Source organism: Rhinatrema bivittatum, chromosome 4 (genome assembly GCF_901001135.1).
Source record: "Rhinatrema bivittatum chromosome 4, aRhiBiv1.1, whole genome shotgun sequence".
Lineage (NCBI taxonomy): Eukaryota > Metazoa > Chordata > Amphibia > Gymnophiona > Rhinatrematidae > Rhinatrema > Rhinatrema bivittatum.
The window spans coordinates 38,191,702-38,480,059 of NC_042618.1; the positions used below are offsets into that span (position 1 = coordinate 38,191,702).

Sequence of the window (288,358 nt, forward strand, 5' to 3'; positions counted from 1 at the left end):
CATCATTTCTCTATGGCTTTGATATTCTCTATACTGAGACTCCTCTGAGGGTGCACTGGCTTATAAGGCAGCACCCTCTGAAGCTTTGTTCTGACTCCATCTGCTGGACGGGGGACATAACCCACCATCTGGAATGATCCATGGTACTACAGGAACGAAAATTAGCAGGTAAAGAATAACTTTCTTATACCGGAGTTCCCCAAGGTTCCTCACTATCTGTGACACTCTTCAACATTTATCTCCTCCCGATATGCCACTTCCTCTCAAATCTTAAACTGACCCACTTCATATATGCCGATGACATCCCAATACACAACAATCTGGAAGACACCTACAAAAAAACAGCCAATTACCTCACCAAAATAAATAAACTACTAACCAACATGACTCATATTAAACATTGATAAGACAGAAATAATCATGCTGGATAGAAAGAACAACCCTCCACACCTACCACCACTCAACATAATGAACCAAAAGATGACAATCTCATCTGTCACCCATGCCCACAACCTAGGAGTCATAATTGACAAGGAATTATCCTTCAAGAACCACATCACTGCAAAAACTAAAGACGGACAACTGAACTACGTTTATCACAAACTCCTAACCCTACGACATCTAAAACCTTTCCTTTCCCCCAATGACTTCAGATCAGTCCTTCAACTATTCATCTTCTCCAACCTGGATTACTGCAACTCCCTGCTATTCAACTTACCTCTCACCACCATCTGACCACTCCAAATCCTTCAAAATACAGCTGCCAGAATACTCACAGGAACTAAAAAATATGATCACATTACTGCAACACTCATATCACTACACTGGCTCCCAATTAAATGCAGGATAGACTACAAAATACTATCCATAAAAAAAAAAATAATATACAAAAAACTAACTGGCTAAGTGCATCTATAAAACTCCACTCACCAAACTGAAATCTCTGTTCAGCTAACAAAGGTCTATTAAAAATTCCACCTGCTCGCCCCAAACAACTTACCTCAACTCAGAAGAGAGCCATATCCCTAGGAAGTCCCAAACTCTGGAACGCCCTCCAACCGAACTGAGAACGCAACAAAATTTAAAAATCTTCAAAAAAGAACTAAAAACTTGAATGTTCACCAAAGCCTACCAAAACACCCAATTACTCTCTTATATATTTCCCTCCCTACAGGCCCATATAAACATGTAGAACCAAAGCATGCACGTTATATAACCTGTACAGTATGACAACTGAACTACATTTATAAAGCCTTCAATAACTGTAAACAATCACATGAATTTTTGAGCACTCTGTTAAACATCGAAACTTTGTAAACCGTTGTGATGGCGACACCGAACGACTGTATATAAAACTTGATAAATCTATTATTAACAAACATTAGCAGTCCTTGATATCAACATTATACACCAGCCATTTTGATTGTTTGTTTTATATACACTGGTGGATCCTTTAGTATTTTTTCTAGACACACAAGGCATCCTTGTCTGAAAGGCCAGTGTTCAACATAGGTGCCTTTCGGGATAGAACATTGCAGCCCTCTGGGGGGAGGCGGGATGTATGTAGGGAATTCAGTGCCTGTCATTGCACATGGACAAACTGCAAATTCAAGCACATTTGCTCCTCCTGTGGCCTTGGGCCACACCCAGCCAATCCATGCCAATGTGCAAGAGATCGTAGACAGCAACCTCCCACCGCTGTTTGCAGTGCTGAAGGCCTTAGCGTCAACACTGGTCAACATTAACACCATGATGCCCTGGCTGCAGTTCTACCCTCTATGGAGTAAGGCTGTGGAGCTCATGACCGGTTTCGCTATTCCCTGCCATTCTGACCCAAACCCACCCCCCCCAGCCCAGATTCTTCCCATTCGCAATACACAATTGCTTTCTGCGCATGAGGCAGAGAGAAAGATCTCTTACGAAGTCGCAATGAGCAGATTCGTGGGCCACTTCCCATCCCCCCTTTCACAAACATGGCAATATCCCCATTAGGAATGGTCCCGGAGAAGGAGCCTAGGAAGTTCACTCATTCACAATTTATCCTATCTGCCAGGAAATTCTGTGAATGATCTGATTGACCCTTTGTGTTCAGTATCTTATGCATCTTTTGATTCAGTGACAGCAATCATCAGGGAAGCTGGTGACCAGGTTGTGCTGGTAAAGGCAGACATAGAGTCCATGTTTCGGCTGTTGCCAGTTCACCCTGAATCCTTTCACTTCCTGGGTTTTCAATTTAGAGGCCAGTTCTATTTTGATTGGTGAATCCCAGTGGGCTGCTCTATATCATGAGCTTACTTCAAGCTGTTTAGCTCCTTCCTAAAAGTGGTTGAGCAGCATTCGGGATCCACATGGATGGTGCACTATCTTGATGATTTCCTATTTGTAAGTAGGCATGCGCTAGACCGCAAACACCTATTGGCTGCATTCCAGGCCATCATTTTATTTATTTTATTTAAGATTTTTATATACTGGCATTCATGATACAATCACATCATGCTGGTTTACAGTTGAACAAGGGGTGCAAAATACATTAAAACTGGAACAAGTGCAAGGAAATTGCAGTTACAAATAACAAGGGAGATCGAACTGGGAGAATAGAGAAATACAGTAGTAGATTAACATCATGTAGAGTTATTTACAAAGAGCAGCTGTAACTGAGGACATGGAGCTGTGACATGGAGGAGTTCAGCGTCCCACTAGCCAAGGAGAAGACAGAAGGGCCTTCCATATCAATAACCTTCTTTAGAATAGAATTAGATGAGGAAGTGCGGATCTCGAAACTACCTAGTGACAAAATTTTAAAACTACGCAAGACTATCCGGGACTTATGTAGTGCCAGGAAAGTGACCTTGCGTCAGCTTCAGTCCCTTATAAGGCTTCTCAGCTTTGCATCCAAGGTTATCCCATTGGGAAGGGCTTTCTTGCATAGGTTATTCCTGTCCACAGCAGGTCTTGTCAAAAAACATCATCGCATTAAGGTTATGAAACAATCAGGCAGGTCTTGCATATTTGGGACCTTTTTCTTCGGGATTTCAATGGAGTGACCTTTTGGCTGGATCTCCCTAGGCAGAATAACAAACTGAAGCTATTCACAGATGTTTCAGGCGGCATAGGTTTTGGCATATGTTTCAGGGGAGCCTGGTGTGCTGAACTCTGGGCCCCCAAGTTGGCATGAGTGTGGGATTACCAGGGACCTGACATTTTTGGAACTGATTCCTATCATTGTTGCTCTTAAGCTGTGGGGGAGTTTATTGTCCAAGTCGGTGGGTCAGGTGATCAATGGGCTATCTGCAAGGTCTTTTTGAAGCTAACACACTCATTAGACAGTTAGTGTTTTCATGCTTGTGTTATATTACATGCCGTGCAGCGCACATTCTTGGTGTTGAAAATGTTGCCAATTTTTTTTTTCTTTCCCACTTCCAGTGGGCATCTTTCAGATGCTATGCTCCAGAGGCAGATTGTCTCCCAACTCTTATACTAGAAGAGATATGGCAGCTTGGCCCCCTGACTTTTGGGAGTTGATCTTAGGCTCAATGGCTGAAAATACAAGGAAGAGCTAATGCCAAGCATTGTTAGACTTCCAGACCTTCCTCTGGGATGAAGTCTGGTCACGGATATGACTCATACCACCTGCCTCGTTGATCAGATACATCCTGTATTGTAAGGAACAGGGCACAGCCCACCGTTCAGGGGCTCTACACCTGACATGAATTATTAGATGAGAGCCAGGTTTGTTCCAGCCGGACGGGGCACATTTGTCTGACATTAGCTGGGATATCTTTAATAGCAACTTACAGGATGTGTTAGAGACACTGCTAGACTGGCTGCAGCTAGGAGAGTGGGGTCCCCTGGCAAACGGGATCAATTACCAGAGTACAGTGGCATGGTGACCAGCGAGTTAACAAGACCGCCTCCTAAGTTAAACCTCCCATTCACACTCTTCTGACTTGAGGGCAGCTGCCCACAGAGGAGAGCAAAGTGGAGGGGGGGACCAGGGATGTGATAGGGCCAGTGGGCCCGATAGATCGAGATCCAGACCCCTTAGTGCTTTGGCAGCCAGGTGAGAGGGACGGGAGAATGGCAGGAGTAGCACTCAACCAAGGCCAACTGACTTCTACGGTCAGGACCTTGGTAAGCCAGTGATCCCAGCAACGCTTCAGCTTCTATGGCCGGGTGTATCTTATGTTGTTAACGGCTTGTTGGCTTATTGTTTTTGGACGTTGGTCACCAGGGATTATGTAATAGTAATGTTAATATTTTAGTGTATAATTGTTTCATTGTTGCTAAATTGCTTTGCTGTGAGGCTGTGGCCAAATCTGTCCAATAATAAAACTTTGTTCTTCATGACTGCGTGGTGGCAATTAATTCAAGATACAAGGTGGGGGGAGGGGAACAGAGTGAAGGCCTAACCCCTGCCCATATTGAGACCCTGCGACTAGAATGAGGGAGCAGGGCACAATACGAGTAGAGTGGCCGGGGAGGGAACAATGGGATAGGGGTCAGATAGGGGAATGTAGCTGGGGGGGGGGGGGGGGGGTCAGGGAGAAAGAGGGAGGAGGGAAGGGGTCGGGCAGCTCGCGATTGGCCAAGGTGGGGAATTTAAAAGGGTGCTCGCTATCAGGGGCACCCTTTTTGCCCTGGCTTGCTGCCCAGTCAGCATTCCGCCCTACCCTCCCTCTTAGCTTTGTTAGGGGTTTCAGTTAGGAAACCGTTGCAGCCCATGGCATTGTGGCATGGTAACCAGCAAGTTAACAGGAACCCCTCCTAAGTTAAACCTCCCATTCACACTGTTCTGACTTGAGAGTAGCTGCCCACGGGAGAGCAAGGTGGAGCAGAGGACCAGGGACGTGACAGGGCCAGCGGCCCAACAGATTGAGATTCAGCCCGTGGTAGGGCCAGCAGCTGGATAGATCGAGATCCAGACCCCTTGGTGCTTCAGCAGCCAGGGAAGAGGAAAAGAGACCCAGTTGGAGCAGCACTCAACCAAGGCCAACTGACTTCTATGGTCGGGGCCTTGGTAGGCCAGTGACCCCCGGCAATGCTTCGGCTTCTATGGCCGGGTATATCTTGTGTTGCCAATGTCTCGTTGGCTTATTGGTTTTGGATGTTAGTTACCAGGGATTATGTGATAGTAATGTTAATGTTTTAGTGTATAATTGTCGTTTTCATTGTTGCTAAATTGCTTTGCTGGGAGGCTGCGGTCAAATCTGTCCAATAATAAAACTTCTTCATGATTGCATGGTGGCAATTAATTCACGATATAAGGGGGGGGGCTCTGGGGGCGGGGGGGAAAGGAACAAAGACCTAACCTTTGCCCATATTGTGTAACAGTCAACCTTATAAGTTTAATGAGACCTTCATAAAGATGGGCTAATTGCATTGCTGAAAGCTCTAATGTAACATTTGGTTACTAGCCCTCAATTTTAATCATCGAACCCACTGTATAAACAATTTTTTTTCATATTTTTGATGATTGCAGTTAAAACAACCCACATGGTAAATCACGAGCCATGTTTTGCAATCTTCCTGCCTCAGGGGGATCCTTAAATGCTTCACAATTATAATAAACTTAAATGTCACAATGAGTCCACACTAAGCATATGGTTGGTGGTTGACTGCTGGTTACATTTTTCTGAAAACTGCTGGAGAGTCCCATTCTGAAATAAATATAAAGACATAATTGAAACATTGTCTTGCCAATCATATGACATGTATCATAGCCTCCAATGTTAAGCTACACCAGAATTCTAAAACTTTATTGGAACACATACAGTCAATATGGGGAACTGCTGATTAAATACCTGTCAAAAGTAAAATAAAAATGAGGTGATATACATGAGATTTAAATCTTTTCATTCTAATTCTGTATACATACTTTGCAGGCTGTTCATCCTATGGGCCTAAATCAAGAGGTGGCCTGCTATTCACAGTTGGGATGGAGTTCCAAAGGGAAGGACCTGCCACTGAGAAGGCACATTTTCTGGGTATTTCTAGCCTGGCAATTTTAACCATTGGGACCTGGAGAAGATTTTTGTCAGTTGATCTTAAATGATGCTGAGGTTGATACAGGCATAGGGATGTGCATAGCCAGACGGCAGAGGGATTGTGAATTAGGTTGAAAATTAGCATCAGGATTTTATAGTTGATGCATTGTTTGATTGGAAGCCAGTGGAAGCTGAGAAGAATAAGAGGGGTTTTAGTCTTTTTAGAAGATTCAGTTTATAGAAGGATGTTTTTACTACTTTAGATATGACTCATGGATAGTTTTGAGTCAACAATGACTAAGTTGTGGGCATATCAAATATGAGTTGTGGAGGGGAGACAGCATGAGGAATTGGGTAGAGTTGATAGATATATTTCAGTTTTTGCAGTGTTTGATTTCAGTCGATTGAGAGAGACCCTCTACCTAGAAACCATAAAAACTTGGTTAATTAGAGAGTATGATTACAGGAGGAAGTATAGGGTATGAGAAGTTGTATATCATCAGCATAGGTCTTAAAATCTATGCTTAGATGGGTTAGTATGTGACATAGGGGGAGAAGATAGATGTTAAATAATATAGCTGACAGAGAGGAGCCTTGTGGGACTCCAGTTGTAGTGGTGTACCAATCTGAGTGGCAAGTGTCTAGGTTAATTTGCTGGGGGATATGAATAAGTTAAACCATTGAAGCACTGTATCTTTAATGCCTATGAATTGTAAACAGGTGAGAAGTAATTCATGATTTAGAGTATCAAAGGCTGCGGTAAGGTCGAGAAGAATGATATCTATACTGGAATCAAAGCCTCGGATGATTGTCGAATGAAGAGAGAAGCAGAGTCTCTATGTTATGTCCTTTGCGGAAGCTGTGTTGATTTGGGTGGAGAATGTTATTGTTGGTGATATTCAGTTAGTTGATAGAGGACTGATTCAATGATTTGGTGAGAGTAGAAAGTGAGGCTATTGGATGAAGATGTTTTTTCTTAGGTATGGATGTAATAGAAATTTGTTTTAGAATGTTAGGAAATTTGCCATATTGAGGGATACGTTAATTGTGCTGTGGATGGAGAAATGTATTCTTGGCTAACCTTCAGTAGCTGGTCTGGGCAAGGATTATAAAGTGAGTTTGAGATTTTCAGTTTTGTAAGCAAACAAGATAACAGTGGATGTGTCAGTTTCAGAAAAGATGGACCAAGAACATGTAAATGGAGGTAAATTTATTTTTGGAACAGGCAGGTGAGAAAATTCTAAAGAAGATTCATTTATTAGAAATGTAGATAGGATGGCTGGTGGAAGTGAGGACCGCCTGGTAACTTGCCTGCCTGGTGCGAAGGTGGCAGACCTCGTGCGTCACCTAGATAGGATTATAGTCTGTGCTGGGGAGGAGCCGGCTGTCGTGGTACATGTGGGCACCAACGACATAGGAAAATGTGGGAGAGAGGTTCTGGAAGCCAAATTTAGGATTTTAGGTAGGAAGCTGAAATCCAGAACATCCAGGGTGGCATTCTCTGAAATGCTTCCTGTTCCACGTTCAGGTCCCCAGAGGCAGGCAGAGCTCCAGAGTTTCAATGCGTGGATGAGACGATGGTGTAGAGAAAAGGGATTCAGTTTTGTAAGGAACTGGGGAAACCTTTGGGGAAGGGGGAGACTTTTCCGAAAAGATGTACTCCACCTTAACCAGAGTGGAACCAAGCTGCTGGCACTAACTTTCAAAAAGGAGATAGAGCAACTTTTAAACTAGAACAAGGGGGAAATCAGACAGTCACTCAGCAGTGCATGGTTAGGAGAAATGTATCCTTGAAGGATACTAATGAAACAGTTAGGGCATCCCATCAGAGAGGTTCCAATAAAAGTAAATGTAGTCCATGTGCCTATATGTAAAAATCACTGAATCTAATAATTTCCGAATTATCCCTAACAACTGAAAAGCAGGTTGTTAATTCAAGCAAAAACACACTTTGAAATGTCTGTATACCAATGCCAGAAGAATAAGAAGTAAGATGGGAGAGTTAGTGTATAGCAGCAAAAGATGAGATTGACATAATTGGCATCACAGAGACTTGGTGGAAGGAGGATAACCAATGGGACAGTGCTATATCAGGGTACAAATTATATCGCAATGATAGGATCAACTTGGTGGGGGTGTGGCACTTTATGTCCGGGAGGGCATAGAGTCCAATAGGATAAAGATCATACAAGAGATTAAAATTAAATTCAGAGTCCTTCACAAATCACTCACCCTGATACACAAGTCCATCCATAACCATCTTCACCTTGACCTTGAAATTCCTCTCAAACTCCATACTTCCAACAGACCGATTAGAGAAATCTACAAAGGAGCGCTACAAGCCCCTCCAACCAAAGCCACTCGCCTCATCTCGACCAGGGCCTGAGCTTTTTCAATAGCAGGTCCAGCCACCTGGAACAACCTCCCCGCTGACCTCAGGTTAGAACCATGCCTACTAACATTTAAGAAAAAACTTAAGACTTGGCTGTTCCAACAAGCCTTCCCGGATCCTTCAGATACACAATAAGCGATCAACCTGTTCACGAGCTATGGAACCGTGCTACTCCTCAATTAACTTCATATTTTAGTATCTTCGCTAATAATCTTACCTGCCCTAGCCCGGATTCCATTATGACTTCTTGTGTTTAAGTTATTGCCCTACTCGGGCCTTTATTTTCCAGCTGTAAAGCTTCCAAGTTTATAGTCCTTGTTTAATGTAACTTTGTTCTCCTTCTGATTATAAATTGCTGTTCCGTTTGTTACAGTTCTCTATTCCCCGTTCGATGTAAACCGATCTGATATGGTATTTAACCATGAAGGTCGGTATAGAAAAATGCTAAATAAATTTAAAAAAATAAATGCTCAGTAGAATCTATATGGGTAGAAATCCCATGTGTGTTAGGTAAGAGTATAGTGATAGGAGTATACTACCGTCCACCTGGACAAAATGGTCAGACAGATGATGAAATGCTAAGAGAAATCAGGGAAGCTAACCAATTTGGCAGTGCAATAATAATGGGAGATTTCAATTACCCCAATATTGACTGGGTAAATGTAACATCAGGACTTGCTAGAGACACAAAGTTCCTGGATGTAATAAATGCTTCATGGAGCAATTGGTTCAGGAACCAACAAGAGAGGGAGCTATTTTAGATTTAATTCTTAGTAGAACACAGGAATTGGTGAGAGAGGTAATGGTAGTGGGGCCACTTGGCAAGTGATCATAACATGATCAAATTTAAACTAAAAACTGGAAGAGGGACAATAAGTAAATCTACAGCTCTAACACTAAACTTTCAAAGGGGAAACTTTTGATAAAATGAGGAAAATAGTTAGAAAAAAACTGAAAGGTGCAGCTGCAAAAGTTAAGTGTTCAACAGGCATGGACATTGTTTAAAAATACAATCCTAGAGGCGCAGTCCATATGTATTTCACACATTAAGAAAGGTGGAAGGAAGGCAAAACGAATTACTGTCATGGTTAAAAGGTGAGGTGAAAGAGGCTATTTTAGCCAAAAAAAATTCTTCAAAAATTGGAAGAAGGATCCATCTGAAGAAAAATAAGATACACATAAGCATTATCAAGTTAAGTGTAAAACATTGATAAGACAGGCGAAGAGAGAATTTGAAATGAAGTTGGCCATAGAGGCAAAAACTCATAATAAAAACTTTTAAAAATATATCTGACCTGTGAGGGAGTCGGTTGGACCATTAGATGACAATGGGGCTCTTAGGGAAGATAAGCCCATTGCAGAAAGACTAAATGAATTCTTTGCTTCTGTGCTTACTAATGAGGATGTTGGGGAGATACCAGTTCCGGAGATGGTTTTCAGGGGTGATGAGTCAGACGAACTGAACGAAATCACCGTGAACCTGGAAGATGTAGTAGACCAGATTGACAAACTAAAGAGTAGCAAATCACCTGGACCAGATGGTATGCATCCTAGGGTACGGAAGGAACTAAACAATGAAATTTCTGATCTATTAGTTAAAATTTGTAACCTATCATTAAAATCATCCATTGTACCTGAAGACTGGAGGGTGGCCAATGTAACCCCAATATTTAAAAAAGGCTCCAGGGGCGATCCGGGTAACTATAGACCAATGAGCCTGACTTCAGTACCGGGAAAAATAGAGGAAACTATTCTCAAGATCAAAATCGTAGAGCATATAGAAAGACATGGTTTAATGGAACACAGTCAACATGGATTTACCTAAGGGAAGTCTTGCCTAACAAATCTGCTTCATTTTCTGAAAGGGTTAATAAACATGTGGATAAAGGTGAACCGGTAGATGTAGTGTATTTGGATTTTCAGAAAGCATTTGACAAAGTCCCTTATGAGAGGCTTCTAAGAAAACTAAAAAGTCATGGGATAGGAGGCGATGTCCTTTCGTGGATTACAAACTGGTTAAAGGACAGGAAACAGAGAGTAAGAACATGCTATAGTGGGTCAGACCAAGGGTCCATCAAGCCCAGCATCCTGTTTCCAACAGTGGCCAATCCAGGCCATAAGAACCTGGCAAGTACCCAAAAACTAAGTCTATTCCATGTTACCATTGCTAGTAATAGCAGTGGCTATTTTCTAAGTCAACTTAATTAATAACAGGTAATTGACTTCTCCTCCAAGAACTTATCCAAACCTTTTTTTAAACACAGCTATACTAACTGCACTAACCATATCCTCTGGCAACAAATTCCAGAGTTTAATTGTGTTGAGTAAAAAAGAACTTTCTCAGATTAGTTTTAAATGTGCCACATGCTAACTTCATGGAGTGCCCCCTAGTCTTTCTATTATCCGAAAGAGTAAATAACAGATTCACATCTACCCATTCTAGACCTCTCATGATTTTAAACACCTCTATCATATCCCCCCTCAGCCGTCTCTTCTCCAAGCTGAAAAAGTCCTAACCTCTTTAGCCTTTCCTCATAGGGGAGCTGTTCCATTCCCCTTATTTTGGTAGCCCTTCTCTGTACCTTCTCCATCGCAATTATATCTTTTTTGAGATGCGGCGACCAGAATTGTACACAATAATCAAGGTGCGGTCTCACCATGGAGTGATACAGAGGCATTATGATATTTTTCGTTTTATTCACCATTCCCTTTCTAATAATTCCCAACATTCTGTTTGCATTTTTGACTGCCGCAGCACACTGATCCGACTATTTCAGTGTGTTATCCACTATGACACCTAGATCTCTTTCTTGGGTTGTAGCACCTAATATGGAACCTAACATTGTGTAACTATAGCATGGGTTATTTTTCCCTCTATGCATCACCTTGCACTTATCCACATTAAATTTCATCTGCCATTTTGATGCCCAATTTTCCAGTCTCACAAGGTCTTCCTGCAATTTATCACAATCTGCTTGTGATTTAACTACTCTGAACAATTTTGTCATCTGCAGATTTGATTATCTCATTTGTCGTATTTCTTTCCAGATCATTTATAAATATATTGAAAATTAAGGGTCCCAATACAGATCCCTGAAGCACTCCACTGCCCACTCCCTTCCACTGAGAAAATTGTCCATTTAATCCTACTCTCAGTTTCCTGTCTTTTAGTCAGTTTGCAATCCACGAAAGGACATCGCCATCTATCCCATAACTTTTTACTTTTCCTAGAGCCTCTCATGAGGAACTTTGTCAAACCCCTTTTGAAAATCCAAGTATACTACATCTACCAGGAAAGAGTTATTTCTATAGCAGGCCCAAACACATGGAACACTCTACCAGCTGAGCTACGGCTTGAGTCAGATTTCAGGAATTTTAAAAAGGAACTGAAGACTTGGCTCTTTGAACAAGCTTTTGCAGCCAACCCTTAGAATAATTATTATGATTTAAGTTCTATATTATGTGATTTGTATTTTAGATGTTTTAAGGTTATTTATATTTTACTGTATATTTGAGTATGTGAATATCTTATAGATGTAAACATTGTACACCTTTATGAAGTAATTTATGAATGATGGTATAAAAAAGCTTTTAAATAAATTAACTCCTTCAAAAAAGTGAAGCAGATTTGTGAGGCAAGACTTGCCTTGGGTAAAGCCATGCTGACTTTGTTCCATTAAACCATGTCTTTCTATATGTTCTCTGATTTTGATTTGATTTTGATTAAATGGTCAATTTTCTCAGTGGACAAGGGTATACAGTGGAGTGTCTCAGGGATCTGTACTTGGACCGGTGCTTTTCAATATATTTATAAATGATCTGGAAAGAAATACGAGTGAGGTTATCAAATTTGTGGATGATACAAAATTATTCAGATTAGTTAAATCACAAGTGGATTGTGATACATTAGAGGAGGATCTTGCAAGACTGGAAGATTGGGCATCCAAATGGCAGATGAAATTTAATGTGGACAAGTGCAAGGTGTTGCATATAGGGAAAAATAACCCTTGCTGTAGTTACAGGATGTTAGGTTCCATATTAGGAGCTACTACCCAGGAAAAAGATCTAGGCATCATAGTGGATAATACTTTAAAATCGTCGGCTCAGTGTGCTGCAGCAGTCAAAAAAGCAAACAGAATGTTGGGAATGATTAATAGAACGGAAGATGTCATAATGCCTCTGTATCGCTCCATGGTGAGACCGCACCTTGAATTCTGTGTACAATTCTGGTTGCCGCATCTCAAAAAAGATATAGTTGCGATGGAGAAGGTACAGAGAAGGGCAACCAAAATGATAAAGGGAATGGAACAGCTCCCCTTTGAGGAAAAGCTGAAGAGGTTAGGGCTGTTCAGCTTGGAGAAGAGACGGCTGAGAGGGGATATGATAGAGGTCTTTAAGATCAGGAGAGGTCTTGAATGAGTAGATGTGAATCGGTTATTTACACTTTCAAATAATAAAAGGACTAGGGAGCATTCCATTAAGCTAGCAAGTAGCACATTTAAGACTAATTGAAGAAAATTCTTTTTCACTCAATGCACAATAAAGCTCTGGAATTTGTTGCCAGAGGATGTGGTTAGTGCAGTTAGTGTAGTTGGGTTCAAAAAAAGTTTGGATAAGTTCTTGGAGGAGAAGTCCATTAACTGCTATTAATCAAGTTTACTTAGGGAATAGCCACTGCTATTAATTGCATCAGTAGCATGGGATCTTCTTAGTGTTTGGGTACTTGCCAGGTTCTTGTTGCCTGGTTTGGCCTCTGTTGGAAACAGGATACTGGGCTTGATGGAACCTTGGTCTAACCCAGCATGGCAATTTCTTATGTTCTTATGAATAGTTTATGTTGAAAATGTTGGGCAATTTCATTACAGAGGGCATTTGAGATGTTATTGAGTGATACAGTTCTTTGTGAGGTTAAGGATCTTACAATATTGAATAAGGTGTTTGGGTTGCCATTGGCCATTTGTATTTTATTTGCATAGTGTGATTTTTTTTTTTTCACAAGATAGATTTCTTTTTTGTGTTTTTTCAGATGAGTAAAGTAGATATTTTTTTCATGATAGTCCAGTGAGAATACATTTTCCCCATCTATTTCACAGATCTCCCTTCCCCCTTCAAATCGCTTTAAACATTTTTTCAACTTAATGCTCTCCATTCCGATAGCTAGAGTCCCTAAAATGCATTCCGATGCTATTCCCCAATTGCCCCACATGCTCTAAACGTTTGTAAAAAAAAAAAAAGTATAAAAGTTAGTACCCATCTTAACTAACCCATATAAACAAAAATCAATACATTGAAAAAAGACAGAACATTTACTGTTAGCCTTCCCAGCCAGAATATTATATGTAACAGGATATCAAGTTCACTATAGTAAAAAAAAAAACAAAAAACCCAAAACAAAAAACGTATCCAATGCTCGAATTGCACAAGTGTCAAAGTATCGATGGAATAATATATTTTAATAACTTTTGACAGCAGATACCTTCAGCGAGACTTCTGGCATCAACACGCTTTCACATATGTGGCTTGCCTGAGAAATCAGACTGTTATGTAATATGAACCATACCAACAACCAAACTTCACTGAACCCTTCAAGCTATATCGAAGAAAACAAAATTAAATTGTCGGCCAGCCAAGCTTTGTGTTTAAGTTTGAGCCCTGTTCCAACCTGCGCAGCTCAAACATTTGATTTAATGTTCACATAAGGCTACCACTCGGAGTGGCAAGAAAAGTATAACTCCACCAATGGATAAAACATAGGCAACTTTTGAGCAGGTAAATTAGGTCATTTTGTCCACAAATTTCTTAGCTTCTGGCATTTTGTCAAAAACATGCATGGCACTTTTTTTCCACACCGTAGACTGGCCGGGAATTGTAATGTGAATCTGATTTGCTTTGCAGCCAGCTGAGCACATATCGGGCCAAATTCTTTTCTCTTCATGGATACCTTAAACAAAAAGTCTTGAAAAATCTTTATCTGCGCAGAGTTATCCTGTATTGATATAGCTTTCCTTGTTGCTTTCCAAATGGCCTGTTTATAAATGGTTAAGTATCTACACAATTACAATGTGTGGTCTCATTTCTCCCAGTTTTTTCACTCCCAATCGGAGCTCGTTCTATGACCAAAGCATTATTCAACTCCAAGAGCCCCAATGCGTCAGGGATCCAATCATTCAGCAGGCCTGCCAATTTGTTTTTCAGTTGCTTCTGGAAACCACTGAAAACGCAGGTTATTGCGCCTTGATCTGTTTTCCAGTTTGATTTTTTTTTTCTTCCTGTGCCTCTACCAATTTCTCCAGCTTATTTTCCCTGACATTCCCAATGTGTCATCTTTCACAAAAACGCAACTCTCCAACATGTCTCAGCCCGACATCACTAAAAGACTATTTAAGCTCGGCAATTTAAGTTGCAGTAGCATCAAACTTGCCTGAAATTGCCGTTGTTACTGCCAGAGTAATTGCTGCAATTGTGTTGTCATCTAACAGATCCTGTGGAGACTTCAGTGTTAATGGTCACCATCTTGCCATCCCTAATCTTGTTTTTTTTTCTCTTTTGTCACTGGTTTAGCTGGCATACCAGTGGGTGATTTATGCATATATTTGTATATGTTCATAAGAATAAGCTAGCAAAAATTTTATTAAAGCTGTAATGGCACAGATGCTTCTGATATTGATTAGAATCAGGGGATGGTACCTGGAATCCCAGGTTGGAGCTTCTTCCCAGGATCATCGCATCTCGTGACTTCTCCTTGACATTTAAGTTTGTGAAGCCATTAAGGATCCCCCTGAGGCAGGAAGATTCCGAAACCTGGCTCATGTTTTATTTAACACATAGGTTGTGTTAATTGTACTCATCAAAAAATGAAAAAAGAACAATAGTTTACATAGCGGGATCGATGGTTAAAATTGAGGGCTAATAACCATTAGAGCTTTCAGAAGTGCAATTAGCCCATTTTTATGGAGGGTCCCATATATTAACTTATAAGTTTGATTATCTCGTGATACTGTTTGTTACACGATATATGGTGAGATATTACAGTTGTGAGGTTATAATTTAAAAGGAGTTTTTTCAGTATAATTCCAGTTCCAGTGGGAAGGATCACTAAGAAATTGCAGAATGTGTTTTTAAAATAAGATTGCAAGGATTTATTTTGACCTGTCTTTGCAGAATCTCTTTGGATTGTCTTTGCTTAAGGCTGAAATTGCTGTACCGAATCTCCCCACAGCTTTGGCGTCTCAATATCCCAAATTGGCTGTTCAACTTGAGAGAGGGAGGATCTGCAGCCAAATCCGGTGCAGATATTGTCTGACACACAGAGCAGAGCTTCTCAATGAAGGCGGAAAACAGTAACAAATAGTCAACAGATATGTTTGCATTAACATAGCTTGGCCATTTACCCTGAAAACCAAACTTGTTTGTGGCCTTGGGGGACTAGAGTTGAGAACTTTTAGACACTGTACATTGCAGCAAAAACATAAAATAGGTAAACAATTGTATAGATGTCAGAATTTAATTGCTGCTTTAATGTACTTGTACTGTTCCAGTAGATCAGCTTTAGGAAACAGGATTTTGGAATAACCAATGCATGAGCAAATGATTCCTATTTTATTTTAAAATTGACCTTGTATGCAAGTATATCATGTATTTTATTTTGGGATTTATCAAAAAGGATAAGCATTTTTTTGTTATAGGGACTTTTTGCTGGGCAGTTCTATATGTACATAAATACAAAACTTGGGAAAGTCACAACTATACAAATTATGAAAGTACAGTAAACATGATACAATATTAAGCCTTACCCATTCACATTTAGTACTCTTTTTGGTCTTTATTTCAACTTGATGGCTCTCATAGTGCCCCATTTTGTGTCCATGGGGGAAAAATGCTTAGCACATAGGCTCCATACTGAGTATGGGATGGGATGTTATGCAGCCTTAAGAAAAGGGTGTGGCAAGAAGGAAGAGTCATTAAAAAAGAAATCCCTTGTGTACATGCTAAGATCTTTCCTTTTTCATTTTGATACCTGATTTGCATGTTGGACATTGGGTATGTGTTAGATATAAAAATGGGAAAAAAAACTTGAAGTCCTATTCTCAGACCAGACAGCTTACCATGGCTTGTATCATCATGAAATTTGGAGGTGTTAAGGCTCAGTAGTAACTCTTCACAGTTCATAGTAAACTATGTCCACATCAGCTCAAATATCTTTTCCAGCATAAGGAAAAAAAGTGGGGCTGCATAACTCCAGATATTGGATGTCTTATGGGACACAGGGGGTTGTGAAAATTTGTGGCTAATAGATGCTTATGATATAAAACAAAACAAAAACATGAATTTGTGAATTTAGGTGAGAATTATCAGAACTATTTTGTTACTACTCTGTGAAGTTCAAGATTGCCAGTTACTTTTAAAGCAATTGTGTATATATTAACAGATGAATTTTAAAAGGAGTTATGCATGTAAATGTAACATACTATTGTAGCAATTTTAAAAAGCCATTTAAACACGTAAAGTGCACTTACACGTGAATATCCTGTAGACAATTCAATGGCAGATATTGTAAAAATTTTCAAAAGCACACTTGGGTAAAGTACATTTACATGTGTAAAAATTAATTTTAAGTGTAAATGTTTTTTTTAAATTAGACCCTAAATATACACACTTATTTTAATTAGTTGACTAGGATGCTGATGTACTAAATCATTAAAAACTTCCCGAATACTGCTTTGTGCACCAAAACTACAAATAGTGCATGTTTGAGATAGCATGTACAATTTGGCAGACTGAAACTTTTCGTTTGCAAAGAAAAATTTGCATGTAGTTTGCCACATGCATTTTATATTCAAATTACTAGTTAATGAGCAGCTGCAATACAAAATCATGCAAAGTGGTTCATTAACTATTAGTGAGTGGCAAAACTCTACAAAATTAGCTTTATGGGCTGCATGTTGGAAAAAAATATATACTTCTGAGAAGTATAGTCTGTTTTATGTAAAATGTAGCATAGCAAAACTCAGCATGCTGTGGGCTTTTTTTTTTTTACCTACCTCAGTGGGATGGATAGAAAAAACAGCACATTTAACTGCATGAGCCGGTAGGAAAGAAACACCAGTCTTGTTTTCAGCTGCATCTTACATGTAGCAAGGCGCATGAAGCATATTCAAAGTAAAACAATTATACCATATCAATTGGACAAACCATATGAATATTTACATATGTATTCAATTACTAAATAGTATTTTCAGATTTGCTCTCGATTAATAAGGGTAGAGCACTTCTGCAGGTAAATTTCATTCTAACACATGCAATGCCTTATGATAGTCTTCACCCCCCTCCGCAGATTGAAGCACAATAGTGATAGATACCAGCAGAATAACTTAAAAACCTAACCAGCTATGTTTGAATATAGCCTGAAGCAGGCCTAAAGTTAGCCGTCTAACTTTAGACATGCTCTGTAATGCCACTTTTTTTATCTGGCTAAATTATAGCCGGATAATTCCTTAAGGCTATAATTTAGCAGATAAGTGGCTGAATATTGCAAAACTTGTCATTTAGATGGTTAACTTGTGAGTTATCTGTGTAAATGGCTTTTGAATATTCACTCATGGAGCATCCAGCACCATTTTATCTTACTGCCTGCCTTTTGAAGAGACTAAGAAGGAATGATTATTTGCAAGCAGTAATTGGGATGATGCTGAAGGCAAGGAAGATATCCGCTTTACTGGCATACATCAGAGTATCTAGGGGAAGTAGAAGGGCAAAACTAAAAGGAGATATAAGGGCAATTAATCTATTTGTTAGGAAAATAAATAAAGGAAAGAGGAAAGAGACCATTATGGTTTTCTATAGAAGTAACTGAAAAGGTAAGGGAGGAAAAACATTCATAAACTACAAGAGATCGCAGAAAGAAGAAGACAGGTGACAATGCTGGGAAAGTAGTCAGGAATTTGAAAATTCAAATAGAAAAAAAATAGCAAATATAGTAAATGAGGGGGACAAGACTTAACTTAAAATAAACAAAAGGTAATGATAGAAAGAAGTGCAGAAGTGGCATTGTGAAACTCAAATGTGAAGGGGAGGAATATGTAGAGGCTGATGCAGAAAAAGTAAAATTGCTTAACAGATCTTTCTGTTCTGTGTTCATTGTGAAAGGGCCTGGAGCAGGACCACATAAAACAAACACAAATAAGATTGGAAGTGGGGTAAACCTCAATTGATCATCAGAACAGTTGTTTGAGGAGCTAACTAAACTTAAAGTAGAGAAGGTGATGGGACCAGATGGGATACATCTGAGGGTACTAAGGGAATTTAGAGATGTCCTGGCAGCTCTGCTGGCTGATCTTTTCAATGCTTCCTTAGAGTATGGAGTAGTTCCAGAGGACCATAAAAGGGTGGATGTGGTTCCTGTTCATAATCGAGGGGTTAAAGGGGCACTTAGAGAAGATAAGGCCATCGGGGAAAGATTAAATGATTTCTTTGCTTCAGTGTTTACTGAAGAGGATGTTGGGGAGGTACCCGTAATGGAGAAGGTTTTCATGGGTAATGATTCAGATGGACTGAATCAAATCACGGTGAACCTAGAAGATGTGGTAGGCCTGATTGACAAACTGAAGAGTAGTAAATCACCTGGACAGGATGGTATACAAGTTCTGAAGGAACTAAAAAATGAAATTTCAGACCTATTAGTAAAAATTTGTAACTTATCATTAAAATCATCCATTGTACCTGAAGACTGGAGGATAGCAAATGTAACCCCAATATTTAAAAAGGGCTCCAGGGGCAATCCAGGAAACTACAGACCGGTTAGCCCAGGGGTCAGGAACCTTTTTGGCTGAGAGAGCCATAAACGCCACATATTTTAAAATGTAATTCCATGAGAGCCATACAATATGTTTAAAACTAAATACAAGTAAATGTGTGCATTTTATGTAAGATCACACTTTTAAAGTACAATAAGTCTCTGAAAATATTACACCAGGCCTTAAGACACCAATACATCTCCTATTAGGAAAACGGACCAAGTCAGGCTGCTATAGAGTCCTACACAGAAACTACACGCCAGCAGAAAACCTCACCTGAATCACGTGCTGTCCCTCACCTAACATAGAATAAAGAGACCAAAACGCATAACAAGAAGCATGCAGACAAAAACTGAATTGGAAACTGCAACAAGCCAGAGTCTCTGTATGCAGTGTAACAAAGGAAAAAAGAAACATCACACATCCTTATAAAACAAATCAAGAAATATAAAATCATCAGCAGTAAAACTGTACTAACAAAAAGAACATATTTCGAAACAGCTGATGAGTGGAATATCCAATAATTAAAAACTCATATAAAACATTTCCAGATACCAACAAAATATTTCAAAATAGCAGACACAAAGATCCAGTAATGAAAAATAATAAGGATACAAAAATTTTTTTGCTCTGCATACCTGGGAACGTTTGATATCCAGGTGTCCTGAGATTGTTCTGAATTAGCAGGAGGTGGGGTGGTTTGCTTGGAACTTTCTCCTCTCTCAGTCACATACCAGCGCTCTCTCTCACACTGGCTCTCAATGACACACCTATACACACATGCTCTCAGTCACTCACATATACAAATGTTTTTTCTCTCTCACTTATATAGGCTCTTAATTACACATTTACACACATGCTGTCTATCTTTTCACGCTTACACACACACAGGCTTTCAATCACATAAATACATGCTGTCTTTTTCTCTCACACACAGACTCTCATTCACATGCTTACAAACATGTCCTCTCTTTCTCTCATTTACACACAGGCTCTCAATCACATACTCCCTCACCTAAATCAGCTCTCAATCACACACATACACACATGGTCTCTCTCTCTCATTTAAACACAGGCTCTCAATCACATACTCACATGCTCCATCACCTAAACCAGCTGTCAGACACACATGATCTCTCTCTTACTTATACACACAGGCTCTTAATCATACATACACATGATCTCTCTCACACACAAAGGATCTCAATCATACACACATACTCTTTCAAACAAACAGGTTTTCAATTACAAACTTACACATACAGGTTCCCAATGGTAAACTTACATTCATGCTCTCTCTCTCACAGGCAGGATCTCAATCACTGACATACTCTCTTTCACATATACAGGCTCTCAATCATTCACATACATGCAATCTCTCACTCACACACACAGGATCTCAAACACACATGCTTGCTCGCTCATTCATTCACTCTCTCTCTCCCCCTTCCCCCCCCCGGGAACTCGCGGCAGCAGCAGCCACCTCCCAACACTAACCTCCTTCATTTTCAGCCCTCGCGGAGGCGAAGGCGGAGTCCCATCGGCCGCGGTTGAAGATTTTCATTTTCCTCCGAGCCGCGCTGCAGTCTTCTTCCCGCGCAGGCACCCGATGCTCTCCACTTCCTCTTCCGGGCCGCGGGAAGAAGAGAGCACCGGCGTGCTCTCTTCTTCCCGCGGCCCGGAAGAGGAAGTGGAGAGTATCGGGTGCCTGCGCGGGAAGACCCACGCAGGCACCCGATGACTCCAGCGCTGGCACCCGGCTGACACCCGATGACTCCCGCGCAGGCACCCGGATGACTCCAGTCGGCGTGCTCTCTTCTCCTCCCCCCCGTGGCCCGGAAGAGGAAGTGGTGAGCATCGGGTGCCTGCGCGGAAGAAGAGACCACGCTAGTGTGGTCTCTTCTTCCCGCGCAGGCACCCGATGCTCTCCACTTCCTCTTCCGGGCCGCGGGGGGGGGGGGGAGGGGAGGAGAAGAGAGCACGCCGGTGCCGCTGACTCCAGCTGTCCTGCCGCGTTCCGCCCGGGCTGACAGCATTTTAAGCCCGGGCGGCGGAGGACCGGGGAGCAGCTGGGTCAGCGGGGAACCGCGAAGTATGGCGACACTTGTCTGCGAGCCAGATGCAGCCCTCAAAAGAGCCATATCTGGCTCGCGAGCCATGGGTTCCCGACCCCTGGGTTAGCCTGACTTCAGTGCCAGGAAAAATAGTGGAAAGTGTTCTAAACATCAAAATCACAGAACATATAGAAAGACATGGTTTAATGGAACAAAGTCAGCATGGCTTTACCCAGGGCAAGTCTTGCCTCACAAATCTGCTTCACTTTTTTGAAGGAGTTAATAAACATGTGGATAAAGGTGAACCGGTAGATATAGTATACTTGGATTTTCAGAAGGCGTTTGACAAAGTTCCTCATGAGAGGCTTCTAGGAAAAGTAAAAAGTCATGGGATAGGTGGCGATGTCCTTTCGTGGATTGCAAACTGGCTAAAAGACAGGAAACAGAGAGTAGGATTAAATGGGCAATTTTCTCAGTGGAAGAGTATGGACAGTGGAGTGCCTCAGGGATCTGTATTGGGACCCTTACTGTTCAATATATTTATAAATGATCTGGAAAGAAATACGATGAGTGAGATAATCAAATCTGCAGATGACACAAAATTGTTCAGAGTAGTTAAATCACAAGCAGATTGTGATAAATTGCAGGAAGACCTTGTGAGACTGGAAAAATGGGCATCCAAATGGCAGATGAAATTTAATGTGGATAAGTGCAAGGTGATGCATATAGGGAAAAATAACCCATGCTATAATTACACAATGTTGGGTTCCATATTAGGTGCTACAACCCAAGAAAGAGATCTAGGTGTCATAGTGGATAACACATTGAAATCGTCGGTTCAGTGTGCTGCGGCAGTCAAAAAAGCAAACAGAATGTTGGGAATTATTAGAAAAGGAATGGTGAATAAAACGGAAAATGTCATAATGCCTCTGTAGCGCTCCATGGTGAGACCGCACCTTGAATACTGTGTACAATTCTGGTCGCCGCATCTCAAAAAAGATATAATTGCGATGGAGAAGGTACAGAGAAGGGCTACCAAAATGATAAGGGGAATGGAACAGCTCCCCTATGAGGAAAGACTAAAGAGGTTAGGACTTTTCAGCTTGGAGAAGAGACGACTGAGGGGGGATATGAAAGAGGTGTTTAAAATCATGAGAGGTCTAGAACGGGTAGATGTGAATCGGTTATTTACTCTTTCGGATAGTAGAAAGACTAGGGGGCACTCCATGAAGTTAGCATGGGGCACATTTAAAACTAATCGGAGAAAGTTCTTTTTTACTCAACGCACAATTAAACTCTGGAATTTGTTGCCAGAGAATGTGGTTAGTGCAGTTAGTATAGCTGTGTTTAAAAAAGGATTGGATAAGTTCTTGGAGGAGAAGTCCATTACCTGCTATTAAGTTCAGTTAGGGGTGGATTTTCAGAGCCCTGCTCGCCTAAATCCGGGCCCTGCGCGCTGGTTCGCCTATGTTCAATAGGCCTACCGGCGCGCGCAGACCCCGGGACTCGCGTAAGTCCCGGGGTTTGGTGAAGGGGGCGTGTCGGGGGGGTGGGCCCGGTCGGTGTGACGTTTTGGGGCGTGTCGGCAGCGTTTTGGGGGTGGGCCCGGGGGTGTGGTTACGGCCTGGGGCGGTCTGGGGGTGTGGCCGCGCCCTCTGTACCCGCCCCCAGGTCACATCCCGGCGCGCTAGCGGCCCGTTGGCGTGCGGGGATTTACGTCTCCCGGGAGGCGTAAATCCCCCGAGAAAGGTAAGGGGGGGGGGTTTAGACAGGGCCGGGTGGGTTAGGTAGGGGAAGGGAGGGGAAGGTGAGCGGAGGGCAAAAGAAAGTTCCCTCCGAGGCCGCTCCGATTTCGGAGCGGCCTCGGAGGGAATGGGGGTAGGCTGTGCGGCTCGGCGCACGCCGGCTATACAGAATCGATAGCCTTGCGCGCGCCGATCCAGGATTTTAGCGGATACGCGCGGCTACGCGCATATCTACTAAAATCCCGCGTACTTTTGCTTGTGCCTGATGCGCCAGCAAAAGTACGCCAATTCGCGCAGTTTGAAAATCTACCCCAAAGAGAATAGCCACTGCCATTAGCAATGGTTACATGGAATAGACTTAGTTTTTGGGTACTTGCCAGGTTTTTATGGCCTGGATTGGCCACTGTTGGAAACAGGATGCTGGGCTTGATGGACCCTTGGTCTGACCCAGTATGGCATTTTCTTATGTTCTTATAAAAGTGTAAGTAAGGAGGAAGCTGGAAACTACAGGCCAGTTAGTCTGACCTCTGGGATGACTACATTAATGGAATGACTGATAAAACAGAGTGTATGTTGTATTATGCACTGACTTTCTGAGGCACACCTTTCTGCTGTATTCTTGAATACTAGTTTTTAGACAAAGGAAGCAGAGGACCCTGACTGTGCTGGAATGCAATGAGCCAACACCCCAGACCCATTAGCCTAATCTAATACATTCTCAAATCAAATGTACTGCACTTATCTAAAACCACTCTGAATATGCTCTGATTGGTCAGTATGAAGAGTATATATTATGTGCATTGCTGGACAAACTGAGTAGTGAGATGTCCACACGATTGATGTAAACCTGTGCTCCTCCGAGGAACAAAATAGTTTGTTCCTCCCCCTCCTTTTTTGTCTTTGGCTCTGTCTTTTTCTAATTAAAAGTCTCAAGTTACATACTGCTGCAGAAGTTTCTTTAGAATCAACATTTTGGTAGCAGAGGACATCTTTTTGTCTGCAATTGTAATTTGAATCTCCCTGCCTGATCAGATCAGACAATAGACCTCTTCATGGCACTTCAGGCTGGGGCTGATACTGGACCGGATGTGTACCGCCAGCACTCTGGGTTGGAACGTCTCAGGGATGTTGTCTTGAGGAAAGTGCCAAGACTTGGATAGGCAGTCTGGCTGGGACTTCATCACCAGTATAATTGTTATATTTTTGGATTGGTTCCCTCAAAGTGGAGGAGGCCACTCCAGAAGGTAAGCTGCCAGGGGTAGTTTCACTTTTTTTGGGTTTGTTTTTGTTTAAGCAGGCTGTCTCGGTCTCATTGCTTGAAGCCCCACAATCACCATTCACTGCAACGGAGTTAAAACACCAGAAGTACAGCTTGGTGTGACGTTTGTCCAGGTAAGAAAATATTCTCCTTCTTATAAGGGAGAATTATTACATTTTATTATATTTACCCATTGGTAAATTATGTCTAAATTCTGGTCAAGCAAGTTAAGAGGTCCAAAACATGCTGAAGAGGTTAATTAGACAAGTCCGTTAGAACGTGTTATCTCTTTGCACAAGCCAGATGAAAAATTAATTAGACCTTGCCATTCTAAATGGGTGGCTTGGGCTAAGGAGGACACTTCTCTCTTGTGGCCAGTATATGGCTCCTTTGATCCATCTATGCTTTTGCAGTTGATGACTGTTTTAGAGAATATAGCAAAACGAATGCCAACTCCTTAAAAAAAAAATTGGCTGATCATGTGCAAGTTCATAGTTGGTTTGTTATGACTCAGCTATATTTGGAAAAGGAACTTGAGTCTAATCAATCCCCATCCCCGTACACCGTTGTTTCTGATCCCCAGTATGCTTGATGGTGTTTAATGCAGAGTACAAAGCCATCACCTTTAGAGGAATTAGTTACTGCAGTGGGGTATTCACATTTGGTCCCCACTGCTCCTCTGGAGGAGAAACCCCAATCAAGTACAGCGGCTCCTATTAATATGCCGATGTCTGGGACTGTTATGGTAGAAAGAACTTTACACTGTATCCCCGTTGGAGAGGATATTACCTCTAAGGAGGGACCTCTGATCTCTTTGGGAGAAACGGGAGCACCTCCTGCTGGATCAGGTTCGTGTGACCCTACTCCCTCTCCATCATTCCCTACACATTCCTCAGTCCCCACAATTCCTTTGTCCCAAACCCCTTCACTTTCACTTCCTTCCCTAGACCATGACCCTCCTCTTGTCCTAAACCCCCAAATGCCCCACAGTCAATGCCCTTATGCCCCACGGTAGTCCCCCTACTCTGACACCTTCTTTGACTCCGCTTCAACAAGAGTTGTTTGACCGTATGTCTCACCGTTGTGTACGTATTGCCCCACGTTGGGCTCTGACTACAGAGGAGAACACAGAGGGAGTATTCATTGTCAATGTTGAGAGAGCTGAGCAAGGGGACAGTACACCAGCTGATTATGTAGCAGAAATGGAACAATCTTCTTTTTATGTTAATAGGTGGCTAGACACCTTGCATGGATGGACTCTCGCTTTAAGTCCTCAGATGAGTTTATCCCCTTATGGGATCTTTGATCCCAAGTGATATGAATACTGCTTGGAGTGCCATTAGAGATATCCCGGACCCTCTTGGTCCTCTGCACTGATGGATTATATGTCCAAAGGTTTGTCCGTGTGGGAGAAATATGAAGGTTAGCATATGCCACCTTGTAGTGCTCCTAGAGCAGTAAAGAATACAGTGCATGCTTTGCCAATTGTGACAAAAACTACAATAGAGGGTGTGCCATGTCCTGTGTATGTCCCCTGGACATTCATTGACTTGCGCACGATTCTTTCCAGCTTGCCGCCCCCCTCTCTCGAGGAGCAGACGGCTGGATGATAGCTTTAGAGAAACTTACTATGGGAATGCAATTAGCAATTGGGGTTATAAAAGCATTATTTTCCCAAACCCCTGGGTTGGAACAAACAGCCGTGTGGGCACAGGCCAATCGCCAGGAAGTAATGCAGACACATAGTTATGATGGAGATGCTTTTAATTCACATCGGCCTGATATATAGAAAGCACTTCGACAAATATATCCTAAGTAGAGAGATTTTGCATGCCTGGCCGCAGCCTGTTGGAATCCTAAGACTACTGCTTTTGGGAACAGAGAAGAGGCTGGTAACTACAGACCAGTTATCCTCACTTCAGTGGTGGGAAAAGTAATGGAGTCACTGTTGAAAGAGAGAATAGTGAACTATCTACAGTTGGGAGAAGTGCTGGACAGAGGCAGCATGGATTCACCAGGGGAAGATCCTGTCTGACAAATCTGACTTTTTTGACTGGGTAACCAAGGAATTGGATCAAGGAAGAGCACTCGCTGTCATCTACTTGGATTTCAGCAAAGCTTTTGATACGGTCCCGCATAGGAGACTGGTGAATAAAATGAGAAGCTTAGGAGTGAGTGCCGAGGGGGTGGCCTGGATTGCAAACTGGTTGATGGATAGAAGACAATGTGTGATGGTAAATGGAACTCTCTGAAGAGAGAGCGGTTTTAATCTGTGTACCGCAAGGATCGGTGTTGGGACCGGTCCTGTTCAATATCTTTGTGAGCGACATTGCGGACGGGATAGAAGGTAAGGTTTGTCTTTTTGCGGATGACATTAAGATCTGCAACAGAGTGGACACGCCGGAAGGAGTGGAGAGAATGAGATGGGATTTAAGGAAGCTGGAAGAGTGGTCGAAGATATGGCAGCTGAGATTCAATGCCAGGAAGTGCAGAGTCATACATATGGGGAGTGGAAATCCGAATGAACTGTATTCAATGGGGGGAGAAAGGCTGATGTGCACGGAGCAGGAGAGAGACCTTGGGGTGATAGTGTCTAATGATCTGAAGTTGGCAAAACAATGTGACAAGGCAATAGCTAAAGCCAGAAGAATTCTGGGCTGCATAGAGAGAGGAATATCGAGTAAGAAAAGGGAAGTGATTATCCCCTTGTACAGGTCCTTGGTGAGGCCTCACCTGGAGTAATGTGTTCAGTTCTGGAGACCGTATCTCCAAAGAGACAGAGACAAGATGGAGGCGGTCCAGAGAAGGGCGACCAAAAAGGTGGAGTGTCTTCATCAAATGACTTATGAGGAGAGATTGAATAAACTAAATATGTACACCCTGGAGGAAAGGAGGAGCAGAGGTGATATGATACAGACTTTCAGATACTTGAAAGGTTTTAATGATCCAAAGACGACAAACCTTTTCCGTCAGGAAAAAAATTAACAGAACCAGAGGTCACGATTTGAAGCTCCAGGGAGGAAGAGTCAGAACCAATATCAGGAAGTATTTCTTCACGGAGAGGGTGGTGGATGCCTGGAATGCCCTTCCGGAGGAAGTGGTGAAGTCCAAAACTGTGAAGGACTTCAAAGGGGCGTGGGATAAACACTGTGGATCCATAAAGTCTAGAGGACGTGAATGAAGAGTGGGTGGCTCGCGGGAATGACGGCTACTACCTGGAGATAATACCCTTCTTCAATAAACATACACATGCTTAATGCGACTCCAACATTGCTCTAAGCTTCAACGGCAAGAGAAAATGTGGAAAAAAGGATTTGCATTCACAAAAAAGCAGGGAGTAGCTTGCTTGTAATAGCGGTTACTACCCCAAACCAATTAAGCCTGATACTTCACTTTCAATGCATATCCAGCATAGCTCTCTGCTTCAACGGCAGGGGAGGAAGACCAATACTTCACGCATATCCAGCATAGCTCTCTGCTTCAATGGCAGGGGGAATGAAGAAATGTGGATCTATATACAGACAACAATCAACAAGGACTGAATTACATAGTCTGGGTAAACAAATAAGCATGGGTGTAGCTTGCTTATTGCTGTGGTTACTACCCCTAACTAAGCTAGATATTTCACTCGCTCTTTTGGATCTTTCCGCGGCTTTTGTCACCGTGAACCATACGATCTTATTACAGCGACTTGCTGTATCAAAAGATCTGCATTCAACTGGTTCAAATCCTGCCTTGAAAACAGGTTTTACAAGGTGAGGATCAACAACAAAGAATCACACCCAGTCAGAGTTAACATGGGAGTTCCCCAAGGATCATCTCTCTCACCCACTCTATTCAACATTTACCTCCTCCCGCTTTGCCATTTACTCACTAACCTAAAATTAACTCACTTCCTTTATGCAGATGACATCCAGATCCTCATCCCTATCACCGAGTCTCGTCACAAAACCTGGTCCCATTGGAATAGCTGCCTTCAAGCAAGCAACAGACTTCTCACTAGCCTCAATCTCGTCCTCAATACTAACAAGACTGAGATTCTTCTAATAGCTCAGGACAACAGCAACACTCTTCTCAACTCCAAGTTTCTCACAACTAGCCAAAACAACAATTAATCATTCAGCACATGTCAGAGACCTGGGGGTTCTGCTCGACAATCAACTTAACCTAAAAAAATTCATAAACACCACCACTAAATAATGCTTCTTCAAATTGCAGGTACTAAGAAAACGAAAACCACTACTACTCCGAGACTTCCGTCTGGTGCTACAATCTATCATTTTATCCAAAGTGGATTACTGCAACTCCCTCCTCCTGGGTCTACCCGCCAACTCAATCAAACCACTGCAGATGGTCCAGAATGCTACAGCCAGGTTCCTCACAAACGCCAACAAAAGAGAACACATCTCTCCCATCCTACACAACCTGCAGTGGTTACCAATCAAATTCAGGATTCTCTTTAAAGCCCTCATGATGATCCACAAGGCTTTGCACAATATCTCCCCCCTCAATCTAACCTTCGAACTAAGGCCACACCTATCAAACAGACCCATTAGAAGAGCATACAAAGACATGCTATATACCCCACCTGCTAAAACCTCTGTAAGGAAGCGTGCCCTTTCCACAGCCGGGCCTCCACTTTGGAACTTGCTCCCGCCAGACCTCTGCCAAGAACCCTGCCCTTTGGTCTTCAAAAAGAAACTGAAAACCTGGCTCTTCAGCCAGGCTTTTTCAGACAGATAATCTCCTCGCCCTTGCACTTACTCCCTCTATGAATCCTTCCAAGTTAAACGTCCTAATGCACATTGTGGATTTCTTCCCTCTTAACTGTCCCGCTGGCTAAGTCAGTTCTTTCTTGTTATCCATCAATTACTCCCCCCTTCCCCGTCTCGATATCTCACCAGGCATAGGCCCTCGTTTCCTCCTTATTAAAGTTATTATTTTTTTAATATTATGTTATTACCTTATTTTATCATTATCATTTCAACATTATATGATAGTGTATTTCTAAGGTTTCTAATGTTTCACATGTGTTTGTTTTCGCATGTTCATTATACCCATGTTTCATTGTATCCGCCATCCAGCAACAGTTCAATTTTATGTAAACTGGTACAATATGTATCCTATACAGGAACACCGGTATATAAAAGTTAAAAATAAATAAATAAATAGATGCAGTTCCAACACTGCTCTCTACATTAATGGTGGGGTTGGAAGGGAAATAGAACCAAAAGGTTACTAAGAGCCAAGAGAAACATAAGTATGAGAAGAAAAAAAGTGCGAAGCTTGCTGGGCAGACTGGATGGGCAGTTTGGTCTTCTGCCGTCATTTCTATGTTTCTATGATTCACATTTATATTCTTTCCAAGATATGTTTAATCAGGAGATGGGAGCTCCTTATAGTGACCCTAATTCACTTCCTGTTTTCTGCCACATGTTCATACAGACACTACCTGATCAATTACGTAACACTCTAACCTCAGTAGTGGGACTAGCAGACATGCATTGGACACATATGAATAGTCCTATTTTACACCATGTGCACAAGTTTAAGGAAGCAAGGGAGAAGCCACAGGAGGAATTAGTGAAGGCACAAATTAAGGTCTGTGTGCTGCAGATTAAAGGGTTTGAAGGATAAAAAGTAAGTGAGCAGAATACTAGAGAAAGTGAAGATCTGAGTTGTTTTTATCAGTCTTCTAGGTCTAGCCTTACTCAAAGGGGGGGGATTTAGAGGACGAGGACGCCCACTGGCTAGAGGTCCTCAATCTGGACCCTGGGATTGGGAAAGAGATGGGGCAATTTGGGAATGTGAGGAAGGAAGGTATACCCCTGATTGGCCAATGCCGCTTGCTGAGTCTCCAGTGTTTTCAGTGTGGGCAAATGGGTCACTACGCCCAAGATTGCCACTACCCTGGCAATGCCCCCACATACCCGAGGGTATACAAGAGGTAGATTTCCCTCAAGAGGGGGGATATGTAGACATGTGCATCAATTCAACCCCAATGTTTGGAACAATAGTGGAAGTCAGAGCCAGTTCGCCCCACCTCCACAATGACGCCAAGCCCAGTTAAATTTTGCTGAGGTACATAAGCCACTGTTAGTAGCTGATATTCATGTCCCCATTCATAAACATGAAACACATGCCAGACTCTTGTTAAACGGCACTTCACATGTTAACTTTTTGATCGATACAGGTGCAGCTGTTTCAGTCTTAGGGCAATTACCACCTAACATGTTCCTAACTTCAGAAACACAGACTCACTGGGCTGACAGGAACTTCAAATGTTATGCAATACACTACTCCATATACCATTCAGTGGCAAGATACTGTACTCACCTGTAAGTTTATCTATGTGCCAGACTGTCCTGTTAACTTGTTGGGCAGAGATTTATTGACTGAATTTAAAGTGCAATTGTCATGCGACACCCAACCTTCATTGTTATTAGTGATAGCCAGTGCTTCTGCCACTAAACGAGAACAGTTTATACATAGCTTACCTCAGGACCTCTGGACAGAGGCGGATACCAATACCTTTGGTTTGGCAAAAAATGCTGTGCCCCATCACATCCAATTGAAAGACCTGTCCTACAGCCCTAAGCAGGATCAATACCCATTGTCACCTTATTCCATTAAGGCCGAAATTGCATATTTCGTACAAGTCCCCCTACAATACTCCCTTGTACCCTGTCCAAAAGAAAAGTGGCCATTGGAGGTTAGTTCAGGATTTGAGACTTCTAAATGATCTAACTGTTCCTATCTACCAGAATGTGCCCACTGCAGTGCCATTATTATATTCTTCCCCTATTTATTTGTACAAAACTTGTATTGATTTGTCCAATGCTTTTTACTGTGTGCCCCTCGCAGATACCTCCAGACCCCTTACTACTTTTCAATTTGGCCCTAATAGTTATCAATGGACTAGGCTCCCTCAAGGTTTCCGAGACAGTCCCACAATGTTTAGTACACAACTTAGGAGGGATCTAGAAACCTTTGAAGCAGTATTGCCTCCAGGTGTGAGTTTGTGTCAGTACGTTGATGATTTATTGCTGTCCACTGTAGATGAGGATGGTCACATGAGTTGTTATCCAGACTACATGGTTTGGGGTACAAAGTTAATAAGGCCAACTTCAAACTAGCTCAGACTACAATCTCTTTCTTAGGAATATGTTTGGGCAATGGGGTGCGTTCCATTAGCGATGATTTAGTTAGGGCCCTTTCTAATTTACCCATGCCTCCCACCATGGTAACTGAAGTATGTGCTGTTTTAGGACTTCTGAATTTTTGCAGGCTTTGGATACCTGCCTTTAGTGAGAGAGTTTGTTTTTTGTATGCTTATACAAAAGGAAGTGGAAAGGATAGGGTGACTTTATCTGAGCAGGAAGTAAATGAACTGAAAGGACTATTAGCTGAAGCATTGCATGCTCATACACTACAGATATACGACGACACCCAGCCTGTCCATTTATGGGTAACCTCAGGTAAACGTACTTGGTCCGCAGTAGGTATACAGAATTCTATGGAACCTTTAATCTACTTGTCAGGGAAATTCACCCCTATTAAGGGGATGACAACCTGAGAGAGGGGAGTGGTAGCATGTGCTTCAGCTAGAGAAAAGTTATCTCATTATATTCCTTATGCGACAGTGACCATACACACCACTCATGTTGTAGAATACTTGATAGCCCCAATGAACATGTCTCTCACTGCATCCCGTACTGGAAAATATATAGCTATTTTAGCTTCATCAGCTACTGAATTGAAACCATGGGGAAAGATGGTACCTGCAGTTGCCACCACTTTACAACAGATTTTAGAGGTTACTGATCACATACTTTGCCCTCATAAATGTACTCAGAAGTTGCCACCAGAAGATGATCTCTGCTTGCAAGCCAGCCCTCTAGAGGAAGGAGAACACTGGTTCACAGAGGCAGGGGGTCATTCCACCATTGCCCTAGGTTTTGCTGCTTTGCAGATACAACCTTCTACTCAGATTTTAGAAGAACACGTATTCACATTGCCTCCTCATTGTACACCTCAGGTAGGAGAGCTAACTGCTGTAACATGGGTATTGACCCTCTTGCTCAAGGATAGATCGCTCCTGACCTCAGTAACCATTTACACAGACTCTCATTATGTTTTTTCTTTAGTACACCAGCATAGACACAAATGGAAATGGAGAGGGATGGTTTCAGGTACTGGTATGACTTTGAGTAGTGTGAGTATTTGGCAGAAGTTATTTGAATCATTAGAAGAATTCACTGCTAGAAAAGAGTCTGTTGCCATTGTCTGGGTTAAAGGTCATCAGGACCCGAGTGTATCCTGGGAAGCTTATGGGAATGATGCTGTAGATAAGCTGGAACAGTTTAAACCCCAACCAGGACTACCAGTTTTAGTGGTTACTAGAGCACAGGCGAAGCGAATGGGTGCAGATGTAAAATTAGGGGGTGATCAGGAAAAGGATCCCTTGAAGGAGGAAGAGGAAACGCCCTTACTTTACCCTGAAGATCTTGTCCCTAGTCCTATTCAGACAGCTTATCAATTACAACAATGTGTACTGCTGCAGAAATTGAAGAGTGGCTCTTAGCTGGAGCTTCTCCTGTAAATTATCCTTCAGAGGAGAGTTTCTTGTATGTACACCCTTCAGGGAAGCCATGTTTGCCTTTAGCTGCTTTACATAAAATGATACCTCAATTGCATTTACCAGCACATTGGCCTGCAATCCAAATTATTGAGGAAATTAATATGTCCTGGTGGAGCCCCAAAATTTGTTCTTTGTGTCATGAAATTATCCATAATTGTAACAATTGTATGGCCAATACATCAAAAAAGGGTTTTGCAGTAGCCTCAGGGCACATCCCTAAACCACAGGGCCCTGGTATAGAATGGCACTGTGATTTCACAGATATGGGTAGCCGAGAAGAAGCAGGCAAACACTTTTTATTGGTTTGTGTAGACAGGTATTCACACTGGATAGAGGCTTATCCTTGTAAACGTGAAACAGGGGATGTTATGGCAAAGATGTTATGTACTGAAATCATTCCAAGCCATGGGTTTCCGCATTGTATAGTCACTGATAATGGACCCCATTTTGCAAACAGGTTAGTGGAACAAATTACCAATCTTTTACAGTGTTATCACAGACGAGTAGCCATTTATCGCTCTCAGAGCAATGGACTTGTGGAGAGGTATAATGGCCTACTGAAAACTAGGCTCCAGCTGTTAAAGGAGCATACAAAACAATCATGGGAGAAGTGCTTACCATGGGCTCTGTTATATCTAAGGAATGCTCCTCTTACTAAATTAAAGCTTTCTCCTTTTCAATTGACTACAGGACACTGCATGCCATGGGTAACCGCTAGCACTGCTACATTGGACCAATTGCCCGTCTATTGGAAAAACCTTTGCTCTGCTTTAACATATATGCAGTCAGTTATAGCCACTCATCAGAATACACATCTGCAACTGTCGTGGAAATAGGAGACACCGTGTGGAGAAAAAACTTCACTCATAAAACTTGGAAGGATCCCGTGTCTGTTGGATCCTTCACTGTTATGGCTGTAACTCCAACCGCAGTGAAACTTGGACAAGACACTGTGTGGACTCATCTTAAAGATATTAGGATTCAACATAAAGTAGCCGATTCTGACAACATTGAATAGGACACGATTGATCATGTCCCCTCTGATTGGTGAATTTTATTGCTGGATCAGATTTTTTGCTATTATTGCTCCTATTTTGTATTTTGGTTTTGATATTAAGTTGTTGTAAGGTTAGGTTTGAGGTTAACCATTTTTTGTATTAGTATAATTGGGTTAAGACCTTGACAGATAAGAATTAGGTTTGTTTAGTATAATAGATAACTTTAGATAGGATTACTAACGGGTGTGAATTATATGTTATAAATTAAGCTTAGGGTAAGAACTGACCAGCTTACATAAGGTACATATACTGGCATATACACATATATACATAGTAGATACATAAGGTAGAGTAGAATAGGAAAAGGTTGCAGTTATTTTTTTTTAATAATATTCTTGCCTCTCCTATGCCTCTCTCTTTTCTATTTCTATTGCCTCTCTCCTTTAATTTGTTGTTTTCCTCTTTTATAATGGTGATCACCATGTGCATGTGTTCTCTCACTGTTTTTCTTCTTGTAGTCTATTTTTTCCATGTTTTCTCTTACCCTGTGTCTTCCTTAAAAGAAAATTCATGGGTGGATGGTGTTCTCAGCGTGGTACACCCATTGATGACACTGATGTATGTTTAGTATGTGTGCCCCATCCTTTTGCCTTAGGACAGGTGGAAGGCATTATCATTGGTGTTGACAGAACAGATATATTTAGTCCTAACTATGCCCACCTTCCCACTAATGAAACGTGGAGTACACATTACCCAGGAGTTTGATTTCCCCCACTAACAGCTAACGCCCCAAGTAAATCATACTTGTGCATAATGAACATGAGTGAAAGTTATGATTCTCTTACCAACATTCCCTGTAACTTTACATATAATATTTTTACACACCAGTGCTGTATTAATGCAGATACGGAGTATGCTTGGTATGATTTTAGAAGCCAATCAAACACAATAGGGTATTTTTCAGATGTCAAGACTGCATCAGACTTCCACGTCTCATTTGCCCCGTTCCAATCTAAAAGTTTGAGTACACAGTCATTCCCCCTTCGTAGTTTACTTGACAAATTACCACTTAGTCTCTTTTCTGGATGTAGAAAAGAAAACACTGTACTTATACAGATATAGCAACGTTTCAAACTCCCTTTGCTTCACGATACACTTTGTATGGATTGATTACAAGCTTTGCCCCAGGAGCTTCTACTTATATGGGTCAATACTGGTGGTGCCATAGTAAAATATATACTCACCTTCCCCAACACTTTTCCCTCTGTACACTTATGGTTATTCCTCTTACAAGCGTGATATCTCTCTATCCCCCTAATCATGTTCAACATGATAATGATTAAGATGATGATGCCCCAATACACCACCGCTTTAGGAGAAGCCTTAGCCTAGCTTCTCCAGTTGCGCCCGAAGATGAAGCACTTCACCGAACACGTGATTACATTAATAGTACTTATCCTTTGACCAAAACTTGTTTAGATGCCTTATCATCTACTTCCTGGTTACCTTTCGGTCAAGTAGCTGCCACAGCTGAACAAGAACAATTGAATGAGGTAACCTAACCTTAATGGCTCAATATAACAGTCAGGGCTTAGATTATATTCTCGCAGCTCAAGGAGGTCTGTGCACTGTTTTAAACAGCTCTGAATGTTGTACACTTATAGTGAATCGATCACACATAGTTAAGAACGCCATGGAAAAGATTGTTAATCTTGCTAAGCTTAATGTTGCTGACTATCAAGGTGGATTATGGGATTTGTCTTGGTTTAATGGTATATTTAATGGATTTGGTCCCTGGTTTTCAAAACTAGGAGCTGGTTTGAAAGTTTTCATCTGCTTTCTCATGATGTTCCTATGTATTGGACTTTTGCCTACCATGCATATGCCTCTGCCTTCAATGATTTGGATCTTCCATCACTGCAGCCATGCCCGAACTGAAAATTATGGTCAACTCTTCATCTGCAGTGCAAGATCAAGTAACTACTATACGTCAGTGCTTAATGATGGACATGCATGAGCTTCCCCATGGATCAGATGGGTAGGGAAAAACAGTGGGCTTAGCCAAGGACAGGTAAGATTTCTTCACCTAAGGCTAGCTTAGGATGTAAGGGACAACCTAAGACAGGCACCTACGGCCCTGCCCATATGTGAAGTTTCTAGGTGTAACCCTTCAAGAGGGGGATGTATGTTGTATTATGCACTGACTTTCTGAGGCACCTCTTTCTGCTGTATTCTTGAATACTAGTTTTTAGACAAAGGAAGCAGAGGACCCTGACTACATGCTGGAATGTAATGAGCCAACACCCCATACCCATTAGCTGATTGGTCTAATACATTCTCAAATCAAATGTACTGCACTTATCTAAAAACAACACTCTGAATATGCTCTGATTGGTCAGTATGAAGAGTATATATTGTTATGTGCATTGCTGGACAAACTGAGTAGTGAGGTGTCCACACGATTGATGTAAACCTTTGCTACTCCGAGGAACAAAGTAACTTGTTCCTCCCTCTCCCTTTTTGTCTTTGTCTCTGTCTTTCACTAATTAAAAGTCTCAAGTTACATACTGCTGCAATAGCTTCTTTAGAATCAACAAGAGGATAGTGCAATTTTTGGAATCCAATTGCAAGATCTGAGGCAACATGGCTTTTCCAGAGGTAGATCTTGGTAGATGAATCTAATTGTTTTGAGTTGGATCAAGGGGGAGGTGTAGTGTATTTGGATTTCAGCAAGAAGTTTGACATGGTTCTGCACAGAATATAAAATATGCCATACTGGGTCAGACCAAGGGTCCATCAAGTCCAGTATCCTGTCCCCCAGCACTGGTCAATCCAAGTCACGAGTACCTGGCAAGTACCCAAACATTTAAATGGATCCCATGCTACTGAAGCCAACAACAATCAATAGCTATTCCACATTGATTAACAGTAGTTTGTCTCCTCCAGGAACATATCCAAACCTTTTTGTAAGCTCAGCTACACTAGGTGCCTTAACCACAGCCTCTGGCAATGAATGCCAGAGCTTAATTGTGTGTTGAGTGAATTTTATTTTAAATATGCTACTTGTTAACTTCATAGAGTGCCCCCTACTTGTTAACTTCATAGAGTGCCCCCTAGTCCTTGTATTATTTAAAAGAGAAAGGTTTCACATTTACCCATTCAAGACCTTTCATGGTTTTGTAGACCTATCGTATCCCACCTCAGCCATCTCTTCTCCAAGCTGAACAGCCCTACCTCCTTAGCCTTTTCTCATAGAGAAGGCATTCCATGCCCTTTATCATTTTGATTGCCCGTCTCTGTAATTTCTCCAGTGCAACTATATCTTTTTTGAGATGTAGCGACCAGAATTACACACAGTATTCAAGGTGCAGTCTAACCAGTGAGTGATAGAAGCATCATGACATCCTCCATTTTATTTGCCATTCCCCTCCTAATAATTCCTAACATAGTATACTTTTTTGACTGCCACAGCACACTGAGCTGATTTCAATGTAATATCAACTATGACGCCCAGATCTTTTTCCTGGGTGGTAACTCCTAAAATAAAAGGTAACGTAGCTATAGCATGGGTTATATTTCCCTATATGCAACACCTTGCACTTGTCCACATTATATTTCATCTGCCATATTCACACCCAATCTGTCTCACAAGGTCCTGCTGCAAATTATCACAATCCATGTGTGATTTAACTACTCTAAATAATTTTGTGTTATTTACAAATTTGATCACCACTCTTGTATCTCTTTCCAGATCATTTATAAATATATTAAAAAGCACTGGTCAAAGAACAGATCCCTGAGGCACTCCACTCTACTGTGAAAGCAGACCATTTAATCCTACTGTCTTTGAACCAGTTTGCAATCCACAAAAGGACATCTACTATCATATGATGTTTAGTTTACTTAGATGTTTATCATGAGGGCCTTTGTCAAATGCCTTCTGAAAATCCAAATACACCACAGCTATCGGTTCACCTTTATCCATATTGTTATTCACCCTTTCAAAAAAATGTAGCAGAGTTGTGAGGCAAGACTTTCCTTGGGTAAATCCATGCTGGCTGTGTCACATTAAATCATATCTGTCTATATGTTCTGTGATTTTTTATCCTTTATAATAGTTTCCATGATTTTCCTGGTACTGAAGTCAGGCTCACAGAAGACATAAATCATGTGCTCTTAGTATGGATCCTAGAATGACTGACTGGGTTACAAACTGGCTGAGTGGGAGGCATCAAAATGTAGTGGTAAATGGTGTTTTCTCTGAGGGAGGGGATTGTTGTTAGTGATGTACTTTAGGCATCAGTCCTTGGACCAGTTCTTTTCAACATTTTTGTGACCGATTATAAGGGAAGAGTTATCGTGGAAAGGTTTCTTTTTGCTGCTGATACCAAAACCTATAACAGGGTGGACAACCAGGAAGGAGTGGAAAACGAGCAGTCTAGCAAAGCTCAAGGGATGGTCTAAGGTCTGGCACCTAAGATTTATTGCAAAAGACACAAAGTACCCACTAGTGTTTAAAGTGAACTGTGATAGGTAAGAAACTATTTAAAGGAGGAAAAAAAGACTTCATAAACCAGCTGTGGCAAATAAATTGTCGAAAGTGGTTGGACTTCTTCATCACGAGTATTTGAAAAAATCCCCTTGTTTACAGTGAAAATGTCTTCAAAATATAATTAAAGAGCACTGTGAAACTTAACTTATGAATCTCCAATTTCCTTCTGTGCTTTGAATAGAACATTTGACAATCAGGCCTACCATATCAGGCCTACTGTGATTTGGTTCAGACCATTTTAGTTTTTACCCATGAAACCCTTCTCCAGAACGGGTATCTCTCCAACCTCTTCTTCAGTAAAGCAGAGTTGCTTACCTGTAAGAGGTGTTCTCACAGAACAGCAGGATGTTAGTCCTTACATATGGGTAACATCATCAGGATGGATCCCAATCACGGAACACTTTTGTCAAAGTTTCTAGAACTTTGACTGGCACCTACTGAGCATGCCCAGCAATGCACTGACCCTGCATCCAGCAGGGGTCCCCCTTCAGTCTCGTCTTCTAGCAAACAGTACGTGCGAAAAATAAAAGTTTGACACATTACGCATATCCAGCATAGCCCTCTGCTTCAACAGCAGGGGAGCAAGACTGATACTTCACTTTCAATGCATAGCCAGCATGGCTCTCTGCTTCAACGGCAGGGGGGGATGAAGAAAGGTGGATCTATATTCAGGCAACAACCAACAAGGACTGAATTACATAGTCTGGATAAACAGATAAGCATGGGTGTAGCTTGCTTATTGCGGTGGTTAATACCCCTAACTAAATTAAGCTATTTCACTTAGATGCAGGTCCAACACTGCTATCTACATTAATGGCGAGGGTGGAAGGGAAATAGAATAAAAAAAAGGTTACTAAGAGCCAAGAGAAACAGATAAGTATGTGAGAGAAAAAAAAGTGCGAAAGCTTGCTGGGCAGACTGGATGGGCCGTTTGGTCGTCTTCTGCCGTCATTTCTATGTTTCTATGTAAACTAACCCAACACCGCGGGGTGGTGGGCAGGTTTTGTGAGGACTAACATCCTGCTGTCCTGTGAGAACACCTGTTACAGGTAAGCAACTCTGCTTTCTCACAGGTCAAGCAGGATGGTAGTCCTCACATATGGATGAGTATCGAGCTGAGGATGCCCAAGCAAAGCACCAAATGCATCCAAAGACTTGCAACAGGCACAACAACAGGGGTGGAAATTTGGTTAGGAGGGCATCCTGAACCCTGAATGGGTCGGTGGAAGGATGTTGGGAAGTTAAACTGAAAACAAGTTGCGTAGAACAGACTGGCTAAAGATGGAATCCTGTCTGCCAGCCTTATCTAAGCAATAATGTGCTGCAAATATATGGAGAGAACTCCAGGTAGCAGCCTTACAAATAGCAAGCGGCACCAAACATAGGTGCGCCACTGATGTTGCCATGGCCCTGACAGAATGCGCTTTTACACGGTCTTGCAGTGGAATGCCTGCTTGCTGGTAGCAAAAAGAAATGCAGTCCGCTATCCAGGAGGAGAGGGTCTGCTTTCCCACAGGATTTCCCAATTTGATGGAACCTAAAGACAAACAATTGAGTGGATTTCCTGTGGGCTGACGTGCGGTCTAGATAGAAGGCTAGAGCACATTTGCAGTCCAAAGAATGCAGAGCCTGTTCTCCTGGGTTTGCATAGGGCCTGGGAAAAAAGGTACCGTATTTTCCGGCGTATAAGACGACTGGGCGTATAAGACGACCCCCCCCCCTTTTTATACATATTTTTAAGAAAAAAAATAATTTTACACTCAAACAGGAGCAACCCTATCTATGAAAAGGCAACACTACAAATACCGTATATCAGGCCCTAAAAACCAATATACCTCTTATTAGGAAAACAGAACTAGCAAGCAGCTATAGATCCCCACACATAAATAATTATAAAACTATACTAATAAGCAGAATAAATGTTTCAAAACAGCTATGAACAGAATAACATCCAACAATTAAAAACTCATAAAAACTATTAAACATTCTCCAAACACCAATAAAATATTTCAAAAAAGCAGACACATCACATAATATTAAATTAAAATGGCAGTCAATCAAGAAAAATAAACTTAAAAAGCCACCTTTCCTTACCCCCTCCAGCAGCTCTCCTATTCCTCTTCCTCTTCCTTAGGGCCCATGTCTCTCACACACACACACACCATACCAGTCATGCCCCCATGACCAGTTTCTGTCTCTCACACACCAATCATTTCCCAAACAGTCTTTGACACACACACCAGACACCTTCCTGAACAGTTTCTCTCATGCCATACACACACACAGGCTTCCCACTCCCGTGTTCTGCTTACCGTACATATACGGGCTTCTCACTCTCATAATCACTTTCTCTGTCTCACACACACACACACACCAGTCTCTCTCTCATTTCCATGCTCACTCTCCACGTGCACAGGCTTCTCATTCCCTGAATCACATTCTTTCTCTCACATTCACACACACCAGTCTCTTTCTCTCACACACACCGTCACCTTATCAACCAGTCTCTCTCTCATGCACGCGCACACACACACACACAGCCAGCCCTCCCACTCCCATGCTCTCTCTCACATAATCAGGCTTCTTACTCCCATGCTTTCTCACATACCCAGATTTCTCACTTCCATGCTTTTTCTCTCTCTCACACTCACATACACATCAGTCATCTCTCTGAGCAGTCACTTTCACTGTCTCTCACACACGAGCTCGCTGACCAGTTTCTCTCAATCACACACATGCTCTCAATCAAATGCATTCTCTCACTTACAAACAGGCTGGCTGGCTGGCTGGCTGCTTTTCTCTCTCTCTCACTTCCACTCCCCCCCCCCGAGCACAAATAGTAGCTGCAGCAGCTTCCTCCTCCAGCCCCCGCAGGCCAAGAAAGAAGAAACCCATCGGCCTCGGGAGGCTCATGCTGCTGTCTCCTTTCCCGATTACCAGCTCCTTCGACTGCTCGGGGCCGTTCCTGCTGTCGCCGCTGCAATTTTTTCACGCGGCACGGCTCTTTCTTCCCACGCATCACTTCCTGTTCCGGTTCAAAGGGGGGGGCGGGAAGAAGAAAAGGGCAGCCGCGGATGCCACAGCTTTTTTTTTTTTTTTTGCACCGCTGCCGTTCCCGCTGGGCTTGAACGTGCTGATAGCCCAGCGGCAACGGCAGTGCGGTGAGCGGGAAGGAGAAAGCCGTGCCGAATGAAAAAACTGCAGCGGCGATAGCAGGAACGGCCCCGAGCAGTCGAAGGAGCTGGTAATCGGGAAAGGAGACAGCAGCATGAGCCTCCCGCAGCCGATGGGATTCTTCTTTCTTGGCCTGCGAGGGCTGGAGGAGGAAGCTGCTGCAGCTACTATTTGTGCTCGGGGGGGGGGGGGGGGTGAAAGAGAGAGAGAGAGACAGCCAGCCAGCCTGTGTGTAAGTGAGAGAATGCATTTGATTGAGAGCGTGTGTGTGTGATTGAGAGAAACTGGTAAGAGAGCAGGTGTGCCCTATAAGACGATACCCGGCGTATAAGACGACCCCCGACTTTTGAGAAGATTTTCTTGGGTTAAAAAGACGTCTTATACGCCGGAAAATACGGTAGGTAGGATAATGGATTGGTTAATATGAAATTCCGACATTACCTTCGGTAAAAATTTAGGGTGAGTGCGGAGCACTACCCTGTCATGCAGAATTTTAGTGTAAGGCGGGTAGGTAACTAATGCCTGCAATTCACTAACTCTGTGAGAGGACATGATAGCGAGAAGGAAAACTACTTTCCACGTGAGATAACGGAGATCACAGGAGTGGAAAGGCTCAAATGGAGGTTTCATGAGCTGTCCCAAAACTATGTTAAGATCCCAAGCAGGGGCCGGAGGGCGCAGTGGAGGTTTTAAATGGCGCAAGCCTCTCATAAAGCACGTTACTAAGGGTTGTGTGGAAATAGGATCATCCCCTATGCCTTTATGAAACGCGGCTACCGCACTGATACGCACCCTGATGGAGGAAGTTTTTAGGCCTGCCTCCGACAGATGCCAGAGATAGTCCAGAAACTTCACTGTGGAACAAGTGAAAGGGGTCTAAGGACATAGAGGTGCACCATAATGTAAACATCTTCTATTTGGAGTGGTAAGACCTTCTTGTGGAAGGCTTTCGTGAAGCTACCAGGACTCTGGACACCAACTCTGAAAGGTTAAGAGATTGGAGTATTAACCTTTCAACATCCAGGCAGTCAGAGATACTGGAGGTTGGGGTGGTGCAGGCATCAGTTGTTCTGAGTTATCAGAAGCAGATCCTTCCCTAGAGGACTGTGGTGGCGTACTGATAAATCCTGGAGGATTGGAAACCACACCTGGCATGGCCAGTGGGGGGCTATCAGAATCATTACGCCCTTGTCCTTCTGTAACTTCACGAGAGTCTTCGATATGAGTGGAAGTGGAGGGTATACATAGAGGAGACCGGTGGTCCACGAGAGGGCGAAGGCATCTCTTGGTTCTGAGTGGTGGCTGCCAGTGAGGGAGCAGAAGTTTTCTACTTTGCGGTTGTGACCTGATGCAAAGAGGTCTATGTGAGGATAACCCCAACGTTGGAAGATTGTGTCCGCTACTGTGGGGTTGAGAGTCCACTTGTGCGGAAGAAACGTGTGGCTTAACTTATCTGCTAACACATTGTCCACACGCAGCAAGTAGGTGGCTGTGAGGTACATCAAGTAGGAAAGGGCCCACGCCCATATCTGTGCAGCTGACTGACACAGGAGGTAGGAGCCCGTTCCCCCTTGCTTGTTGATGTATCACATTGCCACCTGGTTGTCAGTTTGAATCAGGATGGTCTTGTTGAGAGGCAATCCTGAAGGACCCTGAGGGCATATCTGATTGCCTGAAGCGCCAGGAAATTTCTGGTGTTTGGCTTTCTCTGGAGACCAGGTTCCCTGAGTCTGCAGGTCGCCTACATGAGCACCCCACCCTAGGTTGGAGGCATCTGTTGTCAAGGTAATTTGAGGTTCTATAGCCTGAAATGGAAGGCTTTGAGTTAGATTGGAGTGTTGCATCCATCAGGCCAGCGATAGTAGGAGCTGTGTGGTAACATGAACAATGCTGGATATTGGCTAACAAGCTTGAACCCACTGGGATTTTTAGAGTCCACTGCATGACTCTCATAGCTAGGAGGGCCAGCGGAGTGACATGCACTAAGGATGCCATGTGACCTAGCAGTATGAGGAAGAGATGAGCAGTTGAGGATACTCGAGTCTGTAAAAGATGTGCCAGTGAGGCCAGGGTGAAAGCCCGATCCTGAGGAAGGAAGGCTTTCGCCTGTATAGTGTTGAGGTCAGCCCCTATAAAATATAGGGTTTGGGATGGAACTATCTGGGATTTGGGATAGTTGATTAGAAACCCTAGGGAGATCAGGGTATGGAGAGTGAGACGCAAGGACGCCATTGCGGCTTGCCGAGTCGGGGCCCTTATCGATCGTCCAGATAAGGGTAGACATGGACACCCTGACTCCTGAGAGAGGCTGCGACTACCACGAGGCACTTGGTGAATACTCGTGGAGCAGACACTAGGCCAAATGGCAGTATTCAGTACTGGATGTGACTAGGGCCAACCAGGAATCGTAGGAATTTGCGATGAGACGGAAGAATTGAGATATGTGTGTATGAGTCCTGAACATCTAGAGAGCATAGCCAATCTCCCTTTTGAAGAAGAGAAGTAGAGACCCCAAGGTTACCATCTTGAACTTCTCTCTTTGCAGATACTTGTTTAGTGCACGAAGGTCCAGGATTGGACGAATGCCACCTAATGTTTTTGGGATGAGGAAATACCGGGAATAGAATCCCTGCCCCCGTTGGGAGAGGGGCACTGGTTCTATTGCCCGGTACTGGAGGAGGGTTGATACCTCCTGTTCCGGAAGGAGAGAGTGGTCGGATGATCACAATGTCAGCCAAGGTGGGGAGTCCGCCGGTACAGTCAGGAAGTAGACGCGGTAACCCTGAGTGACTACTGCAAGTACCCACTGATCGGAGGTGATTGTGTGCCAAGTGTTGGTGAAATGGCACAACCGACTGCCGACTGGTACTGATGGAAAAGGAGGTTGGCCTGTGCTCTCCAGGAAGGCATCAAAACCCCGACGCTGGTTCTGGCTGAGGAGCAGGTTGGGTCTTCTGAGGTCGGGATTGCCTGGACTGACCTTTTTGATAAGGCTTAGAAGGGTGACCTCGGGAAGCTAGAGGATAATACCTTCTTGGTTTATAGGCCGGTCGCTTAGAGTCTCGCCTGAATGTCCTCTTGGAGGTGGATGAGAACTCAGCAGGCACTGAAGAAAGTTGACGCAGGGTTTCATGGTGATCCTTGAGCTGCGCCACAGTCTCCTGAATTTTGTCTCTGAAGAGATTGTCCCCAGCACATGGCAGGTCAGTCAACCTGTCCTGTACCTCTGGTCTGAGGTCAGAGGATTTCAACCAGGCCCACCTTCTTGCACTAATCCCTGCTGCAAACACCCTAGAGGCAGTGTCAAATATGTCGTACACAGCACGTACCTCATGCTTACCAGCATCCATGCCTTTCTGAGCTAGAGCATTAAGGTCATCCTAGAATTGGTCAGGTAAAGATTCAGAGAAATCTTGTATCTTCTTAAAGAGGTTTCTGTTATACTGGGTCATGTACAACTGGTAAGAAGCAATGCGAGATATAAGCATTGAACCATGAAAAACCCATCTGCCAAAAGCATCTAGGGATTTCTGTTCTTTTCCTGGAGGAATAGAGGAATGAGGTTTGGAACGTCTTGCCTTTTTCTGGGCTGATTCCACAACTACAGAGTGATGATCCAGTTGTGATCTTTGGAACCCAGGAGCTGACTGCACAAGATAGGTGGCATCTGTCTTACGGTTGACAGGTGGGACTAAACCTGGATGCTCCCAATTCCTCTTTAGCAGGTCAATTAGGATTTCATGAATGGGAATTGACATGATTTCCTTAAGAGCATCAAGAAACTGGAGTACTTTCAGCATCTTGTGCCTTGAATCTTATTTATTTATTTAACATTTTTTTTATATATCGCTGGCCTGCTGCTTGTACAGGGAACAGGCAGCAGGCCAGAAAAAGGCTTACTTCTGTCTGAAGCTGAAATGGAATTGTTTCAGACATTTCTTTAATGAAGTTAATAAAGGACAGATCTTCTGGAGGAGAACGCCTTCTATCTTCAGGGGGAGAGGGCTCAGAAGGCAAATCATCTGTATCCTGGGAAGAATCATCAGTCCAAGGATCATAAGGTTGATCACCAGCTCCCTGAGGATCTTCAGAAGGAAGAAAAGGTGTTAATCCCGAAAGACCAGGCCTAGGCATCGATGGTATCTGAGGTGGCATCAAAGGCATTGATGGAGGCACTGACTTCATCAATGGTGGCACCAATGGAACCAGTGACATCGATGGATGAGTCGGTGGCAGAATTCCAGACGGCGGTATGGGTATCTGTGTTTCTTCGTCTTCTGATGACATGGGAATCTGATTGGTGACTGGCTCGGGCACCAGTATCGGCATCGATGGAGGCTGGAAGCCTTGCAGTACTCTACCGATGGCCTCTTGGATCATGCGATCTAATTCCTCATGGAAGCCTGGGGCGGGAAACCCCGGCACTGGAGTAGGAGGCAGCACTGGCGTAGCCGGAGGGTCCACCGGTGAAAGTGGAATCACGGCTCCCGGCACCGATTTAAGGTGGGGAACGCCTCAGTGACCCAGTAACAGAGGAGGATGGGGCCTCCTCTGGATGGGATTTCTTTGTCGGTGGCTCTGTCGACACTTTTCACGATGTTCTTGAGGCAAAGAGGAAGAAGTCGACACCTTCGGAGTAGTTGATGCTGGTCGGCCAGCACCGGTGTCCCATTGCTGACGGGAGGTCTATGGCACCGGCTCAGACGAAGTTGAAGCAGTCGATGGAGTCGGGAGTTTTGAATGAAAAAGAAACTCCATCTTCTTCAAACAGGCTTTACGGCCCTTCGGCGTCATTTGGGCACATTTGGTGTAAGTTAGGGTATCGTGGTCGGACCCCAGGCATAAAACTCAAACTCTATGCGGGTCTGTGATGGACAATTGGGGAACCGACGAAAACCCGACGCTATGGCTTCGACAAAAATTTAGCCGCAGTGCAGTCAATGGCCAGTAGGCCTTGAAGGAAAAGCTCGACAGGAATCGACCGCAATGAAGGGAAAAACCTTACCTTTCGACCGCGGAGTATAGATATCGATAGGGGGACCCCTATAGGGTAGATTCTTTTTTAAATTTTTTAAAGAAGTTCTGTGAGGAAAATTCCTGTCAGGAATCTCAAGAGAGCTCCTTAACCCGTGTGGCTACTGCTGCATAGAAAAAAAGATACTGAAGGGGGATCCCTGCTGGTTGCAGGGTCAGTGCATTGCTGGGCATGCCCAGTAGGTGCCAGTCAAAGTTATAGAAACTTTGACAAAAGTGTTCCGTGATTGGGCTCCATCCTGATGTCATCCATATGGAGGACTACCATCCTGCTTGTCCTGTGAGAAACACCGAAGCAAAGAAATTGTTTAATCTTTCCGCGATGGCCTTATCTTCTCTAAAGGAAAAGCAATTTCCGTTGCTTTTGTTCCATGTAAACCGAGGTGATGTTTCGACTAACATCGGTATAGAAGACTTTTAAAATAAATAAATAAATAAAATAAGTGCCCCTTTAACTCCTTGATCATCTAACAGTCCAACTGAATCCTTGGCAGGCTTTCTGGTTTAGATATATTTTAAAAAGTTTTTACTGTGAGTTTTTGTCTCTACAGCAAGCTTCTTTTCAAATTCTCTCTTAGCCTGTCTTATTAATCTCTTACATTTAACTTGCCAACGCTTATGCTTTATCCTATTTTCTTCTGTTGGATCCTTCTTCCAATTTTTGAATGAAGATCTTTTGGCAAAATTAGCTTCTTTCACCTCACCTTTTAACCATGCCGGTAATCGTTTTGCCTTCCTTCCACCTTATCTTGACAAATGCCTCAGTCCCTGCCAGTGAGAAACATCCCTATAATATGCTGCTGCCACCATCGTGCTTCACAATTGGGATAGTGTTCTCTGGCTGATGGTTTGCACCAAACATAATGCTTTGCATTCAGGCCAAAAAATTCTATTTTAGTTTAGGAAGACCACAAAACTTTTTGCTACATGGCTCCAATATCCCCCAAAAGTGTTCTTTTGCATATTTCAAACAGGATTCAAGATGGGCTTTCTTAAGTAATAGTTTATAACGCATGTTATAAAATCCAGGCTCGGCGTGCGCAAGGGGGTGCCCTCATGTGCACCTTGCATGTGCTAAGCCCAAGGGGAGCCCCGATGGCTTTCCCTCCAAGGCCGCTCCGAAATCAGAGCGGCCTTGGAGGGAAAGCCATCGGGGCTTTCCCTCCAAGGCTCAAAAGTTACGCCGGCGCACTGTGCCGGAAAACACGCCTCCGGACCGCCCCTTTTTCAAAGCCCCGGGACATACATGCGTCCCGGGGCTTGCGCGCGCCACCGAGCCTATGGCGCGCGCAGGGGTAGGTTTTTGGGGGTTACGCGCGTAACCCTTTGAAAATCTACCCCTAAGGGTATAAGATTATTGCTCTGCAAATTGTTATTATTGTGAACTGTGGTTTGTTTTGCTTATAGCAGTGTCAATTCTTTAGCTAACTGCACTTTTTATGATACCCTTACTTGATTCACAGCCCTGTGTTTTTGTATTCTCATTTGACATCGCCCTGACCTCTGTGGTCTCATCATAGTGAGTAAGAGGCATTCATTGGTTTCTTTTGCTGCGTTATTGCCTCAAGCTAATACCAGGGCCTTAATTACAGACCTAGAACAGCAGCATCACCAAAGGGTTTTGTAGGGAAAACATTTTTTTTCTTTTTTAAAATAGGTAAAAGATATTTTTCATGAGGCGTATTGCAACAATAAAAATACATCAAGCTCCATCTTGTTTTGACCTCTTTCAATTTCTGAAGTCTTTAAGGGAGATGACTGTGAAGTGGGTTATCTGGATGGTTTGTTTTGCTTTTGAATTTGATAAGAATGAGATTTTCAAGTTGTTCTTTCAGAATAGTTTTTTTTTACATCTGAAAATTTTTTCCTATAGATCTGCAGGGTGGCTCTGTTTTAGCACAAACAAAGATTTGGTCTTGCATTCATGTGTTCTTTCTTTAGGTGCACAATTTCTTGTAATAATCCCCTGCAATTGTGCGATCAGATATGGTAGGAACAGCTATGTGTTTTATGACCCACTGCAATTGGAAATGGTTTTACTACTGAAAATATCAGAGTTCAGTGCTACTCTTGATAGCAGTTCTGATTCTGATTTTTCACCTGCTGTTCCTATAGGAAAGTAGAAGTATTTATAATATCCCCTTGAATAATTCTCAGTCATTGCTTTCTCTTTGGTGAAAATAGACAAAAAATGACTATGAAAATTATCCCCCCCACACACACACTTACACACACACACACACACACACACACACACACACACTTTATTTGAGGACTTTGAAAGGGTAGCATGTATTATCACAATTTAGCTCTTCTTTGTGGAATTTTCTCATCTGATTGCCCATATTTCAGATAAGAAGATTGTTCCTTAATGTTTTTGAAAATATAAAGAAAATATAAAAAGAAAATATAAATAAAAGAAAAGTGATAAACTAATTGTTGTGGTAATTAACTACGGTTGGTTACTTTTACAGCCCTGCCCCTTCTTCCTTCACATTTTTTTCCCATCACTTGTGTGTCACATAACCTCCAAATCAAGAGAGCAACTGTGGTTTATACTTTACCCAGCTAACGCTGTGGCCAAGATCAATTCATGTGAGAAGGCCACACTTAAGGCAGCATAGACCATCAGTACGGGTTGCTTTACCAGCAGGAAATCTCAAGAATTGAACTTGCAAGCCTTAGGCATCTCAACAAGGAAACTCCCAAAACTATCCTAAATTAAGACGGGCAGCTCCTATCGCTGAGCTAGCATTTGCATCTGCCTTTGCATATTACTTTATCCTGCCTCAGCAGGTAAATTGCTTCTTGCCTTAATGTGCAAAGTCTAACTTCAGGTGTTTTTTTTTAAAGTTAGGTTCCAGTGTCTAGGCGCTATGAGGAGAGGCAGACTACATTATAATTACTCCATCCCCGGTTTGGTTATTTAAAAGGATGTGGAGTACGCTCACTCCAATGTTCACTGCGGGGAACATGAGAAACCTTCCTAAAATCACAAACATAAAAGGACACAAACCAGGTTGAATAGAATGGAAGAGTAGACTGTTCATTTTGCTGGTTCTATTTTTCTTGAAGAAATATCTTATTCTTCTATAAATTATCTGTAGCTTTTTGCAGTGGGTGCCTAAAAGCTTGTGTTTGTGTGTTGGCGGAAGAGAAAGGGAAATGGGTTAGAGGTCATTTGCCATCCTGCCCTGGATTTTAGTGACTCTTTTTGTAACTAGTTATATGATTTTGCTTTTGAATATTACATTTCTTCTAACGTCCCACCAAATCCAAACCCATACATTCCAATATCCCTCCCGGCCTCCCTCTCAAAAATCTTTTGTGGGCCTTCATGCTTTTTGCATATCTCAATCCCACATCACCTTAAGCACTACCAATAGCTTAAGTGTGCACCAAAAATTAAATAATGGAAAAAAAAAATCACTTTCATGTACCCTAAAATGCTGTTTCATTGCCAGTTTTTCCTCAAAGCTGCTCAGGAGTCCACCAATCCCATCCTAATATATGGGCATGCTAAAACCGTCTCATGCTTTGAATTGTATGGGGCAGCCAGTTCAAACCATGAGAAAGCTGCAGCACATCTGGCTGTTAGAACAAGGACAGCAGATACCTGGTGTAACTTCGAGAGAGCAGTGCATGAGCACATGTTTCTACAAGCAAACATATCGCCGTGAGAAAGATCTCAGGAAAAAATAATTCATAATTGTACTAATCTGTTACTTCAATCCAGCTCTTGTGATACTGAATAATGTAAATGCACAATGCAATTAGCCAGTGGCTTAGGATGTCCTGATCCTTATCCCTATAGTGCTTAAGAATATTTCTGATCATTAGAACACATTTCTTAGTCATCAGCACTGAATGGAATGATGTCCCACCTGCTTGTGATTCTGCATTAAGCTTATTTGTTAAAATCATAAAGATATTCTTACTCCAACATTTTTTAAATTTAAGATTAAAATTCTAGGTTCTTTTCATGTCAGGATCTTAAATATTTATTATTCTACAAAATACTAAATAGTTTTGCAGGATATGGGTCAGACTTGTAACTGTAGTATTCAAAGTAAAGTTCAGAGGGATCATAATACTTCCACTTTTTCTCATCTTGTTATAAATTGTGTAGGAGTTATTTTAATATGCTTCTTTAAATACAGCATTCAACATCAAAAGAGCAAGCTGTTTGTACTTTGAAGAAAAGTCATGTATAATATGGTGGCTTGAAATCTCTTTGCTCCATTTTATAGCCTCTGGTTGGTAAAGTAGGGAACTATGCCCAGGATGCCAAACCTTGAAGAGACACCCTCCAATTACAGAGCAAATGATAAAGCTGTAAGAACATAAGAAAATGCCATACTGGGTCAGACCAAGGGTCCATCAAGCCCAGCATCCTGTTTCCAACAGAGGTCAATCCAGGTCACAAGAACCTGGCAAGTACCCAAAAACTAAGTCTATTCCATGTAACCATTGCTAATGGCAGTGGCTATTCTCTAAGTGAACTTAATAGCAGGTAATGGACTTCTCCTCCAAGAACTTATCCAATCCTTTTTTAAACACAGCTACACTAACTGCACTAACCACATCCTCTGGCAACAAATTCCAGAGTTTAATTGTGCGTTGAGTAAAAAAGAACTTTCTCCGATTAGTTTTAAATGTGCCCCATGCTAACTTCATGGAGTGCCCCCTAGTCTTTCTACTATCCGAAAGAGTAAATAACCGATTCACATCTACCCGTTCTAGACCTCTCATGATTTTAAACACCTCTATCATATCCCCCCTCAGTCGTCTCTTCTCCAAGCTGAAAAGTCCTAACCTCTTTAGTCTTTCCTCATAGGGGAGTTGTTCCATTCCCCTTATCATTTTGGTAACCCTTCTCTGTATACTTCAAAATGCATTAAAATAGGGACAGTTCTAATTAATTAAAAATATCAGTAAGTCATAACCTACACCCATGGAATAGCCCTAAGAGCTAGTGATTCACAAATAAGGTCTTAGAGAGAGGCTCCAGTACATCCATGCATATTACCAATGTCAAAAATAACATGGACTTTCTGTAAGAATAATATTGTTTATATAGGCATAAAGTGGATAACAGTCCATTTTTTTTTCAGTAAGACCCTTTTACACTACAGAAATATTCTATATAAGGTAACTTATGATGTGTTCTGAATATAGCTATGGCCAGGAATGAAAGGGAGACGTACTCTTCCAAAAGGTGCTTTAGCTCATATGGAGCTTCTCCACTGATATGCAGTCCAGAACAGGAGCCAGCTGTATTCTACTCTGATGTACCAACTTGGCACTGGAAATTTGAGTGTTGTGTAGCTCTAAAAACGTGCTATATGCGCTTTCAAGATGGACAAGATCTTTTTTTCTTTTTGAGTCAAAGAATAATTAATTAATTATTTATTTATTGTTTTTTTATATACCGAGGTATAGCAGAGTTGCCTTCACTCCGGTTTACATTATAACAACCTGTTACATTGAAATTTGAAAAATTACATTAAACAGACTGAGAACTGTCATAAAATTAGTACAAGCAAAACAAGATATACCAAAAGTTAGGTACACTGAAAAAACAGGGTTCATACATAATAGGAGATATCTGTAGTTAGGAAGCAGGGTAAATTGTCAAATCAGAAGACTGAAAGTTATGAGATCAATAGTCCGAGCTGTCATTATGAGATTGGCTGAGTAGCCAGGATTTTAGGTCTTTTTTAAAAGATTTAGGGTTTTCTTGACCAGCGAGGTACTGAGGTAGTGAATTCCATAACTTTGGGCCGATGATGGAAATGGCTCTATTTCTGGTGGAAGAGAGTTTGGCGTGAGGAAGTGATGGAATCACAAGTTGTAGTTTACTAGTTGTTCTTGTAGTGCGTAGGGAGTAGTGGATATGTATGACGTCATCAAGAGCAGTGTAGTCTGCTTTGTAAATTGTTTTCTGCAGTATTGAGAGGACTTTGAATTCGATTCTTTTCTCAATTGTGAGCCATTGTAGTTGGTTGAGAACAGGAGTGATGTGTTCAGATTTTCTTTTCCCCGTCAAGACTCTGGCAGCGGCATTCTGAAGAAGCTGTAAAGGTCTTAGAGATGACTTAGGTAGGCCAATCAGAAGAGAATTGCAGTAGTCCAAACAGGAGAAGATTAGGGCTTGAAGGACGGTTTTGAAATCATGGGGGTGAAGCAGTGGTTTTAGGTGTTTGATTACTTGTAGTTTGTGAAATCCTTCTTTTGTTCTTGTAGAGATGTGTTTTTTTATAATTTAGATCATTGTCAACCCAGATGCCCAAATCTTTAACATTGTCTTTAAGTTGGATGATGGAATTGTCAAATTGGAAGGGTGGAATAGTTTTAGGTCCGGAGTTTTTTCTGGCGATGAGTATGCATTCAGTTTTGCTCATATTTAAACATAATTTAAGTTGGATTAACATATTTCTGATTGTATCCAGGTGAGAGGCTGCTCTAGACATTGTATCTTCTAATGAGGAGGAAATTGGAATGAGAATTTGTATATCATAGAGGGTTCAGTTGGAAAATGTTATACTGGCAGCCTAAAGTCCTGATTGTGGAGTTTGGTCCTGTCCCCACTTTTATTTAGCATCTATGTACAACCCTTGGCGTTTTTTATTAATAATATGAGATTGAAGTATATGCTTTGGGCAGATGACATTTAGATTCTGTGTAAGCTGGGGAGGGACAGAATTGAGAATGTATTTATTTGGAGTTACTTTTAACCTATTCCCTCCAAAGTTCGGGTCAGGGTACAATTTAATATAGACACTAAAAACATTAAAATAAAATACACAATTTGAATGTATTACATCACTGTTTAAAGGAAAGAGGACTGCATTAGATCTAATAAGCTTTTTTTTTAGTGTTATGAATAAAACATGTTTCTATGGATTGGCATCAACCAGTAATTTGGGATGATTACCCCCTTATGATTTAAATGAGAATAAGTGGGTTGCTGATGCAGTGGAGTAGCAGCCTAGTAGTTACAGCAGTGGGCTACAAACCAGAGTTAAAATCCCACTGCTGCTCCTTGTGACCTTGGAAAAGTCACTTTACCTTCCATTGCCTCGGGTACACAAGATAGAGGCGCAGATCTTAAAACCTGCGTGTGGGCGTAGATTTGTTCGTGCAACCTGGCGCAAACAAATCTACGCCTGCTTTTATAACATGCACGCGCAGCCGTGCGCATGTTATAAAATCCAGGGTTGGCACGCGCAAGGGGGTGCACAATTGGGCAACTTGCGCACGCCAACTCGCGCAGCCTTCCTCCATTCCCTCCGAGGCCACTCCAAAATCGGAGCGGCCTCGGAGGGAACTTTCCTTCTGCCTCCCCCCACCCTTAACTAAATCCTCACCTTTGTTCCAAAAGTTACGCCTGCCTGAGGCAGGTGTAACTTGCGCGCGCCGGCCAGCTGCCGGCACGCCATGCCCTGGCACAGGCCGCTGTGCTGGAGCCCCTGGCCCTGCCCCCGGACAGCCCCTTGTTCGAAGCCCTGGGACATCTGCGCATCCCAGGGCTTGCGCGCGCCGCAGAGCCTATGCAAAATAGGCTCGGCGCACACCGGGTAAGGGTTTCGGGGGTTACGCGTGTAACCCTTTGAAAATCTACCCCAGATTGTAAGCCCTCTGAAAACTTCCTTTTTAAAAAAAAATTTATCTCAGGTTGTCCCTTTGGCAATTCTGAATAATTTGAAATCTTCATTCCTAACTACGTATTGATCTGATTATATTGGTTCAGGGTCTTATTTTTGGAAGATTTGATTATTGTAATGCCCTGTTGACAGGGTTAGATAAGAAAAAAGTTAGGCTGCAGTATGTTCAAAACACTGCAGTTCAAATAATTATGGGATTGGAACTATTTCATCCTATTTCTTTATCTTTGAAGTGCTAATCACTTTTAGAGTGGATTTAAACATTTTGGCCATAGTGCATAAAGTGATTTTATAGGGCAGCGCTACAATATTTGAAGGCTAGAATTAAGGTTTATTTTTTGCTAAGAACTTTATGTTCATCTCAAGATCATTAATTAGCTATTCCTTATTTGTCTGATGCCAAATGAGCTACCTTGTAGTGGGAAGAGATCCTTTTTAATGTTGCTCCACACTTGTGGAATCCTCTTCCTAGAAAGCTCAGATTGATGGAGGATTATATAAGTTTCTGTAAACATTATAAAGCATGTTTGTTTAGTAATGCTTGTTATATTAGTTTTTAGTATTTTAATGATACCATTGTATATTTTTTTGTTTGTGTTTTGGTTTCTTAGTTCAGATGTATTGGAATTAATTTTGTTTTATTTTGTTTCATATCTTTATTTTATTGTATTTTATTTTTGTAAGTCACATGGAGTTCCTTTTGAAAATGAATATCAAAAAATTGAAATAAAATAAATAAAAAATGTTGCTGGGTTGAATAAGATGCAGCTTTACTAAATCCAGAAAAAAATTGTTTTTTATACCATATTCTAAATCAAAATTTTCTATATAGTTGACACAGCACTTACTATATACATTTAAGTGTTAAAAAAAAAATAATCCCATATTAAGAACATAAGAAATGCCATACTGGGGACAAACAAACCATCCAGCCATACTGGGACAAGCCCAGCATTCAGCCTTTGATAGTGGCCAATCCAGGTCACAAGTAAGGTGGGAGCCCAAAGAATGGGTTCAGTCCTTCTTGCTCAAGATAAGCAGTGGCTTTCCCAAGCTTACATAGCTAATAATGGTTTATGGACTTTTCCTCCAGGAACTTGTCTAAAGCCTATGCTAACTGCTTTTATCACATAGTATTTTTTTCACTTGGCAAACGATGGACTTTCTCCAATTTGTTTTAAAAGTGCTACTTATTAGTTTCAACTAGGTCTAGTACTATTGGAAAGGGTAAATAACTATTTCCCTATTTCCCCATTTCCCCATTCCATACCACTCATGATTTTATAGACCTACATCCTCACATCCTTCCCTTCTCCAGGCTGAAGAGTCCTAATCTGTTTAGGCTTTCCTCATTTGGAAGCTGTTCCATCCCTATTTTTATTTTGGTCACCCTTTTCTGTATCATTTCTAGTTCCACTATATCTTTTTTTGAGATAGGACAACAAGAACTGCACACAATACTTAAGGTGCAATTGCACCATGGATCAATACAGAGGCAATATGATGTTTTCTGTTTTATTTTCCATTCCTTTTCTTATGATATCTAACATTGTTTGCTTTTTTTGTCCAACACTGCACACTAAGCCAAGGATTTTAAAGTATTGTTCAAGTGACTCCAAGACTTTTTTTCTGGGTTGTGAAGACTAATATGGAACCTAGCATCGTATAACTATAATTTGGATTATTCTTCCTATATACATCACCTTGCACTGGCCCACATTAAATTTCATCTATTTACATGCCCATTACCCTATCAGCCTCAGAAGTGGATGATATCATCTGACAGTACTGAGACGGAAAGCTCTCTGAGCTAATAAAAACCTAGAAGGCCTTTCTGAACATATACAGACCTTCCACTTGAGTATCCTCCTTAATAGAAGCTAAGCTTCATCTCGAAAGAGGAGATGGAAATGATTGTTGGCTGATTTATCCTGTCTACAGAATAAATCAGGACCTCAATAATTTGAATTAAATTTATAATAGTAACCTTTCAACGTTAATGAGCACATTAAGGAGAATTTTTCACTTGTGTGATAATTTCCTTTCTGTGAGTCCAGCCATATCAGTCTAGACCTATGGGTTTTGCCCCCCAACAAGCAGATGGAGACAAAGGTTAACAGGCTTTTTTTTGACATCATCCTATATAGGCTCCCACACTGACCTCTGCCTGTCAGTATTCTGTTAAGCTAAGAATACTAAACCCTAACAAACTCTCTCTCCCCCAACCAGGGAACTTCCAAAGGAACATACAATGAATGCAGCCAACAACATGAATAAGATAGAAACAAGTTACCTTCTCATAAATATGGTTCTCTGAAAAAGTATACATCTATTCTGAAGGACAAAAAGTATACCAAAGGGATTACAGGACAGAGATAATTCTAGACAGGTCGCACTGGACTCAAAGAAAATTATCAGGTAAATACAAACTTCTCCTTCCTCTTCATCCAGCTAGACCAGTCCAGACATACACGATGTACCTAAGCTATCCCCCAGAGGGTGGGAAACTGCCAAACTTGCTCTCATGATCTCTGAACATCTAGACTGCAATGTATGGCAAATGAATGCAAAGAAGATCAAGTCGCTGCCTTGCAAATCTTAAACAGTGGCACCAGTCAGTTATACCCATGAAGATGACTGTGTCTTAGTGGAATGAGCCTCAAACTCCTTGGTAAGGGCTTCTTTTTATCCATGTAGGCCGTAGTAATAATTGCTTTAATCCATCATAACAGTGAAGCTTTAGACACTGCTTTGCCCATCCTGGGTAAAGGAAACAGGACAAAAAGATGATCCAATTTGCTAAAACCATTCATGATCTTCAAATATCATAACAGAATTCTCCTCACATGTAAGGAATGTAGGAGCCAGAACTTCTATCTACACGATTCCCTAATGAAAGCAAACCATTTGATTAAGGTGAAAAGAGGAAACCACAGTCATTATGAAGAACCATCTGAATCTTAATTGTCTCTTCTGAAAAAATCAAGAGAAGGGTCCCTGTATGACAAGGTCTGCAACTCCAAAATATGCCTGTGAGACAGTTTCCCTTTATCCCCCTGTTTGTATGTGCAGGACCAAGCTAGAAGCCTGGTCCACCTTAATTCCCATAGAGGGAGACTGCTATATGGGCAGGGAAGCGTCCAGACAGCAAACCCAACTGGGGCTGGGATAAGAGTGCAGACCCGGTTGTGTTCAGGAGGTCCCTAAGCCTCCAGGAGGAAGGCAGCTCCTATAAAGCACATTGGCCTACCAGAAGGGAGTGAATGTATACTGACCAAGAAGCAAGGAAGGCAGTCTACAGCCCCTGTGCTTGTAAGTGACTATGCAAAGGTAGCAAGTCCACTGTGGAAGTATTGCATTTACTTAATAAAATTTTATTTGCACCAGAAAGGCTGGAGTCAGTGTGGATTTCTGTCTATAGCCAGGGAAACTCTGCTCAGTCTCCCATATATGGTGTCATTCATGGAATATTTTTCTGTAACCATTTGTTGTATAACCTGCAAGCAGTCGGAGGCAAAAGGGTGTGGAACAGGGTGCACACTGAAGCAGACCACTGTTCTCAAACTGTGCCCAAGAACACTGGAAATTGTAAGTAAAAGGGTGTGGCTCTGTGCGCACACCAAAGCAGAGCAGTGCTGCCAGAGTTGCAGAGCACAGAGAAAAAAAACCTGCCTGTAACTAATGAGTGGGCTGCATGGCCTGAAAGCTAGGTAGGGGTCTGTTTATTTTGTAGACTAAAGAGGTGGCTGTGGCCAGAGTTTAGGGCTGGTGTTGCACAGTGTAGTTAGTGCCAGTGAGACGGGATTTCTTTTTTTTACCTTTTCCCCCCCCCCTTTTTAAAGAAAACAAGAGCAAAATAAAGCAGTTGTGCACTGTGGCTGGAGTAGGGTGTGGCCCAAGTAGAAAGTGAAACTGCTAGCAAGTGCAGAAGCCAGTAGAGATGTGAATCGTGTGATCGATCGTCTTAACGATCGATTTCGGCTGGAAGGGGGAGGGAATCGGATCCTTGCCGTTTGGGTTTTTTAAATATCGTGAAAATCGTGTAAATCGAAAACCGGCACACTAAAACATCCCTAAAACCCACCCCGACCCTTTAAAATAAATCCCCTACCCTCCCAAACCCCCCCCCCAAATGCCTTAAATTACCTGGGGTCCAGTGGGGGGGGGAGGGCGGGAAAACCGGCCCACTAAAACAACCCTAAAACCCACCCCGATCCTTTAAAATAAATCCCCCACCCTCCCGAACCCCCCCAAAATGCCTTAAATTACCTGGGGTCCAGAGGAAGGGTCCCGGTGTGATCTTTTACTCTCGGACCTCCGGTGCTTGTAGAAATGGCGCCGGCGCTACCTTTGCCTTGTCATATGACAGGTCAAAGGTAGCGCCGGCGCCATTTTGTTTTTTGTCCCCCGAGGTCAGGAGCGTAGGAGATTGCTCCCGGACCCCCGCTGGACCCCCAGGAACGTTTGGCCAGCTTGGGGGGGCCTCCTGACCCCCACAAGACTTGCCAAAAGTCCAGCGGGGGTCCGGGAACGACTTCCTGCATGCGAATCGTTTTTCCATACGGAAAAACGATTCGCGGCAGGAGATCGCTCCCGGACCCCCGCTGGACCCCCAGGGACTTTTGGCCAGCTTGGGGGGGCCTCCTGACCCCCACAAGACTTGCCAAAAGTCCAGTGGGGGTCCGGAACGACCTCCTGCAGGTCTTGTGGGGGTCAGGAGGCCCCCCCAAGCTGGCCAAAAGTCCCTGGGGGTCCAGCGGGGGTCCGGGAGCGATCTCCTGCCGCGAATCGTTTTTCCGTACGGAAAAACCAAAGGTAGCGCTGGCGCCATTTCTACAAGCACCGGAGGTCCGAGAGTAAAAGATCACACCGGGACCCTTCCTCTGGACCCCAGGTAATTTAAGGCATTTTGGGGGGGTTCGGGAGGGTGGGGGATTTATTTTAAAGGGTCGGGGTGGGTTTTAGGGTTGTTTTAGTGTGCCGGTTTTCCCGCCCTCCCCCTTCCCCCGATTTACGATTTTTTGACGATAAATCGGGGGAATTGTTATTGTATCGCGGCTCTAACGATTTTTGACTATTTAAAATATATCGGATGATATTTTAAATCGTCAAAAAACGATTCACATCCCTAGAAGCCAGAGAGGTTAAAAGCCTGGGCAGTAATAGCAAAAAACTGGTCTTGATCCAGTGGAGTTACTGCAGTGCAGGTGCAGCAGAGTGGAAGCATGACTGAAGAAGGGCTGCAAGTGTTAAGGTTGGCCATTATAGATGGATGGAGGCAGCAACTGGAAAGACAAAGACAGGTTATGGAGAACCTCTAGCAGAGCCTATGGATTGGGGAGGAGGAAAAAACCTGGAATCACGCTGTACTGCTGTTAACACTATTTTAGCAAAGAACTTGTTACCGCATAGCAGTGAGAAGCACTGGCAATTAAATTAAGAGATCTTGGTGGGAGCCCAGCAATTGAGGGATGCACCTGACTGCAGCTCAAGTGCTGCAGCTCAACCCTTTCGTGGGAGTCTGCTCCAGGGAGCCTTGGACGTAACAAGCCACAGAATGCCAAAGCAGACCCTGAGGGGGCATGGACCCTCACCGAGGAAGGCAATTGAGCAGAAGGAGTACCAAGGGATAGATCCTGCAAGAGCTATGTTGGAAGTAACAGAAAGCTCATGGTGGAGCTTTGTAGCTGTACGCAGAAGCGACAACTTGGTGTGCCCAGGAGGGGGTGGCATAGATTGGCCAGTGGACTGCAGCACCAATTAGCCTGAAGATGATGCTACAGGAGAGCCCGAGCAAGACCATGTGTGGTGCCCAAACACTGCTGGGAGCCAAGAAATAACCCCTGTGAGAAGCCCTAAGAAGAGAAGGCACAGAGAGCCCAGAGGGTGGTTTTGTGGAGACCCCAGCCACTGGGGATACAGCGAGCCAATGCGTGGTGGGTGATGAGTCAACGAGAGCTGTGATGGAGTCACCAGTGGGCACTAATCATGACAATACAGAGAATGTGCAAACCAATGCAGAGAGGAGTCGAAAGTATGCACTGCACTTCCCACAACCAGTCCAAGGATTCCTGCTAGGGTGGAAGCAGAACATGGAGCTAAAGATGGACTCAAAGGTCTGTTTGCACATGTTAGGCGAGGGCCACAATGGTTGGTGGTAACTCTGTGGTCTAGGATATCCCTAATGTGTGGGGGTAAGCATAACTCTGGATCCCCATCCCCAAGAGTACCTGGTGAGAAGTCGGATGATGGGGAATGAGATGTGTTGGTAGGCCAGTGTGCTTTACAGGAGCTACCTTCCTCCTGGAGGCTAGGGGCGCTCGGACTGAAAGGTCCAAGCTGAGGGGGGGGGGGGGGGGGGTATGTGCAGAACCAGGCTAGAAGCTTGGTCTACCTTAATTCCCATAGAGGGAGAATGCTCTATGGGCAGGACACTATGGGGGCAGGGAAGAGTCCAGAGGGTGGGACCCAGGGGCTGGAATAAGAGTGCAGACCCACTTATGTTCAGGAGGCCCCTAGCCTCCAGGAGGAAGGTAGCTCCTGTAAAGCACACTGGCCTACCAGAAGGAGTGAGTGAACACTGACCAAGAAGCATGGTAGTCTACAGCCTCTGTTTGTAAGTGATTATTGTTTAGTATATTGTTCACCAGGTCTATTGACTCATAATTGCTCTCCTTTAATTGAGTATTTCTCTTCTGTCCTTCCCTACCCTGAAAGAACAGTTATTTTAGGTGATTTCAATTTGCATGTTGACTCAATACCTCTATCCTATTCTACTGAACATTTCTTAAGCTCCATGTGCACCCTTGTCTTGCAACAATTTATTTCTGCCCCTTCTCATTCGGCTGGACATATCCTAGATCTGCCAAAATTATGGAAAAGATAGTCAATAAACAACTATCTGAATATTTGGAAGAAAACAACATTCTTGTATCTTCCCAGTATGGCTTTCGGAAATCGTTAAGCACTGAAAATCTCCTTATCTCTCTTACCGATTCTATTCTATCTAATATGGACAAAAAACAACCACATCTTTTGATACTACTAGATCTCTCTGCAGCCTTTGACACTGTCAACCATTCATCTCTATTAAAATGTCTGGCAGATATAGGCATTAAAGGAACAGTCTTCAGCTGGTTCAAATCCTTCCTAGCAAATAGACAATTCAAAGTAAAGATTAACAACAAAGAATCACAACCGATCCCTTCCAACCGGGGGGTCCCTCAGGGTTCCTCCCTTTCCCCTACCCTCTTCAACATTTACCTCTTACCTCTATGTCATCTACTTACTAAACTAAACCTAACTCACTATCTCTACGCGGATGACATCCAGATACTCATCCCAATCTCAGAATCCTTACAAAAAACCTTGGCTCACTGGAACAATTGTTTGCAACAGATCAATCATCTTCTCTCCAGCCTTTGCCTCATTCTTAACAACAACAAAACTGAGATCCTAATCATCAATCAAGACATCAACACCAACTTCTAAACCCAGCTGACCTACTCAACTCATCCACTCCCATATTAAATCACTCACCACATGTTCGAGATCTAGGTATCATGCTAGACAATCAGCTCAATTTTAAAAAATTCATAAGCACAACCACCAAAGACTGTTTTTATAAGTTACAAGTCTTAAAAAAATTGAAGCCTCTTCTTTATTTCAACGATTTTCGGATGGTCCTACAAGCCATTATTCTATCAAAAGTCGACTATTGCAATTCGCTTCTCTTTGGCCTTCCATATTCATCCATCAAACCCCTCCAAATGCTACAGAACTCTGCAGCCAGAATCCTTACCAATACGAATAAAAGAGATCACATCACCCCCATTCTCAAGCTCCTCCACTGGCTGCCTATAAAGCAAAGGATCCTATATAAAGTACTCACCGTAATTCATAAATCCATTCACAATATCTCTCCTCTTCAATTATGTAACCAACTACGCCCTCACTCCTCCTCTAGACCCATCAGAGGAGCATATAAAGGCACACTCTATGTACCTTCAACAAAATCCTCGCATCATAAACGTGCCATATCTACAGCAGGCCCCATTCAATGGAATGCGCTCCCACCAGACATTCGGCTTGAGTTCTGCCACTCTTCATTCAAAAAAAAACTTAAAACCTGGCTCTTTAGCCAAGCTTTTCCAGGACCATGATCATCATTTTTCCCCTCCAACCAGCAAGAACATATCTTCTTCACAAACCCCCCATTTTCCATACCACTACCTACTTCGGTATCTAATCTCTTGCTGCAGGACACTTGAGACTTTCTCACTTATACGTTATAATTTTTATGCTCAATAAGACCTGTCAACTTAATTGTTTAAGTCTTTTTTTTTTTTTTCTCCTTTATCTTTTGGTCATCAATGTTACCACGTTATTGTTAAATTTTGAACTTATGTACACTGTTCCAAGTTTCATAACCTTGTTCTATGTAATGCCTTTTGGCAATTTTCATGTTCTGTTTCAATGTAAACCGATGTGATCTTTATTTCATATAGGAACACCGGTATATAAAAATCTAAAAATAAATAAATAAATAAATAGATCTGCTCTTTCTAAACCACTCATTCTGAATTATAATCCCACCTCCACTACCATCTCTGCAATTCCCTGGTCAGATCATTACTTAATACTATCATTGAATTTAATTGTCCTCAACTCATCTACTCTCATCTCTCTCCATCTGCAAATGAAAGCATGTAGATCTTGCCATTCTTACAGAAACTCTGCTTCCTTTAATTACTGACATAACTGACTCTGATCCTCACAAAATGGTCAAAACATGGGACTCTGCCTTATGCAATACCATGGATAAACTTGCCCCCATCTGGACATTAACCAGGCACAGAATCTGTTATGCACCATGGTACACCCGTATGAGAAGGGACAGAAATAAATTGTTGCAAGACAAGGGTACACAAGGAGCTTAAGAAATGTTCAGTAGAATAGGATAGAGGTATTGAGTCAACATGCAAATTAAAATCACCTAAAATAACTGTTCTTTCGGGGTAGGGAAGGACAGAAGAGAAATACTCAATTAAAGGAGAGCAATTATGAGCTAATAGACCTGGTGAACAATATACTAAACAATAGTTTTACATAAAAGCAAATTACATAGATTAGAAAATGGATAAAACAAAAAACAACTATCAACCTTAACCTTTTCAACACTCAGCTCTCTTTATACCAAACAGCAGTCAATACTGCCAAAAAGGCTTACTTCTCAAGTTGTATTCAACAGTCTTAAAACAATCCTAAAGTCCTGTTTAGCACAGTCAAATCAATCACAACACACCATAATCAAGACCATAAATATCCTGACTCTGGCTCCTCCCATGAACTATGTGACTCATTTGGGAAATTTCTTTCAATCAAAAATTCAAAACTTAGTTCAAACATTTCCAACCTTCTCAACTAACCCTTCTGTCTGTACTTGGGACACTTTTGAAACTCACCAGTACAGAAATCCTACAAATAATTTAAAAAATAAAACCACCTTCACATCCTTTGTCACCCTGTTCTTTGTTCTTCTCAAACTCATAAAAGTGGATATAGCTCTACCAATTGCCAACATTAATTCTTCCCTATCCTCTAGTATCTTCCCAGATTCTTTAAAATTGCCACTGTTAATCTGATCCTAAAGAAGCCCACAACATCCAAGCCAGATTACTGTGATTTTTTGCCCTCTCCTCCCTTTTTTTTATCAACCTAATAAACTAAGCTTGACTGACGTGCCGCAAATGCACAGTAGAGAGCAGCACGTCGGTCTCAGCGAGCGTCAGCTGGATATCAACATGGCGGCGTCGGGCGGCGTTGAACGGTAGTGGCGGCGGCAGCAACGAGGAGCGGCGGCCATTAGCGAGGAAGGAGAGAGTGAGAGGGAGGGAGGGAGGGAGTGAGTGAGAGGGAGGGAGTGGATGGATGTGTGGATGGGAGGAGAGAGTGAGTGGGAGGGAGGGAGGGAGGAGAGAGTGGGTGGGTGGGAGAGGTGGGGAGGAGTGAGGGGAGAGGGAGAATGAGGGGGAAGAGGGGGAGATGAGAGACAGAGGGATGTGAGTAAGTGGAAGGGTAAGAAGTTGTGGAGCAGAGAAAAAGGGAGTGGAGGAGGGCTGAGGGAGGGGATGGGATTGAGAGAGGGTGGGGAGTGACTGAGGGAAGGGGAGGGAGGTGAGAGTGAGGGGAGGGAGGCAGTGGGAGACAGAGGGTGAGTAAGACTGAGTGGAGGGGGGAGTGAGGGAGAAAAAGTGTAGAAGGGTGCTGTGTTCGAAAATGGACTGAAAAAATTTTTTATGTAGCCCGTTTTAACGGCTTGTCCAAAATAATTGAATCAGTTATGTTAAAACTCACAACCTATCTAGATGAACATTGCTTGCTAGACCAATATCAGTTTCGCTTTAGGCCCAACCATAGCACAGAAATGCTAGCACTGACATAATTTCCCATGGTTTTGATGCAGGTACATTGTAAGTATCTATCTTTTTACATCTTTCTGTCACCTTTGATACACTTAACCACAAAATATTGCTTTCCAGGCTCTCCAACATGGGCATATCTGGAACAATTCATTCCTGTTTCAATTCTTATTTATAAAATAGATCTCAACAGGTTTACATAATTCATACCAGTTCATCTCAATTCCCTTTAAAGACAGGAGTCCTTCAGGGCTCCTCCCTTTTGACTGCCTTATTCAAGATATACCTTATTCCTATTTTCCAACTTCTCTCCACTCTTGGAGTATCTTATCTGTATGCTGACTATATTAAATTCTTATTTCTCTACTTTGCAAGACTGGAAATCTACCCTACAAGTCGTTGAATTTTGTCTCTTCTCAGTCAAAATCTGGTTGTCCTATAATAAACTCAGCTTAAATGTATCAAAAACTGAAATAATGATCTTTGGACATCCTCAATTTGATAATATCCCCAAATTTATCTCTTTAGATAACAAACCAATCAATATTTCTAAGCAGGTTTGCAACTTTGGCATCATACTGGACCCCAAATTAAATATGCAAACACATATTAAATCCACAGTTAAATCATTTTATAAACTCAGTCTCCTGAAGCACATCAAGCCGCTGCTTGACCCTACTGCCTTTCACACAGTGTTTCAATCCTTACTACTCACAGTATTGGACTACTGTAATTCCCTCCATTTAGATTTACCTCAATCATCATTATGTCCACTTAATTTAGTACAGAATCCAGTGGCTCGCCTAATATCAAACCAGAGATTACATGATCATATTTCTCCAGTTCTTTTTAAATTACAGTAGCATCCAATACAAAATGCTGACCATACTACATATCATTTATAATAACAAAAATTCATGGTTATCTGCAATTTTTCACCTCTACATTCCTTCTTGAAATCTCAGATCAAAAAATCAACTTCTCTTACAAATTCCTTCTCCAAAATGTGCTAGACTAGTCATTACCCATGAGTGTGTTTTTTCTATCGCAGGCCCGATCCTATGGAACGTGATGCCACCAAGTCTCAGACTTTTAAGCAATATAAAGGACTTTTAAAAAGCATTAAACATCTTTTTAAGCAAGCATTTCCAGACCTATGCAAGACAAACTGCCATGCTTTTTACTTATTCCTACATTCTTTTATCTATTTTATTATTCTTACTTCTATTTTTAAATGTATTTATTTTAAGACTTATTTTTACGTTATTTGTTTTAATGTCTTTGAATTAATTATGAATGTATTACTGTCATCTGCCCTGAACTTTGGAGGGTGTGAATAATAAATACTTTAAAATAAAATAAATAAATCCATTGTGGAAGTATTGTTTAATAGTTTTATTTGAACAAAAAATGCTGGAGTCATTGTGGTTTTCTGTCTCCAGCCAGGGAAACTCCACTTGGTCTCCCACAGCCTGGCTGAATAGATTGCTACCAAACCCACCACCTTAAATGTGAGAAGCTTCACTGAAATTCTCCTTAACAGTTAAAAGGTATACCCGGCAATGAATGATAATATCAAATTCAAGTCCCAGGATAAAACCAATTCTCTCACAGGTGGCTTAATATGTTTCACTTCCCTATGGAAACGAAACACAGATGAGAAGACAAGGTCCCTATGATAAGCAATCACTGCTACTTGAACCTGTTCAAACCTTCCTTCAAAAACTGCAAAATGTATAGCAACAATCTGTTTAGACTACTACCAATCCTTAAACAGCCTCCATACTTTGAAGTATGCCAATGAGGTAGAGCTCTTTTGAGAATGCAAGAAAGTTTCTATTACCATCACCAAGAATATCTTTTCCTAGCTCCAGCAAGTCCTCTCAAGGGCCAAACCACAACACAAATTGAACCAATTTCTTATGAAACATAAATTATCATACTGGGTCAGACCAAGGTTCCATCAAACCCGAGATGCTGTTTGGCACAAGTACCTGGCAAGTACCTAAAAACTAAGTATATCCCATGCTATTGATGCTGATAATAGAAGTTGCTATTTTCTAAGTCAACTTGATTAATAGCAGGTGATGGACTTCTCCTCCAAGAACTTGCCCAAACCTTTTTTAAACCCAGCTACACTAACTGCACTAACCACATCCCCTGGCAACAAATTCCAGAGTTTAATTGTGTGTTGAGTGAAAAAGAAATTTCTCATATTAGTTTTAAATGTGCTACATGCTAACTTCATGGAATGCCTCCTAGTCCTTCTATTATCCGAAAGAGTAAATAACTGATTTACATTTACCCGATCTAGACCTCTTATGATTTTATGATCTATCAAATCCTCCCTCAGCCGTCTCTTCTCCAAACTGAACAACCCTAACCTCTTTAGTCTTTTCTCATAGGGGAGCAGTTCCATCCCCTTTATCATTTTGGTTACCCTTCTCTGTACCTTCTCCATCGCAACTATATCTTTCTTGAGATGCGGAGACAAGAATTATACACAGTATTCAAGGTGTGGTCTCATCATGGAGCAATACAGAGGCATTATGACTTCCTCCATTTTATTAACCATTCCCTTCCTAATAATTCCTAACATTCTGTTTGCCCTTTTGACTGCCACAGCAAACACAGCTGACTATTTCAAAGCATTATCCACTATCATGCCGAGATCTCTTTCCTGGGCAGTAGCTCCTAATATGGAACCTAACATTGTGTAACTACAGCATTGGTTATTTTTCCCTATATGCATCACCTTGCAATTATCCACATTAAATTTCATCTGCCATTTGGATGCCCAATTTTCCAGTCTCACAAGCTGGTCCTGCAATTTATCACAATCTGCTTGTGATTTTACTACTCTGAATAATTTTGTATCATCTCCAAATTTGATTACCTCACTTGTTGTATTCCTTTCCAGATCATTTATAAATATATTGAACAGTAAGGGTCCCAATACAGATCCCTGAGGCACTCCACTGTCCACTCCCTTCCACTGAGAAAATTGTCCATTTAATCCTACTCTCTGTTTCCTGTCTTTTAACCAGTTTGTAATCCACGAAAGGACATCACCACCTATTCTATGACGTTTTACTTTTCTTAGAAGCCTCTCATGAGGAACTTTGTCAAATGCCTTCTGAAAATCCAAATACACTACATCCACTGGTTTACCTATATCTACATGTTTATTAACTCCTTCAAAAAAGTGAAGATTTGTGAGGCAAGACCTGCCTTGGGTAAAGCCATGCTGCCTTTGTTCCATTAAACCATGTCTTTCTATATGTTCTGTGATTTTGATCTTTAGAACCCTTTCCACTATTTTTCCCGGCACTGAAGTCTGGCTAACTGGACTGTAGTTTCCCAGATTGCCCCTGGATCCCTTTTTAAATAGTGCAGTTACATTAGCTACACTTCAGTCTTCAGGTACAATGGATGATTTTAATGATAAGTTACACATTTTAACTAATAGATCTGAATTTTTTTTTTTTAGTTCCTTCAGAACTCTGGGGTGTATACCATCCGGTCCAGGTGCTTTACTACTCTTCAGTTTGTCAATCAGGCCTACTACATCTTCTAGGTTCACCGTGATTTGTTTCAGTTCATCTGAATCATTACCTATGAGAACTTTCTCTGGAACGGGTATCCTCTTCAGTAAACACCAAAGCAAAGAAATCGTTTAATCTTTCCATGATGGCCTTATCTTCTCTAAGTGCCCCTTTAACCCCTCGATCATCTAACGGTCCAACTGACTTCCTCGCAGGCTTTCTGCTTTGGCTATATTTAAAAATGTTTTTACTGTGAGTTTTTGCCTCTCTGGCCAACTTCTTTTCAAATTCTCTCTCAGCCTGTCTCTCCTGTAACAACTTCAGTTAACCACCATTTATTTCAAAGACTTACAACTGTGGCTAAATCGACAAGTTGTCTGTGCGGTCTGCACTCAGTACTGAGACGTAAGTCTTTGAAATAAATGGTGTTTAACTGAAGTCGTTACAGGAGATGGAGTTTTGCTTTTGAAGAGCGGTTTCCCCTGAAGCAGGACTGGGTGGTCCGAAACATGATTGTGTCGGGACTGTTTTGCTTCATCAAGTACAGATGAGTATTGTTTTTGAAATTCTCATATGACTATCTATATGGGATTGTTTTCAACATATTGCAAAGTTTTGTGTATGGATTACAAATATTTTGCTCCATTGTTCCTTCTCCAATGATCCACCCTTGGTGGGATTATTATCGGAGGGCGTTAGCTTCAGTTGGTTTTAGGAAAACCTCGTAATAACTAATTTTATAAGTTTTTTTATTTTTTATCAATTAAATAAAGCAAATGGACCAACAACCATAATTATGAGTTTGATATAAAGACAAACTCATTGAGTGTGAGTCCTACAAAGCATATATGAGAGTTTACTGGATATGTGGTTATAATTTAAATGGAATAATTTTGACCAGTGAAACCTATTGTGATTTGTGAGTGTTTGCACTTTTTGAGGGTTTCTGGAATACATTAGGTACTGGGCGGTTATTGTGATTGAGATCGTGGTCTATGGGCTGCCCATGAACTGCTGCCCTTACCTCTAGGGCCATGCTGCTCCCAGAATGTGGCGAAACACCACCAGCACACCACATGACAGGATGCCAGTGGCTTCAATGTGCTGTGCTTCTTAGGCATGCGTGCGAACATCTCCCCATTTAAAGGGACCGCGGCAGGAAAGTCTCCACAGTCCCCAGTGATGTCACCAGTGCTGCCCTATATAAGGGCAGCTCCCCAGATGCAACTCACCTCAGCAACAGGTCCAACTACCATGTGTAGTGGTATTGCTTCCCACCCTGTTCATCTCAGCCTGTTCCAGTCCTCATCTGCCCAATCTGCTCTTGCTTTACCTGATTGTCTCTGCCCTATCCGTCCCAATTCCTCTCCCTCGGACACTTGGTTCAACTCTTGCCTGGGCTCTGGATGCACCTGATTATTGCCCAATTTGACCCTTGCCTGGATACTGGATACACGTGATCACTGCCAGTCTGCCTTGACCCTTGCCTGGACAATGCATATGCCTGATCACTGCCTGCCTTGACCCTTGCTTGGACACTGGATACGCCTGATTGTTGCCTGCCTACTGCAGTAGCCTGGCTTTGGATCACATTTCCAGTCATCAGCAGAGATCTTTGTCTAAGCCCTATCGGCTCTGATACCCAGAGGCTCAATCTGAGGGGAACATGGGCTGGTATAGGTGAAATTCCTGACTGGTCTCTGCTTTGCCTGTCTGCCTGCTGATGGTGAGAAACTGCAGGGTTCCTCCCTGCAGGTAGAGTCAATCTTGCTTCAGCCCTAGGATTCCTGAACACAATATAAAAAAGTTGATGTTCCAGCCACGGTTAAATGAGGGCATCTATTCCTGTTGACCTGTGCTCACTTCATCTGCTATAACAACTTTCTGCCTTTGTGTTTTTTCCATCTGCCATGAGATCCAACCCCAGCTTTCCCAAACAAATCACAATATAAGTGAAGGCCTACTCTGAATGCTCCCATTCCCTGGGATCCAGAATGTTGAGACTAAGGAAGTCTGCTTGAACATTCTCTACCTCTGCTATGTGTGACACCAAAATCATTAGGTGTTTTTTTTTTAATCCAGTCTATTAATGGAATCACCTCTTCTGACATCTTGTATCTCTTGGTGCCACCTTGATTGTTTATGCACACTATTGCTGTAGTATTGTCTGACAAAATCCTGACTGCCTGACCTCAGATCATTGGTGTAAAACCAAGCAATACCAACTAAAACTGCTCTGGTTTCCAGCCTGTTGACTGACCATCCAGCCTCCTCTACTGACCAAGACTCTTGAGCCACTTGACCTTGATAAAGAGTTCCCCTACCTAGAAGGTTGGCATCAGATGTTACTACTAGCCAAGAAGTGGACTCTGTCTACTACCTTCTATAAAATGTTGGGAGCACTTGATTTGAAATGGAAAGCTTGATCACATAATCCTGTGATCTTGGGTCCCATCTAGATAGGGAAGAACACAAGAACATAAGAACATGCCATACTGGGTCAGACCAAGGGTCCATCAAGCCCAGCATCCTGTTTCCAACAGTGGCCAATCCAGGCCATAAGAACCTAGCAAGTACCCAAAAACTAAGTCTATTCCATGTTACCGTTGCTAGTAATAGAAGTGGCTATTTTCTAAGTCAACTTAATTAATAGCAGGTAATGGACTTCTCCTCCAAGAACTTATCCAATCCTTTTTTAAACTCAGCTATACTAACTGCAATAACCACATCCTCTGGCAACAAATTCCAGAGTTTAATTGTGCGTTAAGTAAAAAAGAACTTTCTCCGATTAGTTTTAAATGTGCCACATGCTAACTTCATGGAGTGCCCCCTAGTCTTTCTATTATCCGAAAGAGTAAATAACTGATTCACATCTACCCGTTCTAGACCTCTCATGATTGTAAACACCTCTATCATATCCCCCCTTTTAGTCTTTCGTCATAGGGGAGCTGTTCCATTCCCATTATCATTTTGGTAGCCCTTCTCTGTACCTTCTCCATCGCAATTATATCTTTTTTGAGATGCGGTGACCAGAATTGTACACAGTATTCAAGGTGCGTTCTCACCATGGAGCGATACTGAGGCATTATGACATTTTCCGTTTTATTCACCATTCCCTTTCTAATAATTCCCAACATTCTGTTTGCTTTTTTGACTGCCGCAGCACACTGAACCAACGATTTCAATGTGTTAACCACTATGACGCCTAGATCTCTTTCTTGGATAGTAGCCCTACGCAAGGGTCTCATATGAGCTCTTGCCCAAGGAACTGCAGATATACAATCCAAACAAGGGAAAAAAAAAAGCCCTCCCAGCCTAATCACAGCTGCTGGAGGACATGGTAAATTTAAACATCTCCACCGAGCAACTGTTAATTTCCATTTCTTATTTTATAGCCACCAATAGTTATTCTTCTCAAAATAATGATACACTTCATCTTTCATTGTCTTTATTACAGAGAGAACTTTACATGGATATGGCACAGTTGCTCTATCCATCAATCTAAACCCCTTAGCTCCTGGAGCTAATCTCTAATATTTTTCATTAACAGGGCATATAACCAATGAATGCTTAATTCCCTGATGGCAAGCATTCTTACATCACATCATTATTCTTATTGTCACATAATCGGTCCAATCATAGACCTTATTTAGGGTCTGCTGCCAATCATTTATTGTCCCATTGTAACCAAGTCCAAATAGTGAAACCATACCCATTTTTCTTACATACTAAGGGCCAGATTTTCAAAGGGGTAGGCGCGTACCCCCTGAAAACCTGGCCCAAACTCCCCCTGCATGCGCTAAGCCTATATTGAGTAGGCTTGGCGGTGTGCGCAAGCCCCGGGACGCACATAAGTCCTGGGGCTTTCCTGGGGGGGCATGTTGGGGGTGTGTTGCGGCCGGCGCGTCATCGTGGGCATTCCGGGGGGAATGTCGCGAATGGCGCGTCATTGGGGGCGTTCCGGAGGCGTGGCCGCAGCCTCTGGACCAGCCCCTGTACCGGACCTTGATGCGCCGGCGGCCGGCCCAACACGCGCAAGTTACGCCTGCTTCGAGCAGGCGTAACTTGTACAACAAAGGTGAGGGGGCTTTAGATAGGGCCGGTGGGGGTGGGTTAGGTGGGGGAAGGGAGGGAAAGGTGGGGGGGAGGCCGAAGGAAAGTTCCCTCCGAGGCCGCTCTGATTTCGGAGCGGCCTCGGAGGGAACGGAGGCAGGCTGTGCGGCTCGGCGCGCGCAGGCTGCTGATTTTGGGCAGCCTTGTGCGTGCTGATCCCGGATTTTAATGGATACGCGCGGCTACGCACGTATCTATTGAAATACCGCGTACTCTTGATCGCGCCTGGTGTGTGAACGAAAGTATGCATGTGTGCAAATTTCTAAAATCTACCCCTAAGTGTCATCAATTATACCATGCTAGGTGTCAGTTGCAAAGTCTGATTCAATATTGCACAACTCATCTTTCAAGTCAGCATGTAGACCGCTCTATATTTTGACTACTATGTGCCCAAACAAAATCTGACAGTACAGAGATAACAGTAACTCAGAACACAGCATGCTTGCTAAGCTCTACAAAATCTAAAATGTTTCCAAGGTGCTTTGCCATATTTGAATATAATCTACACTATGGGTCTCCTGGTGTCTTCAACAAGATACTTGAGCGTGAAGCTTCTGGACTGTAGGAGATACTTGAAGTTTCACTGTATGCAACAAAATACGAACTTCACATGATGGAGGGAAATACAAAGATGAGGAACTTTGGCCAGAATAACAGTACGTAACTGAGTTATCTGATCTGCCTGATTTTCTGAAGGAATACAGCTTCTCTCTGTAAACACTGACCTAAGAAACAGCCCAGGACTGTGTATCAGGGACAGGTCCCAGATTGCTAAAGGAACCCAAATCTGCCTGGAGACAAAAACAGCCAATCCAAAAAAGGTGAGCTTATCAGACAGGTTGGCTGACAGGGGAGTTCTGCCCCAGCCAGGGAAGTTTGCTGGTCAGGAGTTGCCACATGGTAAAAGCGGTCATGCGCCAGAAGGGAGGTCCAGCTTTCTGAAATGGAGACCCCCTTTTTCGTGCTCCTGTTTAACTATGCATGAGCTGTTACATATGCATGCTCTGCCTGTTAAAAGCAGCAGGGGAGTGGGTTCAGGGAGGTGGCTGGCAGAAGAAGTCCATTCACACATCATCCCTGCGACAAAGAAGAGTTTCTATGTCGTTGAAGGCTGCACATAAGAAAGTCCTACCTGTTATCTGGCTGCTCGTGTCAAATCTGTCTTTTCTTCTCCAGAGCTCAGACAAGCCTCCTTTGCCCACAAGTAATGGGCCAAGAAAGTATGCTCCCTTCAGCAGAGATTGCCTCCAAAACTTCAAGCCACAGAGTGAGTGAGACTAAAGCTTATCTCCTAAAGTTATGGGGAAAGTTAGCTAGTTATGTTTATTAATACACCTTAAGCAATTCAAAGTTTCTGATATGTATGACCTAAATTCACTAATGAGGCAAAGTTATACCCAGTATATGCTCCTGGGGGGATTCTGCGCAAAAATCTTAAATTTTGTATTTATAATTTAAAAATAAATACACAGGATCAAACTTGTTACAGAAAAGATAGGAGACTCTAAAAGCACAATCATACAAGGTATTGAAACAGCATTATTTTTCTTGGTCAACGTGTTTGGATTTTTCCAGATATCACATGAGGTACCCAGGATAAGAGGAAAACATTTCTTTTGATGCGCCAAGAAGTTATTAGTTATTTTTCTTGGTGCTAAATTTATTCTTCGATTTCCTTGGAAATGTGTTCTTATTCACTCAAATTCTAAATTTTTTTTTTTGATCCTGCGCAGTTGAGGTCATATCTGGATGCTCACCTTGTCAACTCAGTGATTGAATATTTATAATAGGCTTACTTGTCTCTGCTTTTTTCTATTGTTTCATATTTTCTTTATTATTGCTCCTTTGATTTTGTCTCCCCTCCTTAATCCTTATAATCTTGAGACTCTACTTGTTTTCTTGATTTAATAATGCTGTTTCAATACCTTGTATGATTGTGCTTTTAGTCTCAAATTTTTTTGTAACCAGTTTGATCTTGGTTTTTTTTTTTTTTTTTAATTAAGTATAAATTTTAAAAAAATTTGAAATTCTGCATAGTTTATATTGGGTCAAAATTACACAATATACATGACAGTCTTTACGTAATTTAAAATGTAATACAGAGAAAAGTTATTAGTTAAAGATGCTGAGTTTTAAATAATTGAGCAGAATTTCCCTAGCTCACTGTAAGAGTGTCTTTCACCCTCTCTCCCTACTCCCCTGTCCAGACTCATTTCACTTTGCCCTCTCAGGCTCCAATTCCTCCATCTGCCACTATCTCTCCCCTCCCCCTCTAGGCTCAATTCCTTCCACTCTATCTCCATGCCCAGAGTTTGACTTCTCTCTCAACTGCCCCACACACAAGCTCCCTCTGTCTCTCATTCTCACACACAGGCTCCCCTCTCTGGCACACACACATTCCCTCGTACAAGGGTAGATTTTAATACATGCGCGCGAGCGTCCATGTGCACGCGCATATTATAAAATCATTGGGCTACGCGCAAGGGGGGGGGGAATTATGCAAGTTTCACACGGTGACACATTGCGGCCTTCCCCAGTTTCCTCCCAGTCAGCTGCAATTAAGGAGTGGACTGGGAGGGAACTTCCCTACCCCCTACCCTAACCTCCCTTCCCTTTCCTTCCCCTCTCCTCTCCTCTCCTCCCCACCCCCTAAACCCTTTCCTTTACCTTTTTTTTTTTTTTTCTTATTTTGTTGCTTACTGTTCCAACGGAGCAGTAGCAACTTGCACGTGTCAGGATTCCTTTCCCTGGTGCAGCAGCCACCTCCTGCCCTGCCCTTTACAAACCCCAGCACTTAATTGTGTACCGGGGTTTACGCGCATGCCGGCCTGGGCTCTTCTCTCTCTCTCACGCACACATCCCCTCATACGAGCTTCTTACTCTCTCTCTCTCTCTCTCTTGCGTGCACACACAACCCCTCATACAGGCTCTTTACTTTCTCACAAACAAACACCCTCACATAGGTTCCCTCTCTCTAGCACCCCCACCCACTCACACTTGCTCTCTCATCTCCCAGCCTCGCAGTCTTATAGATATACACACACTCACACACACACACTCTCTCTCACCGTGTCCTGCTCCATCTTCGCAGTGAGTGGGATGGCCTCTGCTTGTGGCATGCCTGGGTCTACTTCTCTTTCGCCGCTAGCTGAGGCCACCCCACTCACGGCACGGCAGGGCCCGCTTCTCCTTCGCTGTGAGCAGAGGCAAGCCCGCTCGCGGCCTCCACTTGAGGCATGCTGGGGCCTGCACCTTTTTCGCTATCTCTTGAATAAATACAGATTTCATTCAGCCTAAACCAGGCCTCAGTTAACAGCACAACATATGATCTCCTGCTATCTGCTGGAGACACAGAATACTGGCAGGCTGAGGTAGCACGGGAGCCTATATAGAGTGATATCTTCAAATCTGTTACTCTTTGTCTCTATCTGCTGGTTGGCTGGGGAATTACCCCTATTGCTGGCTGACTAAATGAAGAAGAAAAATGGCTTTTATGCTCAATTCACAAAGCTAAAGCTATATAGAGCAAAGACTAGCTTTACTTTCCCCCTGCACCACCTAGCTCAAAATAACAGGGTCAGTTAGCAGGGAATGGGAGGTAGATACCCCAGGGTAGCTTGTACACAATGGGTTCCCATCCTCCATCACATATCCTCCACCTTGACCTACCACCCTAGCATCCTCCACTCACAAATTCCACTGGCTATAAATGGTGCTGCTTCTCACTTTAACCTGCCCCCCACCAATGCCTAATGGCACCATTTGTGAAGCCTCAGAAATTTGGCAGAAAAACAGGACCCCTTCTTCTTGCTGGTGGGACAGAGTATGTTAGAGGGGTGGAAAGGGTTTGGAGAAGCAATCAGGATGACATGGGCAGGAAGGTTGGGTATATGGTTGGGGGGGCGGGTGTTGAAAATTTGGATAGATGGAGGAGGGAAGGGGGTTATGGAAGAGAGTGAGTGGTTAACAGGATAGGAAACATGCTAGCCACTTAAGGCCACTCTTCCCTCTTGGAGAAAAATGTTGAGAGGTCAGTAGATTGCACTAAAATATTCTACATTTTGTGGATAAGTGAATGGGGGGAATGAGTTAATTATCTCCTATTTGCAAATTTTGAATTCATAGCATTTATAAGTTTTAAAGTTGCGATGAGATGATTTACTGCTGCTTTAATCTGCAATAAATTTTGTGATTAACAGTTTCCAATAATGCAATATTAACAAATAGGTCCCCTAATGTTTTCTTTTTTTTAACTAAATTTTTGCAATCTTCAGTTGAAGGCATATTTTAAGAAGCACTGAGCTTCAACATTTATGAATGATTCTGATATAAATTTGATTCTAAGATTGGCTCTAAAGCTAACATCATACATGTCTCAGCAATACAAAATGTACAAATTCAAGTTCAGCAAAAATATAAAACATCTATTTTTGTAACTGATATAAACATAAATTACAAATAGTTTAAAAAAAAATGTAACTGGGTAACCCCCGCCCCCCTAAAGCATTTTGACAATCAAAATCGTACAGTTTGGTATAAAGTGCATTTTAACTTGCTGTAAAATATTATACTCTCAGTGTTTAATATCTTTTGCATATAGAGTTGAAGATTGTTATTGTTTTGAAGATTTGCAGGAGATCAAGATTCCACGAATCGAGGCACTTCTGGTCTCTCTGCATCTGTCATACCCTGGAAGCCAGCGATTTCATTTTCACTGCTTAAAGTATTGCTTTCTTTTTTTTTTAATATAAACTTCCAAATATTTGATGATAGAGCTCCTATTCAGAAGTAACCAAGTTACGGTCTAGCCTCCTTTTCTTTCTATGTTTGGTAAATGGAATTTTTTCAGAGAGACCTTCATATCCTCCGGGTTTTCAGGCTGCCAAAGAAACCAGATAGATTACTGAATATTTGTGGGAATGCAGTCAAAGTAACACTGAACTGAGACAAGTGACTTACTCTTGTACCTTGGGATTTGACTCAATATACTTCAAGGTTTTCAGCAAAGGAAGTCTTCCATCTGATGCAGGGAAAAACGATTGAAATGAAGTATTGGGGTAGGATGCCAACTTTGCTGCCACAGGAGGATTCAGTTTAGGCAATTCCACAGGGTAGGAGGGGACTCGAATTCTTGCGGGAGGATGCTTCTTCACATATAATTAGAATAAAGAAAGATTTGTGTTCAATTACCCAATTTCAACCAGAAAGTATATTTTTCTAAACAAAACATACGGGAGGGTGAAAAGGGAAATTGGTTCTTACTTGCTAATTTTCATTCCTGTAGTACCATGGATCAGTCCAGACAGTGGGTTGAGCCTCCTGTCCAGCAGATGGAGACAGAGAAAAACTGAAAGGGTATCCTATATCAGGACAGAGGCGCCCTGCGTCCCTTCAGTATAAATGTTAACAAAGCTGAGAAAAAGATAACTAGCATAAGATCAAGCAAGCAACAATTAACTGGTAATTTGAACAATTCAAACACTGTAAAGCAAATATATCCAAAATGCTGTGAATGAAGAAAAAAAAACAAACTTCGAGCGGATGGATTAGAATTAGATGCAGTTAGGGCCGGAGTCTGTACTGATCAGTGGTGCTACAGGAAAGAATATTAGCAGGTAAGAACCAATTTTCCTTTCCCTGTACGTATCCGGATCAGTCCAGACAGTGGGATGTACCAAAGCTTCCCTAAGTAGGGTGGGACCGAGATAGTCCCGCTCGAAGAACCTGTCTACCGAAGGAGCCAAACACTGGCGCTCGGACATCGAGACGATAATGTCGAGCAAAGGTATGCAGAGACTTCCAGGTAGCTGCTCTGCAAATTTCTTGTGGTAAGACCAACTGACTCTCCGCCCAAGAGGTAGCCTGAGAATGTAAAGAATGGGCCTTTAAGCCCTCCGGAACCGGCCGGCCCCGACAGATATACGCCGACGCAATCGCCTCCTTTAGCCATCTAGCAATAGTAGCTTTAGAAGCCTTATTCCCCTTATTGGGCCCACTCCACAAGACAGAGATGATCAGATACACGGAACTCGTTTGTGATCTATAAATACTGCAGTAGAACCCTCTTCACATCCAGTCTCCAGAGTTCACCGCCCGGCATACTGGCAATATCCTCTGAAGAAAAGGCTGGGAACTCTACGGACTGATTTATGTGAAAAGAGGACACAACCTTCGGTAAGAAGGATGGGACTGTTTTGAGAGAAACACCTGAATCAGAAAAACGAAGAAAGGGTTCCCTACAGGACAAGGCTTGGAGCTCAGACACTCTCCTGGCTGAGCAAATAAAGCCAAGGAATACCGTCTTGAGAGTCAGATCTTTAAGAGTTGCCCGCCGGAGAGGCTCGAAGGGTGCCTCACATAGAACTTGAAGCACCAAATTAAGGCTCCGCAATGGACAAGTAGCCCGGACAGGCGAGTTCAAATGCTTGGCACCTTTAAGGAACCAAACAATATCCGGATGGGCCGCCACCACGTAACCATCGACCCTCCCTAGGAGGGAACTGAGAGCCGAGACCTGCACCCACAAGGAACTGAAGGACAAACCTTTCGAGAGACTATTCTCTAAGAAGAAGAGGACCTGAGATACCGGGGCCTTACTTGCTGGTACTCCGGACTCGGCACACATATTCTCAAACACTTTCCAGTCCCGGATATAAGGGAGAGATGTAGAAGTTTTACATGCCATTAACAGCGTGGATATAACCTCCTCCTTATAACCCTTCTTCCTCAGTCGCCGCCGCTCAAAAGCCAGGCCGCTAGACAAAAGCGATCCGCCTGATCAAAAAATACGGGACCTTGGCGTGCAGTAGGTTTGTAAGGTGACCTAGGCAAAGAGGACCCTCTGTTGCGAGATTCACAAGATCCGCGAACCATGGTCTCCGCGGCCACTCCGTTGCTACTAGAATGACTGGCCCTTTGGGAAGCTCTATCCGTCTGAGTACCTTTCCCACGAGAGGCCAGGGTGGGATCACGTAGAGAAGAATATCGCGAGGCAAGGGGAGGACTAAAGCATCCACGCCCTCCGAACAGTGCTCCTTTCTGTGACTGAAGAACCTGGGAGCCTTTGCATTGCCCAGGGTGGCCATCAGATCCAAGTGGGGAGCTCACCACTTGCGCACCACCAGATCCATCGCCTCTTCTGACAACTCCCATTCTCCGGGGACTAGATGTTGACAACTGAGGAAGTCTGCTTGAATATTCTCCTTCCCCGCAATGTGTTAGGCTGCCAGTCGATCCAGATGGTGCTCTGCCCAGGAGAGAAGCTTGCTGGCTTCCAAGGCCACCAGACAACTTCTGGTGCCACCCTGGTGATTGATGTAAGCTACCGTGGTGGCGTTGTCGGAGAGGACTCATACCGCCTTGCGACGGATCAAGGGTAGAAAGGACTTGAGTGCCAGATGAACCGCTCAGGCCTCCAGCCAATTGATGTGCCACTGGGATTGAACTGAGGACCACATGCCCTGGGTAGACTGATTCTGACACACCACTCCCCAGCCGGAGAGGCTGGTATCTGTCGTAACAATAATCCACTGGGGAGTCGTCAGAGGCATGCCCTTAAGAAGGTGAGCGACGAGAGCCACGACTGCATGCTGGTGATGGTAGAGTCGGAGAGCGGTAGAGGTGTCCGAAACTCCTCCGAAACCGGCTTCCAGTGGGACAGCAAAGATTTCTTTAAAGGATGCAAATGCGCAAAAGCCCAAGGAACCAAATCGATAGTTGAAGCCATAGAGCCCAGGACCTGAAGGTAGTCTCAGGCCGTGGGTACTGAGAGGGATAGAAGATTCTACACTTGATTCATAAGTTTGAGCGCCCGAGACTTGGGCGTCGAAGTGTCCTCCCAGGAATTCCAGGACCTGAGAGGGCTGAAGGTTGCTCTTGGAGAAGTTGACTATCCACCCGAGGGAAGAGAGAAACAGTAAGACTTTGTCGACTGCTGTCTTGCAGAGTGCCTCCGACTTTGCCCAGATGAGCCAGTAGTCCAGGTAAAGATGGACTAGGACTCTGTCCCGGCGGAGAGCAGCCGCCACCACGACCATGACCTTGGTAAAGGTGCACGGTGCAGTGGTGAGACCGAATGGGAGCGCCCAAAACTGGAAGTGCTGCCCAGGATGCTGAAACAAAAATATTTCTGATGATCCTGGCAGATCGGGATGTGAAGGTAGGCCTCCGTCAAGTCGAGGGAGGTCAGATATTCGCCCGCGCGAACTGCCGCTATAACCGCCCTCAGGGTCTCCATTCGAAAACTGGGAACCTTGAGGATCCGGTTGACTCTCTTGAGGTCCAGAATTGGGTGAAAGGAGCCTTCTTTTTGGGCACTATGAAGTAGATGGAATACTGGCCGGACCGGGACTATGGCTCCGAGATCTCGCAGCCGTACAAGAGTCTGACATACCGCTGGACGCTTCCGACTTCCACATGGAGAGACTAGGAAGCGGTCTGGGAGGTCCCGAGCAAATTCTAACGCGTAGCCTTTTTTGATCACATCGAGAACCCAGTGATCAGTCGTAATTTTGACCCATTCCTCAAAAAACAGGGACAGACATCCACCTAAGTTGGGAAAGGAGGAATGGGCCGGCCGATTTCATTGTGAAGAGAACTTTGCAGCCGAGCCTAGCAGGTTATCATCCTGGAAGGGGCATCTGCCACGAAAGGAATGAGACCACGACTGTGATCTAGTGGAGGTGCCTCTTTGAAAAGATCCCCGCATTCTGGTGTTATACCGGCACTGTCCTCTGAAACGAGAACGCGAGGGAAAAAAGGACTTAGACTGTTTAGGATGGTCCTCAGGCAGCTTATGAATCTTGTTGTCTCCCAAAGATTTAATAAGCTGTTCAAGGTCCTCACCAAAAAGCAACTTACCCTTGAAGGGAAGCGTGCCCAACTGTGACTTGGAGAAGGGATCTGCCAACTAATTGCGCAGCCAGAGAAGTCGTCTGGCCGACACTGCTGCAATCATAGCTCTGGCCTGCACCCGGAGTAAGTCGCAGAGGGCATCAGCCCCATACGCCACTGCAGCTTCCAGCTGTTCTGCCTGTTCAGCCTCTTCAGACGAGAGGTCCTGGGTGCTGAATAATTGCTGAACCCACCTGAGAATTGCCCGCTGCATGAGACTGCTACAGACTGTCGCCTGAACGCCTAAGGCCAGGACCTCAAAGATCCGCTTGAGATGCAGTTCCAGTTTATGATCCTGAGTATCTTTTAATGCCATAGCCCCCGCCACTGGGATGGTGGTTCATTTGGTGACTGTGGAGACTAAAGCGTCCACCTTGGGAACCTTAAGCATCTCTAGACATTGGTCAGGTACGGGATAGAGTTTATCCATTGCCCTACCCACTCGGAGACCTGATTCAGGGGACTCCCATTCCCGAAGGAGAAGTTGCATGAGCATGGCATGGAATGGGAACGTATGTAGAGGAGATCTAAGTCCCGCCAGCACCGGGTCCACGTTTCCTGGAGTAGCGGCAGTGGCGGATTCTTCAGGTGGAACCCCAATCCCCAGCTCATCTAATTCAAAAGGAATGAGTGGATCCAGCTCTTCCCTTTGGAACAATCTGAGAACCCGTGGGTCGTCACCCTCAATAGGAGGATTTGGAAGCAGTAAATCTGTGTCCGGATTGGGATCAGAGGTAGGAGAGGGCTGGGGAGAGTCCAGGGAGGTTGGAACACCCGGTACTGTCCTAACCCTGACGGAGCCCTGCGCATCGGGAACTTTAGAGGGCTGGGGAAGGGACACCCTAGGGAGTTTCGCTGAAGGGGGGTCTGGAGAGGGATCATCCTCTTCCTGCAGGCTGGCTAAATAGGATTTGTGCATTAAAAGCACAAAAGCAGTAGAAAAATGAGGCTTAGATTTCCAGTGTAATGGGGGAGGGGGTACCAAGGGAGAAGGATCAGGGACCCCCCCCCCCTCCGGGGAGACCACAGGACTTATATCCAGTAGCGAATCCGCAAAATCGGGCTCCCCTCCCCCTGAAGCCCCGAATCCACTTGCAGAGCAGAGCTCAATATACTGCCGTTCCTGCGGTTTTTTGTGAGGGAGCTGGCCTGGAAACACACTTGGGAGCCCAACCACGGACCACTGACCTCGCCGCCGCCGCGGAGGGACCCTCTCCATCGGGCAAACATGTAGAACACAGCCCATCGCGGGAGAGCCGCGAAGCAGGCTCCCCTCAGGCCAGACAGCCCGCTGAGTGTGGCATGAACAAAGGAAAAAAAATTCCGTGGAGAAATGAGAACAGCTGAGCCTGGCTGCAATTGCAAGCGGGAGCAGGAGAATGAACCCTGCTACACTGCTTTCCCTGCATGGAGCCAAATAAACACGGGTGAGCTGTGCTGTCAAAATCTTAATTTAGGATCTTTTTTTTTTTTTTTTAAATCGCAGAGGCATTAATTCTTCCCTGCTATGGGACCCGAGGCAATAGACTTCTCAAGGGTCTGGGCAGCCACGAGGGCGAGTGAGTGGACCACCAGTATCACCCCAAGCCAGGCAGAGGTCACCAGGGAAAGAATCCTAGGCTGAATAATCAAGGGCAAGCCCCCCTAGGACCCTGCAAGAGCAAGGAAAAAGAGCTGTCTCCCTTAGAGAAACAGGTTTTGAATTTTTTTGTTCAAGAAAAACTTTTTATTTATTTATTTTTAAATATAAAGTAGATAGGTAATACTTGCTTGATCCTGAAAAAGGTATGAAGAAAAAATCTCACAGAGAGAAGGAAATTAGCAAAGAGAGAGAACCGCAGGTTCAACTGCCTGCATCTGCTGGAGACAGAGAAATACTGAAGGGGCGCAGGGGGGAGCTCTGTCCTGATATAGGATACCCTTTCAGTTTTTCTCTGTCTCCATCTGCTGGCCAGGAGGCTCAACCCACTATCTGCACTGATCCGGGTACGTACAGGGAAGGGGGTAGACTCAGGAGTAATCTTAAGAGATATTTCTTTACAGAGACGATGGTAGATACGTGGAACGGCCTCCCAGTGGGAGGCGATGGAGACAAAATCGATAGTTGAATTCAAGAAAGCGTGGGATAAAACAGAGTGGATCTCTGAGGAAATGATGAGAATTATAATGCTACATTAATTGGTCATATCGGATGGGCCATATGGTCTTTTTTTCTACCGTCATGTTTTTATGTTTCTAAAAAACAGCTTGCAGTTCCAAATTGCCTTATAATTAAAAAAAAAAAAATCTCCTTGTTTTATTTAGTTTTTTTTATTTTGACCCAGCAGTTTCCTCCTTCTCCTTTTGGGCCTCTTGCTCAATCACAGCCAGGGCTGGGATCTTCCACCATGAATCTTCATTTGCAACTAAACAGGAATTATTTCCCCCCCCCCTCCCCAACACACCTACAGCTTGACTTACTAAGGCTTTTTCTTGCCCCATTCTGTGTCGATGGGGGAAGAAAAAGCTCAGTAAATCATGGCTCTAATCTGATCATTTGCAGCAATGGTCCTGAGCCAAGCACCTTGCAACAATGCTTTTTCCAGAACCCTGCAAACAGGGACTGCTGGGTGTCACTCTTAAGAAATGACCATAACTCCCTTCATCCTCCTGGGGCTGTGAACATGCCTGTGCAGCATCGAGACTCTCAGTCCAAATAAGGAGTTGAACCAGGGACCTTCCGCATGCCGGTGTACTTTTCTGAAAAGCTTGTGGTGGTGGTGGTGAGGAGCTTTTTACCCCCATACACTTTGCCCCAAGTTTCAAAGTACCTGCAGATTTTTTACCTGAGTTTCGAGCAAATAGATTTTTCACAGACAATAACATGCATATATTTGAAAATTCAATCTCTGTATCATTTTCCAATCGGTCCCACGGGAAGACCTCCTGCAAACGCAGCTAAAAGTACACATGTCGTGCAACACCGTATGCACTTCAAGTTGAATTGAAAGAGAGCAATTTTCAGACAGCTGCTTCATGTGGGCAAATATATTTACCTGCATAAACAGCCTTGACGATTTCCCTCCGAGATTTAAATACCTTCTGGTCACTCATCTGCCTCTGCTGGATCAAAGCATCAGTTCAAGGTACAGAACAGTACTGCAGACCAAATGTCTTCCTACCAGCAGCCAGTAAAACCTCAACACTAAGGGGTAGATTTTAAAACCCCAGCACATGTAAATCCTGGGCCTTATAAGAACATGCCATACTGGGTCAGACCAAGGGTCCATCAAGCCCAACATCCTGTTTCCAACAGTAGCCAATCCAGGCCATAAAAACCTGGCAAGTACCCAAAAACTAAGTCTATTCCATGTTACCATTGCTAATGGCAGTCGCTATTCTCTAAATGAACTTAATAGCAGGTAATGGTCTTCTCCTCCAAGAACTTATCCACTCGATATCATATACTTGGATTTCAGCAAAGCTTTTGATACGGTTCCGCACAGGAGACTGGTCAATAAAACGAGAAGCTTGGGAGTGAGTGCCGAGGTGGTGACCTGGATTGCAAATTGGTTGACGGACAGAAGACAATGTGTGATGGTAAATGGAACCTTCTCTGAAGAGAGAGCGGTTTTAAGTGGTGTACCGCAAGGATCGGTGTTGGGACCGGTCCTGTTCAATATCTTTGTGAGCGACATTGCGGACGGGATAGAAGGTAAGGTTTGTCTTTTTGCGGATGACACTAAGATCTGCAACAGAGTGGACACACCGGAAGGAGTGGAGAGAATGAGACGGGATCTAAGGAAACTGGAAGAGTGGTCGAAGATATGGCAGCTGAGATTCAATGCCAAGAAGTGCAAAGTCATGCATATGGGGAGTGGAAATCCGAATGAACTGTATTCGATGGGGGGGGAAAGGCTGATGTGCATGGAGCAGGAGAGGGACCTTGGGGTGATAGTGTCTAATGATATGAAGTCTGCGAAACAATGCGACAAGGCGATAGCAAAAGCCAGAAGAATGCTGGGCTGCATAGAGAGAGGAATATCGAGTAAGAAAAGGGAAGTGATTATTCCCTTGTACAGGTCCTTGGTGAGGCCTCACCTGGAGTACTGTGTTCAGTTCTGGAGACCGTATCTACAAAAAGACAAAGACAAGATGGAAGCGGTACAGAGAAGGGCGACCAGGAAGGTGGAGGATCTTCATCGGATGACGTACGAGGAGAGATTGAAGAATCTAAATATGTACACCCTGGAGGAAAGGAGGAGCAGAGGAGATATGATACAGACTTTCAGATACTTGAAAGGTTTTAATGATCCAAAGGCAACGACAAACCTTTACCATAAGAAAAAAAATCAGCAGAACCAGGGGTCACGATTTGAAGCTCCAGGGAGGAAGATTCAGAACCAATGTCAGGAAGTATTTCTTCACGGAGAGGGTGGTGGATGCCTGGAATGCCCTTCCGGAGGAAGTGGTGAAGACCAGAACTGTGAAGGACTTCAAAGGTGCGTGGGATAAACACTGTGGATCCATAAAGTCAAGAGGCCGCCAATGAAGAGTGGGTGACTCGCCAGAATGATGGCTACTGCCTGGACACAATACCCTTATTCAATAAACATACACATGGTTACTGTGACTCCAACATCACTCTAAGCTTCAACAGCAAGAGGAAATGTGGAAAAAAGGATTTGCACTCACAAAGCTGGGAGTAGCTGGCTTGTTACGGCGGTTACTACCCCAAACCAAATGTGCCTGATACTTCACTTTCGATGCACATCCAGCATAGCTCTCTGCTCCAACGGCAGGGGAAAAGAAAAACTGATACTTCACGCATACCCAGCATAGCTTCAACGGCAGGGGAGAAGAAAAAAGGATTCACACTCACAAAGCGGGGAGTAGCTGGCTTGTTACGGCGGTTACTACCCCAAACCAAATGTGCCTGATACTTCACTTTAGATGCATATCCAGCATAGCTCTCTGCTTCAACGGCAGGGGAGAAGAAAAACAACCAATAAGGGCTGTATAACATAGTCTGGGTTAAAACAAATAAGCATGGGTGTAGCTTGCTTATTGCGGCGGTTACTACCCCTACTACCCCCTAACTAATCAAGCTTGATATTTCACTTGGATGCAGCTCCATCACTGCTCTCTATATTAATGGTGGGGGAGGAAGGGAAATAGAACCAAGAGCTAAAAGAAACAGATAAGTATGAGAGAAAAAATGTGTGAAGCTTGCTGGGCAGACTGGATGGGCCGTTTGGTCTTCTTCTGCCGTCATTTCTATGTTTCTATGTTTCTATGTTAAACACAGCTATACTAACTGCACTAACCACATCCTCTGGCAACAAATTCCAGAGTTTAATTGTGCGTTGAGTAAAAAAGAACTTCCTCCGATTAGTTTTAAATGTGCCCCATGCTAACTTCATGGAGTGCCCCCTAGTCTTTCTATTATCCGAAAGAGTAAATAGCCGATTCACATCTACCCGTTCTAGACATCTCATGATTTTAAACACCTCTATCATATCCCCCCTCAGCTGTCTCTTCTCCAAGCTGAAAAGTCCTAATCTCTTTAGTCTTTCCTCATAGGGGAGCTCTTCCATTCCCCTTAACATTTTGGTAGCCCTTCTCTGTACCTTCTCCATCGCAATTATATCTTTTTTGAGATGCGGCGACCAGAATTGTACACAGTATTCAAGGTGCGGTCTCACCATGGAGCGATACAGAGGCATTATGACATTTTCCGTTTTATTCACCATTCCCTTTCTAATAATTCCCAACATTTTGTTTGCTTTTTTGACTGCCGCAGCACACTGAACCGACGATTTCAATGTGTTATCCACTATGACGCCTAGATCTCTTTCTTGGGTTGTAGTACTTAATATGGAACCCAACATTGTATAACTATAGCATGGGTTATTGTTCCCTTTATGCATCACCTTGCACTTATCCACATTAAATTTCATCTGCCATTTGGATGCCCAATTTTCCAGTCTCACAAGGTCTTCCTGCAAATTATCACAATCTGCTTGTGATTTAACTACTCTGAACAATTTTGTCTCATCTGCAAATTTGATTATCTCACTTGTCGTATTTCTTTCCAGATCCTTTATAACCTCCAACTGGCTTCCCATCCGCTGGCTTCCCATCCTCCACTGGCTTCCCAACCTCCACTGGCTTCCCAACATCCACTGGCTTCCCAACATCCACTGGCTTCCCAACCTCCACTGGCTTCCCATCCGCTCTCGTATAATCTACAAAACCCTTACCCTCATACACAAAAGCATTACTAACGAACATTACAACTGGCTAAACCCACCTTTCTCCCCTCGCACCTCAACAAGACCCACCCGCTCCTCTCTCCGTGGAACCCTTATTCCCCCCTCCATAAAATCCACTAAACTCATCTCCACCACCAATAGGGCCCTCTCCCTCGCAGGCCCCTCCCTCTGGAATTCCATGCCCCTCGACCTACGCACAGAAACCTCTACACCCACTTTCAAAAAGAAACTCAAAACCTGGCTCTTCCTCCAAGCTTACCCCCAATCATCATCATTTCCTTCTAACCCCATAACCCACACACCATCTCTCGCCAACACCCCACCACAGGACCTACACCCTACACCCTCCCCCCCTAAGGAACTACAAACCTAAAAAATTGCCACTCAGCACATCCGCTTACATCTTCCCTCTTCAACTATTGTCATCCTGCGCTTATACAATTTTGTATATAACCTGTGTACACATCAATTGTTCCTTGTACCCCTGTATATAACCTGTGTACACATAAATTGTTCCTGGTACCCCTGTACATAACTTCTCCTTATGTATCCACCCACCATTCCCCCTCCCCTTATCCTTTGTCTCGTCCACCCCTATCCCTCCCCTCCTTTATCTACTCATTTATTGTATTTTACCTTTATAGTTATTTACTATGTTACTTTGTTTATGTTACTCAATGTTCCATGTAAAGGCTTTGCCTATATATCCTTGGTTGTAAGTTATCTGTAAACCGGCACGATGTGCAAACGGTTGCCGGTATATAAAACAAAAAAAAAATAAAAAATAAATAAATATTGAAAAGTAAGGGTCCCAATACAGATCCCTGAGGCACTCCACTGCCCACTCCCTTCAACTGAGAAAATTGTCCATTTAATCCTACTCTCTGTTTCCTGTCTTTTAGCCAGTTTGCAATCCACGAAAGGACATCGCCACCTATCCCATGACTTTTTACTTTTCCTAGAAGCCTCTCATGAGGAACTTTGTCAAGCGCCTTCTGAAAATCCAAGTATATTACATCTACCGGTTCACCTTTATCCACATGTTTATTAACTCCTTCAAAAAAGTGAAGATTTGTGAGGCAGGACTTGCCTTGGGTAAAGCCATGCTGACTTTGTTCCATTAAACCATGTCTTTCTATATATTCTGTGATTTTGATGTTTAGAACACTTTCCACTATTTTTCCTGGCACTGAAGTCAGGCTAACTGGTCTGTAGCTTCCCAGATTGCCCCTGGAGCCCTTTTTAAATATTGGGGTTACATTTGCTATCCTCCAGTCATCAGGTACAATGGATGATTTTAATGATAGGTTACAAATTTTTACTAATAGGTCTGAAATTTCATTTTTTAGTTCCTTCAGAACTCTGGGGTGTATACCATCCGGTCCGGGTGATTTACTACTCTTCAGTTTGTCAATCAGGTCTACCACATCTTCTAGGTTCACCGTGATTTGATTCAGTCCATCTGAATCATTACCCATGAAAACCTTCTCCAGTACAGGTACCTCCCCAACATCCTCTTCAGTAAACACCGAAGCAAAGAAATCATTTAATCTTTCCGCGATGGCCTTATCTTCTCTAAGTGCCCCTTTAACCCCTCGATCATCTAACGGTCCAACTGACTCCCCCTTTAGGCTTTCTGCTTCGGATATATTTTAAAAAGTTTTTACTGTGAGTTTTTGCCTCTACGGCTAACTTCTTTTCAAATTCTCTCTTAGCTTGTCTTATCAATGTCTTACATTGAACTTGCTAACGTTTATGCTTTATCCTATTTTCTTCTGTTGGATCCTTCTTCCAATTTTTGAATGAAGATCTTTTGGCTAAAATAGCTTCTTTCACCTCCTCTTTTAACCATGCAGGTAATCGTTTTGCCTTCTTTCCACCTTTCTTAATGTGTGGAATACATCTGGACTGTGCTTCTAGAATGGTATTTTTTTTAACAATGACCACGCCTCTTGCACATTTTTTACTCTTGTAGCTGCTCCTTTCAGTTTTTTTCTAACAATTTTTCTCATTTTATCAAAGTTTCCCTTTTGAAAGTTTAGCACGAGAGCCGTGGATTTGCACACTGTTCCTCTTCCAGTCATTAAATCAAATTTGATCATATTATGATCACTATTGCCAAGTGGCCCCACCACCGTTACCTCTCTCACCAAGTCCTGTGCGCCACTGAGAATTAGGTCTTAAATTGCTCCCTCTCTTGTCAGTTCCTGAACCAATTGCTCCATAAAGCTATCATTTATTCCATCCAGGAACATTATCTCTCTAGCGTATCCCGATGATACATTTACCTAGTCAATATTGGGGTAATTGAAGTCTACAAACACAATAAGTGCAGAAATCTTATCAGATCCAACATTTATTTATTTATTTTATTTAAGGTTTTTTTATACCGGCATTCATGAACTCGTTCACATCATGTCGGTTTACAGAAAACAGGGGTGCGGATAATACAACCAAAAAACATAAATAACGTGATGAAGAGAAGCAGTTACAATTAACAAGGGCTAATGAACTGGGAATGTAAGAAATAGAAAGAGATAGAGGAGAATAATTATGTACAAAAGTTCAATATAAATATGGTGTTAATGATATTTTAATGATATTTTAATGATATTTTAATGATATAATATTGATATAATATTTTAATGATATAATATTTTAATGATATAATAATGATATAATATTTTAATGATATAATATTTAATGATATGATATAATGATTTTTTAATGATATAATTCATATTTTAATGATATTTTAATGATATTTTGACACAATTCATACGGCAACTCCACTGTAAATTTTTGCGTATAGTTCCAAACACAAGTAGGGGTCCCCCGACACGGACCCCGTGTTTCGCCCACTGGCTGCGTCGGGAGGGACAACACCATGAAATCACAAGTCTGAAAATAAAAGTTAAATTACAATTTTAAACATGGATCCTACAACATGAAAGGGGTACAGACCAAAAAGCTTGATTTTGAGTCAGCTTTTTGGTCTGTACCCCTTTCATGTTGTAGGATCCATGTTTAAAATTGTAATTTAACTTTTATTTTCAGACTTGTGATTTCATGGTGTTGTCCCTCCCGACGCAGCCAGTGGGCGAAACACGGGGTCCGTGTCGGGGGACCCCTACTTGTGTTTGGAACTATACGCAAAAATTTACAGTGGAGTTGCCGTATGAATTGTGTCAAAATATCATTAAATGTTGGAACTGATAAGATTTCTGCACTTATTGTGTTTGTGGATTTCGGATTAAGAGTGCAGATCCAGCCCATGTGGTGTTTGGTAATTGAAGTCTCCCATTATTTCTGCACTACCCATTTGGTTAGCTTCCCTAATTTCTCTTAGCATTTTACTGTCTGTCTCATCATCTTGACCAGGTGGACGGTAGTATACTCCTATCATTATAGTCTTCCCCGACACACAAGGGATTTCTACCCATAAAGATTCAATTTTGTATTTAGTCTCATGCAGAATGTTTATCCTGTTGGACTCTATGCCATCCCGGACATAAAGCGCCACATCGCCTCCCGGGTGCTCCTCTCAGTCATTGCGATATAATTTGTACCCCAGTATAGCACTGTCCCATTGGTTATCCTCTTTCCACCATGTCTCTGAGATGCCAATTAACTCTAGGTCATCATTCAATGCTATACATTCTAATTCACCCATCTTACTTCTTAGACTTCTGGCATTAGCATACAAACATTTCAAAGTTTGTTTTTTGTTTGTATTTTCATTCTGCTTTTTAATTGATAGGGATAAGTTAGAATTTTTTAGCTCAGGTGAGTTTTTAGTTACAGGCACTTGGACTACTTTTCTTATTATTGGAACCTCACTGTCGGGATGCCCTAATTCTAATGCATTGTTAGTATCCTTTGAAGATACCTCTCTCCGAACCATGCGCTGCTGAGCGACTGTCGGCTTTCCCCTTTGTTCTAGTTTAAAAGCTGCTCTATCTCCTTTTTAAAGGTTAGCGCCAGCAGTCTGGTTCCACCCTGGTTAAGGTGGAGCCCATCCCTTCGGAAGAGACTCCCCCTTCCCCAAAAGGTTCCCCAGTTCCTAACAAAACTGAATCCCTCTCCTTGCACCATCGTCTCATCCACGTATTGAGACTCCGGAGCTCTGCCTGCCTCTGGTGACCTGCGCGTGGAACAGGGAACATTTCAGAGAATGCTACCCTGGAGGTTCTGAATTTAAGCTTTCTACCTAAGAGCCTAAATTTGGCTTCCAGAACCTCCCTCTCACATTTTCCTCTGTCTTTGGTGCCCACATGTACCACGACAGCTGGCTCCTCCCCAGCACTGTCTAAAATCCTATCTAGATGACGCGTGAGGTCTGCCACCTTCGCACCAGATAGGCATGTTACCAGGCGATCCTCACGCCCACCAGCCACCCAGCTATCTACATTCCTAATAATCGAATCACCAACTATGATGGCCGACCTAACCCTTCCCTCCTGGGCAGTAGGCCTTGGGGAGATATCCTCAGTGCGAAAGGACAATACATCACCTGGAGAGCAGGTCCTTGCTACAGGATCCTTTCCTGCTGCACCCGGTTGATGCTCTCCCATCATGAGACCTTCTTCCTCCAAGGCAGCACCAGGGCTGCCAGTCTGAAGTTGGGACTGGGCTACTATGTCCCTGAAGGTCTCATCTATATACCTCTCTGTCTGCCTCAGCTCCTCCAGGTCTGCCACTCTAGCCTCCAGAGATCGTTCTCGTTCTCTGAGAGCCAGGAGCTCATTGCATCGCATGCACATGTACAACTTCTCACCGGTGGGTAAAAAGTCATACATGTGACACTCGATGCAAAAGACTGGGAAGCCCCCCTCTTGCTGCTGGACTGCTGCCTTCATCTCAATTTTGATCAGTTCCTAGTTAAGTTTTAGGTTGCTATGGGAGTAGAAATGTGTCTAACGTCCTTTAAATGTATTAGTGAATTCACTATATATCTGGTAGTGGTCTACCGGGGTCTGATCGAATTCTCAATAAAGTTTTTGTTGATGGGTTGTTTTTTTTTTGTTTTGTGAAAGTGGCACCTGCCTATAAATTAAAGGATGAGCTAGGGGTGGGTGAGTTGGGAAATACAAACAGTCTAACTTCAGTTAGTCAGCCAGAGTGACTCACTGCTCTCTTGATTAACAAATGTTGGTACCTATTCAAACCCAATCACACTACCTCAACACCTTTCCAAGGTGAGTAACTGAGCTGAACTTTTCAACCTTTTTACTTAGGTATATACTGCTCCTAGCTTATTTCTAGCTTCTGGCTACTTTTGGGTTTGTTTGGGGGTTTTTCTTTGGGGGGGGGGGGGTTATGGGGGGTTTTTTTGTGTTGGTTTTTTTTTTAAATACAAACACTCAGTTTGTATTAAATACAAACACTCAGTTCTTTAAAAGTCTGCAGAACACTCAGTTCTGCAGACTTTTAAAAATAAACACACTACCTACTGCTTATGCACACTGGGCCAACTTTCAAATGGCCCCGGCCACACATGGAAACCCCGGGACGTGTGTAAGTCCCGGGACTTGAAAAAGTGGCGGTCAGGGGGCAGGGTGGGGCTAGAGGCGCTAGAGGCGCCCGGCACAACGGCCATCTGCTGCTGTGCTGGGGGATTGTGTGCCAGCAGGATGCCGGCAGGAGCAAAAGGTAAAATAAAATTCGGGATAGGATAGGGGGAGGGGCAGGATAGGGGAAGGGAGGATAGGCGAGTGGGTTGGGAAGTTCCCTCCCAGTCCGCTCCCGATGTGTTGCCATGTGTAATTGTTAAACATAGAAACATAGAAATGACGGCAGAAGAAGACCAAATGGCCCATCCAGTCTGCCCAGCAAGCTTCCCTCATTTCTTCTCTCATACTTATCTGTTTCTCTTAGCTCTTGGTTCTAATTCCCTTCCACCCCCGCCATTAATGTAGAGAGCGGTGATGGAGCTGCATCCAAGTGAAATATCTAGCTTGATTAGTTAGAGGTAGTAGGGGTAGTAACCGCCGCAATAAGCAAGCTACACCCATGCTTATTTGTTTTTACCCAGATTATGTTATACAGCCCTTATTGGTTGTTTATCTTCTCCCCTGCCGTTGAAGCAGGGAGCTATGCTGGATATGCATCGAAAGTGAAGTATCAGGTACATTTGGTTTGGGGTAGTAACCGCCGTAACAAGCCAGCTACTCCCCGCTTTGTGAGTGTGAATCCTTTTTTCTTCTCCCCTGCCATTGAAGTTATGCTGGATATGCGTGAAGTATCAGTTTTTCTTTTCCCCTGCCGTTGAAGCAGAGAGCTATGCTGGAAATTCGTGATGTATCAGTCTTTCTCCCATGCCGTTGAAGCAGAGAGCCATGCTGGATATGCGTCGAGAGTGAAGTATCAGGTACATTTGGTTTGGGGTAGTAACCGCCGTAACAAGCCAGCTACTCCCCGCTTTGTGAGTGCGAACCCTTTTTTCTTCTCCCCTGCCGTTTAAGCAGAGAGCTCTGCTGGATGTGTGAAGTAACAGTTTTTCTTCTCCCCTGCTGTTGAAGCAGAGAACTATGCTGGATATGCATTGAAAGTGAAGTATAAGAATGGAGTGATCAAGCTAGTTGAAAGGCATCAGGAATAGAGGAAGGTGGAGGTAGTAATTTGGATATTTGGTTTGGGGTAGTAACCGCCGTAACAAGCCAGCTACTCCCGTCTTTGTGAGTGCAAATCCTTTTTTTCCACATTTCCTCTTGCTGTTGAAGCTTAGAGTGATGTTGGAGTCACAGTAACCATGTGTATGTTTATTGAATAAGGGTATTGTCTCCAGGCAGAAGCCATCTTTCTGGCGAGTCACCTACTCTTCATTGGCGGCCTCTTGACTTTATGGATCCACAGTGTTTATCCCACGCCCCTTTGAAGTCCTTCACAGTTCTGGTCTTCACCACTTCCTCCGGAAGGGCATTCCAGGCATCCACCACCCTCTCCGTGAAGAAATACTTCCTGACATTGGTTCTGAATTTTCCTCCCTGGAGCTTCAAATCGTGACCCCTGGTTCTGCTGATATTTTTCTTATGGTAAAGGTTTGTTGTTGCCTTTGGATCATTAAAACCTTTCAAGTATCTGAAAGTCTGTATCATATCACCTCTGCTCCTCCTTTCCTCCAGGGTGTACATATTTAGATTCTTCAATCTCTCCTCGTACGTCATGCGATGAAGATCCTCCACCTTCCTGGTTGCCCTTCTCTGTACCGCTTCCATCTTGTCTTTGTCTTTTTGTAGATACGGTCTCCAGAACTGAACACAGTACTCCAGGTGAGGCCTCACCAAGGACCTGTAGAAGGGAATAATCACTTCCCTTTTCTTACTCGATATTCCTCTCTCTATGCAGCCCAGCATTCTTCTGGCTTTTGCTATCGCCTTGTCGCATTGTTTCGCAGACTTCATATCATTAGACACTATCACCCCAAGGTCCCTCTCCTGCTCCGTGCACGTCAGCCTTCCCCCCCCCATCGAATACAGTTCATTCGGATTTCCGCTCCCCATATGCATGACTTTGCACTTCTTGGCATTGAATCTCAGCTGCCATATCTTCGACCACTCTTCCAGTTTCCTTAGATCCCGTCTCATTCTCTCCACTCCTTCCGGCGTGTCCACTCTGTTGCAGATCTTAGTGTCATCCGCAAAAAGACAAACCTTACCTTCTATCCCGTCCGCAATGTCGCTCACAAAGATATTGAACAGGACCGGTCCCAACACCGATCCTTGCGGTACACCACTTAAAACCGCTCTCTCTTCAGAGAAGGTTCCGTTTACCATCACACATTGTCTTCTGTCCGTCAACCAATTTGCAATCCAGGTCACCACCTTGTCACTCACTCCCAAGCTTCTCGTTTTATTCACCAGTATATGACATCGAGCGCTCTTCCTTGATCCAATTCCTTGGTTACCCAGTCAAAAAAGTCAATCAGATTTGTCTGACAGGATCTTCCCCTGGTGAATCCATGTTGCCTCTGGTCCATCAATTCTCCGGACTGTAGATAGTTCACTATTCTCTCTTTCAGCAGAGACTCCATTACTTTTCCCACCACCGAAGTGAGGCTAACCGGCCTGTAGTTGCCAGCCTCCTCCCTGTTCCCACTCTTGTGAAGCGGGACCACCACCGCTCTTCTCCAATCTCTCGGCACCACTCCCGTTTCTAGGGATCTATTGAACAGGTCACACAGCGGACCCGCCAGAACATCTCTGAGCTCCCTCAATATCCTTGGATGAATCCCATCAGGCCCCATGGCTTTGTCCACTTTCAGGTTCTTTAGCTCTTCCCACACATTTTCTACTGTAAAAGGATTTTCATCTATTCCACTTCCCTCCAGTTTCTTGTTGTGTAGAGATGGTCCTTCTCCAGGGTCTTCTTTAGTGAACACAGAGCTGAAGTATTCGTTTAATATTTCTGCCATTTCTTCGTCTGTCCCCACACATTGATCATTACCACCTTTCAATTTCACTATACCACTTTGGACCTTTCTCTTTTCGCTGATGTATCTGAAAAATGTTTTGTCACCATTTTTTATCTCCTTGGCAATCCTCTCTTCTGCTTGATTTTTTGCCAACTTGATTGTTTTCTTCGTCTCCCTCAGTTGATACAAATATTCTTCTTTGTTCTCCTCCCTTTGGGATCCTTTATATTTCTTGAATGCTGTTCTTTTAGCTTTAATTTTGTCAGCCACCTCCTTTGAGAACCAGATAGGTTTCAATTTTCTTTTGCTTTTCTTTATGTTTCTAACATATAGAGCAGTTGCCTTGGTGATTGCTCCTTTTAGATTGGTCCACTGCTGATCCACATCTCTCTCGTTCTCCCATCCTTTAAGTTCTTCCTCCAGGTACTTTCCCATTTCCTCAAAGTCTGTGTTTTTGAACTGTAAAACTCGGGTCTTTGTGGTTCTTTTCCCTATTCTATTAGTGATATTAAACCACCCACCCCCTTGCGCATGTGCTGACCTGGCATTTTAGAACATGTGAGCGCCAGCGCGCACGTTATAAAATTGCACGTCCATGTGTGCGCGCCAGGTAGCAAGCGCATAGGTTGTGAAAATCTACCCGTAATTGTGCTTTTTGTGTTTTAATAGATGGCTTCTAGGACTACTCTCCCAAGCTAATCAGCTTTTAAATTATCTGAAATTTGTTTTCTTTTGACTAAGGATCATGCTGCTTTGTTTTTTGGGTTTTTTTTGTATCTGCAGATGTTAATATTTTTATTTATTTTATTTATTGGCATTTGATATTCCACTTTTTACTATGAATGGCCTCAAAACGGATTACAATAAATCTAAAGTAGATTACAATGGTATTAGATCAACAAACAATAGTGGTTGAACATCTATATATTTAAAGACAGGTACATAATTAGGTTTTTTGTTGCTGAGAAATAGGAATGCTCCTGTGGTAACCAATACAGATCCATTGGCTTAATGTGTTAAACATGATGTTATGAAGTATAATAATACCCTTTCCCAGCCTCCTCTTCCACCCCAAAAGGTAAGTCTCTTACTTTTTAATAACTGACTGAAGCCCCTCTCACTGTGTCATACTGATAAAGGTAACCACTTGTCTTTACTTTTCAAGTCCCCCTGTACCTATTTATCCATGTTTGTTGCAATATGGCCTAGTTGCTGCTGCATGAAAAGCTCCAGACTCACCTACTACATCTTTATTCTTACCCATCAAATTTTGCTGTGTACTACATGCTTGAGGTCTAGCAGGGCTGCAGTGGACTTTATCCTCCTGCAGCCGAAGAGAAGCCTGGCCAGGCCACAGCAGACTCCATCCCGTCACAGCCCTAAGAGAGGGGGAGATCCTGATAGTGTGTGAGAGAGACAGCGAGAAAGCATGTGTGTGTGTTGGAGAAAACCTGTGTGCATATATGCATCGGTCTGTGGGGTGTATATGAAAGAGAGTTAGCCTGTGTGCCTCACTTAGGCTCTCAAGCATATGCATGCACAGGGACAGTAACTTTCCTAGCAGTATGTAGGCACCAATGTGCATATGTTCGTCCCGCGCCCAAGGATGCAGCCATTTTATAATATACACGCTTATATGCGCGCATGTTATAAAATAGTCTGACTGCACACACGTGCGCGCAATTTTAAGTGGACATGTACCTGTGCACAAATGCTGCTTCTACCATGCAAGTAGGGGAATTTTAAAAACCATGGGGTAGATTTTATAAATTTACGCGCACGTGAACAAAAGTACGTTGGATTTTATAAGATACGCATGTAGCCGCGCGTATCTTATAAAATCCGGGGTCGGCGCGCGCAAGGGGGTGCACATTTGTGCAACCTGTGCGCGCCGAGCCCGGTGCGCGCTGCCTGTTCCCTCCGAGGCCGCTCCGAAATCGGAGCGGCCTCGGAGAGAACTTTCCTTCCACCTCCCCTCCCTTCCCCTATCTAACCGACGCCCCTGGCCCTATCTAAACCCACCCCCTACCTTTGTTGGCAGATTTACGCCTGCCGAAAGCAGGCGTAAATCTGCGCGCGCCAGAGGGCTGCTGGTGCGCCATCACCCGACCCGGGGGCTGGTCCGAAGGCCTTGACCACACCCCCGGGACGGCGTCACGCCCCCGACATACCTCCCGCCCCGCCCCGAAATTCGTGCCGCCCACCAGACACGCCCCCTTTGCAAAGCCCCAGGACTTATGCGCGTCCCGGGGCTTGTGCGCACCGCCGAGCCTATGCAAAATAGGCTCGGCGCGCGCAATGGGGGTTTGGGGTAGGTTTTCGGGGGGTACGCGCATATCTTACGCGCGTACCCCTTTGAAAATCTACCCCCATGTGTGCTGATGCCATTGGCCATTTTCCCAGTTCATTCCTACGTCACCCAGTTAAGGCATAGGACTTCCAAACCTCCCTAGTTTAATAACCTCCCTTCTCCCCTGTTAGCCCCGACCTTTAAAACCCCCTGATCTGCTTATATTTTTTTGTTTTACAGCTTACACGTCAACCATAGCAAAAGTAAAGTTATGTGGTAGGGGATGCGTGCACCAGCACATGTAAATATTTACATGCAAATGTCAAGTTTGAATCCAGAAATGCCCATACCCCACCCAGACCACATCCATGTACATCCCTTTTTTTTTGAACATTTTCATTTGTGCGCACAGTGGCAAGTGTGTGCATATTCGGCCAGCTTTTAAAATCTTCTTGGCATGCACTGGCTGACATATTTGCGCATCCCCTATTTTCGGTGTGTGTCGGACTTTTAAAATTCACCTTCCAGGCTCTTTCACATACACACAGACACAAGTGTGTGAGAATCTGTGTGCATGTGAAGGGAGAAAGAGCCTGTGTATGAGAGAGAGATAGGGAGTGTGTATGAGGGCATGGGCATGTGTATGAGAGAGGAAGTGTGTGTGCCTATGTGTTACACGTAAGCTCTCACATGCATACACACACTGTATGTGTGAGGGGGAAAGGGAGACAGCCTATTTGAGAACATGGTTGTGTGTATGAGAGGGGATGTGAGAATGAACATGTATAAGTGTGTGTGCAAGACTGTATAAAGTCTGTATCGCCCCCCCCCCACCAATCCATGACCATCTCAGGATGACTGGGAATCAAAAGATCGCAGGTATAGAGAGCAGGAGACGTTTTAATCCTTATTAGTTTTAATTACTGGTGGTGTTTGATTTTGCTTTTTTAAAATATTTTATTGTTGTTTTGGGAAATGTATCAATTTTTAATAATTGGTTGTTCTATTCATCAGATGTTTTGGAATATTTATTCTTTATTTAGTATGGTTTTACTATTATGATTCCTGATTTATATTTCTTGATTTTATTGTTTGTTTTATGAGGCATGGTAATGTTGCATTGCATTCAGTGTCTGGCTTGTTGTAATCTCCAGTTCAGTTTTTGTCTATACCTTTCTATTTATGCTTTATGGCCTTTTTATTCTGTATTTGTCAAAACCTGTGGGTATATTTTGTGTAATCTATGAGGTGTTAAATATTATCTGAATAAGAGCTTGTATCCATTTTCTAAAATTGTTGATGCAATGCTATCAGATTGTCACAGGGCAGCCAGCTGGAGTCAGGGAGCACTCCTGCGGAAGCAGGACAGGACCGCAGAGCCAGACTGGAGCTAGTCTTTTGTCTAATCCAGCCCCCTGCCTCGCAGGTTGAGTCCTTGGGTTCTGGGAGCCAATAGGACTTGCCTCCTTGAGAACATCATGGTACTGGTGTGGAGTGGGAACTATGTAGAGGCTGAGAGCTGAGGGCAGGCACAAGCTTGAGAGCTGGGTTCAAGCACAAACTGGGGGCTGGATACAGAGTACAGCTGGGGCTGGAGGACAAGGGCAAAAGAAAGACTAGGGGGCACTCCATGAAGTTAGCATGGGGCACATTTAAAACTAATCGGAGAAAGTTCTTTTTCACTCAACGCACAATTAAACTCTGGAATTTGTTGCCAGAGAATGTGGTTCGTGCAGTTAGTATAGCTGTGTTTAAAAAAGGATTGGATAAGTTCTTGGAGGAGAAGTCCATTACCTACTATTAATTAAGCTGACTTAGAAAATAGCCACTGCTGTTACTAGCAACAGTAACATGGAATAGACTTAGTTTTTGGGTACTTGCCAGGTTCTTATGGCCTGGATTGGCCACTGTTGGAAACAGGATGCTGGGCTTGATGGACCCTTGGTCTGACCCAGTATGGCATTTTCTTATGTTCTTATGTTCTTAACCAAAAAGGGACTAGGCTGGGCAATACAAGACAGAACAAAGACTGGCCAAGGACAAGATAATACCCCAAAAGGATAAGGACAAGACAGAGAATACAGAAAACTCACTTTTCTAGGCAAGGGAGAAAGCCCGGAGGCTATAAGGCTGGCCAGGTCAGATTGCTGAGGTGACTCAATAAAGAGGTACTGGACAGGCTGGGTTAAGTAGGGCTGAAGCTTGGGTGTTGTGTAATCAGCGAAGAAGTAACTGGCAAGACAGTGAGCAAGGCTTGCTGAGGAACCTTTGTGGCAAGAAGACTACGTAGCAGGCTGAACCTGCACAGCAGGTGAAACCATGATACAGATGATTGTAAAAATAGTTTTGCAGGATGGATAAAACTGGCCAGAGCTTGCTTTATTCCATATAGACCCTTAGGAGTTTTTCTTGTAATGTCGTATAGCCAAGTTGCCAGATAAAGTTAATGTCAGGCTAAGGTATGCATACTCTAGGGTTGTGCTGTACTACTTGATTATTCAGACAAAATTTTGTATTGCAGATTTTTTGGCTCAGTTCTGCTAGTGATGTGAGATCCAGGGATACATGATTGATAGAAAATGAAAAAAAGTCTTTTTAAGCTGTAGATGCAGCATTTCTGTATCGAGAGAATGTGTATTTCTATATTTCTAAGGCCAGCACTGGAGTGGTGGGGAGGGAATGGGGAGAGTGCTGAGGTCAGGGGAAGCCAGAAAGAGTTGCTTACCTATAACAGGTGTTCTCCGAGGACAGCAGGATGCCAGTCCTTATACATGGGTGACATTATCCAATGGAGTCTGGTACTGAAAACATAAGTCTGTTTCTAGACCTTTGATTGCCTCTCTGAGCATGCTCAGCATGCCATTATACCACGCATCCATACAGGGTCTTTTCAGTCTCCATAATAAAGAATTCAGGAATAACCCCTGAAGTGGAAACCCAACAACATGGGGAGGTGGGTGGGTTTTGTGAGGACTGGCATCCTGCTGTCCTTGGTGAATGCCTGTTACAGGTAAGCAACTGTGCTTTCTCTGAGGGCAAGCAGTATGGCAGTCCTCACACATGGGTGAATTCCTAGCTAAAGATTGCCCCCCCAAACATAAAAGGGGACCAACAAAACACCAAAACAAGGGTCAATGGGCACAATAACCAGTTTTGCTGGTAACAAGGGGGGCAGCCTGAACAAAAACAATGGGCCCTAGGTGGGAACGGAGTTGGGTTCTAAACCTCAAGTTCTGAAGGACAGATTGGCCAAATCTGCTGTCATGTTGGCCATACCTGGCCAGACAATAATGCGATGTGAATGTGTGAAGAGAACTCCACGTCACAGCTCTGCAGATCTCCTCCATAGGAACAGCTCATAAGTGGGTCACAGATGCTGCCATAACTGGAACAGAGTGAGCCTTGATAAGACCCCCAAGTTGCAATCCCACCTGAGCATAACAGAAGGAGATGCAGTTTCCTAGCCATTTGGAAAGCGTCTGCTTGGCAATGACGATACCCAGCCTGTTATGGTCAAAAGAAACAAAAAAGCTGGGTGAATTGTCTACGGGTTTTGTCCATTCCAGATAGAAGGATAAGGCTCTTCTGCAATCCAAACTGTACAGGGCTTGTTTGCCTTCGAGCGAATGGGGCCTGGAAAAGAATGATGGCAGGATGATGGACTAGTTAAGATGGAAGTCCAACACCACCTTAGGCAGGAACTTAGGGTGCATATGCAAGACCACCCTGTCATGAAAACATTTAGCATAAGGTGGATAAGTCACTAAGGCCTGGAGCTCGCTAACCCTGCATGCTGAAGTGACCACCACCAAAAATACGATCTTCCAGGTCAGTTACTTCAGGTCACAAGAATGCAGTGGCTTAAAAGGAGCTTTCATCAGCTGGGCCAGCACCACATTGAAGTCCCTGGACATAGCAGGAGGCCTTAGGGGAGGCTTCCAGTGAAACAGACCTCGCATGAACTGTACAACTATAGGCTGTACAGAGATGGGCTTAACCCTCTACACCATGATGATTCGTGCCAATCGCACTCAGGTGAACTCTCACAGAGTTGGTTTTAGGACCAGCTTCTGAGATGTTTAGAAGGTAGTCAAGCAATTGTATGGTGAGCAGGAGAAAATGATGTAAGGCCTTTTGATCACATCACACAAAGAACCTCCTCCACTTCAATCCATGCAACCTTTTTCCTTTTTCTCATGGACGGCTTTCTGGAAGCCACCAGGACATGAGACATCCTCTGAGGAATCAAGCGGTTGGACAGTCATCTTCTCAACTTCCAGGCTGTGAGTGATGAGGCCTGAAGGTTGGGATGAGATTTGGGGAAGTCTCCAGTCTGATCGGTTTCCGAATGGAATCTCCTATAAGAGTGGATACCAGATCCATTTCAGCCAATGAGGGGCTATGAGAATCATAGTCCCCCCCTCCCCCCCCCCGACCTCACAAAGTTTCCACAAAGTCTTTTCTACCAATGGAGTTGGAGGATACGCATACAGAAGACCTTCACCCCAATGCAGGGCAAAGGTATCTGAGACTGGCCTGCTGTGAGTCCTATACAGAGGACCAGAACTGAGGAACCTTCCTGTTCTAAGGTGCAGTGAATAGATCCCTATCTGGCTCCCCTAGAGGCCGAAGATCCGATTCACCACACCCTTATCCAGAGACCACTCATGGGGCCTGAAGCATGAATTGGCCTGTTCGCTAATACATTCTTCACACTGTCCAGATACATGGTCCTGAACACCATCCTGTGGGAATGAGCCCATAACTAGATTCTAACTGCTTCCTGACCCAGGAGGTACGAGCCTGTGCCTCCCTGCTTGTTGATATACCACATTTCAACTTGGTTGTCAGTCTGTATCCAGACAATTTTGTTAGACAGCCGATCTCTGAAAGCCCACAGAGCATACCTGATCACCCAAAGTTCCAGGAAATTGATCTGACATTGCCTTTCCTGAGCAGGCAGACAAACTCTAGGTGCTGAGCCCATCTACATGAGCTCCCCAGCTCAGGTGGACACATCCTTTGTCAATGTAATTTGAACCTGGGGACTTTGGAAGGTTAACCCCCCCCCCCCCCCCCACCCCCATTCCAGATTGGAAATGTCCTGCCACCAGGATAAAGAGGCCAGAGAAATTTTGATGCAGTCTTGGAGGTCCTGTGTGGCCTGATGCCACTGGGACCTTAGGGTCCATGTGCAGCCGTGCCAGGGGAGTGACATGCACTGTAGTGGCCTTATGGCCCAGTAACCTCAACATGTCCTGCTAGCTCTTTTGATTCCCGGTGCTGTGACAGGAAGGCCTCGGCCTGAGCTGTGTCTACCAGGGCTCCAATGAAGTCCAATTCAAGTGATTAGATGAGATGGTACTTGGAGTAGTTGATGATGAACCCTAGTGTCTCCAGCACCTGGATGGTCGAGCGCATGGATGCTTTACTCTCTGCCCGAGAGGTGCTCTTGGCCAGCCAATCATCCAAATAGGTGAAAACATGGACTCCCAGGCTGCACAAGTGCGCCACCACCATGGCTAGGCATTTTGTGAAGACGCATGGGGCAGACGCTTGCCCAAATGGCAGTAGGCGTTATTGTAAGTGCTGAGTTCTCACTACAAATCGGAGATACTTCCAATGATTGGGAAAGATCTCGATATGGATATACACATCCTTCAGATTGAGGGAGCATTACCAGTCCCCTTTTTGCAAGGAAGGGATTATGCTGCCCAAGAAAACCATCTTCAACTCTCAGAAATTTGTTCAAGGTCCTTAGGTTTATGATGGGATGGAATCCCCCTGTTTTCTTTGGTATCAGGAAAAACCCGGGAGTAAAATCCTCGCCTTCTTTCCTCTGGTGGAACAGGTTCAATCACTCTGGCTATTAAGAGGAAGGAGGGCTCTTCCGCAACTATCTCCTGATGAGCTACCAGTTCCCAAAAAAGACATGATGGGGGCAATTTGGCAGGGCACTCAATAGATTTAATTTGTACCCTATGGGGTAGCTTTTCAAAGGGGTACGCATGTAAGATACGCGAGTACCCCCCGAAAACCTACCCCAAAACCCCCCTGTGCACACCGAGCCTATTTTGCATAGGCTTGGCGGCGCGCGCAAGTCCCGGGGCTTGCATGGAGGGGCGTGTCGGGGGGCGTGTCGGGGGGCGGGTCGGGGGTGACGCATCATTTCAGGGGCGTGTCGCGAGTGACGCGGCGTTTCGGGGGCGGCGCTGTGGGCGTGGTTTCGGCTCGGGAGCGTTCCGGGGGCGTGGCCGTGGCCTCCGGACCAGCCCCCGGACTGGAACATGGAGCGCGGCAGCTGGCCCGGCGCGCACAAAGTTAGGGGTGGGGTTTAGACAGTGCCGGGGGGGTGGGTTAGGTAGGGGAAGGGAAGGTGCGGGGGGGGGGTGGAAGGAAAGTTCCCTCCGAGGCTGCTCCGATTTCGGAACGGCCTTGGAGGGAACGGAGGCAGGCTGCGCGGCTCGGCGCGCGCAGGCTGCCGATTTTGGACAGCCTTGCGCGCACCGACCCCGGATTTTAATGGATACTCGCGTATCTATTAAAATCCCGCATACTCTTGTTTGCGCCTGGTGTGTGAACAAAAGTACGCGTGTGCGCAGATTTATAAAATCTGCCCCATTGTGCACGATGGCAGGGACCCACTGGTCTGAGGTTACACTGGGCCACCAGTTCACATAAAAATGTAGCTGCCACCGACTGGAAGATCCTTTGCCATAGGTATGGCGGATGTGGCTATGCTCCCTGCGATTCAGTCAAAACCCTATCCCCGGAATTGACTAAGGCATTGGCTGGGGCTTTGGGGCCCTTGTTGCCTAGGGCAGCTGTGAAGGGCCTGCAATTGCTGACGGGGTTAAGATAGAGGAGGATAGTATTTCCTTGGGTGGAAGAAAAACTTCTGTCCTCCCAACCTCAAAGGACTCTTGGATGAGGGAGACCCTGGGTGCCAGCGGAAAGTTGTTGAAGTGTTGCATGGTGGTTCTGAATTTGGGCCTCTATGTCCTTCACCTTATCTTCAAAGAGATTCTACCTTGTACACAGCACATTGGCAAGTCATTCTGCACCTCTGGTCGGAGTCCAAGGCCTCTGGCCATGTGAGTCTACAAGGACCGATCCCTGCTGCAGAGACTCTTGATGCCATTTAAAAATATTGTAGGCTGACTGAACCCTGTGTTTCCTGCATTCCAAGCCCTTGTGCACCAGCAACTGGAGTATATCCTGCTACTGTTGAGGCAGCTGCTCAGCTACCTCTTGCACCTGCTTCAGAATGTCCCACATATACGGGTCAATATAGAGCTGGTAGGCCGCTATGCAGGAAATAAGCATAGCTCCTTGAAAGACTTTTCTCCCAAAAGCATCCATTGCCCTCTGATCCTTCCCTTGTGGCGCTGAGGAATGGGTCCACAGATGGGTGTGGTAGCTGATGCTTGTCAAATTCAAGAGTCTTTTGGACAAGATAAACCATGTCCACCTTCCTGTTTACGGGGAGGTACTGAGAGGGGTCTTCCCACATCCTCATCATCAGCACCATAATTCCTATGGAGACTTCCTTCAATCAGCTGGAGGAGACTGGTAAAAGGGGATACCATCTGTTGCATCCGTGTCAGAAGCAACCATGTCATCATTAAGTCATAAGGGGCATCATCATCACTGTTATCGACAGGCAATGGACCCATGGTGCTCAATGCTCAGCCCTTGGCCAGCGGATGGAACCAGCCATGTTGGCCCAAGCCTGGAGGAGCTTCCCCTCCCCCGCAAGGGAATCGGGGATGACCACCAGATCGGCTGATGGAGCCTTCGATTGTCACCCCCCCCGGGTATCAGTTCAGGTTATGTTGAAAGCATGCTAATGTTTGCGTGTAAAAATTCGAGAAGGGGCTCAAAGTAGGTTGATGTTGGCCTTGGTGTCATTGATGCCTGGACACCAAAACTCTGCACCACCCACTCCACAGCCACCTGCATGCTCTTCTCAAGCTCCTCCTCAAACTTTGCTAATGCTAAGACCAACTGGGAGCCAGGAGGAGTAACTACAACCTCTTCAGACCTGAGAGAAGGATCAATGGCAGGCATCTGGATTGATGGAGGCCATGGCAAACCCCTGGGCATCATGGAGGACTGGCTGTCCTCCAGACAAGGTCACTTTGGGGGCATCATGGCATCCACCTGGGCATCCCTGTGCCCAGCACCATGCATTGAGAGGGACCGATGCCGATGCTTCTTCAGTTTCCCTTGATGCTCGGATTGGTCTCTCCTTGGTGTTGAGGCTGATGATGACGAACCCAAAATCTTTGACCTAGAGAAGCTAGGTGAGTGCCTAGCTCTGGTGCCCGTATCAGCCTTAGACATCGACAGAACTGATGGCACCACAGATGACGAGGACTCTATAGTCATTGTATGGCTCTGAGGTCCTTTTTCAATGCCTTTGATGCCGATGTTGATGGCTCACATCCGAAGAGTTGCTCCATCTTCTTGAATAAGGCCCAACATCCTTTTGGGATCATCTGAGCACATCTACTGCAATCCTGGATGCATGCAGTGCCCATAGGCAGAAGACACATCTATCAATGGGATCCATGATAGACATGGTCCTCATACACTTGGGGCATCGCTTAAATCCCATAGAGGACATGGAGTCGCAAAATAAAAAGGGAAGCTAAATCGAAATTAATGGCAGCAGCCATCAATGGTTGGAGGACACTAACTGTACCGCTTCCCTGGGGGAATGACAAACCAACAAGAAACTTCCCCAAACATCAAAAAACCTGTCTAAGATAAGGGCAAGACACCGAAGGAATCCTCGAACACGAGGTCAGAAAACACAAAAAATTAAAAATCTTTATAAAAAGAAGAGGCTACACTAACCACAAAACACAAGCAAGACACAAGGCTCCGCACAAAAGAAGAGACTGAAAGGATCCCGTGTGGATGCATGGTATAATGGCATGCTAGGCATGTCCAAAGAGGCTCAGTCAAAGTTCTAGAAACTTTGACATAAGTTTTCTGTAGTGGACTCCATGGGATAATGTTACCCATGTGTGAGGACTGTCATCCTGCTTGTCTTCAGAGAAAGTGCATTCACTGCCACTAATCCATGTTAATCCGAGAGGGATGCTGTTCGCACTTCTCCCTCCCCCCAGTCCAACTCTGACTTCCCTACCTTTTGCCCCGAGGAACAGAGATCAGTTGGTGGAGGGGGGGCCACTAACAACATTTTTTACTTGGGCCCTATGTACACTTGCGTTTTTGATGGTGGTGGGGGCGCTAATTTGTTTTCGAACAGGGGGCCAGTTAGCATAGAGCTGGCTCTGCTTACATTTGTGCTCTCTGATGACTTTGAAGTTGAGCGGTTTTCCTAGAGAGAAATGGCTACTGAAAAAGAATAGTGGAAGGTTTATTGAAGTCAAGGAATGCTTCCACAAATAAAGCTCATTATATCATTTGCAGACAGTTTGATTTCTGGTGTCAGGAGAGGAACATTTCTACCACTAAAGCTTCAATTGAAATCTTTGTTCAATAGCCTTGATATGGCTCATGAGGAGACAATAGCATGGGAGTTCCTGCAAACCTAGGGGTAGATTTTTAAAAAGTACGCCCGCAAGTACTTTTGTTCGCGCACCAGGCGCAAACAAGAGTACGCCGGATTTTAATAGATACGCATGTAGCCTTTAAAATCCCGGGTCGGCGCACGCAAGGCAGTGCAAAATCGGCAGCCTGCGTGTGCCGAGCCGCGCAGCCTGCCTCCGTTCTCTCTGAAACCGCTCCGAAATCGGAGCGGCCTCAGAGGGAACTTTCCTTCCAACCCCCCTGCACCTTCCCCTCCCTGCCCCTACCTAACCCCCCCCCACCTTTGTTTGAAGAGTTACGCCTGCCCCGGCTGCACGATTCCCCGGGCCCGGGAGTAGTTTTGGAGGCCTCAGCCACGCCCCGGAAACGCCCCCAGGCCGGAACCACTGCCCCGTCCCCGGATGACGCGCCGCAGCGACACGTCTCCCGACACGCCCCCAACATGCACACCCCCCCCCGGAAAGCCCCGGGACTTACACGAGCCCCGGGGCTTGTGTGCGCCGCCGAGCCTATTCAACATAGGCTCGGTGCGCACAGGGGGAACTTGGGGCAGGTTTTCGGGGGGTATGCGCGTATCTTACGCGCATACCCCTTTGAAAATCTGCCCCCTAGGTTTCGGGGGGTATGCGCGTATCTTACGCGCATACCCCTTTGAAAATCTGCCCCCTAGGTTTTTCTGAGCTCAGAGAGCTTTCTGTGTTAGCGCCAACAGAATGACGTCACCCTCTTGTGTGGCTGTTTCATCCTGCTTGTCAACAAACAATTTAACCATTATTTAAAAAATGTTTGCATCAGTAAAGACAATTGCTCCCTATGTTTACTGTCTTATCCCTTGCTGATATGCCTCCACTCAAAAATCAGTGAAGAAAGGAAAAAGGTTTCAATATATCTTTGCTTGGCCTGTTAATTTTTTATTTTTTGCCTAGAAATTTTCTTATTATTCATGGATATAATGGCCTATGCAGCTTCCCTGAAATCTCTCCCTGCTCCTCCCCAGCCACTGAAGCAATCATCCTTAGCTGAGAGGCATGAACGGAATCTGGTACAAGTATATCCTTAAGGTCACTTGACATGATATTTAGGACTTTCTCACTCCTAGGAGCTATGAATGCTGCCAACACAGAAACTCACTCCTCGCTGGCCCAAGAGGCAGGATCTGGATCCAGGAATCAAATCTGCATCTCTCACAAGCAAGGCACTGGAACTACCAATTCTTACAGAGATTTAGATGCCAAGGATCTGGGGTAGTTTACAATCACTGTTTTATAAGAAAACCTGTGTATTCTGCATACTGCAGAAGACCTTAAAAGAGCATATAGCAAGTAGTAATATTCTACATTAGTTAAACAATTTTAACAAGTATTGCTACCTGCAATATGTATTAGAACTATTACATAGAGATTACAGTTCTCTTTCCATTCAGTGTTTCTTTATATGGAGGTTACCTGCTTTCGGGCCTGCCGTGCCATATGCCACAAATAATTAACTGATCCTACTGTTCCTGCAGTTTCAGCTATTGCTGTTTTTCGATGAAAACTAGAATTTTTCTTCTCGTGTGCCCTGAAAAAGGAACAGTCAGAGAATTATTCCTATGAGTTGCGTTACACAGCCAGAAGTCAAACCAAGTAAAGCATAACAATTCCTCTGATTTAGTTAGGCATTGGTTTCCTATTTGGTCAAACCTGATTTTTTTTTTTTGCCACAGTAGGGTTGCTGATTCTAGTACCTTTCAGCAGAATGTTCAAATGTCTTCTGCTTTTCTCTCTTAAAAATGTTGGCGTGATTGAATATACAGCATATAAGATGCATCACATAGTATACCAGTTAAAATTGATGCCTCTTGATACTGTGCAGATGTATTTTGTTTGGGTTTGACATGACATTGCTCCCTGCTTCAATGGCAGGAGGAAAAGGGAATTGGATTCAGACAACAATCAAGAAAGGTGCCAAATTTTAAGGTCTGAGGAACAAATAAGAATGGGAGTGCCTTGCTGATGCAGCTTTTGCTACCCTGATACTTTTGATGCAATTCTAACATTGCTCTCTGTTTCCACGGCAAGGGATAAAGGGAAACTGGATCAAACAGCAACCAAGGGCCCTGACTTTTGTAATCTGGGAAACTGATAAGCATGAGGGTAACCTGCATGGTAGATACTACCATTAGCTTGCTCAGCAGACTGGATGGATCATCTGGTCCTTTTCTGCCGTCATTTCTATATTTCTATGAGATGTGAGCCATGCAGACAAAGACTATGACATTTTGCTGATACAGCTTTGCCAGTTCAGTGAAAGTCAAGCCCTAGGACACCCTGCTCATACCATACAGGGGGTTCCTTCCAGTGCTGCTTTCTTGATGGCAGAACTGGGTCATTTAGAAGCCTGGGACTTTACCTGATATCTCTGAAGTATGAATGCTGCAGTGCCTGTTTGGCACTAATCCTTTCATCAGGATCATATTCTATCATTGCATACATCAGGGCGAGGCTTTCAGGGGAGATACCTGGTATATGGTGAGATATCCCCGTCCCTTTCTTGAAGGGAAAATCAAAACTCATAGCCCTTGACCTGCATTTAAAAGTAAAAAAGAAAAGAAACAGCATTAACTATTTTTGGGAATCGTTTTCTAAAACTGAGTTAGCTGAAAAATAGAATAGAAAGCTATTTTTCTGCATTGCTCAAAGGTTTTTGCAGAAGTGGCACAACTTAACATCACGACATGAAATGTAAAATTGTTACATGTATCAAAAAGATATTTCCTTATTGCCCATAAGTAGTGAGGTGGAAATGATCCTTGCAGGTGTATGCTGAAAGAGCTATAAACCTTTAAAATTAGTAGGGCCTCTGCACAAAGATAAGTCATTATTCTGTTAAAATCTAGCTAGATAAAAAAAAAAAATAACGAGGCATTCCGAGTGCATAACTAGGAGGAGCTACTTATCTGGCTACCTTACAGGTCAATACAGTAAAGTGCGGCCGTGGTTACCCTGCTCCTAACCCGCTTTCTACCCACTTTTCAGTCGCGTTAGCCCTTCCTGCGATACACAATCCCCTTTAACCTACTCTTACCGCGTCCTTAAATCACCGGGTAACCCCTTCCGCCCGCGGCATGTATATTACATGTAAACGATCGAATTAGCTATTCCCTCCCATACAGTAACGCGCGCCCCGACTATCGCTTTTTTACCCTGCCATTTTGCCACGCATTTAACCTGCTAACTTACCGCCTACCCTTACCCCTGCGTTAGAGGCAGGGGTAAGGGTAGGCGGCAAACTTTCCCCCAGCCCCCGCTCACCTGCCCTGGCCGCGTCCATGGGTGCTGGTCTCCGGGGCAGCCCCAGTCCTCTCCCCTCCTCCCAAAGCAACGAAAGCGGAAAAAATCGAAAAAGGGAAAAAATAAAAAAAAGCGAAAAAAAAAGTTGAAAGAGAGAGCGGGGAGAGAGGACGGGCAATCCTACGCTCGGGATTGCCAGTCCTCTCTCCCCTCCTCCCGAAGCCGGGAGGAGGGGAGAGAGGACCGCTTTCGCTCGTGCGATGCGTCTAGCTTCGCGGGCAGCTGGAGGCAGGGGAGCCGCGGTCCCTCGTCACCGATGTCCGTATCCGGAGGGGGGCTGCAAAAAAAGTAAGTCGCTTCGTTTCTTTTCACTGCCAGTCCTCTCTCCCCTCCTCCCGAAGCAAGGCTGCTTTTCGCGCCTTGCTTCGGGAGGAGGGGAGAGAGGACTGGCAATCCCGAGCGTAGGATTTCCTGTCCTCTCTTCCCTCTCTCTCTTGCTACTTTTTTTTTTTCGCTTTTTCACTTTTTTTTTTTTTTGTTGTTTTTTCCACTTTCGTTGCTTGCTTCGGGAGGAGAGGAGGAGGACTGGCAATCCCGAGCGTAGGAGAACCGTCCACTTCCTGGTACCTGTCATTTCAAATGATACCAGCGTGTCCGTGAAGCGTTAGGCCAGGGCACCCAGGATACTGTATAGCGCTCTATACAGTAAAATGGGTTGCACGGGCCTAACGCTTCATGGACGCTTCTTAGACGCAGCGTGCATTTGCAAGCTATTTACATACAGTACCGAGCGGTAGGGTGAGCTGGACTGTGCATGCGGCAACCGTGGGCGCGCCTGGCACTAACGCAGCTCTTCCTACCGCTCCTTACTGTATCGGCCTGTTAGCCAGATAAATAGTGATATTCAAACTTATCCAGCTAAGGTTATCTTATCTGGCAAACTTTAAACTTATCCAGATATATTCAGCAGCATGGCCACACCACTGAATATCCCAGCTAGGTTAGCCGGATAAGTCTTATCTGGCTAACATATTAGTCAGCTATGTCTGAATATGGACCACTGTGTTTCTCAGGATTGCCAGAGGAAGGAATATATGGTCAAAACAAACAGGAATGTTTTTGAGTCCTATCCCAAACCTTTTCCTGTAATCTTTCAAATTGTTCATGGAATCCTTTCCCAATCACAAAATCTTTTCTTGTGTCAAGATGTCGAGTAACTAGAACCCTACTTGTGTCTGGAGAGAATGAAATGTAAATACAGTATGTCCGAGAGCTCTTAGAGGAACAGGAGCACTGTGAGCTCTACTTCCACAACACTCCCTATACCAGTCGATTATGAGGTGAATCTTGAGATGCACGTACGTGTGCATGATTTTATATTGATGCGCGCATGTGCGTGCAAATGCCACCTTGAGCATGTAAGTGGGGGGAATTTTAGTATCTACCCTTACTGACTCAATAGCCCTTTTTCCCAGTTCGCTTCCAGTTCGCCCCAGTAAATGAGATTTCCTAATCCCTCTAGCTATCTTGCCTCCCTTTTATCCTATTAGCCCTGACCTGTAAAACCCTGCTAAGTAGCCTATAATTTTTTGTTACATGATTTACATGCCATCCATAGCAGAAATAAAGTTACGCGGTAGGGGACACTGGCGCACACTTGTGCGCATAAATACTTATGCACTGATTGCATTTTGCAGGCTGTGCCCGCCCATGCTCCACCCACTCCCCGCCCCTTTTTTTGAATTTTATGATTTGTGCGCGTATTGGGAGATATGTGCGTACCCGGGCGGGTTTTAAAAACCTCGCAGCACGCAATCTCCAGTTTCTACACATGTATGGGTTTTAAAATCAACCAGTTAGGCAGCAAGCTTAAGCTTGGAATTTCTGCTTTAGCAGTATATTGCACCCTCAGTCTAGCTTTAACAATTGTTTGGGGTTTTTTTTTTAGTTTGTTTTATTTTCTGTTTTAATAGAGCTTTATATCAGATGTTCATATTTCTCACTAACATGAGTACAACCAAGTGAAAAAAATACTTACTGTTTGAACTTTCTGAGTATACCTTGTGTTGGAGTACCGATGATATCATGAATTTTTGATATTTGATCCAGCTCATTAGAGCCAGGAAAAAGGGGACGAAGACTGAAATAAAAATAGAAACATGACACCGTTTCCAATGCAGGTAGTTTTGAAAAGAAAAGTGCAGATCTATAACATAATGTAGCAAAGGCTGTCATAGCATGGTTAATTGTTGAAAAAAAAGGGCCAGCGTACAATAATTTGCTCAGGTTCTGAAGGTAGAAATTGAAAAATCAAATACTATTTATTTATTTAACAGCTTTTCTATACTGACATTAAAATACACATCATATCGGTTTACATAATAACAAAAAGGTGGAAAATACAAATAACAGGGGGAGGGGGGAGGAGAACTAAAGAACGGGGGTCGGAAGCAGCGGACCCCATAAACTATAGAGAAAAGAGAGAAGCAAGATAGGCGGTAACATGGTTAACTAAGATGCAAATATACAAAATATACAAGTGTTACAGGATACCGGGGGATCATGAGTATTAATCCGGGAATGCTTGATGAAAAAGCCAGGTCTTTAAGCAGTTTTCTAAATTTAAAAGGGCAGGGTTCCAATCGAAGATTGGGAGGTAGAGCATTCCAATTGTCCTACGCTGGCAATTGAGAAGGCGCGGTCCCTGGTAGTTGAGAGACAGACTTTCTTAAGAGACGGGACTAGTAGTGTACATTTTTGAATCGTTCTGGTGGGGCGGGAGGATTGTGAGAGTTGGAGAGGTTCATTGAGCCAAGATGAGTTGTGATTGTAGATAGCTTTGTGTATAATAGTGAGGGTTTTGAAAAGGATGCACAAGGAAATGGGGAGCCAGGAAATGGGAAGGCCGAGGAACAAGGAGTTGCAGTAATCTAACTTAGATGATAAGGTGGCTTGGATAACAGTTTTGAGGTCGTGGGTATGGAGTAGGGGCTTGAGCTTTTTTATGACCATGAGCTTATAAAAACCTCCCTTTATAACGGAGGTGATGTGGTTCTTGAGGCTCAAATGTGGGTCGATTAGGACACCTAAGTTCCGTACAGAGAGTTGAGAGAGGAAAGAAGTGGTCAGAGGGTCTATGTGTGGGGCCAGCTTAAAGGTTTGGTGGTTATGGATGAGGAGGAGCTCAGTTTTAGCAGAGTTGAGGGCAAGTTGCATGGAAGTGAGTAAGGTGTTAATAGAGGAAAGGCATTTCTCCCAGAAGCTAAGGGTGGCAGCTAGTGATTCTTGGACGGGGATGATGATTTGGACATCATCTGTGTAGATGTAGAATTTGAGTCCAAGATCAGTAAGATGATGACAGAGGGGGAGGAGGTATATGTTAAATAGCGTGGAGGAAAGGGAGGAGCCTTGGGGTACTCCTTGGGATAGGATGAAGCGCGAGGATTCCGAGGTGCCAAGTTTTACAGAGAAGCATCTGTTAGTTAGATAGGATCTGAACCATAGGAGTGCAGTGCCAGAGATGCCGATGTCGGTTAGGCGGGCAATGAGAAGGTCATGGCTTATCGTGTCGAAGGCCGCAGAAATATCAAGGAATGCAATAAGGAAGTTATGACCTTAGTCGAGGCCGGTGAGGAGAAGGTCTGTGAGAGATAGTAGGAGGGTTTCAGTACTCAAATTTTTACGAAAGCCAAACTGTGCAGTGTGAAGTGTGTTGCTGTCCTCAAGGAATTCCATGAGCTGTGTGTTGACTACCACTATGTATAAGATCAACCAAGAAAACATTACTGAGGTCGACAGCTGTGGCAAATAAGATGTGGAATGACAATAGGTGCAGAGAAGCTGGAAATTGGGGCACTACAGTCCTTACTTATGTTAACAAAGTCATTTCAACTGACATTTGAAATGACAGGTACCAGGAAGTGGATGGTTCCCCCCCTCCCGAAGCAAGGCGCTCAAGGCGTGACGTCACGACGCTTGACGTCACGGCATGTGACGTCGGCGTTCGCTAATGCACTGCCTTGAGCGCCGAAATTGCACGGGCGTACACAGGCGTGCATTCATTCACTGCCGGCGGGGGCTGCTGGAGGCCGCTTTCGCTGCCGGCTCCCTCCACCTGGATGAACGCACGCCCGCCTGCTCCCGCCACCTGGATGAACGCGCGCCCACCTTCCCGCCGGCTCCCGCCGCCGCCTGGATGAACGCGCGCCCACCCGCCTGTCGGCTCCCCCCGCCGCCTGGATGAACATGCGCCCACCCGCCCGCCGGCTTCCGCTGCTGCCTGGATGAACACGCGCCCGCTGGCTCCCGCCGCCGCCGCCTGGATGAACGCGCGCCCGCCGGCTCCCGCCGCCGCCGCCTGGATGAACGCGTGCCCACCGGCTCCCGCCTCAATGACCGCACGCCCACCCGCGTGGAGATGGGGGATTCGGAAAGTGACATCCAAGGTATTTATAACAACTTTACCAAAAACTTGTTTTATGTTCATTTAAGGAATCGCATGTGTAGTGCAATGATTCACAATATCATGTAAAAAAAAAAAAAAAAAAAGGGGGGCTAGCCGACAATAATAAAATAGACATGGACAGTAAATAAGAGATTAAAAGCTGCCCTTTCATATATTTAATGGTTTAAAGGTTTTTAGGTTTTCTTTTGAGGGAAAGTTTGCCGTCTACCCTTAACCCTTGCCTCTAACGCAGGGGTAGGGGTAGGCGGTAAGTTAGCAGGTTAAACGCGGGGCAAAATGGCAGGGTAAAATAGCGATAGTCGGGGTGCTCGTTACTGTATGGGAGGGAATAGCTAATTCGATTGTTTACATCTGATATACATGCCGCGTGCGGAAGGGGTTACCCGGGGATTTAAAGAGGCGGTAAGGATGGATTAAAGGGAATAGTGTATCGCAGGTTGGACTAACGCGGCCGAAAAGTGAGTAGAAAGCCGGTTAGGAGCAGGGTAACCGCGGCCGCACTTTACTGTATTGAGCTGTGTAAATGGTGTTTTCCATAGATAGCAAGATGAATTACCTTTTACATGTGGGTGACGTCATCTGGCAGCACCAAACTGATGCATCTCTCTCCTAGCTAGTAGAGCTTTGAGCTCTACTGAGCATATGTGGGAGTTTCCACGCAGGCATTGCTTCATGAGTCTCCTCAATCTATATCATAGCTGAATCTAGCTAGGTAGTCTACTCTTCAGGGAGGTGGGCAGGTATTCCATGGCAAATTCATCCTGCTATCTATGGAAAACACCATTTATGGTGAGCAAACTTGCTTTTTCTGTTGATAAGCATGCTGAATTAGCTATTACATTAGGGGTGTCCTATGCTGAGGGCTGCAGTGGAGGGATAACTGAACAAGCTCTTTCTAGTGGATGGCTTTCTAGCTACATTTAAAAAAAGGTTTGGACAAGTTCCTGGAGGAAAAATCAATTAACAATTAAGGTAGAGTTGCAGAAATCTACTGCTTATTTTTAGGATAAGCAGCTTGGAATCTGCCACATACTTGTGACCTGGCTTGACCACTGTTGGAAACAGGATACTGGGCTTGATGGGCCCTTGGTCTAACCCAGTATGGTAAGCCTAATGTTCTTATGTTATGTCTTCAATTGCTCAAGGCAAAATAATGATGAACAATTACTAAACGTTCAACACTCAAGCCATTAGATTTAGGCATGGAAGATTTGGATGATAGATCATTCTTTTGTCCTGAGTGAACATCATACGGTCTATCCCCAGATATAGGGGAAGACTGCTGGAAAATTGTATGAGATACCTTGCTGTAGTTACACAATGCTAGGTTCCATATTAGGAGCTATCACCCAAGAAAAAGATCTAGGCATCATAGTGGATAATACTTTAAAATTGTCGGCTCAGTGTGCTGCAGCAGTCAAAAAAGCAAACAGAATGTTAGGAATTATTAGGAAGGGAATGGTTAATAAAACGGAAAATGTCACAATGCCTCTATCGCTCCATGATGAGACCGCACCTTGAATTCTGTGTACAATTCTGGTCGCCGCATCTCAAAAAAGATATAGTTGCAATGGAGAAGGTACAGAGAAGGGCAACCAAAATGATAAAGGGGATGGAACAGCTCCCCTATGAGGAAAGACTGAAGAGGTTAGGGCTGTTCAGCTTGAAGAAGAGACGGCTGAGGGGGGATATGATAGATGTCTTTAAGATCATGAGAGGTCTTGAACGAGTAGATGTGAATCGGTTATTTACAATTTCAAATAATAGAAGGACTAGGGGGCATTCCATGAAGTTAGCAAGTAGCACATTTAAGACTAATTGGAGAAAATTATTTTTCACTCAATGCACAATTAAGCTCTGGAATTTGTTGCCAGAGGATGTGGTTAGTGCAGATAGTGGAGCTGGGTTTAAAAAAAGTTTAGATAAGTTCTTGGAGGAGAAGTCCATTAACTGCTATTAATCAAGTTTACTTAGGGAATAGCTACTGCTCTTAATTGCAACAGTAGCATGGGATATTCTTAGTGTTTGGATAATTGGCAGGTTCTTGTGGCCTGGTTTGGCCTCTGTTGGAAACAGGATGCTGGGCATGATGGACCCTTGGTCTGACCCAGCATGGCAATTTCTTATGTTCTTATATTCTTATGTCTGCCTGGGCCATGCTGGAGTTATAAGAATCAAGTGAGCATGGTCTTGCAGCAACTTTTGCACTGTTCTAGTAATCAGCAGTATTGGTGGAAAAGCGCACATGAGGCTTGTACCCTGATTGAGGAGGAAAGTGTCCTGAGATAGCCAAGGTGGGTAGAACTGAGGGGAAAGTAGATCTAGTTTTCTGTTCTGCTCCAACACAAACAGGTCAAATAATTCATTGGCTGTTGAGTGTCGCAAGAACCTCTCATGCGGTCAGAATTCTCTGCTGAGGTGATCCGCCAGCATGATGGAGATTGTTGGATCATTTCCAGCATATTGATTTGAAAGCGCCTCTTTGCAAGACCAGGTGCCCTGGGATCGGAATGATCCCGTCTGAGTTCCCACGCCTTCCAAGGAGATATCTGTCGCTAGCATGACTTGATGCGGAAGAGCAGAAAACATTGCTCTGTCTGGAAGCATGTGGTGGAGTTTGTCAACAGTGTAACTCTTGACTCAGAAATCTGGACTGTGGTTGATAATGTTTGGGTGGGCAGATCCCATTGAGAGCAGAGACCTCAGTGTAGATAACAGTATGAAGTCTGGTCAATAGGACCATGTGCAGTGCCGCTGCCATATGACCTTATAGAATGAGAACCACTCTGGTTGTCACGTGTTGAAAAATCAATAGTTTGGTATGAATTAAATCATGGTGTAGACTCTATCCCGTGCCAGAAATGCTCTCTCCTGCAGAGTCTATCCATGACCGATGGATTTTATCCTCTGAGTAGATACTAAATTTGACTTCTCAAAATTGATCAGAAAAGCCCATATTTTGTATAAGATGGACTGTCTTGTGCAGTGAAAGCAATGCTTATTCTCGAGAGCTCGCTGTGATTAGCTAGTTGCCCAGTTTTGGGAAAACTTGAATCCCCTAATGATGCAGTTGTGTAGCTAGTACTGCAAGGAATATGGTAAAGAATCTCAGAGCTAGGCAGGCTGGGTGAGACAACCCGAGGACTGGATACTGGATCAGGAAGGTAGTGGGGATATTGAGCAAGGGCTGGGCAGGATATAGACACAGACTGGGCAGGATACTGAGCAGGGACTGGGACTGGATACAGACACAAGCTGGGAAGGATACTGAGCAGGGACTGAGACTGGATATAGACACAGGCTGGGAAGGATACTGAGCAGGGACCGAGACTGGATACAGACTGGAGCAAGTCAAGGCAATGGCAAGGCAGAAAATACTATAGATACTAGGGACTGGGCTGGGTAGAACACAACAAGACCAGACAAGGACAGGACTGGACATTGACCAGACAAAGTCAATAAGAAACAGAGAACACTGAAGCTTGAAGGCAGCAAGTGGAAGGCCCGCAGGCCACTAGGCATAAGGCCCGGAGGCTACTAAGCAAGGAGAGGCCTGGATAGACTGCAAGGCAAGGTACAAGGTAAGAGCAGGCCCGGAGGCCACAGAGGAAGGTGGAAGGTAAGAGCAGGCTCAGAGACCTAAGGCAACAAGACAAGGTACAAGGCAAGAACAGGCCCAGAGGCCACAAGGAAAAAAAAAACCAAGCATGGCCAGGTCAAAGGGCCATGGGTGACTCCATGAAGAGGGATCGATGGACTTGGCAGGCTGGCTTAAGTAATTCAGGAACTGCTGAATCAGGTGGCCAGTGAAGAGATGGCTCCAATAAATAGGAGCAGAGCTAGCTGGAGGTCTCTGCTAGTGAGGAGGCATCATTGTAGATAGAAGCAGGGCACTGTGAAGCTGCACAGCAGGTAAAACTGACAACCTTGAAGTGAAGGAAAGAATGGATGGTTATATGAGCATCCTTTTAGATGGAGAGTGCACATCCATTCCTGCCTTTGGATATAAATGAAAATCGTGTGGTTGGAATTCATTTTGAATTCCTCTTGAAGTAGATATTTGTCCAAGGGTCTCAGATCCAAAATGGGCCTCCAACCTCCTGATTTCTTAGTGATGAAGAAATAGAATTAGTCAATCATTACTTGGTGAAGATATGATTGCACTTCTGGGTGAAGGTGAATCCAGTAAGAATAATATGGGTCAAGATTCAAGAAGTGTGAAAGGGATGCTAGCCTGGAGAAACACAAACTGTATCCAGACTCCATGCTTTGGAGGAGCTAGATGTCCTTGGTTATTTGGCACCACACCTCCAAGAAGGTTTGGATCTTGTTTCTACCTTGGGAACAAGGTTCCGAGGGAAGAAAAAGCAAGTTTGCTTACCGTAAACGGTGTTTTCCGTAGATAGCAGGGAATTTAGCCATGCATAATGGGTGGCGTCGTCCATGACGTCACGGGGCGGAGCATCTCTCTCAGAGCTCGAAGAGCTTTGAAGTGCGCATGAGCACCACTTCCCGCGCTCCTCGAGCCTGCCTCAGTCTATTTTCCAAGCTAATGGAGTAGGATGTGTGAAACTGTTGGAGCTGTCCAGGGAGGTGGGAGGGATTGCATGGCTAAATTCCCTGCTATCTACGGAAAACACCGTTTACGGTAAGCAAACTTGCTTTTTTCCGGCGATAAGCAGGGCATTTAGCCATGCATAATGGGAGTCCCAAGCAGAAAGGTTGCAAACTGAAAAAATTAATGAAGCAACACCATAGTAAAGAAAGTGTGTTTACTAGTAACATGAAACAAAGGAAAACATTTTTTTTTTTTTTTTTTTTTTGCAACCAGTAAAGGGTGGACAGCTAATATGAGTCAGAAAACTGTTTTAAAATAGCGGACCCCAATGACGAGTCCGTCGCTGACTGTTGGTCCAGACAGTAGTGGGACACAAAGGTGTGAGGAGAAGACCAGGTAGCAGCCTTACAGATGTCTTCAATTGAAACTCCACAAATGTGGGCAATGGAAGCAGTCGTAGCCCTGATTTGGTGAGCGTGTATAGAGCCTTCTAGTGGCAAGTCCTTTGATGTATAGCAAAAGTGAATACACGCTGTGAGCCAATTGGATAATGTACATTTGGATACCGGCTGTCCTGGATTGTTCGGATTGAAGGAAACGAATAATTGAGAAGAATGTCTGAGCTGTTCAGTCGCCTCCTTGTAATAGGCTAGAGCTCTTTTACAATCGAGGGTATGAAGGAGTTTTTGTCTATCATCTGTATGAGGCTCAGGACAGAAAACTGGCAAGGTAATAACTTGGTTCAAATGAAACGCAGATACCACCTTCGGCAAGAAAGAAGGGTGAGTTCGTAGCATCACTTTATGTTGGTGAAATTGCAGGTAAGGAAAATTGACCACAAGTGCTTGGAGTTCACTGACCCTCCTGGCTGAAGTTATAGAGACCAGAAATAACACTTTCCAGGTCAAAAATTTTAAAGTAGACTGCGCCATAGGTTCAAATGGCGGATTCATCAATGCTTCTAGGACCAAGTTGATATCCCAAGGAATTATTGGTTTTTTGAAAGGAGGGTGCAAACGGAGTAATCCCTTCATAAATTTGGTAATCAAGGGATGAGAAGAGATAGAGACATTTTGGTGTAATTGGTGATAAGCCGCAATGGCGCTGAGATGAACCCGAACAGATGTTGTCGCTAAACCCGAGAGCGACAGTTGATGCAAGTAAGATAAAATGGATTCTGGTGAAGCCGAGAAAGGGTTTAAACTATGGAGAGTACACCAGGCAGAATAACGTTTCCACTTGAATGCATAGTTGCGTCTGGTGGAAGGTTTACGGGAAGCCACCAGGACATCCAGAATGTTTGTAGGGAGGTTGAAAGGGGCTAATACCTCCCGTTCAATCTCCAAGCTGTTAAATGCAGGGATGCCTGCATTGGGTGAATTAAGGTTCCTTCGTTCTGGGAGAGGAGGGTTGGGAAGTCTGGTAGAAGAATCGGCGCTTGAATGGAAAGGCGTAGCAGGTATGTGTACCATGGTTGTCTGGGCCATGCTGGCGCTATGAGGATTAAGTCCGCTGAGTCTGCTATGCACTTGTGGATCGTTCGAGATATCAGTGGAATCGGTGGAAAGGCATAGAGAAGACCGTTGCGCCACGGGATCAAAAATGCATCTTGTGCCAATCTGTAGTTGCTCGGAAGGAGGGAACAGAACTTGTCCACCTTCCGATTCTCCTCTGTTGCAAAGAGATCTATGTCCGGTGTTCCCCAGAGGTGGAAAATTTTTCGCGCTTCGGGAAGACTGAGCGACCACTCGTGTGGGTGAAAGACTCTGCTTAATTTGTCTGCCTTTATATTTGCAAGACCTGGGAGATATGAGGCTTGAAGGAAAACTTGGTTGTGTTCCGCCCACTCCCAGATCTGGACTGCTTCCTTGCATAGAATCCGGGATCCTGATCCTCCTTGTTTGTTGATGTAAAACATCGCTACTTGATTGTCTGTATGAATCATCAGGGAGCAGTTTTGTATCCATGTTTGAAATGCAAGAAGAGAGTTCTTTATTGCCCGGAGCTCGAGCAGGTTGATTTGCAAGAGCTGTTCCATCGAGTTCCAAAGACCCTGAGTCTGCAGGTGGAGGAGATGTGCTCCCCAGCCCTTTGTTGAAGCATCTGTTGTGAGAATCAATTGATGAGGAGGAATCTGGAAGGGGCTTCCTTCTTGTAAGACAAGTGGTTGAAGCCACCAACGTATGTCCGTTTTCATGGAATTCGTGACCTGTACTCTGCAAGACATCGGCTGAGTGAGTTGATTCCATTGGGACTTGAGTCCCCATTGAAGCCGCCTCATGTGGAGACGAGTATTGCGAACGACATGTATCGCTGCAGCCATATGGCCCAGAAGAACCATGATTTGTCGGGCCGGAGCCGTGCTTTGACGAAGTAGAGATTGAGCTAGGGTTTGTAATGTTTGGACCCGTTCTGGAGGCAGGAAGGCCTTGGATAAGGTGGTGTTGAGTATGGCACCTATAAACTGGATGCGTTGCGAAGGATAAAGTTGAGATTTTTCGTAATTTACTATCCAACCTAGCTCGTTGAGACAGCGGAGCGTAGTCTCTATGTGAGATTTCAACAAGTGAGGATCGTGAGATACCATTAACCAATCGTCTAGATATGGAAATATGGTTATGCCCTGTTTGCGTAAGTGAGCCACAACAACAGCCAGACATTTGGTGAAGACTCTGGGGGCCGAGGAAAGGCCAAAGGGAAGAACTCGATATTGGTAATGATGATCTGCTACTTGAAAACAGAGGTATCGCCAGCAACTGTAGTGGATTGGGATATGTGTGTAAGCGTCCTTTAGATCGAGCGAACACAACCAGTCGTTCGACTGAAGAAAGGGAAGAATCGTCTTGAGAGAAGTCATCTTGAATTTTTCTTGTACCAAGTACTTGTTGAGCCGTCGAAGATCTAAAATAGGGCGAAAACCTCCTGATTTCTTTGGAATGAGGAAGTATTGGGAATAAAAGCCGTGCTCCTGAAACTGGGAAGGAATGAGTCGGATCGCTTCTTGCTGAAGGAGTAGGGAAACTTCCTTGAGAAGAGATGGAATCTGAATCGTAGGTGTTTTGGAGTAAATGGAATGAGGGAGCATCGGAGTGGATTTGAAGCGAAGACGATATCCCTGTTGAATGATAGTGAGAACCCACTGATCTGTGGTGATGTGAGACCACTGGGTATAGTAGTGAGTTAGTCTTCCTCCTATGGCTACTGCTGTTGTGGCTGGTGCAATTAAAAAGACTGTTTAGACTGTTGCTGAGCCGGTTGTTGCTTTTGTGGTCTTTGAGGCCTTTGCCGAGGTCTCTGTCCTTGAGATTGAGATTGAGGACGTTGTTGTTGTTGATAAGGTTGCCTGTAGGGCGCCTGGTAAGGTTGATAGTACCTGTAGGGCCTGCGGTAATAGTAGCCTCTTCTGTTCTGGAAAGGGTAACGCTTAGAAGTTGATGGAGTTTCAGCAGGTATTGCTAAAGATTGGACAGCAATGTTTTGTTCTTTTATTAAAGAAACCGTCTCCTGTAACTTTTCACCGAAAAGATTATCCGGTCTGCAAGGTAAATTAGCCAAGCGTTCATGAACGTCATCACGTATGCTACTAGCCCGTAGCCATGCCATGCGCCGAGCTGCCACCGATGTAGCTGATGATCTTGCTGAAGTGTCAAAGGCTTCGTAGGAGGTTCGTAAAAGATGTCTCAGACCCTCCTGCAAGTCTTTGAAAGGTGAAGGCAAAGAAGAATCACCATGAGCCGCGGACAGCAATGGCTGTAACTTCTGTGTACAGTTAAATAAATATTGTATTATATAAAACTGATGGTGATGTATGCGGGAATTTAACATTGAATTCTGATAAATCTTTTTAGCAAAATCATCCAATGATTTGTTTTCTCGGCCCGGTGGTGTATTTGAGAAGAGTCTATTCTTCTTTGCTCTTTTTAATGCTGATTCCACTACAACTGAAGTGTGTGGAAGTTGTACCGTGGAATAATATGGCGTCTTTTGCATCCTGTATTTCAAGTCTAGCTTTCTAGAAATTGCAGGTAGAAGCAATGGGGTGTCCCATGCTTTGTCCATGAGACCTTCCAAAATGGGCTGCGGAGGAAGTGCCGTAGGTTCCGCCGGAATGTCAAACATCTGCAGCAGTCCCAAAGTCTGGGATCTGGGATCCGGAATTTTACGTATTTCAATGTCCAATGCTGTAGCTACCTTTTCCAAAAATTTTGCATAAGTGAGATCTTCCGGAGGAGATGTTGGTTGAGGCAGTTCTTGAGGAGGATCTGACGGAATTCCTGTCGAACTCCCCGGAGATGTGTGAACAGAGTCTGGTAAAGAATGTGATGACGATGCAGGAGAGCCCACATTCAGTGGAGATGGCTGGAGTGGTGACAGAGATTGCCCTTGAGACTTTGGGCTTTGAAGGTTGTGTGGAAGACTGTCTGGATCTGGAGGTAAACCCTGTAAGAATAAGTGAATCAATGAAGATATATGAGACATTGTCTCCTTGGCAGATGGATGAGGAGGGAGCCCTGGAGGATCCGATGTAGTCTTGAGACGCTTTGGCTGTACCTGTGGTAAAGGAGTTAAAGATCTTTTTCTAGCCGGAGAACGAGGTAGCTCTGGAGACGAAGTCCAGGCTCCTAGCGGCGAATCCACCATCACATCAGAATCAGCGGAGGCCGGGGAGTGAACAGATATAGGCAGTTCAGTGGGCTCCGGCAAATCTTCTGAAGAAGTGATATGTTTAGTCTTGGAAGTTGACTTCCTTGGCTTGGATGAAAGAGCAGGAGTGTTATTCCTACTTTCTGATGAAGTTCTGGTATGAGTCGTAGAAATTTGAGTCGTTGATTGCTCTGCGGCGTCGGTACGAGTCGTGCGTGCGTCGCTGTGCTTCGTGTGCTTCGAATGCGACGCAGGTTTTGAAGCGTGCGTCGTGTGCTTTGACCCCGACGCAGTCTTGGAGGAACGAGTCGAATGCGTCGTCTTCTTAGAGGTATGCGGCGCATGCGACGCGACGCTGGATGGTAACTGCGTGGGTAACGACGCAGTAACCATAGTATGGCTTACTGAGGTCGAGTGGGTCACTGGTCGGTGTTTCAACGTACCCCGCGAGGATTTTAACGATCCTGGAGCCTTTGTGGAGGGGTCAGGAGTGGTTCTGAGCCTCTCCATTTTTTCGGCCCGCTGTCTTCTGGCCCGCGGGGACATCCGTCCACAATCCTTGCAGGCAGATTGATCGTGGTCAGGACCGAGGCATAAATAGCAATAGTTATGCCCATCGGTCACAGACATAATTTTCCCGCAGGAGCAATACTTAAACCCGGGGGTTTTCGGCATTTTTTTTTTTTTTTTTTTTGATTGAAGAAGTTCTTCGTTGTGAGGCGAGAGGGAGAGAGTGCACCACACAGCCGTGTAGTGCCGCGGAAAACGAAGACTGAGGCAGGCTCGAGGAGCGCGGGAAGTGGTGCTCATGCGCACTTCAAAGCTCTTCGAGCTCTGAGAGAGATGCTCCGCCCCGTGACGTCATGGACGACGCCACCCATTATGCATGGCTAAATGCCCTGCTTATCGCCGGAAAAACTAGGCGTAGGTGTATGTTGGGCCTGTTGTGTAACATTATGTTGACGGATCTCACTCTGCAGAGGTCTGACCAGAAATGGCTGCTGATGCTGGGCTAGAAAAGCAGTAGGCAGCACTGCTGAAAAAAACAGAATTGAAGCCTGTGAAAGTATGAACATTTGAAAGTGTTGAACATGCTCAGGGACCCTCAAGAGGGTTGTACCACTACCTTCCATTTCTTAATTTGTCACTGAGACCAAGTAGATCCGGTAACTTCTTTTGGACATCATCTCAGATGATACTCACCCTGAGCCATATTACATGCCAAGCTCCAAATAAAGCTGAGGAGGTGTGTGAAAATGGAGTTGAAGGGCACCTCTAAGCTAGTTGACGTGTACGTCCTCTATTTTATATATATATTCTATAATTCTTACCTCGGTTCAGATATGGGGAAGAGGAAAGGGACTGCAAAGAAGTTCTCCTCTACCCCCATACTTGGCAGACCACCATGCCTGAATATGCTCATTCTTTGCCTCAGATGGTATCTGCGACCAGCTTGGCTGGCTTAGAAGGGGCGGCTAGCCCACTGACAGCTGAAACTTCTCAGACCCAAAGACAGTGTCATACCTTGCCACCCAAGTTACAATGCTGTAGTAGCTAAAGGATTGCCGGACCAGATTTTGAGTTCTGGTGCCTTGCCTGTGTCATCAGGCAGTGTTTCTTTCTTAAACGTGCAGGTCCATCACAGCATGGCAGCGTTTCAATTTGCCAGCTTTCCCAGGAAAAAGACAATACTGATGTGGCAGGTTCAATTGAGTCTTCGGCGTCTGTGAGCCCAAACAACGAAATTCCCTGCTTCAGGAGGTATGGAAAGCTATCCAGGCTCTCAAGGTCACATCAGATTTGTCTAAACTTGCTTTGATTTCATTGGACAATTTGTGGACAGTGCTTGCCAAGATTGAGAAGTCTGTTTCCTCTCTTGAAATTCTGACTATAGATATCCATTCAAAAGTATCGCATCTTGAACAAGGTTTGGAAAGTACTGATAAAAGATTGTATGCTGTTGAAAAATCTTTGGTAAAAGTTAAAGAAGTTCAGGTTAATATAATCAAGGATTTGTCATTATCTTGTCGAAGTGTAGAAAATTTGGAAAATTGTTCCAGCTCATTAAACCTGGGTGTTTTTGTTAGACTCTGGTGGTTTAGTGTGCCCTTGGGCCTCAGCCCGGGCCCAGACCTTCAGGGCTGAGCCGAGGGTTGACGGTGGGCTCCGCATGGCTAACGGGCTGACCCTCTGCCAGCCCTGCAAGCTCCCAAAGCCAACACCCAAGGATGTTGGAAGTTGAATGGTCCTCCGACCATTCCGAGCCCTTTCGGACCTGCTGCGGAACAGCATGGAGCAGCAGGCCTGGCCTGAGGTTGAGGGCAGACGGAGGCCTTGACACGTAGACAGGACTATGGTCGATGCGACGGCATCGCTGACAAAACACTTAGTTGATGCGACGGCATCATTGATGAAGACACTTGGTTGATGTGGCAGCATCACTGACGAAGGCACTTGGTTGATGCGGCGGCACCACTGACAAAGACACTTGGTTGATGCGGCGGCACCACTGACGAAGACACTTGGTTGATGCGGCGGCACCACTGACGAAGACACTTGGTTGATGCGGCGGCATCACTGACGAAGATACTTGGTTGATGCGGCGGCATCACTGACGAAGATACTTGGTATTTGACAACAGCTGGGCGGAAGGACATTTGCACTGTCTCTCAGGGCGCCCTACTCAGGCCACCCGCGGGACTGAGTCGCAGACCACCCTGTCCCACTGCGCACCCTACACAGCCCTTGGAGGCTGGTCATGGACCACGAGGAGAACGAGACAGCGCAGGGAAGACCCAGGCACGGAGGAACTCCAATGAGAAAGCCGGTGTCACCCGAAGCTCCCTCTATGGCTGGCGGGAACAGAGGCTCCGGAGCACAGGGACCAATCCCACCTGCAGACTGCACCAATCTCGGGCATACACCATCCGAGAACCACAGCTCTACAGGAACAGAAGGCTCAGGAGCACCAGACGAAGACACAGGGAAGAACATCCTGGAAGGTAGGCACATCAGGAGGTGGACAATCATGACGAGACATCAAAACATGGACCGGGACCTCAGGCGAGACATCAAGACACGAAGACGGTGGTAGAAGGCAGATGAGACGAGGAGCTCCACAAAGAACAGAAGACCTTTCAAGACTCTGGCAGGCAGGAGCCTCCAGAGGGGATTTCGCTCAGTTGCAAGGCCACCTACAGACTGACGGAGCAGCCCTTTATAGGGCTAAAGCCAGAAGTCCCATTAAAGGTGGGGCCAGCACACTTCCTGTGCCTGGCCCTTTAAATCTAGCAAAGAGGTGCGGGCCAGCGCCTAAGAAGTAGCAGAAGCAGGAAGCTATGCAGGACCGTGACAGCGGCCTGCACCGACGCAGAGACGCTGAGGAGGCAGGGCTGGCCTGAACGCAGGCCCCGACGTCGGCAGTGGCTCCAGCCGCTGCAGGGAGCCCCGGGGGCGGCTCCAGCCGCCGAAGCAGCCCAGGGATGCAGCCTTAGTGCCGCGAAGATGGTCATGGCATCGGGGGCGTCCCGGCCCTGCGGGGAGAGGCAAACAAGCCACGGCTCTGACCGCGGAGGAGGAGGGGATCCAGGGCGGCCTCCGGGCCGCGAGGGCAGCGACAGTCCACGGCTCCAGCCACGCAGGAGGCCCGATGGCGGCGTCCCTGCCGCGTTGGGTGAAGAAGGCAGCGTGGTAAGTGAGTCTGCTCGCGGGGAAACCCGCAGGCAGCACAGTTCATAACAGTTTTAAACTTTCCACAAACTCATTTAATCTCTCCATCAGTTGTTCAAGAATTACATGAAAGAAATATTGCAGATTCCTGAGGCTGCTTTACCTCCTCTGTCAAGAATCTATTTGCCTGTTTCCAATGAAACTCCTAACCAGGGGGAACAAAATTCAGCTAATCTATCAGAGTTTTTGGAAAATCTGGATAATGTGATTTGTACTCGAGCTACTTTGCTTGTATCTTTTGTTTTTCTACAAGAGCAAGATAATATTCTTCATTTATTTTTTCGTTATCGAGAATCTCTTTTCAAAGGACAGAAATTGTGTATATTTCCTCATTTGGCAAAGGCAACACAAGACCAAAGGAGGATGTTTTTTGTTATGAGAGCTGAGGTTTTGTCTTTGGGTGTTTCCTGTAAATGTCTTTGGAGTCATCCTTGTAAATGCGTTATTTTAAATGGGACTAAATATTTGTTTCATGACCTTTTAGTTGAAGGATTTCTTAGATGTCGGACTCAATGTTAGTCATCCTCCTGATTCTTAATGGTGACTTTATATTGCAAGGCAATGTATTAGTCTTGTTAGCTTACCTTTTTCTTCTATATATGTATGACTATATACATTTTTCTTTCCAATCTATATTATATAGAGGATTAGCTTAAGCTAACGTGTTTATTTTCCTTAAATGATATATATACATTTTTTCCTTTTTTCTTTAGTTTCTGTGCTAGCTTTGTTTTCTTTCAAATGTTTCATATTTGATAATGATATCATTCATAAAAATAAAGTATAAAAAAGAAAATGGAGTTGAAAAATTCATAGACATAACGGAGTGTTGGGCATTGTGGCATTCAATCATCAGCTGCCGAAACCACTGAACCCATCTTCGCAGCATAGATGCTGCTGCCATTCTACCCCACCATGACTCTCCATAGGTACATGGCGCCTCTTGTGGGCTCTATGGCAGGAATCCCGAGTACCAGCACCTACTGATGACATCACCGATGCTCCTATTTATGCCTTGGCGTTGCAGCAGATAACTCAGCAACGGGTCTCTTGCTTGCAGTATGTGTTGCTACTTCCTGCGTTCTTGGTTTTTGCCTTCCAGCCTTGCCTTGTTCCCCTTACTCATCTCATCTAGTGTCTTCAGTGTGTCTTTGTCCACTCTTGGCCTGCTGCCTGGATCTGACCCCTTGCCTGGCCCTGACCATTCTGGCTAGCAGCCTGCCATGATTTTTGTCCATCTCTGACTGTTAGCCTGCTGCCTGCCCTGACCCTGGTATGTATCTGAACTCTAGTTATCACCACTGCCCTAGAGACACACCTAAGTCCTACCAGCCACCAGAACCCAAGGGCTCAAACTACAAGGGAGGTGGCTGGTAAAGGTGAAGCTCCAGACTGTCCAGTTTCAGGGTATTTTTGCCAATTGATGGGGTAGGTTTCTGGGGTTCCCCCTCTATAGGTGACACTGGGTCTCTGGTCTGAGATATTTCTGCAGCATGACGCATACCAGAGCTGGAGTCTAACCAGAAGCTCTCCACTCTCAAACTAGAACAATTGAGGGCCTTGGTAATTGGACAGGGCAAAGGTAAGATTAGCTTTTCAGCTAATGCAGCTTGATTCTAGTTTGAGCTCAGAACACTGAAAACTTCAATAGAAGTATGTTAAGGATGTTTTTGTTGATGCATGCATTGGTTGCATCGAAGAGATTGGCTTCGAATTGGCAACTACACTGGTTTTTGTGTTGTACATTGATGTGCATTTTGGATGGCACGACAGTGCCTCCTGTGCATCAAGTGCTTCCTGGTAAACAGAGCATCAATGCTTCCTGTGCATCAATTCATCATGTATATCTATGTATAGATCGGAGCATCGTGTGTTGAGTGTATCATGTCATGTATGCCGATGGTCTGACCCAGCATGGCAATTTCTTATGTTCTTATGATGCACCTTGCGCAGATGCTGACATGTTTATTCAATTCAAGCTCTGGATAGATGTAGGTGATTATATCACTTGACGCTCTGGCTTCTATTTGGGCCAGTGGGGAAATCTTTGAGGAGCTCCTGCTCAGTTCATGTCCCAATGAGCAGATGAGTCTCAACTGCAAGAGGAGGATCCACTACAGCTTCTTATGCAGTTCTTCCATACAGCGTGCCCTGGAGCATTGAAAACACGTGACATCTGTTCATAGGCATAACAGTCTGCCTGGTCATGGTCTGGAGCAAAGCAAAGATAACATGTGGTGAGACTTTACCACTGATACATTTTTTTAAATCTGCTCACGGTGGGTTTCTTGACCATTCTGAGGAGGCAATAATTTATTTTTTTCTGTAGTACTGAAAAGTGCTATTGTGGGTGCTGAAGTACAGCAAAACAACTAAAAGTAAGAAACTGAAGAAAATAATGAACATGAAACAACTTTTAAAGGATTTTGAAAAGAATAGCTGGAGAGACTGAGTACACGTTCATGCTGTGCACAGGCAAAATAATGACAGAGGCGGCTCTTGAGGCAATGCCTGCATGGGAACTCCTACACATGCTCAATAGAGTTCAAAGCTCTCTAGCTAAGAGAGACTAGTCTGTTTGGTGCACCTGGATGATGTCACCCACATATAATGTCTAATTCAGCCTGCTTATCAACAGAAAAAAAATAAAAAAATCTCACTTTCCATCAGAAGCCATTTCAACTGTAGAATTGTGGTTGCCATTTTAGTTCATTTGGATATGTAGAATTAAGGGTCAACAAGTTGTAGGCAATACCTTTTTATTGGACTAGCAATACATTTGTAATGAGCTTTAGAGAGTTATCCTTTATCAGCTCAGGGAAGAAACAGCACAGTTAGACTGAGTTTAATTAGTATAGAGTCATCTGGGTCTTAGGCTTTCTGCATGTCATTACAGCTCAATAAAGAAAAGAGGTGGAGGATCTCAGAGGCGATGGGACAATTAAACTTTACCGTTGAAGAAGCCAATGTCCTTAAGTCCTTTTGTGTTCAGAAGTACACAAGAAAGGAAAACATTTGAAATTAGAATGATCGAACACTTTGAAACAAACACAAAAGGACTTAATAAGGACATTGTTTTTTCTCACCCATTATCAGATATAGGCCCTTTCAACTGACTCATCACTTCTGTTAATCCCCCCTTTCTTTTATTGAACATGCAGACAGTCTAAGACACAGATGACTCTGTGCTATTTAAACCCAATATAACTGTGCTGTTTCTTCCCTGACCTAATGAAGAAAGGATAACTCCCGAAAGCTTGTCATAGATATATATTAAAGTTAGCTTACTAAAAAGTATCATCTACAAATAGGTGGGCCCAGGCGGAATCGCCGAGCCCATCCCTGTAACGGACGCGCCACCCGAGGAAGTGTGGCGGTCCGTAGGAGGACAGGAACAGGAGGGGGCCGAAGGAAAGAGAGAGTAGGGCGTCATCGGCAGGCGCCCGCGGCGCCGGCCGATGACGTAAGGGCTCCCTTAAAGGGCGGCCGCAGAACAGCGGCCGCCCTTTTTGGTGAGAGCCGCCGCAAAGGAAAGCCGATCCGGTGTTCAGAGGACAGCCGAGCAGCGTAGCCTGACCCTCCGGCTCCCAGGGTAAGCAGCATCGACAATTTTCGGCCTCCCAGGCAGCCGCGGTCCTGCCTCCCGCCCTACCGCCGCCCCCATCCTCCTCCGCCGGCTAATGCCCTCCACGTGCCGCCCGCAGCCCTCCGGCTTTCCTCCAAAAAAAAAAAAAATAATAAAATAAAATAAGAGCCGGCGGCTGCCCCGGGACTCCCGCTCCGCGAGTGGATGCAAGGCCATATCGCGGCGAGCTTAACATGCAGCCTACCCCGCACCGAGGCGGGCAGCCAGGCACGGCCCCGCGGCACCCCTCCGGTTCTCCCGCCCGGCCTCCGGCAACTCGCTGCGCCTTCCCGTGGCCACCCCCCCTCCCCACCCCCTCGCGGGTACATTACCCTCAGCCCCGGCTGGGAAGCCCCGCGCGGCACGAATTAAAAAAAAAAAAAAAAAAAAAATCTACAGCTGCCGGCAGCACGTTTTTTGCGTCCCCACGCTCCGGTCTGCTTGCCCGTCCCGCTGCCCCCCCCCCCCCCGGGTGCAGGGGTTCCCGCCGCCCGCCCCCCCCCCCCCCCGGGTGCGGCAACCTCCCGGTGGTGCATGTGAGAGGTGTGGGCTAGCAATGACCGAGGCGGTATGGCTAGACCTCGGTTCGTAACAGATGATTTCAGGGGCTGTTTACGCCGCCCATGCCACGGGCGGCCTGTCCTGGTCTGCCGCCCGCCCCCCCGGGCTCCGGGGCTGGCACACGTGCCCAGCGCTCCAGCCTCCACGCGAGCTCTGCTCCGATCCCTGCTACTGGAGCCCCCGGTCCCCCCCCCCCCCCCAGTTGAAGCAACATCAAAAAAAAAAAAAAAAAAGGGAAATAAAGCGAAGTGAGTGTGGTTGTTGCGTTTTTGTCCGCTTGGCCCGCATGGTACTTGGGGCCGTGGAGCTACCCCTCCTCTCTGAGCAGGATGACCCGCAGGCCGAGGGGGAACCGAAGGTAAGTTATGCATGCTCGGACCGGGCGGAGACGGAGGGAGGCGGCGCATGCGGGGGATGGGGCGCAATAGGTAGTCCGTGGGTCACAGGAGCAGGCTGGGGCACAGTGAGGTTGCGGAAGACTAGCGGGGCAGCCCCAATACGGATCGCGCCCCAATACGGATCGCAGGGATGGCCGTACCCGGCGCAAGCATAAGCCGGCGCCCCGCTCACATGGTCATCCCGAGGAAGGCAGAGGGGATTTAGGTCAGGTAGACAGCAGGGTCGTCAGACGGCAGAGCTCCTAGAAGTAAAATATAAAAGCCCCGCACAGTAAGATTGGGAGGGGGGGGGATTAACGCGTACGGCTGGGCCTCGTGCGCGCCATGCGTACCTTACAAAGGGCCCTGCCTAGGGGTCAGAGCAGTGGGCCGAGAACCAGGAGACCAGGGTTTGGTATATAAAAAAAAAAAATAAAAAAAAAAAATTAAGTTCTCAAGTACGTTTAGATCACGGCCATACAGAGAATGGTACAACAGGGATTACGCGCATCTCGGGGTTCACGCGCAGTATAAAAAAAAAAAAAAAAAGTGTTCGGCTTGATTATGTGTTTTCTCTGTGCTTAAATAAAGAGAGCCGGTTCCGAACAGAATTGTCAAAGGGTTACTAAATAAAAAGAGCCGGTTCCAACCAGAATTGTTGAAGGGTTAATATTAACAACGGCACACTTTCTTGCAGTATTCGTAGACACAGCATGCCATCCCGAAAAGCAACAGGTTGGTCTCCGAGGACCAAGAATATGGGTCTCCCGCAACGCGTGACTAGATCCAAGGCAGCGGAGAAGGGCATCAACGCAGGGGGACAGACGAACCCCAAGCCGGCAAGGCAACAGAAGACCTGCGGCAGGAAGAGAACAAGAGGGGAGCGTGGACGGAGCAGAAGAGTCGACAACAGAGAGCCAACCACCGAAAAATCCCCGCCTCAAGGACAGGAGTTCGACCCGACTAATAAAGGGGTAGGGGTGGAGGCAGCAGAGAACGAAGTTGCAGACGCCCCCAACGTAGAACAGGGTAGGGCGAGCCAGCACGAAATCACACAGCGAAGTTATAGAGAACGCTCCCCGAACTGCATCAGATGGACGGGCGAAGAATGGCAGGGTAACTCGCCAAGACATAATACTTACCAAGAAAGCGAGTTCCATCCCCACAACCAATACGAGCGCAATTATCAAGATGAGTACCCACGTGCGGGACAAGGAAGCACAGGATGGGACCGTAGAGGAACGCTACACTGGAACAACGGGGGACGTAGGAGAGAATGGAGAAATCAAGATAGATACCCAAATAGGAATCCAGCGACAAGACAGATGTTCGACACCAATACCGCCCCGAAGAGCGGGATTGGGAGGAACCTCCCCGGCAATCTTCACATTACCAGGACTATGATTCGGGACCAAGACCAGACCAGCGGTACTCGCGACCTACATGCAACGATATGGGAACAGGACAGAGTACTGATAGCACAGCACCAGCAGGGTTCGACAGGACCAGTAGGAAAACGACTCAAGTCAGAGGCGAAAGTCTAACGCCGCAAGACGGACGAAGGAGGTCGGCGAGCAGAGAACGCGACCTAGGTGATCAACCATCTACAAGTCAAGCGGCAATGCAACCGTCGTCCCAGGAACGAATGGTGGGTGAGTGTTGGAACAAAAAAGGGGGCACGGGGCTCAAGTCTCCACAGTACGGAGCAGAGCGTTCAGGGTCACGAAATAGCTCTAGTTCAAGGAAAAGGAGTCATAAAACAAAGCGCAAGCGCAGGGACAGCACCAGCTCAAGCAGCTCCTCGAGCTCTTCTAGCTCATCATCCTCCGAGTCTAATAGCGACCAGCAAGAACCAAATAAATCGAGCGAAAAAGACTCGAGAGGTCCACCCGCGCTGACGACGTTATCCGAATTATGGGAGGACGTGCCCAAGCGACTAAGAAAGAAAATACAAAAAAAAAAAAATACGTAGATATCTTTAGCATACTATTGGGAAGACGCAAAGCTGAGGGGCGCAAAAGGTCAAAAACAATGCACAACAAGGATAAGGAGAGGAAAATACCGAAGACAATAGTGAATTGGATTATGTCATTCTTATACATGGCCAGCGTAGTCGGTAGGAAAGATCCAGCACAATACGGACCTATGCTAGCGTACGCAGTCAATATCATCAGAGCGTATCAGCAGCATGGCGGATGGTCGTGGCTGAATTACGATGAGCAGTTCTGGGATAAGATGGAGGAGAACCGCCATATGACGTGGGGCACTCAGGACGTCAGTCTTTGGATTCAGCATATGACGTGCAAAAATACAGAGCCGGGATCGAGAGCCAGGAGCTCGCGAAGACCTTCTCCTTACAGAGCCGCAACGAAGGCAGCATCTGCCCACGATAACACCTGTTGGAGGTTCAACAAAACGGTATGTACATTTCAGGACTGCAAATTCAAGCATGTTTGCACAATTTGCGCAGCCCCACACCCGATGATAAAGTGCAACAAAAAAGCACCGCCGGGGAGTAAGGCCAATCCATGAGAAGCTGCAATTCGAGAAAGCACCATCACCAATACAACTAGAAGCGTTGAAACCATGGCTCCAGTTGTATCCAAGCAAGGACAAGGCAATAAAAATCTGGCAAGGGTTCAAAGAGGGGTTCGTTATCCCATTCCAGGGACAAATACAAGGAGAAAACACCAACAACTCTACTTCAGCAAAGAAACACGAGGACATCGTCCTAGAGAAGTTACAAACGGAATTGGAATTAGGAAGAATAGCAGGACCCTTCATTCGGCAACCATTCCACCTCATGTTCCTATCGCCATTAGCAGTAATCCCGAAGAAAGAAAAAGGAAAATTTCGGCTCATCTTAAATTTATCATTCCCTCCGGGAAGGTCAGTAAATGACCACTTGCTGCCAGAGGACTGTACGGTGCAATAAGCTTCCTTCGATTCAGCACTAGCCCTGCTGCGGACCTGCGGACGAGGAGCCTTGATGGCGAAGGCGGACATAGAGTCCGCCTTCAGGCTGCTCCCAGTGCACCCAGATAGCTTCCCGCTGCTCGGGTTCACATTTAACAACCAATTCTATTTCGACAAGTGCATGCCCATGGGATGCTCCATCTCATGCGCATATTTCGAGCTCTTCAGTTCGTTCCTGCATTGGGTCGTAGCAAGGAAAGCGGAATCAAACAACATCATTCATTACCTCGACGACTTTCTATTCGTCGGCCCACAAGATGCCAACACATGCGGCAGCCTGCTAGCGGATTTTCAGTTTATCACCGCGGAATTAGGTGTGCCATTAGCCAACAACAAGACAGAAGGCCCAACAACAACGATATCATTCTTAGGAATAGAGTTGGATTCCAAAAGAATGACAGCGAGTCTACCCGCAGAAAAAGTATCGAAGCTTCACGACATGATCCGGCAATCGGGTTCCGCAAAGAAAATAACACTTCGAGATGCACAAGCAATATTAGGAACACTGAATTTCGCTTGCCGAGTGATCCCGATGGGAAGAGCGTTTATGAGAAGGCTGGCGGCAGCAACCGTTGGAATAAGGAAGCCACATCATTACCTGCGAGTTTCAAAAGAAATCAGAGACGACTTCAGAATTTGGAAATCCTTTCTGGACAACTACAACGGAGTGTCAGTTATTCAAGATTCCCCTTTATCCAATCGGGACCTCGGCATACAAACAGATGCCTCAGGTGGATGGGGATTCGGTGCACTGTGTCAAGGGGCGTGGTGCGCGGAGCCTTGGCCGGAAGAATGGAAAGAGAAGGGTATAACAAAGAACATTACTTTCTTGGAACTCTTCCCAATATGGGTAACGCTAGTGCTCTGGAGCGAAAAACTAAGAAACCGACACATCATATTCTGGTGCGACAAACAGGCGGTCGTCCACATCTTGAACGCACAATCAGCAAAATGCGCGCTAGTGGTTACATTACTGAGGGAAATAGTGCTACAGGCGCTGAGACACAACATAACCATAAGAGCTAGACATGTACCAGGGACATTGAACGGCGCGGCTGATGCGTTATCCCGTGCTAAATGGCATTTATTCCACAAGCAGGTCCCGACAGCAGACGAATCAGCAACACCAATGCCGGATCAATTATGGCAAATTGGTCGGACACAACGAAGGACCTGCTCCGAAGATCCGTAGCAACGGCGACTTGGACCTCCTATTGCAGAAGCTTCGAGGTCGTATCCAGTTTCCTGCAGGAACTCGGCTGGAGAGAAGGACCAGCAAGCGAAGAGCTCCTTATCAAATTCATTGATTCAGCGAAAGAAAACGGTGCATCCAGGAACACAGTCATCAAGCGCCTTGCTGGAGCAGCATTCTTTTTTAAGGCCTTCGGATGGGGGGATCCCACGAAATCATTCCTAATAAAGAAAATGTTGACGGGATGGGCAAGGAAGATCGGCCCAAACAGAGACAGCAGGCATCCTATCACACACCACATGCTGAAAGCGATATGGATAGCGCTAGCCGAAATCTGCTCATCTACATTCGAGACCAAGTTATTCAGGCTCGCTTTCTCGCTGGCATTCTTCGGAGCGTTCAGAATCAGCGAATTGGTGGCCCGCAACAAGAAAGACGAGGGAGGGAACGGGCTGCTGCGGAAGAACGTCCAGTGCACAACGGAGACCCTCAGTATCACAATAAACAGATCAAAGACTGATCAGCAAGGGAAAGGGGCTACATTACATCTCAACAGAGTAGCGGGCTGTAAGACATGCCCAATCTTCAACGCAAAAGAATATCTAGCCGCCCGCCCAGAAGGAGGAAATCATCTGCTTATACATCGCGACGGATCGCCACTGACACGATTCCAGTTGATAGCAGTACTGAAATCAGCGGCAAATAAATTAAAGTGGGACGCAGGGAAGTTCAGCTCCCACTCATTCCGAATCGGGGCGGCGACAAGCGCAGCGCAAGCCGGATTAGACAAAGAAACAATTAAGAAGATCGGAAGATGGAGATCGAACGCGGTTGACATGTACGTCCGGTTGGACAAGGTTGCATCCACCCGAATTAACCAAACCTATTGATTATATTTTACAGAACAACAGCGAGTACAGAGGACAGCGTGGATTATTGGCCACTCATACGTAAGATGGGCAGCCAAGAGAGCGATAGGACGAACGTATGGACAACACCTCGGTTTGGCAATTCAAGGGTGGACTGTCACATGGCATGGAAAATCCGGCATGCAATGGAAACAATTATTGCCCTTGTTACGGCGCCTGAAAGAATCCAAGGCGGCGCCAGATGTGATAATCATACACCTGGGGGGCAATGACTTGAATTCCTTAGCATGCAAAAGTTTAATACAAATAGTAAAAAGAGACCTAGCCATAATATCCGCAATCTACCCGAATACCGCGTTGGTCTGGTCGGAAATCATCCCAAGGCCTAAATGGAGGGACTCTAAATTATGGAATAGAGGCAGGAAGAAGGTTAACAGGCAGTTGGAAACGTGGACACGTAAGGAAGGTTTGCATCAGATCAGACATCAATGGGCAGAAGACGGGTGTCAGGGCTTGTTCCGAGAGGATGGCATACATCCGTCCGACATAGGATATGACATATTTAATAATATGTTACAAGACGCCATAGAAGCAGTGGGTTTAAGGAGAGAAAAGGCCGCAGCTAGTTAAGTAAGTGGGGGAACGCGAGGCAAGGTTACACCTACCTCGCGTTATGGCGGTTACCCGGGCCGGTTGACTATATGATAAGGGGTGCTGGAGGCAGCACCGGATGACGCGATAGCCGTCAGCGCCAGGGGAGGCGCGGAAAAGGCGGTGGCGCGACAAAGCGCACATGGCGGGACTCCCTGGCGGAGAGAGGTGACGCCAGGGGGGCCCTGGCTAAAAGACGCCTGGCTACGTACGGCGGGCAGTCAGGGGAAGCACATCGGCTCGGGTATACCAGGGAGTTTATTCATATGTAAAGGAATAAAGCTGCGGCCTTTTGTTTATACCAAATAACAGTTGTGGTGTGTTTATTTGTGTCACTGGTGCGAAGTTTAGAGAAATAAGCAGGGAAAAAGGGGGGCAGACGAGAAAGGAACGCCAGATACAAAGTGAGCGAGTGGTGGCTGCTAACGTTACTTGTTTATTCATCCTTAATTCCACAAATGTAGAATGAAAACAATCCTTTCCCGATGTGAAACATTCCTTCATGTTTTTAAGGGGCAATCTGTAAACTGTCTGCATTGGGACAAAGTCCATGCCAAGTATAGAAGAGAAAGTATTGTGTGTCCTCTCACTCTGAAACTCACCACAGGTGCAAAGTAACTTACGGATGTTTTTCTTCAGAAGATGACACATGCAGACTTGAAGGTGTAAACTTTAAAACTTATTGTCCTGATCCAGCCCAAAACATGCCACTGGGAAGGCCTCCCTTAAATGCAGCTAAAAGCATGCATGCTGTGGAACCATTTGAGTATTTCTGACTGTATGGGAGGTGGACAATTTTCAAAACAGCCAATTTACATGCAGAAATTGGTATTTACCTGCTTTGATAATTGTCCCCTCAGTTCCCGTGATCAAACCTACTGATTACTACAGGTTTTCATCCTCTGTAGAAGAGAGTTGGCAAGTAAATTGTCAACAGAACTGAACTATGCTTTCAAACTTAGAAGCTGGTTCACCATCTAGGCCTTAGAAGTGCCTGCATGGCATGTAAACTAAGTTCCAAACTTACATTTCCAAGTACAGGGCAGCACACTTATTTATTTGTTCATTTAGCATACTTTCTTAAGAACCTAATTAGTAGCAGAAAATACACACTTGTAACCAGTGGCCTTAATCCTTAGTAACTCGTTGTTCAACCTCTGATTTAAGTATTATGAAAACTTGGTTATAAATCATCTACTTTAAATATATTGCTTGGGGATTTTTGAATAAAATCACCACATTCTAATTTTGATATTTAAATCATAAGATGCACTTCTACCTGCCAGTTTATAAATATTATCTATATATTTTTTATGTTAGTACTATACCTTAGGATTTCAAAGAAAACACAACCTGCACTCCATAAATCCATTTTGTAGTTATAATATCCATCTGTAAGAAGGCACTCAGGAGCTCGATACCAGCGAGTAGAGATGTATTCCGTATATGGCTGCTTGGAATATACACTCCTACAGGACCCAAAGTCTCCTAGTTTTAGCATATCTTTCTGTAAGAGGCAAGACACTTTGCTGTTATAATTACTAGTTGTAAAATCTACCAAGAAAATGTTGGCACTAGCCATTATATTAACATATTGCTTATAATAGTTTTGTCATATTTACCAATTTATAGTCTTTTAGCTGGAGCAAACTGCTATGAAAATTGGAAGAAGCAGTTTTATTGAATTCACTTCTACCAATATATAAAAGTATTTGTTTTTCTTTGTAAGAAAATGAAGGAAAAAAAAAAAAAACCCATTGAGAGCTTGATTCACCGAGGCTTTTCTCCCATTCTATGCCCATGGAAAAAGGTCTAGTTCAATCGGGCTTAAAATTTCAACTGTGTACCTACATTAATTGAAGCATCCTTGGAGTTAAAGGTTAATTTAATGAAGGTTTCTTAAAATTAGATTTATTTTTCTTACCTTTATTAAAATATTTTCTGGTTTCACATCACGGTGAAATATCCCATTTCTGTACCAATATAAAAGAACAAAAATGTGGACATGAAGAATGTTTATAAAAGAAGTGAACATGCAGCGCTAAATGTGGTGGTTGTGTTGCTTCTTCCAAATACCTTTGGATTATTTATTTTTTCAATGCATTCATATCTTACCTATGAATGTGCTCCAGAGATTTACATAACTGGTACATGTAATTCTTGATTTTGTTTTCAGATAATGGATATCTTCGGCCTGCGTAATAGGCAAAAGTTTAAAGTCTCAAAAACTGATTTACAGATTTTCTACTCATTATTGAAAATCATTCTCATATATTCTGTCAGGGTAAAGATCAGTTTAATTGCAAATGGGCTACTGAAGAAGTCTTATTTTGATCCAAAGAACTGGAATGAACTGGGCTTTTCTACTGGATAAAGGTAAAGTAATAGGAAAGCTGAAGATTTAACACCTTTTTACATTTCTAGATGATCAATCACTAAATCAATAAGAGGGATAAATTAAAGCCTAATCCAAAAAAAATCGAGTATTGCAAAAACTTTTGGATCAAAAATATCTTCACAAAAATGTATTTAAAAAAAATAATAATCAAAGAATGTAAAATAACCCAAAAATCACAACCATTCACAAAAAATCAGTATAAACAATATTGGTTATTTTTGATTATTTTATATTCTTTGATTACTTTGGGAAATGGGGGGAGTTGGTATAGATTTTTGTAAAGATCTTTTTTATCCAAAATGTTTTGTAAAATTTGATTTATATACGAAATGTCTGTTTAAAATTTGAGAATTTTAATAGGAAGATTTTAAATGAAAGACAAGGGAAACAAAGGAAAGCAAAAATAATTTGCTATATCAATAATTAGACTAGCTTGAAAAGCCTGCCAAAAATGACTGAGACTGCCTCCCTGCCTCCTTTCGAAAACTCAATAATATGCGTGTAACTGCTTCTCTTGCCCCAACTCCACCCCTACCCAGGATACCACTTGCTAGTGTGGGTAAAAGTTTTTGCAAAATGGATTTTCACACGTACAATCACACACACACTCTATAACTTATTTTCAGAGCATTACATGCATAAAACAGGGTTTTTATATGTATTAATTGCTTTGAAAATCAACCTCTTAAAAATTACCTTGGAGGTTGTGTGCATGCACTAGAAATAAGTGTTCTGGGTGTGGATCTGGGATGGGGCCATGATTTGCATGCATACTTTAGATTTTTAAAAGTATGCGCATAAATATACATGTATTTATTTATTTATTTATTTATTTATTTATTTATTTAAAAGTGTTTGTATACCGTCTTTACAAACAGTGTTTAATCAAAACGGTTTATATAACTAAATAAAAAACAAATGTAAATAAAGATTTAAATTTAAAAGAACATAAAGATTATCAAATTATAAAAGCTCAAAATTACAAAAATATATAATAAAAATAAAATCTAAAACAATGAATAGTTTACATAATAAAAAATAAATCAATATATAATAATGTTGTGCCCTGTGTGATGGAGAAGTAGTTATGTTATTTAGTGTGTGATATATGGAAAGCAGATTGAAATAAATGTGTTTTTAGGGATTTTTTGAAGTGTTTGGAGTTGGATATGGATCTTAAAGAGTCTGGTAATGCGTTCCATAAGATTGGTCCAATGACAGAGAATGATCTTTTTCTGGTGATGTCAAGACGGGCCTGTCGTGGTGATGGGATGTCTAAGAGGTTTTTGTCCAGTGATCTTAGATGTCTTGTGGGTTTGTAAATTCGGAGAATGGAACATAAGGTAATTGAATTAGGAGTGTAGATGAGAGAGTGTATAATGGACAGGATCTTGAATTGTATTCTGTATTTAATTGGTAACCAATGTAATGATTGAAGTATCGGAGTGATGTGATTTTTTATGGAAGAGTTTGTTAAGATACGTGCTGCTGCGTTTTGGATCAGTTGAAGTGAGTGAAGTGTGTTATCTGGGAGACCTATATAAAGAGAATTACAGTAGTCAAGCTCAGAAAAGATGAGTGATTGAAGTATAGTCCGAAAATCGTGAAAGAAAAGTAGAGGACGAAGCCGTTTCAAGAGTTGAAGCTTATAAAATGAATTTCTGGTAATTATGGATATGTGTTGTTTTAATGAAAGATCTGAATTAATGGTTATACCTAAATTTTTTGCAGATTTGGAGATGGGGATAGTGATACCGTTAAATACTAATTGAGGGGGGGGGGGACCTATGGATGAATCTGTAATTGATGAGAGGTGGACTATTTCTGTTTTTTTTGGATTTAGTTTTAGTCTATTGTGAGTGAGCCATGTGTCAATAGTCGTGAGGTATAAAGATACTAAGGATAATGTGTGAGTCCAAGAGGTGTTGTATGGTACCATAAACTGTATGTCATCGGCGTAGATTTTGAATTGTATGTTTAGTGAGGCTAAGATGCGGCAAAGAGGTAGTAGATAGATGTTGAAGAGAATAGGGAATAGAGAAGAACCTTGTGGAACACCCGATGCAATAGAGTATGGTTCAGAAGAATGATTGTTTATATTGACTTGTTGAATGCGATCAGACAAAAATGAAATAAACCATTGTAATACAGCACCCGAAATACCTATAGATTTGAGAATGGAGATGAGAATTTGGTGATCAACAGTATCAAAAGCCGCAGAAATATCTAAGAAAACAATGATGTGATCTGTGTAAGAATCAAAAGCCCGAAATATAGTGTCAAATGAAGTCAACAGAAGAGTTTCAGTGGAGTGACCCTTGCGAAATCCATGTTGGTTTGTGTGTAGTATGTCATTTTCTGACAGATAATTTGATAATTGAGATAACACTACTGATTCAATCAGCTTAGCTAGGGATGTTAATGTAGCAATGGGTCTGAAATTGTTAAGATCAAAATCATCCTTTGATTTATTTTTTAAAATTGGAAGTATGGAGGTTTTTTTGAGGGAAGATGGAAAGAAACCATTTTCTAGAGATTGATTTACTAATAGTGCTACAAAATTGCTAGCGTGAGGACCTAAGGCTTTGAAAAAGGTACCAGAACATGGATTGTCGGGTGAGTTAGAGGGGTTTTGTTTTCTGATAATGGTTTGAATAGTGTTTTCAGAAACTGGTGTAAATTCGGACCATGTATAAGTAGATTCATGTATAAGTAGATTCAAGGTTATTGTAGGAGGGAAATGGTACAAGGTCACGTCTCCTCCCGAACAGGTATAACTTAGTGTACATCTATCGGCACTGTTTACATGCACACCCGCAAATTATTAAAGCGGATTTAGTCTCATAAATGTGCTTTGAAAATTTGGGCTGAAGTCTGCAGGCAAGAAGCACCTGCAGAATTTTGCTTATGCAGGACTCTCAATATGCGAAGGGCTCTTCCCTTAGATGCAGAAAAGGTATAAAACTTTTACAGGTGAATTTTAAAAGCCTAACGCCAAAACCAGGAGATATGCGAATATGTTAGGGCAGTGCACGCCGAGAGGATTTTAAAAGCCACTCAAGTACGTGCAAAAATTCAAAAGTCCAAAAACGGGGTAGGGCATGGGTGTTCTTGGATTTATGAATGAAACCACCGCGTAAAACTTACGCGCACAAGCGCCCGCCGGGGTCCCCTACTGCATAACTTTACTTCTGCTATGGATGGCGGGTAAATCCTAAAACAAAAAAATATAGGCATGTCAGCGGAGTTTGAAGGATCGGGGGTTAAGAGGTGAAAAGGAAGGCCATTTAAATAGGGGGGTTAGGAAGTCTTATCCCTTACCTGAGCGAATTGGGAACAAAGTGTTTTAACTGGTAATTGAATTGGTGCATGTTTTTATTAAAGTCCCTCCATGTACGCTATAGAGGTGGCATTTGCGCGCACACGTGTGCATCCATATAAAATCGTGTACACGCATATAGCCCATATTATACCATGCACGCGTATTTATTTATTTATTTGTTTTTTATTTACCGATATTCAACTAGTCATCACATCATATTCGCACGTATGTTATTAAATGTTTGCGTCCCTGGACGCAAGCCAGCATATGCATGTGCATGTGCGCCCACATGCCAGTTACCATCCCTATGAATAAGACCCAGTGCCTCTAATTTTTGTTTCCATAAGGACAGATCAAATGATCAGCTAGAATTTATCTATGGTTTTATTTAAAGGGAGGCGACTGTCACCAAATTTTTGTTTGATTTCTCTGCAGTACCTAGATTTTACTGACTACACGATTACCACATTCCTTAAACAGTTCTCGTCTGGTAACACCCTCCCCCCCCCCCCCTCCTCGCTATCTGGATAAGTTTTAGCTAAATAAGTCATTATCTGACTGAAACTTATTCAGATAAAATAGAAGTATTCTGGGGTGGGGTTTGAAGTTAGCTGGATCAAACTGAATATCAGTGCAATCCAACTACATTTAGCCAAGTAACTCTAAACATCCCCAGGGCAGGTCTAAAGTTATCCATGAATGTATCCCTGGATAACTGTACTCTTAACCATATACATTCAAATTACAGAGCCAGTTAAGTGGCAAAACTATAAACAAAAAAAAAAATCTTAGCAGGCCCTGCTGGCCCAATCCCTACCCCACTGGAACAGAAAAAGTAGTTTGGGCCATAGCCCTGAACCCCCTTCTACTTGCCCCAAAACCTTCTCAAAAGAAACCAAAAAAATTTGCAGGCTTATTGGTCTGAGAAGCCTCCCAAACCCGCCCCACCCACCTGAATAGGCAAAATAAATCCTGAATCCAGGCCCCCTCCTCAAGCCCAACCCCACCTGTCAACCCCAAAGTCCTCTACAGCCAATGGGAGCTCAGTACCAGCATCCAGCTCTCAGCAATGTCTAGAGTTGCTGCCAGAAAAGTTTATGCTTACCAGTACTGCTGCCGCCAGAGCAATACCAGACACCTCCAAGAACTCCATGCTTGTACCGAGTTCCTGGTGGCGCTGGGGGAATGCCCTGTATTCAAGATTGTGTGAATACCAGGGGGGATGCACGGGAAGGCTTCTCAGGTCCATGGTGTGTTTGGTATCTCTTGGGGGGGGGGGGGGGGACGGACTTAGGGGAAGATGTTTAGGAGGTACGGCCCACACTCCTTTCTCTTTTTTTTTTTTTTTTAGCAGGGTGATTGGCTCAGCATGCTCGCTAGGATTTTTTTGTTTTCTAGTTTAGCCATCTAACCAGCTATATAATTTGAATAGAGCCAATTAAAGCTAAAATTATTTGGGGATATGTACCCAGAAACTTTAAACCTAACCGACTATATTCAAACAAAGGGCCTGATTCATCAAGGTAGAGGGAGACCTGTAGACTGAGAATAGTAAAGTAGGCAGATAGCCATTTAGGCTCAAAAGTTATCCGGGAAAGGTTACCTGGATAATTTTATTCAAGTATATCTAGCGAAATGTTTATCCTAATGAATATCCATATCAATTTTTTCATCTAACTTTAGCTGGGTAAGTTGTTAGCTGCTTTTCTTAATATCAGTCTCAGTATATTTTGTTTAAATAACAAGGCATAAAAGCATTGAGGAGGAATCAAAGGGAAAAACCGTGCTATAAACAAGACATACTATATATATTTGCCTTGCTACCCTTGGATTCTTTGCTAATTGTAGCAATTTTTATTGACATAACATTAGAATTATCCAAAGATAGTATACATGAGTTTTCAAGCCCATATCAATCCTATCTTCAGTGATGATAGGCTGAAAAAAAGGCAGTATATTTAATTTGAGACCTTCTTCCTCCAAGGCAGCACCAGGGCTGCCAGTCTGAAGTTGGGACTTGGCTACTATGTCCCTGAAGGTCTCATCTATATGAGAGTTCGGACTCGTTCTCTGAGAGCCAGGAGCTCTTTGCATCGCATGCACATGTACATGTACGACCCAGGCCATAGCATCCCCTAGGGCGGAGGAGTGGAGACCCCCGCAATGATCTCTTCCTTCCATCTGCTAAATGGAGGGATTAAGTCAGGGTTGGAGTCAAGTATAATAGGGAAGCTGGTCAGCAGGTAAGGGTATGAGAGGGGGAGTGAGCCAAATGACTTAACTGGTTCAGTCCACTCCTCCACCCTTGGCTGCTCCCAGGTCTTCTCTCCTCTTCCCAGGAATCTACTTGCTGCCCCATTTCGGACTCCCTTTCACCCCCTTCCTCCATATCAAAATAATCCTCTGGTGGTCTGCCCTGCCTCCTTTGCAGCTTCTCTGGCCATGCTGCACACTAAGCATGCCACACTCCTGCTGCTGGCCTCTTATCATGCTGGGATGTGTGCTGTCACCAGAGCAGAAGTGAAGTGTCAGCTCCATTTCAGCAGTTCCCCCTCCCCGGCCATGGATAGAGGTACCTCATACACCTACCCCAAACTAAAGCAGATCTTGTCTCCTGCCCTGCCTCCCGGGGATTGGTGGTCCAGACAATCCTTGTCTCTTCTGTACCAGAAGGGGAGCACTGAGAGGAGAGGATCACCTTGCTGGTGGCCGAAAAGAATCAGTAAGATTTTGCTTGGGAAATTTTCTTTTTTAAAAGTATTGGGGCGAAGTTAACTATTTGGGAATATTATTTAGTGTGTTTGTACTTTTAATAGTCAGTAAGGCAGCAAATAGAAGTTAGACTGTATTTTTAGGTAGTCAGTCAGTAAGGCAGCTAATAAGCAGTAGTTAGTGTGTTTGTATATTAAAAACAAACAAAAACAAAAGGTAGCCAGAAGCTAGAAATAAGCTAAGAGCAGGGTATACCTAAGCAAAATGGTTGAAAAGTTCAGTTCAGTTACTCATCTTGGAAAGGTGTTAAGGTAGTGTGATTTGGTTTGATTAGGTACCAACATTTGTTAATCAAGAGAGCAGTGAGTCACTCTGACTGACTAACTGAAGTTAGACTGTTTGTATTTCCCAACCTTCTCACCCCTCACCCACCTACCCCAGCTCATCCTTTAATTTATAGGCAGGTGCCACTTTCACACAAACAAAAAAAAAACCTTATTGAGAGTTTGATCATTCCCCTGTAGGACACTACCAGACATATACAGGCCGATACAGTAAAAATCGCAGGAGAGCGGGCGAGCGCCCACTCTCCCGGCACACGCACAGGCCACTCTCCTGTGCGCGCGATTCAGTAAATAAAATTATTCAAATTAGGGCCCGTGGTAAAAAGAGGCGCTAGGGACAGTAGCACGTCTCTAGCGCCTCTTTTTTGACAGGAGCAGCGCCTGTCAGCGAGTTTGACAGCCGATGCTCAATTTTGCCGGCGTCGGTTCTCAAACCTGCTGACAGCCACAGGTCTGGAAACCGGACGCCGGCAAAATTGAGCGTCTGGTTTACAACCCGCAGGCCGATTTAAAATATATATTTTTTTAATTATTTTTAACTTTTGGGACCTCCGACTTAATATTGCCATAATATTAAGTCGGAGGGTGCACAGAAAAGCAGTTTTTACTGCTTTTCTGTGCACTTTCCCGGTGCCGGCAGAAATTAACACCTACCTTTGGGTAGGCGCTATTTCTGAAAGTAAAATGTGTGGCTTGGCTGCACATTTTACTTAGTGAATCACGCGAGAATAACTAATAGGGCCATCAACATGCATTTGCATGTTGCGGGCGCTATTAGTTTCGTGGGGGTTGGATGCGCCTTTTCGACGCGCTATTACCCCTTACTGAATAAGGGGTAAAGCTAGCGCGTCAAACGCGCGTCCAAACACGGGATAACAGTGAGCTCCACCGGAGCACACTGTACTGTATCGGCCTGTTTGAAAGGATAGTTCAGTCTGTTGACAATTTACTTGCTAACTCTCTTCTACATTCCTAATAATCTAAACACCAACTATGACGGACGACCTAACCCTTCCCTCTTGGGCAGTAGGCCTTGGAGGCATATCCTCGGTGCGAAAGGACAATGCACCACCTGCAGAGCAGGTCCTTGCTACAGGATCCTTTCTGCTGCACCAGGTTGATGCTCTCCGATCATGAGACCTTCCTCCAAGGCAGCACCAGGGCTGCCAGTCTGAAGTTGGGACTTGGCTACTATGTTCTCTGAGAGACAGGAGCTCTTTGCATCGCATGCACATGTACAATTTCTCACAGGCAGGTAAAAAATCATACATGTGACACTCGATGCAAAAGACTGGGAAGCCCCCCTCTTGCTGCTGGATTGCTGCCTTCATCTCAAATTTGTTCAGTTCCTAGTTAAGTTTTAGGTTGCTATGGAAGTAGGAATGTGTCTAATTAACATTCTTTAAATGTATTAGTGAATTCACTATCAGGCCGATCTTATCGTGTTCAGTTAGTGAAGTGAGACTCCTTATATAATTCAGGAAGCACTGCAGTATATAAACACACAGGCAGAAGATGGCAACCTAAGCGGACGCATTGAAAACTCCTCTAGCGCTTTTTTTCTCTTTTCAATCAGTTTTCCTAAGAAAAATGCCTCCAAAGCGCAAAGTGAGGCTAAGGACGTACCCTTCTGTCTCAGTGATACCAACAGGGCAGAAGACAATCTCTCAATGCATCCCCAAATCGGAAGGAATCAAGCTGAGAGGCCCAGCTGTCGGGTCACAGAGGGGAGAATGTGACCTGACCTCGGAAGAGGTTTCCCTCAGCCCGCTGGATGACCGACTCCCACCAACTGCGCGAGCCACCTTGTCACCGCGACTACCCGAGAGTCCCGAAGTGGAAGCTCCCATGCTGCAGTCTGAAGGGGCGACTTCGTTGGGAAGACTAGCGCAGACCTCCATAGAATATGGAGAGAGTTATCTTTGTGAGAGTGAGCAGGGAAGAAGAGAAGAAAGGCAGAGCCCAGGAGGTGAGAACCATGGGCAGGAGCCTCTTCCCTACACCGAGGGTGAGATAACCTTAGAAAACCCAGAAGTAGTCACTTTAGACTGCTTGTGGAAATTGTCAGCGGCAATGGCAAAGTCGATAGCTGAATGTTCGGTTAAGATTAATATTGTTTCCTACCAGCTGGATTCATTGAATAAGAACTTTGATGGTTATAAGTTGGAAGTGACTGAGAAATTCCTGAGTTTGGAAAATGATATAAAACATGTCAAAGAAGTTCAGATGACAATAATTCAGGATTGTGGAGCAGCAAGAAGAAAAATTGAAAATTTAGAAAATAGGCTGAGGCATCTAAATTTGAGGGTAATAAACTTTCCTAGGATTGTTGGAGAAATTCCCAGAACCACCATGAAGCGGTATTTTCAAGAGATATTAGAGATTTCCCCTGATAAAAGTCCACCCCTAGAAAAGGCTTATTTCTTGCCAACAAGGAGAAATCAGCAAATACAACCAGCTCCCAATGTATTAGAAAATCTAACAGATTTTCTGGAATCTTCCACATATGAGATTGTGGAGAAAGCAACATTATTACTATCTTTCTACAATGAAAATGATATGGGAGAAATAATGCGCACCTATTTCAAAAAAATAAATGTTTTATTCATGGGATCTCGCATTAGGATTTTCCCGGACCTAACAAAAGAGACACAGCAAAACAGAGAGAACTTTTTAGCTTTAAAGCAGGAAGCTTTAGCAGTGGGTGCCTCCTTCATACTTAGGTTCCCATGTAAAAGTGTCCTAAAGTATGGGAGAGATAATTATATATTTTTCCATCCTGACCAGCTAAAAAACTTTGTGGATGCCAAGAAGGTGGTACAGCAAATGGGTGGTAGTTAAAAGAAGTCCTATTAGAAAGAAACCGATGTATAGGACGTTTATTTCTTAAGATATTTGTTTTTCCTATTTTGTTGATACACCACCCCCCCTCTAGTATTTGAGGTCTAATGGGTGTAAATTACTTGAAAATGTATTGTGAAATAATTTTGTTGAAATATGTTTCTTGATGTAAACACCACTTTTCACTAATAAAGTTAATACTTTGTATATTATTATGAAAAAAACTTAATAAAGATTAAATATAAAAAACAAAAACAAAAAACCACACAGGCCCGTGCAAATATCAGCAATCAAGCAGAGTGTCAAATCAGGATGTGTATGCAGTCAGTGAATTAAGATTCCATATTAGGGATGTGAATCGTTTTTTGACGATTTAAAATATCGTCCGATATATTTTAAATCGTCAAAAATCGTTAGGGCCACGATACAATACCAATTCCCCCGATTTATCGTCAAAAAATCGTAAATCGGGGGAAGGGGGAGGGCAGGAAAACCGGCACACTAAAACACCCTAAAACCCACCCCCGACCCTTTAAATTAAATCCCCCACCCTCCCGAACCCCACCCAAATGCCTTAAATTACCTGGGGGTCCGTAGCCTTAAATTACCTCCGTAGCGGCGGTCCGTAGCTAAATCGGGGGAAGGGGGAGAGCAGGAAAAGTGGCACACTAAATCATGTAGTCTTCAGCCGGCGCCATTTTGCAAAATGGCCGCCGCAAAATGGCGGCGGCCATAGACCAAAACGATTCGACGCAGGAGGTCGTTCCGGACCCCCGCTGGACTTTTGGCAAGTCTTGTGGGGGTCAGGAGGCCCCCCCAAGCTGGCCAAAAGTTCCTGGGGGTCCAGCGGGGGTCCGGGAGCGATTTCCTGCCGCGAATCGTTTTCCGTACGGAAAATGGCGCCGGCAGGAGATCGACTGCAGGAGTTCGTTCAGCGAGGGTTCCGGACCCCGGCGCCATTTTCCGTACGGAAAACGATTCGCGGCAGGTTTGGGGAACTGGGTCCTAACCACCGATTATAAACAGTATTTTTTAATTATTATTTTGGGAAGGGGAGGTGTTGGAGATGAGGCCTGTTTACCTGCTAACATTTTTTCCTTAACTGGCTATATTCAGCATAGAACTGCTTAAGTTTAAAGTTACCCAGGTACACGTGCCAGAATAACTTTAGACTTTCTGTCTAACAGGACCAGAGATAGCTGGCTAAGTTGAAACCCTGCCCCCAGAACACCTGTATGCCAGCTTTTTTTATTTGTATCTGGACAAGTTTTTTATTTGTATCTGGACAAGTTTTAGCCTTGACCTGCTAAAACGTATCTGGCCAGCGGAAAGAGAGATTTAATCCCCATGTTTGTCTGGCCAAGTCCCAAACTTAACCGGAAAAATCCTTTTGAATATGGACCTCGACCTATTTACTAATATTCACATATTAATATATCGGGTAACATTAAGGGGCAGATTTTAAAACCTGCGCGCGGGCGCAGGTTTTAAAATCTGGAGTTTATAACATGTGCGCTGCCGCGCGCATGTTATAAACTCCAGAGTCGGCATGCACAAGGGGGTGCACAATTGTGCAACTTGCACGCGCCGAGCCGCGCAGGCTGTCTCTGTTCCCTCCGAGGCCGCTCCGATTTCGGAGCGGCCTCGGAGTTTGTGCGCCTGCCGGCTGCCGGCGCACAAACCTCTGGCACAACCGCAGTGCCGGAGGACTTGGGAACGCCCCTGGCCCGCCGCCACGCCCCCGGCCCGCCCATTTTTTAAAGCCCCGGGACATACGCGCGTCCTAGGGCTTGCGCGCGCCGCCGAGCCTATGCACGATAGGCTCGGTGCGCGCAGGGGCATCTTGGGGCAGCTTTTCGGGGGTTACGCACGTATCCCTTTGAAAATCTACCCCTAAGCTTTCTATTCATTTATATTTGTCAAATTGATAAACTGTTGGATAAACACAAAGCAACAGGATAGTGCAGTGAGAGTTAATACAACCTCATGGGCCGTGAAAGGTGATTTTAGATGAACCTTTTAAACCCGTAATTGTACTTGCCTCGAATTAGCTCATAAATATTCATATCCATAAGTTCACATATTAGAGCCAGACAGCCAGAGTTCTGTTCGCTGAAAAAGAGCAACACATTTTCAAGTTTGTATCTGTATAGGCAATCACCCCTGCAACCTGCTGAGTCACTACTGCATGAGCCTACTATTTTGGAGAAACTGTGATTATTTAAAAGAAATTCTCAAAGCGTAAACCATAAAAGAAGCCTTACTTTCGTTCTGCATCTCTAACGAACTGGATAATTTTCTAATACCTTCCATATATACAAGAATGAAATGGGACCAAGCTGCTGGCAGGAACCTTAACCTCCCAAGATGCACTTCACACGATAAAAACACAGAGCAGCTTCACTTATGTGGCTCCGCGGGATGCAGTAAGCTAATGACAGGCAAATGGCCCATGAGTGAAAAAGAAAAAAAGCATGCTAAATGGAAAAAGCACACCTTTTTTTTTTTCTTATGGGCCAAATGAGTGCCATTCAACTGCAAATCAGTGTAAGAAAATAGCTCTCTTCCACTCAGCAAAGCAGTACGTACAGATGCAATACAGATCTCCCTAATCAGAAGTATATTTTCTTCTGAAAAATTTGATAAAGCTTTACCAGATGGATAATCTTTTTCTTCTGTTTGCAAAGCAGCATTTCCTGACTGGTGTATGTTGCAACTATGACTAGAATGTTTATAAATGCTACTACATCAGCCCCACTAATAGAAATATGAGAAAATGAAAATGATGCAGATTCTAATTGTAAATCATTTAGCCTCTTCTGGCTTCGCATGCAAGCTGCAATAAGCATTGACTCATCCCCCCTCTAGTCTCTTCTCTACCGCCTATCACTGAAACTTTCTAATGATGATTTTTTTATTTTTGCGGTAGCCAACTTTTATTGTGATTTAGATGTTTTACTATGAATTGTAGGTATTTTATGATTTATGATTATAATATTGTATTATATTTGTATTTTAATTGTGTATTTGACTTATATTGTAAACCGATGTGATGTTTCCTACGAACGTCGGTATATAAAAACAAACAAATAAATAAAATATTATTTGCACTCAGTTTGCTGGAGGCAAACAAATAGTCTTTTCCTGATTTGGCCCTGGTATTGAAGTTGTGAGAGTAGGATAGGACAAAACTCGCAGGACACTCTCCTCCTCCCGGATTGGTGCCAAGCCTCGGCCCACATTCGGCTGTGAATCCCGGGAAATACACGCTGACAAATATCATGGGAAGTTTAAATTTTGCTCTGACCCAGGAGTTAAATTTTCTATGGTTAAAAAAAAAAAAAATACAGGCAAAGCATCCTTTCCTTTTGGGCACGTCCTTGCTTTAGGTTTTTTTGTTTCACTATGCTTATAGTATTTATGTATGGAATGCTACTAGAATTACAAGGTAATGCAGCATATAAATGTTTTAAATAAATAATCTTATTACCCTGCAATTTGTATTTACATGTTGGGAACAGAATGAGTCATTAAAGACTGTTGCTTGGGTTCTGCGTGGCGTGAAAAGGGGTGCAAGGTGTATGTGTATGATTCAAAACCAGAAATGAATAGGTAGCATTGGAAGCCAGTGCTATGTTGCCTAATTTAATATGATGGTGCTCCAGTGGGATTCACACTCCCATAGATGTGCATTTGTGTTTTTGAAAAGATGAGCAGTGTATGGGTATAAGAGGATATGCCCGTAGAAAGGGTGTGAGGTGCAAGCGCGAGCAGTGACAGAATGTGAGAGAGAGAATGCCAACAAAAGCAGACTTGGCATAGGATAAGGAGAGGATATGCACACTAGCACAGGCAAGAGCAGATATTAGTTTTGATCCAGCAGTTTCCTCCTCTTTCTTTGGGCTTCCGGTTCCATTGGAACTGGCTTCCACTGAGCTACAGCACCATGAGCCTTCACTTGCAACCACCTATTTTTCCCCTTATTTTTTTTAACTTTTCTGCCACCCCCTACCTAGCTCAGCCATTGCATTCTCTAAGAAACAAACAGACATTGTATTGTGATCATACCTAATAAACACGTTCAAGCAAAGAAGGTACAATGACTTTTTTCTTAATGCAACTCTGTTCAATCATCCCTCTTAGTTCCTGGAGAGTTTTTCTGGTATCAAACATCTCACATGGGCAAATGATCAAATACACCCCTTAACTGAACATACAGGGAGATGTGCACATAAAACCGGCATATGCAAGTGTAATTAGCTTCTCTATGCAGTAAGCAAATTTTCAGAAGGGCAGAAGCATGGACAATTATGCACACACACACAGGCCTTCTGGGGCATGATTTGGAAGTACACAAAAATTTACGTATTTTATAAAATGGAGTATGCACATTCATCAAACATGTAATTATTAAATCTGACCTCTTTTGGCTGCAGCTTTTGGGTGGGTGAGGGTCTGGAACAAGTGGTGGAGGATGTGAATGTGTGACCACCAGGTAGGTTATGTGATATGTACTGCGAATACAATCTCTTGGACATACAAACTCCAGCTAGGCATACAGGTTGACGACAACTGCAAAATGGCAGTTCTGCTAGCTACACCACGGACTCTAAGCCCATCAATACACTGTCAGACCCTGAAAAACATTGATTTTGGACAAAAGTAGTAAGATCAGCATTTCTGTATGAACACTAATGGAAAAATACCGAATTTTGTTGCTACAAGTACATGCAAACACACAAGGATATTCTACTGTTCCCCCAGCCACTGACAACAATGGAGCAAGGGACTTCCTGAGTCTACAGCTTAACAAGTCGCCAACAACTCACAATTTAAGAAGCCGCAAAGTACGCATATACATACCCATGCACGCATCAAGAAAAAGGGGACAGAAAAGGGGCAGGGCATGGGCATTCCAGGGCGGGGCGAAGACTTACATGTGCAAGTCCGCATTTTAAAAAAAGATGACCATGGCATGAGTCAGCTTGTTGACCGCGTAACTTTCCTTCTGGTCCTGATGAAGAGCAAGTCTGGAGATCTCGTTTTAGGGCATTTAGCACAGCGTGAATGTTCGGGGTCAAGGAGGGGAGGGGGGGGGGGGCGATGGCAGGATGAAGATCAGAGAGGTCTTGAAGACCTTGATATGAACTGGGCAAACTGATGGACTACTTGAAAAAACTGATTATTCCCTCACGTGAGCATATTTTAAAATCTGCCTGCAGTAGTGTGCAAAAGTCACTAAAGCGCTAGCCAAAATACGAGCCAGAAGGGTATTTTAAATGATACGTGCGTACTTGCGAGCACAATTTAAAATTGCAGATGCTCTCTGCTCATGTGTTTATGGGCATACCTGCATTCCTTTTAAAATTACCCTGTAAGCATGGAATCCAGCCGACCTGCTGCAAAAAGGTATAATGGTGTCCAGAACCAAGGACTAGGGGCACCCCCTATATGAAGTAGGGATGTGAATCGTTTTAGGACGATTAAAATTATCGTCCGATAATTTTAATATCGTCTTAAACCGTTATGGAACACAATACAATAGAGATTCTAATGATTTATCGTTATAAATCGTTAGAATCGTGAGCCGGCACACTAAAACCCGCTAAAACCCATCCCCGACCCTTTAAATTAAATCCCCCACCCTCCCGAACCCCCCCCAAATAACTTAAACATTTCCTTGCCAAATCCTACCTCCTTCAATCCCCCACCCTCCCGAACCCCCCCCCCCCCCAAATGACTTAAATTACCTGGGGGTCCGGAACGGCAGCGGTCCGGAACGGGCTCCTGCTACTGAATCTTGTTGTCTTCGGCCGGCGCCATTTTCCAAAATGGCGCCGAAAAATGGCGGCGGCCATAGACCAACAGGATTCGACGGCAGGAGGTCCTTCCGGACCCCCGCTGGACTTTTGGCAAGTCTTGTGGGGGTCAGGAGGCCCCCCCCAAGCTGGCCAAAAGTTCCTGGAGGTCCAGCGGGGGTCAGGGAGCGATTTCCCGCCGCGAATCATTTTCCGTACGGAAAATGGCGCCGGCAGGAGATCGACTGCAGGAGGTCGTTCAGCGAGGAAATTATCAGGTAAGTAGTAATTTCTCCTTTCTTAGCATTTGGACAGGTGGATCCAGAACCAGTGGGATATCCCAAAGCTACTCCCGAATAGGGTGGGAGGCTGCCCGCAGTCTGATCAACGCAAAGGTTGTGTCCTCCCAGACCTGCACATCCATGCGGTAATGCCTGGAAAAGGTGTGTAAAGAAGACCACGTAATAGCTCGGCAAATGTCGACTGGAGACAAATATCTAATCTCTGCTCATGATACTGCCTGAGCCCTAATGGAATGAGCCTAACTTGACCAGGCAATGGCCGCTCATCATGACTACATATGCAGTCATGATTACCTCCTTAATCCAGCGGAATATTGTAGCCCGCAACGCAGGCTCACCCTGTTTACTCTCCCCATGGAGAACAAACAGGCGATCTGTCTTCTGGGAAGTCTGGAAACCTCAAAATACATCAAGACATGCTTCTTGACATCCAAGGGCCGTAACATGCAATATTCCTCTGCGTCTCTTTCCCTGTCCAGAGACGGCAGGAAAATTCAACGACTCAAGTGAAAATCCGAGACCACTTTTGGCCAAAAAAAATGGAACAGTACACAGCTGTATCTCCCCTGGATTCACCCGTAGAAGGGTTCCTGGCTAGACAAGGCCTGCAGTTCGGATACTCTATTGCCTTTTCCTGCAATGTGCGAGGCTGAGATCTCCTGAAGATGCACTTCTGCCCATTTCATAAGGTGGTCTATTTCCTGTGACACTTGCTGACTCTTGGTTCCTTCCTGCTGATTGATATAAGCCACCATTGTCACACTGTCCGACATTATCCAGACTGTTAGACCCTGCAAGCGGTCGCCGAACTGCAAACATGCCAACTGGATGGCACGGGCTTTCAGCCGATTGATGCTCCAGAGACACTCTTCTGTACTCCGGCGCCCTTGCATTGTCAACTCTTGACAGTGAGCTCCCCAACCCTGGAGGCTCGCATCCGTCATGAGTACTAGTCAGTCCAGTGATCTTAGGGAACCCCTTTCTTAGAAGATCTGCCTTTAACCACCACTACAGTTGTATGCAGGTCTTCATCAGAAGGAGAAGCCAAATCAAATAGTCCTGAGACTGTGGCCACCAAAAAGCCAGCAGAGTGCTCTGAAGAGGCGCATATGCACCCTTGCTCATGGCACCACCTCCAGGGTGGCAACCATCAATCTGAGTACCTGTAGATAAGACCAGACTGTCGGGCGTATAGTGTTCGTCAATAGACACACCTGTGCCATCAGCTTCTGAATATGGCCTTCCAGCAGGAACACCCTGTCCTGCTTCATGTCGAACCAAACACCAAGATACTCTAAGGTCTGTGATGGCCAAAAACTACTCTTGGTCAGATTCACCACCCAACCTAGCTCCTGCAACAAGGAAATCACCTTGCACGAGACCCGAAGACTCTCTTCTAGACTCTTGGCCTGAATCAGCCAATCGTCTAAGTACAGGTGAACCAGATTCCCATTCTTTCCTAACGTGTAGACAGATGGACTCAGGACCAGTGGGTTTATTCTCCCCTGCCAGCAGATGGAGATGGAGCAAGCTGACGTCACAGTATATATAACTCTACAGTGAACCCAGCCTACCAGTATTCTCTGTCTCCAGCAGATGGTGGACGTGCATCTCCCTATGGGGAGTGCTTTGAGCTTTTTGAAAATAGAAATTTGAAATTCTATATTAAGGAAAAGAAAGCCCTACTCTCCTGTGGTGATACCTAAACATCCCTCCCACAGTTGAGAATTCCTGAGGTAATTTCCATGGTCCCTTAGAGGGCTGCCTTGGGTCTGGTAGCTGGGTTTCCTGGTGTGGACTTAGCTGCTAGTTCAGCTGAAAGGCAGCGGGTGCAGGAGGACGAGCGTGGTGGTGATGGCAGATGCCCTCTCCCTTCGCAGCCAGAGACTGTCTCTGAGCTCAGCGAGTAAGTGCTGAGCTCAGGTAAGGTTAAAAAAAAAAAAGGAGAAAGGAGAGAGTTTAACCTGAATCAGAGACAGTTAGAGGAGTTTCATGACTTCCTCCGGTCTCCGTTCTTGGTGCTCTGTGCCGACGTTCATACCCACTCCCTTGGTGTTGAGGAACTGGGCAGCCTGGTGGGCTGAGCAGCCCCCAGTGGGCTAGGCTCCGCAGTTAGGCTTTTTTCTTGCATGCCATGGTGGCCGTTTTCATGCAATCTTGTGCGTGTTCTGCTGCCCTCTATAGGCCGTCAGTGTGCAGTGTCAGCTTTGCACACGCGTTGTGCACTCGGTTTTTTGGCGTGCTTTTTATGCGCACAAACTTTTTTACGCGCTTAACTTGGTGCACGGGTTGTGTGTGCACCTTGTCGCACTTTCTTCTAGGTGCTTACTTTTTAGGCGCATTTCATTTGTGAGCGCGAGCTATTCCAACACACATTTACCACAGCGATGGCGCCGGTAAGGAAGAAGCCTAAGCATCTTCCTATTTGTGTTGTCTGTCATATTAGGGCTTCTCAGTCTGACCTGGCTTCTACCCTGTGTCAGCACTGCTCAGACGCTCAGGGAGAGTTGTCTTCCTCGGATTTTCTAAGCCTGGCTCTTCCCATTCTGATGATGGGTTGGTCACGGCCTTGACCGGGAGGATGCCAGATGTTGATTCTCCCTTGACTGGCTCCTCAGTTGGCGAGGGCAGTTCTGTGGGACAAGCTCCAGTTCCTTCTGGACTTGGTCTGGACCTGGCTGCTTTTTCTTGAAATTTTTTCAAGGTTTACTAATCTTTCTTCAGGCACAGTCCTATGCTTTCCCCCAGCCGGTGGCTCCTCCCTCTTCCAGTCCTATGCTTAAGTGCCAGGGTTCACCTCTGTTCCCTGGGGAAGTTCCTGACAGGAATCTGGATGGAATTGATGATGAGGTTGATCCTGTTTCCCTGGAAGATGGGGAAATTCCTCCAGGGCTGGAACCGTATCAAACCATGTTACAGTTCTTTCATAGAGATGAACTGCCAGCCCTAATTTCTGTTTGAAGTAGGATACAAATTAGAAGCAGGAAATAGGTTCACCTCCAATGTAAGGATAGGACAATGAAACATACATTAGAGATTGTAGGCACATTATAGAGATGGAGTATGATTCTCCTTTTTATTAGCTTATAGCAATAAATGTCATTTAAAAAATTTCAATCATACACAAGGAGGGTAATTCTGCAACATCGTGAGTAACTTAGGAGGCAATTATATGCCTAAGTTACACCAATTTTTCACAGAAAACATGCATAGGCGTGTTTGTTTTGAAAATTATCCTAACAAAAGTATCTGCATCTGCTATCTGGAGTGTGTGATTTTCGTGTGAAATTTTAGGCACATACTTTTTAAAATTGAAAAGTATGCATGCAATTGAAAAATCTAACCCCAACCTCACTCCTGGGAATGCCATCGTAGTTTGGGTAAATTTGAGTACAAACGGGAAATACTCGTACAGGTTTACCTGTGCAGCAGACAGGCGATTTTATAAAATCCCATTTCTTGCATAAAACAGCGTAGATATGCATTTGAAAATGACCCCCTAAATGATTGTTTCTGTAGTACTAGACAGAATGAATCCTTCATTTATTCTGCTAAGTATGCCCTCAAATTTGTTTTTCTTTACTTTGCAGTCTTTCAAGTGTTTTTCCTCACACATAAGCTCTAAACACAAGAAAAGATAACACACCTCAACTATCTGTGCTAGTCTACAGCTGCAGATTTTCCCCGGAACGATTTGTAAGAAATAGGTATAAATATATAGCAAAAAATTCAAGCCATGCCAAAAAACTGAACAATGTTTTGAATACAAAAATACTTTCTTTTATTAAATGTATTTTATGTTATGTATTTATTAATTTATAGCCCACTTTTCAGGCACTTCAAAGCAGATTACATTCAGGTGATGGAGGTATCATTAAATACATAACAAAAATCTAATCAAAATAGCACTAAAAAATAAATTAATCAAAATTTTTACAAATCAAAGACCATCAAATAATAATCAAACCAAAGAACAAAACAACAACAAAGAACTAATATATACTGAATAAGGGTGCCAAACAACACACATATATGTATAAACACTCAAACATACACAGTGCAGCAGAAGATACTACTAAAATCAGAAAAAAAAGGAAAAAATTGAAATAAAAAAAGGAAACATTATGTTCTCTCAAACTTCCACTCATATGAGAATCCAAAAATATCCCAAAAAAACAATAGATAATATATTAAAAAGTTCAAAGAATCTTTCCCCAATACACTTGAATGAAAACTGTAGAGAGTTGAAGATGGCCCAGGTAGTAGTTCCTAATAGAAAAAACATCACTCTTTAAAACAACTGACATGTTTTGCCAGGTAGGCTTCATCAGAGGTATCTGTACAGTTGTCCCAGATATCACATCACTGTGGAAGGATCCAAGATGGCCGCATTAGCACACCACAGTTAAAGCTGTCTCTTACCTACCTTCCTTTCATTCTGATATACCTTATTCCGCCCTTAAGTGGAAAGCCAGGGGGCAGGAAGCCCCAGTTGCCTCCTCCCTAGACCCTGTTATTGGACCTATGGATGCCCACGTGAGATGGGGGATTTCAGCTCGGGGAGTGGAATCACTGGAGAGTCCTTGAGAAGAAGCTGTATTAAGTTCTCTCCCAGACTTGTTACTTTCTCTGTCCCTGGAGGACCAGATTGCGCCCTCAAATCCTGCCCAGGCGATATTGCTGGATATGCCACAACACCCAGCGCTGGCTGATGAAGCAGTGATCGCCAAGTCGAGTCTTGGGACCGCAAACCTAGCTGAAGTTGTCCTGAAATCGCCCAATACTCACGGTAGCGACTGGTAGTTCATGAGACCTTCAGAGACATAGTAGCCAAGTCCCAAATCCAGTCTGGCAGCCCCTGTGCTGCCTTGGATCAGAAAGGTCTCCCAATTGGAGTCCCTCATACCGGGGAAGCAGGAACTGATCCTGTAGCAGGACCTGCTCTCCAGGTGATGTATTGGGGAGAGTTAGGCCGGCCATCATAGTTGGTGATTCACTTATTAGAAATGTAGATAACAGGGTGGCTGGTGGACGTGAGGACCGCCTGGCAACTTGCCTACCTGGGGCGAAGGTGACAGACCTCACGCGTCACCTAGATAAGATTATAGACAGTGCTGGGGAGGAGCCGGATGTCGTTGTACATGTGGGCACTAATGACATAGGAAAATGTGGGAGAGAGGATCTGGAAGCCAAATTTAGGATTTTAGGTAGAAACCTGAAATCCAGAACCTCCAGGGTGGCATTCTCTGAAATGTTTCCTGTTCCATGTGCAGGTCCCCAGAGCTCCAGAGTTTCAATGCATGGATGAGACGATGGTGCAGGGAAGAGGGATTCAGTTTTGTAAGGAACTGGGGAAACTTTTAGGGATGGGGGAGACTTTTCCAAAAGGATGGGCACCACCTTAACCAGAGTGGAACCAAGCTACTGGCACTAACTTTTAAAAAGGAGATAGAGCAGCTTTTAAACTAGAACAAGGGAGAAAGCCGAAGGATACTAATGAAACAGGAGAGTTAGGACATCCCAACAGAGAAGTTCCAATAAAAGCAAACGTAGTCCATGTGCCTATATGCAAAAAAATCACCTGAGCTAAAGATTTCCAAATTATCGGTTATCTACTCTTTCAGATAATAGAAAGACTAGGGAGCACTCCATGAAGTTAGCATGTGGCACATTTAAAACTAATCGGAGAAAGTTCTTTTTCACTCAACGCTCAATTAAACTCTGGAATTTGTTGCCAGAGGATGTGGTTAGTACAGTTAGTATAGCTGCGTTTAAAAAAAGGATTGGATAAGTTCTTGGAGGAGAAGTCCATTACCTGCTATTAATTAAGTTGACTTAGAAAATAGCCACTACTATTACTTGCATCAGTAGCATGGGATAGACTTAGTTTTTGGATACTTGCCAGGTTCTTATGGCCTGGATTGGCCACTGTTGGAAACAGGATGCTGGGCTTGATGGACCCTTGGTCTGACCCAGTATGGCAACTTCTCATGTTCTTATGTTCTTATCCCTATCAACTGAAAAGCAGATTGTTAATACAAACAAAAAATACACTTTGAAATGTCTGTATGCCAGTGCCAGAAGTCTAAGAAGTAAGATGGGAGAGAGAGAATCTATAGCAGTAAATGATGAGATTGACATAATTGGCATCACATTGACCTGGTGGAAGGAGGATAACCAATGAGACAGTGCTATATCAGGGTACAAATTATATTGCAATGATAGGGAGGATCAACCTGTTGAGGGTGTGGAACTTTATGTCTGGGAGGGTATAGAGTTCAACAGGATAAAGATCATACAAGAGACTAAATGCTCAGTAGAATCTATATGGGTAGAAATCCCATTTGTGTTGGGTAAGAGTATAGTCATAGGAATATACTATCGTCCACCCGGACATAATGGTCAGACAGATGATGAAATGCTAAGAGAAATCAGGGAAGCTAACCAATTTGGCAGTGCAGTAATAATGGGAGATTTCAATTACCCCAATATTGACTGGGTAAATGTAACATCAGGACATGCTAGAGACACAAAGTTTCTGGATGTAATAAATGACTGCTTCATGGAGCAATTGGTTCAGGAACCAACAAGAGAGGGAGCTATTTTAGATTTAATTCTTAGTGGAATGAAGGATTTGGTGAAAGAGGTAATGGTGGTGGGGCCACTTGGCAATAGTGATCATAGCATGATCAAATTTAAACTAATAACTGGAAGGGACAATAAGTAAATCTACAGCTCTAACACTAAACTTTCAAAGGGGAAACTTTGATAAAATGAGGAAAATAGAAAAAAACCTGAAAGGTGCAGCTGCAAAGGTCAAAAGTGTTCAACAGGCATGGACATTGTTTAAAAATACAATCCTAGACACGCAGTCCATATGTATTCCACGCATTAAGAAAGGTGAAAGGAAGGCAAAACAATTACCGGTAATGTTAAAAGGTGAGGTGAAAGAGACTATTTTAACAAAAAAAAAACATCCTTCAAAAACTGGAAGAAGGAACCATCCGAAGAAAATAGGAAAAAGCATAAGCATTGTCAAGTTAAGTGTAAAACATTGATAAGACAGGCGAAGAGAGAATTTTAAATGAAGGTGGCCGTAGAGGCAAAAACTCATAGTAAAAACTTTTAAAAATATATATGAAGCTAGAAACTTGTGAGGGAGTCGGTTGGACCGTTAGATGACCAAGGGATTAAAGGGGCTCTTAGGGAAGATAAGGCCACTGCAGAAAGACTAAATTAATTATTTGCTTCTGTGTTTACTAATGAGGATGTTGAAGAGATACCAGTTCTGGAGATAGTTTTCAACGGTGATGAGTCAGATTAACTGAACCAAATCACTGTGAACCTGGAAGATGTAGTAGGTCAGACTGACAAACTAAAGAGTAGCAAATCACCTGGACCGGATGGTATGCATCCTAGGGTTCTGAAGGAACTAAAAAATGAAATTTCAGATCTATTAGTTAAAATTTGTAACCTATCATTAAAATCATCCATTGTGGAGGTCACGTGATGTGGTGAGCATGGGAGAAAGGAAATCCCTGAGCTCCGAGTGCCTGTGCTCCATCGGCCCGAATCAAACCCGCATCTAAGACTCCACACACGCTAAATACTAGCAAAAATAAATGCTTATGTCTATCGTGCGATTTATGAATAAAACGCCTCCCCCGATGGCCACAAAAAAGGGAAAAAAGAAAGAGAAAAATCGCACAGTCCCGATTCCAAAATGGCCGCCGCTAGCGAAAATATCAGCGATCCTCCTGCGGCAGGGCTCACTCTCCCTGCTATCGAGCAGGTTATCAAATCAGCTCTGGATGAAAAACTAGCAGGGGTTAAGGCACAGCTAGAGGAAGTCCAGGCGGCCATAACAGAGCTCTCCCCCCGAATCGATCAGGCGGCAGGCAGGACCTCCGTTTTAGAAGATGAGGCACTTAGAGCAGAGACTAAGGCTGAATCACAGTTGATGACCTTGAAAATAGGGAGCGCAGAGCAAACCTTCACTTCCTAGGGTTTCCTGAGGCTATAGAAGAAAGGAACCTGGGAGCGCTGCTGGAGCAATGGTTCCCTGAAGTGCTGGAACTGCCAGACCTAAAGGGAACCTTTAAAATAGAAAGAGCACACAGACTGGGACCCAAAAAAACTGAGAGCATATCGATCCAAACATGAAATCTCCTATGGGAAAAATAAAATCCGCATCTTTCAAGATTATTCTATAAGAGTGTCAGAGATGCGCAGAGGTTTTTCACCAGTATGCTCCCAACTATATCAAAAACACATCAAATTTGCACTCCAGTACCCAGCTAAGCTGAAAATCTGGCACAATGACCAACAACATATATTCCAGTCACCTGATAAAGCCACTGAATTCCTACAAACCCTACCAGGGATCTAAGGCTACCTCAGATCTTCAGGTCAGCAGGCGTGGCTGCTACCATGTTATCACCATATACCTTTGGGTTTACTTTACGAATGTTATCTTAAGCGTGCACCTCCAGTAAGAATACACTCCCACACTCTCCTTTTGAGTGAGTGTGGTCCTTTGGTCCAGCGAAGCAGCTCCCTTATGGACCCTAAGGACAAATGAATACTCCATGATACTAACTCCTGAAACAGCATAGGAGGAAAAGCTGAGCATCACACACTTCTGGAAAAGAAGATACTCTTTTAGTACGCTAAACTAGAGGCTTTTGACATGGATGCACAGCACCAGCCTTCTAGTCCTAATTTCACAAACCTCTGGAGCCTCTTATTATTGAGGAGCAAAAAAATGTGGGTGAACGGGCACATCACTTGATATGTTTTATATTTTTCAGTCTCACATACCGTCTTTATTGCCTTATGGAGATTAAAATCATGCACATGGAGTCACAGCACACATACACAAGAAAAATGACCTCATTGCCTCTAGATCAGAGGCTGTTTCCTAAAAGGACTTACAGGGTTGGGGAAATTGGGGGGGAAGGGGGGGAAGGGGAGAGGGATATTGGAAGAAGCAGCAGTTCTTTGTCGGATAGTGCATCGGAGATACTTCAAGAGAGACACGTCTACCTAATGTATGCTGCCATGGTGTATCAAGAGACATTTTCACTACCTTGGAAATTGGACTCTAAGTTTCAATACACGCCAACCCATCTGGACAGAGCATGAGAGGGGGCTACGGTGGGGGCCTGCTTCCTATCTCAAATTGGTATTTACTGCGCTGATTATATAAATAAATGCTTTGCACAATATGAATAAACTCATCTCATGGAACGTCAATGGGTTGGGCTCCCCTGCTAAACGCAAGAAAGTACTATCTCATCTTAAACGGCTGAACGCAGATATTGCGGGCATACAAGAAACCCATCTTAAGTCGGCAGAAAGCCAAAAACTCCAAAGAGACTGGGTGGGAACCTGTGTCTACTTGGCTGCAGTTCATAGGAAGGCAGGAGTGTTGATCTTAATTAGTAAGGCAGCAAATTTCCAACTTATTCAAAATATAGAGGACCCCAACGGAAGATTCATCCTGTTTACAGGCCACTGGAATGCTATGCCGGTTACGATCTGCAATATGGGGCGGATTTTAAAAGCCCTGCTCGCCAGCGCGCCTATTTTCCATAGGCCTGCCGGCGCGCGCAGAGCCCCGGGACTCGCGTAAGTCCCGGGGTTTTTTGTCGGGGGCGTGTCGGGGACGGGGCCGATCGACGCGGCGTTTTGGGGGCGGGACGCGGCGTTTCGGGGGCGGGCCCGGGGGCGTGGTTTTGGCCCGGGGCGGTCCGGGGGCGTGGCCGCGCCCTCCGTAACCGCCCCTGGGTCACGGCTCGGCGCGCCAGCGGCCCGTTGGCGCGCGTGGATTTACTTCTCCCTCCGGGAGGCGTAAATCCATGGACAAAGGTAGGGGGGGGTTTAGATAGGGCCGGGAGGGTGGGTTAGGTAGAGGAAGGGAGGGGAAGTTGAGGGGAGGGCGAAAGAGAGTTCCCTCCGAGGCCGCTCCGATTTCGGAGCAGCCTTGGAGGGAACGGAGGCAGGCTGCGCGGCTCGGCGCAGGCCGGCTGCCCAAAATCGGCAGCCTTGCGCGCGCCGATCCAGGATTTTATAAGATACGCGCGGCTACGCGCGTATCTTATAAAATCCAGCGTACTTTTGTTTGCGACTGGTGCGCCAACAAAAGTACGCGAACGCGCTTTTTTAAAAATCTACCCCTGTATGTGCTCCCAACGAGTATTCACATTATTTTTTCACGACTCTGCAATCTACTTCAAACCCACAGACACAGTCAACTATTTTTATTAGGGGACTTCAATGATGCACATGATGTTACCATAGGTAGAAGTCCCCCACAATCGAAGAAGACGTCCAAATGCAGAAAGGGTATAGCATTTTTATGTAATCAACTTGACCTTTTAGATGTGTGGCGAGTTCTTCACCCAGAAGAAAAAGATTTCACCCATGTCTCTCGGTCGCACATGTCTCTCTTACGCATCGATTACATTCTTATTCCACCAGCTTTTTTCTTTCGCATCAAACAGGCAAATATTGAAACCCAAGCCATCTCGGATTATGCCCCAGTCTCTGTTACTATCACCTCAACGCTTTCCTCACAGGGTGATCGGCAATGGAGATTCCCGAGTTATCTTGCCAATGATCATAAATTTAAGGAATATTTACAAGCTAAATGGAAAGATATGCGACATTCAACCAGCAACATACCACAGACCCTCAACTGTTCTGGGAAGCCGGCAAAGCTGTATTGCGAGGCGATATCATCTCCTACGTCCACGCACATACTAAACGTCTTAATCAAGCTATTTTGAATTATGAACAACTGCTAGAGCAAAGTAAACGAAAGCTGATTCAATCACCTACAACCACACATAGAAATGAATACTATGATATCCTTAGAAGCCTTAATACCCATTTGCATATGAGAGCGCATTACTACATCCAGAAAGGAGAGCAAAACCTCTTTCGGTATGGTAATAAGTCAGGCAAGTTATTGGCGAATTTAGTTCGCACTGCCAGGAAAAAAACAATTATTAATAGTATGCGCCTACCAAATGGGACAATGAGACTATGGATCGAGGGACATCTGTGAATGTTTTCGTCGATACTAGTCAACTATACACCCCAGATCATGGTGAAGGATAAGACAATGAGACTGAATTTTTTCAAGGCCTATCCCTCCTGGCACTCACCACTTCTCAGCTGGCATTCCTAAATAGGCCTCTCCAGACACAAGAAATCTCGCAAGCGATTTCTATAACCCAAATTGGGAAGTCGCCAGGTCCAGATTGACTTTCCTATGATTTTTATAAAATACTCCAACTGCAAATCACAACTCCTTTAACCAACTTTTATACTAATGGACTCTCTGAGGGGAAATTCCCCCCTTCATTCAACACTGCTCACATTACAGTCCTTCCTAAACCAGGCAAAGACCCACTATCTGCCTCCTCTTATAGGTCAATTTCATTATTAAACTGCGACCTAAAACTTTTAGCAAAAGTACTAGCCGAAAGATTGAACGTCCTCCTACCCTCGCTAATCTCTACCCATCAAGTGGGTTTTGTTAATGGGAGAAGCCCACATGCCAATATCATTAAACTGATAACCGCAATGGAAAGCTGCCAAACCCAAGGTATACCCGCACTCGCTGTTGGTTTCGACTCAGAAAAAGCCTTCGACAGAGTGACATGGAGGTACCTTTTTGCAACGCTTCAATGCTTTGGAATTTGCGGGGACTTTCTATATTATATAGACCTTCTGAACTGCAACCCAATCTTGCGAATCCTAGCAAATGGGTACCTTTCTGAGGACGTCCATATAGCTCGAGGAGTGCATCAAGGCTGCCCCTTATCACCATTGCTTTACATCCTTGCTATTGATCCCTTGTTATGTAAAATGGACCAAAATACTATTATCAAAGGCTTTGGGGGGCCCCCGTATGTTTTCAAAATTGCAGCTGTCGCTGACGATGTACTAGTCTTTCTAACCACCCCGCACCTGAGGTCTTACGATTACAACTTCAATATGGACGATTTGCAGGCCTTAAAATAAACCAAGATAAATCGGAGGCTATAGACGTAACCGGAACAGTCCGCACAACATGGACTGGAGACTTCCCTCTCCGTTGGGTCCCGAAAGAACTTAAGTATTTGGGGATACGAATACCGACTAACATACAATTACTGTACAAGGCCAATATTCAACCCCTATCAAGAGTAATGGAACGATTCGTCAACAAGCAATTGTCGGAATACCTGGAGGATAACAATATTCTCTCCCCTTTCCAGTTCGGCTTCAGGAAATCTCAAAACACTGAAGCACTTCTAACATCGCTATCGGACACCATCCTTCTTAATCTCGAAAAAAAACAACCTCACCTCCTCGCTCTTCTTGACCTATCCGCCGCATTTGACACGGTCAACCATACCATCCTACTCGAACGGCTATCCGATATAGGAATCCAAGGAGAAGCTTATAGCTGGTTCCAATCGTTCCTGGAGAACAGATTCTACAAAGTAAAAATCAATAATGAAGAATCGCATCCTATCAAATCAACTCGAGGAGTACCTCAAGGATCATCTCTCTCACCTACGCTATTTAATATTTACCTGCTTCCACTCTGCCACTTACTCTCTAACCTAAAGCTAAAACATTATATTTTCGCTGATGACATTCAGATTCTCTTGCCCATCACAGAATCACTGCAAAAAACTTGGGCACATTGGAACAACTGCTTACAGGCTATCAACACTCTGCTATCCAGCTTGAACCTCATACTTAATCCAAACAAAACAGAAATCCTCATCATCTCACCTGACGAAAACAATACCCTCACCAACTCCCAAAACGCAACACAATTCTCAAAACTAACTATTAACCACTCCACCTCAGTCAGAGACCTGGGAGTGCGTCTCGACAACAAATTCAACCTTAAATCCTTCATCACCAATACAACTAAAGAATGCTATTTCAAACTCCAAGTGCTAAAAAATCTTAAACCTCTTCTTCACTTCAGTGACTTCCGGCTAGTAGTCCAGTCTATAATTCTGTCTAAGCTGGATTACTGCAACTCTCTACTGCTAGGTCTTCCAGCCTTATCCACAAGACCATTACAGATGGTGCAGAATGCCGCAGCGAGGCTACTCACTAACACAAATAAAAGAGCCCACATAACACCTATTCTTCACAGCCTCCACTGGCTTCCTATAAAAGCTAGAATCTCCTACAAGACATTATCAATGATCCACAAGGATATCATGGGCATCGCTCACCTAAATCTAATCACACAAATCCGCCCTCACACATCACAAAGACCCATCAGGTACAACTACAAAGGTTCCTTATATGCTCCCCCGATCAAATCTACACTAACAAAACGAGCACTCTCCACAGCTGGGCCCACCCTCTGGAACTCATTACCGCCGGATCTACGCCAAGAGACCTGTCATCTAACTTTTAAGAAAAACCTAAAAACGTGGCTTTTCAGGCAAGCCTATTCAGAGTCACAAGATCACTCAGACACCGGTCAAAGAGGAAAATAGTCCAACATCAGATCATCGATCACCCATATTCCCCTCAAGAACCAACCACACCAGACCTGAACAACTCACCTGTTTAAGACTACTTCTCTGATTCATCAGTCTTCTTTAATTCATGCATAACTCGGATTTTGCATTTCAACAAGGTATATGTACCCTCACATCACAATTTAGACTATCCCTCCAATTATTCAAGATATTTATTCACGCTTTAAACATTCCTGATATTGATCTTCGTCCTGTCGACGAGTTATTATCATCATTATTATTATTGTTTATGTAATATTCAAGTTGTACTTATATTTAAGTTGTATTTATAGTTATATTTATATGTGATATGTTAAGAAAATATATGTTAAGAAACGCTGTTTAATGTAACGCCTTTATTGCGACAGTTATTGTTCTATGTAAACCGACCTGATTCGATACTTGTATTGAGAATGTCGGTATATAAAAATCCGAAATAAATAAATAAATAAATATTGGACCAATCTATAATCAAATTCCAGCAATGGCAATCCTTACCCCTTTCACTAACAGGGAGAATACAACTGGTTAAAATGATCTTGCTCCCCAAATGGCTCTACATACTGCAAATGACCCCCATTTGGCTCACGAAACAAGACCATAGAAGATCTCCAAAGAATTGCGGCTTTTTCTATGGAGAGGTAAACAAGCGAAATTGCCAATGGCAGTACTTACTGCACCAGTGACAGCTGGGGAAATGGGGTGTCCTGACCTCCTCACTTATACCCTCACCTGTACACTCCGCTACATTAGTGACTGTTTATTCACACCTCTTAGAGTGGTATGGAGTCCATTCTCTTAACTCCTTATTGCAACTAGCACTAACCTGATAACACCTAACCTAAAAAGCCATCTGTTCCTACGTACCTGCAGAAGCGCTTGGACTACTCTCTGTAACAATTTGCAGCACTCGAACCGCCTGACTCCTCTTTTACAGCTCACGGGGAACCCCCTGTTTCCCCCAGGAACTACCAGGAGGCCTTTCCACAACTGGCAAGCTCAGGGATTAACATATGTTCATCAATTCTTCGAACCGCTCTCGGGGAGGCCACTTACCTTCCAGGAGTTACAGTCTGCTTTTCCAATCCCGAACACGGACTATTACGCCTATCAGCAAGCAAGCCATTTTATTCGCAGTCTCAGATTTCCAACCGAAGCGCTCCACACTTCTCAGAAAATCTAGGATCTTACCCATCCGGGTCATAGGAAAAAATTATCCATATCCAAAATGACTACGGCACTTATTGCTCTCAGCCGGACATTATCTCTTGAAGCCCTATTTGATAAATGGACACTTTGGAAAAACTGTACTATTACACTGGATGAATTCCAACGATGCATGCGAGAGACGTATGTAGTATCCGAGAATGTGTTGCTAAGAGAAGCTAATTACAAATTCCTGTGGCAATTGTACATTCCGCGAACCCGAGCCTTCCAAATGAAAATCTGTCCCACTAAAATATGCCCCAAATGTGAACTAGATGAAGGGACTTACTATCACTGTTTCTGGGACTGCACCAAGATACAAGAATTCTGGGAACAGATATGTTCCATATGCTCTACACTTCTACACATTGCTCTTCCACGGGATCCAGCGCTCTGGCTATTCGGTACGCTTCCGAATGTTTCGCCCTCTTTCTGTAGCGCGGAAGGTCTATTATTGCAAAAAGCAGCCCTTTTGGGGAAAAAATCCATCCTGATCACATGGACGACAAACCAAACGCCCAATTATGAGCTCTGGTTCCGAAAGTTAGTACAACTGTGTGCCACTGAGTTTGCTATCGCACGAAACACATCAGCAAAAAAGCATGCAATAACGTCTTCTGTATGGGCTCCTCTAACATCACACTACACCCTTTCTCACCCTATAAATCCATACGAATTTGAATATGAATATTGCCTCCTATCACCAAATACCTCTTTATGTATCTCTAAGTATCTTTATGTTCCATTTAATGCCCCACCAGATGATCTTACGCATATTATGTATGTTGCAGTTGATGCTGCTGAAGAAGTTGGTGGACCCTTGGGCCGACCTACCTAGGGAGACAGGGTAGGCCGGGAGGCGGAGCCACAAGCTGGAAGGGTTCACCCAGGAACCAGGGACCCCCTGGGAGGAGCCCGTAGGGTCCCGAGTCCTTGGGACTGGGAGCTGTATACTGAATGTCCAGAAGGCTGTGGTGGGGCGTAGGCCGGGACCGGAGCAGGCAGAGTGAATAGGAAGTCCAAGGTACCCGGAAGGCTGGGGACCGGCTGCGCAGAGCCGAGGGCCGGCTGAAGGCAGGGCAGCGGGCGGCTGCGGAGTCTGTAGCAAACCGGAGTCAGAGGCAGGCTGCAGGCTGAAGCGGAGTCAGAAGCAAACCGGAGTCAGAGGCAGGCTGCAGGCTGAAGCGGAGTCAGAAGCAAACTGGAGTCAGAGGCAGGCTGCAGGCTGAAGCGGAGTCAGAAGCAAACCGGAGTCAGAGGCAGGCTGCAGGCTGAAGCGGAGTCAGAAGCAAACCGGAGTCAGAGGCAGGCTGCAGGCTGAAGCGGAGTCAGAAGCAAACCGGAGTCAGAGGCAGGCTGCAAGCTGAAGCGGAGTCAGAAGCAAACCGGAGTCAGAGGCAGGCAGCGGGCTGAAGCGGAGTCAGAAGCAAACCGGAGTCAGAAGCAGGCAACGTGGAGATCAACAGGAACACAACTGGAAGCAACTAAGAAGTTGTGAACCTCGTTGCAAGACGTTGAGAGAGAGTCTGAACGCCGGTTAAATTGGGAATCGAGCGTGACGTCAGCCGCGCAGGCGGGGCCGGACTTCTGGGAATTGGGCGCGCGAGACCGGTGGGAAGTAGGCCCGTAATGGCGGCCGCCACGTGGAGTGAGAGAAGCCCCCGGGGTCCGGAGCGGGCGGAACGTGGCGACTACTGAAGCGGAGGTAGGCGGGCCTGAGCCCTAACAGAAGGGAAGCGGTCGGGACCGCAACAATGTATGATCTTACGTATGTTTAAACTTGCTCACAATTATGTTGTTCCATCAATGTATTGCCCTTGTACAAGGTTTCTGCTTGGAGTTTCCTGCTCGGAGCACTACCCCGTGGACTTTCCATTGTACTACTATTGCATTTTTTCATTGGATTACCATTGTACTTTCATTGTTTCTCTTTTTTGAAGTGTTGCTGCTGTATCTCTGACATGTTGCTCAATGGTCTCTGATTCACTTCTGATCTAATTCCGCTGTATTTCTGATCCACAGGAATTACAAGTGATACGTTTTCTGCCTTACCTCTGATCTAGCTCTGACATGTATCAGACATAGATTTGGCATAAGCTCTACGTATGATGAAATTTGTAACATATCCTAGAACTGGGGGAGGGGAGGGAATAAGGGGGAGGGAACGGGGAGGAGGGGAAGGGTTGTAACAAAGATGAACACTCCTGATTGTTTTGCTCTGTTTTGATCTGTTCTTTATATTCAAAGTCTCTGTTCTCACTAATCGAATGTCATACTTGTTTGACCATATGTATACCCTGCTATTGGTGGCTTTGTTGCCTCTTCCTGTTTCCTTTGTTATTGTTTAAAAAACTCAATAAATACAGTTTTAAAAAAAAAATCATCCATTGTACCTGAAGACTGGAGGGTGGCCACTGTAACCCCAATATTTAAAAAGGGATCCTGGGATGATCTGGGAAATTATAGACCAGTGAGCCTGACTTCAGTGCCGGGAAAATTAGTGGAAACTATTCTAAAGATCAAAATCACAGAGCATATAGAAAGACATGGTTTGATGGAAAACAGTCAACATGGATTTACCCAAGGGAAGTCTTGCCTCACAAATCTGCTTCACTGTTTTGAAGGGGTTAATAAACATGTGGATAAAGGTGAACCGGTAGATGTAGTGTATTTGGATTTTCAGAAGGCGTTTAACAAAGTCCCTCATGAGAGGCTTCTAGAAAAACTAAAAAGTCATGGGAAAGGAGGCAATGTCCTTTAGTGGATTACAAACTGGTTATAAGACAGGAAACAGAGTAAGATTAAATGGTCAATTTTCTTACCGGGAAAGGGTAAAAAGTGGAGTGCCTCAGGGATCTGTACTTGGATCGGTGCTTTTCAATATATTTATAAATCGTCTGGAAAGGAATACTACGAGTGAGGTTATCAAATTTCCAGATGATACAAAATTATTCAAAGCAGCTGAATCACAAGCGGACTGTGATACATTGCAGGAGGACCTTGCAAGACTGGAAGATTGGGCATCTAAATGGCAAATTAAATTTAATGTGGACAAGTGCAAGATGTTGCATATAGGGAAAAATAACTCTTGCTGTAGTCACACAATGTTAGGTTCCATATTAGGAGCTTCCACCCAGGAATAAGATCTAGGCATCATAGTGGATAATACTTTGAAATCATCAGCTCAATGTGCTGCGGCAGTTAAAAAATGCAAACAGAATGTTAGGAATTATTAAGAAGAGAATGGTTAACAAAACAGAAAATATCATAATGCCTCTGTATCGCTCCATGGTAAGACCACACTTTGAATACTATGTACAATTCAGGTCGCCGAATCTAAAAAAAAAATATAGTTGCGATGGAGAAGGTACGAGAAGGGTGACTAAAATGTTAAAAGGGATGGAACAGCTCCCATATGAGGAAAGGCTGAAGAGGTTAGGGCTGTTCAGCTTGGAGAAGAGACTGCTGAGAGGGGATAAGATAGAGGTCTTTAAAATAATGAGAGGTCTTGAACGAGTAGATGTGAATCGGTTCTTTACACTTTCGGATAATAGAAGGACTAGGGGACACTCCATGAAGTTAGCAAGTAGAACATTTAAGACTAATCTAAGAAAATTATTTTTCACTCAATGCACAATTAAGCTCTGGAATTTGTTGACAGAGGATGTGGTTAGTGCAGTTAGTGTAGCTGTGTTTAAAAAAGGTTTGGATAAGTTCTTGGAGGAGAAGTCCATTAATTGCTATTAATCAAGTTGATTTAGGGAATGGCCTCTGCTATTATTGGCATCAGTAGCATGGGATTTTCTTAGTGTTTGGGTACTTGCTAGGTTCTTGTGGCCTGGTTTGGCCTCTGTTGGAAAATGGATGCTGGGCTTGATGGACCCTTGGTCTGACCCAGCATGGCAATTTTTATGTTCTTATGGGAGAGAAGCAGTGCGGCAAATTTTACAGCCTTTATCTTTGGTAAGACTTACTATATTTTCCCTCAAAACGATTTGGGAGGCAATTAGGACTCTAAATTACAATATATCTGTCCAAATTAATCCAGTTGTTCATCATATAAATGAATTAGATACCCAGGTAGGGATTCTGGAAACAGCAAACTTTTAAAAGAAATAAATGCCTCCCTTAAACTTAATGTGGCAGTCATACTGCTTTGTAACAAAATATGTTTATAGAAAATCAATATTTTTCATCTCAGCTGGAGCAGCTCGAAAACCAACTTAGAGGGAAATACCTTTGGTTTATTAATTTTCTTAAGGATGCTGGACTATCTAAGAACATAAGAACATGCCATACTGGGTCAGACCAAGGGTCTATCAAGCCCAGCATCCTGTTTCCAACAGCAGCCAATCCAGGCCATAAGAATCTGACAAGTATCCAAAAACTAAGTCTATTCCCTGCTACTGTTGCTAGTAATAGCAGTGGTTATTTTCTAAGTCAACTTAATTAATAGCAGGTAATGGACTTCTCCTCTAAGAACTTATCCAATCCTTTTTTTAAATACAGCTACACTAACCGCACTAACCCATCCTCTGGCAACAAATTCCAGAGTTTAATTGTGCGTTGAGTGAAAAAGAACTTTCTCCGATTAGTTTTAAATGTGCCATATGCTAACTTAATGGAGTGCCCCCTAGTCTTCCTATTATCCGAAAGAGTAAATAACTGATTCACATTAACCCGTTCTAGACCTCTCATGATTTTAAACACCTCTATCATATCCCCCCTCAGCCATCTCTTCTCCAAACTGAAAAGTCCTAACCTCTTTAGTCTTTCCTCATAGGGGAGCTGTTCCATTCCCTTTATCATTTTGGTCGCCCTTCTCTGTACCTTCTCCATCGCAACTATATCTTTATTGAGATGCGGCGACCAGAATTGTACACAGTATTCAAGGTGCAGTCTCACCATGGAGCGATACAGTGGCATTATGACATTTTCCGTTTTATTCACCATTCCCTTTCTAATAATTCCCAACATTCTGTTTGCTTTTTTGACTGCCGCAGCACACTGAACCGACGATTTCAATGTGTTATCCACTATGACGCCTAGATCTCTTTCTTGGGTGGTAGCTCCTAATATGGAACCTAACATTGTGTAACTATAGCATGGGTTATTTTTCACTATATGCATCACCTTGCACTTGTCCACATTAAATTTCATCTGCCATTTGGATGCCCAATTTTCCAGTCTCACAAGGTCTTCCTGCAATTTATCACAATCTGCTTGTGATTTAACTACTCTGAACAATTTTGTATCATCTGCAAATTTGATTACCTGACTTGTCATATTTCTTTCCAGATCATTTATAAATATATTGAAAAATACGGGTCCCAATACAGATCCCTTAGGCACCCCACTGCCCACTCCCTTCCACTGAGAAAATTGTCCATTTAATCCTATTCTCTGTTTCCTGTCTTTTAGCCAGTTTGTAATTCACGAAAGGACATCGCCACCTATCCCATGACTTTTTACTTTTCCTAGATGCCTCTCAAGAGGGACTTTGTCAAACGCCTTCTGAAAATCCAAATATACTACATCTACCGGTTCACCTTTATCTACATGTTTATTAACTCCTTAAGGATATGCTGAGAAAATACTTCATAGATGTTTAAAAAAAAAACTGAACAAACTTTGCCTATTACCTCAAGGGTTTATTATTTACCCCCTTAAAAAAAAAAGTCTATCAAATGATAAGAACATGCAGGCCTTGTCTCCAATTAGACCACTGGATCTGAACTTGACCTCAATTCTTGAATCTTCTGAGGGTGAAGTGGCTACATCAGCTAGTTTATTCGCTGTTTTCCTTTTAGAATCAGATCGAGTTCTAAAATTGTTCTTTCCTCATCATATGGAACTATTTTAGAACTTTAAAGTTTGCGTTTATCCTGACATTTCCAGACAAATCCAGAAGAGAAAGATATTTTTGTTATTAAGACCTCGGGTTTTGGAATTAGGTGCCTTTTTTGTTCTCAAGTTTCTATGTAAATGCCTTATAAAATATCAGAGCATTTCATATGTTTTCTTTCATTGCTCACAGTTTATTTCTTTTTTTGAGTGATAAATCTCCCCAATCAGTGGATTCTTCCCCCTTATTAGCCAGGAATGCTTTAGAACACCAATCATGATCTGTACTAGCTATTTAATATTCCCCCATTACTAGTTTGTTTCCTTATGTTAGGACTGAAATTTCTATTACATTTTTCTTTCCTACAGTAACGTTAGGATCCTCTTTATTGAGGACTAAGAATGTAATGAGTAAGAACAAATGTTTTTTTCTTTTTTCCTCTATATTAATGTATACCTTCATTATGTATTTTTACTGTCTCACTGTTTACTGATTCAGTTTACTCTTGATATATTTATTTGAAAATGAATAAATACATTTTTTTTTAAAAAGATACCTCATCAGCATGCTCATGCCAAACGATAAGGGGGTAATTTTCAAAAGGAGTTACACATGTAAATGTAACTACTATTGTAGCAATTTTCAAAAGCCATTTACTGGAGTAAAGTGCACTTACACAAGTAAATCCTATGGACAATTCAATGGCATATATTATAGCAATTTTCAAAAGCCCACTTACTCAAGTAAAGTGCATTTACTCGAGTAAAACCCTGTTTTACTCGAGTAAATGCTTTTTAAAATCAGGCCCTAAGTGCATATATTCTCAGAACTGTACAGCACTGACTGTCAATATAGATAGACTTGGCACTCTTATTCAGTATATATTGTCTCTTTAATGTTACTTTGTTTTTTGGTTTATTTGATAGCCTTTGATTTGGATAAATTTTTATTAATTGATTTTTCCATGTCATTTTGATTAGAGTTTTGTTATATATTAATGATTTAATAAAATAAAATATTTTTGTATTCAAAAAGTTGTTCAGTTTTTAGTATGGCTTTGTAATTTGTGGGCGTTTAATAGCTATACATTTTTTGAGACTATTTAGTTATTTCATATAAATAAATAGCTGCAGTTTTGCAGGGGCTCAGGTACTAATCATATGCTCCATAACATGAGATGCTATTCATATTTTTCCACTAATTCACTGCATTTGAAAATAATAATCTCTCAAATATTCCCACCAAATGTAGGCCTGGATTTATCAAAATGCTCTAAATATTGTATGCGATAGGCAAAGGGGCGTGTTTTATGGTAATAGGCAGTTTATCGCAAAGTGCACTATCTTAGCGCTTCGTATAGGTATTAGAGCAAACTGCGATAACTGTTTTGCATTTTGCGATAAGTGCCAGACTTGTTGTATACCCTACATCAACCACTGGGGGGACCATTTTAAGCTGCTGGAGATCCAGCCTAGCTAAGAGGGCCCTTCTACAACCACTGGGGGGGGAAGAGAGAGAGAGAGAGAGCAAGCCTAGCTGTAGTGCCCTCATACTAGGTAGGTATTTATATCTCTATATGAGGCCTACCTAGTCACTCGAGGTGAGGTTTAGGTATTAGTGTAGCGGTTAGGGCCACTTTGACACTCAAAGTGAGACGTTCGAACAGAACAGTGCTCTCTTGTGAAGATTTGATGACCTTCGGAGTGAGGAAACTCACTCCGAAGATTTGTGCAGTATTCTCTCAACCTAGCTTGATGGACTCTCTACCTGGGTAACATGAAGCTAGGTTGAGAGAACATTGCACAAATCTCATCTTCGGGTGAGTTTCCTCTCTCCGAAGGTCATCAAATCTTCACAAGTGAGCACTGTTCTGTTCGTACATCTCACTTTGAATGTCAAAGTGGCCCTTAACCCCTACACTAATACCCCTACCTAAACCTCACCTCAAGTGACTAGGTAGGCCTCATATAGAGGTATAAATACCTACCTAGTATGAGGGCATTATGGCTAGTCTCTCTCTTGTTCCCTCTCCCTCCCCCTCCCTCACATGGCTTTACGCAAATGAAAAAGGTGAAGTTAAAATATGCATTAAAGCCGTGCGATATGGCCACAAATCCCGCCCCATTTGCTTCGCACTATGCGTTATGGCGTTTTCGCCTGCATTAAAGGCATTTTTTTCATGTGAAAACGCCTTAACGTATGCGAAAACGCCATATAGCACTGATAAATGACCCCCGTAGTTAGAAGTAACATTCAGTTTTGTTGATCACATTTTTAAAATTTGTTTAAAGATTACTGAAGAAAAATGCGTAGGTGCATACAAAATGCAAAGAATAAATAATGTATACTTACAAAATAACTTCATGCAAGAAAACAATATTTGGATGTGGACCCAGTCGCCTCAGTGCTTGTATTTCTCGCAAATTATTCACTTGATCAACGCTGTCATGTGGCAACAAAAAAATATAATGTTATAAACAGTAAATAAAAGGGAAATTACTATTTACCTGATAATTTCCTTTTCTTTAATGAGGATGGGTGGATCCAGAACCAGTGGGTTATGCACCTCTCCCAGCAGATGGAGATGGAGCAAAACTGACATCACAGTATATATACCCCTGCAAAGATATCAGCCTGCCAGTATTCTCTGCAAAAGCCAACTGTGGACAAACTAACAAAAACTTGATTATTAAACGATAACCACTCAAGCAATCAGCTAAGAGGAAACATTGAGCTCAGACAATGAGTGTAATAAACTAGTCTAGGGACTGGATTGATACTTACCAGTAATCCCTGGAACACGCAGCCACACAGGAGGATAATAGTACAAACATCCAGCAGCTGAGGGTGGGAAGGTGGATTCAGCTATCCTTATTAAATAAAAGGAAATTATCAGGTAAGTAGTAATTTCTCCTTTCTTAACATTTGGATAGGTGGCTCCAGAACCAGTGGAATTTACTAAAGCTACTCCCAAACAGGGTGAGAGGCTGCCAGCGGTCTGATCAATACTGCATGTACGAAGGCTGCATCCTCCCGGGTCTGCACATCCAGGAGTAATGCCTGAAAAATGTATGTAAGGATGACCATGTCGCAGCTTGGCAAATCTCAATGGGAGACAGCAGTCTAATCTCTGCCCATGACATTGCCTGAGCTCTAGTGGAATCAGCCCTAACATGACTAGGCAACAGCTGCTCAGCATCCACATATGAAGCCATGACTACCTCCTTAAGCCAGCAGACTATTATAGCTTGCAACACCGGCTCACCTTGTTTACTCCCACCATGGAGTATAAACAGCCAATCTGTCTTCCTGAAAGGCTCAGAAACCTCTAAATACCTCAAGATATGGCTCTTGACATCCAAGGACCGTAACAGGCGATATTCTCCACATCTCTCTCCCTGTCCAGAGTCAGCAGGGAAATTGATTGATTCAAGTGAAAATCCGAGACCAACGTTGGCAAAAAAGATAGAACAGTAAGCAACTGTATCGTCTCTGGAGTCACTCACAGAAATGGTTCCCGGCAAGACGATGCCTGCAGTTTGAAGACTCTACACGCAGAACAAATTGCCATAAGAAACACTGTTTTCAATGCAAGTAACCACAAGAAAAGGCTGTGCAAAGGTTGAAAGGTGGGACCCACCAGGAAATCCAAAACCAGATTAAGACTCCACAAGGGTACTGGTAACCACAGGGGAGGACGAAGATGCTTCACCCCTTTCAAGAAACAAGCCACATCTGGATGAGCTGACAAGGGTCTACCATTCACCCGACCTCAGAAACAGGCAAGAGTCTCCACCTGTACTTTCAATGAATTAAGGGCCAACCCTTTTCACAATCCATCCTGCACAAATTCCAAAATGAGCGGGACCTTAACTGAATGAGGGAGAATACCTCTATCCTCAAACCAAGCCTCAAACACTCGCTAAACCCACACATAGGCTAAGGAAGTGGAGAACTTTCTCGCTCGTAGCAAGGTGGCAATCGCCGAAGTGGAATATCCCTGTTTCAGCATCCGAGCCTTTTCATGAGCCATACTGTAAGACAAAATTGAGTCAGATCTTCGTGAAGAGCAGGCCCCTGCCATAGCATATCCCTGTGAACTGGTAATTTGATAGGAGTGTCTACCAGGAACCTTCGCAAATCTGTATACCACGGCCTCCTGGGCCAATGTGGTGCCACCAGAAGCACCATCCCCGTGTGACTCTTGATCCTCTGATTCACTCAGTCCAACATGGGCAACAGTAGAAAGGCATATAGGAGCTTGCTCACCGGCCATTCCTGCATGAGGGCATTGATGCCCAAGGGCTTTTGATCTTTCCTGCGATTGAAGAAGTGAGGAACCTTCGCATTGTTAGATGTCACCAGCAGGTCTAGAAATGGTAGGCCCCAGCAGTCCACTATGAGCTGGTATGCCTTGTTTGACAATTCCCATTCTCCTGGGTCCAGACTCTGTCTACTGAGAAAATCGGCTCTTACATTGTCTTTTCCTGCAATATAGGAAGCTGAGTTGGGCTATTTCCTGCAACACTAGCTGGCTCTTGGTTCCTCCCTGGCGATTGATATAAGCCACTTCATTGCACTGTCTTACATTATTCAGATCGCTCAACCCTGCAATCAGTCAACGAATCATAAGCAAGCTAACTGAATGGCCTGGGTTTCAAGCGGATTGATGCTCCAGAGAGACTCTTCTATACTCCAGTGCTCTTGTGCCATCAACTCCTGACAGTGGGACCCCCAACCCAGGAAGCTCGTATCTGTTGTGATACTAGCCAATCTGGTAATTGTGGGGAAACCCCTTCCTTAGATGGTCCACTTGCAACCATCACTGCAGCTGTATGCTGATCTCCAACAGCAGGTGAAGCCGTATTGAATAGTCTTGAGACCATGGACTCCAAAGAGCCAGCAGAGTGTGCTGAAGAGGGCACATATGCACCTTTGCAATCAGAACCACCTCTAGGTGGACGCCATCAAACATAACCATCTCTTATCACCTCCAGAACCCACTGGTCTGACATGATCTCGACTCACCTCTGATAAAAAAAATAGATAGGTGACCCCTATCTCCTGTTCCCTGGGGGTGGGTCGGCACACCTTCATTGAGAGGCTTGGGGGGGGGGGCATCATTACCCGAGCCAATGCCCCTTCTGGCCTGCATGGGACGAAAGGACTGAGACCTACCTAAAGGCCGAGTCCTTTGGGAAGCTGCTCTTCTGTAGGATGGAAAGCATCTGAAATCTCTGGCACAACCTCTAGTGCTGAAGAAGCACATCATCTGCTTCTTATCCTCTGGTAACCAAGTAACCTGGGCCTCACCCCACTTATTGGCTACTTTTTCCAGCTCACACCCAAACAAGAATGATTCCTTAAAGGGCAATTTCATAAGATTAAACTTTTAAATTGTATCAGTTGACCAATTCCTGAGCCAATAGCTGAAGCATCCCTCTGGCTGAAGTGCGGACCAGGTCACAGCCCGAATCCGCCAAAAAGGTGGCTGCCGGTTTCATCACTGCTCTGGAATTCACGCCAGATTCATCAACCTCCTGAGAGAGGCACCAGGGAGCAACAAGAAGCTATGGCAAATTAATTGCCATCGCTTCAAAGGCCTGCTTAAGGATGGCCTCAATTCTTCTATCTTATGCATCCTTCAATGCCGCTCCTCCTTCTATGGGGATAGTTGTCCGCTTGGTGAAGGCACACACAAATGCATTCACTTTCGGAAAACGGAATTGCTGTGTCGTAGCTGGATCCAGGGGGCACAGTCATTCCAAGGTTCATCCCCCTTTAAAAGTAGCTTCCAGGGCACCCCATTCAAGATCAATTCTTGAATAGCCTCCATAATAAGGAAGGAACATGATGCTTTACACAAAGAAATCAAAATGGCTCAGACATGGAATCAGCCCCGGGTACCCCCAGCATCTTCAATGTCTGGGAAATCAGAACCGGTAACTCATCTCTATGAAAGAAATGCAACATAGTTCTATACGGCTCCAGCCCCAGAGGAATTTCCCCATCCGCCAGGGAATAAGGATCGGCTTCAACATCTGTGCCATCCAGGTCCCTATCAGCATGATCTGCAGCAGGTCTAGATTTACTCCAGTGCTTACACGCAACAGCAGGCGGGCAGGAATCTGCAGCTTGCAATCCTGAATTGTGAAGACTGACCGGGGCCAACGACTGCACCTGAAGAAAAGACTGCAGCCTTTGAAAAATTTCCATCCAAGAAAAGGCAGAGGGGTCCATGCCTAAACCAAGGGGTGCCGAGCCTGCGCCCACTAAACTACCTTCCCCCGCTGAAGAACCAATTAGGGGAGCCCCAATTCTAGGCAAAACCTCTGGCAACTCTTTTTCTATTCCCGGGTCATGCTGGGAAGGACCAGGCTTAGCAAAATCAGACGGAGACAAGTCTCCCTGAGCCGCCAAACAATGCAGACACAAGTTAGAGGGAACACCAGGCTCAGATGCCCAAATATGGTAAGCAGCAGAAAGGGTAAGATGCTTAGGCTTCTTTACTATCGGCGTCATAGTCTCTTAACAGCATGCTCTAAACAGGCGTCTGAGAAGTGTGCGCCCAGCTATGCTTTCAATAGGCACTTGTAAAAATTAGGCACTCAAAAATTAGGCACCCCAAAATTAGGTGTCTAATGTACTATTCAGATAGGCGCCCAACTGGAGCACCCTGAAGCGCACCACTTTGCATCCAAATAGGCGCCCTTATGCATACAACTAAGGGCCCAGATAGGCGTCCTTATGCACCCAATTGAGCGCCCAGCTAGGTGTATAACTAGATGCACAGCAGGGCATGCAAACGCAAACCGATATACCAGAAGAGGGCAGCCTTACATGCAGAGAAAAGGCACGTGAACGTCGCTGCGACCTCCCACACAACGAAAAAGCTAAGCCTGAGAACAAGGCCTAGCCCAGAAGGTTGTTCAACCCACCAAGTAGCCTGAGTCCCTCAAGCTCCCCCAGAGGCGGGAACAGACGTCAGATCAGTGCGCCGAGTATGGAGACTGGAGGAGAGAGGAATCCCTAAATTCAACTCCCCCTCATATTTAAATTTTTTTTTTTAATACTCTTTACCTGAGAGTTGGTCTCCAGCTGTAGGGGGAGAGAGCATATGCCTTCACCACCCTGCTTGGCATCCTGCATCCACTTGCCTTTCAACTGTTTTGTTTTGGTTTTTTTCACAGCTAAGTCCACACCAGCAAAAACTAGCTACCAGACCAAAGCACTCATCTGAAGGAAAAATTGGAAGAAATCACCTTAGGAAACTCAACTGAGGAAGGGACCATAAGGTATCACCACAGGACAGCAGGGCAATAAACGTCTTTCTTCTTTTCTCCTTCTATAAAAAAAAACTTTTAAGGCAATCCCCATTAGGGAGATGCACATCCACCATCTGCTGGAGATGGAGAATACTGGCGGGCTGAGGTCAGCTTTGCTCAGTCTCCATCTCCTAGTAGAGGTGCATAATCCACTGGTTCTGGATCCACCTAGTCGAATGCTAAAAAAGCAATTTTAAATAACGGCGCTGAGAAAGACTAAAATTGTAATTATACAGTCTTTGCTAGTATTTTAATTAAGATCACACCTCTGCAACCAGTCATTGACTTAATCACAATTTATCCATAATCCCACCCAGATCAAACTAAACAACTCTGAAAAATCAGGAAACACACAATAAAGTCCCCAAGCCTATTGCAGCTGATTTTTGGATATTCTTTTAGGCTTAACTAGAATTGCACTCCAATAAAACCTGACCAATGGTCTGGATTTGCCAACATGTATACTAGGCCTAATCATAGGGCGGCAAAAATCAGGGGGGCAGCAGGCCATCTGAAGATTTGCTGCCACCCAGCTGTCCTGAATCTGCTTCAGTCCCTCCCAGTGCAGAGAACAGGAGTGGAGGGGTAAGGCTGGAAGGGATAAAGTAAAGAAGCTGCTCTAGCACCTTCTATTCTGTTCTGTGCAAGGAACAGGAGGAGAGAGGTAAGCCCAGAGCACACAGTAGGGAGCAAAGAAAAGTCATTCTGCTCCCTAATCCAGTCTCTGTCCTCTTGTCATTCAGAGACTTGAAGGGAGGAAATAAGCTTGGAGCAGACAGAGCAAAGAAAGCTGTGTCTCAGATCTTCTGCTCTATTGTCCCTTGCCCAGGAGGGAGAGGGGTGTGACATTATCAAAAGTGTCTAGGGGCAGCAAAATCCTAAATTAGTCACTGCCAGCAAGTATATAATTAAACAAACATTTCAGACTAATTTACTGAAATTCAAATAGTTTTACCAGATGGGCACCAGATCACCAAGCTCAAGATGAGTCAATGTAGTTTTCTTTAAAGGGATTTGCAGTCCTTGTCTTCTTGAGAAATCAAGACTGCAAATCCTAAAATACAATGAAGAAAATAAAAACAAAAGAAAGTATAATTGAATGTACAAGCCACAGATTTCAGCTGCTATGCAGCCTCCCCTCCACCAGGTGACCTCGGAGAGCATACTCTCCAGGCTAGCCAAGCTCCTCCCTCCTTCTTGCACCACACTGACTCCAGCCCTATATTACCCTGCCTTGTCAGTCCCATGATGCTTAGGCATCGCGTCTCTCTTGGCTCCCTGCCTTAGCTGCCTTTGCCTTGCGGCCTATCCTCGTCTTGCCTCATGGTCTACAGGCCTTCTGACCTTGCCTTGCCTTGTTTCCCCTGACTTCACCCAGATAGGAGCCATAACACCACATTAATGAAATATTTCACAAATACATACAGAGGGTAATTTTGTAATAGCCTGCATAAATGTGTTGGCAAAGATATACATATATGTGTAAGCTTACCCATATATCAAGTGGAAAATGTTATAACAAGTCATTTCAGTTGGTAAAGCACCATTTAATAGAGGGTAATTTTCAAGGATTTTCTACAGGTAAAATGGTTGGATGTCATCACCAAGGCATAATGGCCAATTTATACCTGCTCAACAATCAATTATTCACGCCGAAAAAAACAATTAAAAAGACTGTCAACTTCTGTATATAAGCTATAAAACAATGTCCTGCTTATTGACTACAACAAACATGAATTCTAGAGCAACATTACTAAAGTATGTTTAATTAATCACTAGACAGCTATATTTAGCAGAGTTCCTTATCTGTAACAGGTGTTCTCAGAGGACAGCAGGATGTCAGTCCTCACACATGGGTGACAGATAAAGCCCAGCACGGAAAATTTATGTCAAAGTTTCTAGAACTTTGACTGAGCCTCATTGAGCATGCTCAGCATGCATTATAAAATGTGTCCACAAGAGATCCCCTTCAGTCTAATAGATTTCAAGAATAAAATAACACAGGAGAAGAAACCCATGTAGTGGAAACCCAACTCCGCAGGGTAACGGACGGGTTTCATGAGGATCAACATCCTCCTGTCCTTGGAGAACACCTGTTACAGGTAAGCAACTCTGCTTTCTCCGAGGATAAGAAGGATGGCAGTTCTCACACATGAGTGAATCCATAGCTACAGGCTTCTCCCCACCATAGAAAGTTCTTGAAGGAGAAGTCCATTAACTGCTATTAATCAAGTTGACTTAGGGAATGACCTCTGCTATTACTGGCATCAGTAGCATGGGATCTTTTTAGTGTTTGGGTACTTGCCAGTTTTTGTAACCTGGCTTGGCCACGGTTGGAAACAGGATGCTGGGCTTGACTTGTTCTGACCCAGTATGGCAATTTCTTATGTTCTTATGTTAAACATAGAAACATAGAAATGATGGCAGAAAAGGTCCATCCAATTTGCCCAGCAAGCTTATGGTAATATCTGCCATGCTATACAGGTCACCTCCCATATTTATCAGTTTCCCAGACCGTAAGAGAGGGCCCTTGTTGGTTGCTGTCTCAGTCCAATTCCCCGTTACTTCTTGCCGCTGAAGCAGAAAGCAATTTTGGAGTTGTATCAAAAGTATCAGGCTTATTGGTTAAGAGTAGAAACAGCCTCATCAGCAAGTTATCCCCATGCACTCTTTTCTTCATTTCCATCCTCTAGCCTTAAGGGATCCACAATGTTTATCTCATGCCCCTTTGAATTCTTTCACTGTTTTTGTCTTCACTACCTCCTCTGCAAAGGCATTCCAGGCATCCACCACCCTCTCTGTGAAGAAATATTTCCTGACGTTGATTCTGAGTCATCTTCCCTGGAGTTTCATGTTGTGACCCCCTAATTCTACTGATTTCTTTCCAATGGAAAAAGTTTGTCGATTGTGCATCATTAAAACCTTTCAGGTATCTGAAAGTCTGTATCATATCTCCCCTGCACCTCCTCTCCTCCAGGGTATACATATTTAGGTCCTTCAACCTCTCCTCATAAGTAATTTGATGGAGACCCCCTACCAATTTGGAGAACTCTATGTTGCTGCTCTGCAGATATCCTCCATGGGAACTGCTCACAAGTGGGCCACTGACACTGCCATAGCGCTAAAAGAGCAGCCTTGACATGTCTCCCAAGATCAATCCCACCTGTGCATAAAAGAAGATGCAGACTGCTAGCCAATTAGAAAGCGTTCATTTGGCAACGGAAATACCCAACTTATGCTGCAGAAGTGGACCCATGGACCAAGGTGGAGTTGGCGCAGCCCACAGGGAAGAGCCCTGTAGGTCCCCACCATCAGCAGACGGAGCTGGCTGGAGCAGAGGCCCAACAGGAACGTCACCAATATCAGCCCTTGTTCCCCATAGTTTGAGCCCTCGGGTGCCAGGGCCAGCTGGACATAGGTGCAGGCCTCTGAAGATATGCAAATCCATCACGTACGGTGTTACAGGCCAGCATGGAGAGAAGCAGAGTCACTATGCACAGTGAAGGGGCAGACAGCAGAGACTGGTGCAGGCTGTGGTCGGAGTCAGGAGGAGTTAGTTCAGTGTCATGGTTTGGGCAGAGGTCTGGGCAGGCAGAGTTCAAGCAAGTCAATGAGCAGGCGGTGGACAAAGGCTGGCAGAGGTCAAGCAGCATCAGGGTCAAATCTGAAGTCAAAGCCAGGAGTCCAATCCAAAGGGGCAAGGAGAGGAGGTACAGCAGGACAGACAAGACACCGAAGGCAGATGAGAGAAGGCAGACCACGAAGACGAGAACTCAGGAGAAGACCAGAATTGCGAGGAAACCAGGAACAAGACACAGATATTAACAGGACATAAGGCGGAACAAGAACCAAGAAGCAAGAATCAGGAACCAGGAATGGAGAGGCAAACAGCTACTCCAACAGAGTTGACCTATTGCTGAGGTGAGGAGCAACTGATGGAGTGGTTTTATATATTCTACAGGCAATGTCATCATCAGGCAGCGCTGGTCCCGATTTCCCACCTCTGGCCCTTTAAGATGGGCAGGATCAGCACGCGCGCCTTTGTAGGCCCAGACCAGACACGGCATCGGAGGCAGGCAGAAAGTGGCGGCCTGCCACACCAGTTGGGAAAAGCAGCGTCGGAGCTCCCAGGAGCAGAAGAGGAAGACGGCTGGCGGCAGAATGCTGCATGCAAATCTCGGCATCTGCTGGGGCCAGCTCAGATATGGGGCTGGAGGTAAGAGTGGCGAATTGCAGGACGGACCCGCGACCTGCTGAACGCAAAAACTTATTCCTATCAAAAGAAACAAAACGTTGGGTGGACTGTCTATGGGTTTCTAGCTGCTCCAGATAAAAGACTGCCCAAACTGTGCTAGGCTTGTTCACCTTGTTGCAAATGGGGCTTGGGAATGAATGTTGGCAAGACAATGGACTGGTTAAGATGAAAGTCTGATACCTCTTTACGCAGTAACTTAGGGTGCATAAGACCACCCTATTGAGTATCAGCCAGAGCTGAATATGGAAAGCAAGGAGGGAAGGAGCTGTGGTTCATAGATTGTAATGGTTTCATTAAAAACCACTGGTACATTAAAAATGTAGCCCAGGGATTTTCGGTCAAGATGGCTGCTTAGGAAGTCCCAGGGTGATGTAGCTCCTTGGGCCAGAAAGATTTTGCTGGGGTTTTTTCCCTCAGATTCTTGTTCTTTTATCATCTCTGCCAATTTTTGTTTATTAGATCACCTAGAAGTGAGATATGAACTCTAGACATTTATTCTATTTTATATTTGGTATTATGTCCAAAAATGCTTCCTGGGAACTCCGTGAGAAACCCAAGCCAGTCGAGTCTGAGATGGCGTCAAGACAAGAGGTTCCTTTTTAGCGTTCAAAGAAGAGCTGATCAAAGACATCTTCAAAAATGTGTCAGCAATAGTTGATGATCGCTTAAATAAATTCCATGCAGCACTCAAAGACATAAAGGAAAGCGTGGAAAGACATAATGCGAAAATTAAATAGTCACATAACTGCGCAAGAGATGTCCACAGAGGCCCTTACTACCCAGGTATCCGAGTTGCGATGGAAGAATGTTCTTTTGGAGGCCCGCATAGAAGACCAGGAAAATAGAGGAAGACAGAAAAACATTAGAATTATTGGTCTTTCGGAACAGGTTAAGGATGTTGATTTTTTTAAACTTGTTCAAATATGGCTGCCTGAAAACCTGGGTCTTTGGAAACAGAAGTGATAGTGGTAGAACGGGTACATTACATAGGACCGATGAGGAACCTGAACGCTTGCCCTAGACCTGTGGTAATGAGGATTTTAAATTACACCAGTAAAGCCTCCATAGTGTTAAACTACAAGAAGAAGGTGTTAGTGTTTGAGATAGTTGTGGGTGGATCCTTGGGCCGGTGGCAGATGACCATGCCCCCGGGGGAAGATCCCGAGAGGGACCACCGGTCAGGCTCAGAGTTTGGAGAGAGACACACACTAGTTCTTTTATTAAACAGTATATTGAACCACCAGAGGTGGCAGTAGTGAGCTGGAAGCGCCCGGCTGGGCTGTAGTCCCTCAGATACTGGAACAGCGATCCTGGATAACTGAGCTGTAGAGAAACTGAATATAATGAGTAGGCAGAGTATGCAGAGTTCAGGAACAGAACCTTGATAGTAACACTCACACAATAGTCTCATAGAAGCAGCCCAGGAGCTGGAAATGAATTAGGCCCTCGAGGAGCGAGTACCTGGTTCCAGGGATCGCTCTGAGAGAGAGATAATAACTCACTGGTGTTGTAGGCAGCGAAGACTTCCTGGCAGAAGTGGTATTCAGAAGCAAGTCCGGAAAAGTGGGCCCTCAAGGAGTGAGTACTGGTTCCAGACTGCGACCTGAAAAACAAGAGAGAGAGCGAGACCCCTGAGGAGCGGGTACCCCTGGTAAAGTCCGAGGAGGCAGAGTAGCAAGGTATGCAGAGAGCGAATCCCATCCGCAGCGATACCTGGAGAAAGCCCTTGCTAACTCGATTAGTTAGCGAAATCAGAGACGTTAAGTATCCGGTGAGGATGAAGTCATCTCAGGGGGACGCCCCTGAGGTTCACGCCACTGCTGGTACTTGAGTTGGGGCCGCACCATGCGCGTGCCCTTAGGCTTCTGGGGAACATGGCAGAGTGCAGCGTCTAGCCAGCCCGGAGACGCCGGAGGAGGTCAGCAAGATGATGCCACGACGGCCGAACTTCCATCAAGCAAAGAGGGAGTCGCCAAATAGGTAAGGTGGGCATAGTGGAGACATCGGGCAGTGACGGTCGCAACAGAAGGGAGTTCTCAATTATAAAGGCTCTAGAATTTTACTTTTTCATGATTTCTCCGCGAAGGTTTCGGCCAGCAGGAGAGCTCTGAATCCGGTATGTAAGGAACTGATTAATAAAGTAATTCGATTTGCTGTTTTGTTCCCTGCAAAACTGAAAAGTTTTGGCCAGACTGGCCCAATCATGTTATCCACAAAGGAAGACACTGATCGATACATGCAATCGCTGGCAATGTAAATGTTTGAACATATCTTTTGTATATGATTGCGATTTGCTGCAATGCTTACTCTCACTCACCCTGTGAGTGCCCTGGTTTTTGTTGCTTACACAGAGTGCAAGTGCAGACTTATTGTTTTGGGCAGCGCTCTGTAAACTTATTTTTAGCCTGGTAGTAATTCAGTCTCAGGGCTCCAGGGGTGATACAATGATGGGATGGTTTTTTTTAAATTTCCCTTTCATTATGGACACTGTGGATTTATAATACAGACTACCCACAGCTGAAGTCTACAAATCTTGGTTACTTTTCCTTTGTTTGTGGTTTTTTTTTTGTTCAGCTGGCTACTTATGAGACTTTTTAGGGACACTAAAGTTGATGTTCTTTCTTTCTAGATTGCAGCCATTGCTGATGAGTCGCAATGCTGGGCTTTTGGCTTATTAATCTAATGTTGGATGTAGTTTCGTGGTTTGGAACATTGTTTTTTGAATGATGGATTCTGTAATTCAAAGACAGTTTGGACATTAGTGTTGTCTATAGCTCTGGATGGACCAACTGGAGTCTTGTCCTAAGCTTAGGGATATTTGCCTGACCTACACATTTTTGGCTTTACAAAAGCTGTGCTGAAACTTTATATGCCTTTGTTTGATTCATAGTTTCTTTATTTCTGGCAATTGCTGGTCTTTGAATATGACACTTCTTTTTCTTTTTGATCATATGTTAACTTTGGAAGGACTATTAGGTCAGGCAGTGCTATTGTTCCTGTTTTTTGTTTACCTATGGCAAATTCGTTTAATATGTTTCTTCTGAGGAATTTCAATTCTTGGCCCCTAGTGTGTACCTTCTGCTGACAGAAAGAATATGAGCAGTAGGAGAGTTTGGAGATATATGTTTGTCAGTATCTTTGCAGAATGAATGGATGTGAGTTTTGATTTGTGTTTGAGGAACTCCTTTGGGTTACCAATACTGGCTGGCTGTTGATGATTGCAATCATAGACTGGGTCGCCTGTGCTGGGGAGCGACCTGGAATTTGGGTTGGCAGATTTTCCTTTTCTTATAATTTTTTATACCGTTGTTATAGCTGATTTAACAATTTTTTCCTGAATTGTGAATGGGATTCATTCACCTATGAAAAGGAAAAAGCTATTCACCTTTTTTTAAGAAAGAAACACATTTATCTTCTGCTGAACATAAAAAGTTGCAAATAGACTGGGTGGGGCAGTTTTTCTTTTCTTATTTATTTATTTTATTTATTTATTTATTTATAGGCTTTTCTTTACCGACATTCGTATGGCACATCATGCCGGTTTACATTGAACTGAAAAGAGGAAAATACAATTGTTGTGTTCCGCGCCCGCCCGCGGGCACAGCTCCCTTCCTCCTCCCATGACCGGGCCGCCGGCGGCAGTGTCGGGGCAGACAGCCCTGCGTCCAGGTCTGATGCCCCCGTGCGTCGGCGCGGGCTGCCAGGCTAGCCGCTGGGTCTGGAGCCATCCCTGCTCCTCCCTCGCGGCAGCTACTGCTTTCCTCCACGGCCCGGGATCCAAGATGGCCGCCATCTTAGGCGCGAGGCCGCACCTCCTCTCCAGATTTAAAGGGACCACGTCCCTTTAATTACTCTCAGCTGAATCCTATCCACAGGGTCAGAGGAAGTATAAAAGGAGACTTCCTCTGACTGTTCCTTGACTTGGCAACGTCTCCTGCGAGTGTTGTTTGAGTCTGCTTGCTTCGGTGAGTTCCTGTGTCTTGATTCCTTGTTCCAGTTTCGTCTTGGTGTTCCTGGTTCCTGACTTCGGATTGGCTGACGGTGATTCCTGGTATCGACTTCGGACTGGCAAGTGGTGATTCCCTGGTGTGCGACTTCGGACTGGCACGCGACGACCCTCTGGCACTCGACTTCGGACTTCTTCTAGACCACCGTCTCCAAGGGCCCACCTAAGTCCCAGCGGCCCGGGTCCCTACGGGCTCCTCCTGGGGGGACCGCGGGTCTCCAGGGCGAAGCTCCAGTTGGTCCTTGCATTGATACCCTGACCTCTCAAAGGTCCACCTAAGTCCCAGCGGTTGGGTCTCTACGGGCTCCTCCTGGGGGGACCGCAGACCACCAGTGGTGAAGGCCGCTCGTCTGCTCATCTCTTCGTCCGTCTCCACAGTAGCTTCTGTCTTCACTGCCAAGGGTCAGCTGCTCTCCTCCTCTGTCCAGCCTCGCCACCCGACGAGAGAACCTACGGATCCTCCGCAAGGTGTAACATCCCCTCGTCGGCCCAAGGGTCCACAAGCCTGAGCATAACAACAATAAAACGAAGGCAGGGGATTAAGCAAGTAGGGAGAAGAGGGAAAAGGAGAGAGGTGGAAATCAGTAAACTGGGTACACAGAAAATATATACATTTATGTATCACTATATAATAGCTAGTGATGAATACAATGAGGAACTATGTACATCCTATAAATCACTATCTTCTTATAGTAGTCATCAAAGAGGAGTTGCTATTCTGATTCTGTTTTCTTTTATTCAAGAGAAAACAGTTATAGATCCTGAGGGGAGATTTGTGATGGTTTGGAGGGAGACTTGGGGGGGAAGAATTTCTTTTTTGCAATATTTATGCTCCTAATGTTCCTGACCATATTTTTTATATCAAAATTCTTGCTATGCTTAGTTAGTTTCCTGATTATTTGGTTGATTTGGGGAGAGATTTCAATTTTCCTGTAGATCCCATGGATGGTGCTAGATCCCCAGGAAGCTTGAGGGTTCATAACCAAGTTACTGGTATTCCCTTCCTTCTAAAAGAACTTCAGCTTTTGGATATTTGGAGGGAATTACACCCAAGGGAATAGGATTTTTTATTTTATTCTGAATCTCATAAATGCTACTCCTGAATGGACTATTTTCTTATATCTTCCACTGCATTTCCACTGGTCACTCATGCAACTATTGGGAATTGCACTTTATCTGACCATGCACCTATCTCCATACAACTTAGATTGGGGATTCCTTCCCTATCTGCATTGAAATGGCATTTAAACCCACAGTTGTATTATAATAAGATTTTAAACTTTATCTTGTCCATAAGTGGGAAGAATATTTGCACTTTAATGTTTCTTCTGAAACTAAACTTGATACTGTGTGGGAAGCTGAGAAAGCTGTAATTCATGATGCTGTCATTTCATATACTGTAGGTATGAATAAACTTCATAAACGCTGAAAATTTGAGACTTAATAGGGAGTTGACTAGTCTTAACTCTCTCCATGTTTCCTCTGTGCAACCCTTGATTAAACTTCAAATTGATGCTATTAGGTGTACCGTGAATTAATTGCTTCATCTCAGAGCTTTAAGATCTCATTATGGATTCTGCATAAAATGTTTAAGAACATAAGAAATTGCCATGCTGGGTCAGACCAAGGGTCCATTAAGCCCAGCATCCTGTTTCCAACAGAGGCCAAACCAGGCCACAAGAAACTGGCAAGTACCAAATACCAAGAAGATACCATACTACTGATGCAATTAATAGCAGTGACTATTACCTAAGCAAACTTGATTAATGGACTTCTCCCTCCAAGAACTTATCCAAACCTTTTTTGAACCAGCTACACTAAGGGGTAGATTTTAAAAGAAGCGCGATCAGCCTACTTTTGCTTGCGCATCAGACTCAAGCAAAAGTACGCTGGATTTTAGTAGATACGCGCGGAGCCGCGCGTATCCACTAAAATCCCTGGATCGGCGCGCGCAAGGCTATTGATTTTGTATAGCCGGCGCGCGCCGAGCCGCGCTGCCTAACCCGTTCCCTCCAAGGCCGCTCCGAAATCGGAGCGGCCTCGGAGGGAACTTTCCTTTGCCCTCCCCTCACCTTCCCCTCCCTTCCCCTACCTAACCCACCCGCCCGGCCCTGTCTAAACCCCCCCCCTTACCTTTGTCGGGGGATTTACGCCTCCCGGAGGGAGACGTAAATCCCCGTGCGCCAGCGGACCTCCTGCGCGCCGGGCCGCGACCTGGGGGCGGGTACGGAGGGCGCGGCCACGCCCCCGGACCGCCCCGGGCCGTAGCCACGCCTCCGTACCCGCCCCCAAAACGCTGCCGACACGCCCCCGAAACGCCGCGACGACCGGGCCCGCCCCCCGACACGCCCCCGACACGCCCCCCTCCGAAAACCCCGGGACGTACGCGAGTCCCGGGGTCTGCGCGCGCCGGTAGGCCTATGTAAAATAGGCTTACCGGCGCGCAGGGCCCTGCTCGCATAAATCCGCCCGGTTTTGGGCGGATTTACGCGAGCAGGGCTCTGAAAATCCGCCCCTAACTGCACTAACCACATCCTCTGGCAACAAATTCCAGAGCGTAATTGTGCATTGAGTGAAAAATAATTTTCTCCGATTAGTCTTAAATGTGCTACTTGCTAACTTCATGGAATACCCCCTGGTCCTTCTATTATCCAAAAGTGTAAATAACCAATTCATATCTACTCATTCAAGACCTCTCATGATCTTAAAGACCTCTATCATATCCCCCCCTCAGCTGTCTCTTCTCCCAGCTGAACAGGCAAGTAAATGATGTCCTGCCTAATTCGTGGTGCCACACCGCAACATAAAAATTGTAGTATGCATGATGGAAATGGCATGGCAGCTACAGATATAGGGGGCATTTCTGTACTCTTAGAAAAGTATTACTCGGCTCTGTACTCAAATTTTTTGATGACCTCCATCTACCTAGTTGATTGAGTTACAACAGCAGTGTCTGGCCTCTCCCATCCAGGCCATAGAAATTCGGTTTACTATCAGGCAATTAAAGTTGGCTAAAACACCGGGCCTGGATAGGTTGGGTTCTGAATATTATAATATTCTGCTGGATTCTGCCATTTTCCCATTAATGAACATGTATAATTATTGTAAAGTTAGGGTTTCCTTTCTTATGAGTATGAATCACTCTTATTACTATTCTTCCAAAACTGGGAAAGGATCTTTTAGATCCTGGCTCTTATAAATCCATTTATTTAATTAATGTTGATATTAAAATATTAGCAGCTGTGTTAATTAATATAGATCAGACGGAGGTGGGGGTGAAAGGGGGTAGAATGAATGGTTTATTATACAGTTTGAGTATTCAAGATATTCTGATATGGGCATTAAGGTTCTATGTACTCAGCGACGCCAGCCAATGGAAAGGTGGGAATGTTAAATGGAATTTGGAAGGGGAGTCATGATTGAATGGTTCAGAGGGGCGAATGGGGGGCGATACTACAGATACCATGATGTCTTTTAAATTATTGTCTATTAATGTGAAGGGTTTGAATAGCCCTCAGAAAAGACGAATTTTCAGGGATATACTGTTTCTCCAGGAAACACATTTAAAAAAGAGGTATGAACATCTGTTATCGTGGCCTCTCTATCCACACCAATACCATGTGGCGGCTTCTAAGTTGGTGAAATATACGGGTGTTGTTGTGTCCCGTGGCCGCAAACGGCTAAAAGACAGGAAACAGAGCGTAGGATTAAATGGACAATTTTCTCAGTGGAAGGGAGTGGACAGTGGAGTGCCTCAGGGATCTGTATTGGGACCCTTACTTTTTAATATATTTATAAATGATCTGGAAAGAAATAAAACGAGTGAGATAATCAAATTTGCAGATGACACAAAATTGTTCAGAGTAGTTAAATCACAAGCAGATTGTGATAAATTGCAGGAAGACCTTGTGAGACTGGAAAATTGGGCATCCAAATGGCAGATGAAATTTAATGTGGATAAGTGCAAGGTGATGCATATAGGGAAAAATAACCCATGCTATAATTATACAATGTTGGGTTCCATATTAGGTGCTACAACCCAGGAAAGAGATCTAGGTGTCATAGTGGATAACACATTGAAATCGTCGGTTCAGTGTGCTGCGGTAGTCAAAAAAGCAAACAGAATGTTGAGAATTATTAGAAAGGGAATGGTGAATAAAACGGAAAATGTCATAATGCCTCTGTATTGCTCCATGGTGAGACCACACCTTGAATACTGTGTACAATTCTGGTTGCCGCATCTCAAAAAAAGATATAATTGCAATGGAGAAGGTACAGAGAAGGGCTACCAAAATGATAAGGGAAATGGAACAGCTCCCCTATGAGGAAAGACTAAAGAGGTTAGGATTTTTCAGCTTGGAGAAGAGACGGCTGAGGGGGGATATGATAGAGATGTTTAAAATCATGAGAGGTCTAGAATGGGTAGATGTGAATCGGTTATTTACTCTTTCGGATAGTAGAAAGACTAGGGGGCACTCCATGAAGTTAGCATGTGGCACATTTAAAACTAATCGGAGAAAGTTCTTTTTTACTCAACGCACAATTAAACTCTGGAATTTGTTGCCAGTGTTGCGGCTTGATGCTGCTGGAATGGATAGTGGACCCTTGGGCCAACCTACCGAGGGTGACAGGGTAGGCCGGGAGACGGAGACACAGCCTGGCAAGGCTTCACCCGGAGCCGGGGACCCCCCGGGAGGAGCCCGTAGGGGCCCGGGCCCTTGGGACTTAGGCGCTGTTAAGGAATGTCCAGAAAGAACATAAGAACATAAGAAAATGCCATACTGGGTCAGACCAAGGGTCCATCAAGCCCAGCATCCTGTTTCCAACAGTGGCCAATCCAGGCCATAAGAACCTGGCAAGTACCCAAAAACTAAGTCTATTCCATGTAACCATTGCTAATGGCAGTGGCTATTCTCTAAGTAAACTTAATAGCAGGTAATGGACTTCTCCTCCAAGAACTTATCCAATCCTTTTTTAAACACAGCTATACTAACTGCACTAACCACATCCTCTGGCAACAAATTCCAGAGGCTGAGGCGGAGAGAAGGCCGGAGACCTAACAGCAGCAGAGGAAGAGCGGGTCGAAGGACTGAACCAGCACGGGCGCCGGAACCAAGGCAGGCAGAGTGAGATAAGAGTTCGTGATACCCGGGTAGGGTTGGGAGCCGGCTGCGCTGAGCAGAAGGTCGGGTGAAGGCAGGGCAGGCCGGAGGCTGCAGCGGAGTCAGAAGCAAACTGGAATCTGAGGCAGGCAGCGGACTGTAGCAGAGTTGGAAGCAGACCAGGGTCGGAGGCAGGCAGCAGGCTGTAGCGGAGTCAGAAGCAAACCGGAGTCAGAGGCAGGCAGCGGGCTGAAGCGGAGTCAGAAGCAGACCGGGGTCGGAGGCAGGCAGCAGGCTGTAGCGGAGTCAGAAGCAAACCAGAGTCAGTGGCAGGCAGCGGGCTGAAGCGGAGTCAGAAGCAAACCGGAGTCAAAGGCAGGCAGGCTGGAGGTCAACAGGAACGCAACTGGAAGCAACTCAAGAAGTTGGGAACCTCGTTGCAAGGCGTTTAGGGAACTTCTGAACGCCGGTTATATCGGGAGCCAGGCGTGACGTCAGCCGCGAGGGCGGGGCCGGGCTTCCGGGAGCTGGGCGCACAAGAAGGACGTCCTCGCGAGCACGAGACCAGAGAGGAGCAGACCCACAATGGCGACCGCCACGTGGGAAGAGAGAGACCACCGGGGCCCGGACCGGGCGGAATCGGGCGACTACTGGAGCGGAGGTAGGCGGGCCTGAGCCCTATCAGGAGAGGGGCGGTCGGGACCGCAACAGCCAGAGGATGTGGTTAGTGCAGTTAGTATAGCTGTGTTTAAAAAAGGATTGGATAAGTTCTTGAAGGAGAAGTCCATTACCTGCTATTAAGTTCACTTAGAGAATAGCCACTGCCATTAGCAATGGTAACATGGAATAGACTTAGTTTTTGGGTACTTGCCAGGTTCTTATGGCCTGGATTGGCCACTGTTGGAAACAGGATGCTGGGCTTGATGGACCCTTGGTCTGACCCAGTATGGCATTTTCTTATGTTCTTAATATTTTAATTTTCTTATTCATTTTAGATGTTCTCTTTAAGAATTTTATATGCTTATTCAGTTTAAATGTTTTATTAAGAATTTTATGTATTTTATGATTATGATTTATATTTGGAAATTCAAATGTTTTTAATTGTGCATTTGATAACAGAGTTGTAAACAGATGTGATATTTCCTACTAACGTTGGTATTAAAAAAATAAGTAAATAAATAAAATAAATAAATGAGCTGGTGCATTCCCGTGCCTGGCACTGTGCATCGATGGAGACAGATGTTGATGCTTCTTTAGCTTCCCTCGATTCTCAGCAGAGTCTTTCCCCAGTGCCAAGGTCGAGGACGATGAGTCCGATGCCCTTGACCATCAGGAACTCGACGATGGCCGGTCTCTGGCATCCCTTTCAGCTGATGACTTCAATGGAGCAGATGGCTTCGCCAATGGTGAAGACTGTGTCCATTGGTGGCAACTTCAAGGTCCCTCAATGCTGATGCCTCCAATGCTGAAGGATCAGTCTTCACCAGCCCAAAGAGGTGCTCCATCTTATCGAGCTGGACCTTACTTCCCTTTGGGGTCATTTTGATGCACTTGCTGCAACCCCCGACATCGTGCGATGCCCCAACACAGAAGACACATCTATCATGGGGATCCGTGCTAGACATGGTCCTTGTGTACCTGGGGCACTGCATAAAACCAGACATGGACATGTCATCATGAAATTAAAGGGAAACGAGATCAAAATTGATGACAGCAGATGTCCATGGCCAGTAGGCACCGAACGCACCATCACCCTCGGAGTATCGACAACAAAAGTAAACTTACCAATAAACATCAAAAAAACCTATTTAGGATCCTAACAGGAGAACTGGGGGGACCCGTGTTGACCGTGCGAGGCAGCAAAAAAGCAATCATGAAAAAATTACGATTTGAAAAAGTAGACCAAAGAGTTGACAAAGTCAGGCTCTTACCTGACCAACTCTGCGGAACAGAAGAGGCTGAAGGGGACCCCCACATGAACGTATGGTATAATGCATGTTTAATTTATTTATTTAAGTTTTTATATACTGACATTCACTGTGAGTATCACATCGGTTTACATTAAACATGAACTTAGCTTATAAATGCTTTCCAGAGAACTCTTGATAAATGCGAGTAATATGAACTAATTATAAATGCAAACAAAACATGAACTTAACTTTTATTTTATTTATTATTTATTTTATTTAATACTTTTTTATACCGGCATTCGTAGGACACATCATGTCGGTTTACAAGTAACTGAGAAAGGAAATTACAATGAACGAGGAAAGAGGGCTAACTGGATAATATACAAAAGTACAGGTGAAGAGAGTCAACGAGCAGAGTTACCACTTTTGCATTCATGCTAGGGTTAGATATGCAAGTGAACTATAAACAATGTTAAGGAAGCATGTGCACTTAAGAACTTAGCATATGGAACTTATTTACAGCATGAAGGAGGCAAGTGCACGTATGTACAGATAAATGCTGGTGCAGGGGGGAGGAAATGAGGGAGGGAGCGGGAAGGGAAAGGAGAAGGGAAAAGGAGCGGGGGGGGGGTGGAGGGAACAGGGGTACAACAGAGCAAGGGTACTTTCAGGGAGAGATTGCTAGGGGGTGAATGGGCGGGGTAGGAGGAGGTTGAGGGGCGCTAGGGGAGGGAGGAGGGGGGTACAGGGAAGGTATAGGGGAGGTCAGGGAGAAGGTAGATAGGCTGAGTGGGAGCTGAGGGGGTTCAAGGAGGAAAATGACTAGGATCGGGAGGAATTGGGGTATGCCTGTTTAAAGAGCCATGTCTTGATTCCTTTTTTGAAATGGCTCGGGGACGGTTCTAGGCGGAGTTTGGCGGGGAGGGAATTCCAGAGGGTGGGGCCCGCAATGGTGAAGGCTCTATCCCTGGTGGTGGTAAGGTGTCCAATTTTAAGTGAAGGGGTTTGGAGAGTGCCAGCAAGGGAGTTTCTAGTGGGGCGATTAGCTTGACGGAATTGTAGCATATCATCAAGCCAGGGTGAATTGTTATTGAATAATGTGTTATGGAGGATGGTAAGTGTTTTGTATTGGGAACGGAAGGTGATGGGGAGCCAGTGGAGGTCTTGGAGTATGGGAGTGATATGGTCAGTTTTTCTGGTGTTTGTTAGGATTCTTGCCATAGAATTTTGAAGGATTTGAAGGGGTTTAATGGTGGAGGCTGGGAGGCCTAAGAGAAGGGAATTGCAATAGTCGAGTTTAGATAGTATGGTGGTTTGCATAACAGTGCGGAAGTCGTGGGCGTGGAGAAGGGGCTTCAGTTTTTTGAGGACTTGAAGTTTATAGAAGCCCCCTTTTAGAAGTGATTTAATGTGAGGTTTGAAGCTTAGTTGATTGTCTAGGGAGATACCTAAATCTCTGACACTGGGCGGCAGTGTGTAATTTTGTGAGGCATTTTGGATCATTTGGTGGATTGAGTCGATTGGTTGATTTGCTAGGATGAGGATTTCAGGTTTAGAGGCGTTGAGTGCTAGGTGTAGATTGGAGAGGAGAGAATTGATGGATGTCAGACATGTTTCCCAGTACTGGAGGGTTTCATTGATGGATTTCTGAATGGGAATAAGTATTTGTACGTCGTCTGCATATAAGAAGAATTTTAGTCCTAGTTTGGAGAGGAGGTGGCAGAGTGGAAGTAAGTATATATTGAAGAGGGTGGACGGGAAGAGGGTGGACGGGAAACATGAACTATGTATACATGCGAAGAGACATAACCTTGACTTAGCTTAAAGCTCTTTATATAGAACATTTTATAAGCGCAAATTATTATAAGGAGGGGCGTAAGGTAACTAAGAGCAAGGATGACAGGGTTTATGTGTTTTAAGTACAGCGAATAGTTATTTGAGCAACTGAATACTAAGTTACAGAGGTAATTATTTGGAGAATTTGATAGCATGGAGTGTAGGGAAATACAGAAGAGTAAAAACAGGGGAGATACAACAGATATATGGAAGCAGGGGGAGAGGGGATTTACAGATGAATAAAAGAGGATGGAGAGAGGAGGGGGACAGGAGGGAGGGGGGGAACAATTCGAGAAGGAGATGTAGAGGGAAAGAGGCCGGGGGACCTAAATTGAGGGGGCAAGATGTAAGAACATAAGAGTCTGCCTGTTGCTCAGTCAAAGTTCTAGAAACTTTGACATAAGTTTTCCATGCAGGCTCCATCCAACGATGTCATCTATGTGTGAGGACTGCCATCCTGCCTGTCCTCGAAGAACACTTCATTGTGTTCCAGCATTGATGACAGGGTTCCTCATTTGATAGAGGCGCGCGGGTTTGAACACGCCAAAGTTGGCGAGAAACAGCTGGGTTATGTTTTGGAGCGGGTTGAAATGCTTGTTCTTGAAAGGATATTAAGCAGAATTTACCCAGGTAACTTGAGGCCAGTGTTTTGTCTGAGCATACTTACCCGAGTACATTTAAGCTAGGCAGTGCTCAATATCCATGCTACCCATCTAAACTTAAGCCCTGCGCTCCTTTTTCCTTGGTACAATTTTGTCAGTAAGTAGGGCAAGAAATTGAAATCTCTGACTTTGCCTGGGTAACTTAAAATTATCTGCATGAACAGTTTTCAATATCCACCTGCAAGTAGAGGTGTGCATCCGTTTTCCACGGATTTGTAATCCGCAACTTATTTTTTGCTATCTGTTAAATACGTGGGGAGGCGAAACGCATCGCGACTCCCCACGTATTTAACAGATTTCTGTTTAATTCGGCGCACCGCAAGGCGCGCGCTTTTCCTCACCATTAGCTGCGAGCTAGTACCCCGGATTACCACAAAATGGTGGCGCCCCTGCGGTAACCATGCCAACCTGTCTGACCCTTTCCTGTGAGTCGCAGTGACTCACAGGAAAGGGTCGGACAGGTCAGCATGGATACCGGAACGCAGCTTATCCGCGCTGACATTTGCTGAGCAGCACTGAAGCAGCCAATCGCGCTGTCATTCAGTGCTCTCTGTGGATTTTAGTGATGAGCCAGCAGTATATAAACAGCAGCACGAGGAGGCACGCAGTTATTTCCAGCGATTCTGTGGGGAGGTGGGCTGGCTGTCAGGCAGGCAGGCAGGCAGAAGCAGAACCAGAACTGATAGAGAAGAGATACTAGGCTTAGGCTAGCAAAGGAAAGAAAAATATTCCTTGTCTTGCTGTAGTGCCAGGGGTCAGCTACAGTCACTAGTATTCCTGTTTCTTTCAAGCAGTCTATTTTGGTCAGACTCATCTCTGACTGAGAAGAGAAGCTGACTGTGCTAGGTCAGCTAGCACTGACCACTATTTACCATTGAGGGTGTTGGGCTGGCTTGGAGAGAGATATTATTTTCAATGTCATCCATGTTTCTGGAGTGACAAAAATTCCTGCTTTATTAAATTCCAATTACTTAGTCTGTCAGTGCAGTGGGCATTTTAAACAGACTGAACATTGTCCTTGAGTGGGTCTGTGCAGTGAAGTGCCCGGGGAGTACTCTGCCTCTTTTGTGCTTACAAGCAAGCTAGTTCTGTGTGCACTCCACACACATTAGTGCACAGCCAGGCAGTGTGACAGTGGGCAGTGGGCATTTTAAACAGACTGAACATTGTCCTTGAGTGGGTCTGTGCAGTGAAGTGCCCGGGGAGTACTCTGCCTCTTTTGTGCTTACAAGCAAGCTAGTTCTGTGTGCACTCCACACACATTAGTGCACAGCCAGGCAGTGTGACAGTGGGCAGTGGGCATTTTAAACAGACTGAACATTGTCCTTGAGTGGGTCTGTGTAGTCAAGTGCCCGGGGAGTACTCTACCTCTTTTGTGTTTACAAGCAAGCTAGTTCTGTGTGCACTCCACACACATTAGTGCACTGCCAAGCAGGCAGTGTGACAGTGGGCATTTTAAACAGACTGAACATTGTCCTTGAGTGGGTCTGTGCAGTCAAGTGCCCGGGGAGTACTCTGCCTCTTTTGTGCTTACAAGCAAGCTAGTTCTGTGTGCACTCCACACACATTAGTGCACAGCCAGGCAGTGTGACAGTGGGCAGTGGGCATTTTAAACAGACTGAACATTGTCTTTGAGTGGGTCTGTGCATCTGGGCATTTTAAACAGACTGAACATTGTCCTTGAGTGGGTCTGTGCATCTGGGCATTTTAAACAGACTGAACATTGTCCTTGAGTGGGTCTGTGCATCTGGGCATTTTAAACAGACTGAACACATTATTATTGTGGGCCAGTGGGCAGTGTTACCACTCAGTGACATAAAATCCATAATGTCAGGGAAAGAGAGATGCAATCGACTTATTGGGACTGGCAGAGGAGGCACCCCAAAAGACACTAGTGCAACACCACCAGTACAGCTAAAAAGGCAACTGTCGCAATCTAAACTCTTTGTAGGGGATGGCAGTTCCATGCCAAAAAAACCGAAATCTGACCATGATACATCGCCATTGTCACCACTCATTTCTGGCCCTGTAATTTTGGAGGAGAGGGAAGGGGAGGCAGAGTCATGCCAGACAAAATGTAGACACACAAAAGCAGCAGGGGGGCAGAAGTCGCGACTAACACTTAGCGTTCACAAGGTAGCGCAGTCACTGTTAGCTTCTGATTCAGATGAAGAATCTTCTTGGGTGGGATTCTCATCAGATACTGAAGAAGTAATAGCTGACGAATCTTAGGTAGAATCAGTTAGTCCTGTCTTAGCCTCCAGAATTGTGCAGCAGGGGAGAGATGACAGTGATATCGAGGAGGAGGAAGAGCAGTCAGTACGGGGACAGAGGGTGACTGGTGCCCCCTCTGGCATTGCTTCTCAGGGTGCACCCACTACCTCAACTCCAGTGCCAGCATCCACCCCCAAGGTGTTAGAGAAGGGTGGATCACGAAAGACATCTCCGATCTGGAAACACTTTAAAGTGACGGAAGACCCGCATTATGCTCGGTGTAATTACTGTGCCAGGGATATTTGCAGAGGCTAGCAAATGGGACATCTATCTAATTTTGGCATGAACCATCATATGAAGAGGCAACACCCAACAAGATTACTGCCACCTGGGGATGGTGGCAGTTCCAGTGGGGGAACCCCTTCCAACCAGTTTGCAGTGGTAGGAAAGCAGCAGAGTCTGCCCACGCCCTCATACCCTTCTAGCAGTCAGGCGGCAGGCCAGCAACCCCCTGACATGTGGCAGAAGCGACAAACCACCATGGAGAAAATGGGGTGGAGTGCGGTAACGCTATCCCGGGGTAGGAGGCAGGCAGCCTCAAAAGTTGTAACCAGGAGCATTGGGGAAATGATTGCCCTTGATGACCAGCCCTTGCAGCTAGTGCAGAATGTGGGTTTCAAGTGTTTTTTGAAGGTCGTACTACCAAATTACAAAATCTCCTGCAGAACCACATTTAGTAGAAAGGTCATCCCCAGCCTGTACAAGCAGTGTCGCAGTTGCTTGCAAGCACTGCTAGGTAAGGCAGACGGAAGAGTGCATTTCACCTGCGATATCTGGACCGCCATGAATGCTGAACACTCTTACCTCTCTCTGACAGCACACTGGTGGGACATGGCAGAGGCAGGTGCAGCCAGCAGCTCTATTACTGAAGAAGTATCAGGGTGGAGGTGGGATTTACTGCACACCCACCTGGCAGACCAGACCCATACCGCAGCCAATATTCTAGCATGCATCAGAAAGATGCTGGAGGGCTGGCAACTACACCAGCGAGACAGGAAAACGCAGGCAGGGTTCTTTGTCACAGACAATGGTGCAAACATGGTTAAGGCAATAAGCGATGGGCGGTTTAAGAACATCCGATGTTTTGCACACACTCTGCACCTGGTAGTGAAGTCAGCTCTGGGCTTGGAGTCCAATGACAAGGAGAATGAATACCTGCATAGATTAATACAGAAGTGCAGGAACATAGCAGCACACTTCCACAGAAGTGTCAAGGCGGGGCAGGTTCTCCGACAAAAGCAGACTGATTTGGATATGCCTCACAAGCGTCTCATTCAAGACATTGCCACCCGGTGGAATTCCACCTTTATGATGCTGGAGAGGTTACTGGAGCTGCAGATACCCCTTCATGAACTTTCTGGTACAATAGACATAGGTGTGCAGAATCTCCTAGGGCATCATGATTGGTTAGTCATGAGTCAGCTGGTAAAAATCCTGCAGCCCTTCAAGGATGTCACGGAAGGAGCTGAGTTCCAGAAGTGCCACCTTGGCTGACATCATCCCTATAGTTAAATTCCTGGATGAACATTTGGAGGCCTTTAAACGGGAAGAGGGAATGACTGCTGAGGTGCTGCAGTGTCTGGACGTTTTGCAGCAGCAGGTGAAAGACAGGTTAAGTCCTTTAACAGACGACCGCACATACATGCTCGCCTCTGTCTGTGATCCCCGTGTGAAAGGTAAACTTGCCCTACAGACCAATTGTCTGTCATTTGTGAAGGAGCTGCTGTTAGCAAAGGTCCGTGAACAGGAGCGCCATAGGCGGAGACAGATTAGGCTTGAAGCAGAGGTGGAAACAGCAGGCACATCAGAGAGTTGTGCTGCTAGCCCAGGCAGGTGCAGCACTGTGTCAGTGACAGATAGTACCTCCTCCTCCACGTCAGAACGCCCAAGGCATGTTGGCCATAAAGATTCATCAGTTGTGCAACGGGCGAGAGAGAAAGTAGCTGGATTGAGTGACTCTGAGCCCTCCCAAGCACAGGAGGAGACAGCAGCACAGCTGTCAGTGACAAGGTATCTCTCATAGCCGATAGAGAAAATGCAGACAGATCCGCTGGCATATTGGGCACACAAGTCCACTGTCTGGCCACACCTAGCCAAAGTGGCTCAGCGATATCTCTCATGTCCACCAACCAGTGTGCCCAGTGAACGTGTCTTTTCAATAACAGGGGATATCATGAGCCCTCACCGCTCAAGGCTGGCACCAGAGTCGATGGAAATGCTAGGGTTTTTGAAAGTAAACCTGCCTTTGCTTTGCTCTCCAAATTTTCCCTGTGAATGGCAAGATGAATAAAAGCTATTCAAAGCCTTGCAGCAGCTCCAATTGCCTCCTATGCTCCAGATAATGTAAGCACTGCAGCACATGTTCCTGACATGAATCGCTGTGCCTGACCGTCTACTGTGCAGGCCTTGTGTCCCTAGGTGGGACTGACCTCTGTCCTCGACTGCTGTGTCTGTTCATTTTATTTATTTATTTATTTATTTATAAACTTTTATATACCGGCGTTAGTGTACAACATCACACTGGTTCACATTGGAACTGAAAGGAGGAAAATACAATGAACAGGGATAGGGGGGTGGGGTTACAATAATGCAAAAGTAGATAAGGAAAGAAGGAAGAGCAAACAAGCTAACCAACAGAAAATAAATAAAGTATAAATAACCAACAGAATAAATAAAGTATAAATAACCAACAGTAAATAAATAAAGTATAAAACATGAGGATGAAAAACTGATGTATTTACATATTTACAGTATCACGCAGCATTGGAGGCAGTGGGAAGAGGGTAAAGTCAGAAAGTATGGTGGGGGCTAGTCAGGGAAGGCCTTGTGTTCCTAAAAGAGTTTGACCTTGACTGCTGTGCCTGTTCATCCAGGCCTTGTGTTCCTAAAAGTGTTTGACCTCGATAGCTGCGCCTGTTCATCCAGGCCTTGTGTCCCTAGGTGGGATTGACCTCTGTCCTCGACTGCTGTGCCTGTTCATCCAGGCCTTGTGTTCCTAAAATAGTTTGACCTCGACAGCTGTGCCTGTTCATCCAGGCCTTGTGTTCCTAAAAGAGTTTGACCTCGACTGCTCTGTCTGTTCATCCAGGCCTTGTGTTCCTAAAAGTGTTTGACCTCGATAGCTGCGCCTGTTCATCCAGGCCTTGTGTCCCTAGGAGGGATTGACCTCTGTCCTCGACTGCTGTGCCTGTTCATCCAGGCCTTGTGTTCCTAAAAGAGTTTGACCTCGACTGCTGTGCCTGTTCATCCAGGCCTTGTGTTCCTCTGGGGATAGGGAAATACCTACAGTACCTGAGTGTAATCAAGTATGAAGTGCTGGAAACGTTTTAAAATAAGAATATAAATAAATTTAAAAAAAAATTACTATCCGTGTTCATCCAGGCCTTGTGTCCCTAGGTGGGATTGACCTCTGTCCTCCACTGCTGTGCCTGTTCGTCCAGGCCTTGTGTTCCTAAAGTTTTTGACCTCGACTGCTGTGCCTGTTCATCCAGACCTTGTGTTCCTAAAAGAATTTGACCTCGACTGCTGTGCCTGTTCATCCAGGCCTTGTGTTCCTAAAAGAGTTTGACCTCGACTGCTGTGCCTGTTCATCCAGGCCTTGTGTCCCTAGGTGGGATTTACTTCTCTGCTCGAGTGCTGTGCCTGTTCATCCAGGCCTTGTGTTCCTAAAAGAGTTTGACCTCGACTGCTGTGCCTGTTCATCCAGGCCTTGTGTTCCTAAAAGTGTTTGACCTCGACTGCTGTGCCTGCTCATCCAGGCCTTGTGTTCCTAAAAGTGTTTGACCTCGACTGCTGTGCCTGTTCATCCAGGCCTTATGTTCCTTAATGAGTTTGACCTCGATAGCTGCACCTGTTCATCCAGGCCTTGTGTCCCTAGGTGGGATTGACCTCTGTCCTCGACTGCTGTGCCCGTTCATCCAGGCCTTGTGTTCCTAAAAGTGTTTGACCTCGACTGCTGTGCCTGTTCATCCAGGCCTTGTGTTCCTAAAAGTGTTTGACCTCGACTGCTGTGCCTGTTCATCCAGGCCTTGTGTTCCTTAAAGAGTTTGACCTCGACTGCTGTGCCTGTTCATCCAGGCCTTCTGTTCCTAAACGTGTTTGACCTCGACTGCTGTGCCTGTTCATCCAGGCCTTGTGTTCCTTAAAGAGTTTGACCTCGACTGCTGTGCCTGTTCATCCAGGCCTTGTGTTCCTTAAAGAGTTTGACCTCGACTGCTGTGCCTGTTCATCCAGGCCTTGTGTTCCTAAAAGAGTTTGACCTCGACTGCTGTGCCTGTTCATCCAGGCCTTGTGTTCCTAAAAGAGTTTGACCTCGACTGCTGTGCCTGTTCATCCAGGCCTTGTGTCCCTAGGTGGGATTGACCTCTGTGCTCGACTGCTGTGCCTGTTCATCCAGGCCTTGTGTCCCTAGGTGGGATTGACCTCTGTGCTCGACTGCTGTGCCTGTTCATCCAGGCCTTGTGTCCCTAGGTGGGATTGACCTCTGTGCTCGACTGCTGTGCCTGTTCATCCAGGCCTTGTGTCCCTAGGTGGGATTGACCTCTGTGCTCGACTGCTGTGCCTGTTCATCCAGGCCTTGTGTTCCTAAAAGTGTTTGACCTCAACTGCTGTGCCTGTTCATCCAGGCCTTGTGTTCCTAAAAGTGTTTGACCTCGACTGCTGTGCCTGTTCATCCAGCCTTGTGTTCCTAAAAGAGTTTGACCTCGACTGCTGTGCCTGTTCATCCAGCCTTGTGTTCCTAAAAAGAGTTTGACCTCGACTGCTGTGCCTGTTCATCCAGGCCTTGTGTTCCTAAAAGAGTTTGACCTCGACTGCTGTGCCTGTTCATCCAGGCCTTGTGTTCCTCTGGGGATAGGGAAATACCTACAGTACCTGAGTGTAATCAAGTATGAAGTGCTGGAAACGTTTTAAAATAAGAATATAAATAAATTAAAAAAAAAAAAATTACTATCCGTGTTCATCCAGGCCTTGTGTCCCTAGCTGGGATTGACCTCTGTCCTCGACTGCTGTGCCTGTTCATCCAGGCCTTGTGTTCCTAAAAGTGTTTGACCTCGACTGCTGTGCCTGCTCATCCAGGCCTTGTGTTCCTAAAAGAGTTTGACCTTGACTGCTGTGCCTGTTCATCCAGCCTTGTGTTCCTAAAAGAGTTTGACCTCGACTGCTGTGCCTGTTCATCCAGGCCTTGTGTTCCTAAAAGAGTTTGACCTCGACTGCTGTGCCTGTTCATCCAGGCCTTGTGTTCCTAGGGGGGATTGACCTCTGTGCTCGACTGCTGTGCCTGTTCATCCAGGCCTTGTGTTCCTAAAAGAGTTTGACCTTGACTGCTGTGCCTGTTCATCCAGCCTTGTGTTCCTAAAAGTGTTTGACCTCGACTGCTGTGCCTGTTCATCCAGGCCTTGTGTTCCTTAAAGAGTTTGACCTCGACTGCTGTGCCTGTTCATCCAGGCCTTGTGTTCCTAAAAGTGTTTCACCTCTACGGTACAAAGTCAACATAGTTTGATATTGCAGATTTGGACTTGAGTAGCAGTGTTCTTATTTCTGAGAGATTTTCCATTTCCTTTATCATCAGCTGAAGTGCGTAAGTACAGTCGGAATTCACTAGACGCCAACGGAATTCACTAGACGCCAATGATATTCACTAGACACCAATGTAAACACCGGGTACACCCAACTCTAGGGGTGGACCCGTTCCAGGGCGTCCTTCCCTGCACAAAGGAAAGGGAACTCTCTTCTAGGCCAGCCTGTCTTTCCCCTATCAAAACCACGGGGACCAGACTACCTCCACTCTGCCAGCCTGTCTTGCCCCTATCAGCTTTCTGCCACTCTGCTTTGCTGCCATACACCAGATGACTCACTTAACTCCTTGTGGTGTTCTTGCCACTCTCATGGTTCCTCAGTGTGTTGGTGCTAGTCTATCTGCTTGCTATGTTCCCCTTCATTGTGCTGTTGGATGTCAATGCCACTTGTCTTGCCACTTTTCCTGTCGTGCTGCCTTCGATGGTTTATGCATCTGCTATCGGTGCTGTTTTGAAGCTGTGGTGTGTATTTGACATTCTCACTGCTGCTTTGTGCCTCTGTTAAAGCACTCTTGCCACTTCTGGTACCCCTTTGCACCTTTCCAGTGCCTTAGGCTATTCATGCCACTTTGGTGCCACTTTGCCACAGTCTAAGTACCTTGGAGCTCTTTTGTTGTTGTGATGATTGCTCCCCAGAAGTTTTATGAAAATTGATAAGAAAACCCCAATTCTGCAGCCAAAAATAGGCTGGAAATCCTTCCCCCATTGACTTTAATGGGAACCGGGAAACGTATTGACAGATCGACAACTTATGGAATTCTCCATACTTCCGTATAAAACGGAATCAACCCTCCACGAAAACGTATCACGAATGCAACGAAAACTTTTTCCCTGCACATCCCTACCTGCAAGTTAGCAATCAGAACCATAAACATATTCAGTCATCGTCTATAAGCACAGCTGAAGAGTATTAGCTTTGAGTGGTTTTTTTTCTGGACTAGTAATTCAATATTGATTTACTTAACTAAGAATAAATTACCAAGTATTATAATTACTAAAAATTACAGTAATAAGTTTCCACAAAATGTCATTAGGAAAAAAAGACTTTTCTTGTGATTTATAATAAGTGCCAAAACTGTTAAACATAATATAGTATAAAGTCTGTTTAATTGTTTTTATTGGTATGGAAAGAGAAAAGGTGATGTAATAAAACTCATGTTAACACAGTATTTTTTAGCAATTTTTTTTAAAACTTGCATTAAAAAAAAAGTGCGTAAACATGAGTTTCAGTATGCTAATGGAATGCAAATGGCCCATGAGTAAAAGAAAAAAAAAAAAAGGACATGCTAAATGGAAAAAGTGCACTTTGTGTAAAAAAAAAAAAAAAGTGTACTTTTTCCATTTAGCATGTGTTTTTGGTTTTGGTTTTTTTTTTTACACACTCACAGGCCATATGCATGCCATTAAACAGCAAAAATGCTTTAAAAAAAATAAGGTATAAACAGGCGTTGTGGATTATTTTAGGGACAGTCAGCCTGGACAAGTGCCATCTCTGCACACTGGTGCAAGCTCTTTCAGGTCTGCTTAAATTGCACCATTACTGAACCCTTCTCTCAGTTCGTCTGCACATTTATTTAACTTGAAGAAAGTGGTAACTACAACCAGCACAAGCTGGGGACAGACTGGTATCTGAAGCATTCAGGAAGCCAGAATCAAAGTGGACAGAAGGGGTCTTAATCTAAATGGCCAGTGAGGGGTGGACGTGGGGGGATGGGAACAGTACCTGCTTGATTACTGCCTCAGGTCTCCAGTTGGATCGCAGCTCCCACAGCAATCTTATCATACCACTGCAGCAGTCCTGCTCCTCATTAGATTCAGCTTGGGCACACTGGGGGAGCCAGGCGGGAGGTGGATTTAAGTGGCCATGTTACTTGTAAACTACACTGCTGTCTGACAGTGAATCCTTCCTTTGCCTTCCCATAAGCGCCTTTGCAGTCCCAGCTCCTGCCCAAGCAGAGCTGCAGGCTGGGGTCCAGACTGGTCTTCAGACATGGCTCTGCGTCTGGCCATGGCAAGGCTCTGGTCTCTAGCAGGCAGGACTGCAGGTCGGTGCCTTCGAGTGAGTGAGTGCTGGCAAGGGCAGGAATGATATGGACAACCTCAGGCAGTTTTACGCCACCTCTGATCCAGGAGTTAATTTATCGGCGTTACAAAAATGTGCACAAAGCAGTACAGGGTAATACTTAAACTTCATTTACGCTGAAATTTGATGCAGATGTTCTATTCCAAGAGCAGGTTTTAACTCGCATTTTAGTATGTGTGTTTTCCTTGTAAAAATCCTGCTAAATCCCAGAGTTAAATTTGCATGGGAAAACCCAGCTTAAAAACGTTACAGACCCTAGAGTGAATCATCAACCTTTGGAACCTTACACAGTGCATAAACAGGAACTCCTGCACATCACAAGTTTTGATATGTTCCACACATTTTCCTATTTAAGGTGACTGGTCGAGGATATGTACATACCTTTCAAATTCCTGCTTCATTTTTTTACATGCATAGTAATTTCCATCTTTGAGACTCCGCGTTTTCATAACGTCAGAAAATGTGCCTTCCCCTATTTTGCTAACAATTTTATACCCTGGAAATAAATTAGATTTTAGAATTTAATCAGAAATTGCTTATAGATGATATATTTCCACTTAAATACTACAGACATAAACAGTAAAACATTATGTGTAGTCCAGTAACAGTTTGATGGTTACGCATTTAGAGATGTTCTTTTTTTTCCTGGGTTGGGCAGCACCATTTTACATGTCAGCAAAGCTAAGCCTCTGAATTTTATAATGTCATACAATCAGTCACCAGGATTGCCTGCTGCTCACAGACTCTGTATAGCTAAATAAGTAGAAAGAGGATCTACACAGTTACCAGGGCTTAATTTGGACTACTGTTAGCATGAAACGTGTTATAACATGAATCTGTTATTATACTAGTACTAGTTTGTTTTAATGCTCTTTAAAAAAGATGACAGTGAACTCCTAATGTGGCTGTATCAGGCTAGTGTGGTGTCAATGGATTGTGAAAGGAGAACAGGGACATCCATCATCTCCTTAGCCAAGGATGGTCTCTCAGGAGCAAAGATGCAACAAATTAAATTGTGGAAGCCTCTCCTTTCTGTTTAAGCCTGATGGGCCAGAGAGAGCCTATTGTATCACTTCATTCCATCAATGCCTGCTATTTAACTTTAAATAAAGTTGTTCTCTGGTAACAAAAGTAACTGCAGTGCAATGCAAAGCTAAGAGAGAAATTCTCACACACTAACATAGTAAATGATGGCTGAAAAAGACCAATGGGCTTATACAGTCTGCCCAGTTATTCCCATCCACACTGCTAAGGATGCATCTCAGCTACCAGTCAGGTTTGCCTTCTTTTGCCTTGGTTTTCTACCATACAGGTACATGAGCATATAAGTTCCTGTACTGATCCATCACCCAGCAAAAAGGACATCTTTCAAAAAATGGAAACAGATCCAAATGAGGAAAAAAGGAAAGTGCGCAAGCACTATCAAGTTAGATGTAAATAGTCATAAACCAGGCCAAGAAAGAATCTGAAAAGAAGCCTGCCATAGAGGTTAAAACTAATAATAAAAACATTTTCAAGTACCTTCAAGGCAAACAGCCTGTAAAGGAATCAGTTGGACCTCTAGACAGGGCCGGTGCAAGGGGATTGGGCGACCTAGGCACCTTCAGCCTTGCACCGCCCCCAGCCGCAGCCCCGACTCCTCCTCCCCCCCCCAAAAGAAAACTTACAAAATACCTGGTGGTCCAGGTGGGGTCCTGGGAGCGATCTGCCGCTCACCAAAATGGCGCCGGTGGCCTTTAACTCCTACCATGTGACAGGGGCTACCAGTGCCATTGGTTGGCCCCTGTCACATGGTAGAGGCTAAAGGCCACCGGCGCCATTTTGCTTAGTGGAAGCCGAGGCCCTGGGATCGGCAGATCGCTCCTGGGCCCTCCACTGGACCACAAGGGGGACATCGGGAGGGTGGCACAGTGAGGCGGGGGCTGGCAGAATTTTGAAAGGGCACTTTTTGCCCTTTCAAAATTTTGTCGCCTGCCGCCGCGCCCCCTAAATCGCAGCGCCCTAGGCACAGGCCTAGCTCACCTACGGGTTCCTCCGGCCCTGCCTCTAGATAACCAAGAGGTAAAGAGAGGTGCTCAGAGAGGACAAGGAAATAGCAGAAAAAAGCAAGTTTACTTACCGTAAACCGGTTTTTCCATAGACAGCAGGATGAATTAGCCATGCTGTCTGGGACATCCCTCCGGGGAGGCTGAGACGGAGCTTCTCCAAGATCACAGAGTTTTGCTCTGTGCGGTTGCACGTCCTTTCCTGCACAGCTCCATGTTTCTCTTAAGTCTAGATCACAGCATCTCTGCGAAGCTTGAATCTGGAGACTGTGCAGGGAAGTGGGTGGGTCAGCATGGTAGGTCCGTCAGTTTGGTCCTAGAAGACCTCTTGTGTCTCTCCTGGAGGGGTTCCTGCAGCTACAGGGAAGCTCTCTTTCTCTTGGATACAGAGGACAGATCTGAATAGACTCATCCTGAGGACTCAGAGGAGATGGAGGACATTTGCTCTGAAATAGGCTCGACATCTGAAAACCCCATCTTCATCATCTCTTCTGGGGTGAACACAATTTGAGGGTTCCCCACCAGACTAGGTTTACTGGGGAGTTTCCCTGAGGAGGAACTCAGCTGTGGACGTGCCTTGTGTGACTTTGACGTTTCTTGCATTAGGGACTTCGATGTCACCTGCTCCTGTGTCGGTAATTGTGTCGAGGGTTTGTCCCTTGTTGAGCCGGACGACTCGCATTGGTGGTGCTTTGACGCATTGGGCTACAACGCATCTATGCGTGGGTGCATCGGTTTTGACGCAGGCATTGATGGCAGAGCCAGGCGGTCTCGGAGACATGTTGGAGCACTGAAAGTGCTATTTGCTCAGGAAAAAATTGAGAAAATTTTAAAAATTGAGAGCAAAGCTCCGCGTGCAACCTGCAACACGGAATAAAACAGACTGAAGAGAAACATGGAGTTGCGCGGGAAAGGACAAGCAGCGGCACAGAGCAAAGCTCTGTGATCTTGTGATCCGGGGCATCCCAGACAGCATGGCTAATTCAGCCTGCTTATTTGCGGGAAAAACTATAATTTATTATTTGCCTCAGTCTTTACTGAGGAGAATTTTGGGGACATACTCACACTATAAATGTTATTTGATGGTAATGATTCTGAGCAACTAAAACAAATCACTGTTAAATTACAGGATATAAGAGATCAAGCTGAAACTAGTGAAACCCCCACACCACACACACAAGAGACGGAGGTTTGAGCATGCTACCATTTAAGTAAACTGTAGAAAAAAAAAGGGGAGGGCAATGCAGCTGTGTAACATGACCTGCCAGCCCAGGAAATACAGAAAAAATTGAAAAGGTCATCAGACCCCTAAGTGTGAAGGTACTTAACTGACCATTGAATAGATTAGTCAGATATTCAGGTAGGGGATTTGCATGTCACAGCCCCCTTGACTGGAAAATCTGTAGGAAATATCACTAAAAAAAAAATCAGAGGATTCAAACTCTTAAATTACAGAATCATGACTGGGAAAGGGATTTATGAGAGAAATTTTACTGGAAAACAGACCTAGGAAGAAAACAGATTTTCACCCTGACTAAAAGGGTTTTCAGACACGTGGGTACTGAGATCCCAGACAACAGGGGGATGGCCAGGCAGGATAAAAGGGTGTGCACATGATCTCTCTCTGTAGTTCTGTCTGGGGCTTGGCCTTTTAGCTGAGAGGTGACCCATACAGGGTCAGACAACAGATAAAGTAAAAGCCATGCTGAGAGAAGGTGATTTATCCAGGCTGGGTAACAGTACATGATTGGCCATTTAGCGAAGACCAGGAGGTGGAGTCGGGTCCCTAGGAAGGCATGGACCCAGTGGCAGACTGGGAGGCAGAGTTGGATCCCCCAGGAGGGTGGGAACCCCAGCGGCAGACTGGGAGGCGAAGTCGGATCCCCCAGTAGGGCATGGACCCCAACAGCAGTTGGATCCCCCAGGAAGGCCCCCAACAGCAGTTGGATCCCCCCAGGAAGGCGTGGACCCCAGCTGCAGACCAGGAGGCTGAGTCTGGTCTCTCAGCAGAGCAGAAGGAGACAGTTTAGATACAACAGACCCCCCCTCCCCAGGCCAACAATGCCCACCAGTTCAGTTGCATCTTTTCATGCAAAAGATCCCTTCTATTCTATAGGGTGGTATACTATGGGACCAACAACCCCAAATTTACTCTTGGGGGAATTCTGCGCTACTGCGGAATGCAGAATTTGCGCAGAATTCCCCCTTCCTGCTGATTTTCTCTCTCACCTCGCAGATTTCCTCCCTCGTTGCCCTTCCTGCAGATTTTTACCGTCGCCCCACCAATTTCCTCCCTCCAAAACCGGAAGCGCATGGACAGCGGCCATCGCGAGAGTGGGGGCATCTCAGCATGGCAGAAAATAGCAGAAGAGACCCTGGCATGCCACGAACGGAGCAAGTCCCGCGGCACAGGGGACGCACTCCGTTGCAGCAAAGATGAAGGCCCGGCGCGCTGTTCGCGGCTAAAAGGGAAGGCCCCCATGTGCCGCGAACGGCGCACCCGGGCCTTCATCTTTGCCGTAAACAGAGCACATCCTGCGGCATGCCAGTGAGAGAGAATGTGTGTGTGAGAGAGGAGACGGGGTGTGGGAGAGGGTGGTAAGAGGGGGAGTGGGGGGGATGCTTGAAGGTTTCAGAGAGGGAGCTTATGTGAGGGGAGGGGAGGGTGACGGTGCAGGAGGGTGAGAGAGCATGGGAGGTAAAAGAGGGGGGGCTGGAGGGATGCTTGAGTGTGGGTTTCAGAGAGAGGGAGCCTAAATGAGGAGATTGTGAAAGAGTGTGTATGTGTGTGAGAGACTGGGAGCTCGTTTGTATGAAAAAGGGATTGTGTGTATGTGAAGGTGCTAGCCTGTGTGAAGGGATTGTGTATGTGAGGGAGCCTGTATGAGGGTGTGTGTATGTGTATTAGAGAGAGGGAGCATGTGTGTGAGAGAGGGAGGGACAGAGGGAGCCTGTGTGAGGGGCAGTACTGAGAACAGGGTCAAAGTCTGGGACTGGCAATAGAGTGGAAAGGGTTGAGCCTAGAGGTGAAGGGAAGAGATAATGTCTCTGATGTCCAGGTGGGCGCCCACCTCAGCACCAGTGATCATCAAACGGTATAGTTTAATATCACAAAAAGGATATGGAAAAGAAGCCCACGGACCCAAGTTTTGCAGTTCAAAAACACGGACTTTGATGAAATCGGGAAGTACCTGGAGGAAGAACTAGTAGGCTGGAAGAATGAGAGAGATGTGGAACAACAGTGGACCAAACTAAAAGGAGCAATTACCAAGGCAACTAATCTATATGTTAGAAAAGTAAAGAAAAGCAAAAGAAAAATGAAACCTATCTGGTTCTCAAAGGAGGTGGCTGACAAAATAAAGGCTAAAAGAACAGCGTTCAAGAAATATAAAGGATCCCAAAGGGAGGAGCCGCAGGAAAAATATCTGGTAGAACTGAGGGAGACAAAGAAAGTAATCAAGACTGCAAAAAGTCAAGCGGAAGAAAGGATTGCCAAAGAGGTAAAGAGGTGACAAAACATTTTTCAGATACATCAGTAAAAGGAGAAACGTTTAAAGTGGTATAGTGAAAATGAAAGGTGAAAAGGATCAATGTGTGGAAAGAGACGAAGAAATGGCAGAAATAGTAAACGAATACTTCAGTTCTGTGTTCACTAAAGAAGACCCTGGAGAAGGACCGTCGCTAGTTAACAAGAAACTACAGGGGAATGGAGTAGATGTAACTCCATTTACAGTAGAGAATGTATGGGAAGAGCTGGGGAAACTGAAAGTGAACAAAGCCATGGGGCCTGATAAGGTTCATCCCAGGATACTGAGGGAGCTTAGAGATGTGCTGGTGGGTCCACTATGTGACCTATTCAATAGATCCCTAGAAATGGGAATGGTGTCGAGTGATTGGAGAAGAGCGGTGGTGATCCCGCTCCACAAGAGTGGAAACAGAGAAGAGACTGGTAACTACAGACCGGTTAGCCTCACCTCAGTGGTGGGAAAAGTAATGGAGTCGCTGTTAAAAGAAAGAATAGTGAACTATCTACAGTCGGAAGAATTGCTGGACCAGAGGCAACATGGATTCACCAGGGGAAGATCCTGTCAGACAAATCTGATAAAACTTTTTTGACTGGGGTAACCAAGGAATTGGATCGAGGAAGAGCACTTGATGTCTCTACCTTTGCGGCGACTCCCTTCAGCTCTGATGGACAGAAACTGCCGCGGTTTCTCCCTGCCTCTTTGCCCCGGAATCCCTGGGCTGGCTTGACGCTACGGATCTGCCATGTTCCTGATGACATAAAGACGTGCGCACTCCAGACTTTGTACCAGCAAGGGCGCAAACCTCGGGGGCGTCCCTCCGTAGTGACGTCATCCGTTTCCAATTTAAAAGGGTCTTTGTTTGCTACTACAAACTGAGTTAGCAAGGAACTCCAATGGGACTTGCTTCGGCAGTCCACGCTACTTGCAACTACGATCTGAGTGAGCAAGGAGAAACCTTTCTCCGCTGCTCGGCCTCTACAAACTTACCTAGAGGTAACCACTCCTCGGGAGCCCCGCTCTCTCTCTTCTTGATTTCAGATTGCTAAGACGGGATCCGGTACTCACTCCTCGAGGGCCTACGTCCCTGAATACTCAGAAGACTCCTCACTGCCTGGAAGCGATTGCAGACGTGAACACTGTGAGTTCTATTGCAGATAGGAATCGGTACTTGCTCCACGAGGGCCTATGTTCCTAATCTCTGAAGACTCCCTTCTGTCTAAGACGTTATCGAAGGTACGGAGATCGTGAGTTATTGTTGCAGATTGCAGATAGGAACTGGTACTCGCTCCACGAGGGCCCATGTTCCTAAAACCCTTTACAGACTCTCTTCTATTCCAGAAGCCATTCCATACACAGCTATTGTGAGTTCTTATTACAGACTGCCTATAGGAACCAGTGCTCGCCTACGGCTCCTGTTCCTGGATGTACTGAAGACGCTCTGTTGCATAAGAGGCCATTACAGATATCTACAATTGTGAGTGTACCATCTTCTACTGGTTATGTATCCAGCATACCCTGTCTACTCACTACCTATAGTCTCTCTCTACAGCTCAGCAACCCAGAGATTGTAATTCCAGTATCTGAGGGACTTCAGCCCTGCTGGACACATCAACTCACTACTGCCACCTCTGGTGGTTCAACTTCCAGTCTAATAAAGAACTATCTGTGTTTGTCTTACACTCCAGCCTAGCCGGTGGTTCCTCTCAGGATCTCCTCCTGGGGGCGCTGTCATCAACCATCGGCCCAGGGATTCACCATTTCTACTAAGTGTTTATTCTTACACTACTAGAACAGGTATTGTACTGACTGTCACTCTGTGGAAGCCAACTCCACATCAGATCACTAACTACGCCTACAGAGTATTACATATCGCTAGCTCCTCTCCTTGGGGAAACATCATTCTACAGAAGACTAACTCCACCTCCCTGGCGGTCATATCGCTAACAGATTGTTATCCTTCTATTCTCAAGAAGTGATTTACAATAGATTACTATTCCTCCTGACGGGGTTATCTATAACAGATGATAGCTCTTCTCTCTACAAGAGTATTCAGCAGCCAGATCAATACAAGATTGTTAACTCCTCCCCTTTGGGGAGTAGATCCATAACTGCTCGCTAACTCCTCCCTCCTGATGGGATGAGTGACATCAGATTGCTAGCTCCGCCCTTCGGGCGGGGAGATCAATAACAGTTTGCTAATCCCTTAGCAGTTTCCATAACAGACTACTAACTCCTCCTATCTCGAGGAGAGATTGGTAACAGATTGCTAATCCCTATCAGATTGCTAAGGATTTAGCAATCTGTTGCCAGATTGCTAACAGAAGCTTAGGAGTGAGTGCCGAGGTGGTGGCCTGGATTGCAACTGGTTGACAGACAGAAGACAATGTGTGATGGTAAATGGAACTTACTCTGAAGAGAGAGCGGAGTGCCGCAGGGGTCGGTGTTGGGACCGGTCCTGTTCAATATCTTTGTGAGCGACATTGCAGACAGGATAGAAGGAAAGGTTTGTTTTTTTGCGGATGACACTAAGATCTGTAACAGAGTGGACATGCCAGAAGGAGTGGAGAGAATGAGACGGGATTTAAGGAAACTGGAAGAGTGGTTGAAGATATGGCAGCTGCTATCAATGCCAAGAAGTGCAGAGTCATGCATATGGGGTGTGGTAATCCGAAAGAACTGTATTCGATGGGGGGAGAAGGGCTAATGTGCATGGAGCAGGAGAGAGACCTTGGGGTGATAGTGTCTAATGATCTGAAGTCGGCAAAACAATGTGACAAGGCGATAGCTAAAGCCAGAAGAATGCTGGGCTGCATAGAGAGAGGAATATCAAGTAAGAAAAGGGAAGTGATTAGCCCCTTGTACAGGTCCTTGGTGAGGCCTCACCTGGAGTACTGTGTTCAGTTCTGGAGACCGTATCTCCGAAGAGACAGAGACAGGATGGAGGCGGTCCAGAGAAGGGCGACCAAAAAGGTGGATGGCTTTCATCGAATGACTTATGAGGAGAGATTGAATAACATCCAGGACACATTGGTCCATGGTGACTTGGGTCCACTCCATGTAAAACTAACATAGGCATCGCCTACTGGAGGAATTCCCAGAGGAAACCATTGATTGTCATTGGGTCGAGCAGCTGGTCCCTGCTTGAGCATAAGGATCATGTCTCAATCTTTTGGCCCATCAAAAGGGCTGGGCTCTTGATTTCCTGACCCATTGAGATCTTGAGCCATACATTTTTTTTTAATCTACAGTAGTCCCTGAGGTGTTGACATCTCAGAACTCTAGAACTGGCTCAAGACTTGTCTTCTGATAGCCTTAGGGCTTTTGATTCCCCTAGGTATTTCATAAGTTTCTTCAGCTCTTCTCCAAATAGAAGCCCCACTTTAAAGGGCAGCCTGGCCAGTTGAGATTGATACCTCACCTGCTAACCAGTTCCTAAGCCATAATACCTCCTAACTGCCACATCTGAGGCCAGAGCCCGAGGTGACATTCTAAGGTGGTGATAAGCATGTCTGCGAGGAAAGCCACTCCAGACTCAATTTGAGCCGTATTTCCGAGTCCGGCAGCTGCTGTACCAGGCGTGCCCACAGACAGGAGGGGAGCACGGTCAGGTTTGAGACTGGAGGTCAGGTGGAGCAAGGAGGACCAGAACAGCGTAGATGATGACAAGGCTAGGAACAGAGCCAGAATCATGAGACGTGGTCAAGCAGGCAGAGGTCAGAATCCGGGGATCAGTCCGAGGAGTGGACAACAAAGCAGGGGTCAGGTTCCGGAGGTCAGATGAGGTCACAGGCAGGCCGAGGTCAGAAGGCAGGCAGCAGGCAGATGAATCGAGGAACAGGCTGAGGTCAGAAGGCAGGCGGCAGGCAGGTCGAGGAGCAGACTGGAGTCAGGAGGCAGGCAGCAAGCAGGCAGGTCGAGGAGCAGACTGGAGTCAGGAGGCAGGCAGCAGGCAGGCAGGTCGAGAATCAGACCGAGGTCAGTACCAGAGAGACAGTCCGAGGGTACTACCTGGTTAGATGAACAGACGAACAGGAGGACGCTGGAGAACTAGGATGCAGGAACAAGGCAGGAACAAGACTGGACCAGAAGGATCCTGGAACGAGACTTGGAACAAGACTGGAACAAGGTTCAGATGCAGTACCAATCTAGCAAGACCCTAACTCGATTGCCAAGGCAAGGAAGTACAAGCAGGGACTTCCTTATATCAGGGAATCAATCAGGGCACGCTGCAGAGCTAGGACCCGCCCCTGGCCCTACAAGAGGCTGAGCGGTCTGCACACGCATAGGGGCGTGGCCAACGCCACTGAAGACGCCAAGCTCCAGCGTGAGGCCCGATACGTAGTGGAAGGCTCGGTGACCGCCGCCGCAGGACGCCGAGGCCTGGAAGAGCTTGCAGCTGCCACTCGGGAGGCCAACCCAGGACCTGTCGTGGAACCAGGGAGGTGAGTAGGCCTGTGCGCGGGCCGGGCACGGACGGGGTGCATAACAGAATCATAACTCTGAAATTTTTCTTTAGAGTCTTCTGACAATTTATTCATTTGTGATAACAATTGGATTAAAGTGTTTTCCCTTCTTGAAAACACCCTCCAAACATCCATCAAAGATATATTAGTAGACTCAAAGGAGCCCATCGCTGTTCCCATAGACAATGATGAAGTAGGTGGAATAAAGCCACATTCAGGTAATATAACATTAATTATATTAGTACTTACACACCACCTGAATCGAGAGTTTCTACTCACAACTGAGTCCTTTCCTAAAGGGGCATCAACTCTCCGTTCTTCTCCCAACATTCTTGAATTCTCATCCTCAAAAGGTTTAGAACCCAGTCCCTCTATCCCCTTCAAATACTCCTTCTCAGAGCCTTTTTGGGTATCAAATAAGTGACCACATTGCCTCCCTCCACACCGGGAGACATCATGTCACTTCTACAAGGTTGGAGGTTGCAAGGGAATATACTGATATTAGGGCTTAGAGAGGTTCCAGGCAAAATAGAGCCCTCTTCTAAAATGCCCATAATAGTTTGGGGAAGATAAGCATATCACATGGAAATCCAGAGGGCCACTAGATGATAACATGAAAGCAGGAGTTTTACCCTTCCTCTTCTTTCCCATAGATGACATAAAAGGCAAAGAATTTCTGCTCTAAGGGACATCCCACACCGCAGGATGGCTGCTTTTGAAGACACCAGTGGCTCCTTTGGATGACATCACCAACTATCCATGGAATGGGGAGAGGGCAGACTATCTGGCACTGCTCTCCACAGAGCAGATGATAGGAAGATTATACAGTATATAGTGAGGGGGGGTATGCTCCCTCTCACATATTACTCCCCTCTGTCTCCCTTTATCCCACCTTTCACTCTCATCCTATTCCCTCGTTCACCCCATCCTTCTCACCTTCCTCCCTTCATTATTTCACCCCATACCCTCCATCTCAGGTCTTTCACCTCTCTTCCTTCGTATGCTCACCTCCCATCTAATTCATTCTTTTTCTTCTCGCTGGCTCCCCCCCCCTTCCCCACCTTCCCTCTTTCACCTCCCTGATGGAGGGGATGAGGTGAGATAGTGGAGGGAGGGAGGTGAGAAGGATGGTGTGAAAGAGGGAATGGGAGGAGAGTAAGAGTGAAAGATGAGAAAAAGGAAGTCAGATGGGAGTAGTGTGTAAGAGGGATAGTATCCCCTCACTATATACTGTATATCTCCCTATTAATTATCTCCTCTGTGGAGGGTTCTGGACTGGTCTGTCAGGACTCAAGGAAAGAAAATTAACTGCTAGTTTAAATTTCACCTTCCTCTTCATCCTGCAAACCAATCCAGACAAATGGGACATGCCCAAGCAGTGCCTACCCCAGATAGGTTTTAGGGACAGTGAGGGTTGCAGTGCAAATTGCATGAAGCACTGGTTAAGGAAGCCATGACAGGAGCGTGGATCCCCATTGTATCGAGAAGGTGCAGGAAGTGCCAACAATGTTTTGGAAAACATGGAGGCCGAGAGGCCCACGGGATTGGCCAAAGCTGAATCTTGTAGCTGAGAACGAAGCTCTTCCACCTTGAATCACCTTGCAATGGATATGTTGAATGCAGTCTTTCTCTTTGGCCTCCAAACAAGACAGTCTGTCTTACTTCCTGAAAACATTTGTAACCTTAAGATATCGCAACAGAGCTCTCCTGACATCTAGTAGATTCAGGCTTTTCTTCATTCCAACATGCTCTGATCTCCTGAATGCTAGAAGAGATATTTCCTGGGACTGTGCAAATTGCCATCAAAAATACTGTCTTCAAGGTCAAGTTCTTTACCTGTGTTTCTCTGAGGGGATCAAAAGATGCTTTTGATAAGGCTCTCAACACCAGGTTATGGTCTCATGCTGGCACTACCAGCCAAATCAGGGGATGCACATGTTTTACTGCCCTGAGAAATCGAGACACATCCAGATGGACACCTATTGATGTCCCTTCCACTTGGCCTCTAAAGTATGTTAATGCTGCTACCTGCACTTTCAATGAACTCAATGCTAAACCCTTGTCCAGACCTTCCTGCAGGAAGTCTAGAATTATTTGCACCTTTGACTTGAATGGAGCAACTCATTTCTACTAGCACCAAGCCTCAAACAGCCTCCAGACTCTACTATATGCCAAGGCCGTAGATTGGTATCTCACTGTCAAGAAGGTTGAGACTACTACATCAGAGTAGCCTCTGTTTCTCAGCTTTATCTTTTCAATAGCCAATCTGTATAATAAGGACTTGGATCTTCCATCACTTTCAGACTCTGGTGGAGAAAGCCACTAGTGTCTGCCAGCCTGAGTGGCCTTTCCCTGCTCAATCTTACCAGGTCTGCATACTATGGGTATCTGACACTGTTCCCTCTAAGCTGGGGTGTATGTATCATAGAGAGACATAGCATGTGAAAGTGAGAGCCTTGTGTGGTGTGTGTGTATGTGAGACAGCATGAGAGAGTGGGAGCCTGTGTGTGAGAGACAGCATGTGAGAGAGAGAGCATGCAGGAGCCTGTGTGTGAGAGACAGCCTATGTGTGAGAGTGTGTGTTGTGTGTGTGTATGTGTGTGAGAAAGAGAGAGACAGCGGGTGAGAATGAGAGCCTGACTGTGTGTTTGAGAGAAGAAGAGAAGACAGGTGGAGAGAGAAGAAACAGGAAAAAAATAAGAGTCTCTGTAAAAGGAATTGGTAAAAGACTGAGGGAACGTGGGGTAAAAAAAGCCTGGGACCAACTGATTAGAAAAATAAGATCAGATAACCAACGTAAAATAATAAAAAATGTGTTTTGAATTTTTAGTGATTGGCATATGTTATCTTTAGGAATGTGCATTACATATTTGTATTTTGTTCTTTCTTTAGTATTCCACTGTTCAGTGTCTGGTTTCTCGGCCTTTCCATTTTATTTTTGCCTCCATGTTTCTGTTTCTAATTTGTATCCCCTTATTCTGTATTAGGTAAGGATCTGTCTGTGTTCTTCTTGTGTAACAGGTGCAATATTTCTGCTGGCATGTAGTTTTCTGTAGGGTTTTGTAGCAGTACGGCTTGTTCTGTTAACCCCAGTAGGTGGTGTATTAGTGTTCTAAGGCATGGTATAATATTTGCATTGCTGCCATGTCATAGATAAAGCTGCTGCAGTTTGAGTCCTGAGATAGTGCTGGTATGGTAGAGTTAGCAAGGTTCTAGGTGTTGTGACTGGGCTGTGGTAAGGCAAGAAGTGGACCCTTGGGCCGGCCTGCAGGTATAACACAGAGCAGACCGGGGGGCGGAGTCAGTGCGTGGCAAGGATACCCGGAGCCTGGAATCCCCCCGGGAGGGGCCCGTAGGGACCCAGGCCCTGGGGACTGGAGCAGTCAAGGTAGTCCAGAGAGGGCAAGTCCGTGGGTGGTCTGGAGAGAGGTCAGAGTTCAGGGAGAGCTACCGGTGAACAAGGCAGGTTGCTGGCTGGCAGGCAGGTCAGAGAGGTAGGCGGAGTCTGAACCGGCAGCGAACTGGAGGCTGGGCCGCGAAGCAGACCAGAGTAGCGGCAGGCGGCGGGTTAGCAGAGAAGGCCACGAGGCAACCTGGGATCAGGACTGGCGGCAGGCTGGCAGAGAAGTCCGTGGCGAACCGGGATCAAGGCGGGCGGCTGGCTAGCAGAGAAGTCCATTAGGCAAACCGGGGTCAAGGCAGGCAGCAGGCTAGCAGAGAAGTCCGTCAGGCAAACCGGGATCAAGGCAGGCAGCAGGCTCGCAGAGAAGTCCGTCAGGCAAACCGGGATCAGGAACCAAAGAGACAACGAGAATCAGCAAGCAAGGACAGGAACAGGAAGCAACTAGTCAGCAGGGAACCTCGTTGCAAGGCGTCTAGTGGAGACTGGACGCCGGTTAAATCTGGAGCGTCGCGTGACGTCAGCAGACGAGGCGGAGCCAGGCTTCCGGGTGCTGTGCGCTTATGAGAACCCTCCTCGCGCGCGAGGCCAGGCAGTGATAGGCCTGTAATGGCGCCCTCCTCGTGAGAACTCCTCGGGAGGAGGCCCTGTCGAGCCCGGGTCTCAGCGGAATCCTGCGAGAACTGAAGAGACGGTAAGCGGGTCTGACCCCGAACATGAGAGGGGCGGTCGGGACCGCAACACTAGGTGTCTTTTTTGCAGAAGTCTGTGTTACTTCCCAGTGTTTGGCAGTGAAGGGTTTGCAGTTATTAAGATAAGTGTGTGTGTGTGTGTATATGTGAGGAAAAGGAGGAGAACTGAGTGAGTGTGCATGTATATGAGTGTGTGTGTGTGGGGGGTGTCTATGAGAATAAGCATGTATATGTAAGAAAGACGAGAGTGAATATGAAAATATGTTAGTGTGTGTGTGTGTTTGTGAGAAAGTTTGTGTGCATGTTACTACCAATATTCCCTTTAAGGATTGGGTTGCTGTGAACAAAAAATTGATTGTCTTTTTGCATCTAAGAAAGTAGTGCTCACAGGGTAATAAAACCAAAATGTTTTGCTCATGAGCAAAAAACTTTTTGCACACAGCAACCCAATCTTTAGATGGAACATTGGTGTCTGGGCCAGTCCAGCACTACTAGAATTTCTCAGCCACTATTCTACAGAGTGTCTTTGAAGTCATTGGACAAAGAGGGAACATGTAAAGTAATTCTTCCATCGGCCATGGCTGAATCAGCGTATTTAGCCCTTCTGAACTTTTTTCTCAGGTTTGGCTGAAAAATTTGCTGGGTTGCCATCAGTGGGGCTACCCCCAGGCCTCTATTATGGTCACAAGCACCTTCCTGGGCAGCTCCCAGTTTCCTGGATCCAGTGTGTGCCAGCTAAGGTAGCCTGCCTGTCTGTTTTCAATTCCTGCTATATGATGCACCATCAGCCCTTTTAAGAAGGCTTCTGCCCAGCTCATCAGGGTTCCCTACTTCTTCTCTTAAACGAATACCCCCTTGCTACCATTGTAGAACTGTCCGATTGCACTCTTGCAGCTTTTCCCCCTAGCGGAAGAGAAAGCTGTTGAGTGCCAGTCTGAGTGCTCTCGTCTCTAGCTGATTTATCATTCCCTGACTGACCACTTGTCCTGTGCTACTTGCCCTTCACAATGGGCCGCCAGCCCAGCAGTTGGCATCCATCGTCAATGTCACCCATTTCAGCGGATTCAGACTTATCCTTGCTAACAAGCTGACATCACTGAACCACAATCGGAGGTTCTTCTTGGTCTCTGCTGGCAGAACAAGTCTCTTTCACCTTGCTAATAATGCCTTTTACAAAGAATGCGTGTGTGCCCTCGCCCAGGAGACCAGAACTATGGGAGCAGCCACTAATCCTAGCTCTTGTAGGTAGATCTTCGCCTTATTTATTTATTTGTATTTGTACCCGGCCTAAGCCAGGCCCTAAGCAGTGAACAAAAAAACATACATAATCAATAAAAAGTAAACAAAACAGGCTTCCTGCTGGCTACCAGTTTCTTCACCATGTGCTTGCAGCTTCAAGACTCTCTCCCTGGTCATGAAAGCCTTCCCTACTTCATATTGAAGCATATCCCCAGATACACCAGAGACTCGGAAGACTGTAAACAACTCTTAGACTCTTTCACTACCCACCCCAATTGCGATGGGTGTTTTGATTGTGAGCCCTTTATGCTGTGGTGTAGTTGATGCAGCCTCGCAAGCGAACCTACGAGGCCTATGCCGGCGGCAGGCGAATGCGCCCTGTAGCGGGACAGTCTGGAGCTTCACCTATACCAGCTGCCTCCCCCACAGGTCGAGTACTTGGATTCTGGCAGCTGACAAGACTTAGGCAGGTCTCTAGGGTGGTGACTAGAGCGAGAGTCCGAGGGCACGCCGGGGTCAGGGCAGGCAACAGACTTAATGGAATCAAAGACAGACCAAGGTCAGGTCCAGGCAGTCATGATCAGGTCCAGGTGGCAGGAAATCGTGGTCAGGTCCAAGCAAGAGGTCAGAATCCGGAAGTCAGGCCAAAGATGGACAAAGACACACAGGAGACACTGGGCGAGAGGGACAATATAAAGGCAAGGCTGGACGAGACGAGGCTGGAAAAGCAAGGCTGGACGAGGAATCAGGAACTCGAAAGCAAAACACACTGCTAAGGCAGGAGACCTGTTGCTGAGGCGAGGTGATGTTGCGAGGCCCTTGCTTCAGTAGGTCGGTTGGGCTGACGTCCTCACGGGGCACCGCTCAGCGATTCCTGCCAAGGAGCCTATATAATATGCACATATATGCACATGCACCCAAGGAGAAGCAGTGGGTGCAGTGGCTGGTGGAATCTCAGGCCATGCTGGACAGTGTTCAGAGCAGGAGACTGTATGCTGACCACGGGACAGGTCCAGCCATGTTACGGGTGAGTGAGGCGGCTTGCGGGGCCTTCCTGTGAACTGCCGAATGTAACACCAATGCCTTCAAGAACTGTCTCACCCTCAAGATGGACTGCTCGTTCTCTAGCCTCAACTTGATCTTTACTACCCAGCTGTCCAAACAGAGGTGTACCAGAATCCCTTCTTTTCTTAATGCTGCTGCTGCCACCACTACTATAACTTTAGTAAAGGTGTGTGGTGCCATGGCCAGACCAAATGCAAGGTTTTGAATTGATAGTGGTTCCCCAAGATTGTGAACCTCAGATACCTCTGGTGTGCTTCCCTGATGGGGATATGGAGATATGAGTCTGCTAAATCTAGAGAGATTAGGAACTCCCCTGTCTTTCCTGCCCCATCATTAACCTCAATGTTTCCATCCTAAAATGGGGCCTGAGATATCTGTTCATCTTTTTAGGACTAATATCAGACAAAATGTGACTTCTTTCTTTGAAACTACAAAGCAAATAACAACTCCGTCCTATCTCGGACTTGGGGACCGGTACTACCACTGCCAGATGGAGCATTTTCTTTACTGTAGCTTGAATAGCTCCTTTCTTTATGTGGTATCTGCATGGGGTTATTAAGTATTTGTCAGGAACAGAGGTAGCCAGTTTGAGGGCATAGCCCTACTGAATAATCTCTAGGATCCATCTATCCTTCGTAATATGGGTCCACTACTTGTAAAACCTTGTTAGCTGGCCCCCTACTGGGGGAAGTGAAGAATGGACCTGAAAAACTTCATTTGGAACCTCTGAGAGCTCAAACGTTGCACTTTTCCTTCATTCACACCCCCACACGTTTAACTTCCCTGATGAAGCCCCGAGACACGGGGTGAAACGAGGCTCTCATCGGTACTTAACACAACAGAAATAGCATTTAAATAGGCACTTGAACACAGCAGAGATAACATTCAAATACAGCAGAAACTCGGAATTCATTACAATGGTTTCATATTTTAATAAGTGGTGGGGAATGTTTTAAGTTGATTATAATATATGGGGAATGGTGTGTATGATTTGTGGTATGGGTGGTATGAATGAAGGGTAAAGCATGAATGTGGATATGAGGTGTGGAAGCTATATTGTGCATGAGATATGACATTAATGTTTAAAGATATATAGATTTTGCATTTGTAAAGTCATGATCTGTTTGTGGTCCATATGTTAGAAAGCTTGTTGTTTTGAACTCATGGGGGTAGATTTTAAAAGGGTGCGCGCGTGTGTCCATGTGCGCACTACCTGGCGCGCGCACATGGACACGCGATTTTATAACATGCGGGCGCAGGCGCGTGCTTGTTATAAAATCAGGGATCGGCACATGCAAGGGGGTACACAATTGTGCACCTTGTGCGTGCCGAGCCCGCGCTGCCTTCCCCTGTTCCCTCCCAGGCTGCTCTGAAATCGGAGTGGCCTTGGAGGGAACTTCCCTTCTCCCCCACCCCACCTTCCCTTCCCCTAACTCTCCCGCCCCCCACCCCTAAGCTAAGCCCCCCAAAAAATGACTTAACCAGTTACGCCTGTCTGGGGCAGGCGCAAGTTGCACGCGCCGGCCAACTGCTGGCACGCGATCCTGGGCACAGCGGCAAATGGCCGCTGTGCCTGGAGACTCCTGCCCCGCCCCTGAACCGCCCTGCCCCCACCCCTTACACGCGTCCCGGGGCTTTACGTGCACAGCCGAGCCTTTTTAAAATAGGCCCGGCACGTGTAAGGCCAGTTATGCATGTAACCTTTTGAAAATCCAACCCTTGTTGTATATAATAAAGTATAAGCCAGGGCATAAAACTTGCTTTGGACCTCTGATTCCAAATATACCATACTTCAAAAAATCAGCATAACTTCGGTCCTCCCCCCTTGTGGGAATAATGCCCTAGCTGGCCTATATTGCAACTCTTAAGGGTTCTTTCTACCCCTTGGCCTCAGTCTTCTGGCAATCTCTAAGGTTTAAAATCTCCTAGATTCTTTACCAGGTTTGGTTTTTTTTAGATCTCCCTCAATTAATAAGCAGCCTTTAAGAGGTAGCCTGCTTAAAATAATCTTGGAAGGAGTCATCCATCTCCTTGCCATAACTAGTGCAGCTATTTGCCTGGGTGAGGTCCTAATTAGTCATCCACGTATCTGCCACAAACACTACCCCCAATTCTACATTGGAAGTTTCCACATCTACATCAGTGTCAGCTTCGTCTTTACCTAAATGCCGTTGCTGTAGCCTTTTCACCATTGCTCTAACTACATATCTTTGGGAAATTATTTTAAGCAGTTATTTAGTTTACGTGAAGAATTTTGTACTGTGATAGAAAGTAGTGGAGCAGAGAATCACTAATATTACTAGTCAAATGATTTAAGGCCTATAAGTTCTGAGAATAAATATGCCATTTTTCTTAGCCTGCTTGTAACAAGAAGCAAGTCATGAGTTCAGATATATTAAAGAGCAGTTACTCAGGAGGCTAACTGTGCAGATATCAGGGAAAACAGGACAGATTCCATTTGGCCACACCTGTTTGCTGATTTAGTAAAGATAGACAGTTGGGGCCTCAAGAACACATGGGAGTATCCCAGAGAAAGACTGAAACTAGGAAAAAGGTCAGCGGAATCAACATAAAAAGACCAACTTCAAGCTAAGTGTTTGAAATCAGAGAAAGAAGAAATCAGAGGAAAAGCTCGTTGAACATTACATTGGTTTAATGAAGTGCCTGATGAACTGTTCCTGGTTTTCCAATGTTGTATTTCCATCTTTCCAAAAATATATAAGACTCACATTAGAAACTGTGAGGGGGAAGTATCTTTGTATATATTATTTAATGCAAACTCTAATCTTATATGCTTTTATTGCTTATTCTCAGACTTATAAGTAAAACTTCTATACTTTTAAATAAGTCTGTTGTTTATTCTGTGACAAAATAATCACGAATTTTCCTACCAACAACATATCGCCATCTGCAAAGATAGGCTGGCCAACTCAAACGACCTCTTTAGGAGAGATTCTATCTTCCGGTCCTGTGCATTCATGAGGCCTGTGTTGAGCTGAGGATGGAAGTGGGAAGCGTTAGGGAGCGCTCCCCAGCACAGGACAAGATGTGTGCCCCTGTGGCAAGACAGTCCAAGTCTGGGAACTGGAGAACCAGGGACCTCTTACCAAACCTGCACACCGAGGTAAGACCATCAACGCAATGATGGTCTCTGAATGGTCCTCCGACTGTTCCAAGCCCTTTCGGACTAGCCACTGGGTAGCAGCTTGAAGCGGCAGGCCAGACAGAGGACATGGCCGGACGGGGACGTGAAACAAGACGTGACAAGGCAGATGAAGACTCAAGGCGTGGCAGGACAGACGAAGACTCAGGCTTTGAGGAAGACGTTGAGCGACCAGGCAAGGTGTGGCAAGACAAGGCAAGGTTAAAAACCTATAGTTAAAAGTCTGGAACCTCCAAGCGGGCAAAGTCTCTCTAGCGCCATACCCAGCCCAACCGGGCTGGTTGCGGACCACATGAGCAGGCATCAAGCTAGGACATCAAGGCAAGACAGATATCGGACATCAAGAACAAGGTAAGACAGACAAGGGAAGAGATGATTCCATGGCACCATCGAATGGAGGGAACCACCAGCGCCCTACACACCCCAGCGGGGGTGGACGCCGACTACTGGGCCACAACGCACCCTACTCAACTCAAATGGCTGGTCACGGACCACGAGGGACGGGTCAGAACGGAGCTAAGGATATTTGGACAAAGACACCAGGACTGGACAGCATCAGGACATCAGGAATGGATGGACATCAGGACATCAGGAACAGGGGGACAAGTGGACATCAGGAACAGGCGGACATCAAAACATTAGGAACATCAAAGACATTGGAACAGAGACCCAAACATGGAACAATGACGAAGATACAGGATCCTACATGGAACAGAGTGACTAGGAGGAGAAGCAGACGTGGAGTCCTAAGGAGGACTTACTCCTTGCAAAGGCAATGATGGAATGACCTGAAGAGCCTTTTGTAGGCTGAAGAGGCGGATCCAGGAAGTGACATCGTCCAGGGTCTACGCCCTCACTGGCCCTACAAGAATGGCAGAGAGAGACGGCCCCACGCCTAGGGAAAGGCAGGAAGAGAAGCAGCAGGACCCTGAAAGAGGAGGAGCCGCAGCTGGACCGTACAGGCCCCGACGTAGGAGGTAGCTCCCTGCCGCTGAAGAATAGGCCTCAGGCCTGCCAGGACACGGCGTGAACGGCAGCTCCTGCCGTGAGGGAACCTTGGGGATCCAGGCCTCTTCCCCAGAAGGGGCAAGGTAACTTTGGCGGCCTCAGGACCACCTGGAACGCTGTTGGTGGCCTCCTGGCCGTAGGGTGAACTAGCGGCGGCCTCCTGGCAGCATGGAGATGCTAACCACGGCCCTGCCACTGATAGAAGCTTCGGCGGCCTCTGGGCCGTATGAGGAGCAGAGGCACTGCTTCAGCCGCGAGAGGGAACCCCAGCGCGGCTCCTGCCGCATGGAAAAGGCACAGCACGGCTCCTGCCGTGCTGGCAAGATGGCGGCTGGGCTGCATGGACCCACGGCAGTGGCCCGAACTCCGCAGAAAGGCGAGGGCGGTCTCTGGACCGCAAGGCAAGACCGGAGTGGCTCCATGCTGCGATGGATATCCCCGGTGCGGCTCCTGCCGCGCCAGCCCGATGACAGTTTCCTGCTGCTGCAGGGAACCTTGGCACGGCTCCTGCCATGCCGGGAGGATCACGTCGGGCTCAGGTGATAAGGTAAGAAATCTCCCGTGGTTCTGGCCACGGGAGGGATCGCAACAGCCTGTGCCGCCTTCTACTAGAATCATGGTTTTCCTTGTCACTGCTGTGTCTGAAGCATCCACTTTTGGAACTTTAAATAATTAATCTATCTCCTTTTGCTGCAGTGGAATGGGAGGCCCTTTTGCATGGTGGAATGGGAGGCCCCAAACAGCCTCAGGCTGTTTGGGGCCTCCCATTCCACCATGATCATTTCCCTGATGGCTAAATGAAGGGGAAAAGCTCTGCCTGTTTCTTAATCCCCAAGAGGATTGGATCCCCATGACCCTTATCTTCCTTCTCCTCTTTTGTTATATCTAATGACTATTCCACTGTTGCAGCCAGCTCCTCCTTTCTAAAAAGTCTTCTTGCAGGTCACTTTCTCCATGTGAATCCTGAGGATTTCTCAAGTTCTCCATGCTGTGACTCTAAGGACTACAGGCCGAGAGGAAGATGCTCAGTGAAAAATCTGGGGAACAGATTACTTCTTTCCCCAGTTGAGGCCATTTAGCCCTTGTCTCCTTCTTCCCAAGGGCACCGTTTTCAATTGCTGCCTGACCTTTCATCTCCCTGTATACCTTATGCATCAGGATGATAAATTCCATGGAAAAATCCATTTCTCCTTCACTGTCATTTAGGCCTGGATCCCTTACTTCATTGCCTGCCTGAACTGGGCCTACCTCGTGTTCAGCATTGGTCTTGCTGCCCCAGTCCAGGGTCCTTTTCCTGCCACCCCCCCCCCCAGGACTTCTCATTGTGCTGGTACTGGCTCCCCCCCCCCCTTCAATGTGCCTATCCCACTACTCCAGCCTCCCACCTCTGCCGTTCTCCTTTGTACCTGCTTTCTTCTAGAGGCCCTGGGCTCATCGCACTGCACACAGAAGGAGCCTGCTATTGAGTTCTACTTGCAATTCGCACAGATGAGGCATTTCCTGCCTCTCTCCGCCATCACTGGGAGGAGGGGAGGAGGAGGAGGGCTTGGAGGTGCTTCTCCTGCACTGTATCTCTCACTATCTTGCTTGCCTCCTTTTCTTTTATGGCCCAGCACTATGTGGGCAAAAAATAAAATTCTGCCAGGCCAAATGGGTCTGGATTTCGAGAGGGAAGAACAGTTTTACTTGTGGACCCTTTGCCACTAGCTCTTTCCCTTTCTTTTCTTCTCTTTGCTATCCCAGCATGACTGCCACTACAGCTGGAAGCAGAGAACTACTGTCTATGTACCCTGCTATTCCAGAATATATAGGTTAGCATCAGAAAAAGAAGGAAGAAGTTATCTGCTTCCACTCAGCAGTGAACAAGAGTATTCCCCATTGGTCTGGACTGGTCTGCAGAACAAAGAGGAAGTGCTGTTAAGAAAATCACTAGTGAATATCTACACATTGCCTAAAGCAAAATCAAAAAAGAAAAGAGACTGGAAATAGGTTTTCAACACTGTTTGGAGTGCAAACATTAAGCATTCTTACTCTAAAATATTTATTTGGATTTTAGCTCACACATTGGTAGCTCAAGGCAAGTTACACTGCAGGTATTTTCCTGTCCCCAAAGGGTTTACAATAAGTTTGTACCTGAGGCAATGGAGGATGAAGTGACTTGCCCCAGGTCACAAGGAGTGTATGTGAGATTTGAATCTTGACTTCAGTAGCTCTCAGCCTGCTGCTATAATTACTAGGCTATGCTTCCACTTAGTACTACATTGCTCTAGAACTGGCAAATGAGAATAAGTTTTGGGAAAAATCAAACAAGCAAGTTGAGTCATTGGCCTGCCTGTCAAGCAAATTCCTAGGCATTTTCTATACACTGTATTTATTTTAAATGAGTTTCAAGGAAGTTCTGAAATTATGGTATTAAACTAGCACCTCCAAAAGCAACTTGTCTGTGTGTGATGGCCTGTAATTCTATCACTCTGACAGGTACGAAAAATCTCTTAATAACATATATTCAATTGTGAAATGTCCATGTAGTGTTACATACAATAATGAATGACACTAGCTTACCTTTATATGCATCTTACAATAAATAAAAGCTATATATATTGTATTTTACCAGCTACTATAAATAATGCTTTCCAGGACTAATTTACTAAATCTTTTCTCCCATTCTGTGTCTCTGGGGGGAAAAAAAGTTTCATAAATCAATCCCTTAATTCATTCATGGTTCTTTCATGACAGCTGTCAAGTAAATCCTTTCACCACATTTTGTCAAGATAAAAAAAAAAAATAGCAAGTGCTCACTGTAACAAGAAAAATAATTGTTACCGTTTACCCTGTACAAATATGGAAGGAGAAGAGGGTAGCATCTGGTAAGAAAATTAACTCCTAGACTGTGCTTGAATTTGATGTGGTCTCTTCACGACGGATAGCGCTGCCTTCTCCGTAGGAAGATTTATTTACTGAACAGTGGTTCCTTTATTGAGCGGATAAAAAGCTCCTGCGCGCGTTCTATAACTATTCTATTTACACTGTGTTCAACAAACGCGCCATTGTTCTTTCAGCCTTCTCTTCTAGAATGAATTGCTGAACGCAAAAAACTATGCATAGCACACGGCCAAGAAAAGCATAACCTGGGCTCCACCAAGCAGGTAAACCGAACTGTACAAGCTCAGAATCGCCGAATGCGCACCTAGACTGCTGGAAAGTGTTATGCCGACGGAGGAAGGGTGTAATTATGCACCTAACCTGCCCTCAGACCGACAAACAGTTTTCGCTTTTCATTGAGAAGGGCAGCTTACTGTTCATCCTGGGTAACGGCAAGCTACTTCTGAAGGGATGAGTCCAAACTCTTGCAGTTGCTTGTGCTAGGACCGGGCAGACATGGTTGCAACTGGGAGCCTCCGCCGCTAAGCACTGACAGAAAGAAAGCCCCTTCAGGGCGCCATGTTGTATTTTCCGTTTCCATGGAAACCGCGCCTGCGCTAACTATGATCCCGAGAGCCGCGCTGCAGCTACGCTACCTGACGACGAAGGGGAGCGGAGGTACCTCCCGCTCAACTCCTGGGACTAGAAGTGGGCCGGAAAGTGGCTGGATGGTTGGAATCGGACACAAAAATGTTGGCTGCAACGAAGCGTCTGGCATGGCCAGAACTGAATTTTTGAGATGGGCAGTAGACATACAGATATAGGCCCTACTAGTTGTACTCTTATTGATAAGTAACGCCTTAGGGCTGGATTTTAAGAGGTACGCCGCATGTTATAAAATATGGGGTCGGCGCGCGCAAGGGGGTGCACACTTGTGCATTGGGGCAGATTTTAAAACACCTGCGCGCGTGAATCCTCCTGGATTTACACACGCAAGGCCCTTGCGCGCCGGCGCGCCTATTTTGCATAGGCCGCCGGCGTGCGCAGAGCCCCGGGAAGTCCCCCGGCTTCCTGAAAGGGGCGTGTCGGGGGCGTTGCCGAATGACGCGGCGTTTGGAGGGCGTGACGCAGCGTTTGGGGGGCGGGCCCGGGGGCATGGCGCCGGCCCGGGGGCGTTCTGGGGGCCTGGCCGCGCCCTCCGGAACAGCCCCCGGGTCGGGTCTTGGCGCACCAGCAGCCCGCTGGCGCACACGGATTTACGTCTGCCTCCGGCAGGCGTAAATCCATGGATAAAGGTGGGGGGGGGGTTAGATAGGGCCAGGGGGGTGGGTTAGGTAGGGGAAGGTGAGGGGATGGCGAAAGAAAGTTCCCTCCGAGGCCGCTGCGATTTCGGAGCGGCCTCGGAGGGAACGGAGACAGGCTGCGCGGCTCGGCGCGCACAGGCTGCCCCAAATCGGCAGCCTTGCGTGCACCGATCCTGGATTTTATAAGATACGCGCGGCTACGCGCGTATCTTATAAAATCCAGCGTACTTTTGTTTGCGCCTGGTGCGCCAACAAAAGTACACGATCGCGTATTGTTTTAAGATCTACCTCCTTGCGCGCGCCGAGCCCTAGTGGAGCCCCGATGGCTTTCCCCGTTCCCCATTCCCCTCCGAAATCGGAGCGGCCTCGGAGGGAATTTTCCTTTCGCTCCCCCCCTCTTCCCCTCCCTTCCCCTACCTAACCTGCCCCCCAGTCCTACCTAAACCCCTCCCTTACCTTTGTTTAATAAGTTGCGCCTGCCTTTGCCTTTAGGTTGCACACACCGGCCGAGTGCCGGCACGCGATCCCTTGGTATGGCCACTGTGCCGGAGGCCTCGGTCCCGCCCCTTTCACAAAGCCCCGGGACATACGCGCGTCCCAGGGCTTGGGCGCGTCACCAGGCCTATGCAAAATAGGCTCGCCGTGCGCAGGAGCGGTTACGCCATAAATCCTTTCAAAATCTGGCCCTTAGTGTGTACCCTATAATGGATTTCTGAGTAATCTGCAACAGCCAACATGCATAAGTGACATTTTCAAATATTTTAATTCTATTTCAAGCATTTACCAATATGAAAAATGCCTTATAATTTGTTTATTTTATATTTATTGCAGTTTATAAATAAACAGTATTGTAAAAAGTAAACAACACTTAACAGAATCCTAAGATCCAGTCACGTAATAAAACAAATATCAGTATATTCTGTTATTTATTTATTTATTTGTTGAGTTTTATATACCGTCATTCGGTGAAGCCATTGACAACGGTTTACAAGATTCAAAGTGTAATTTTCTTTACAATTGCTAGCTAAGGTATAACAGGATACATATTAAACAAAAAGTTAATCTTTTATAGTCCAGAAGAAAATCAATTTTGAGTGAGGAGGGTTCGTTTGGTGCTGGTTGGAGACAAGTTATGAATCTCTTTCCAAAAATGCATAAAACTACAAAAAACAGCAATGAACATAATAATCATAAAAATTTGCAATAGCTACAGAACTAAGTTATGCAAAAAAAAAATTCAAATTTTGGTGTCACCTTAGTGACAACAAAACAAATTCACTGCCAAACATTTTGTGAAGTAACACAAATTCCTGCATAAATAAATGAATAAATAAATACAGAGAACCTTACCATACCATAAGAGCAGTAACTCTCAGGACTCAAACAGCAGCAAACTTATCTATGAAAAGGCAGCAAGGCAAACATTACACCAGGCCCTGGAATACCTAATACACTACCACGTGAGCAAACAGAACAAACCGGACTGCTACAAATCCTTACAGAGAAACTATACACTAACCAAAATACTTCATCTCTGTGGCACACTGGCAATCGCGGCGTTTTGGGAAAATGGAGTAGTGCGGAAGGCATATTAGAAGATGGGAATGCAGTATGATAGCCGACGGCAGTATTTATATCAGCGTTTGAGAAGGTGTGGGTGACAGCGGCGGCCACGAAGGTGTATGAAGCGGTGGTGTTCATAAAGGATTAAGTCTTAAAAACGCTGATTTACAAAGTTAGTGGTGTTTAACATAAGAAGTGGAAGTAAATACCTCCGGGCAGGTTGTGAAACAACGTGGAAGACAGTTGATAAAAGTAATGTTAAGGAGTTATACGGAGTAAAACATAGACGGCACAAGCAACAAGCACCCTATGAATTATATAGAGAAGTTCCCGGCTTTTCAAATGAAAGCAATGAGTGGATAACGGTCCCCTGAGGAAACCACCTCGGTGAAACGGAAGCTTTTCGTCGGGAGTTTATATAAAGTAATGAATATGACAGGGAACTGAGAGGGAGTTTTTCTAATAACAAAGAATATCTAGAGGGAGACCAATAAGAAATAAGGGTGGATTGGATGATAAATGAAATATAACAATATAAAATTGGTGCTATCTGATTGTAATAATTTTGGATGTATTTTAATATGTTGGTAATAGGTGAACTGCTGTATTAGAATTAGGTGCAATATTTTTTCTATGTTATGTGATTGTGCATGTGTGAATGTGGTATGAGTGATAGTATTGGTTTTAACATAAATTTGTGGATTGTATATGTGTATTAAATTAAAAGATTAATAATAAAACAAAGTTAAATAATACACAGGTATTTATATATTATTTATCCATAAGAATTATACCTGTGGGTTACCCATATGATGTTATATTTATTTGACACTGGCAACAAAGACAGAACCTTACCTAATACAGAATAAGGAACTACAAATTAGAAACAAACATGCAATCAAAACTGAACTGGAAAACTTGAGAAACCAGACTCTGTGAACACTGGAATGCTGAAGAAAAAGCAAAATACAAATACTACTAGTACTACTTAACATTTCCATAGCGCTACACGACATAATGCTGCACTATACAAACATACAAGAAGACAGTCCCTTCTCAATAGAGCTTACAATCTAATAAGACAAACATACAGGACAAGAGATTTGAGGTATTTCATAAATAGAAAAGATAGTTAACGACTAAAAGCAGACATTGGGCATAAGTTTTAAAAGTGGTTTCAAAAAGGTGGGTCTTTAGATGGGATTTAAACGTGGCATGGCATGGCACACCAATTCAGAAAGACTATTCCAAGCACACAGCGCAGCCAGGTGGAAAGCAGTGAGTTGGAAATTGATAGTAGAGAAGGGCACAGATAGGAGTGACTTATCCAACGAGCAGTGTGCACGAGGAGGGGTACAGAGAGAGATAAGAGAGGAGAGGTAGTGAGGTGCTGCAGAGTGAAGGCACTTGTAGGTGAGAAGGAGGAGCAATTCCCAAAGATGGCATATTCCAATTACTGGAAGGCAAAATCATTTTTTTTATGGGGTCACATTACACTGTGAGGGAGAGCAGATGCAGTACCTGATCTTCCCAAGGGCCCTCTCCTCCTTTTCCTCTTTTTGCAGCTCTCTGCTCACCTAATTAGCCGGTTTCCAGCACAACACATTCTACTAAAATTGGAGACATGAACCGCAGTGAACCTCGCAGTCTCCCCACATTCAAGGTGTCCAAATTGGCAGAGAAGGACAAGGTGAAGGGAGGCAAATCCAAAATGGCCAATGCATCCAATATTTCTGCCGTAGCTGAATCGCCAGACCCAATGAGTTCTGATGTGGCGGCTGCCTTGCTTGCAGCTCTCGATGGCAAGTAAGGTCAGATATTCACTCAGCTTTCTGGGGTAAGCAATCAGCTGGCACAAATTTTTTTAGTTTTTATTTTTTTTTATTTTTTTTTTTTTTTATTCTCATTCCTAAAAACCATTCAAGCCTCTTGTCTTCTCCCAGTTCCTTCTTCCCCTGTTTTATTGTAACTTTTTTTGCTTCTCGTCACCTGTTAATTGTTCTAGGTTATCACCCCCCTTGTTACTTGTAAACCGGCATGATGTGATTCTATCATGAATGCCGGTATAAAAAAGCTTTAAATAAATAAATTCAGCAGCAGTTATAATCCGCAGAGCAGCGGATCTCCGATGTGGAGGATAAGACCTTCATGTGCACTGATATAAAGCAGCTGCATGACCTGTGTGAGTCCCTGCAGTCCAAAGTGGATGACCTAAAAATAGATCTTGCAGAAATAATTTGCAGCTGGTAGGGATTCCTGAATCTCTTCCAGACAGGGACTTGGGGCCGCGGTTGGAAGCTTGCCTAACTCAAACCTTAAGCCTAACAGACACCATGGTGCCCTGAGTACTGAGAGGCCCATCACCTAGGGCCCTTGCTATCTGGGACCGTGTTCCTAATAAACCTAGAGTAGTTATATTCCGGGTCCTTAATTTTGCTCACAAGCTTGCAATATTAAGAGCCTGTTGCCATTAGAAAGAACTTCGCTTTGAGGGGTACAAAGTATGCTTTTCCAAGATTACTCTGTGGTGGTGGCTTTGAGGAGGAAAGCGTTTGTACTTGCATGCACTCTAATACCACAGAAGAACATCAGGTCCACGCTGCTTTTCTCTCCAAGCTGAAGATCTTCCGTAAGGGGAAGAACATTTTCTTAAGCAGAGGAAGCTCAGAATTTTTTACAAGGGCTCAACTCTGACTCTGGATGAAGTTCATTTTTATCTGCCCTTTTGTACTCTGATTTTCATAGCTGCATGACTTCCTTATCACAGCTCAAAGTCTTTTTTGAACAATGGTTTCTGGGGGGGGGGGCCCTCACAACACATGATTTTTCAATATTGTCTAGTTTTAGCTATTTTGGTTGGCATTTGGAGTGCAGGGTGTTTTTTAGCCTTCACCCAGTGCCTATTTATATTGTGGTTTTCTTCTTTTCCTTGTGGGTTGGCTGCTGAGAAAACATATCCTATATTTTTGTATTATGCCTTTTGTATTACTGTTCTTTTTTGCTGTTCCATTTCTTGTGAATTGCATTGTTTTTTTGGAGATGGGTATCCTTCTCATGTGTGGTATAGATGTCTTGTCTCTGTCTTTTCTTGCTTGGGAGGGGTGATGGATCTAGGCTGGGGGACCTTAACATAGGTATGCAAGACTTAAGCTCGCTAGTGTCTCCCCCACCCCCTGTACAAAAACAACCTCACGCAGGTAATGGCTTAAACAACAGGCTGCAGTTTATTCAAAATGACTTGCCCTGAGCCCTTAATACAATAATCCAAAAAACCAACCCCCCCCCTTCCCCCTCCCCTACTTCTTCTTCCTCCACTTACCACCTAGTCCCAATGGTAAGCCGTGTCATCGCCCCCCCCCCCCCACTCCTCTACTTACCCCGCCTCGGCTCCAGCGAGGGTAAGCATGCGGCCAGAGCATCGGCCCCTTGCTCTTTGGCCATCCCGTGTAGCAGCCCCAAACTACACGAGATTCTCACCCCCTCCCCCTATTCCTTTTATCATTCAATACAAACTTATAACTTAGGGCCCAGGCTTCCGCCACAACAAAGACCACTCAGTTGTCTTTGTCCCCCACTGCGGCCCTGCCCCTGCTTAACATGTGCTGTTCCAAACTTTCTTGCAAAGTATTATTAAACAAATCCACCCCTACGTCAGATAAATGCACACCATCATGCCTAAACAAACCTGCCAAATTTTCCCACGACCAATCATGCCGCACCCAAAATCCCCCTTGCCCCTGCAGCCATTTCCCAATTTGCCTATTCAATTTCTTAACCCCGTTCTTTCATAACCGTAATTGGTGATACTTAATTCGAGCTATTATATCTGACCAACCTACTCTGGTCCCTGGCATCGCATTCATCTCATATTTGCCAGTAACTGCCGACATGATAAAGCTCTGACATCGTTACCCCCCAAATGAATTAATAAAACTTTGGGATAACCATGTATTTCGATCAACCTCTGCAGAAAGTTTGTCAACTGCCCCCATTTCAAACCCCCTTTGAAAAACCAATGCACTTTGAACTTTTGAACATCTAATTCCAGTTTTGTTCCATATGGACGCCTCTCTGCTCAATGAAATGCCCATCACACGAAAGAATGGCCCACGACCCAGGCACATTCCACAGTTCCTTTCGCCCCATCTGTTTCTGAAAAACAAAAACTAACTTTACTGGTTTGTAATTCACTCCCACCCCCTTTACTGTCTTACATAATACCTGTATGCCTTGGACCTCCAACGCCCTATTGACTGAATGTGCGCGCTATAAAGCCCCAACTCTGCTGCCGTAGTTGCCGCTCCAATCCTGAATGAATGCGGTGTAAAGCACTCACTCTGCCACCCTAAGGACCTAACCGTTATTTTCAAAACCATCGCAAATTGAAATTTGGTCAATGGCACACCGTTTTAAATGCATTAACAACAAGCCATTCCGTTGCGGCCTTGCTCTCACAAACTCATGCATAATCCTTACTGGGCAAACCGACCTGTCCGCCATAGGTACCAAGGTTATCCATTGCCCTTTGATCTGTTTTCGACCTATGTAACCACAAATTAACCTTGACTGCAAATAACCGCACCCCTTCCACCTGCAAACCCTCCCTCGAACTAGCCGACGAACGAGCCGCCAACTCACTGACCCGAAAAGCACTGAAAAAGGCTATAATGAACGCTGGCTGTTCGAAACAACAAAGCCTCGTACTGCGACCAACATATAACCCCGACTTTACCAACTATCGCTACCAATTGCTCATACTTGATCGGTTTTCTCCTATCTTCCACCCTTCCCCCTGTACGTCCCCATCCCCCGAGCACTCGCCTCACCAGAAAACTCTCTACTGGATTACCCCATCCCCTTAATTTTTGGAAAAAGGTGAACCCCGCTAACTGGACTCTGACCGAAGCTAACGAATACCCTTTCCCTTTGGCCCACATAATGAAATGCACAACATCATTCTCCCGCACTGGTCCCTCTTTCCACCCCACCGTTCGCAAAAAACGTAACACTACTCCCCTCCTGCTGCATATGCTTTCCAAGTGGCGGGTGCCACGGATTGCTGAATTAAATTCCACACTTCCTCATTCCCAGCTGCCACAGATGATCCGGGAAAACCTCCCATTGGTCGCGCTCCCGGAGCCAGCTCCCAAAAAACATCCCACTTGAAACGAGAAAGTGCATCAGCAATCAAATTCTGAGTTCCTGGAACATGTTTTGCCGTTATTGTCATATTTAATTGCAAACATAACAATATCAGCTCCCTCATCAATCTGGAAACATGCCCGCAACTGGCTGATTGTCTATTAATTACCTGCACAACCCCTAAGTTGTCGCACCAAAAGACTACCTTCCTATTTTGCAACTGTTGGCCCCAAATGGTTACCGCTACCACTATGGGAAACAACTCGAGGAAAGTGATGTTCTTAGTAATCCTATTTGTCACCCATTCCCCTGGCCACTTCTGAGCGCACCAACTACCTCGAAAATCTACCCCTAAACCAACACCTCCTGCCGCGTCCGAATACAACTGCAACTCGCTATTAGTCACTTCCTTATCTGGGATCAAGCGCACTCCGTTGAATGAAGCCAGAAATATATCCCATACAGCCAATTCCTCCTTCACACTATTTTTAATGCTAATGAAATGATGAGCCGCCCACACGCCTCTTGTTGAAGAAGATAATCTACGAATGAATGCCCTCCCCATTGGAATCACTCTACAAGCAAAATTGAGCGACCCTATCAAAGACTGCATACATCGCAAGATAACTTTCTTCGCTCCTCTGACGAGCTCACCAAGTCCTTTAACTTAATAATTTTTTCCTCTGGTAAATGCGACACCATGGCCTGGGAATCCAACTCAATCCCTAAGAAGGAAATCTGACAACTAGGCCCTTCGGTTTTGTCTGCAGCTATCGGGACTCCTAACTGTCTGCATATCTCCAGGAAACCTTTCAATTGCTCCTGACACACTGAACTCCCTTCTGGACCTACAAACAAGAAATCGTCCAAATAATGCAACATCTCCCTGTGTCGGGTAACCTTCGTAGTCACCCAGTGCAAGAAAGTGCTAAATGTTTCAAAAAAGGCACATGAGATGGAACAACCCATGGGCAAGCAAAAATCCACGTAGAAAGCCCCTTCAAACATGAAACCTAACAATGGGAAACTATCCGGATGCATCGGCAACAATCGAAAAGCCACCTCTATGTCAGCCTTAGACATCAGAGTTCCCCTCCCAGCTTCCCTCACTAATGCCACCGCCTCATCGAAAGATGCATATCGGACGGAACAAAACTCTTGAGGGATGAAATCATTCACTGCCTCACCCGGTGGATAAGACAAATTCAAAATTAATCTAAACTTCCCCGGAGCCTTCTTGGGTATGACCGCCAAAGGAGACAAGTGCATGCACTCGAAAAGCTGAGTCTCGAAAGGCCCCGCCACCCTCCCTAACCTGATTTCTGAAACCAACTTTTCCCTAGCCACATCCGCCCTCCGGACCACAGACCGGGCATTTCTTACCCTCTCCCCTCTCCCCGGTCTCTCGTACGGAATCCTAAAACCTGCTCTAAAACCCTCCTTCAAAAACTGCCCGTTCAACATCGGGATAACATTTTAACCATTGCAGCAAAACCGACAAAACTATAGGCGAATTCGCCTTACCATGCAGCACCTCATTGTTTTCCCCCTCTTCCTGCCCCCGTACCTTGTCCTTGGGTACACTTGGTAGCTGAATGGGCCCCGTCGCAGTTTGCACACGCGTGTCTGAATTTACACTCCAGGAAGAGGCAGGTAAGCTTATTAAATCTCCAGCACACGTCGGATCCTTTGAATGTGGCCGTACTCCCCCCTTCCAACATCTTACTATCCCCTTGCCCACGAAAGGAACTGCCTTTGCTGCCACCAGACTCTCCTGCCCAACTCCCTCCACCCCCTGCACTCCCCGCCCCCACCTCTCTGCCCTTCACCACCCCTTTTAAAGTCATTTGGGTCAACCAAAGATGAATATCCTGTGACCCCCAAGTCATGAACTTGTTTCCTGCCATCTTATCACGGAATTTCTCATCGTAGTTGAGCCAAGCCCAACCTTCGTAATCCCGAAATGCCCCAAGTATGCTGTCTGCATAAGACAGCAAGGACCCATACTGTCAGGCATCAAAATGCCCAACCGCACTAGCTAACCTGAGAAACCCCTCATCCAATTAACTATATTCCTAGAGATTTTTGGACTAGCCTATTTTCGTTTCCCCTTCTTCTTTGATTTCCAGCTGCCCCTTCGTCCTACCCTTCTCCCTTCTAACAATTTGAAAATATCAACATATTTCCTTTTACGAATTTTCCGTAGCATTCGCTTGGGTAATTCCTCCCACAATTCCACTAACGACGCTAGGGCGGGATGACCCATGTCCTGACTGGGCCCTTCCTCTAACACTGACCTCTGCATGGGACCCTGCTCCCTAGAACTGGAAGAAGAAGAAGAACTAGAAGAGGAACTAGAACTGCGACTTATATGCTTTCTCTTCCTGCCCCTACTTTTTGGTGTCCCTGCCGCTTCTTGATTACCTGTCCTTAGTTCTTCGTCACCTCTGTCCTGGGTCTCCGGGGGCTCTCTTTCCTGCTCCCTTGCTTTGATGCCCTTCACCGTCTCTCCCACCGGGTCCGCCATCTCCCTCCATGCTTCATGCCTGGAAGTGCTAGGAAACACCTCCTCTGCATCCTCTGTGGAAGGAAAAACATCCCTACACCCCTTCTCCCCTGCCCTAAACGCACCTTCTCTCACTCCCACCTGCCTTCTACTCGTCTCACTCTCCCGCATATGCTGCCCACCTTTGTATAAAAAACCCCATGCTGGAAAACTCCTGCCCTGAGTGGAGCTCTCACTAACCAAAGCTGTCTGAGCACATGGCCACCCTCCGAATCCTACCCTTCCCGGACTGGTCTCACGCGTTGCCAAGCCTGCACCCCTTCCAAGCCCCGCTGCCATAAGGTGACCCAGAACGTCCGCAATGAAGGCTGCTTGGGACAGCCCACCCTGCTCCCCTACCAGCTCTGGCACTGAGGGGGGGGGGGCCTGGTCTCTGCTAGGCGGAGGCCCCCTCCCTGCGGATACCTCCCTACCCGCGTCTCTCCCTCATGATCCGGGAGGAAAAGCTGATCTCTACTATTACTGGCCAATAAACCAGGGCTCCGCATAATACCTGGGGAGCTGAGGGACCTGCACGAAGGAACCCTACTCTTTCTGCCCCGCCCCCTCTCCCCGGTCAGCTTGCTTCTCTGCAGGCTACTGCCTGACGAAGCATAGCCCTTACCAAGTCTTCCCCTCTGCCTCCCTCTCCTGCCGAATCGCAAAAGCCCCGGGGGGACACCGAGGAACGCAAAAAATCACTCGGGGAGGGCAGCGTAAATGCTCTGGGACGCAGCCTCCGAGGGAAAAATGCCGGTGCCAGCAGCACCGAAAGCTGAAGCTCCCCCTCCCACAACCAAATCCGATGGCAGGACCGGACTCCGAGGTCCCGGAAAGCGCGCGGGGGGAAAACATCCCCGAGGGGGGCGGGCCCCAGCGGCGGGGAGGTACGCTGCATCGCCTCTGCAGACTCCAGGCCGCTCTCCCCGGAGTCTGTATCCTCCCCACGCCCACCCAAAACCGCCAACGAAGGAGGAGGGAGGGAGGGACCTAGGCCCGGAGGAGGAGAAGGCGGGGACGCCCGCCGGCCACGGCGAATTGCCCCGCCGACAAAGAGGGCTTACCAGCAACGGCCATCTCACTCCTGGATCCGGATGACTCGGGCGCCTCAAGTGCGCCACCCGCCGCCGACTCCCTCGTTCTCCTGGCCCCTCTCTCCGCTCCCCTCTTCATCTCGGCGACAAGGCAAGTCTAAACTAATATTGAAAAAATTTAATAGGCTTAAAAAAACCCCCTTATAGCCAGCCCACAACGGCGCAAAAGGCAAGCCTAAAGCAAGCCTTGTTCTTTGCCTCGCTGTCTGGTAACTGACTGGGCGCCTGGCAGCCGGCGCCCAAACTCCTATCCCCTTGGGACCAATAGCAACGCAGCATTTCAAATCACTGCTGTTGCTAAGGGTCACCACCCCCTCCCCCTACTCTATCCTTTCCCTCGCCGCTTGCTCCCATGTTATAATCAGCAGCAGGGGACAAGCCCGCGCTGCTTCCCCATATGGAGGTATTGTATTTTCCTTATGTAACCCTTGAAGTTCAATTTTCTTTATGACTCCTTGTGTCTGAAACCTGCACTTTGATTCCCAACCCAGTATCAGAAATGAATCCACACGCTCTTTAGTGAGTAACAGTTTTATCTTTACTGGAATGAATGACTGAAATAAATCTGTTCACTTCCTAAGCATCTGCATTTGTCATATAAACACATGTATATAGTACAAGAGAAAACTCAACTTTGTCATAACTCATGTTAAGTATTTCAACCAGAATCAGCATGTGATATAGCACCCGACCTTAAGCAGTCTCTGAACAAGCAAAGTCCCAGATTGTATCCTACTGTGTGTCCATTTGAATTTAGAGCTGAAGAGGGCGTCAGTACTGCTCTTTGCTTCAACTGCCAAATCCACAATACAGCAGCCTCTATCCGAAAGAAGAGCTTCAAATCCTGACAGGGCACAGTTCAATTACTCCCAAGTCGTCCACAGCAGGGTTCCAGAAAAGAGAACCTTAATCAGTACAGATAATATTTATTAATTCAGAGCAGGGCAGGAACTCTGTTCAAGCTGAGCAGTGATCTGTTTTCACATGCTCAGACAATCCAATTTTTATAAATCTCTTTAGATAAAGTAAAAACAACTTCAATACATCTCAAAACAATGCTAACTAACATAAATACATTACACATGAATACAATTATAGAGGGCTGCTCACCTTAATCAGTACAGATAATATTTATTAATTCAGAGCAGGGCAGGAACTCTGTTCAAGCTGAGCAGTGATCTGTTTGCACATGCTCAGACAATCCAATTTTGAATCTCCTTTCCCCCCCCCCCAGCTCTTAAAGAGACAGCACTCTATTGTCAGTCTTTTCATGTCACAATGATGATTCAACATTTCTCTGCCCTAGTTCCTAGAGGTATGTTACACTTACATCGTTATTTCATTCCCTACGGGGGTTTTTCAGTGAAACTTAGATGTTTCACATGGAATATCTGTGGGATTGGCTCAGTTACTAAACGTTACAAGGGTCTTACAAGCTATGCACAGGTCACATGTAGATATAGCCAGGCTGCAAGAAACGAAGCTTTCTGAAGCTGAGCATCAGAAACTGCAGATACAGTGGTTGGGCAAGGTTTTCTCTGCCTCTTCTAACCACCACGGGGGTGGGTTTTGCCTTACTTTTTCATAAATCTGTGGTGTTTACCGTATGGCACTAGGTTGTGAATCCAGAGAGCAAGTATCCTTTTTTTGGTGACAGAGTTTTTTGGCAAACAGATTTTGTTGGGGAATGTTTACGCCCCAAATGCTTACTCACCGTCCATTTTTACTAAAATATTTAATATTCTGTTACTATATTCTCATTTACCCATTGTTTTAGGGGGAGATTTCAATATGGTGTTTGACAGTGCTATTGATAGACAACCACCTAGATCCCCTTCCTGTTGCTGATCTCACTTGTGGCCTTCCATTTCTATGTACCGTAATAACCTGGACTTGACAGATGTCTGGAGAGTCTCCATCCTTTGCAGGAAGGCTACACCCATTATCTTGGGCTCATGGTTCAAAACCTTGGCTGGATTATCTCCTAGTGAGTAAGGCTTATTTTTCTAAGGTGGTCGGCTCTGAGATTGGCCCTTTGGCTATTTCGGGTCACGCTGCTATGAGGTTTCATATTTATGTATTTATTTATTTAATTCTTTTCCATACCGACATTCATGACACAAGTCATATCATATCAGTTTACATAGAGAGGGGGATCTTCCCCCTAGCGGCCAGTCAGAGGTGGAAGTTGCCTCCTCATCTTTATTATGATATCACCTTTCACACTTATCTGCGGGATAAATGGAAATATGCCCATTTTAATGAAGAGCACCAGTCCAACCCTGTTTTTTAGTGGGAAGCTGCGAAAGCAGTGCTGCATGGTGAGGTAATAGCTTATGTTGCCAAAAAGAAATGGGAGCTGGCTAGTGGCATCTTGTAGTTAGAAAAACAACTCCAAGTGGCTAAGAGGCACTATTGCCAAGACCCTTCTGCTCCGAACCACACCCAGTTTTACACAGCCCAGAGTACCTTGAATAAGCTCATTAATCAGAAAATGAAGAAAAGCTTACTTTATTATAAGTATAAACTTTTCCAGTATGGTTACAAGGCCAGGAAACTTCTGGCCAACCTTGTCAAAACCTGAGAAGGCAAGACTCCAATACTTGCTTTACAAGACACACCGATCAAGTAAAACACTCTTCTAAACATATTGGTGAAATCTTTTATAGGTACTATTAGGACTTAAGTAATTCTAAACCTTGCAAGGTATCTTCCATTAAAAAAAAAAAAAAAAAAACTCAAAACTTGGCTCTTCTTACAAGCCTTCCCTGATCCTTCAAACTTTCACTAGACAACTACAACTACTCAGCATTGAATTTGGAACTTCGCCCCTTCAATATTCTCATCAGTTACTAGTCTCCTAGTATTTTAATTTAATACATTCTTAAGGTTTCTCTTTTTCCAGCTGAATTCAGCTTCCTAGTTCATGGTCCTTGTTATTATGTAACTTTCTTACTTTTCTGCTTTACCTCCACTAATTATAAAAAGTTGTTCCTTTGTTATATTATGTTACACTGATCTACCCCTGTTCGATGTAAACCGACCTGATATGGTATTTAACCTTGAAGGTCGGTATAGAAAAATGTTAAATAAATAAAATAAATAAAATTATCTAGCTAAGACTGCTCTGCCTCGAGTGTTGGAGGAGGATCTCCGACGTTTGAATACCCCGATTACACCCCCAGAATTGTCGTTAGCTATTAAGTCCTACGCTCTTTGTAAATCTCCTGGCCTGGACAGCTTATCCAATGGCTTCCATGGACTTCTCTCTTAAAAAACATCTAAATTCTCTATGAATTAGCTTTGATGCAGAAAAAGCATTTGATAGGGTGAAATGGCTGTTTCTCTTTAGGTACTAAGAGAATATGGTGTTATGCCCGTCGGTCGTATTCGGCTGCAATTGGTGTTGCTCACCTCTTGCCTCACAGCTCTGACTCCACTAGGAAGACTCGCGGCCCCCGCCAGCTATCACCGGCCTGTCCGCCCCTGTTCCCGGGACTCCCTGGATGGTGTGGACACTGCTGACCGCCAACTTACCCTTGGAGCTCCTTAGGGGCGCGCGTTTCTGGGTCAGTCTTAACCACGTCATGGCGGGAACCTCGGATGACATCATTCATCATGGACTCTTAAGCCAGCTGGCCCTGTCTGCCTTCGACATGGCAACAAGTTCCCTCATTGCTGAATCCGCTTTGCTCACTAAGGACTTCCATTCCAGCTCCTGCTTCCTCGGCGTGAGATGTCCCAGGTACCCGCTCCTCGGGGGCCCCTTCCTCGTCTCTGGCTATCCGCTCCTCGGAGGGCCGTGCGCCTAGGACTGCTGCCTGCCCCACTCCCCGGGGCTCTCTCTGGAACCATTACTACTTCCACTGTGAGTACTTCACTTGCGGACCACTACCGTATCATCTCTACTGAGGAACCCTCACCGGTGTACCCCGCTCCGCGGACCACTACCGTATCATCTCTACTGAGGAACTCTCACTGGTGTACCCCGCTCCGCGGACCACTACCATATCATCTCTACTGAGGAACTCTCACTGGTGTACCCCGCTCCGCGGACCACTACCGTATCATCTCTACTGAGGAACTCTCATCGGTGTACCCTGCTCCGCGGACCACTACTCTACCATCTCTACAAAGGTTATCCTTCCTCCTGGGTATGCCCCACTCCACAGACCCCGTGGCACCTCTGTGTCTGTGTGACTTTCTTGCCTGCACTCCCCGCTCCGTGGGCAATGCCTCTCTCTCTCTGTCTCTCCAATACCTGCTGTCCTGCACACCTAGCAGCTGAGACCTCGCCTCCCAATGGTGAGGCTCACGAGGCTCCTCCCCATGGGCGGTACCATCTCTCACCTTGGCCCAGGGCCCACAAACTCACAAATCCTAACATATGGATTCCATGGCCAGTTTCTCTCCTTTCTTCATACGCTTTACTCTAACCCACAGACTGCCATTCTGGTTAACGGGGACTTCTCCAGAGACTTTACACTATTTCGGGGGACACGTCAAGGGTGCCCCCTATCACCGCTGCTTTTTGTACTATCTTTGGATCCTCTCTTAAGGATTCTAAACACCTCCGCAGACATAAAGGGGATAGATATTGGGAAAGCCACTTTTAAATTGGTTGCCTATCTGTTCTTTATAGGCAACTCTTTTCAATATATACTTGCTCCCGATTTGTCACCTCCTGGCAGGATTATGGCTGAATTACTACATTTATGCAGACGATATACAGATTCTCGTTCCCATCACCAACACATTAGACCAAATATTCAAACTAATTACAATGTACCTAACAACAATTAAACAACTCATGGGCAACATGAAGCTTGCACTAAATATGAAAAAAAAATGAAATAATATTGCTCGACAGAAAATCAAAAAACGAATTAAACAATATTCTAAATCTTACAAACGATATCAAACTAAAACTAGCTGAAACAGTCAGAGACCTTGGAATAATCATTGATTGTGAATCGAATTTCAAAAAGCACATTTCAATTAAACTAAAAGAAGGATACTACAAGCTCCTCGTGCTCAGATGCCTAAAACCTCTACTAGACTTTAACGACTTCTGCTCAGTCCTTCAATCCCTTATTTTCTTATCCTTAGTAGGGGTGTGCATTCGTTTTGAACTTAAATGTAAACGCTACTTTTTTTTTTTTTTTTTAACTTAAAAAAGTGATAAGACGTAAACGATCGGATTTCCAACTTATTCAACATAGCTATGTTGAATACGTTGGAAATCGCGATTGTTGATCCAAAATAAAAATTTAAACCCCTCTCCTTCCTTAATCCCCCCCCAAAGACTTACCACAACTCCCTGGTGGTCCAGCGAGGAGTCAGGACGCCATTTCTGCCATTTCTGAACTCCTTTGCGAGGAGCACGTGACGTCGGCGCCACGTCGGAGTGACGCGGCGTCAAGTGATTCCCCGCGCGATCGCTCCGGGACCCTCCGTTCGACCCAAAAGGAACTTTTGGCCAGCTTGGGGGTGTCAGGAGGCCCCCCCAAGCTGGCCAAAAGTGATTCTTTTCTCTAGGCTGAATATGGAATATGGATCACAATACTATTTAAATTGCTGCAAGTGGGAAAGTGAATCAAACCATCAACAAAACTACCTGTAGCCTTTAGATATACTGAAGGAAAAGAAAAAGCGAGGCACAAAAACCTTTATAAAAAAAAATTGCCAAAGACAAAATGTGGAAATGATGCAATGTTTGGAGTGCTGATCATATGACCAAACTTGACATTTTCTGCGCGATCGCTCCGGGGGGCGTCCTGACCCCGCTGGACCACCAGGGAGTTTTGGTAAGTCTTGGGGGGGGGAATTCTCCATATGTCCATATTGACCGCAAATGGGACCCCCTTTCGACTTATGGACATATGAACTTAAACTTTTGCTCTGCACATCCCTAGGGCCTAGTCTTTGGAATACCATGCCAGTAGACTTAAGACTACAGACAGAGACAAAAAAAATGCAAGAAAGATCTTAAGACATGGCTCTTTGAGCTAGCCTATTCAGACCAAACCAAGGAATTCTCTATATATAGGTCTCCCAGATAACACACTTCACTCACTTCAACTGATCCAAAATGCAGCAGCACGTATCTTAACAAACTCTTCCATAAAAAATCACATCACTCCGATACTTCAATCATTACATTGGTTACCAATTAAATACAGAATACAATTGAAGATCCTGTCCATTATACACTCTCTCATCTACACTCCTAATTCAATTACCTTATGTTCCATTCTCCGGATTTACAAACCCACCAGACATCTAAGATCACTGGACATAAACCTCTTAGACATCCCATCACCACGACAGGCCCGTCTTGACATCACCAGAAAAAGATCATTCTCTGTCATTGGACCAATCTTATGGAATGCATTACCAGACTCTTTAAGATCCATATCCAACTCCAAACACTTCAAAAAATCCCTAAAAACACATTTATTTCAATCTGCTTTCCATATATCACACACTAAATAACATAACTACTTCTCCATCACACAGGGCACAACATTATTATATATTGATTTATTTTTTATGTAAACTATTCATTGTTTTAGATTTTTATTTTTATTATATATTTTTGTAATTTTGAGCTTTTATAATTTGATAATCTTTATGTTCATTTAAATTTAAATCTTTATTTACATTTGTTTTTTTTATTTAGTTATGTAAACCGTTTTGATTAAACACTGTTTGTAAAGACGGTATACAAACACTTTTAAATAAATAAATAAATAAATAAATAAATAAATAAATAAGGATATTAACATCTAGCCTCTGGAAACTGTATATATTCCTTTTATCCTGATTTTAACACTCTCTTTTTAGATAGCTTTACCTATTTTTTAACTTAATGATGTATAATTTTTAATACCAATTGTATGATTTTATTACAATTACATTGTATCTTTGCTTCTGATGTATTTTTGTAAACCGTTGTGATGTAAATACGAACGACGGTATATAAACATTTTTAAATAAAATAAATAAATAAAAATACACAAAATTGCTGAATATGGTCCCCTTGCAGGATTCAAGTTGAACTTTGACAAATCTGAGGGTAAGGCAATTGGCTCTTGGAATACCTGGGATGGTAATTTCCCTCTTAAATGGGCTGGGAACCAAATAAAATATTTGGGCATTTGGCTTCTCAGGGATCTCTCTACTCTTTACCCTATCAACATCTCCAACTGCACGAGAGAACTGAGAATTCCTTACTGGTATGGCACTATCCACCTTTGTCCTTGACGGGTCGCATTCACTTACTCAAAATGACTGTTCTTCCCCGTTGGTTATATGTCTTGCAGTTTTTACCTATTTCTCTCTCTGGATCCACTATTCAGAGGCTGCATGGGTCCTTTAGTCGTTTTCTATGGGGCAGTTAAAAAACCGAGGTTAGCCTTGAAGGTTCTGATGAAACCCTTACAGAAAGGGGGCTTTGGGCTACCTGACTTGCAAATGTACAATCACGGAATTAACCTCCAACACATAGAAAATTGGATACTGAATACGAATGTTTATTCAGATATCGACTTGGAGGAGAGTTTAATTGCCCATTTCTCTGTGGTACATACTCCAGGTCAAATACTCGCTTGTCTCTATGTACTGTTATGCCCCTGCCTGCAGCCTGTATCCCGCAGGCAGTGCCTGATGCTCTAATCCTCTGTCGGCCTGATGCTACGGCCTTCTTCCTGCAGCTTGGACTGCCGCCAAGCCACGCTGTTCCTCTTCGCAGCTGGGGAAGCCGCCAGCTGTCTCTCTTCTGCCAGGCTGGAGCCACGCCGCCGACGCTCCCTGCGGGAGAATACCCTCATCGGGATTCCCTCCTCCTCTGCGGCTTGAGTGCCGCTGCTGAAGCCCTTCTTCGTGGCAGGAAGCCGCCACAGCCACTCTCCTCTTTGTCGGGGCCAGTCCTTCCACAGCGCAGCTTCTCTTCAGTAGCAGGAGCCGCCTCCAGCTGTCTCCAGGCTCCACAACGCTGCTGCAGGCTCTAGCTCCACCCACTTTCCTTCCTGGGCTCCCTCTAGGGGTGGCCGCGTGTCTCTCTTCGTCTTTTAAAGGGCCAGAGACAGGAAGCACTCCTGTCTCCTCCCAGATAACGTCTTCAGGGCTCTTCCTAGTCCTGCCCTATAAAAAGGCACTGCTTCAGTTCCTCAGTGCCTTCGGATGGAGTTACTACCACTCTGCGTTCCATCTTCGGAGTTACAGCCACTCCGCTTTCCATCTTCAGAGTTATATCTGCTCCAGTATTCATCTTCGGAGTTTCACTCTCCATGGAGTTCCACTGCTTCAATCGTGGTTCATCTTGCTGCTCATGTCCAGAAGATTTCATGTTCTATGTCTTCTTCCTGAAGTCCGTCTGACGCTCCAGGTTTCATCCCTTGTCAGATCTTCCTTGTGGTATGTTCCAGCCTTGGCTTTCCTTCTGTAAGCCTCTGGTTCCTTGTCCGTACCTTCATGTCTTAGATGTTCCTGTCGCCCAGATGTCCAAATGTTCTCTGTTCAGCTATCCAGATGTCCAGACGTCTTTCGTCCTGATGTCCATTGTCCTCTTCTCTACGACTTTCTGATCTCTACTCGTCCAGTAGTCTACTCTACCTGTGTCCATCGTCCCAGATGTCCAGAGATCCTGATGTCCAGTTGTCTTCTCATTCTGAGATCCAGACGTCCAGATGTCCAGATGTCTAGATGACCTGCGCTTGAGGTGTCCCCTCTTGCGTTCCTGAGATATCCGCCAGCAGCCTTGCTGTCTCCCGGACTTTTCCTCCAGTCATCCTTCGCAGAAGCATCCGGCATTCCCGGTATCAGTCTTCAGGTGACCGGAATTGTCTCCAGTTGGACTTTTCTCAAGTGCTGCCTGGACTCTCTTCTCCTCTCTGTGCACGTCCCACTCTTAGCGTGGTCCGCGACCAGCCTTTCAGGTTGTGTAGGGCGCGCAGCAGACAGGGTGGTCCATGACCAGTCCACGTTGGGCTATGTAGGGCACCCTCTCCCAAGTCTCCAAGAGCCTCACCTCTTCTTCGTCTTCAAGAGTATCCCCATGTTCAAGTCTTTAAGAGTACTGTCTTGTTCAAGTCTGCGAGTGTCTCCCCTCATCCAAGTCTTCGTGTGTCTCCCCTCCTCCAAGTCTTCAAGGGAATCCCCTTGTCCAAGTCTTCAAGAGTATTGTCTTGTCTAAGCCTCCACGTCTTCGATAGTCTCGTCTCGTCCAGTCCAGTAGTCCTCTTCTCGTCCAAGTTCCAGGAGTCCTCGTTCCCTATGCATTCTGACTCTTTGACTCTCACCGGTTAGGAATCCCTTACTCCGGTACCTTGCCTCAGAGTTTCCAGCCCTCTGTCATCTCTAGTACATGTTGGTTTAACAGAGGGTTGACCCACTTCATCCTCCTCCTGTGTTCTTGCTCTGCCCATGCCAGTACTTGCTTACCTCACTCAAGGTGTGTCTTGGGGCTCCTCCCTGAGCCACCTCGGGCCCAAGAGCTCACACTGTCTCTCAGGAGCAAGCAATCGTGCCTCTATGCCCTTCCCAGAGCTCTCTTAGTGCGTTCGTAACATGTACAGTCTGCAATTTTTGTCTTTCCCCTTCGCAAGAAGTGGCAATGGCTTATGTTTTGCTCATCTTTACACTCTTGCTCATCACCTTTTTTGACAATTCAGGGTAATGTGGGGTTTTTTCCGGGTCTGGGCCCATCCCCTTTCCAAGCATGGGCCTTGAAGGGGTTAATATTTCTTGCTCAATTATTTAAAACAGATAGGTTGCTGTGTCCTTTCTCTGACCTGTGTGCCAGGTTTCACCTGCCACTAAAGCACCTGTTTTCTTATTACCAAGTTCATCACTATGCACGCACCCTTGATGTGGAGGACCTTCATAACCCAAATTGGCAATTTCTATTAGACTAGTTCAATGTGGAAAAATCTGGTCAGCACTCAATATCGTTTTTTTATAAAGCTCTGGTAAATAAGTTTAACACATGGTCCTTGGATGTCGCATGGGTTAAACGGAAACAGGTATTGCAGACCCAATTTCTTTTATTAGCTTTTATTGCTAGCTTCTCTGCTGACCGCACCATTACATGCAATGTTCAAATGAGAAAAACTCAATACAAAATTCTGTACAGATTATACATCTAACAACATCAGGCCCGGCTAGCTAAATATACGGATAACACAATGTGTTTAAAATGTTACCAGGGCATAGCGCATTTGGGCTACTCTTTGTGGGACTGTGGTCAGATTCAGATCTTCTGGAAGAAGGACTTGCAATATACTGGCTCCGTACTTGACCTCCACATATCTCATTCTCCTCAGACGATATTATTTGGAATATTTTCTGCATCATTCCTGGGGACTGCAAAACAAAAATTGTGGATTAATAAAGTTTCATTCTATCAGCCACGGCTATTCTTCGTGTTTGGAGACAACCAGATGAGCCTTCTACTGCCCAGTGGTGCAACAGTATTCATACTCTGCTGATCATGGAACTGCTCTCATGCAAGCTTTTTTCTTCTTTTCGGATTAAAAAGCAAACCCTGGATGTCTGGATGTCCTACATAATGTCTCTACCACACAGAACTCGGAGCCAAATTTTGAATGATCTTGATTTTTAAACCTGGTTTGGTATTGTTGATCCATGTCTTCTCAGCAGGAGGAGGTTAAGGGGGGAGATAGGGGAGAGGTAGGGTAAGTTTTGCTAGTTTCAAGTGTTGTCACCATTGGACCATTTTATAAACATGTGGTATATATCAGAACAAAATGTGCTTTGAGCCTACACTGTTTCTGTTGAGCATTCTTAATAAACAGATTTCCGCATAATTTTTTTTTTAATCTTTGTTGTCTGATCTGATTTTTCTAATCAGTTGGTCCTAGTCTTTTTTTTCTCCTTGTCTGTCTTTTCCTTATTCCTTTTTCAGGGTCTCTTTTATTCTGTCTGTTTCTTCTCTCTCCTCCATACACACACAAACATTCTTTTTCACATGTTCTCACACACACACACACACACACACACACAGTTTCTTTCATACAGGATTTAATGCTTCCATGTTCTCTCTCACATACAGGCACCCACTCTCTCACACACACACACACACGCTCTCACTTTTATATGCACTCTTTCACATATAGGATCTCACAAACACACAGGCTTTCATTCTCACATGCTCTTACACATATTTTCCCATTCCCACAAACACAACACACAGGTTCTCTCACATGCTGTCTCTCACTTGCAGGCTCCCATTCCACCCTACGACACACACAGGCTCTCACTCTTACATGTTTGCTCATACACAAACACACAGGCTATCACATGCTCTCTCAAACATGCAGGCTCCCAATCCCATACATACGTACACACACAGACTCTCACTCACTTATGCTCACACACTTGGCGGTATCAGAGGCGCTCTTCCGGGGTCAGCCAGCTGTGTCCCAGTTCATAGGTTCCTCAGTCGGGGTTCCAGAAGGAGGGGACAGTTACAGTGGAGAAGAGGGATGCCAAGGGTGGGTGGCGGCAGCTGTACATCTCTTGGAGAATTGTAACTCTTGGTTCTGCTCTTGGAGTCGACAGTCAATCCTTCCGTCCAACTTAATGAGAGAGTCTAGGGAGTCGGGAAGCTTGCGAGCCGCCAATTCGTCCTTAATTCGGGATGACAGTCCATCTAAGAATATGGAGTGAAGACAGTCTTCTCCCCAATGGAGTTCCATAGCCAAGGTCCAGAATTCAATGGTATAGTCAGAGAGGGAGCGACTGCCCAGATGGATGTGGAGGAGATCCGACCCAGAGGCTGCCTGACTGCCTGATCATTGAAACCAGTCTTGAAGAGTGCTAAAAACTGCTGGAGGTCCCAAAGGATGAGGTCAGAATGCTCCCACAAGGGCGAGGCCCAGGCTAAGGCCTTCCATCCAAAAGGGAGAGAATGTAGGTAGTCTTTGTGGAATCAACCAGAAACAGCACAGATTGGAGGCAAAAATGCATTTTGCACTGGTTGAGGAACCCCCAACACAGTTGAGGCTCCCCAGAATAGCGGGGAGGAGCTGGAAGCGGTATGACTTAGTATGAAGGGGCCGCGGGAGCAGTAAGAGTGGTATAGAAGGGGTCAGTACTCCTTGGGAATTGAGGAGTCTAGGCAGGCACTGAGTCTCTCCATAAAGGCTGCTAGAGCCTCAAGAAAACGCTGCTGTTCCTGAATTTTCTGGGCCAGGCCCGGAATGGCTTGTAGAGCGGAGGCCTCTGCCAGGGCCATGGCCTTGGCAATCTATTATACTGGTGGACCCTTGGACCGAGGGGGAGTTGGTGCTACCTGTAGGGAGGAGCCCCACAGGTCCCCATCATTGGTAGGCGGAGCTTGTGGATGCAGAGGGCCGGCAGGATCTTCACCAATACCAGCCCATGTTCCCCTTAGGTTGAGCCATTGGGTGCCAGGGCCGGCTGGTCTTAGGTGGGGCCTTTACAGTGGTAGAAGTTCAGGTAGTCAAGTACATTGCGGCTAGCTTGCCGAAGAGTCAGCAGAGGAACAGCCAGGAGGTAGGTACATAGGCTGAGGTCTGGAGCAGGCAGCGAATCTCAAGATCATAGTCCGGGCAATGGTCAAGGCAGGTGGCAAGAAGAGCAAGGTCGAAGTCCAGTCCAGTGTCAAGCCAAGATCAATCCAAAGTGGAAGGCAGAAGGAAGGTGAGGACCACAGAAGACAGGAACTAACAGAAGAGCCGGAGAACTCAGACAAAAATGCTACTCAGAAAGGAGTTGACCTATTGCCAAGGAAAGGGTTGAAGGCAGGAGTCGGCCTTAAGTAGTCCTGGGGAGATGAGATCATCAGTGGGCGTCGGGACCCGTTTCCCGCCACTGGCCCTATGAGAAGGGCAGGATCAGGTGCACACTCAGGAGAGCGGCACATGGGGGCCAGAGAAATTGCGGTGGCAGCCGCTGAACAGGAGGAGGGCTCTGTTTGGAGCTCCCGCATGGCGGCCGGACTTCTTCAGCATCGCCAAGCGCAACAGTTTGATGCATTGTTTTTACTCCCAAAAAAAGAGCATATCATAATAAATTGATACCAACTAATAATAAGTTGGACTCTTGGACCGAGGTTGGCGCAACTTGCAGGGAAGAGCACCACCGTTGGCTGGTGGTGCTGGCTATGGCAGAGGCCCAACTGGAGCTGTTAGCTTCGTGGACCCTTGGGCCGATCGGAACCAGAAGATGGAAAGCCTTAGAGAGGTTGTGACACCGGTTCCAACCGGGAGGCGGCGAAGGCAGGCTCACGGACAGCTGAGGGGAAGACACGAAGGGCCCTATGCGACCAAGGGCCAGGAGAAGAGGCTGACCTGGTGGAAGAGGATCTTCGCCCTGGAAGCCGGTACTCCCCCGAGAGGAGCTCGTAAGAGTCCGGCCGCTGGGACTTAGGAGATTCACCCTGGAAGCCGGTGTTCCCCCGGGAGGAGCCCGTAGGAACCCGGCCGCTGGGACTTAGGAGATCTCTACCGACGGAGTCGTTGCTCACCAGGCCAGGGTCAGGTGCCGGAGGATCGTAGTCAGTCAGTCCGAGTCAAGAGCCAGAGGATCGTCGTCAGCCTGTCCGAGTCAAGAGCCAGAGGAGTACCGTAAGCCAAATCGAGTTAAGAACCAGAAAATCACCGAAGCCAAACTGAAGTCAGGAACCAGGAAGAACCACAAGCCAATCCGAAGTCGAGAACCAGAAGATCAAGCGACGAGCAGGAACACAGCAACTGGGAGCAGGACGAACCTGGGAACCTCGTTGCAAGGCCCTGAGGAGAGGGACTGCAGGGCTTAAGTAGCCCAGTCGCGTCTGACATCACTGGAGGGAGGAGGCAGGTTCCCCGCGCCTGGCCCTTTAAATCTCGGGCCGAGACGCGCGCGTGCCCCTAGGGGGCGGAGCCAGCCGCGGCAGGACGCCGGCTGCTCCGGCGGCGCGGAAGCAGCTCGGAGGAAGCGGAGGCAGGCCCGGGCGCCGCGTGGGGACGCCAGGAGCGCGGCGGTACGGGCCCCCGGAGGTCCGGGGAGGGCTGGGAAGGAGCGGAACCCCGCAGAGGTGAGCAGAGCGGCCGGGGCCGACCCGGAGCCGCAACAGTACCCCCCCCTTATGCCCCCTCCCGGGGGGTCGCGGTTTGTCTGGATGTCGGAGGTGGAACTGCCGAAGAAGGTCCTTATCCAGGATGTGGGAAGAAGGCTCCCAAGAATTCTCCTCCGGGCCGTATCCTTCCCAAGACAGTAGGTACTCCCAGCGGTGGCGACGGCACCGGACATCCAAGACCTCTTTTACCGTGTAGATGACATCCGGATCCGAGGAAACATTGGAGGGTACTGGCGGGGAAGCCCGAAATCGAGAGAGCACCAGCGGTTTGAGGAGGGACACGTGGAAGACATCATGGATCCTAAGCGAGGAGGGACAGCTGCAATCTATAGGATACCGCCCCTATGCGTTCGGCCACCGGAAAGGGTCCAATGTAACGAGGCGCCAGTCTCATGGAGGGGGTCCGCAATTGAATGTGCTTAGTACTTAGCCATACCCTTGTCCCGGGTAAGAATACCGGAGCGGGCCGTCGAGACCGATCTGCATACGCCTTGAAGCGAGCTGCAGTGCTGCGGAGCTTCTCCTGAGTGGTAATCCAGAGGTGGTGAAGCTGGCTAGCTGTTAGCTGCGCTGCCGGAGAGGTGACGGTCACTGGTAATGGCAGTGGGGGCCTTGGGATCCTCCCATAAACTAGCTGAAAGGGGGACTGTAGCGTAGCGGAGTGCTTGTGGCGATTGTAAGAAAATTCCGCCCAGGGAAGGAGAGAGACCCAGTTGTCTTGGAGCTCATCTACAAAAGCTCGGAGAAAGGTCTTAAGAGACCGGTTGGTCCGCTCCACTTGGCCGTTACCCTGGGGATGAAATGCCGTGGTGAAATCCAACTGTATCCCAAACTTTTTGCATAATGCCCTCCAGTACTTAGCCGTAAATTGGGGACCGCGATCCGAAGCGATATGCGAGGGCAGTCCATGTAATCGGAAAATATGCTGGACAAATAGGTCAGCCAGCTCAGGAGCCGTAGGTAGCTTGGGTAGAGGGATGAAATGTGCCATCTTTGAAAAGCGGTCAACCGTGACCCAAATTACAGTTTTCCCCTCAGAGGGAGGCAACTCCACCACAAAGTCGGTGGATAGGTGGGACCACGGTTCTGTGGGGATAGGGAGCGGCTGGAGTAGGCCCCACGGGCGTCCCGGTGGCGGTTTTTGCTGAGCGCATGTGGGACAAGACTGAACATAGTGCCGGACATCCTCCTTCACTCGTGGCCACCAATAAAACTCAGTGAGCAACTCAAGGGTTCGAGAAATCCCAGGATGGCCAGCCGTCAAGGAGTCGTGCGCCCATGCCAGAACCTTCCTCCGGGAACGGATTGGAACCACCGTCCTCCCCTCAGGTCCTAAGCCCGTGGCTGCCAGTAGGACTTTAGCTGGGTCCAATATGTACTGAGGGGTCTCCGTTGCGTCGTCAACCTCTGTGGTGCGGGAGAGAGCATCTGCCCGGACATTCTTGGCTGCGGGTCGGTAGTGAAGCGAGAAGTCGAACCGACTAAAAAAGAGGGACCAGCGGGCCTGTCGGGGATTGAGCCTCTGAGCATGAGACAAGTACTGCAGATTCTTATGGTCGGTATATACTATGATCGGATGTTGGGCTCCCTCCAACCACTGCCGCCATTCCTCGAATGCTAATTTTATGGCCAACAGCTCCTTGTCGCCAATCCCGTAATTCTTCTCTGCCGGTGAAAACTTGCGGGAGAAGTATGAGCAAGGCCGGGTCTTGCCGGTCGGAGAGGTTTGGAGCAGCACCGCCCCTACCGCGACATCAGAAGCATCGACCTCTACTATAAACTGACGTAGAGGGTCAGGATGCCGGAGACAGGTATCCTGTAGGAAAGCCTCCTTGAGATCCCGGAAGGCCTGCGTAGCAGCGGGAGACCAGTTTCGTGCATCCGCGCCCTTCCGTGTGAGGGCCGTCAGGGGGGCTACCAGGCTGGAGTAGTGCGGGATAAATTGGCGGTAGAAGTTAGAGAATCCTAAGAACCGCTGAAGCGCTTTCACTCCCGATGGTTGCGGCCAACCCTTGATGGCGCTCACCTTGTCCGGGTCCATGCGGAAGCCTGTAGAGGAGATGATATATCCTAGGAAGGGCAGCGATTCCTGTTCGAACTGGCACTTTTCTAGTTTAGCGTACAGACGGTTCTCCCTCAGTTTCTGTAGAACTTGCCGCACGTGCTGTCGATGTGTCTCGAGATCCTGGGAATATATCAGGACATCATCCAGGTATACGATGACGAAGGTGTATAGAAAGTCGCGGAGAACCTCGTTCATCAGATTCTGGAATACAGCTGGGGCGTTACAGAGACCAAACAGCATGACCAGATATTCGTAATGGCCGTCCCTGGTGTTAAACGCGGTCTTCCACTCGTCCCCTGGGCGTATGCGAACAAGATTATAAGCCCCTCTGAGGTCCAATTTGGTGAACACACGAGCCCCTTGGAGGCGGTCCAGCAGTTCCGGGATCAGAGGCAAGGGGTAACGGTCCCGGCGAGTGATTTGATTCAAGCCCCGATAATCAATACAGGGGCGAAGAGACCCGTCTTTCTTCCCTACGAAGAAAAACCCGGCCCCGGCCGGGGATTTGGATGGTCTGATGAAACCCCGATCCAAGTTTTCCTTAATATAGGCTGACATAGCTTGGGTTTCCGGCAGAGACAGGGGGTAGACCCTCCCATGGGGCGGTGTGGTTCCTGGTAGTAAATTAATTGCGCAATCAAAGGGTCGGTGCTCTGGGAGTAATTCTGCCTTTTCCTTAGAGAAGACATCCTGAAAGGCATGGTACTGTGGAGGTACCGTTAACGGGGCTGTGCAGAGTGATATGGGTTGCAGCGGGCGTGCGGGAAGGCAATGACGGTGGCACGCGGAACTCCAGGAGGTAATCTGAAGGGACCTCCAATCAATTACCGGAGAGTGTTCCCTAAGCCAGGGTAGGCCCAGGATGACTGGGTGGATGGATTTTTCAAGGATAAGAAACGAGATTTCCTCCTGGTGGAGGGCTCCCACCTGAAGCTTCAGAGGGCTGGTGCGAGTGGATATTATACCAGGAAGTGGGTTCCCTTGAATAGAAGAAACCCGCACAGGTGGTTCTTGCGGGCAAACCTCGAGCTGTAGCTGTTGTACCAGCTCCTGGAGGACGAAATTCCCCCCGGACCCAGAGTCAAGTAAGGCTAGGGTATCAAAGCCTCCCTCCGGAAGACACAGGCGTACCGGAACGGTACATAGGGAGCTGGGTGAAATGTTGCCTAGAGTCAACTCCCCACTGAGCTCTAGGTTCGGGCGTTTTCCCGGACGCTCGGTACAGCGGGCCAGAAAATGCCCCTGGCCCCCGCAGTAAAGACACAGTCCTTGGGTACGGCGGCGTCTGCGTTCCTCAGAAGATAGAGGACCACGGCCTAACTGCATGGGTTCCTCAGTTGATGGAGTGGTGGCTGCAGGCGGTGACGACCGGACTCGAGGCGGAGTGATCCTGCGGGTAGTTTGCCCCTGAGTAGGCCGTCGCTCTCGGAACCGACGCTGAATTCGTCGGTCTATGCGCCCAGCTAGTTCAATGAGCTCTTGAAGGTCGTCGGGCAGGTCACGACCGGCGAGCTCGTCCTGAAGACGAGGAGAGATGCCTTCCATGAAGATGCCGTGCAGGCTGTCGGTCCCCCAGGCCAGCTCAGTGGCCAGGGTCTGGAACTCTGTGGCGTAGTCCTCTAGGGACCGATTGCCCTGCCGTAGCTGAAGCAGTTCGGAAGCAGCTGTGGAGGCCCGGGAAGGCTCGTCGAAGACTCTGCGGAAGGCTTTGACAAACTGAACCAGGTTATTCAGTCGGGAATCCTGACGTTCCCAGAGAGCCGAAGCCCAAGACAAAGGTCTCCCATCCAGGAGGGAGATTATAAAGGTCGTCTTGACTCGATCCGTAGGGAATTGTGCGGGTAGTAGATCAAAGCGGATGTAGCATTGATTGAGGAACCCCCGGCACGCCTTCGGATCCCCTGAGTACCGGGATGGAGCAGGCATCTGTACGGGAGCGGCGGAGTCTGGATTGGCCTGAGACGTAGATGCCCGGGAACTTGCTGCGGAGGCTCCATCAACGCGATCTGCCAGACGTTGTACTGTCGACATCAGCGTGTCGAGGCAGATCTGTTGCTGCTGCAACTTCTGGGCTAAGCCTGGAATAGCCTTGAGGCCGGCAAGGTCCACCGGGTCCATGGCCTTGCAATCTGTTAGCTTCGTGGACCCTTGGGCCGATCGGAACCAGAAGATGGTATGCCTTAGAGAGGTTGTGACACCGGTTCCAACCGGGAGGCGGCGAAGGCGGGCTCGCGGACAGCTGAGGGGAAGACACGAAGGGCCCTATGCGACCAAGGGCCAGGAGAAGAGGCTGACCTGGTGGAAGAGGATCTTCGCCCTGGAAGCCGGTACTCCCCCGAGAGGAGCTCGTAAGAGTCCGGCCGCTGGGACTTAGGAGATTCACCCTGGAAGCCGGTGTCCCCCCGGGAGGAGCCCGTAGGAACCCGGCCGCTGGGACTTAGGAGATCTCTACCGACGGAGTCGTTGCTCACCAGGCCAGGGTCAGGTGCCGGAGGATCGTAGTCAGTCAGTCCGAGTCAAGAGCCAGAGGATCGTCGTCAGCCTGTCCGAGTCAAGAGCCAGAGGAGTACCGTAAGCCAAACCGAGTTAAGAACCAGAAAATCACCGAAGCCAAACTGAAGTCAGGAACCAGGAAGAACCACAAGCCAATCCGAAGTCGAGAACCAGAAGATCAAGCGACGAGCAGGAACACAGCAACTGGGAGCAGGACGAACCTGGGAACCTCGTTGCAAGGCCCTGAGGAGAGGGACTGCAGGGCTTAAGTAGCCCAGTCGCGTCTGACGTCACTGGAGGGAGGAGGCAGGTTCCCCGCGCCTGGCCCTTTAAATCTCGGGCCGAGACGCGCGCGTGCCCCTAGGGGGTGGAGCCAGCCGCGGCAGGACGCCGGCTGCTCCGGCGGCGCGGAAGCAGCTCGGAGGAAGCGGAGGCAGGCCCGGGCACCGCGTGGGGACGCCGGGAGCGCGGCGGTACGGGCCCCCGGAGGCCCGGGGAGGGCTGGGAAGGAGCGGAACCCCGCAGAGGTGAGCGGAGCGGCCGGGGCCGACCCGGAGCCGCAACAGGAGCTTCACCTATATCAGCTCTCGTTCCTCTTAGGTTGAGCCCTCGGGTGCTGGGGCCAGCAGGTCTTAGACAGGAGCCTCTGCTGACAAGTTGGCTGTCCCTAGAAATGGTCGGGTCAAAGGCTAACGTACGAGGCAGGCGAAGTTCAGGTGTAATGGACGCAGGTGATGGTCAAGGCAGGGAGCATTCAGACTTGGTCAGGAGTCAGACAGTGGTCAGTGGCAGGTGGAGTTCAAGCATAGTCAAATGTCAAGAGGCCAAAGTCAGAACAGAGATCCATCTGAGAGAAGACAGGATGGGTAGGCAGGCAGGTAAGACACGGAAGAGTAGAAGACTGACCACAGGAAAAAGACGAAGACCAGGAACTCAGGAATGAAGACTAGGAACACAGGCAAGAACGGTGAGGCAATTTGTTCTACTTCACAGTAGTGGACCTGTTGCTGAGGCAAGGAGGAGTTGCTGCAGTGGTGCTTTTTAAAAAATTTTTTTAATATTTATAGGCCTGTGGTGATGAGGTCATCAATGGGCGCTGCTGGCCTTTGCCCGCCATTGGGCCCTTTAAATAAATTTGTATTGGAGACATGCTAAGCGTGGTGTCCTGCCATGCTTCCATTTGAGGGCATTCCCCAGTGGCATAAGGTATTGCTTTAGGCTTGGGGCTGGAGGTATGCAACAACACCAAATGTGACCCAGTGGAGAAGCATGTTACATTAGATGTGCCTTATAGAAAAGTATATAGAGATTATTGATGTGATGAAGGGGAAGCACATTTTTCTGAGAATTTGGGACTTGTATCCAAAATGTTTTCCACATAAGATGCATAATTCAAGTTTGAACAATTTTTCATAATTTTTTTGTGTACTGTGCTACAGACTCTGATGACTTGACAGGCACCTTCCAACAGCAATTGGCACTGTAAGTGGGGGGGGGGGGGGGGTGTGGATGGGATTAGGGGGTGCGGGGCTTAGTTGGGGGGTGGTTTTTAGACAGCAATGTTTGTATGTGATGTGGTGGTGTACAGCAACCACTCACCACCATAACTGTTGATTGTAATTGTGAAAATTAATAAAACAGATTTAAGCATAAAGAAAAGGAGTGTGCAGCATGTGTGATGTAGTATATGGTACAGATGCTCCCTACTTGTACAACACATAGATACCTTTAAAGATGCATGCAAATCCTCATTCATTCCCGTTCCCCAAATTTCCATGTAACTCTGTGTTCCATGTTTATATTATTTATTTCTTTGTGTGTTATATATACCATCATTCCGTGCTGTAGAATTTCCCTACCCAATAAACTCCTGTCTAATGTAGGAATGAAAGTGAGATGGAGTATGCTCAGCTTCTCCTGGGCTACACAGCAGTTTTAGGCGCTTGCTATACTCAATTTTCCAACCTACCATCTAGGATCCCTGTTATATCCCAGTGTAATAGTATGTACATATAGTTGTATATAACTGTTTAAGCACCCCTGATCAAATTGTATGTTTAAATAACTAGTGAATATAAGCTGACATAACTTGTACATGGTACAAAGCTAAACATGAAATCTTTCAGCAATTTTTAATGCAAAACTACTATTTATTTGTCTGATTTTAAAAGGTTAAAAATAATAGAACAGCAAATTAATTATTTATGTATTTACTTATTTTTTTATTTGCCACCTGGTGCCAGGCTCAAGGCAACATACAAAATTAACATACATAATACAAGTAAACAAAAACAAAACTAGAACATTTTTCATAAAAGACTAAAATAAACCAGAATTACGAACAAACAAAAAATCCTCTTGCATCAGGCATATTAGTAAAATGCCTGTCGAAACAAAAAGTTCTTAAGTATATAGAAACATAGAAACATAGAAATGACGGCAGAAGAAGACCAAACGGCCCATCCAATCTGCCCAGCAAGCTATGCACTTTTTTTTTTTCCTCTTACTTGTTACGCTTGGCTCTTAGTACCTTTTAGTTTTATTTCCCTTCCACCCCACCATTAATGTAGAGAGCAGTGTTGGAACTGCATCTAATTGAATATGTAGCTTAGTTAGGGGTAGTAACTGCCTCAGTAAGCAAGCTACACCCATGCTTTTGTTTACTCACCTATGTAATTTAGTCCTTGTTGGTTGTTGTCTATATATATATATATATATTTATATATATATATATATATATATATAGATACTCTTTTCTACATTGCCCCTGCCGTTGAAGCAGAGAGCTATGCTGGCTATGCACTGAAGGTAAAGTAACAGACTTTCTCCCCTGCCGTTGAAGCAGAGAGCTATGCGTTGAAAGTGAAGTATCAGACTTTCTCCCCTGCCGATGAAGCAGAGAGCTATGCTGGATATGCGTTGAAAGTGAAATTTCAGACTTTCTCCCCTGCCGTGAAGCAGAGAGCTATGCTGGCTATGTGTTGAAAGTGAAATTTCAGACTTTCTCCCCTGTCGTTGAAGCAGAGAGCTATGCGTTGAAAGTGAAGTAACAGACGTTCTCCCCTGCCGTTGAAGCAGAGAGCTATGCGTTGAAAGTGAAGTATCAGACTTTCTCCCCTGCCGTTGAAGCAGAGAGCTATGCGTTGAAAGTGAAGTATCAGACTTTCTCCCCTGCCGTTGAAGCAGAGAGCTATGCTGGCTATGCTTTGAAAATGAAGTAACAGACTTTCTCCCCTGCCGTTGAAGCAGAGAGCTATGCTGGCTATGCGTTGAAAGTGAAGTATCAGACTTTCTCCCCTGCCATTGAAGCAGAGAGCTATGCTGGCTATGCATTGGAAGTGAAGTATCAGACCTTCTCCCCTGCCGTTGAAGCAGAGAGCTATGCTAGATATGCATTGAAAGTAAAGTATCAAGCTACATCCGGCTTTTTTGTGAATGCAAATCCTTTTTTTTTTCCACATTTCCTCTTACCGTTGAAGCTTAGAGCAATGTTGGAGTCGCATTAACCGTGTGTATGTATATTGAATAAGGGTATTATCTCCAGGTAGTAGCATTCATTCCCGCGAGCCACTCCCTCTTCATTCACGTCCTCTAGACTTGATGGATCCACAGTGTTTCTCCCACTCCCCTTTGAATTCCTTCACAGTTCTGGTCTTCACCACTTCCTCCGGAAGGGCATTCCAGGCATCCACCACCCTCTCCGTGAAGAAATACTTCCTGACATTGGTTCTGAATCTTCCTCCCTGGAGCTTCAGCTCGTGACCCCTGGTTCTGCTGATTTTGTTTTGACGGAAAAGGTTTGTCGTTGTCTTTGGATCGTTAAAACCTTTCAAGTATCTGAAAGTTTGAATCATATCACCCCTGCTCCTCCTTTCTTCCAGGGTGTACATATTTAGATTCTTCAATCTCTCCTCATAAGTCATTCGATGAAGACCCTCCACCTTTCTGGTCGCCCTTCTCTATACCGCTTCCATCTTGTCTCTGTCTCTTTGTAGGTCTCCAGAACTGAACACAGTACTCCAGGTGAGGCCTCACCAAGGACCTGTACAAGGGGATAATCACTTCCCTTTTCTTACTCGATATTCCTCTCTCTATGCAGCCCAGCATTCTTCTGGCTTTTGCTATCGCCTTGTCACATTGTTTCTCCGACTTCAGATCATTAGACACTATCACCCCAAGGTCTCTCTCCTGCACCGTGCAAATCAGCCTTTCCCCCCCCCCCCCCCCATCGAATACAGTTCATTCGGATTTCCACTCCCCATATGCATGACTTTGCACTTGTTGGCATTGAATCTCAGCTGCCATATCTTCGACCACTCTTCCAGCTTCCTTAAATCCCGTCTCATTCTCTCCACTCCTTCCGGCGTGTCCACTCTGTTGCAGATCTTGGTGTCGTCCGCAAATAGACAAACCTTACCTTCTATCCCGTCCGCAATGTTGCTCATAAAGATATTGAACAGGACCGGTCCCAACACCGATCCTTGCAGTACACCGCTTAAAACCGCTCTCTCTTCAGAGAGAGTTCCATTTACCATCATACATTGTCTTCTGTTCGTCAACCAGTTTGCAATCCACGCCACCACCTCGGCACTCACTCCTAAGCTTCTCATTTTATTCATCAGTCTCCTGTGCAGAACCGTATCAAAAGCTTTGCTGAAATCCAAGTAGATGACATCGAGCTCTCTTCCTTGATCCAATTCCTTGGTTACCCAGTCAAAAAAGTCAATCAGATTTGTCTGACAGGATCTTCCCCTGGTGAATCCATGCTGCCTCTGGTCCAGCAATTCTCTGGACTGTAGATAGTTCACTATTCTCTCTTTCAACAGTGACTCCATTACTTTTCCCACCACCAAAGTGAGGCTAACTGGTCTACAGTTACCAGCCTCTTCTCTGTTCCCACTCTTGTGAAGCGGGACCACCAACGCTCTTCTTCAATCACTTGGCACCACTCCCGTTTCTAGGGATCTATTGAACAGGTCACACAGTGGACCTGCCAGCACCTCTGAGCTCCCTCAGTATCCTGGGATGAACCTCATCAGGTCCCATGGCTTTGTCCACTTTCAGATTCTTTAGCTCTTCCCATACATTTTCTACTGTAAATGGAATTTCATCTACTCCACTCCCCTCCAGTTTCTTGTTAAGTAGAGATGGTCCTTCTCCAGGGTATTCTTTAGTGAACACAGAACTGAAGTATTCGTTTAATATTTCTGCCATTTCTTCGTCACTCTCCACACATTGATCCTTTCCACCTTTCAATTTCACTGTACCACTTTGAACTTTTCTCTTTTCGCTGATGTATCTGAAAAATGTTTTGTCATCATTCTTTATCTCCTTGGCAATCCTCTCTTCCGCTTGACTTTTTGCCGTCTTGATTAATTTCTTCGTCTCCCTCAGTTCAATCAAATATTCTTCTTTGTGGTCCTCCCTTTGGGATGTTTTATATTTCTTGAATGCTGTTCTTTTGTCCTTTATTTTGTCAGCCACCTCCTTTGAGAACCAGATAGGTTTCATTTTTCTTTTGCTTTTCTTTACTTTTCTAACATATAGATTAGTTGCCTTGGTAATTGCTCCTTTTAGATTGGTCCACTGCTGATCCATATTTCTTTCGTTCTCCCAGCCTTTTAGTCTCATGCAGAGTCTTTATCCTGTAGGACTGTATGCCATTCCGGTCATAAAGCGCTACACCGCCTCCTGGTCATATTTTATACTGTTAATTTTATTATTTTTACTTTTATGGTTTTATATTTTAACTTAATTTTGTGTATGTAATGATTTGTACATCGCTTAGAGCTTTACCACTTAAGCAATTAAGAAATCTCAATAATTGCACCAGCTCTGACTTCATGTAGGCTTTGACGTGCTGAATTAGCCACAGTTAGCCAAAAATGGTGTGCCTGAATTTCTGTTCAAACCAGGTCCCTTCTTCATATCTGCATAATTGTTAGATTATTACACTAAAAGGTATTCAAAATAAAGTATCAAAACATATCAATACAAATTGCTAAAAATAAATATTTAATTAATGTCACATTAATGTCAAGGCTCTCGTGCTAAACTTTCAAAAGGGAAACTTTGATAAAATGAGAAAAATTGTTAGAAAAAAACTGAAAGGAGCAGCTACAAAAGTAAAAAATGTCCAAGAGGCGTGGTCATTGTTAAAAAATACCATTCTTGAAGCACAGTCCAGATGTATTCCACACATTAAGAAAGGTGGAAAGAAGGCAATACGATTACCGGCAAAAGGGGAGGTGAAAGAAGCTATTTTAGCCAAAAGATCTTCATTCAAAAATTGGAAGAAGGATCCAACAGAAGAAAATAGGATAAAACATAAACGTTGGCAAGTTAAATGTAAGACATTGATAAGACAGGCTAAGAGAGAATTTGAAAAGAAGTTGGCACTTTTTAAAATATATCCAAAGCAGAAAGCCTGTGAGGGAGTCAGTTGGACCGTTGGATGATCGAGGGGTTAAAGGGGCACTTAGAGAAGATAAGGCCATCGCGGAAAGATTAAGGGGCGGATTTTAAAACCCCTGCGCGCGTAAATCCGGCAGGATTTATGCACGCAGGGCCCTCGCGCGCCGGCGCGCCTATTTTGCATAGGCCGCCGGTGCGCGTAAGTCCCTGGGCTTTTGAAACGGGGAGGGAGGGGGGCGTGTCCAGGGCGTTCCCGAAACGACGCGGCATTTCGGGGGCGTGCCGTGGCGTTTCGGGGGCGGGCCCGGGGGGCGTGGCGCCGGCCCGGGGGCATGGTCGAGGCCACCGGACCACGCCCCCGGGACCGGAGGACGGAGCAGGGCTGCCAGCGACGCGCGGAAAGTTACGCCTGCTTTCAGCAGGCTTAACTTTGCCGACAAAGGTAAGGAGGGGGTTTAGATAGGGCCGGGGGGGGGGGGGGTTAGGTAGGGGAAGGGAGGGGAAGGTGGGGGGAGGGCGAAGAAAAGTTCCCTCCGAGGCCGCTCCGAAATCGGAGCGGCCTCGGAGGGAACAGGCAGGCCGCGCTGGGCTCGGCGTGTGCAGGTTGCACAAATGTGCACCCCCTTGCGCGCGCCGACCCCGGATTTTATAAGATACGCACGGCTACGCGCGTATCTTATAAAATCTGGTGTACTTTTGTTCGCGCTGGTGGTGCGAACAAAAGTACCGGCGCGCGTATTGTTTTAAAATCCGCCCCTAAATGATTTCTTTGCTTCAGTGTTTACTGAAGAGGATATTGGGGAGGTACCCGTAATGGAGAAAGTTTTCATGGGTAATGATTCAGATGGACTGAATCAAATCACGGTGAACCTAGAAGATGTGGTAGGCCTGATTGACAAACTGAAGAGTAGTAAATCACCTGGACCGGATGGTATACACCCCAGAGTTCTGAAGGAACTAAAAACTGAAATTTCAGACCTATTAGTAAAAATTTGTAAATTATCATTAAAATCATCCATTGTACCTGAAGACTGGAGGATAGCAAATGTAACCCCAATATTTAAAAAGGGCTCCAGGGGCGATCCGGGAAACTACAGAACGGTTAGCTTGACTTCAGTGCCAGGAAAAATAGTGGAAAGTGTTCTAAACATCAACATCACAGAACATATAGAAAGACATGGTTTAATGGAACAAAGTCAGCATGGCTTTACCCAGGGCAAGTCTTGCCTCACAAATCTGCTTCACTTTTTTGAAGGAGTTAATAAACATGTGGATAAAGGTGAACCGGTAGATATATTATTATTATTATTATTATTTAACATTTTTATATACCGGGATTCATGCAAAATTTGCATATCGTCTCGGTTTACATTGTAACTGAAAAACAAGCATGAAGAATGCAAATTACATAGAACAGGGCATTAAAACTTGGGACAGAATACATGGGGAAAACTTGGAACATAATAGAGGAAGGAAAAAATGAAAATTTATCTTATTGTAATATGTGATATTTTAAGCTTGGTTTAGTATACTTGGATTTTCAGAAGGCGTTTGACAAAGTTCCTCATGAGAGGCTTCTAGGAAAAGTAAAAAGTCATGGGATAGTGTTGAGGTGGCGATGTCCTTTCGTGGATTGCAAACTGGCTAAAAGACAGGAAACAGAGAGTAGGATTAAATGGACAATTTTTTCAGTGGAAGGGAGTGGACAGTGGAATGCCTCAGGGATCTGTATTGGGACCCTTAATTTTCAATATATGTATAAATGATCTGGAAAGAAATACGACGAGTGAGATAATCAAATTTGTAGATGACACAAAATTGTTCAGAGTAGTTAAATCACAAGCAGATTGTGATAAATTGCAGGAAGACCTTGTGAGACTGGAAAATTGGGCATCCAAATGGAAGATGAAATTTAATGTGGATAAGTGCAAGGTGATGCATATAGGGAAAAATAACCCATGCTATAATTACACAATGTTGGGTTCAATATTAGGTGCTACAACCCAAGAAAGAGATCTAGGTGTCATAGTGGATAACACATTGAAATCGTCAGTTCAGTGTGCTGCGGCAGTCAAAAAAGCAAACAGAATGTTGGGAATTATTAGAAAGGGAATGGTGAATAAAACGGAAAATGTCATAATGCCTCTGTATCGCTCCATGGTGAGACCGCACCTTGAATACTGTGTACAATTCTGGTCGCCGCATCTCAAAAAAGATATAATTGCAATGGAGAAGGTACAGAGAAGGGCTACCAAAATGATAAGGGGAATGGAACAACTCCCCTATGAGGAAAGACTAAAGACGTTAGGACTTTTCAGCTTGGAGAAGAGACGACTGAGGGGGGATATGATAGAGATGTTTAAAATCATGAGAGGTCTAGAACGGGTAGATGTGAATCGGTTATTTACACTTTCGGATAGTAGAAAGACTAGGGGGCACTCCATGAAGTTAGCATGGGGCACATTTAAAACTAATCAGAGAAAGTTCTTTTTTATTCAACGCACAATTAAACTCTGGAATTTGTTGCCAGAGGATGTGGTTAGTGCAGTTAGTATAGCTGTGTTTAAAAAAGGATTGGATAAGTTCTTGGAGGAGAAGTCCATTACCTGCTATTAAGTTCACTTAGAGAATAGCCACTGCCATTAGCAATGGTAAGGAATAGACTTAGTTTTTGGGTACTTGCCAGGTTCTTATGGCCTGGATTGGCCACTGTTGGAAACAGGATGCTTGGCTTGATGGACCCTTGGTCTGACCCAGTATGGCATTTTCTTATGTTCTTATGATAATTAACACATTAATTAAAAGCTTATTTTTAGAAATTTGTATTGGTATATCACGGAATCTTAATTTTTCTTATATTTGGGTATAAGAATTCCCCTTAAACTATGGCATCCATCTCATTCATATACTGTATTTCTTTTTATTATTAGTTTTCTCACATCACACTAATACATTTTTCTCTTTAATGTCGTTAATCTTTTGTATGCAATCCTCCTTTCTATTATATGATCCTATAAAGAACAGTTTAAAATATGAAATAGAAATATGTAAATTGATTTAGCAAAAAAGCAAAACTTTTCCCAAAATGTATTGTAGATGTTATATATGTTGAAGGAAATAATAAAAGAAAATGAGAATTTTTAATTTAATTCTGCAATTGATGAATTAAATATTACAACTTGATAATATATTTATACCAATTGAAGAAAAGTAAATATAGAACCGCCCAACGTGGGGCTCGAACCCACGACCCTGGGATTAAGAGTCCCATGCTCTACCGACTGAGCTAGCCGGGCGATTTGGGGGTGGGTATGAATATTTGTAATTGTAAGTCATCGAACAACAGTGTTTCTAAATTAAATCTAACCAAGAACTCTCTATCACTATTGATAGCTCACTTTTGACTCTGCAGTGAGGGAAAAAATCTGAAGTATTTCCGTCGAAAGAAGGAAGGAGTATTTTGGAGGCTGGTTACCGAAATACAGGATGGGGCCTGGGAAGGATACTGGGCCGTGGATATAACCGAGGTCTGTAGTAGAAACTATAGGTCACGGTCTATATAGAGGATGAGATTATAGAAACTGGTAAACAGTGTATGAGAATCCACCGTCGGCATTATAAGCCAGCGCTAGAACCTGGAGCAGGAGTGTTTTCCTAACAATTCATTTTCTGAATTTGTCACATTCTAAAAGGTGATTTTTCACTTACATTTTAGTAGCTGTTGTATTTAACACGTTATAGTCTATTGGAGCATGTCTCACACAAGCAGTATAGCATTTGGAAAACATAAACATAACATTGGAATTCAGCCATTCCTTCCTAATCACTTTTGAGCAAAGTAATCCATTCACTGTTTAAAGAGCTCACTAGCCTTTATACATCATGCTAAATCTTTCATATAGGTAATCTGAAAACAAAGAAAAATATGTCACAGATTCGAATAAAGAGTGAAATTATGTAGATGGCGAGGTTTTGCATTCATATCATCGGACTCAATAATGACTGGATATTTTTTGTGGCTGCTGGGATTTGCAGAGTATATGAAAATCTGCAGTAATATTTTCACTCTATTACTGTTTAAACTATAGAAATGATAAATTAAACAAATAAAAAAAAATTGCAAACAGCATGTCATGGGAGAAATAGAACTACTGCTTAGTATTGTATATAAGAAGTAATATAAAGCTATTTACAAAGTGGCCGGTTAGCTCAGTTGGTTAGAGCGTGGTGCTAATAACGCCAAGGTCGCGGGTTCGATCCCCGTACGGGCCAATGGCAAATTTTTTTCTACTTTGTAATATAATCTATGATTACACATGTGTCATATGTTTAAATATGTACACGTATTCATTTATTTTTATTAAAGGCAAACATTTTCCACCTTGCCTTTTAAGTCTCACCAGGACTTTTGCTTAGCTTGTTTTAGAGCTTGTGTTTCCCCAACCTAATTTTGCTTAGCTTGTTTTAGATCTTGTGTGTTACTTTACTTCACAACACCTGAATTTCATTAACTGTATTATTACTAATCCTATCATGCGTTAGTAGTTGATACTTTAATTCATCTCAAGTAGTAGACTTGATTGGTTTTCACCATATTTTATATCACTGTAGCGAGGTAGAAGATATCTTACCTGTGTGTGCTTAAAGGCTATTTCACTTGCAGGGCACTTGTGGCCTCTCATGAAAATTGCTGAAAAATGTAGGTTTGATACATATATTAAATCAGGGCTTCCCAAACTGTGGGTCAGGACCCCAAATGGGATCAGCTGGGGTCACAAGTACCTCAGACAGCAGTGCTCTTCAGATGCTAGCAGCAGCAGCAGGAGTATTAATAATGGAAGTCAGTGTGACCCAGCATGATCTCACAGTCTCTGCAGTGGCTCAGCCCTTGCACAAGTTTTTCTGGCACTAGGAAGCTGTGCATGAGGAGGGATCAGGGCCGCTGCAGGGTCTGTGAGCTTGTACTAATTCTCAGGCCCCATGCTGGCTTCTGCTACTGATGTTTTTTCTCCCACTTGCTGATCACTGTTGGGCTTGGGTACAGCCACAAGGGGAAGGGAGGGCTGAGTATGCATGGGCCAGTGGAGACTGTCACTGCTTCTTTCTTCTCATCAGGCACTGTATCCAACACAAAGAGAAAAAAATGTTGTCCCTGACATCAGCCTTCCCACTCTTTTCACCAGCTGTTATCTGCTTTTGGTCTGGAGTCCAAAGAAAACCAGTGCCACTGATCCTGGCCCAGGGAGTTTGGAGGAGTAGGGTGCTTGAAGGAACAATAGAGTGCAGGAGGGGTTTGAGGGTTGGATCAGCTGGAGAGGAATTGGCTGTGGAGGGTGAGAGAAGGGGAATGAAAAAACATCAACTGGGGTTTGTAACATGCTGGGGGATGGGGGTGAAAGAAAGGATGAAGGGGAAGAAGCCAGCCTGGGAGTTGAGAGGGGATGGGGGATGACAGTGAGATCTGAATGAGGGATGGGTTGAGAGAGATCAGGGATGACAGAGGATCAGCTGGGGCTTATAAGAGGGGCTTGGTGACAGTGGTGAAGCCATGGGTGGGCCTGGGTGGGTGGTGACCAGTTTTCTCTGACAGGGCAGGCCTCCAAGTCTCAGATATGCTGCTCTTGTTAAACCTAAGGCTATGGGTGGAGTTGGCCTGCCTGACTTTCAGATGTATCACTGGGCGTGCCAACCAGTACAGGGTATGTTTGGGGACTGACTCTCCTCAGCCATAGTTGTCCTTGGAAGCAGGACGTGCCTGAGGGCATGGCTTTGTGGCATTATTGCAGCTACTCCCCATTTAGACACATTAACAGAGAGCATCCCTTCCTGGCATACACTCTTATGTAACTGGTGAATGGCCCAAAAAAAACCACCTGGGATATACTGTGGGTGCCGGATCATACATGACTGTGCTCAATAGGAATCCCATGTTGCCTCAAAGTGCTTTTTCTCCGGATGTTGATCTCTGGAGTATATGTGGCCTATGCTTTCTGGGACAGTTTCTGGAAAACGGTCAGTTTAATTCTTTCACAGATCTGGTGTCAGAATATAAGATCCCTAATCATTCCTGCAGCTGCATTAATGCATTTCTCAGGGGTCGGGCATTGAGGAAAATTGGGAGGGAAATGAGAATTTGTAAGAAATTTTGTGTTGTGTTGACGGGGGATGACATTTCATTTCTTTGTTGTATATTATATAGTATCTCAGGGGATGGATTTGTGAAGAGGGTACATTACCTGGTCTGATAAATAAATGGAACTTAGATTTACAGGGAGATCTGGATGATTAAATGTGGAATCATATTTGGGGATCCTCTCGACGGATATCTAAATGCAGTAAAGCTCAAGAATTAATATTTAAAGTACTGCAAAGAATGTACCGCACTCTATTTGTTTCGCGTGCCGTCCACGGCAGAACCGAGGCACGCTTTCCACAGGGACTCCAGCCTCTGGTTCCTCCTCACTGGCAGCAGTAGGCTGCCAGCTCTGTCCTCGGGCCTCCCCCGGTGCCTCTGGCTCTGCCACGGTCCCCAGCGTTCCCTGTCCTGCTACCACTGCTCGTCGGGCCTCTCCGCCTGCTCGCAGAGACGCCTACCCGCGCTGTGCCCCAACCGAGGCACGCGCACATCGCTGATCCTTAAGTAGGGACCGCGGCGGGAACCTAGCCGCGGCCCCCGGATGATGACGTCAACCTATTCATAGTATTTAAGCTCAGGCTCCGCTCCATAGCGTTGCCTTTGCAACAGGTCTCCTCGCTGGTTGAGTACTCGTTGCTACTAAGAGATTCGTCTCTTCCCTGTGTTCCTGTTCCTCATTGTTCCTGGTTCCTGTTTCCTTGTTCCTGCCCTGCTTATGCTTTGGATTGTCTACACAGACTTTGACTCTGCTTCACCTGACTACGCTACAGCCTATCTCCAGACCCAGACCTCTGCTTCGCCTGACTACGCTACAGCCTATTTCCAGTCCCAGACCTCTGCTTTGCCTGACTACGCTACAGCCTATTTCCAGCCCCAGACCTCTGCTTCGTCTGATTACGCTCTTGACTGTCTCCGTGATCAGACCTCAGCTTTGCTTGACTACTCTCTTGACTGTCTCCATGATCAGACCTCAGCTTTGCTTGACTACGCTCTTGACTATCTCTGTGGTCAGACCTCAGCCTTGCTTGCCATTGCCTCTGGATCACCGCCAGCCCTGACTCAAGTCTACCATTATTGGATGCCTCTTCTGCCTACTCTCTGGACGTGGATTCATCAGGCTTCGGCCTACCTTTGCTCGAGCGCCCTCTGTCTGTCTTCGTTCCATTGGCGCCCAAGTTTCCAGGGCATTATCCAGTCCGGAGTAGGACTGTACCATCTCTCGCTTGCTGTCTCTGAGCTGAACCAACTTCTTCTGCAACTATATACAGAGACCCACCTAAGTCCTGCCGGCCCCTGCACCCAAAGGCTCAACCCGTGGGGAACGAGGGCTGGTATAGGTGAAGCTCCAGCAGCCTCTGCCTATCAGCCCACTCCACCTGCTGATGGTGGGGACCTGTAGGTCCTTATCTATGGATTGCGTCAACCCCACCTCGGCCCAAGGGTCCACCTACGATGCAACAATATTATTTTTGCAAAATTCAATAATTCCAGCTCTTTGTTGGAGATGGTGTGACAGAGTGAAAAATATTTATTTATTTAAGAGCTTTTATATACTGATACCCGTTTGCACATCGTATCGGTTTACAAGAAACAGGGATTAAATATCATTGCATAAACGTTTACATTAAATAATAATAATATATAATTAACTAATTTGCATATGTGGTGGGATTGTAATGAAGTAGTCTTTTTGGTCCCAGGTGACAGACCGATTCTCTACTTTTTGTGGGCAGCATCTGTCCCCTACTCCCTTCCTGTGCCTTTTGGGTTTATGGACTGATGAGAGGATGAAGGAAGCAGACCAATCACTTATTTTATGCTGCTTGTTTGACCATTGCCCATATGTAAAAACAGCCCCCTGCTGGAAGAGCAAGGTGGTTGAAGTGGCGACCTTTCCATTTGTTCTAAGAGATGGATGTCTGGTCACCTTACTGGAACTGACAGGAGTAGGGATGTGAATCGTTTTTCAACGATTAAAATTATCGTCCGATAATGTTTATATCGTCTTAAATCGTTATAGAACACGATACAATAGAAATTCTAACGATTTATCGTTAAAAATCGTTAAATCGTGTTAGTGCGCACTAACTCGAGTTAGTGCGCACTAACTCCCCGTTAGTGCGCACTAACTGAAAATGATACAAATAAACACTTTCCAGGTCACTGAAGGTCAGTTAGGAATGAATATGTGTTCCTATTGGCTGGCTGCCCTCTTATCTATTGATGTTACCAAGGTTACCACTGAGGTGATGGTTGGGGGGATGGGAAATGGAACTGGAAACTAACGAACACCAACAGAAAATGAAACAAAGTGTTCACACTTCCCAGGTCAGTAAAGGTCACTTAGGAATGAATATGTATGTATGTATTCCTATTGGCTGGCTGTGCTCTTATCTATTGATGTTACCAATATGGTTGGGAGGATGTGAAATGGAAACAGTTGGAAGCTTGACAAAAAAAGTAATGTAATGATCAGCACTCACGTGACTAGAACTTGTTTGTTTATTATTTTTGTTAGCAGGCACCTGAAATGCTAGTGCATGTTGAATTTGCCAATCACTGTGCATTTTAGAAAGGTGGTCCTGGCTGGAACTGTACACAGTTCAAATATATGTAATTGATTGTTGGTAAGTGTATTTTTTAAGTAGCCACACTGGCACCAGTATGTTTACTTTTCCTCCTACTTAACTCACTAGCTCAGCTTTGTAAGAAGGGCTTCTCTGCTTGTGTGTTGTTTTTGTTTGGTGTGAGGAGAGCAGAAACATCAGATCTTTATTCAATCTACTACAGTCATCTCTTACAGTGCCCTATCCCTATTAATACCAGGAGTGTTGTGATCTTCCTGCACACAGTGCCCTAACCCTGATACCAGTCTGAGACAGCTCCCTCCCTGCATTACTAGTGAGAGGCTGGCTTCACAGACAGGGGGGAGCTGCCTGACCCTCACTCCTGACTTCCCCCATGTCCCAGCTAGTGAATGGTGTGTGGGTGAGGGGGGGGGGAGGATGGTGAAGTCTGAGACAGCTCCCTCCCTGCATTACTAGTGAGAGGCTGGCTTCACAGACAGGGGGGAGCTGCCTGACCCTCACTCCTGACTTCCCCCATGTCCCAGCTAGTGAATGGTGTGTGGGTGAGGGGGGGGGGGGGAGGATGGTGAAGTCTGAGACAGCTCCCTCCCTGCATTACTAGTGAGAGGCTGGCTTCACAGACAGGGGGGAGCTGCCTGACCCTCACTCCTGACTTCCCCCATGTCCCAGCTAGTGAATGGTGTGTGGGTGAGGGGGGGGGGGGTGGATGGTGAAGTCTGAGACAGCTCCCTCCCTGCATTACTAGTGACAGGCTGGCTTCACAGACAGGGGGGAGCTGCCTGACCCTCACTCCTGACTTCCCCCATGTCCCAGCTAGTGAATGGTGTGTGGGTGAGGGGGGGGGAGGATGGTGAAGTCTGAGACAGCTCCCTCCCTGCATTACTAGTGAGAGGCTGGCTTCACAGACAGGGGGGAGCTGCCTGACCCTCACTCCTGACTTCCCCCATGTCCCAGCTAGTGAATGGTGTGTGGGTGAGGGGGGGGGGGGGAGGATGGTGAAGTCTGAGACAGCTCCCTCCCTGCATTACTAGTGAGAGGCTGGCTTCACAGACAGGGGGGAGCTGCCTGACCCTCACTCCTGACTTCCCCCATGTCCCAGCTAGTGAATGGTGTGTGGGTGAGGGGGGGGGGGGAGGATGGTGAAGTCTGAGACAGCTCCCTCCCTGCATTACTAGTGAGAGGCTGGCTTCACAGACAGGGGGGGGCTGCCTGTCCCTCACTCCTGACTTCCCCCATGTCCCAGCTAGTGAATGGTGTGTGGGTGGGGGGGGGGGGGGGTGGATGGTGAAGTCTGAGACAGCTCCCTCCCTGCATTACTAGTGAGAGGCTGGCTTCACAGACAGGGGGGAGCTGCCTGACCCTCACTCCTGACTTCCCCCCATGTCCCAGCTAGTGAATGGTGTGTGGGTAAGGGGGGGGGGGGGGAGGATGGTGAAGTCTGAGACAGCCCCCCCCCTGCATTACTAGTGAGAGGCTGGCTTCACAGACAGGGGGGAGCTGCCTGACCCTCACTCCTCCGGGGTATTGTGATCTTCCTGCACACAGTGCCCTATCCCTGATACCAGGGGTGTTGTGATCTTCCTGCATGCAGTGCCCTATCCCTATTAATACCAGGAGTGTTGTGATCTTCCTGCATGCAGTGCCCTATCCCTATTAATACCAGGAGTGTTGTGATCTTCCTGCATGCAGTGCCCTATCCCTGATATCGGGATGTGTGCAAGAAGATCACAACACCCCCGGTATCAGGAATAGGGCACTGTGTGCAGGAAGATCACAACACCCCCAGTATCAGGAATAGGGCACTGTGTGCAGGAAGATCACAACACCCCTGGTATTAGGGATAGGGCACTGTGTGCAGGAAGATCACAACACTCCTGGTATTAATAGGGATAGGGCACTGTGTGCAGGAAGATCACAATACCCCTGGTATCAGGGTTAGGGCACAAGTTCTAGTCACATTGACTGATCACATTACTTGTTTTGTCAAGCTACCAACTGTTTCCATTTCCCATCCCCCATATACTGTCAGTAGGAAACTTGGTAACATGAATAAATAAGAGGGCAGCCAATAGGAATACATATTCATTCCTAAACTGACCTTAACTGACCTGAAAAGTATCAAATTGTATCATTTTCAGTTAGTGCGCACTAACTCCCAGTTAGTGCGCACTAACTCCCGTTAGTGCACACTAACTAGAGTTAGTGCGCACTAATCGGAAAAAACGATTTTATAACGATTTTTTAACTAAAAAATCGTGCCTAAGACGATTTTCTTGCCCTGCCACACGATTTCTATCGTTAAGACGATATGGAAAACGATTCACATCCCTAGACAGGAGGAGGCTTTGAATGGGTAGTTTCCTTTTGCATTGTCTGGGGCTTTTATTATCTCTTTTGTCATTGCATTATATCCGTCCGTGTTGCACAATTTCAGTGCTGATTGTAATTTATACTGCCATGTTAATGTTGTTTCTACCTCGATCAATTATATATTGCATAAGGCCCTTCATAACATATCCCCACTCAACTTAACCTTCAAGCTGCAACTACATACTTCGGACAAGCCGACTAGAAGTGCATACCAAAACAGAATGATTACTCAGCCCGCAAAATCCTCACTGAGAAAACGCGCGCTATCAACCGCGGGCCCGTCCCTCTGGAACTCCCTACCACCAGACCTCCGCCTGGAGCCGTGCCACACCACTTTTAAGGCGAAATTAAAAACTTGGCTCTTCCTGCAAGCATTCCCAGAGAGCTAAGAACTAACTGATATAACAACCCATAATTACCCTGATCCATTGGTTCTAATGTATTTTTTTCTCTGCACTACTTAGCTAAGACTAAATTGCCTTACTTATATGTTTAAAGTTTGAAACTAGTTAGTTGGTTTGCTTATTCTTCTCATATCAAGTTCTGATTTGTTCCAATGAAAAAATTTGTTCCATGTAAACTGCCACACGGCAGTAGTTATTACCGTTTAACTGTGAACCGGAGTGATATGTATTGTATACAGGAACTCCCGGTATATAAATCCATAAATAAATAAATAAATATATGTCTTGTTCTAAAATAAATAGTTTAAAAATAATAATAATAATAATAAAAGGATCCTACCAAAGCATATTGGTGAGATACTAGTCAGGCATCAAAGGCAAGAGTCAATTTACATAGATACAAGATCAAACACCCCAGGGAAGATGAAAGTGCCACCTCTGTGGAGAAGCAGTGTTTGGGACCAAACCACTGCATCAATGATCTTATGATCAGGATAATTAAAGGAATATTTAAAACAATCCAGGAACACAAGACTTTTGAAGTTAAAATCATTATAGACACTTCAGAATTGAGGGAAAAGTTTTCAATAAAGACCCAAATAACTTATCACATTATGAGCCTTTAAATTTTACTGCCTGTCACCACCACCTTCTGAACACCCATCAAAACCCTCTCACCCCTTCCCCCTATCATTGGAATGCTTTTTTATAATCAGTTCATATTTCCTGGTAATGTCATCGTTTGCTCATTTTTTTTCTGACCTGAGGAACAGTATTAGCTCTCAAAAGATAGTCAAGAAATATATTTAGTCCAACTTAAAGGTAACACCTTAAATTTTGTTATTTTTATTTGTTAACCTTTATTTCAAAACATATTGATGGCAGCATGCCAATATCTGGAAAAACATTAAATACCTTTTTTTTAAATGTCATACATTTTTAAATTGTATTCCTGGTGATAGGTGCAAATAAATTGCTTGATATATGCATTTGTTTTCGTTTTTCTCTAAGACTAGTGATGTTATGTTTTGAAACAGTGCAGAGACTATGTGTTAATTACTCTTGCAGTATTAACAATATATATACTTTTTGCATTAGATGGGTGGAAGTGCAGAAATGGTTATTGCTCTATTTCTGCTCATCTTCACCAATGGCATCCTTGTCATAGAAATTTGCTAAACACCAGCAAATTTGACTGGCTCCCATCATTCCACCGCACCATATTCAAAATCCTGATCTTGGCTTTCAAGGCACTCAAGGGCTTTGCGACACCCTCCCTCAACAACCAACTCACTCTGTACACCTTTCTTGCCCACTGCGATCATTGCTTCACACTCACCAGGTAGTTCCAGCCCCCAAGAAAATGCAGTTCTCCAGCACAAGAAGAAGAATCTTTTCAGGATTGGTCAACACCTCTGGAACTCTCTACCACTGGACATCAGGCTTGCATCTGACCTCCTCACCTTCAGAAAGAGTCTAAAAATCTGGCTGTATGTAGAAGCCTTTGACTCATTGCTGGAACTATGATTTCTGACTGACTTCCACTACCTAATTTTCACTTCACTCTGCATTGATTTTCATGATAGTGCTGCCCTAAATCTACCTCAGCATATACCCCATTGTACTTGCACTAGTTCTAACATGTCTACAACCTCCTTCCCTTCTCCATTTATATATTACTCCCTCCATTTTATCATGCTCTTATATTTGACTATTGAGATACCTTTATCTTGCCTGTCCCTCCTTCTTATTGATCTGATGTTTTATCTACCTATTTAAATATGCTAAATATTACTTTATTGATATAATCTTTGACTGCTGAAGCCTCCATACTATACATCTTGTTATTACTGATGCACACTATGACTATTGCAAACCTCTCTTCATGTTATAACTCCTTCTGAATTCATCTGCTGGAAAAGCATGAGAGCATAGGGCATTAGGAAGGCCCAAATATCCATATAGGCAACTGCCTATGGTGCCAAATTTTGAAGGTGCATTCCGGTCCTGCCATGAGAACCAGCCCAGAGCTGAAGGAAATATGCTGGCTAATGCTGCGATAGAAAAAAAATCAGAATGGGCCTGCGAACCTTGGGAGGGGTAAGTGGGCCCACCACAGGGCCTGTAAGCACGTACTGGTTCACAGGCTCCACACTGATTTTTCTTCCTTGCTGCCACTTGAAGATCTTTACAGCCCAGGTTAAGCACCCACTAAAGAAGAGAAGCGGAGGTGAGTGCAGGACCTGGGAAGAGGCCATGGAGAGGGCAGCTAAAGAGGTATAGACATGGGGGACCTGGGCATAGGCACCTGGGAGGGGGAGAGGAGATTAGATACCTCTCTCCCTCTTTAATGGGAAACCTGTACCCACACAGGAGGTTTATAGATGCCAAATCAGATCCTGGAACTAGATAAACTGATATAAGAATCTAGGTATCAGAATATCTAAAATGGCCTTTCTTGGTGTGAGGATACCTTACGTAGACAGGCCTGGTCTGCATTCAGATTAGCTGATCAATACTGTAGAATGGAAGACAGACACAAACATGAGTTGAATTAGCACAACCTAAAACCCAGTGAGGAGCAGCACCAACTGTCAAGACTTCAGCCATAGCTACTGTCCATTTATTTGTGTGATTTATATTCCACATATAAACCATGATTCAGCACATTTAATTATCTTAAAAATACATACAACCATGTAAAACTGTAGTACATCTTACATTCGCTTATCTCCTGCTTGCATCAGGAAAAGCTGAGCATTCTGGCAGCAACTCTTGAGAGTTTTCTTAGGAAATTTAAATATGAATGGTGAAACAAAGTGTGTAAGAGGATGTGCTTATCAAGGGGTGGCGGGAACCAAGAGAGAAGCCCTTAAAAAACAAGACCATGGGATTGAAGGAGAATAAATATTTCAGGCCTTGATTCCTGCAGGGCCCAATTAAGGGTGTCTCTGGGGTTCATCCTTACTCCCATTGCCATTATTAATCTATCCCCTGGCCTCTCCCCAGTCTCTCTTATCCTCACTCCTTAATATGTGACTAGACTCCTGTTGTGTTTTATATCTGTTTACAGTTACATTAAAATAGTAGTCTAGCCATAAAACAAAGAAGTGAGAAAACACAGAAAGAGTTTGATTTAATTTAATTCCCATAAACACAGAATGGGGAACAAAAATCTTTAATAAACAGGGTCCTAAATCTCGATTTAGGCTTTAAAGTTTCATTGTGAACTGCAGCTGCTACTAAATCAAATATTTGCCTCTAAAAAACTTAAAGCCATAGGTGGGGACTTCTTGGTCACCCGCTAGATGGCCCCAGATCCCCGCCATAGGTTTTTCAGCTTAGTGGGAGAGACCATTTCTATGTAGCATCTCCCCTTGAGGCTGGCTGTAAATGGTATCTCTTTATTCTTGTGGCTTAGTCATTTTGGTTAGGCATCCAAGGAGTGAAGAGCTGTTATGGTTTTCTCCCTGGCTGACTTTGTTCCACTAACCTAACTTGGTGGTTTCTTTTGGAGGGGATTCCTTATCAGTGTACTCCCTGCCTGAGAGGGTCTGCCTCACTCTTGGAAGAGACACTTTGTTGAACTTTTGATTATTTAGAAGTTGATTTTGACTATGTTGAAACCCTGGCCCCTTTGGTGAGGAACAAGCCCCAAATCCAGAGACCGAGGCTGAAGATTTGTTAGTCTCATCCCCTCCCTTGGATAGGCATCAGTGACAGCATTCACCTTAGAAGAGATTTTTTGGACTTTTCAGTGTTTTTTTTTTCTTCTCCTTTTGTTTGTGAAAAGGTTTATGAGAAGGTTTTGATTCACCCCTCCGCACTGGAAAGCTGGGCTTGGAAAGCCAGTTTCCTTTTTCATATTCAGATCTCTCCCCCAGAGAGGTCACATTCATCAGAGGTTGGGAGAGAAAAGGGAAAATAACTTGGGTGATCCACAACTGGATCTTCAACCTTGCGACACAGGTTGGGAAGAACAAACTAGACATTTGGAGCTAAGGTAGGATTTTCAGTGATTTGGGGACCCCCCTCACACACAAGAGTTCCCTGCACAACTGGGACAACAGGAGAGTCTAGTGAAATCCCAGAGTTTGAGGTAAAGAACTACACAAAGGAAGAGGTTACAAAGTTCCAAGTGTAAATTCCTTAGATAACTTGATCAGATATTTAAGTAAAAAATATAACATTATTTTGAACACCCAAATTGTCGTCGTCCCCCCAGCATAGCATTACAGAACACGGAAAGAGAGTGACTGTAATACACACACATAAAGGGAAACTCACACCTCTGCCTGGTCTAAGGTCTGCCTTCACCCCCACAGAAAGAACCTTGGGGAAAAACAATATGGTACTGAAGAAATCTCCAGAGAAACAAATACCTTTATGTGCCTTTGGAAATAGTAAAAATCCATGAAAAAAGGGTAACACTTGAATGGTACCATTGAAAGTTCTGATGGTCACTTTCCATACAAATGTTGATGGTGTGCTAACTTTTCCATTGAATTGCATACTAGATTAGCTCTTACTTTATAACTAGTTTTAAAAAAAGGCACATGTTCATATTTTTTTTTTTATTCAAAATACTATTCTGAAGTGCTTCTAAAACAGATCAGCTGGACACA

General features: G+C 45.1%; 1 protein-coding gene and 2 non-coding genes across 4 annotated transcripts; 1 reads left to right on the forward strand and 2 right to left on the reverse strand.

Moving 5' to 3' along the window:
- Positions 1–75,037: 75,037 nt before the first annotated feature.
- MOK (MOK protein kinase) lies at positions 75,038–236,112 on the reverse strand. 2 transcript variants are annotated; one of them, XM_029597967.1, is made up of 12 exons: positions 235,946–236,112; positions 212,429–212,543; positions 179,371–179,460; positions 152,362–152,432; positions 140,819–140,897; positions 140,628–140,676; positions 140,032–140,210; positions 113,095–113,196; positions 110,176–110,349; positions 109,230–109,344; positions 77,339–77,515; positions 75,038–77,250 (listed from the first exon to the last, which is right to left on the reverse strand). In XM_029597967.1, exons 1-12 carry the CDS (start codon positions 235,950–235,952, stop codon positions 77,176–77,178), a joined length of 1,233 nt encoding a protein of 410 aa, XP_029453827.1. In that variant the 5' UTR covers positions 235,953–236,112; the 3' UTR covers positions 75,038–77,175. The 2 variants fall into 2 exon arrangements, with proteins under 2 accessions (XP_029453827.1, XP_029453826.1); XM_029597966.1 differs by having other exon boundaries at positions 77,339–77,518; positions 235,946–236,111.
- A 39,346-nt stretch (positions 236,113–275,458) lies between these two features.
- On the reverse strand, positions 275,459–275,531 carry TRNAK-CUU. The gene has a single exon. It is a non-coding gene; the product is annotated as a tRNA-Lys (tRNA).
- A 902-nt stretch (positions 275,532–276,433) lies between these two features.
- On the forward strand, positions 276,434–276,507 carry TRNAI-AAU. The gene has a single exon. It is a non-coding gene; the product is annotated as a tRNA-Ile (tRNA).
- The last annotated feature ends 11,851 nt before the right edge of the window (positions 276,508–288,358 follow it).

What these genes read in the sequence shown, in the direction of transcription:
- MOK (XM_029597966.1), bottom strand. An exon ending in ATGAAGCAGGAATTTGAAAG is followed by an intron (nt 179,461 to 212,428) that starts GTATGTACATAT and finishes GCCACATGACAG; the next exon opens with CGTTGATCAAGTGAATAATT. An exon ending in ATACTCAGAAAGTTCAAACA is followed by an intron (nt 110,350 to 113,094) that starts GTAAGTATTTTT and finishes TTTTAAATGCAG; the next exon opens with GTCAAGGGCTATGAGTTTTG.